Raw genomic sequence first — 288,358 nt, 5'->3', positions numbered from 1 at the left:
GGTAAGACTCCAACTAGAGGAGTATGGTTCCATTGTATGGGGTCCTCACCAGGATTACTTGATTCGAAAACTGGAAAAATCCAAAGGAATGCAGCTCAGTTTGTTCGGGGTGATTCCCGAAAAGAGTAGCGTTACAAAAATGTTGCAAAGTTTTGGCTGCGAAGACTTGAAAGAAAAGAGACCAGCTGCTCGACTAAGCGGTACGTTACATGTCATAAACCTCAGGTTTTATCCGTATTGAAAGTTGTTATAACTTAAAATCCTATGAAAGTATTTATTAATCCACCTATTCAATACTTTTGTCCACTTGTATGTGGTTACAAATACATACAATAATTTATCACTTTCGTGACATATTTCATCCTATTTTAGGGCACGTTCAACCTTGAATACAATCTTAAAATATTACACTTAAATACTAAAAAAGAAGCCAGAAAATTAGCCTTGTAACTTTATTATCTAAAATATTGGCACATATATTGTGAAATGGATTAAATTTGATAAATTCACGATAAAATATCAATGGAGTACTATCTATGGTCATTCTAAAATTATGTAGTCTGAGATTAAAATTAGATCTTCTTCTTGGATAAAATTTAAAGTTCTAATAAAATGGTTCATTAAATTGTGTACTATTTCTCCAAGGCAATAGTATGTATATACATTATAAACAAGCGATATCACAAACACACAGAAATATGTCTGTCAAAAGACGTGGTCAAGGTCGCAAAGAAGATCTAGTTTTAATCTCAGACCACATTATTTTAGAATGACCGTAGATAGTACTCCATTGACATGTTATCATGAGTTTACCAAAGTAATCCATTTCACAAAATATGTACCAATATTTTAGATAATAAGGTTATAAGGATAATTTTCTAGCTTCTTTTTTTGGTATTTAAGTGTAATATTTTAAGATTGTATTTACGGCTGAAGATGCCGTTAAATTGGGCGAAACATGTCCCGAAAGTGTTAAATGATTTTATGTACTTGTAACCACATGTAGTGGACAAAATGTATTGAATAGGTGGATTAATAAATACTTTCATTGGATTTTAAGTTATAAGCGGTATGTTCCGAGCTGTCAGTGGAGAGATGGCGTGAAAAGACATTAGTAGATGAATAAGTTTGTGTGGCGTCTTTAAAAGTAGGAAAGATCACAATATGAAGATAAAGTTGGAATTCAAGAGGACAAATTGGGGAAAATATTCATTTATAGAAAGGGGAGTTAGGGATTAGAATGACTTAACAACGGAGATTTCAAAAAATTTCCAATTTCTTTGAAACCATTTAATAAAAGGCTAAGAAACAACAGATAGGGAATCTGCAATTTGGGCGACTGCCCTAAATGCAGATCAGTAGTGAGTGATTGATTGTTTGGTTGCAAATTCCCACTTTCCTTCCACAACTTACTGTATTCCTACCATATCCTGTACATTGTTAGAGGGAAAAGCTACCTTGATTCCTGTCCTCTGTAAGAATCCTAATTATCCCCGTTAAACTCTCCAACTCTTCCCCTATACTGCCTAACACCTGTTCACAACCACGGTATGTACACGCTGCATTCCTTAGTTATTCTATATTTTTCTTTATGGAAAAATAAAAAACCAACAAATTAAAATATTTTTTCTGAATAAAAGATTAAAGGAAAGAAATGCTGCCTAGGCTACTAATCGAGGATCACATGAGAATAAAGTAAGCAATATACTAACTAATAAAATAAGTAAACTATGTATGTACATTTATAATCGATAATTCTGTTCTTAATTATGTGTAGTCAGATCTGTGTAATTTAGCATGGTGGCGGATTTATTGATGTAAATTCAGATGATTCCAGCCCTGGCAAAGGGAGGTTTGTCAACCTGCAATAATTGTTTTGTAGATCCCCTCGTTTAAATCTCACCCCCTCCAGGTTGCTGCTTTGGGCTTGGCGATATACTGTAGTAGGGATTCGCATGAATGAAATCACGCCTTGCGGCTCATTTCCAACGCGGGGAATTGTTCCTTCCGGACCAATACGGGGTTCTCACGGCCTATGGCACGGCCATCCAGGGTTCCTGCCTTCACTTCCTGCAACTCTATGCCGCACTAAATAAAATTATGCCACAGTGTTCTTATAAATAAATTGAAGCATATTGCGATATTGTTCAGTATGGCTAACATTTTATCTTTCGATACTCTGGCATATGTCTTCTTTAGACTTAAGAAGCATAACTGTCTATTCCTCTCTTAATATTTTTCGATTACTTGGCACATACTGAACATGTGGTTTTTCATCCAGCTTACTCGCAATTGTAATTGTTCCGGGGTATGTGTGGAACGCAGAGATAGTGATAGAAGGTGGGACGTGATTGGGTCTAAGTACAATATAAAGAATTCAGTCTAGCTCGAGCGGTCGAGGAGAGAAGTTGCGTAGTGTAGTGCGTGCTGTGAACATGGTCGGTATTGAGCAGTACCGGGCCGCTATTGGCAAATGGCAGGCGAAGCAGAAGAAGGAGAACAGGAATGGATTGGTGATAAGTAAGGACGGATTAAAAATGAGTGAAGCGGTGCTGGTAGTGGCAGTGATAGCGGTGCTACTGGTTATTGGGAGGTGGAATTAAACCCAGGCCCAAAGACCAGTGGAAAATATAGCACGGAGGATTTGGCCGCACTCAGGGTGGTTGTGAGTGAAGTCATGCAGGAAAAATGCCAGTGGGAGAAAGTGCAGGAAATAAAGGACATGATGGAGGAGCAGAGAAAGGAGATAGGGAACATGAAGAAATTGCTGGAAACGATGACGGAGGAATCGAGCAGGAGAGTGGATAATAACGAGAAAGAAATCGAGTTATTGAGAGGGGAAGTGAAACATTTGAAAGAGGAGATGATGAGAATGAAGAAAGAAGTGGAGGAGTACAAACAGGAGAGATGGAAGAAAGCCATATTTATATATGGATTTGAGGAAGGTGTGAGGGAGGGCAAGATTGAGCTGATAGACAAGGTGATCGAAGTCATACGTGATACAATGAAGATAAACTTCAGTAATGAAGACATAGACGATGTAGAGAGAATTGGTAAAACTAAAGGTCGGAGGCCAATTGGGGTAAATTTTTTATCTACCTTAATGGCAGAAATTGTGCTATGTAACAGTAATAATTTACAGGGACAGAAAATAATGGTGAAAAGAGACATGGGAAGAGAAGGAAGTGAAAATATGAGGATATTGAATAGGCACCTATGGAGAGCGAGAAACCAGGGGCTAAAGGCCCGAATAAGAGGTCTGAGGTAGGAGGTAACAAACGGGCGATGGGTTAGAGTGCACTCAGTGGCGAAGCTAAAGGAGATGGACGAAAACGAGAGGGTTGAGGGTGGTGAGATGACAAGGCAAGATGGGAAGAAGAAGAAAAGGAGAGGAGGAGAGACGTGGAAGGAGAGGAGAGCATCTCAGAAGAGAACGGGCAGTGCAGTCGGGATACAGAAGATCAAGGTAGTGAAGTGGACAGTGAGAGTGAGCAGCAAGAAACTGGGAGAGCAGAGTGTAGTGTTGCAGTGGGCAAGAAAGGACAAGGGAAGGTGGATTCAGAAGACCAAAATAGTGAAGGGGTGAGCAGCAAGAATCGGTGAGAGCAGAGTGCAGTGGTGTAGTGAGCAAGAAAGGACACGAGGAGACAGATCGACAGAAAAAAAGGTAAAATAAATTATGAGTAAAGGAAGAAGTAGGAGCTTAAAAGACATATGGGGAGAAGTACGTAAAGGGATGGAAGATACAGAGGACATGGAATGGAATAGGTTGGTTAAAAAGGAGGAATGGAGATAAGGGATGAGGGGTCGGTAACTACAAGAAGTAAGAATAGAGGGGGAGACCTAGAAGGGAGGGAGGGAAAGTTATAACTATATTGGAAAATAGGATGTGTGAATATTGAGGGACTAAGGAACAAATTAGGAAATAAGAAAGTTCGGGAAGTAATAGAAAGTTTCGATGTTGTGACACATTTGGAGACGTGGCTGGAAACTGGGAGGGAGATTCCATGGAAGGGGTTTGTGATAAAATATAAATATAGAAGAGAGGAATAAGGGACGAGCACCAGGAGGGGTGATAGTTCTAATTAGGCAAGAAATTAGTGAAAGGGTAGAAGATATAGAGACCGATATGAAAGAAACCATATGGTTGAGATTGAATATGGGAGGGGTTGAGGGAAGGAGGAAGAAAATAAATCTAGCTTTTGTTTACTGCCATACTAGTAATTCAGCATATGCAAATAAATATTTTTTGAAGAGTTATTGGTAGATATTGGTAGGATAAGAGGAATGTTTCCAGGTGAAGAGGATATGTTGTTATTCGGGGATTGGAACGCGAGAATAGGAGAACAGAGCGCAGTATATAGTAGGGAGGATGGAATGTGTATGTTGAAAAGTAGAAGGAGTGAGGACAACATTATAAACAGTTATGGAGAGAAGCTCCTAGAGATGTGTGCTGTGGGAAATTTGTACATTCTGAATGGGTGGATAGAGGGTGTCAGGACGGGGAAATTGACATATGTTACTGAGAATGGTGGTAGTGTGATAGATATGGTTTTAAGTTCGGAAGGGGTGATTGAGGATATTGTAAGAATGGAAATAAGAGACTGGATTGAATCACACCATTTCCCGGTGAGGGTTATGCTGAAAAGGGGGGAAGAGAAGTGTACAAGGAAGGAGGATGAGACAAATGATAAACGAGGGAGTGGTTATAATAAGTATAAATGGTCAGAGAAGGTGGGCCGGTATTAGATAGGGTAGTAAAAGAGGATGTTACAACTTCTGAAATATGGGTGGGAAGGGGCGTTAGAAGAGAATAATACTGATAAATGCTTGGAATTGCTGCTACATCCAATAAAGATAATAGCGCAGAAGGCGAAAGCTAGAAAGGGAAATAAGAAAGAGGGAGAAGAATGGTTTAATAGGGAGTGTGAAGGAATGCGGAGGAAGGTGATGGACGCGTTAGGAGAATATAGAAGGAAAGGTGGGGGCCAAGAAAGGGAGATTTTCTGTAGATTGAGGAAGGAGTATAAAAAGAAAATTTGTGAGACAAAAAAGGCGTGGTTAGAGGAACAAAATGAAGCCATAAATAATGATCGCAAGACAAATAATTTTGAGAGAGTTTGGGACAAGATTAATAAAATTATTAAGGGTGGAAAGAATATAGAGAAAACGAGTATTGAGGAAGTGCAATGGGTCAGACACTTTGATGAATTACTAGGGGAAAAGGGGGAAGAAGGATGGAGAGGGATGGGGATAGAGGTAATTTGGAGGAATAGGAGAGTGGCAATTTATGACCTGGATAAATAAGTCACAAGGGAGGAAATGCTGAGAGTTAAGCAGAGTCAGAGTGAAGTCGGCCGGGGGATGTAATGGTATAAATAACAAGTTTTGGAAGGAAATTAGCAAAAATGAGATAATGATAGAGGGCATAGTTAAACTATTCAATAAGATATTTGAGGGAGGTAAATACCCGAAAGAATGGGAAACAGGAATTATATGCCCTATATACAAGGGGAAGGGTAGTAGGAAGAGTGTGAACAGTTATAGAGGTATATCTCTGTTGGATTCCTTGAGTAAAATATACACTGGGGTCTTAGCGAACAGAATAAGCGGGTGGGCGGAAGAAAATGAAATTTTGACAGATTACCAAGGGGGATTTAGGAAAAAGAAAAGAACAGTAGATAATATAATGATAGTAAAGACTATTCTAGAAAAGTATAAGAATATGGCTAGAAGTACGGCTTATGTAGCAGCAATAGATTTTGAGAAAGCTTTTGACAAGGTGAATAGAGAGGCCCTATTAGAGAAATTAGGCAGGCTAGGGATTTCGGAGAAGATGTTGAGGGCAGTGGAATGAATATATAGGGTTGTCAGGTTTTGTGTAAAATTGGGAGAAGAGAGACTGAGTGGACCCTTAGAGTCTAAGGTGGGTTTAAAACAAGGGTGCAAGTTATCGCCAATACTGTTTATTTTATTTATCAACAATATTTTAGAGGGGTTTGGGGCAGAAAATTGGGCTGTGCCGGTGATTAATGGTTTAGAGGTACCAGGACTGATATTTGCGGATGATGTGTTATTGATGACGCTAACTTCAGGGGGGATGAATAGGGCGTTAAAGTAAGTGACGCTATTTGCGAGGAAATGGGGATTGAGAATTAATGAAAATAAGTCTAAAATATTAGTAGTCCAGGTAGACAAAAGAAGAAAGATAGAAGGTAAATGGGTAATTCAGGGAGAAAGATTGGAACAGGTAAGGAAGTTGGAATATCTAGGAGTTATTTTAATGATAAAGGAAAGTGGAATGACCAGATCAAAAGGGTGAAAAATAGAGGATTGGCAGCCCTAGCCTCAGTCAGAAATTTACTAGCCAAATACCCGGGTATCAGTTATAAAACACTGAGGCTAGTGTTAAGGACAGTAATTTTTGGGAGGGTATTGTACGGCGCAGAAGTTTGGGGGCTGGATGAGAAAAGAGAGGAACTAAGAAGTATTGTTAGTAGTTTTGCTAAGTTAGTAATGGACTTACCGAGGTGCACAGCAAATGCAGGGGCGGAATTAATGTGTGGGGAGGATTTGGAATCAGAGGGTGTGAAGAGAATAGTTAGATACTGGATGAATTAAAAAAGACAGGAAGGTGGGAGGGTATTACAGGCAGCGTATGAACAGCAATGTAGGAGCATGTATAGGGGTGGATGGCTAGAAAAATAAAGGTATATTTGGAGAGGATAGGATTAGGACACCTGTGGGGGGAGGCATGGTCGAAGACAGATGTGAGAGGGATGAAGATACTTGAAAGGAGAATTAGAGATATCCATAGGCAGAAATTATTGGGGGAAAGCAGACTGAGAAACTCGCTGACTGTTTTGACGAAAATAGAGGAGATAGCAGGATTGAATATTAGATACGTTGATAGGTCAAAACGGTATGGGATGATGTGGTGGCTGTTAGGATTGCAAAGGAATACAGGGTGGCTGCAGGGTAGGGATAAGACAAGGTGTATACTTTGTGGAGATATGAATGATGAATTTCACTTGCTAAGAGACTGTGAGGTAACGAGGGAGATAAGACATGGATTATTGATTGCCGAGCATCGGAAAATATTGGGGAGAGGGGATGAGAAAGCAATCCTGAGATGGATTATTAAACAGTGGGAAAAAAGGGGTGAATTGAACAGGTATTTATGTGCGACAAAAAAGGCCTGCGAGAGTAAAATGAAGGAGGGTGAGTTAGAGGGTGGAAAAGGGAGTAGGGGGTGTAATAGTTATGTATATAAGGGAAGGGGATAGTATGATAAAATTCTAATGGATTAGAGAATATAAGAGTCGAGTACTCAGTTAAGTATGTGGAGTTGGGTAATGATATGGGATTGCATGAAGGCAAGGTCTTTCCGTTTGTGTTAGAGTTGGTTGGAATGCAAGTGCTGAAATGCTGAGTGTTGTTGTTTGGAGTATTGATTAGGTGTAGGTCAGGAACAATAATGTGACGCAAGTACAGAGCGCAATAAGGACACTTGATGAGCATGTTTGAACATTGAGTAAGTGACTGCTACAGCTAATGACTGCTAGGAATAATACTATCATATTTATATTATTCTTATTATTATTATTATCTTTATCATTATTTCTCTCTGGATTCTGGGGTTTTAATTCAATGGAATGAGAGGCATGGCACGGGGTTCTGAGGATGACTGATACGTTTCCGGAGTGTCCAACGAACCTCATGGCATGCCCAGGGGATATATGAGTTGTCCATTATTATTATTATTATTATTATTATTATTATTATTATTATTATTATTATTATTATTATTATTATTCTCTATTATTTATTTTACTCTGTGTGTGAACATGTATAGGGGCGAAGTCGCCTGTTATGTTCAATAAATGTTCTAGTTCTAGTTCTATAGAGAATTGAATTATATTTCTTTTAGAAGTTCAAACTTAACAATTTTTCAGTGAATGAATGTAACAGTGAAACATCAGGTACAATGACAACTTCAAAAATTTGAAAATTCAAGATTCAAACCTTGATAATTCTGGGCTACAAGCCCCTAGGTTTCAAATTTACAATTGAGAGAGGTATTAATTAGGTAAGGGCAGAAATCCCCTCATTCAAGAGCATTTGCCCCCTAAATACAATATCAAGCCTTCCTGAGGCACTCTTTACCGTTAAAAAACCTTGAAAAGAGCAAACAGGCTCCCAGTTTCTTACAGCCCGCTCAAGGCAAAATTGCATCAAACTGTTACACTCCCTGGCCTCACAAGGCACGAATTACAAATAGAAATAGTGCAGGGTATCTAGTACCCAACTTACAGGGCCTTTGCTAAAAGGAACAGATTAAATAAACGGCCCGAACACGACCAGAACGGAGGCATACACTGCGCTCCCAGATAATGAAATATAAAATCCTACATGGCTCTCGGCCGATTAAACAGGGGCTAATCCCAAGCTACTTCAGGTGGCGCGCATGGAAATAACTGTAATTCATTACAGAAAAAAGGTTGCTAAATCGTAGACACCTCAAACCAAGATGAAGAGGAGCTCGAGAGGGTAACACCCTCTCTATCCCCGATATACAGTTAAAGTTTTAATGAAGTTTTACATTAGCCGAAAGAAAATTTACATTTTAGAAATTTATAGTTACATAGTTTAAGATTCTGACCTTCCCCTCAGATAAGGTTGCTGAGACAGTAAGAAATATAGAATTTTATGTGGCCATTACATTGTAGATGTTCTGCTGGCTTCTTGCCTTAACACACACACTTATAAATACGGTGATCAATTGACAAGGAAACACGAAAATCCGCAACTTATTTACCCTCAGGAAAGGTTCGAGAGAATTCAAGACTAAACCGGTCACACCCTCTCAATTTTATTGGTTAATCTCAAAAGTTACAATCAGAATCGAACAAGAAGCCTGTGATAGGTTGAAAATGAATTACAGAAATTCCTGATTGGCTAGATTCAAAACTGGCGGAAAGAAAAAGAAGTGTTGCCAACCCAAAAATAAGTGAACATAGAGTCAGTTATGGAAAACCTAGAAATACAAAACTTCTTTAAGTTATAAGTTCTTTCACCTTGCACCAGAGTGCATGATCAGAGTGACATCTCTGTGGAAAATGTTCAATCTTCTTGATGTATAGCAAACAAAACAAGTAGAAATTCATTCAGTTTAGAAAACTTTACAAGAACAAAATTACTTAATATTTCAGTGGTGACATCTTCTGATTAAATTTCCAACTTCATATAGTATCGGTATCACCTTTTGGTCGATAGATGAGTTTATTAAGACTGTTATTTTGAATGAGTGGAGTTGAGGTGTACCTCCCGGTACAGACCTCCACCCCCCAAAGGTCCTTCTTTGGGGTGACACAGAAGAATTTGGAGAAAATATTTCCAGTTGAAAGCAATTTTTTTCTTTTCCGGAAATTGATTTGTAGAAAAATGTGTAGATGCAAATTTGAATGTCCTTGTGTTCGTTGGTGTTAAACTCATGCTGATAGATTTGACGGCTGAGCCTTCCGACGCTGCCGATACCCAGGTGAAGTCGCCCGGACCCCAAAGTACACTCAGATACACCTCTCCCGCTACTATGAGAGGGGTAGTTGTGGTGATGCTCGCCGCAGGTTGGATGTATATGTGCAGTCTCCAGATGTGTTGTCGGTGAGGTTACCACACTGCAGCCTTTGCCGGGAAGATGACTCCGGCGCGCCGTTAACAAGGAGTCTTCACTGGAGTGGGCACTTACCCCATTCTAGTTTCTCTCGCCAGATGTTGCTGCACGGCGGCTGATGGCTGAGGGGGGACTGAAACAGTAGGATCTAGACGACAGAGAAGTTTTGTTGGAGCCTTGAGTGTACATTCTTTGTTTGAGAGGCAGAGGGGCGGGCGGTTTTGGTGTTGATACATGTGTCAATAATGCATAGATGCAGGAGACGGGTTTAGGTAATGGCCACCGTGGATGTGAATGCCTTAGCATTGTCGGAAACAATATATTGACAGGGGCCAAAAGTAGCAAATACGGTATTTAAACAAGAAATGGTGGACTGAGCGGTTGCCAGCTTAGTCGGAAATAACCAGGAAAATCTAGTGAAACCATCTACACATACCAGAATGAACTTATTGGCGTTCCCCTTTGATTGGGGGAAGGGTCCGACGTAGTCGATATATAGGTGCTCCGGGGCCGACGCTTGGTGAGAAGATAGTAGACCTTGCTTAGTGGACAAGGCTGGCTTACTAAGCAAGCAAGGTTTACAAGCTTTTACTAATTCTCGAATTTCGCCGTCCATACCTTTCCAAATGAACATCTCTCGGGTCTTTTCCCGAGTTTTGAAGATGCCTAATTGCCCCCCTACTGGAGTCTCATGATAGTACTTGAAGAACGTAGGTACAAGCACAGCTGGAACCACTAGTTTCATTTTGGTCATGCCTCGATGGGCAACACAAAACCCCGTTTCTCAGTACATAAGGGACGGCATGTTTCCCAGAAGAAAGGGTTTCAATAATAGGGGCCAGCACAGGATCTTCACGTTGATTTTTTCCAATATCCAGAAACAACATGGGGGCATCAGTTAGAATGGCATTCACGCCCGAAGGTATGGGCTTTGGAAGAGAAGAACTATCTTCCTGTTCGGTGGTATCCACATCATGAGAAAACTTGCGGTTTAGACCGTCCGCAACAACATTTTCAGATCCTCTGATATGCCTCACATCAAACTGGAAAGTGGAAATCCTGATGGCCCAACGGGCTATACGACCAGTACGACGCGGCCTAGCTAATACCCAACTTAAGGCTTGGTTATCTGTTTCTAGGTCGAACTTGACATGTTCCAGATAGAGTCGGAACGTCTCTAGTGCAAATAAAACTGCCAAACCCTCAAGGTCATAGATAGAATATTTGGACTTTTGGGCCGATAATGTTCTAGACGCATAGGCGATGGGTCGCCTTCCGAGTTCAGTTTCCTGAAAAAGCACAGAAGCCAATGCCATTGACGAGGCGTCGGTTTGAACAATGAATTTCTTTGAAAATCAGGCATAGCAAGCACAGGGGCGTTGCAGAGAGCTAATTTCAGATCTTGAAAAGTGGCTTGTTGAGATGGCCCCCATTCGAATTTGACGCCTTTCCTACGGAGTAAGTTCAAGGGCGCCGCTCTGTTCGCGAAGTTAGGAATAAATATCTTGAAGAAATTCACCATGCCGATGAACCTGGCAATACCTTTGATGTCCTTAGAAGGTTTGAAATCACGGATGCCCTGCGTTCTAGAATGTTCAATATAAACCCAATTGGGCGACAAAATATGCCCTAGGAATGACATAGCAGGTTTAGCAAAGGCTAACTTGGATAATTTGACAGTCAACCCAGCTTTACGAAGGCGATTGAGTACCTCCTTTAGATGATCTAGATGTTCTTCAAATGTCTTAGAAAATACGACGACATCATCAAGATGTTGATACAAGTATTCAAATTTTATGTCGGAGAAGACCCTATCTAGCAGTCTAGTGAGAACAGGTGCCCCCGTGGGGAGCACGAAAGGCACGTGGCTGTACTCATACAAGTTCCAATCTGTGGCAAAAGCAGTTAGATGTTTCGATTCTTCAGCTGGAGGGATCTGGTTATACGCCTGATTAAGCTCTAAGATGGTAAAGAACTTGGCTTTCCGAAACCATGAAAAACAAGAATGAAGGTCAGGAAGAGGCACAGATTGTAACACCAAATTACGATTTAAAGCCCTATAATCAATCACAGGCCTGAAGCCACCTTGGGGTTTCGGCGCCAGAAAAATAGGCAATGAATACGCCGACTTAGAGGGTCGAATAATACCATCTTTTAGCATTTGGTCGATGATCTTTTTAAGGGCCTTCATTTTAGGAGGAGACAGCCTGTAAGGCGGAAATCTAACTGGGATCGAATCCGCAACCTCAATCTTTTATTCGATAAGGTCAGTACCACCAGGAGTATCGGAAAATACATCAGGAAACGACTGACACAATTTACGAATACTTTCAGCCTGTTCCTCAGGTAGATGTGTAAGGTCTAACATCATCTCATCCGGGGTAGGCGAAACAGACGAACATGACATAGAATTATATTTGAGCAATGGAATTGTAAAATCATTAGCAAATTTGAAGATGCACGTCTTGCTCTGAATGTCGAGCACCAGACCGGTAAAAGACATGAAATCAGCCCCCATTATTACGGGGCAAGACAAGTGCTTAGCACAAACAATTTTATTTTCCATGCGAATTTAAAAATACAAATTTTAACAAAGATGAAAACCAAAATTTCAAAAGGAGAAGAGTTAGCCGAAACGCATTGGACAGAAGATGAACAATAGTCAGGAAACTTACAAACAGTTTTCAATTTGGAATACCATTCGCCCGAAATTATAGAACACACGCTCCCTGAGTCTAATAGAGCAGTGACGGGTTCACTATTCAATTCAATTTTAAGAAATGGTACAAGTGCGAGGGTCTCCGCCGCAATTCTGAGGCATTCTTTAGGGCCTTCAAATGATAGATTAAAAGAGCTTTTAGCCTTACCAAAGCTTTCATTGGGCTTAACAGGGGATCAGTGTTGGGTAGATGAACCTGCCTACTCAGCCGATGACACTAGTCACTTTATATTATTGGAGTTCGCGGATGTTGCTCCAGACGTTGAGCAGGAGGGGGTGCTATTGGCATTAGGGCAATTCTTGGCTAGGTGAGTACAGGAGCCACATTTGAATCATCCTTGCGATGATCCTACTCCATTCTTTGTCCCGCTCGATTTTATCACTGGGCACTTGTTACGTAGATGTTCCGTAGACCCAAAAGCATAGCACTTGCGGGTAGTGACAGTTCGGCGAGGTGGAGGCCGAAAACTATTAGAAGACGGAGGGGGCTCTTTCGCAACTCTTAGGATGTTGCGATACCTCACTCCTTCAGCTGAGACCGCCATAGACTCTAATTCTGCCAAGGTTTGGGGACGAGACTCAAAACATAAATAAGATATATAAGGTGGAGAGATATCTTCGACGACGATAGTTTGCAATATTTGGTCTTCCGAAAAATTCAGGGCGAACACTCGGGTATAAAATTTGATATATTAGATGTAGTCCGCAAGATTTTCGTCCAGACGTTGTACCCTAAAATAGAACTTCTATCATAAAGAGTGCATTGCCCTAGCCGGAATTAAATTTGCCAACAGGTGGGCTTGGAAATCTTCTATGGATGATCTATCAACTATAGCCTTGACCATCTTGTCCGATAGGACGCCTACCGAATACGAGTACATAATTTGAAGAATTTGAGAGTGAGAGAGGGAAAACACTAGTACGTGATCCTGAAATTCAACTAACAACCTTAGAAATGAAATAACATCATTAGTGGAATTTACTGAAAATTTAGAAATTCCCCTAAGTAACATAGCCAATGGATGGGCAAAATACTGAAACAGGATGATATAATTCGTGACGACCTAGATGGCTGAGAAGCTTCAAGCCCAGCATTGTTCAGATATAAAGGTGGAATTTCTTTCGGGTGACCAGACTCAGTTTCCAACGGCGCTGATGTTTGTTGAGTTGCTACAGATTTTCTACTTTCTACCATCTTGGAAGAATCCTCCTCACTCACAATGTTTATCACAGGGGCTTGGTCGGTTTTGGGATCACCTGCCCCAGTCAACAATTGATTGACTCTATTTGACACTTTATCTAGATGGTCAAAAAGATTACTAGCCACCTTAGCATGATCTTCTTTTAATTTTAGAGACAATAGGTACCGAGCCCTATTATAAAAATGGATCAGTCTAGCCTGTACTCTCTTAAGCTGATTAGCAGATGGATCGCTTACTTCAAAAAAATTTACTACAGATGCTAGCTCAGTGGTGTTGTCCGTGATAGTGGAGAGAGCCTCATCAATTTCCTTCTCCCCCAAAATTGGGATACAAATGGCTAATTCTAATGGTTCTTTAAGTTTGGTGGTATATGCGGCAACCGTGCCTCCAGATTGCACATTTCTTATGAGAAACTCATAAATCGATTCCTCCTTGCGCAAATATCCGAGGTGGAGAACTTCGCGAAGGCCAGACATGATGATAGAAAACTACAAATTTAGAAAAAAAATTCAGCGACTGAGAAAAATTTTTAGAGTTCGGACCGGTTTCGATTTTAGTCGACAAAAGGGCTTACTTTAGACCCATTCAACCACGCTCTGCTACCAATTGTTCCGGGGTATGTGTGGAACGCAGAGATGGTGAGAGAAGGTGCGGGCTTGAATGGGTCTAAGTACAATATCAAGAATTGAATTAAAATTTTAAAAGGTTATATTTCTTTTAGAACTTCAAACTTAACATCTTTTCACTGAATGAACATAACAGTGAAACATCAGGTACAATGACAATTTCAAAAATTGGAATATTCAAGATGCAGGCCTTGATAATTCTGGGCTACAAGCCCCTAGGTTACAAATTTACAATTGAAAGAGGTATTATTTAGTTAAGGGCAGAAATTCCCCATTCAAGAGCATTTGCTTCCTAAATACAATATCAAGCCTTCCAGAGGCACTCTTTACCATTACAAAACCTTGAAAAGAGCAAACAGGCTCCCAGTTTCTTACAGCCCGCTCAAGGCAAAATTACATCAAAATCAATCACTCACTGCTGATCTGCAGTTAGGGCAATCGCCCAGGGGGCAGATTCCGTATCTGTTGTTTTCCTAGCCTTTTCGTAAATGATCGCAAAGAAATTGGAAAATTATTGAACATTTCCCTTGGTAAGTTATTCCAATCCCTAACTCCCCTTCCTATAAACGAATATTTGCCCCAATTTGTCCTCTTGAATTCCAACTTTATCTTCATATTGTGCCCTTTCCTTCTTTTAAAGACACCACTCAAACGTATTCGTCTACTGATGTCCTCCCCGCCATCTCTCCACTGACAGCTCGGAACATACCACTTAATCCGGCAGCTCGTCTCCTTTCTCCCAAGTCTTCCCAGCCCAAACTTTGCAAAATTTCTGTAACGCTACTCTTTTGTCGGCAATCACCCAGAACAAATCGAGCTGTTCTTTGGATTTTTTCAGTTCTTGAATCAAGTATTCCTGGTGAAGGTCCCATACACTGGAACCATAGCCTAGTTGGGGTCTTACCAGTGACTTATATGGTATCTCCTTTACATCTTTACTACAACCCCTAAATGCCCTCATAACCATGTGCAGAGATCTGTACCCTTTATTAACAATCATATCTATGTGATTACCCCAATGAAGATCTTTCCTTATATTAACACCTAGGTACTTACAATGATCCCCAAAAGGAACTTTCACCGCATGAACGGAATAATTAAAACTGAGAGGACTTTTCCTATTTGTGAAAACTCACAACCTGGTTTTTAACCCCATTTTCATCATACGTTTCCCACCGTCCATCTCACAACACTATCGAGGTCACCCTGCAGCCGCTCACAATCTTGTAACTTATGTATTACTCTGTACAGAATAACATCATCTGCGAAAAGCCTTATCTCTGATTCCACTTCTTTACACATATCATTGTATATATAGAATAAAACATAAAGGTCCAATAATACTGCCTTGAGGAATTCCCCTCTTAATTATTACAGGGTCAGATAAAGCTACGCCTACTCTAATCCTCTGAATTATATTTTCTAGAAATATAGCCACCCAGGCAGTCACTCTTTTTCCTAGTCCAGTAGCACTCAATTTTGCCGGTAGTTTTCCAAGATCTACACTATCAAATTCCCTAGATAGGTCAATCGCAATACAGACCATTTGGGCTCCTGAATCCAGGATATCTGCTATATCTTGCTGAAAACCTACAAGCTGAGCTACAGTGGAATAACCTTTCCTAAACCCAAACTGCCTACTGTCAAACCAGTTATTAATTTCGCAAACATGTCTAATATAATACTTTCCCAAAGCTTACATACAATGCATGTCAAACTGATTGGCCTGTAATTTTCAGCTTTATGTCTATCACCCTTTCCTTTATACACAGGGGCTACTATAGCACCTCTCCATTATTTGGTATAGCTCCTTCAAACAAACAATAATAAAATAAGTATATCAGATATGGTACTATATTCCACCCCATTGCCTTTAGTATATCCCCAGAAATCTTCTCAATTCCAGCTGTTTTTCTTGTTTTCAACTTTTGTATCTTACTGTAAATGTCATTGTTATCATAGGTAAATTTTAATACTTCTTTAGTATTACTCACCTCCCCTGTCTGGACATTATCCTTTAACCAACATTCTTTGCATACTGGTGACTGAATACTTCTGCCTTTTAAAGATCCTCGCGCACACACACACACACCCGTTGTTCATTAAAGATTCCTGGAATGTCCTTCTTTGAACCAGTTTCTGCCTTAAAGTATCTATACATACCCTTCCATTTTTCACTAAAATTTTTATGACCACCAATTATGCTTGCCATCATGTTATCCTTAGCTGACTTCTTTGCTAGATTCTGTATCCTAGTAAGTTCCTTCAATTTCTCCTTACTTCCATAACCATTTCTAACTCTATTTCATTCCAAGCTGCACCTCCTTCTTAGTCTCTTTACTTCTCTGTTATAATATAGTGGATCCTTACCATTCCTTACCACTTTCTACACTCTCTGGCCTCACAGGGCACGAATTACAAATAGAAATCGTTTTCTACAGGGGTATCTAGTACCCAACCTACAGGGCCTTTGCTAAAAGGAACAGGTTAAGTAAACTGCCCGAACATAACCAGAACGGAGGCATACACTGCGCTCCTAGATAATGAAATATAAAATCCTACAGGGCTCTCGGCCGATGAAACAGGGGCTAATTCCAAGCTATTTGAGTTGGCGCGCATGGAAATAACTGTAATATATTACAGAAAAAAAGATTGCTAAATCGCAGACACCTCAAACCAAGATGAGGGGGAGCTCGAGAGGATAACTCACTCTCTATCCCCGATTTATAGTTAAGATTTGACGAAATACATTACAGAAAAAAGGTTACTAAATCGCAGACACCTCAAACCAAGATGAAGGGGAGCTCGAGAGGATAACTCACTCTGTATCCCCGATTTATAGTTAAAGATTTGATGAAAAAATTGAAAAAATGAAAAAAATTCATTTTAGGAAGGTTTAGTTACATAGTTTTATATTCGGACTTTCCCCTCAGATAAGGTTGCTGAGACAGTAAGAAAGAATTTTATGTGGCCATTACCTTATAAATGTTCTGCTGGCCGGAGAAAGAGGCGCCCTGCCTCCTGCCTTAATACACACACTTATAAATACGGCGATCAGTTGACAAGAAAACACGAAAAGCCGCAACTTATTTACCCTCAGGGAAGGTTCGAGAGAATTGAGAGCTAAACCGGCCACACCCTCTCAATGTTATTGGTTAATCTCAAAAATTACACTCAGAATCGAGCAAGAAGCCTGTGATACTTTGAAAATGAATTACAGAAATTCCTGATTGGCTAGATTCAAAGCTGGCGGAAAGAAAAAGAATTGTTGCCAACCCAAAAATAAATGAACATAGAGTCAGTTATGGATAACCTAGAAATACAAAACTTATTTAAGTTATAAGCTCTTTCACTTTGCACCAGAGTGCATGATCAGAGTTTTTGGTAGTGACATATGTGGGAAAATGTTCAATCTTCTTGATGTATAGCAAACAAACAAGGAGGAATTCATTCAGTTTAGGAAACTTCACAATAACAAAATTACTTAATATTTCAGTGGTGACATCTTCTGATTAAAGTTCCAACTTCATATAGTATCAGTTTCACCTTTTGGTCGATAGATGAGTTTATTAAGGCGGTTATTTTTAATGAGCGGAGTTGAGGTGTACCTCCGGTACAGTAATAATAACAATAATAATATTGCTTTTACGTCCCACTACATTAAGGGTTTTCGAAGACGCCGAGGTGCCGGAATTTAGCCCCGCAGGAGTTCTTTTCCTGTAAATCTACCGGCAGTGGGCGACGTATTTGAGCACCTTCAAAATGCCACCGGACTGAGCTCAGATAGCCAGCGCCGTAACCGTTCTGAGCCACTCCGTCCGGCCAACGTAGGCCGACTATCAACCATAGATCAATATCTCGATTCCAGAATACCAGTGAACACCTTGCCTTGTATACTGAAATAGCCGTCTGTATTATAGACGGCTATGATACTGATCAATGTAATATGTCGATAGTTGTTGCAATCTTTCCGTTCCCTTATTTATAGATAGGTGCAATTACATCTTTCGTTCAATCAGAAGGCACCTTACTTACATTCCATGCTAATTTTATTACTATATGAAGCCACTCACATTCCATGCTAATTTTATTACTCTATGAAGCCATTTTATTCCTGCCTTCCCACCATATTTCATAATTGCAATTCTAACTTCATCTATTTGTGCTGTTTTATGACTGTGAAGTTTGTTTACCATCCTTTCCACGTCGTCGAGCGTAATTTCGCTGTCATTTTGTTCCCCTCCTCATGAGCACGGTTGTTCGCAACTTCAACAGAAATATTTCCTTTTACGTTTAACTTTTAAGTTTTTCGAAATATTCTTTCCATTTGTTCAGTGATTCCCTAGGATCTACTATAAGTTCACCTGTTTTACCAAAAAACTATTCATTTCTTTTTTTTCCTCCGTTTAAGATTCTTTATTACTGTCCAGAAAGGTTATCCTGCCACTTGACCAAGCCTTTTCAGGTTATTACCGAAATATTCCCATAATTTCTTCTTGGATTCTACAATGATTTGTTTCGCTCTTTTTCTTTCATCTACGTACACTTCCCTATCTGCATTAGTTCTTGTTTGAAGCTACTTTTGATACGCCTTTCTTTTACGTTCGCTTTTTCCCATCTTTATACACAGCCGTTCCTAAGCATTCACTTGCCGTTTCCACTACACTACAACATTCATGTGTGCCTCCTATTTTTTCTATACGATGAACATGATTACTGTCTATTCTTTGGCATTTTTCACTAGTCATATCCGTGTATTCTTCTAATTTCCTCGTTCTAGAGATGCTGTACCCTTGTTCATCTGCATACAGACTTCACTGCTACTACTGCTTTTACTACCGGTACTACTAAAATGTTTTCATTCCTCCCCGGAAGGGGGAGGTGGGCATCTTAGACGGTGACGCTGTCTCTCAGGCCGGGAGATTTGTTAGGGTGAGGGAGATGCTCGGAGAAGGTGTGAGGGTTGGCGGTCGTGGCTTATACTAGGAACTATCCCGGCATTCGCCTTAGTGCAGGGGAATGAAAAACCATTCTCAGGACAGCCAACGGTTGTCGTCAGCCGTGAAGTCCAGCCCTGTCCCGTCTCCTGAATGCAGAGGCGTAGAACCACGGTAGAGCCGTGGCCACACCTCCTCTGCTCGGTTGGCCGGTCAGAGCGCAGAGCGGTTGGACCACGGACCAGCCGTTGCCACTTAATGGGCTGAGACCCACTCTCATCTGCCGAACAGATTTCACTTTCACTGTCTTATGACTAGTGATGAGTTCACTGTAGATCAATAATAGTGGTCTGCATCGTAGAAAATACCCCGAAATACCCACACATTCCTAATATATTGCTTGAATTCAAATTCGATTTTTACGGTAGGCCCTATATAAAATCTCGGGAATAGAACCAGTTCTTGAGTTGTTAGGCCGTGTGCGTTTACTGAGTTTCGTCCAGACGTGCCATTTGGGCTCATCAGTTGGATTGACACGCCCCTTTCTATTCCAGAGATTTTAAGACCTGCGGCCGTGAAAACAATTTTTGGAATTATATCTCCGTGGGAAGTACATATTTTTGAAAACGGAGAATTCACGTCTCCTTTCGCAGGTTAGCAATCACTATTTGCTAACAAGGCGAGGCCATGCAGTTGGTCTGCCACTGCTAAGCAGAGTTTGGGAGGGGCGTGCCAATCCAATTGATGAGCTTAAATGGCACGTCTGGGCGAAACTCTATAAACGCACACGGCCTAACCTACCCAAAGCTGGTTCTATTCCCGAGATTTTAAGATCTGCGGCTGTGAAAGCAAGTTTGGAATTACGGTATATAGTCTTTACGGTGCCCTACCCACCCGTTTGTAGCGCTGGATAGCGTTAAGTTTGAAGAATGTATTCGTAACTACTAATCATATAGGTACTAGTAAGGAAGTCAAAAGTTGTCACCATATTGCAACATGACCGAAACGGATCTCATACGTAATGTAGCTATAGCGAATGCTAAGCAAGTTTTATCAGGGGCGGTTATTCCATGGAATGAAGGGAATGAGTCAGTCCCTTAAAATTATTACACAAAGAAACAAATATATTTAAGCATGTTATTGCAGCCAGTATTTATTTTAAGTTTTGTGTCGTTTTATATAATATATAATTAATATTTTAACGAGACAGTGATGCGTGGACAGTTGAGAGTTGCAAACATACGTCTGTCTCCATGAACTACGCTAGGTTGTGCTATCAGCCGCTCGTCATGCAAGTGGCTTGCCAGACTCGACCTTGGTTTCACTCTAGTCCCTTCGTAATTATTCGTTTGGGTTCGGGAAGCTTCGAAGGGCGAGCTAAGGCAAGACCAACTCCAATACTCAGACGTTGCCTACGAGATATACAAGTTCGGGGAGTGTGCGTTAGTTCTGAGCAGAAAAAACATCCCCGACCAGGTTTGCAGTATCGCCACCAGATGTCTCGGCATCGTGCTATAGTTTTCATGTTCTGTAGTGTATTAACATACGGAGAAAAGTGTTTTCAATACGTTTACGTATAGATTTCACTTATTGTTAGTGTTCAAATGAATTCCAAGTAAGTTTCATTTACATTATAAAATATGGTGTATTGTTGTGTACCGTACTGTAAGTCCGATTCGTCGAAGAAAGGAGAACATTGGAGTTTTCATTCGTTTCCCGCCGATCCAGTTTTAAAAGAGAAGTGGTTAATTGCTATATCTAGACAGGGGGCAAATTAGTTTCCCTTTGGTCGCCTACGACGTCATCCAAAGTCTGTAATTTACATTTTAAAGATTTTGACTTCAGTTTAAGTATAGTAAAAATATAGCTTCTTCCGAATAGAGTCCCTTCAGTCTTCATAGGTTACCCCGCCTACAAACAGGAAGGTGTCAAACCTGTAGTCGAGCGAAGAAAAAGATATTTCCTGAAACCGAAAGCTACGCGTACAACTCCAAATAAAATAAGAAAACAGTGTTTTACAGATGACTGATGTGAAAATGTAATTACTCCGCCGGATTATGCAATAGGCCTACCAAAAATGAAACAGGAATTCAAGTCTCTTTTCCACTTGCTGATCATAATACTAGTATTCCTAAAGCGAAATATATATTGAAAAGGAAATCAAACTACAGACTGAGACAAACAATACGCAAGCTAAGAAGTAAAATAAAAGATCTGAATCTTCGAAGAAAGTTGAAAATGCTGCATTTGATGAACAAGTCAATAAAATAAGGAAAGATGGTGGAAATGGACAAATGAAATCATTATTCCTATTAGACCAAATAAACGCATATGGGAAGAAGTATGTAAGATATGGAGAAACAACTTTAAAAATGTCTGTTCTTTGGCAAAGAAAATCGCCAATGGGATACAGATTCATTAGATCAGTTCATTGCCTCCAACTTCCGCATCAAAAGACACTTAAAAATTATGTTGGCTTTTCGAATGGAGAAACAGGAATAACATCCCTCATTAAACAAAGGCTCCATTACGAAGTCATGCATTTGCCATGCGTGGAGGATAAGTTAGGATCCCTTATCATAGATGAAATGGCTATCAAGCCCAGAGTACATTATGATCGTAATCTTGACAGAATTCTAGGATACTCCGAGGCTGAAATTGAAGAATCTAGCCTTAGCGACAGGATTGCAAACAGGCTTCTGTGCTTTTTGTTTCGAGGACTCTCTACTTCTTTTCAGATTCTTGTGGCGTTCTATTTCACTCGCCAATTAACAGGTACACAACTGCGCAAATTAACTTTGAAGGTGTTGTCTGAAGTGGAAAGCACAGGTTTTCAGATTTTGCGGTTGGTTGCTGATAACTGTACAGTTAATGTAAATATGATGAAAGACTTGTGCAATGGGACCATCTCGCCTGAAATTCAGCATCCAAATGACCAAATTCGTCCTCTCTTTCTGAGTTTCGACTCTAGTCATGTGCTAAAGAATATTCGTTCCCAGTTTTTACAGAAAAAATTTACCATGAGAAAAAATGATATCAAGCATCCATATTAAGGAATTATATAATATACAAAGGCAGCAAACAGTGAATCCTATTCGTGGCTTAACAAGGAAAGTAGTTTTTCCATCTAACCTGGAAAAAATGAATGTCCAAAGGGCTAAATCTTTATTTTCAAACCATTTTTACAGGATCTTTAAAAACACTACCTATTGTAGCTCCAGAAGCAGTGTCAGATATGGGATCTCTTAATAAGACCGTAGAATTTATGGAACATATCAGGAAATGCCATGATATTCATGACGTATGTAACATTAAGCACTCTTACATGTCAAGAAATGCGGATAAGATTATATTTATGGAGTCGGATGATGAAAGACTAAAATGGCTGGGAGACACGTTTCTTCCTTATTTGGAAGATATTCAGAAATATGTTGTGAAGAGTCGCCGGATTAATCAAGAAACTCATGAAGCCCTGGTTCTTACCAAGTCAACTGTGCGCTTCATTAAATATTTATTATCAGTTGGGTTCCATTATATCCTAAGTCGGAACTTGAATAGTGACGATATTGAACTTCTGTTTATTCATCTAAGAAGAAAAGGAGGATTTAATGATATGATGGATGTGAGGTCCTGCATTTATGCCATGGAAACGACTTTAATTATGGGCATGCAGGGGGGCTCATTCCCGACTCCCGCGCTTTGCTTCCAGCGTAGCATCGCCTCATGCTGACGTCACGTGGAGGTCTCCTGTCAGCAGCTGTTGCGGTAAACGATAAGGAAATCGCTTTCAGTATAGTCTATTTTGCGGTACGGTACGCATTCTTGTAACATTTTCCGTATTGTGTTGATTGTTGTGTTAAAGATGAGTAAGGTTTCTAAATACACTGACTGACAGAGCAAATGCAACACCAAGAAGGAGTGGTCAGAACTTTATGCCAATTGCAGGGTAGACTGACGTCACTGAGGTATGCTCATGATGTGAAATGCGCCGCTGTGCTGCGCACGTAGCGAACGATAAATGGGACACGGCGTTGGCGAATGGCCCACTTCGTACCGTGATTTCTCAGCCGACAGTCATTGTAGAACGTGTTGTCGTGTGCCACAGGACACGTGTATAGCTAAGAATGCCAGGCCGCCGTCAACGGAGGCATTTCCAGCAGACAGACGACTTTACGAGGGGTATGGTGATCGGGCTGAGAAGGGCAGGTTGGTCGCTTCGTCAAATCGCAGCCGTTACCCATAGGGATGTGTCCACGGTGCAGCGCCTGTGGCGAAGATGGTTGGCGCAGGGACATGTGGCACGTGCGAGGGGTCCAGGCGCAGCCCGAGTGACGTCAGCACGCGAGGATCGGCGCATCCGCCGCCAAGCGGTGGCAGCCCCGCACGCCACGTCAACCGCCATTCTTCAGCATGTGCAAGACACCCTGGCTGTTCCAATATCGACCAGAACAATTTCCCGTCGATTGGTTGAAGGAGGCCTGCACTCCCGGCGTCCGCTCAGAAGACTACCATTGACTCCACAGCATAGACGTGCACGCCTGGCATGGTGCCGGGCTAGAGCGACTTGGATGAGGGAATGGCGGAACGTCGTGTTCTCCGATGAGTCACGCTTCTGTTCTGTCAGTGATAGTCACCGCAGACGAGTGTGGCGTCGGCGTGGAGAAAGGTCAAAACCGACAGTAACTGTGGAGCGCCCTACCGCTAGACAACGCGGCATCATGGTTTGGGGCGCTATTGCGTATGATTCCACGTCACCTCTAGTGCGTATTCAAGGCACGTTAAATGCCCACCGCTACGTGCAGCATGTGCTGTGGCCGGTGGCACTCCCGTACCTTCAGGGGCTGCCCAATGCTCTGTTTCAGCAGGATAATGCCCGCCCACACACTGCTCGCATCTCCCAACTGGCTCTACGAGGTGTACAGATGCTTCTGTGGCCAGCGTACTCTCCGGATCTCTCACCAATCGAACACGTGTGGGATCTCATTGGACGCCGTTTGCAAACTCTGCCCCAGCCTCGTACGGACGACCAACTGTGGCAAATGGTTGACAGAGAATGGAGAACCATCCCTCAGGACACCATCCGCACTCTTATTGACCCTGTACCTCGACGTGTTTCTGCGTGCATCGCCGCTCGCGGTGGTCCTACATCCTACTGAGTCGATGCCGTGCGCATTGTGTAACCTGCATATCGGTTTGAAATAAACATCAATTATTCGTCCGTGCCGTCTCTGTTTTTTCCCGAACTTTCATCCCTTTCGAACCACTCCTTCTTGGTGTTGCATTTGCTCTGTGTATAAGGTTAATTGTGCTATGGCACAATGTACTAATTGGGGATCGAAAACAACTGGTGTCTTGTACCACAGATTTCCAAAACGTGAGGAGCTTAGGCGAGTTTGGGTGTTGCGCTGTAAGTTCGATTCCTGGTTCTGGAAGAATTTTTCGAATATTTTTACATTGTTCTGTTGTTTACCAGCAGAACGGTTTATGTGAGAACACCGAGTTACGACAGTATATTAACTTATAACTCTTCATATACTTCGAACGTTAAGTAGTTAGGCTTCATTTACTTAACGATCGTACTTTAGATTTTATAAATGTTTAAAACGTGATCGCTCATAAAGGTTTATCTTCATTTTACAGATTTCCACTGATAGAGATTAGCGTCATGAAGTTAGGAGCGTGAAGAAGCGGGCGCGATCAACATTAGAGTCTTTGTCACCAAAGAAAAGGAAAATTGACCAGGCGACTTGCACTGAATCGCTTCAAAATGAGGAGATCCTAAAACTCCGTAAGCGGGTGGAGATTTTGGAAAAGGAAAACGCGATTTTAAGACGAAGGGAGGCTGCTCTAAAGAAGCTCAAGGGATCTAGGTATCTAGTCTCAAAAAGACGACAACAACCGTCTCTGCCGAAAGTAAAGAAGAGTGCAGACAGAGAGGAAGTAGTTAAGATTCTGTCGAAATGTTTTACGCCAGGTCAGATTCGATGTCTCTTGGGAGGCAATAAACGAGTGAAATGGTCCTCGAAGGACATAGCAAATGCTTTGTCTTTGAGATCGCTTTCCAGAAAAGCTTATGATTATTTGAGGAACCGGAACATCCCTTTACCATTCGGCGCTTTAAATGTAGGCCCGGAATTTTAACAGAGGTGCTACATCTGTTGAAAGCCAGAGCAGTAAATTACAAGGAACCTGAAAAGATCGCGGTTTTGACATTTGATGAAATGAATATAGACGGGCGTATTTCATACGATTCATCTGATGACCGCATACTAGGGCCTCACAGCAACGTCCAGGTAGCGATGGTTCGAGGGCTCTTTGCTGCATGGAAGCAACCCATTTTTTATGATTTCGACGTGACAATGACGTCAGAGTTGTTAAGAAATATAATTTGTAAACTTGAGGCTTGTGACATTCATATTGTCGCAGTAACTTGTGACATGGGGGCAAAAATGCCAAAGTGTGGAAGGAATTAAACGTACACAAGGACAAGAGCTTTTTTACCAATCCAGTGGACGATAAAAGGAAGGTGTGGGTGTTCTGTGATGTACCCCACCTCTTGAAATTATTAAGAAACCACTTTTTAGATGAAGGTTTGACGTTAGCTGATGGTTCAGAATTTCAGAAGAAGACAATAGATCACCTATTACAAACATGGGATCTATCAACTACACATCATATTAATGAAGCTCATCTGAGTGTAACAGGCAGATCCCGTCAAAATGTGAGAATGGCTGCGCAGTTATTTTCCAGGCGCACAGCTCTGGCAGTGCGATATACTTTAAACAAGGACGCTGAAAGCAACTTCATCACGCTAGTCAATGACGCCTTCGACGTGCTGAACTCCAGAGCGCCTAAAGATGAAAAGACTCCCCTTAGGAGTGGATACGGCTTAAACTTAAGGAGTCAGGAAAATACTCTGAAGCGCTTTCTGGACGTGATTACACAAGTGAGATTTGGTAAACGGAAAACTTCACTTCCGTTTGAGAAGGGGTTCATAATATCTATCTTAGGGCTTTTTGAAGACATGAAACATGCAAATATGTCTTATATTTTAACTGCCAGATTAAACCAAGACTGTTTGGAGAATATTTTTCACGTGTCCGTGGCCTAGGAGTTTTTTATAGCAATCCGTCCCCTTTTGAAGTTCGTAACAGAATTCGACTTCTATTACTCACAGGGAGTAATGAAATCCCTCTCTCCTGTAGTGTGTCAGTGGAAGCTGAAAATAATTCATCATCCTGATGCTGATAATGAGGAAGATTTCTTGAGCTTCGTGAGCAATGAACTATGTATAGATGTTTTTGAGGGGCCGTTAACAACTGTACCCGTAGATGAACAGGAAGAAACGTTGGAGTTGTTAAGGATGGAAGACTTGAGCCAGGACTTCGAAACTGAAGACGTAAACCAGGATGCAATTAAATACCTTGCAGGCTACTTGGCATTCAAATGTCGCTCTGTTGATGACAGCTTGGGTGATAAAGGTGAAATGTTTGCCTTGCCACAGGAAGTGCCTCACGACTGGTTATCAATCATTTCAAAAGGAGGCCTTACTCGTCCAACCGAAGAATGGTATCAAAAAGTTATCCAGTTTGAGGTACTGTTTGGCAGTTTTCACGGGATTTATATCTCTAAATGTGAAAGAGTAATGCAGACTTTGATTTCTATAATTAAATCAAAATTTCCCGAACTTGACGAGAATATTAAATCACTATACGTCATCTAGGACTTTTATTAGAATACGTCACCTCAACAAAAAACATTATATAGATGCTATGAAAAAGTATTCAGCGAAAAAGAGTCGACTGTGGGCAGCTTCAGCTTTTTCAACAACTTCCTAAGTCATCAAAACGTGAGTTTTAAATACAATTAAACCAATAACTATTCCAGTGTTTCTATGTATGTATTGTTCTTACAGCCGGCTTTTAAGATGTAATTACTCAGAGTTTCTTCTATTTTTCTAACAACAGTATTATATCACCGATTGCAGGTGGTATGTAAAGTACCACTTTATTATAATAATGCAAACCTTTTGATTATTTATAAGAAATTGAACTTATTTTACCTAATTATCGAGGTTTATGCTGCATGCAGGCAATGCAGGCGCGCGCTTCTAGCCCTCCCGGCTACGTCACGCGCGATCAACCAATGAGAGCGCTGTGAGCGGGAATGGCCTACCTAATATACTCTATCTACCTTGATGGGCATGATAGATCCATCTGACTCTTCGAACGTAGAAAGACAGGCTTTCAGGACATCAGCTGCAATTCGTCAGAAAGAATAAAAAGATCAGAGCAAATTAGGTCTGGAACCTACTGCTCTTCCAACAACAGTTTTGGAATTTCTTGATGGGACGCTCGAAGGTGAGCTAACTAATCAATTCGCAATTATTGTATTTTCTTTCTGATGTATTATTTTTAATAGGCCTCAAAGATCTGCAAGTTTTTTATTATCTTAGACGCTATTGCTATTAAGAATGATACCATGTCTTTTCAGAGAAACCTGTCACTCTGGAGTTGTCTTCCTTGGCCATGATAGGTGGTTATCTTGTTCGAGTTGCTGAAGAAAATTCTAATTGTGAATCGTGCTTGGGACAGATATCCTCGACCACTAATGACAGTCCACTGATGTGCCTCATTAGGACGCAAGATCGTGGAGCATTACGCTACCCATCAAGAAAATTTGTTATTTTTTCTACAAAATACTTTGAATTTTACGCGTCACTCCTTACGTTATCTGGGCAATACTAATTTAGTTTAAAAACTTAACGTTTTTGTTGTTCCAAAGTTCATTGAAACATTCAAATGTGATGAATGTGATCAGAGAGAACTGGCTGTAACTCTCATTACAAAATTTTTAAAACGAATTCTCGACAATGAAGCTCGTAAAATTACAGATGCTCATGACATGGAGAAGAACTTGAGGACAAAGCCTTTAAGTCGGAAGATCTTAAAATATGAGATAAACGAGCAGTGATATTGGTAAATCATTTTAATGTATTAATTTTATTATTTATTGCACTTAAAAGGGGAGACGTAGGCAGAAAACATGAAAAAATCACAATTTATTTTTATTGGTTTTCTTGAAGGTATATATCAAGGAGAATATAATCCTAAAATTTTACATTGAAATTCAAACTACAAATGGCATTAAAAAATTAAAGAATCGTGCCTGCAGTATGACACGCCCACTACTCAGCCTCTGTGGCATTACAAGTTGTCTTCTTACACAGTTCTGTCAGTTAAACTTCTGGCAACAATTTATAGAAGGCCAGATATTTATTCCTTCTTGACCAGGCAGTTGTAGAAGCAAGCCAGCATGATATGGAAGGCTGTGGATGACAAAGGACTTGATTCAATAATTGTGTGTGTATGTGAGTTCTATAATTGGTGTAATTCAGTGGTTTAGTGATCACTTAGTGCAATTCAGTGCTTTAGTGATCCCTAAATGTATTTACACAATGCCTAGGATTGATAAAGTGTATAAGAAGTATAAACACTCACATATAAACAGCACAAAGTCAAGAAGACATGGTGAGGTTAGGGATAGACAGACCTGAAATTGTGAACCTGGATTCATCTGTAAGTTCTTCAAAGCAGAAAGTCGGAGCAGGCATTCTGCCAGAAGAAGAAAATGATGGAGGAAGGAGTGGGTTTAGAATTATTGATATTGTATTGTTAGCAGAAGTAATACAGAAAGCTTGCAGGTGTTCTGTTTGTGGAGGAAAGGTGACTTGATGGATGATGAGAAGAGAGAAGGTTTAGCATGTACCGTACATTACACATTTTGTGTGAAAATTGAAACAGTGATATACCATTGAAAGCAGCCAAGGGCATTAACAGAATTTATGAAGCAAACATCAGGTTTACTTATGGCCTAAGGTGTGTTGATCTTGGTATAGGAAGTGGGAATTTGTTATGTGGTATTATGAATATGCCTGCTCCAACACCAAGATACACTGCTATGAACATGTCACTTCTGAATGCAGTGGAAGAGGTTAGAGAAGAGAGTATGAAATTAGCAGCTAGGTAGAGAAGCAGAGCAGACAAGAGAGCAGCAAGGGATGCTAACCAAGAAGAGGAGTATGGTTATCGGGAGTTTTAGGAGAGGTGTAGTCTTGAAAATTTTATTATGAAAAGTTTGCTTGGATTTTCTGAATTTCATACTTTTCATACTTTAGGTACAACTATCTCAAGAACTACTTGATGTAATTTCATAAAATTTTGAACACAAGTTATCCAAGTACATACAAAGTTTGAAGTGGAGTGGAATTTTAATATGTTGAATAAGAAAAATGTTATACATTAAAATATTTTTTTAAATCAAAGAAAATATTTCCATCAAGTGCAAAAAATTACAGAAAATCAACAAAAATATTTAGGAAAGAGTTACTGCACTTTAAAGTCTCTATGCTAGTGTAGATTATTAATATATTTTGAATTTGAAATTTGAAGTCATATCTTACTCAAAATGTGTACCGAAATACAGTGGCGTATGAAAAATTAATACTTCAATAACTTAAGACAAAATTACCACAGTGCTCCTTAAACATACACAACAACTCACTAGGTCATTTTCAATAAGTGTACCAAGTTTAAATTAGATTTGGTGAAAAATGTGGAGGATATGTGTAATCAAACATGTGACTGTAATTCTGCCTACGTCTCCCCTTATCTTCGCCTAAAATAACATCAAATATCACTTAAATGTGCTTTACATTACATCAAATCACACTAAATCACATTTAGGTGGTCCTAACTTCATTATTTGTAGTTTTTATGTGTTTAAAAACGAACATGTACTATTAGCATAATGTATTTCGCGCGTGCAGCACAGCACGATGTCGAGACCTCTAGCGGACGTTCGGGAACTACTTGCGACCCGCAATTCTACTGGCCCATTTCCCGGCCTTGTATATCTCGTAGGCAACGACTCAGACCACAATGCAAAAAAACATGGCTGCCGTACCGGGCCAAAGCTTACATGGCGACGAATAACCTAATAGTCATAAGAAATTTGTAGTACGAAAATGTTTATCAATGGTTATCAAACACGTAATATTTGAAACATAAAGTAATAGTGATATTTTAAATTGTGCTTTATCTATGAGAGTATGTCACATCGAGCGGACTTTGAAAGCTTTACAACAAACAGTAGGTTATTAGTGCGACTTCATTTAAATGTAAACACATATTCAAGAAAATTACAGACCAGGCTAAGTAACATAACACCAACAAAAAATCATATTTCCTTCTCTTAACACTGGCACAACATACCTATTAGGTCATTATTCACCCTTCACCAAAATATTGCAGTCGAACAAAACTAGTAGTGCACACTGCGAACATAACGAATTACAGACTAAGCAACAGAAAAAAATCAGTTTTCCTCCTAACTTATTAACACTAACACAACATACCCATTAGCTCATTATTCACCCTTCACCAAAATATTGCAGTCGAACAAAACTAGTAGTGCACACATCCAACATATAAATTAGGCCTACAGACTAAGCAACATACTGTAACACCAAGCAAAGAAACATCAGTTTTCCACCTAAGTTATTAACACCAACATAACATACCCATTAGCTCATTATTCACCTTTCACCAAAATATTGCAGTCGAACAAAAATTGTACTGCACACTTCCAACAAACAAATTACAGAGTAAGTGACTTAACACCAAACCCAGAAAAAATATGTTTACCTCCTAACTTATTAACACTAACACGACATATTCATTATCTCGTTATTCACCCTTCACCAAAATATTGCAGTCAAACAAAACTAGTATTGCACACATCCAACATACAAATTAGCCCTACAGACTAAGCAACATAACACCAAGCACAGAAAAAATCAGGTTTCCTCCTAACTTATGAACACTAACACAACATACTCATTATCTCGTTATTCACCCTTCACCAAAATATTGCAGTCGAACAAAACTAGTAGGGCACACATCCAACAAACAAATTACAGACTAAACAACATAACACCAAGCAAACAAGAAATCAGGTTTCCTCCTAACTTATGAACACTAACACAACATACCCATTAGCTCGTTATTCACCCTTCACCAAAATATTGCAGTCGAACAAAAATAGAAGTGCACACACCCAACAAACATATTACAGACTAAACAACATAACACCAAGCAAAGAAAAAATCAGTTTTCCTCCTAACTTAATATCACTAACACAACATACCCATTAGCTCATTATACACCCTTCACCAAAATATTGCAGTCGAACAAAACTAGCACTGTGCATATCCAACAAACAATTTTAAAGAAAGTTTCTACACCAAAAAATAAATATTAGTTGATCACTCAAAATTAATTAATTAATTACCTTAGTGCTGTTTCACCCTGAGAGTTGTTTCATCAGTCTCTACCTTGGCAACCTGATTTTCAAGTTTCTTGACAATTTCTTGGGATATTTTCTTTTCATTTAAGACCTTTGTGTAATTGTTAATAAAATATTGGCCAGAATTTTCATACACTTCTTCATAATTCTAGTCAAAGGAACACCACACTTGCATATATCACTCGCATTATCAATACTACTTTCAAAGGTTTCAACTTCTAAAGCAACTATTGCATCCCTTTGCAATTTTGAAAATTCTGCTTCATAAGCACAGCTTATGAGGACCTGAGAGCATGAATATTTTAAGTCAAATCAAAAAATCAAAATCTCTTTATTTGCAAATGAGGTGTCTACATCGGTGGCAAATGGTACACAAAAATACATTATTTTCTAGCACTAAATTTTAAATCAACAAGAGAAGAAAAAAATTTTCCTATAATACAATATTATGCAAATTACACTAACATTTTTTTCTATTAAACACACAGCTCATCCTTAATAAATTTATATTCTTTACAAAATTCCACTTATAATATCTCCTGTACTTACAAACATAGTCAACTCATATACAGTATGTGGAATTACTTCAAATAATACTATACAACTGGTATAAGATTAAAATTTACATTGCATTTATTTACTTACTTATTTTTTACCCATTTTGGAACCTAAGTAGCATAACGACCTGTTGTGTCTTAACCAGAGCCCCTTTTGCCACCATTGTTCAGAGTTCCTGAAGGGCCTTCACAGCTACCGTAGCGGTCCCGGGGCCATCGAAGTCCCCACTGTACTTCACCCCTACAGGCAATCCCCTACTTCGGCTGTCCAAACTCCATAGACCAGGGGATGGAATTAGCTTATTCACACACATATTTTTTATTTACAATAACCTGCACTGGTCGAATGCCCTCTAACATTTCATTCATTTTCTCTGTTGCTGTTTATTCTCTTCTTGAATATCTGTACAGATTTTGGAAAAGGATCAAACACTACCCTTGGTAAACTGTCCCACTCCTTCACAACCTTCCCATTGAATGAAAATTTACCCCAATCGCTTCTGCTAAAATTCCTTCTAATTTTGTACTTGTGGTCAGTTCTGCCGATATCATTATTTTCCAACTGAAGCCTCTCACGGATTTCTCCCCATGCTTCTTCTCCTGTATAGGCTCTATATAATCCTGTAAGTCTAGTCTTCTCCCTTCTCTTACTTGAATTTTCCCACCCAAGTTCCTCTAACATTCTCCTGAAATCCCCTGTTACAAATCTTGCTGCTTTCCTCTGCACACTATCTATTTCTTTTATTAGGTATTCTTGGTGAGGATCCCAAACACTGTTTGCATATTCCAATAATGGACGAACCATACTTAAGGAATTTTTTTCATTTAATTCTTTGTTACATCCTTTAAGTAGCCTCATTATGACATGTAACGACCTGTATGCTGTCCTAACAATGTCATCAACATGACCTTTCCAGTGCAAATTACTTTCAAATCTCACACCTAAGTATTTGCACATACCATCTTTTGGGATAACTACCTCATCCAAAGTATATTCAAATTCAGTTTTAAAGCTTCTGTTTGTAAATGTTGTAACAGTTGATTTGCCTCCATTAACCTTCGTATTATTTTCCTCAACCCATTGTTGGATACTCTCAAGGTCCCTTTGTAATTCTGAAGAATCCTCAATGTTATTTATTTCCCTATAACCAATTATGTCATCTGTATACAATCTTATTTTTGATGTTATATTGTTCCCTAAATCATTTGCGTATATTAAGAAAAGTAACGGACCGATTATACTACCCTGTGCAATTCCCTTCCAAACTTTCTCTTCCTGTGATATATTATTTCTTACTTTGACTTTCTGAACACTTGAAGTAAGAAATGTTTTTATCCAACGTATAACCCTTACGTCCAATCCTATTCCCTCCAATTTCTTTAATAATATTCCATGTTCCACTCTATCAAAGGCTTTGGAAAGATCTATGGCTATGCAATCTAACTGGCCTCCTGAATCCAACTGATCTGATATGTCCTGCTGAAATCCCACCAGTTGTGCCTCACAAGAAAATTTCTTTCTAAATCCATACTGGCTCCTCATGAACCAATTTTTATCATCACATATCCCTCTGATGTACTTTGCTGTTAAACTCTCCAGTATTTTACATACTATACTGGTCAGGCTGATTGGTCTGTAGTTCTCTGGTTTCCTTTTATCACCCTTTCCTTCATAAATTGGTATTATTATAGATTTCTTCCATTCCTTTTGTATAACACTATTATTTATGACATAGTCAAAGAGAAATTTTAAGTAAGGCACTATGTACCACCCCATTGTCTTTAATAACTCCCCAGTAATTTGATCACTTCCTGCTGCTTTTCCTTGCTGAAGCAGTTGGATTTCTCTGAAAATATCTTCATTTGTGAATGAGAAGCTTCTTGTTTCCCTATGTGTCTCTCCATCTTCTGTTATGGTTTCCAACTCTTGACAATCATCTACTGAATCTCTGAATTCCCTACTAAATAGGTTTGCTTTCTCAGTATCTGTTAAATAGTGTTCATCCCCTTCTCCCGCCATTGTAGGAATTTGGATTCCTTTTCCTTTTTGATTCCTAATATATGAATACAGCTTTTTCCATTTCCCTTTGTGGTCATTACCCTCTTGAAGTATGCCATTCATATAGTTTTCTTTTGCTTCCTTTTTCACTCTATTCAGTTCCCTCATTAGCTGTTTTCTAGTTTCTCTATTCTCCCTACCCTCTTTGATTTTCCTGTTTACTATTCTACATTTTCTTTTTAATTTTCTTATTTCCCTTGTATAATAAACAGGGTCTGAGGTCATTTTATCCTTCTTAACAGGTACAAATCTCTTCTCTCCTTCCCAAATGATTCCGTTAAATTTAGCCCAAAGTGTATCCACATTATTCCCTTCACTTATCCAACAACTGAATTGTAATTTAAGGTAAGTCCCAAATTCATCAACTTTAATTTTTCTGTATAATTTTTTGTCTTGTGTGACACTCTTATTAAGCATTTTTGGTACGAGTCCTACATCCATTATTACAGCCTTATGGTCACCTATTTCTTCAATTACCTCAGTTTTATCAACTATTTCCCATGGTTTAACCAAGAATACATCTAGCAAGTTATTGAGACGAGTCGGTTCTTGTACTACTTGTGTAAATCCTCCCTCCCAAATTAACTTATTTGCCAGTTTCTGTTCATGGGCTTCACTTGCAGCTCCATTCCATTCAACTTCAGGCAGGTTAAGATCTACTCCGATTATTACCATATCATTATTATTGTTTTTATGAGTATAATCTATTATTTTCTCAAATATTTCCATGTCTCTTTCCTCTCTTCCAGGCCTATATGTTCCTAAAATTCCCACCTCCTTCATATTATCACAAACTAATTTTACCCCTAATATTTCATCCCTTTCATCGGTAAACCATTCATGTGAACAATAAGTTTCCTTCACCAGAATAAACACCCCCCTCCCTTTTATCTCCTCGATCTCTACGATAGACTGTATACCCTTCTGAAAATACTTCTCTATTACCCACCCCTTCTCTCAACCACGATTCCACTCCTATCACCACATCAGTCTCATAAGATTCCATCAATGTACCGAATTTTAATTGTTTATTTACTACACTCTGACTGTTTACCAAGAGCAATCTCAGACCCCTTCCTCCCCAAAACTTGACTGTTGCGATGGGGTAACATTTGACTCATGAGTAGAGAACTTTCCTGGAACCCAGATCCTTGTACATAGATCTTGATTTAAGGATCTGGGTTTTCTGGCAAGTTTCCCTGTAAGTGCCAGTTTAGTGGTACCGGTATGGGTTTTCTGAAGTGCAGATTAATTTGCAAATCTCTGTTGATAATTGTAGCAATTTGTCTACAGAGAGTTGCTTTTCCATTACCATTCAGACGTAATCCATGCCTAGTGAACATTTGCCTGTCAAGACCTAAAGTATCTACTACATAGACATTTCTAAAACCCTTACATAATCTCTTGATTTTTATGTTTACATCATGTACAGCTTTGTTCACACATGAGTCCTCTAAAAGGTCATACCTGGGTGGCACATTAACTACAATTACTTTTGAATCATGTAGTTTGGAAATCTTACCTCTGAGGGTCGTAATTATTTCCTCACCTTCATTTGCAGCAATGTCATTTGTACCATTCATAATCACCACATAATTGTCCTTCCCTAATACAGGATCACAACTTGAGAGGACTTCTTCAGTTTTGGCACCTGGTTTAATTAGTCCTAAAACCTCAGTTTCTGGATTCTGCAGCTCATCCTCGATACCTTCTGCCATACCCCTGCGTAGAGATGAATTTTTGGCGATCTTGACTTTCGGTTTGTTTTCTTCTTCTGTAGGTTACCTCTACTGGATTTAAAATTATTCGGAAAACTTGAAGTGTCTTCCTCTGGAACTTGTTGCAGTGACTGAAATCTATTTTGGCTCTGCCAATAGTTTTTTTCCGGTTTTAATTTGTACGTAGTTTCTCCCATATGTTTAACATTAGGCCTAAAATGGCTACGCGTCACTTCCGTCCAAGGCGATCTTTCTTCTCCAATGTCTTCTTTATCTTCCAGTTTCTTTATTCTGTCCTTTAAGCTTTCATTTTCAAGTTTCAGTACATAAAAGTCTTCTTGTAGCACTCCTAAAATCTTAAGTATGGTTTCGTTAGTCTCTCTTTCTTGTTGTTCTGCCTCACTATCAGTTTGTTTACACTCGGAGCACAGCCACACACTTTCTTCAATATCAGTCCTATTAACAACATTTGGACAACGAAAATGGTACAATTCATCACACTTACGACACAAAATCCCATTTTTAACTACTCTTCTGCATTTGCCACATTTTTCACTGCATCTTACACCATTATCCACTACGGATATCACATACAACACATAGAAACCATGATTGGTGATGGGCACTTCAAGCCACCTCTGTTTAACTGCCTAAAATACGGGAGCATTTGGTCAACATCACAGTGTATCACCATTTCTCCTGCGGACTGTAGCATCTCACCATCATCAGCACAGTTGTTATACTTCTTTAAGGTTCTCAATAACCCATGTTAATCGAAAATATGTACATTACATTACATTCTAAAACAATAACAATAACACACGAACACAAAGATAAACAAATACATAACCTATACGCGACCAGGTGTAAACAGGAGATAACCTATACTTAGTATATTAAACTTCACAAAAAAACGGATGACTCCTATACTTCGTTGTCACTATTGAAAGCTATTAAACCCAGCCACAAAAGCAGACCCGAAATACTTTAGTCGCAACGATTACTTTAAACTGGCATTCACGATCACACTCAATTCATTTATGGCCCGCGCTCACCGCCATCTTGCCAATAATCGAAAGCTGTCTTGAGGTCTGAGTATTGGAGTTGGTCTTGGCTAAGGGAATGCATCTGACTACTCATTCCGTTCGAGAGTATTTGTATGTGATAACTGTGATAAAACTTGTGAGAAAAAAGTTTAATTGTGCTTGTGTTTCCAACTGAAGTGAAATATCGTACAGTGAGTTGTACCATTTAATTTACTTTGTGTTTTTGGTGAAAATTACATCAAATTTACGTGCACACATATAAATTAAAATAACTACAGAGATTCTGCCAGGTTAGAAGGGAATGCATTGACTGTGCTCATGCCCCGCTTTGAGTCTCTGAAGCATGGCGACTGTCGACGCGAGTGAGGAGAGCGGAGGGGAATGTGGATGCGTATTAGAATCTCTCTTAATCTAGGGCATGAGTTCGAGGGTTTTTCAAGAGAGGAGTAATATAATTTCCGGTGGCAGACCAATGCCTGATTTACCGAGTGTAAAAACTAAAAGGAAACGTTGTGTTCGACACTTTAATACAGAGCAGTATGGATAAATGGGCTTGTTGTGTGGTTGTCAAAAAACATCAGAACTCTAGTGTTGGCCTTGCGTTCCAGTTTCAAATGAAAAGGGGGTGTGGAACAGTTAACAACTTTCGGAACGACCAGAATTGATTTGCAACTCAATCGGCAGTCTAAACCTAGACAATAAAACATAACGAGTTGGTAAAACAGAATAGAAAGGTGATCCAACGACTGATTGACGTTGTAATGTATCTTGCAAGATAAGAAATTCCTTTCAGAGCGCACGCAGAAGATAAAAGTTCCTTAATTCGTCGAAATTATATAGAACTCATAACGCTGCTGAGCAAATATGACGACATACTGGCAAATCATTTGCATAAAGCAACGGTGTTCACAGGTCTTTCTTATCAAATACAAAATGATTTAATTGACGGAGTAGCCAGCGTGTTATTGACCGAAATAAAGAAAGAAATATCACAGTTACCATTCGTGGCGATTATTATTGATGAAGCTACTTATATTTCTGCCCATTCCCAACTTTCAACTGTTGTTAGGTTCACGTATGTTGATGGAGAAGTACAGGAGCGATTTCTTGGATTTACCGACGTAAGCGCCGATCGCAGTGCTCCTGTTCTTGCAGATCACGTGTTTCACATAATGGACGAGTTTAACTGTGGTTCTAAACTAGTCGCTCAATGTTACGATGGAGCCGCAGTGATGTCACGAGACCTCAGTGGTTTACAGAAAACAGTGAAAGACAAATACCCCGACGCTATATTCATACACTGTTTTGCTCACAGACTGAACCTTGTCCTTTCACAGACAACTTCTAATATAAAGGAATGTAAAATATTCTTCATGACTCTGAGTAGCTTGGCCTCTTTCTTTTCTAATTCGACGAAGAGAACTGCTGCATTAGATAAAGAAGTCAAGAGACGATTTCCTAAATTGTGTCCAACACGATGGAATTACAACGGAAGACTTGTTGAAACAGTTCGTGAACAAAAACAAGAATTAGTTCGGTTGTTCGAGAATATACTTGATAATCCAGAGCAATGGAATAGTCAAACGTATCACGGAGTTCGAGGTTTTAACAGCGTTGTCTCAGAATTCCAGTTCAATTTCATTTTATTAATTTTCAGCGAGATATTTTGCTAAACCGATTCTCTCTTTGAAATTCTTCAAACGAAAGCAATGGATGTAAATTTCATTATTGCCAAAGTAGGGGAAACAAAAAGTATCATTCAGGGAAAAAAGAAATTAATTTGAAAGAGTATGGAACAAATGTCAAGAGAGCTACGAGCTGCCAAAGAAGAGGCTACGTCAAAATGAAACCTGCGACATAAATTCACACTACCGTCGCATATATTGCGAGATATATGACAATATACATACCGGTACCCAACTAGAAGTTCGGTTCCCAGCACTCGAGAAATTAACGTGTTTACAGTTAGTTGAAACGAAGAGAAGTTTTCATGAAGCAGTATTCTATTTTTTGAAACAAAGTTATGGCCAGCATTTTGACTTCGCCCATCTCAGAAGCGAGCTCAGCGTAGCTTATTCCTCCGATGAGTATCTTACGATGGGAGTTCTAAAATGAAAACGTTCATTTTCGGCACTTCGGAGAATCCACACCTATTGCAGAAACACACAGCGACAACAGAGACTCGCGAACTTGTCTCTACTGTTAATTGAGAAGACGTTACTAAAATTGAAGTCATCAAAGAATAAAGAAGAATTCTACAGCCTTGTCATAGAAGAATTCGTCAAGAAGGAGAGGCGGATGGAATTAACATTCAAGTAGAACATTTATTTTACTTTATATATCTTCTTAGCTTATGATATGTGCTTCCCTTACTGTAAAAGTCACGCGCCGCCACTGAGTTTTATAGATTCTGGCATTTACATGCGCTGATAATGCCTAGTACATGCTGATGTGTGCCACTATGTAAAAACAGAGGTGGTATAGGTTTCCAAAGGATCCCGGTTTCAGAAAACAATAGCTAAAACAAATTCGGTGGATGAAATTGAATCCAACTGTCAGCAGTGTTGTTTGTTGCGACCATTTCGCACCCAAGCTCTACTTAGCGAGGTAGGGCGTGTAATTCAATATACAGTAACATAGTTTAGAAACGAATGGTCCCTTAAATGTCTGATAGGTACCTACTTAATTAATCGTCTCAGGAATTACCTCTTTAGTTCTAACTTTAATCCTGCACTTATAACCGGCTGGAATGGGTTTAAAGTAATTGTTGAGGAATGTGAGAAGATGTTTGTACCTTTAAAGGTGCTAAAGAATAGTAAAGACCCACCTTATTATAATAGAGAAATAAAGAGTTTGAGAAGGAAGTGCAGATTGGAAAGAAATAAAGTTAGAAATGGCTGTGGAATAAGGAGAAATTGAAGGAACTTACTAGAAAATTGAATCTAGCAAAGAAGGCAGTTAAGGATAACATGATGGCAAGCATAATTGGCAGTCATACAAATTTTAGTGAAAAATGGAAGGGTATGTATAGGTATTTTAAGGCAGAAACAGGTTCCAAGAAGGACATTCCAGGAATAATTAATGAACAAGGGGAGTGTGTATGTGAGGATCTTCAAAAGGCAAAAGTATTCAGTCAGCAGTATGTAAAGATTGTTGGTTACAAGGATGACGTCGAGATAGAGGAGGAGACTAAGGCCAAAGAAGTAATAAAATTTACATATGATAACAATGACATTTACAATAAGATACAAAAGTTGAAAACTAGAAAAGCGGCTGGAATTGATCAGATTTCTGGGGATATACTAAAGACAATGGGTTGGGATATAGTACCATATCTGAAGTACTTATTTGATTATTGTTTGGTCAGAGGAACTATACCAGATGAATGGAGAGTTGCTATAGTAAGCCCTGTGCATAATGGAAAGGGTGATAGACATAAAGCTGAAAATTACAGGCCAGTAAGTTTGACATGCATTGTATGTAAGCTTTGGGAAGGCATTCTCTCTGATTATATCTATATAAATAAAATTGTATCTGTTTGTCTGTTCCACCATCACGTCGAAACGGCTGGATAGATCTCAACCAAACTTCATATTTAGAGTATACTCATCCCGGGGAAGATTTAGATACGCATATCATTTTAAAATCTTTGAATACACGGGGGGTTTATAAGAAAACCAGAATGGTTTTTCCACCATCACGTCGAAACGGCTGGATAGATCTCAACCAAACTTCATATTTAGAGTATACTCCTCCCGGGGAAGGTTTCGATATGCATATCATTTTAAAATATTTGAATACACGGGGGGTTTATAGGAAAACCAGAATGGTTTTTCCACCATCACGTCGAAACGGCTGGATAGATCTCAACCAAACTTCATATTTAGAGTATACTCCTCCCGGGGAAGGTTTAGATATGCATATCATTTTAAAATCTTTGAATACACGGGGGGTTTCTAGGAAAACCAGAATGGTTTTTCCACCATCACGTCGAAACGGCTGGATAGATCTCAACCAATTTTCATATTTAGAGTATACTCACCCCGGGGAAGGTTTCGATATGCATATCATTTTAAAATCTTTGAATACACGGGCGGTTTGTAGGAAAACCAGAATGTTTTTTTCCACCATCACGTCGAAACGGCTGGATAGATCTCAACCAAACTATATATTTAGAGTATACTCCTCCCGAGGAAGCTTTCGATATGCATATCATTTTAAAATCTTTGAATACACGGGGGGTTTATAGGAAAACCAGAATGGTTTTTCCACCATCACGTCGAAACGGCTGGATAGATCTCAACCAAACTTCATATTTAGAGTATACTCGTCACGGGGAAGGTTTCGATATGCATATCATTTTAAAATCTTTGAATAGACGGGGGTTTATAGGAAGACAAGAATGGTTTTTCCACCATCACGTCGAAACGGCTCGATAGATCTCAACTAAACTTCGTATTTAGAGTATACTCCTCCCGGGGAAGGTTTTGATATGCATATCATTTTAAAATCTTTGAATACACGGGGGGTTATAGGGAAACCAGAATGGTTTTTCCACCATCACGTCGAAACGGCTGGATAGATCTCAACCAAACTTCATATTTAGAGTATACTCCTCCCGGGGAAGGTTTCGATATGCATATCATTTTAAAATCTTTCAATACACGGGGGGTTTATAGGAAAACCGGAATGGTTTTTCCACCATCACGTCGAAACGGCTGGATAGATCTCAACCAGATTTCATATTTAGAATATACTCATTTCGGGGAAGGTTTCGATATGCATATCATTTTAAAATCTTCGAATAGACGGGGGTTTATAGGAAAACCCGAATGTTTTTTCCACCATCACGTCAAAACGGCTCGATAGATCTCAACTAAACTTCATATTTAGAGTATACTCCTCCCGGGGAAGGTTTCGATATGCACATCATTTTATAATCTTTGAATAGACGGGGGGTTTATAGGAAAACCAGAATGGTTTTTCCACCATCACGTCGAAACGGCTGGATAGATCACAACCAAACTTCATATTTAGAGTATACTCCTCCCGGGGAAGGTTTCGATATGCATATCATTTTAGAAACTTTGAATAGACGGGGGGTTTATAGGAAAACCAGAATGGTTTTTCCAACATCACGTCGAAACGGCTGGATACATCTCAACCAAATTTCATATTTAGAGTATACTCATCCCGGGAAAGGTTTCAATATGCATATAATTTTAAAATCTTTGAATAGACGGGGGTTTATAAGAAAACCAGAATGGTTTTCCTCCATTTTCTCTTATACTATTGATTTTCTGTAAACTTCGTTTACCGTACGTGAAACGTCTCTTAATTATAAACAACTTTCGTTATGTTCGTAATTTACCTTACTCTTTACATGACGGAGAAATTTACAATTTTCTGCTGGTACCATGCTCTGCATTGAGTGACCGACAGACCGACAACGAACCTACAGGTTACCATGGCAACGTCTCTGACTGCATGTCAGCAGGGAAGTAACGTATTGCCATTTTCCTCATCATGCTTTTAAATTCGTGGTTGTTCCTTAGGTAGAAGGCAAGAGAGGCGTCAATCGGCCTATCTGCGGGATATTGGCGGAATATCGTTCGATGTTATAACCGCCTTCGAATAGATTAAGTAATAACACCATTAGTCATCTTCTTATTATTTGTTTACCTAGGAATCAATGGACCTAAATTTCTCCTCTGTTACCGCTTTATTATATCCATAACTCACACTAGCATAATTTATTGAGGGGCATTTGATTTTCCAATACATTAACTTGGCATTTACATATTTGTCGTTTTCCGGCTGCCCTCAATTATAATCCATTTTCTATTACTTTCAACTTTCTTAACTGTATTATTTCTTCCTTAATTACGCCGTATGTACGCGAGTGCTACAAACTACTGGATGTATTTCCACCAATACTCATATTTAGAATACACCTGTCCTTGATAGGTTTTAGGGCAAATATTGTTTCTAAATCCCTGAACTGACTGGGGGTTTATACGAAACCGAAAGTGTGATTTTGCACTTCCACAAAATATACACAACCAACGTTAATTTAAAACTACCTGCCTCGGTAGAAATTAATTTCTAAACCTTTTTTCTCATGTGCATCATTTCGATACGAGGATTAATAAGGGAGATATCATTAACGGACCGTTTTTTTGTACAAGTCCCATCGGACTTAACACACGAGCGGGTGCGTGTAAAGCTTACTCCTTACAACTTGAAAACTACTGAAGATATTCGAACCAAAATTCATATTTAGCATCCACCTGTCCAAAGGTACGTTTTAAACGTAAATAACATTTCATGTTCCGGAATGGACTGGCGGTTTATAGGGAACCGAAATGGTGATTTTACTCTTCCACAATATATAGAGAACAAGACCAACCTGACTGGAAATCGACCAAACGTGATGGAATTCCACCTCTAAACCTTTTTTTCATGTGCATTTTTTCGTCAGGAGGATTAATAAGGGAGATATCATGAATGGTCAGTTTTGCAGGTTAAGTCCAGCGGACATAGCCAAAAAGGTGTTTTACATGGAGCAGATTCCTTATCTACATAAATCAAATCGTAACGACTGTGTGCCTCTACAATGACTATTTTGGCGAAATTTTCGTACAGCTTTCCGTTTAAGGGGTAATCTCCATAATTTTTGGTTTAGTTTCCTGAAAGTCCTAATTTTTACCCGCCTCGCCCAAAATCCAGATTGCGGCATAATCTGCCAGAAGAAAAAGAAGATAATTGAAATTTGACAAAATTATACGTTTTAGACTGTAACGAACGGAAAACATCCAAGATCATTAAATTTTTCACTTTTTATCCCCGAAGAATATCGAAATATGCAGGCAATTTTTATGATGGTGCAGACCTTCGGAAATTCCTATCACATAACAGATTGCACAATCTCCGTTCAATTTGGAATGATCTACAACCTTGGTCTTATGACTTTTTGCCGTATCTGTATCACTTTTACGTTTGATTTTTCTCTATTAATGGATGTTAAGTCAATTTGGAATTTTCACATGCATAATTCATACCTTCGATTACTTCTATGAAATACAGAATCATCAAACTCTTCACGAAAATTGGCCCACCCAGTAGCCATATATGAACCAAATGCTATGTATGTAGCCGTCACATAATTATTCGAAAATTAATGTAATGTGAGATAATCTTACAAGAACGTTACCCTGTTCCACGTTTCTAACTCAATCTGACCCAAGAATAGATTACATATCATAGGACCAGCCATTTAGGCCACTAAATCCGGCGTGTCTTATAGTATAATCCTTTGTCGATATGACGTACGTTTAGTAGCAGTTAATCTGTAAATGAAGGTCTTCAATATTGTAAACACGCATATACTTTCGTATGTCGATCTATATATATTCACTGATGTCGATTTTTAGCGATCGAGAAAGGGTGGGTCTGCTATTGTAATCAGTACTCCCCACACCGACTTTGACTGGCAGTATGAAAGGGTTCCTTCTCCAACTCCTGTGTAACTGTCATTAGTAAGGAAGGTCTACAATTGTAATGAATAGTTCACTTCTCGATTTGACTTGCAGAAGGCAAGTGAGCATGCAGTTTTGTTTAAAACTCCCCTACCCGATTGTGTTTGGCAGTAGGCAAGGGTGCCCGCCATTATAAAGAAATGTCCTCATCTAAAATGTGACTGGCATTAGGCATAGTGGCCTGCTATTTTGATGGAAACTCACCAAATTGGTGTGACTGGCAGTAAGCTGGCTGGAAGTAGGAAAATGGGCCTGGCATTATAATGATAACTGCACAACTCAATTTCGAGTGATAGTAGGATAATTGCCTGCCATTATAATAAAAACTGTAATCTGTCTGGAAGTAGGAAAGGGGGGCTGCCATTTTAACGAAAACTCTCCAAATCGATTCTGTCCGCATAGTAGGCAATGGGGCCTGAAATTATAATGTAAACTTCCCAACTCGATTGTGAATGGCAGTAGGCCAGTGAGCCTGCCGTTATATCACAAATCCATAACAAACACTTTACATTGGAAACAACGTACGGGGACCTCCCCATGCTCTTCCTCGGATAACGCTAAGAGACATGCAATTTTAAAACAATCTTATTGACTGCATGCACACTATTTACTTCGATATTCGAATACAATGTAGAATACCGAAGCGAAGCACGGGTACATTCGCTAGTTAGACATGTTTGTGAAATTAATAACTGGTTCGATAGAAGGCAATTCGGTTTTAGGAAAGGTTATTCCACTGAAGCTCAACTTGTAGGATTCCAGCAAGATATAGCAGATATCTTGGATTCTGGAGGTCAAATGGACTGTATCGCGATTGACCTGTCTAAAGCATTTGATAGGGTGGATCATGGGACACTACTGGCAAAAATGAGTGCAATTGGACTAGACAAAAGAGTGACTAAATGGGTTGCTATATTTCTAGAAAATAGATCTCAGAGAATTAGAGTAGGTGAAGCTTTATCTGACCCTATAATAATTAAGAGGGAAATTCCTCAAGGCAGTATTATCGAACCTTTATATTTTCTTATATATATAAATGATATGAGTAAAGGAGTGGAATCGGAGGTAAGGTTTTTTGCGGATGATGTTGTTCTCTATAGAGTGATAAATAAGTTACAAAATTGTGAGCAACTGCAACGTGACCTCGAAAATGTTGTGAGATAGACAGCAGGCAATGGTATGTTGATAAACGGGGTTAAAAGTCAGGTTGTGAGTTTCACAAAGAGGAAAAGTCCTCTCAGTTTTAATTACTGCGTTGATGGGGTGAAAGTTCCTTTTGGGGATTATTGTAAGTATCTAGGTGTTAATATAAGGAAAGATCTTCATTGGGGTAATCACATAAATGGGATTGTAAATAAAGGGTACAGATCTCTGCACATGGTTATGAGGGTGTTTAGGGGTTGTAGTAAGGATGTAAAGGAGAGTGCATATAAGTCTCTGGTAAGATCCCAACTAGAGTATGGTTCCAGTGTATGGGACCCTCACCAGGATTACCTGATTCAAGAACTGGAAAAAATCCACAGAAAAGCAGCTCGATTTGTTCTGGGTGATTTCCGACAAAAAAGTAGCGTTACAAAAATGTTGCAGTGTTTGGGTTGGGAAGAATTGAGAGAAAGAAGAAGAGCTGCTCGACTAAGTGGTATGTTCCGAGCTGTCAGCGGAGAGATGGCGTGGAATGACATTAGTAGACGAATAGGTTTGAATGGCGTTTATAAAAGTAGGAAAGATCACAATATGAAGATAAAGTTGGAATTCAAGAGGACAAAGTGGGGCAAATATTCATTTATAGGAAGGGGAGTTAGGGATTGGAATAACTTACCAAGGGAGAAGTTCAATAAATTTCCAATTTCTTTGAAATCATTTAGGAAATGGCTAGGAAAGCAACAGATAGGGAATCTGCCACCTGGGCGGCTGTCCTTAATGCAGATCAGTATTGATTGATATTGATTGATTGATTGGCACGTGCAGTAGGCTTATAGTTATTGCCCTCCGGATTAAATATATCTGTAGTAGTCACAGCTACACCTAACCTATTTACGTTACATATTAATCGTAATATACGATCTGTTATTCCATATCATACCACAATGTGTTCACTGCCAGGAGGCAATATACCTCTTAGGAAGACCTTGCAAAAGACAGCTGTGCAAAAGCAAAAGATGGCAGTGAAACAGCAAAGAAACAAAGAGAGACATGACAGGGGACAGGTACTGTTAATCCAATGATGCAAAGATAACAGTGTCTGTGAACTTCCTGTGGGTAGTCAGAATAACTTCGAAGTTATTGATTATATTTGTCCGTTTCCAGTTGATGAAGAATAAGAGGTTTCAACTACTGATCATCCCCTGAACCAAAGTACAGCAAGGCTATAGTCTATAAGGACTGGAACACAGACTGAAGAAATAGGCCTAGAGTTAAACATTGAAATTTCTAGAGTATCTCACTTCACCCAAACTAAAAGCAAATGTGTCCCATAAAGTACGGTATATAGATATATAATGTTCACGGAATTGACAACGTACTGCACTATTACACTGGTTTAGAAAGTTGTGTGATATTTCGAGCTCCAGCGGACAGGAGTCACGGTTGGAATGCGTGGCCCCGTGGCGTAAGTTCTCTTCGCCGAGTGATGAAAAAAATATACGACCCTTTCGTATTGTTTTACAACTCTGTTGTAAGACCAAATTTAATCGGTGCCCCAAACAGTGAACAAATACTGCAAAAGGAGCTTTCATCTTTCTCTGGAGTCCATTTAAATGGCCAGACATCACGCTAGCACCATCGTAACACTGTCCTACTAATTTGTGCTCGTCATCGAATGGTCCTAAAATTTTGTCCAATAAAGCAAACAAAGCATCTGAGGATCTGTCAGCACTTACATCATGAAAACCTAAGGAATATTCCACTATAGCCCCGTCAGCATTAACAAACATCACAATTATAGAACACTGAGACACCTGTGTGATATCTGTCGTATCGTCCACCTGAACAGGAAAAAAATCAGCACTCGTCAATTCTGTTTTTACGAAATCATCGATGTATTCTGAAATACACTCGATTAACTCATTTTGAATAGGTAATCTTTGTTTCGTCACTAAACACACTTTTATTTAGAATACTGGTTTTGTATTTCTGCAGGGCTCCTTGATACCAGCAATGTTAACAATTCCTTACAATTACCACGATTTATTGAATTTAATGTTTCGTCATGACCACGAAAGAAGAAATAGGCCTACAGTTAAACAATGAAATTTCTAGAGTATCTCACTTCACCCAAACTAAAAGCAAATGTGTCCCATAAAGTACGGTATATATATAATGTTCACGGAATTGACAACGTACTGCACTATTACAATCAATTACCAACTAAAGGAAAAGCCTATTTAAACGTACATTTTCATTGAACTGTACAATGTGCAGTCTAGCTTTTTCTTCAGGGCATCAGAGATCGTAATTTTTTTATTTGTTTTTACAATTTGCTGTACGTCGCACCGACACAGATAGGTCTTATGGCGACGATGGGATAGGAAGGACCTAGGAGACGGAAGGAAGTGGCCGTGACTTTAATTAAGGTACAGCCCCAGCATTTGCCTGGTCTGAAAATGTGAAACCACGGAAAACCATCTTCAGGGCTGCCGACAGTGGGGTTCGAACCCACTATCTCCCGAGTACTGGATACTGGCTGCACTTAAGCGACTAGAGCTATCGAGCTCGGTTTGGTTTCTTTCCAAAGTCTTCAAATCTAGCTGGCATTTTATATGTTCTGCAGAGTCTGAGTGCTTATGTAAAGAAAGTGTTATGTTCAAAAGGGCTGAAAATCCTTCTTTATTCCAGACGTAAATTTTGTTGCTAAAAGGCAAGCAGGGCCAACCAAACAACTTCCGTAGAGCTGGAGAGGAGCACAACCATGGAAATTCCTTAAACCACGATCGTTTGAAACTAAAATTGTAAGATATACCGGAATGTTTCACTTCTTTTGTAGCACAAATTTGAAGTGATCCAGTAGGGCGACCGAAACGTAGAACTTCATTCTGATCTTCGTTTCTCCAACGTGAAAATTGTGTTTCTAATAAAATACACACTATGTCATAAACAGGATACATGTTTAAATAAAACAGCACAACACAACGAATAAAACACGATGCGTAAGAACTCGTACTTCACACAGGATGACGCAGGAAAGACGAAACATTTCGATCTCTCGGCAACTTCACTTGCACATTCCGGTGTGAGGAAAGTACGCGGGTGACATCACGGTTGTCATGGCAACCACCAAGGCCAAGCGGTGCGGGGGAAGTAGAGCCAGCTGCAGAATCTCTCGTCTTCACTTAATCCCACGCGCTGTACTGTGGCCAACAGCCGTGCTTTCGTGAGTTCCCCTGGTTCTCATCAAGTGATGCGAGCTCTTGGTGCTCCAAACGCCATACATAACAATTCTTTCCGTAAAACCAACAATTGTCATAAGAAAAATACATTTAAAAATCATACTGGTAAAAATAAATGTTGAACCACTTCACCTGAAAAACCGCCCCTGCTGCATCATATCATCTTAATATCGTGACACTTCGATTTTTTAAATTCAAGTGGTGGGGGGGCGAGGGGGGAGTGAGATATAAAAATAATAAAAAATAGTGTCGAATCCATAGTTTTGGGGGTTGCTGAGATGAATAGTAACACTCCAAATTGTTTAAAGTCAAAGTTCAGCCCTTTTTGCGGTGAGGGGCTAGGGGGGAATGATATACAAAGATATATTTATATATAAATGTATACATGTATGCATGCATGTATGTATGTATGTATGTATGTATGTATGTATGTATGTATGTATGTATGTATGTATGTATGTATGTATGTATGTATGTATGTAAATAACACGTCTCCCCCTAAACCACTGGAGTAATTTCAATCAATATTATTTGCTATCTGGAGACGAGCACTCTGTGGGTAAGCCATCTCTAGCCCCCTTAAGGGTGGGGGGTTAGGTATAAAAATAATCGAAAATAGTGTCGAATCCATCGTTTTCGGTGTCGTTGAGGTGAATTGTGACACTTCGAATTTTTAAATCCTAGTGCGTCCCCCTTTGTTGTGGGGGGGGGTGAGGATGGAGTGAGATATAAACATAATTGAAATAGTATCGAATCCATAGTTTTCTGGGTCGCTGAGAGGAATAGTAACACTCCGGATTTTTTAAAGTCAAAGTTCAGCCCTCTTTGAGGTAGGGTCGAGGGGGGAGTGAGATATAAAAATAATCGAAAATAGTATCGAATGCATGTTTTTTGGGGTTGCTGAGATGAATAGTGACAGTCCGGAATTTTTTAAAGTCTAAGTTAATCCCCCTTTTGGTTGGGAGGCGAGGGGCGAGTGAGATATAAAAGTAATCGAAAGTAGTGTCGAATCATAGTTTTCTGGGTCGCTGAGATGAATAGTAACACTGCATTTTTTTAAGTCAAGGTTCAGCACTCTTCGAGGTGGGGAGCGAGGGGAGAGTGAGATACCGGTATAGAAATAATCGAAAATAGTATCGAATCCTTAGTTTTGGGGGTCGCTGAGATGAATGGAGACACAGTTTTCGGGATCGTTGAGATGAATAGTAACACTCCGGATTTTAAAAAATCCAAGTTCTGTCCCTTTTTATGTGGGAGGCGAGTGGTGAGTGAGATATAAAAGTTATCGAAAATAGTGTCGAATTCATAGTTTTCGGAGTTTATGAGATGAATAGTGTACCAAATGCATTTCTTGGACGTGTTCCAAAATGGCGCCTACGGAAGGTAGAGACCACCCAAGACACAGGAATATATAGCAAGATATCGACATTTAAGCATATTAGAAGGCCATGACTGATTCGGAACTACGATGTTACGAAGGCAATGTGCGACAGAGTAGAATCGACTGAATTTTTTTTAAATAAGAAGAGTCGAAGGAATTATTAGAAAAACTGACTTGAAAATTTAATCTCGCAAGGACAAGAGGTGATTGATAGTGCTCTGAAGAATTGAGAAGATTGAACAATTTCTAATGCGGATATAAAGCTGAAACGACATTAATATCGAAGAGAAGAGCGTATTAATATATAAAATACAGCGAGGAGGATAAGAATCCGGCGAATTTTGAAAACTTCGTTCAGATATATATGCTGATCATCTGAAAGCATAAGATCTGGTGATACACGAGAGCAGAAACTGGAACTGCAACTGGAGAAAATAATAGCGGAGATATTATAAATAGAGAAACAATCATTCCCAAAATCAAATAAGCTAACTTCGTATATTTCAAAAAGACGAGGCGATTTACCCATACGCAGACCTCAAGAATTTTAAAAAAAATCTACATAAGAAAGCTAGAATATATAGATATAAACAGAAATTTTAAGATATCAGAAATCCAAAATGAATATGTATTTTTCAGAAATATTCGATATTGTCTACAGTACTTCTGAGGAAATGATGGCTTACTAAACCGGCATGGACCAACCTGGAGAGAGATGTCATCCTGGCAGTTAAGACAACCCGACACGAGAGAAGGAGGTCACGCAACCAGAGCCACTTGAGATGAAGGATCCGACCAGTCGTCGAACCATGACCTAAGATCCAGCCATGGAGCAGACGGAGAGGAGCAAATAAGGCCCGAGATGGCGAATGACGAGCTAAGTGGTAGTAATAAGTAGAATAGTTCTTTATTTAACGTATTCGTGGTATGTGCTGTAGAACTGAATAGCCCACGCATGAAATAATTAGGTAAGTGTGCAAATGATATAAGGAAGTGAAGTGCGATATATTTAAGATGCTATTAATATATTAAGTCAATGTGGAATTAAGACGATATCTCATGATATACTGGTTAAGTATTATTGTATAATTTCAATCAATGAGTGAGCATACGATTAAAAAAGTGACATAGTAAAACACCTGATTTCAAAGAGTGCCAGTTAGTTTAAAAGATCTATGAATGACATAGTGCTATCCAAACCTAGATCACGTCATAGTAGGACGCGTATTTGGAAGTTGTTTAATTAAAGTCAACATATTCTTTTCTGTATTCTGCGTGAAACAAACGTGATGTCTCAATGTATTAGATGATTATTGGAGGTTATATGTATTATATATGAATGTTAAGTGAGTTGAATATGAGTTGAAATGAAGGTTATTGAGGATAATATGGAAGTGTTTGTTATGATTTAATTGAAATATTGCGCAGAATGGTAAGTAATGAGTCATGTATGAAATGAATAATACGCGATATACGGATGGAAACAAAGCAATTATAGAAAGGAATCATACCCCAGGGAAAACTTATAGCTAGGTATGGATGGTTAAGTTATATGTATTTAGCTGAGTATTGAGAATGATTTGGCAGTAGTAATAACCGGTAATGGTTAGATTTATATGTGTTGTGTCGTATTCTCCATGAATATACTGTAGATCGTGTAAGATTATTATATAACCAGAGTGATAATATAATATTGAGATATCATACTGCAGGTACTTGCACACATGTTTATATGGCAGAAGCTTATCGGCTATGTGCACATTGAACTGTGTTACGTTAACTCTTATACGCTCAGCGAGCCGATCTATCGGCTCGAGTGGTATTGCTTAAAACACTCAGCATGCCGATCTACCGGCTTTGTGTTCGGATGGCTGTATATGTACCTTAATGTACTCCCAGATGTCGGGAAAAGACAGCAATAGTAGCTTTTGGATTTAGTTTACACTTTTCTCGAGAGATAGAGACACTTAGCCTACCTGTTTGGAACAAATGAAGTTATCAAACCGCGTATGTTTACCGCATGGCGAGTTGAAGTATGCTGCTTGCGAGTAGTCTCATTTAAGCATTAAAATACGTGTTTTCCTTCGTTTTATTGTTTCCATTTTAATAATAGATTATTGTTTACTATATTTTGGGTATTCTCTACATTTATCGGTGTTCTCAAGTGAATTTTAGTTTAATATTTAGTGTTATTAGATTTTCGTGCCACGAGTAGGTCTAATTTTATTTAAATGGCTGGGCCAAGTTCTAGGTTAAATAATTCCGATGTTTTAGATTATTTAGATGCTTTAGACAATGACAGTGACTTTATAGCCGATAGTAATTCGGATTTCAGTCCGACTCATTGGCTGAATGGTCAGCGCTGAAGCCTTCGGTTCAGAGGGCCCGGGTTTGATTCGCGGCCAGGTCGGAGATTTCAATCACCTTTGATTAATTCTTCTGACCGGTGACTGGGTGTTTTTGTTTGTCCCAAAACTTTCTTCTTCATATTCAGACAATACACTACACTACAAACCACCACGGAAACACACGATAGTGATTACCTCCCTCCATATAGGGTTGGCGTCAGCAAGGGCATCCGGCCATAAAACAGAACCAAATCCATATGTGCGACGTAGTTCGCACCCGCGACCCCACAGGTGTGAGAAAAGCTGTAGATAAAAAAGAAGAGTAATTCGGATTTTACAGGTAGTGATGATAGGAGAATGTTTTCCAAAACATAAATGCTGATTCCGGAAGGTACGTGTACAGTTCTTTACGTTGGGTACTATAACTCATGACTAAATAAAAATACCAAAAAAAATTATATCATGTTATACAGAATTAAATGCTCTTATTTTCAGAATGACTGAACAACAATATCACTAAAGAACAGATTATTTTTTTAGTATTTGAAAACCGATTTTTATTTTTTGCAATATATTTTCAAATATCAAAATTTATTTTGTAGTAAAATATGCCATGAACAATTTTGGGATTTTTTTTCCTTAAACGATATTAATTAGTGTACTATTGTGATTTTTAAAATTTTGTATCTGAGGATTTCTTTATACGGCAATTTTTTTACATTTTAACATGCATAATCATGAAAAATGGCCTGAGTGTTTTGGGCTTGACTGGTGAAAATAGCCTGAGAGCAAAAGGGTTAAATAAGGAATTATATAGCTAGAGTAGGGAAATAATCTATATATATAAAATAAGAGTTTTGTCTGTACATTGCTCAGAATTTGAAAATAATGGTATTTCTGTATCGGCCATGTCCATAGTAACAAGAAAATGCATTTTTTAGTTTTCCGTAAGTTCTGTCTGTCTGTCTGTCTGTCTGTCTGTCTGTCTGTCTGTCTGTCTGTCTGTCTGTCTGTCTGTCTGTCTGTCTGTCTGTCTGTCTGTCTGTCTGTCTGTCTGTCTGTCTGTACACGCATCACGAGAAAACGGTTGAAGAGAATTTAATGAAAATCGGTTTGTGAAGTCGGGGGATGAGCCTCTACAATCTAGGCTATAAATCATTTTGCTCACGCTGAGTGAAATGGTAGTTTAGGGGAAGGTCTAAAATTGAATTCTCAACTATTTATGCTATTAGAGGTCTAATGAAAATCGGTATGTGAAGTCGGGGGATGAGCCTCTACAATCTAGGCTATAAATCATTTTACTCACGCTGAGTGAAATGGTAGTTTAGGGGAAGGCCTAAAATTGGATTCTCAACTATTTATGTTATTAGTGGTCGTATTTTAAAGAAAATGGGTATGCAAAGTTGAGGAATACGTTGCTACATTCTATGCTATCAATAATTGTATTCACGCTGAGAAAAATGGTAGTTTAGGGGAAGGCCTAAAATTTAATTCTCAAATATTGTTGTTATTAGTAGTCCTATCTTGATGAAAATCGGTATGCAAAGTCAGGAAATAAGTCGCTATAGTCTAAGCTGTAAATTATTTTATTCATGCTGAGTGAAATGGTAGTTTAGGGGAAGGCCTAAAATGTAATTCTCAAATATTTCTTATTAGAGGTGTAATCGATGAATGCTACATAACTAAGGTTATATAGTATTAATTTTCCTATTATTCATGTCTTATACATTGTTACCGTACTGGTATGATCACAAAGATATTCATGAATTTGTATTTTTGTTACTAAGTCCATATCAGCGCCGAGTAACGAGAAAATGGGTAAACAGTATTTAATGAAAATCGGTATTTAAAGTCGGAGATTAAGAAACTACAGTTTATGGTATAAAATATTTTACAAATCACAGAGTCGAAAGAAAACTAAATGTGAAGGCCTACAGTATAGAAAACTCATAACATTGATCAACAATAACATTACATTGACCATTGTTTGTCGTGATGTGTTTTGTGTCTTCTGTTGCCCCTCATCTCCGGTAGACAGGATTACTGCTGCGTACAGAGTATTTTTATTTGATTTACGTTGCACCGACATAATTAGGTTTTATGGCGACGATGGCATAGGAAAGGGCTAGGAGTGCCTTAGGCCTTAATTAAGGTACAGGCCCAGCATTTGACTGGTGTGAAAGTGGGAAACCAGGGAATACCATCTTCAGTGCTGCCGACAATGGCGTTCGAATCCACTATCTCTCGGATGCAAGCTCACAGCTGCGCACCGCTAACCACACGGTCAACTCGCCCAGTCGTACAGAGTGTAACAGCCTGTCTGAATATTGATGGGAAGTAACTGAGGAGTTAGATAACTTTCTTCTTTAGCATGCCATTCACCTGGTTTATAAATTTTCTGATACTACTGGTACGTAACACACTGGATCATCATAGCATTCGGGCTATTCAATCCCTACCCTGAGGCACTGATTGGAATGAACAGTGTGCATATTTAGCGGAATACTTGCAGATGAGTGTTCATGGCAATCTGCGGCCAAGTCATCCCAGCTCTGGAACTTTGGACTATTAGATTGGCACCGCAATCTAACCGCAGCACTGTTCGTTAAAAGTGATAAAACGCTCTGCTTTCCATTTGATCGAGTATTGTATATGATAGCATCGCTTTTAATCGCTACATTCATACTTACGTTTTTGTAATGACCTATGTTGATTTCAGGTTAGGAAAACCACAAAGTCAGTCTTTCTGAGAATCCCGTAGCGAAGCACGGGTACATCAGCTAGTATGATATATATATATGAAATATCGTTTATATTTTTCTTAAATTGAAACACTATAAAAGTGAGTAATAAGCTAGGAGCCGTAATTTGAATGGCGGTAGGACCAAGTAACTTAGCACGTCAGTCGATTTCTTGTATTCTTTATTTTATCCGATACCAATGAATTCAGATCACTATTATCAGAACTCAGATAATACAGACTATGCAGATTGTTTTTAATTTAGGTCATCTTTATTATAATTCAGGTCATTATTATAATAATATGATTACTGTTATCGTTGTGATTATTATGACAGTGAATTTTTGACGTCGTAAATGATATAAATACTTGGCAAAACCATGAACTTTGACAATAATCAGATAATTAAGCTATATTTGTGCACGCAAGTAGCACGGTTTAATTTTTGCATGGAAGATTTTGAATTTTTTTTATTTCACTTCAGAAATATCCAGTTCAAAATGTTGTAATAAGCAAACATAAGCTAAATATAAGCCAGCGCTGACTTAAAGAATTAATTCACGTATGAGAATCTTTGTTTTTGAGATATTAATTGGAAGTTCATGAACATATTTAGGTACTTTACCATTTCTTTCGTGATTTTATTAATTTAATAAATAAGCTTCTTAATTATTTTTATAATTCAGTGAGTTATTATTCGTAGTATTAGATTATAATCATACTTAGCATGTAAGATATTTTCTGAGTGGATTTGCGTTGGAAGTCGTTGATCGAAGTTTGTATTTGCGGACGTTGCGATTTGGTGATGACATACGAATATCAGAACTGCACTTGGAACTAGTATCTTTCTCTGAACTTACGTAAAATTGAACTTATAGAAAAATTAAACATTTTTCTTAAAATATGGATACCCTGAGACGAAATCTGACTAGCTGGAGAAATAACTGTAGTTCACCTTAACACGTAGGGTGCAATAGTAACACTCCGGATCTTTTAAAGTTCAAGTTCAGCTCTCTTTTGGGTGGGGAGCGAGGGGGAGTGAGATATAAAAATATAAAATAGTCGAAGCTAATGTGGAATCCATAGCTTTTGGGATCGCTGAAACGAGCAGTACCACTCTAGATTTTTTAAAGTCCAAGTTCAGCCCGCTTTTAGGTGGGGGCGAGGGGGGTAGTGAGATATAAAAGTTCAGGCCCCTTTGGCGTAGGGGAAGAGAAAGAGTGAAAAAGTAAAATGACCCAAATGTTTGAGATTATAGATGTATGTGTATATTTTCCAGCATAGCTATCAACTAAATTTGGTACAAATATTTCTTACTATCTGTGAAAGATGTTGTTGGGGCAAGACGCCCCTGGAACCTCCAAGGGAGGAGGTAAAATATAAATAGAGCTAAAAACTACCTATATTAGTGTCCAATCCATGGTTTTGAGGACTACTGGACCGATTTAAACCAAACTTGCTACACATATGACTTACTATCAGAAGACTAACGACGTGGGGGTAAGACACCGCTGGCACCCATATTGGTTGGGAGTGAGGGGTGAGAAAAAACAGTAATAGAAAATATTGTCGAGTCCATAGTTTTGGGGCTCGCTGAAATGATAGTGATGCTCCGGATGTTTTAAAGTCCAAGTTCTATTTTTTTGCTATTTTGTTTTACGTCGCACCGACACAGAGATGTAGTATGGCGACGATGGGAGAGGAAAGGCCTAGGAAGTGGAAGGAAGCGGCCTGGTGTGAATATCGGAAACCACGGAAAACCATCTTTAGGGCTGCCGACAGTGGGGCTCGAACAAACTATCTCCCGATTACTGGATACTGGCCGCACTTAAGCGACTGAAGTCCAAGTTCAACGGATAGTGTGTAGTCACGAAATACGAGACTCGTGGTTTGTGCGGCATTAGTACGGTAGGTGAATTTTAACAGTTTGACAGTGGTAAGTGTGATACATCATTCTAACTTGTACAGTTATTCACGTCAGAGTGTTCGTGAAGTATTCAGTGAAACCTGAAGCGAAATACATACAAAAACAACCACGCCCCCCCAAAGTTAAAGAGGTGTCAATGGAAGCCATTGTGAAGCAAGCAGTGCAGGAAGCGCTAAGCAATAAGGAGACTTTCAACACGCTTGCCAACTTTATCCAAGATCAGGTGACGAACCAGTTGTAATAATCACATAACCACATTTCAGTAGAATTGTAGTGAAGATAAGGTATAATATATTAGATAGTATCTTGCCAGTTATATTCGTGTTTTTCTTCGTGTACGGCAATCCTTTTGATACTTAAGCATTTAACCAAACGCAGTGTAGTGTAGTGCAGATACATTGTAGTATAGATACAGTACATTTAGATAGTGCCGTATCTTGCGTGCTATATTCGTGTGTTATCTTTCGTCTATATCTATTAGACCGTAATACTAATAATAATTTGTCTAAGCATTTAGCTTCGTTGGTAATCTTTGAGTACAGTAGTTCTTGCAAATTTCATTTCTGTTGTGCTTAGTAGTGACATACGGTACGGTACCGGTATCGTAATTAGGATACGTCTGAAAGTAGTTTAAAAATTACTGTAGTGTACTGTACAGTAGTATACGAGTAATATCCTATTAGAATTTAGTGTGCTTATTTTATTATTGTAAAATATTTGTGTAGTACTGGTGTGGTAGAGGTATCCGTAGAAACTCTTACTAAAATATTGTTGAAATTAGGATAGGCTTAATTGCAGTTTGGAATTGTGTAGTTCTTGTGTACTACTTTCGATATTCAGTAATTAACAGCAGCTTTTATCCTGTTAGGGGTTGTAGGATAAAAAAATAAAAAATAATAATAGAGCACGACTAAGTAGTATTGTAGTGTAGTCGTATATTAATTACCTTATTGTTGTGTACTATCCCAGACAATATATCCCTCCGTTCATTTATTTATTTATTTATTTATTTATTTATTTATTTATTTATTTATTTATTTGCAAATAAGTTATTTTATTTTTTAATTTAAAATTTTCCCCCCGTAAAGAATGGCTAAGGAGCGCGAGTGTACTTATTGTGGGTGTGGTGAGGCATTGAGGGGTATGAGGGAGAAGTTGGAAAGTTTGAGGGAGATAATTAGGATTCTCACAGAAGACGGGAAGGAAGATAGGACTCCCTCAAACAATGTACAGGTTACAGTAGGTGTACAAAGGGAGGGGAAGGAAAGGGAGGAGTTGTAGAAGACAGGTGGTCTAATGTTCTAAGGGGAAGGAGATTGCAGGCCAAGGGCTCTATTCAGGATCAGAATTCAGGACAGGTGTCTGTGCGAAATCGGTACGAGTCACTCCAGGTAGAATAACAGTGGGAAGATGAGGGGCAGGGAACTGTTGCTGAGATGCGTGGAAGTAGGAGGAAGGGAAAAGGTAGGAAAGGGAAATGTAGAGTAGAGGATAGGAAAAGACAGGTGGAACAGGGTCATGGGAAGGAGAAAAGGGAGGAGGAAGTAGCTTCTGCAGCTATCAGGAAAGATAGGGCTGACCAGGAGGGGAGGGGATCAAATGAGGTGGGTAGGGTTGAGGCTCTGGTCATGGGGGATTCCATCGTTAGACACGTGGGGAAAGTGTGTGGAGGAAAGGAAACCAGGGTAGAATGTTATCCAGGAATTAGGTTGAGGCAGATGTTGAGGAAAGTAGAAGAGAGGGAGGAGGGGAAGGAGAAGGTGGTAGTGTTTCACGTTGGTACCAACAACGTAAGGCAAGCTGATATAAGTACCAACATAGTTGGAGATGTGTGGGATCTGGTAAATACAGCACGGGTGAAGTTTAAGAAAGCGGAGATTGTTATTAGTGGAATACTGTGTAAGAGGGATACTGACTGGAGGGTGATTGGGGATTTAAATGAGACTATGGAGTGGGTATGTGGGAAACTGGGAGTGAAATTTCTAGATCCTAATGGGTGGGTAGGAGAAAGGGATCTGCGCTCGGTTGGCCTTCATTTAAACCGCAGTGGTACGTATAAGTTAGGAAATTTGTTTGGAAGGGTAATAGGGAGGTACATTCAGGGAAACGGGATGGCCTAGGGAGCGGTGATAAGGGAACAGGGAACTGGAAATCAAGTAGGGATGACATAAAATTGTTAGTGTTGAACTGTAGAAGTATTGTAAAGAAAGGAATAGAATTAAGTAATTTAATAGATATATATTTACCAGATATTGTAATAGGAGTTGAATCATGGCTGAGAAATGACATAATGGATACAGAAATTTTCTCACGGCACTGGAGTGTGTATCGTAGAGATAGGATAGGAAAGGTGGGAGGGGGAGTTTTCATTCTGGTGAAAGAAGAATTTGTAAGCTACGAAAAAGTTAAAGATGAGACACATGAAATTCTAGGTGTAAGGCTCATTTCTAAAGATAATAGGCAACTTGATATATTTGGAGTGTACAGATCGGGAAAGGGTAGCACTGATGCGGATTCGGAATTATTTGATAGGATAGTCAGCTATGTGGGAAACGACATGGAAAGAAATGTGATTGTAGCGGGAGATCTGAATTTGCCAGATGTCAATTGGGAAGGAAATGCGAACGACAGGAAGGATGACCAACAAATGGCAAATAAGTTAATATGGGAAGGACAGCTGATTCAGAAAGTGATGGAACCAACCAGAGGGAAAAATATTTTGGATGTGGTGCTGATAAAACCAGATGAGCTCTATAGGGAAACTGAAGTAATAGATGGTATTAGTCATCATGAAGCTGTTTTTGTGGTAGTTAAAAATAAATGTGATAGAAAGGAAGGTCTTAAAAGTAGGACTGTTAGGCAGTACCATATGGCTGATAAAGCAGGTATGAGGCAGTTTCTAAAAAGTAATTATGACCGGTGGAAAACGGTAAATAAAAATGTAAACAGACTCTGGGATGGGTTTAAAGAAATTGTTGAGGAATGCGAAAACAGGTATGTACCTTTAATGGTGGTAAGGAATGGTAAAGACCCACCTTATTATAATAGAGAAATAAAGAGACTAAGAAGGAGGTGCAGACTGGAAAGAAATAGAGTTAGAAATGGCTGTGGAAGTAAGGAGAAATTGAAGGAACTTACTAGAAAATTGAATCTAGCAAAGAAGGCAGCTAAGGATAACATGATGGCAAGCATAATTGGCAGTCATACAAATTTTAGTGAAAAATGGAAGGGTATGTATAGGTATTTTAAGGCAGAAACAGGTTCCAAGAAAGACATTCCAGGAATAATTAATGAACAAGGGGAGTGTGTATGTGAGGATCTTCAAAAGGCAAAAGTATTCAGTCAGCAGTATGTAAAGATTGTTGGTTACAAGGATAATGTCGAGATAGAGGAGGAGACTAAGGCCAAAGAAGTAATAAAATTTTCGTATGATAACAATGACATTTACAATAAGATACAAAAGTTGAAAAGCGGCTGGAATTGATCAGATTTCTGGGGAAATACTAAAGACAATGGGTTGGGATATAGTACCATATCTGAAGTACTTATTTGATTATTGTTTGGCCGAAGGAGCTATACCAGATGAATGGAGAGTTGCTATAGTAGCCCCTGTGTATAAAGGAAAGGGTGATAGACATAAAGCTGAAAATTACAGACCAGTAAGTTTGACATGCATTGTATGTAAGCTTTGGGAAGGCATTCTTCTTGATTATATTAGACATGTTTGTGAAATTAATAACTGGTTCGATAGAAGGCAATTCGGTTTTAGGAAAGGTTATTCCACTGAAGCTCAACTTGTAGGATTCAAGCAAGATATAGCAGATATCTTGGATTCAGGAGGTCAGATGGACTGTATCGCGATTGACATGTCTAAAACATTTGATAGGGTGGATCATGGGAGACTACTGGCAAAAATGAGTGTAATTGGACTAGACAAAAGAGTGACTGAATGGGTTGCTATATTTCTAGAAAATACATCTCAGAGAGTTAGAGTAGGTGAAGCTTTGTCTGACCCTGTAATAGTTGAGAGGGGAGTTCCTCAGGGCAGTGTTATCGGACCTTTATGTTTTCTTATATATATAAATGATATGAGTAAAGGAGTGGAATCGGAGGTAAGGCTTTTTGCGGATGATGTTATTCTCTATAGAGTGATAAATAAGTTACAAGATTGTGAGCAACTGCAACGTGACCTCGAAAATATTGTGAGATGGACAGCATGCAATGGTATGTTGATAAACGGGGCTAAAAGTCAGGTTGTGAGTTTCACAAATAGGAAAAGTCCTCTCAGTTTTAATTACTGCGTTGATGGGGTGAAAGTTCCTTTTGGGGATCATTGTAAGTATCTAGGTGTTAATATAAGGAAAGATCTTCACTGGGGTAATCACATAAATGGGATTGTAAATAAAGGGTACCGATCTCTGCACATGGTTATGAGGGTGTTTAGGGGTTGTAGTAAGGATGTAAAGGAGAGTGCATATAAGTCTCTGGAAAGACCCCAACTAGAGTATGGTTCCAGTGTATGGGACCTTCACCAGGATTACCTGATTCAAGAACTGGAAAAAATCCAAAGAAAAGCAGCTCGATTTGTTCTGGGTGATTTCCGACAAAAGAGTAGCGTTATAAAAATGTTGCAATGTTTGGGTTGGGAAGAATTGAGAGAGAGAAGAAGAGCTGCTCGACTAAGTGGTATGTTCCGAGCTGTCAGTGGAGAGATGGCGTGGAATGACATTAGTAGACGAATAGGTTTGAATGGCGTTAATAAAAGTAGGAAAGATCACAATATGAAGATAAAGTTGGAATTCAAGAGGACAAACTGGGGCAAATATTCATTTATAGGAAGGGGAGTTAGGGATTGGAATAACTTTCCAAGGGAGAAGTTCAATAAATTTCCAATTTCTTTGATATCATTTCGGAAAAGGCTAGGAAAGCAACAGATAGGGAATCTGCCACCTGGGCGACTGCCCTAAATGCAGATCAGTATTGATTGATTGATTGATTGATTGATTGATTGATTGATTGAAGTGAAAGAAACCATAAATTTCAATAGGAGTGTGATCGAGGAACTAAAGCGAACGCTGAAAGAAAGAGACACGACCATAAAGGAATTAAAAAGGGAGCTGCAAATTAAAACAGACAGTTTAGAGCAGTATCAAAGAAGACAGTGCTTGCGTGTGTTTGGTGTGGAAGAAACTGCAGGAAAAAAACACGGACAATATTGTCATCGATATTGCTCGTGAAACTGGAGTGGAACTCTCAGTGGACGAAATAGACAGATCGCATAGGGTTGGAAAAAGTCAAAATGGCCGCCCAAGACCCATAATTGTGAAGTTTGTTTCGTACCGGAAAAGAAATGCAATGTTTGTAAACAAAAAGAAACTCAAGGGCACAAACAAAACAATTCTAACCCCAGAGAGACTGCGGCTTCTACAGGACGCTGTAAGTAAGTTCAGTGTGCGGAACGTGTGGTCGGAGGACGGAATAATTTATGTTAAGCAGGGAACTCTCAAAATACCTGTGTCAAACCGCGAAGATCTCGATCGTATTCGCTAGCCATGAGCCAACATTCTGTAAGCTAAATACCGTTGTATAGAACTTTAATCAGAATTTCAACTGTAGCTATAGCCTACATTTTAATCATTAATTTCAGTTTTTAGTTTCTTAGTTTAATCTAATGTAGCTATTCCTTTTATATCTACAGTTAAATTTCAGTTTGGCAGCAACAAGCAACCAGGAAACAAATGCCTCTAATTTCAGCCTCTCCCAGCCACAGTCCCAAGCAGGTCACTACCTTATCTCCCAGCCCCCACCCTAAGTACTGCTAATCACCTTCAAGACATTCTTTTTCCTTACCCTACCTCCTTACAAATAGCTCATGTAAACACTCAGAGAATTCTCCCACATTTCCAGGATTCTGTGAAGTATTTTCAACCTGCAACCTGCATGCCATACTATTTTCCGAGTCGTGGTTGTGTCAATCTATCCCTTCGTCTCTTGTTAGTATGAATTGTTGTTCATTGGTTAGGAATGACAGGAGCGGTAAGCTCGGTGGAGGTGTCGGTATATATATACGGGATGATGTGAAGTGTAAGGGGATATTAAAATCCCCCAGTGAGTTCTCCAATAGCCCTGAATTCTTGTTCGTTGAGCTCATAGTTCGCGGTACGAAGTGCTTGCTTGGTGTGGTGTATCGTCCACCGAAAACTGGTCACATCACAAATCTGGAGGAAGCCCTACATGACCTAACCAGGTATGAGCATCTGATTTTAATGGGAGACTTTAATACAGACTTGACAAACAAATCTACCGAAACAAAACGATTGACTGAGATGTTTTCATTCATTAATTTGACAATACTACCCCCTAACCCTACACATCATGTTGCCAACTCACGTACGCTCCTCGATCTAATAATAACTAGTAATATCAACCGAATCCTAACTCGTGGACAAATGCCCGTTCCCGGTCTCTCTCTACATGACATGGTTTACGCTGCGTATTCCTTGAAATGCCTTAAATTCAAGCCGAAATTAATTACATATAGAGATTTTAAACACTTTAATGGAGACGCATTTTTTGAAGATGCTCTTAACACAACCGAACTACTTCTGACTTTGTATGACAGACATGCACCACTCCGCACTGTTAGGGTAAAGCGACCTTCAAACCCATGGCTTTCCAAAGAAATACGCGACCAGATGAAAATAAGACGCATCCTATAATTATTACGTGAAATATCCTACATCTGACAATTTCGGAAAGTATAAAAACTCCGAAACAGAACAACACAGTTAATTAGAAATGCTAAAATACGCCACTCTTATGATAGTTTGAACACTCAAAATTCTAGTTAGGTTTGGAAATCTCTCCGCGAAATGGGATTATGCAAAACCAAGACAGATGACAAGTGTAATGTACTACTAGCTGACCTAAAGTCCGACTCGTTGGCTGAATGGTCAGCGTACTGGCCTTCGGTTCAGAGGGTCCCGGGTTCGATTCCCGGCCGGGTCGGGGATTTTAACCTTCATGGGTTAATGGCCCGGGGGCTGGGTGTTTGTGCCGTCTCCAACATCACTGCAATTCACACACCACACATAACACTATCCTCCACCACAATAACACGCAATTACCTACGCATGGAAGATGCCGCCCACCCTCATCGGAGGGTCTGCCTTACAAGGGCTGCACTCGATTAGAAATAGCCACACTAAATTATATTAATTAATTATAGCTGACCTAAACTCATATTTGAGCTCACGATCCTCTCAGATTGACGAACAGACCAAAGCAGCGGCAATTAACATAATATCCTCAAAAGTAAGACATAATGGCGAGCAGTTCCACTTTACTCATGTGATCCCCAGTGACGTTAGGGGCGTCTTCAGTGAAGTAAAGTCAGGGTCCACTGGCCATGATGGAATCAACCTGTCTCTTTTTAAAAGAATCATAGACATGATACTTCCAACGGTCACGCATATCATTAATAATTCACTCATGACTGGAGTTTTTCCTTCGAAATTGGAAACATGCAATCCGACCTTTCCCTAAAAACAACCACCCCAACAGTCCCGAAGATTATCGTCCTGTTAGTATCCTTCCTGTATTAGGAAAAACGTTGGAGAAAATAGTACATAAGCAAGTGACTGAATATCTTATACATTACAACTTACTTGACAAATATCAATCGGGATTCAGACAAAACTACAGTACTACCACGGCATTATTTAAAGTGACAAATGACATACAACTAGCGATAGATAAAGGACAAATGACTATACTTGTTCTCTTGGACTTAAGCAAAGCCTTCGAGTGTGTAAATAGAGATATATTAATCGCTAAACTTAAGACGCTGAAATTTTCCTACAGGACTTTAACCTGGGTACAATCCTATCTTGGTGGTCGTCAGCAGCGTGTATCAGTGGGAAACGATACATCTTCGTTGCAAACCACTAAGGTGGGCTGGCACAGGGTGGAGCATTGTCACCACTTCTGTTCTGTTCTGTATATAAACGACTTATCGGAGGTGCTGACCAATTGTAAATATCATCTTATGCAGATGATATTCAATTATATATTCACACAAAGTCTAATGACTTAAACAATTCAATCACTAAGTTAAACGAAGACCTAGCAAAAGTTAATGACTGGACTAGCAGACATGGCCTGAAAAGTGAAACCATCAAAATCACAGGCCATCATAATCGGTACGTATAAATCTCATGCTAAAGTACAGAACACATCTATACCCAGTGTTACGTTCGGTGGAATACCAATAACATTTAGCGATCATGTAAAGAACCATGGAGTAGTATTCGATAAATATTTTTGGTCGGAACATGTCACAAAAATTTGTCAAAGAGTATTGTATTCATTACATTCTGCAAAAAGGATGAGGGACTTCCTTCCAAGAAGCACAAGAAAATTATTAGTTCAGAGCCTAATATTTCCAGTATTTGACTACGGAGACGTAGTTTATAATAGTATGAGCAAAACACTTTCATGTCGACTACAGCGAGCCTACAATGCTTGTGCTCGATTCCTATTAAATATATCAATCCAAACTCATATTAGCCATTTCCTCTCTCAGCTGACATGGCTAAGATTGACTGAACGACGTAATTTTTTTTTTGCTATTTTGCTTTACGTCACACCGACACAGATATGTCTTATGGTGACGATGGGATAGGAAATGCCTAGGAAATGGAAGGAAGCGGCCGTGGCCTTAATTAAGGTACAGTCCCGGCATTTTCCTGGTGTGAAAATGGAAAACCACCGAAAACCATCTTCAGGGCTGCCGACAGTGGGGCTCGAACCCACTATCTCCCGATTGAACGACGTAAATACCACGCTGTTTCCCTTCTTCACAGTATTCTGCAAACAAGCAAACCAGACTATCTTATTAGAACAGACTTTAAATACCTCTCCCCTTCCGATAGAGCTCCCTCAAGGCCATCCACACGTTCCCTCTTGTCGATTCCCTTTCATCGCAGTAACTCGTACAACGACTCATTCATACCTGCTACCATACGTTCCTGGAACTCAACCCCAGCTGAAATTAGAGGCTTAGACAATCCGAGGCTTTTTAAAAGGAAATGTTTAATGTGGTACTCAAATCTGTAAAAGTAGACCTTACTAACGTAAAAAAAGTAATATTTACTTCTTAATTATCAATAATGATACAAAATTATAGAGGTTAAGTTAATTAATTTTAGTGATTTTTAGAAATATGTGTAAAAAGGATTTTATGTACATTATTCTATAAATTGTATAAAGCTGTTGTATAATATGGTTTGGCATAATAGCAGGCTACATAGCCTGTGCCCCGCAATACAAGAAAGGCAATAAACTAAACTAAACTAAACTAAAGGTGAAAAAGAATATTTCCAAAATGACAACGTATGTGTGTACGTTCCAGCATAACTCTCTATCAATATTGATACAAGTATGACTTACTGTCTGGAAAAAGAATACTGTGGGGGTAAGAGACCCCTATCCCCCTAGGGTGCGGTTGAAATGTAAAAATAATCGAAAACGACCGATATTTGAGTCAAATGCATAGTTTTCGTGGTGTCTGAGATGAATTGTGACACTTTGGATGCCGTTTAGGACAAAGTTCATTCCCAATCGGCAGAGGGGGTGAGAACGAGTGAAAAAAGAAAATGTCGAAAGTGACCGTGTTTACGGACGTGTGTGAATATGTTCTAGCATACCTCTCAACCAAACATGGTACATATATGAATTACCTGGAAAAAATTACTAGAAGAGCACGATTCAACTAGCACCGTTAGCGGCGCAGTTGAATTATTAAAAAACTACGGAAAGAGGGGTGAAATATTAAAATAATAAACAACGACAAATATTAATGTGCAGTCCATAGTTTTCGGGGTCCCTGCGGTGAATAATGACACTCCGGATGTTTTTGAAGTCCATGTTCGGCCAGCATTGGCATGAGGATGAGAAGGGGAGGGAAGGAAAATATCTAAACTTATAGAAGGTACGCGTGTATGTATGATTCTTCCAGCATAGCCCTCATACACATATGACTTACTATCTGAAATAAATACTGTTGGAGGAAAACACCCCTAGCACTCCTAGGGGAGGAGGTGAAATATAAAAATAAACGAAAACGACTGATATCAAAGTTGAATCCATAGTTTACGAGGTCGCTGAGTTAAACTGTGACACTCTGGATGTTGGTTAAGCCGTACTTCAGCTGAAATCAGAATGGAGGTTGAGAAGGGGTGAAAATTAATGTAAAAATAACCGAGATTATGTGTGTATGTGATTATGTTCCAGAATAGCTCTCAACGAAAGTGCGTACACATATTATTTACTATCTGAAAAATATACTGTTTGGGTCAAAATACTCCTAGCTTAAAATATAAAACGAAAACTACTGATATTAATGTCGAATCAATTTTTACGAGGTCGCGGAGTTGAACTGTGACACTCTGGACGCTGGTTAAGTCCTACTTCACCGAGCGAGTTGGCCGTGCGGTTAGGGTCACGCAGCAGTGAACTTGCATCCGGAAGATAGTGGGTTCGAATCCCACTGTTGGCAGCCATGAAGATGGTTTTCCATTTTCACACCGGGCAAATACTGGGGCTGTACCTCAATTAAGGCCACGGCTGCTTCCTTCCCACTCCTAGGCCTTTCCTGTCCCATCGTCGCCGTAAGACCTATCTGTGTCGGTGCGACGTAAAGCAAATAGCAAAAAAAGTCCTACTTCAGCCGCTGTCAGAATGAAGGTTGAGAAGGGGTGAAAATGAATGTAAAAATGACCGAGATTATGGATGTATGTATTGTATGTTCCAAAATAGCTCTCAACGAAACTTTGTATACATATGACCATAAGGAGAAAAGAAATACCTGTGCAGATGGAACATACCAAGCCCCTCTAAAGTTGGGGAATGGGAGGGGATGATATGTAAAAATAATGGAAAATAACCTATATTAATGCCGTCCGACTCCTTGGCTGAATGGTCAGCCTGGTGGCCTTCGGTTCAGTGAGTCCTGGGTTTGATCCCCCGTCGGGTAGGGGATTTTAATCGCTTGATTAATTATTCTGGCTCGGGGACTGGGAGTTTGTGTTTGTCCCAACACTTCTTCATAATCAGACAACATACTACACTACAAACCACGACAGGAACACTCAATAGTGATTATATTCCTCCATATAGGATTTGTGCCAGGAAGGGCATCCGGTCGTAAAACAGGGCCAAATCCACAAGTACAACACAGATGTGGGAAAAGTGGTAGAAGAACGTATATTAATTTCGAATCCATTGTTTATGTGTCGCTGAGATGAATAATTATTGTTACGCTCTGGATACCGTTAAAAGTCCACGTTCAGCCTCCATTGAGACGGGGCTTGAAAGTAAATAGTCTAAAATAACCGAGATTGGTGTTGAATCCACTGCTTTTGGGGTCGCAAGGATGATTGGTGGCAGTCCCGATGACAGTTGAAATCGTGTACATCGTACTGTGTAGAGATGAGAAGAATGCAAGAATGAGGAATGTGGCCTGCAAGCACGATCTTCCTGTTCAGCCCAGACAGATCGGCTCTTATCTGCTCGTGTCTGCTACACGAAAACATTGATTCACACTTTGCAGTTCGCTGGATTACAACTCTCAGGAGCGAAGAGCTGCCAGTAGAAGATAATGTAAAGTCGCCTGGATAGTAGCGGGGTTGCTATGGTAACCATTGCGTCACTGGCTCTGTTGGTGAAACCCCTTCGCCCCGTACCTCACCGGGCAAGTGCATTCTTCTGATCTCCTAACAGTATCTATAGTGCGACGGGTAAACATATATAGTTATCACTTATTATATTTTTGACAGGGTCAAATGCCTCGCAGTCAATTCGAGCTTCCATAACGATAAATTTTTATCGAAAATTAAATAATCTAAAACTTTAAATCAAATACAGTTCAATAACTCTAAAACCACATCATAGTTCATAAAATATCAATCAACATTTCAAAAAGGAATTCTATAAAAATTCACTTTACACATAACTAACCGGTAATACAAATCTTTAAGGTAAACATTTAAAAAATAACCGGATATCGTCGGGTACTACAGCTAGTATTTATATAAATAGCCCACCACCTACCCATTTAGAAGGTCTAGATTTATTCTTGTTTACTTGCAAACAGACAAGGCAAGCAGGATACTGTCTAATAAGGATAGTTACGCTACAGTTCAAAACTGTAGATGAGCCTATCCTAATTACAACAATAGAATTCTAGTAAGAGCCAAATTTATAGAGGTATATTTCCTCTACTACACAAATATTTCTCAGTAATAAAATAAGCACGCTAATTTCTAATAATGTAACTACACGACAGTGCTGTGGTATAGCTGAGGAAGTATAAAGTTGTGGGGTTTGGATTGGGTTTTAATTTATGAAATACCCGTAATTTTTTAGGTTTTGGACATAAGAAATCAAACTGTGATGTGGAAGCAGAATTGTTAGGGTGATGTGACGAAGATATATAATTGGGAGGTGCTGGGTGGGATGAAACTGTTTTATCAGAGAAAGAGAGTAGATTCCTGAATTTGCATTTGGTAGCGAAAGATGATTACGAAGAACTGCAGAAAATTCGCAATCTGAATTTGATATTAAAAAACTGTCCGAAACATAAGCCATACGGTAGTGAATTTCTATAAAGAATAGAAAACGTCTTGAAAATAATCTGGTTAGTCTGCTATCATATGACGCTCTGGTACCTTGGTGACGCTGGTTAACTAGATGTATTTAGTCAGAATTAACGGTTGATAATTGAAAATTGCAGACCCAAGTTGCCGTAACAATATTATTAAACATCATACAATCTACAGAATATGAAATAGTTAAAAGTGCAGTGGAAATAATTTAATGTGCTTGGGAAAGGTAGATCATTAGAGGTTATTACACGGGACAGAGAAAAATGTAATATTTGAATGACAAAGTTTCGTTCACAGCTCCCCAAAGGGGAAGTAAAAGTGTAATATGAAGCAGGCAACAATAGATACTGTATATTAAGAAAATACTTCCATGACAAATTACAATGATTCGTCCTTAAAACCTCATTTAAAGACTATGGTTCCAGACTATGAAATTTCCGAATACAAAGAATAACCATTTATGTTAAGGTCTTGTTTAATAGTATATCAAATAATCTCATCAAAGGAATTAAATGACCCAACAGGGTTAAGCAACTAAGAAAATAATTCTTTGACCCATTTACAATGGAATAGTATAATAAAAATGTTATAGGTTTAACGTCCCACTAACTTTTGTTGTTTTAGGAGACGCCGAGGTCCCAGCAGGAGTTCGCTAACGTGTCAGTAAATCTACCGACAGAGGCTGACGTATTTGAGTACCTTCAAATATCAGCGGACTGAACCAGGATCGAACCTGCCAAGTTGGGACCAGAAAGCCAGCGCCTCAACCGTCTGAGCCACTCAGCCCGGAAGGAACAGTATAACGCCCGAAAACAGGGAATATTCATATCTGTTCAGGGAAGAATAGAACATTATCACAATATCTAATGAGTAATGCCAAAATTGTTTGGTTCCTATAGACCATTTGATAAAGCTAGGAAGTTATGCAAATAAATTACGGTGCAGAAATTACGGTCTTACAAAGTGTCACGTAAAGCCCAGAAAAGATCATAAGATATAAACATTTTTAGGACATAGAACGGAGATATTTGTTTTATGTTCACAGTCCTTTCACGGGCTTAATATAATTGGCTGAAAGAATGTGACGGACAATAAAATATGGAAGTCCGCACCTAATTACCAAGTGGGGCAATGCATTCAATTAAATAAAAAGTGCAATGTATCCAAAATACTGAACTTCATATGACAAAGGAATTAGCCCGGCTATGTTGAGAGGCAATGGGCTAATATTATTTAGAAACCTTTAAAAAAAATTAGAATTAAGTTTCAGAGATACTGAAGCGCCTGCTGGTTTCCGTTTCAAACAGGTTAGTCAGAGAAGAATGATTGAGAAAATACTGAAAACAAGCTGGTTGCAAAAAGCCGACCAAAGGCAATGTTTAAAAAGTGTAAGAGTTTAAAAATATCTAAGTCCAGCTCGCACAATCAGATGTTGAATCACACGAAACTTAGCACTGAAGTTGAAGACGAGTTTCAGAAAAAGCCTTTTTGCTTCAAGAAGATAGTTAAAGTTGAGTTAACTCAGTTTTCCCGTTGCCTTGGCGTGATGACTTAGGGCAATGGCGGCATACCAAGAAAAAGTTGAGCTCCACTAGGGAGAACTCCTCTGGTAGCATGGACGATATCACATCCGAACTGTCGTTACAGGTTTTCTCGGGGGCCCATAAATCCCGCTCCCCTCGCGTAGCGATCAGCACATTCTACATCGCCTCCGACGAGCAATTATTTGTAAGAAGTGAGAGAGAGAGAGAGAGAGAGAGAGAGAGAGAGAGAGAGCAGGGTGGGTTGGGAGTAAGCGATAAGTGAAAATGAGTGAAGTATCTGCCTGTCACCACGCTCAGTATGCTACCAGATGATTTGATGAGGTATCAGGTAAGGGTCAGGGAAAAACTCAACGATCTAGAATAACATAGAGGGTCCGTATGTCTGACATCAGTGCTCCTTGCGGAGGCAAGTTGGTAAGGGCAGCCATGTTTCGAGTTGTCAAAACAAAGTGAGTTGCCGTGAGAACATGTAAGGTGACATGGAGATTGTTTGCGGCGATTGAACATCGTTAGTTTAAAGAAGTGAAAAGTTAGATTCTCTCCTTCAAGAATGCCAGCCAGCCGTAAGCTCAGCGTACGGCTTCACTAATAGGAGTAAAGTGATTGATAATGTTCCCTTTTTTCAGACTTGGTAGCTATTTATCTTTGCCCTTGAAAGTCCATTTTTGTTGCCATATGTTGTTGGTGTATGATATATTGAAGTCTGATATTCAGGTTCTTTTTTCTTTCTTTCTTTCTTTCTTTCTTTCTTTCTTTCTTTCTTTCTCTCTCTCCATCTTGTGTTTGGGCATTGGTCTGATATAGGCCTATTTCAGTCAAACGTACCCGAAGAATGGAAAATACAGTAATTTACTGGTGTTCGTGAACTTTATGAAGTGCTTATCGTACACCGAGCGAATTGACCGTGCGGTTAGGGGTGCACAGCTGTGAGCTTGCTTTCGGGAGATAGTGGGTTCGAATCCCACTCTCGGCAGCCCTGAAGACGGTTTTCTGTGGTTTCCCATTTTCGCACCAGACAAATGCAGGGGCTGTACTTTCGTTACGACCACGGCCGCTACCTTTCCAATCTTAGCCCTTTCTCATTTTCCCATCGCCGAAAACCTTCGATGTGTTCACGCGACGTTAAATAAGTAGCACAAATAAATAAATAATTACATTAAACAATATTATAGTGTTACTCATTGGGAGGCAATACGTTAAAAATATGATCAGAATGAGGATGTAACCTATCGTAGGCCCCTTTCGTTTTAAGGACTTCCTTCATAAATACTAATTTGTGTCTACGGTTTTTGTTGTAATTTACGATTAACTACAACAGCAACGCAGGGTAACGCTCGTGTTCGTATTTTGTGGCCTGTTCGTATGTCACTGTATGACGATTCTCCTTATATCCGTTTCGTACTACCCTACTATCAACAGATCGTGATGTTGGCCTCGCCCGTAACATCGATGAAGTGGAGCTATTCGCACTCTGTGATTATTAATGCTCTAAGCTTTTGGCTGTTTTTAATTTTGCATCAGTGATGCTGTAATGAGTATTTTCAATATTTTTCGCCATTTGACAGGCACGCACCCTTACTTCTGTGACCACCGAAAACATGGTGGACGTTCGTTCATTTAGCTTCACCTAGACAGCGCTATCGCCTCTCTATGTTATCCTATTCTAGCTCGTTGGAATAACTACATAGTCAGAAATAGAAATATGTCTACATGTAAAACGATAAATTGTAGGTAGCAAATTTAAAGATATGGGCTTAAAAAGTCCAGGTAATATTGTTAGTTAGGAACAGGTATCTAGCGTAAGTCGATTACCATTCCAAACCGGTCCAGTTATCCGGAGGATCAGTCCTTCCCGGCACTGCTGCGGCTAGCGCGAATTCTTCCGTTTACCAAGCTATGCCGCGATATATCCTAAGACCTGCTCCACAGCTTGATCTACTTGGGGTCCCTGGTACTCAGTTTCCGATCCGTGAGAATGCCGCCACGCCCGTCGAGGCGGAGGCCTGCGGGAAGGGGTAGACACATGGCGAAGGTCCTCCTTCATCTCTGGCCGAGCCATGGCTCTATAAACTGGGCAACTGCGATGAGAGGTCGGATGGGCCCCCGAACAGATGACGCACGCCGGCGCCTCTGTAGGTGCCATGCAAGCTTTGTGGCGGTGATCACCAGAACAGCGGTTACAGCGTACCTGGAATCCACAGGTTCCCTTATGGTGGCCCCACCTCGTACAGTGGAAATACAGCAAGAATTCTTGAGGGAGACGTTCATCTCACCTGACGGACGCATATTCTTTGCTGTGGTACTCTCCTGACTGGCTTCAAATTTGACTTCCTCCCCGTGCGCAGTCGTGGGTTGCGGCTGGATGGTCCTCTCCTGGTGGGTCGACGTATTCTTCCTGGTGCGGGGGGGGGGTCTGCATCCTGGCGGCGGTCTCTTATCAGTGGCGGAGGAGGCCTCGTCCTTGCAGCGGCCCTCCTCTCTTCCTGCGTACTGTCAGTGTGCGGTAACCTCGCTGCAGTGCCGGCTTCTGCTTCCTGGCTGGTGGGGGCGTCGGTAGAAGCTGACACCTTCGTGTTTTCCCTGTCCTGTGTGGAACATATGGATGTCTGCATTATGAAGCTGGTGCTAACAGGCTGTGCGGCCTGGGTAGCTGCCTCGAACGTCAGGGAGCGTACCGCTGCTCTGCCGTCCTGAGTGCTATCCTCGTTTGAATCCAGGTGGTGGGCCTGTCTTGGGTGGCCTGCGCTCGAGGCTGACATTCTTGTCCGATGGTATTATGCATGAATTCCTGCCAACCTGTTTGTCTCTGTCTCTTGGCAGTCCGCGTGGCAGTTGTGGACGTTACCTTCTCCTCCTCCAGCTCCTAAGTAGCTGCCTCCTATCTGTCGCCATCCTCTGGTCTGGTTCCCATGCCAAACACCAGGATGACTTGGTAGTCCAGGGACAGATTCCTCTCCTAGTTGTTGAACCAGCTTTGATACGGCGCCCGAGAGAGGACCGTTTTCGTGAGAGCCACCGGGTCCTGGGCACCATGCTCCATTGATTCGTCGAGATGGTGGAAAGTACAGCAAACCTCTATGACTCTATTCCCGCCCTCTGGATGATATACAATTAGGGCCGGTACGGCCGGTTAAGCGTTCTCAGGCTTAGCGGCGACACGCTGGGCAAGTCTCCACTCGACCCCTGACCACCTCCATGAAAACATCGTATTCGTCAACTGGATTCCTATTTGTGATCTTACTTACGGCTGATGATGACCCCCAGATGGGTCGAAACTAGTACCGTGTAATTTATAATTTTATGAATATATTTTAGTATTGAAAAGGTGGAAACGTTTACATTGTTATTATTATTACTTATATATTAAGTGCTGCTTTGGCAAGACAATGCTCTGTTAGTGCACTTAAAAGTGCACAGGTGCAGACAAATATTTGCTCTTGGCTGTAATGATAAGGTTCACTGGCTTATACTGCTAAGGACGGAAAAGCCTGACGATCAGAGTGACTAAGCGGAAAGCACGTACTGCACCCGCCCACCTCCTGAGTCCCAGACTAGCATTTATCTCAGGGGTGATCAGTTCGAAAACGATAAAAAAATTTATATAAAGATAATCAAAAAAATATATATCGGCGCATCAAATGAACACAGGGATGAACGGGGCATGCAAATTTAAGGTTACGGGGGACGACTCATTCATGGATACAAATTTTTGACTCCACAATAGGACTGGGAAGTGACAACTTAAATTCCATGGGCATACTGGACTAACTACAATGAAAAGATATGGAAACTGTTTCCTATTGAAATTGCAATGAAGAGCAATTTATTCACTTATTTTGCATACTACACATGATGACAATTTTACATTGGGACACTTTAATCCTGAAAAATAAATGACATAATACTTGGATTTTACCTCACTACTCTGGTAGTGTAAAACATCTGGTGAATTCGCCCCAATTGGTTACTGGGGATCGAATTCACATCCGTATGATTGGACGTTTCACCGCTGGAGATCTTCTTTCGGGGACGAAGGCACGACAGTAACTTTTTACTGTCGTCTCCTCGTTCCGTTTGGACATGAGACACTTCCGGTATGTACATTCTGGTGAGCCGGACACCCACCGTAGAAAATGTTATCGCCTCGAAAAAACGGGAATTTATAATACGGACAAACTCTAGCCCATTATTTCCAGATTCACAAACACACCAGGTAGAGTTCATTAACTCAAAAGCTACTTTAATATTTACACTTGTCAATACGACAAGACGTACGGAAAGGTTCATTACTCTGCTCTGACCCTGCAAACATGTGCCGTCCGTGGGTTATTTACGTCTCTGCCGCTATCTCCCCGTGAAAACCCAACATCTGGTTCAGAGCAGTTCGACACAGGATGACTGTCCCTAGCATATCCTCCTATTATTATTAGATAATATCATTACCATTCTTTATCTGATCATTAGCATATACTTTGACTACCATCAATTAATGTTATTATTATCATTAATTTCAATTATAATCCGGTATTTGATTATTATCATTTGTCATCCGGGATGATTATATGCCAACCCTTGCCGACGTTTCAAACGAGGGTCGTTCTTACTCCTAATTTATCCGCACAATATAATGATCAGCTTCCTCATAAATATTATTATTATTATTATTATTATTATTATTATTATTATTATTATTAACATCATTATTAATAGTGGAAATCGTGATTATCGTAACCCGTAATCATCCTCGCTATAATACTTCAACTTCTCGCTCTTATTAATTTCATCAAAAAAAAATAAAATTAAAAAAAAGTACCTTCATTGGTAATTCTTCTTCTCCTTCTTCAAATATTTTATTTATTATTATTATTAGTTAAAAATCTCAAATCTTTCATTTCATCTCCCAACATCATTATTATGTCCAAAATATAAGAAAATTTATTCTTCAAAAAAAAAAAGTAGCTTAGTTATTATTATTATTATTATTTTTTTTTTAAAAAACTTAAATTCGCCTGTTACACGGTAGTTCACTCTTAATATGTTTAACGCATAACCCCTTTTACAATTCCGATTTATCTTGGCACTAAGCACTTGATTTAAGACAAGATTCACTTGGAGTATGATCATTGTTATTATTATTATTAAAAATGGAAAGATGATATTTTAATATCCACTCTTTATAATTTAGTCACATATGTTAAATCCCGTTATGAACCACTAAGATCTGCTTTATATCGGTCGGGACAACACGGTATTCGGGACCGTACCTTCAACTTCGTACTGCCGTTAATTTTATATGGGGACACCTGTCCTCCCAAGACACATCTCACAACCTATGGCACATCGCGGCTGGGCAAATACCTCCAATGCCGGCGATTGCTAAACTATTCCTTCAAATTTGAAGTCCATTTCCTTTCATCGGAACTCTTCAAACATTTAATTCATAAAATAATCATCGGTGCGTGGATTCTACCACTAATAACACCGGCATACGCATTTATATCATCTTAGGCCTTGAGATTCATCTATTTCATCATTACAAACAATACGGCTCAATTTACTTCACGCCGGATATTCGTCCCTCATGACTTCCAACTCTAAATATGGGCTCAAATCATTCTGGGCTTTTAACATATCGTGACCATTCTAATTCACGTGCCTATATCGCTTTTAAACAAAATTTTAATGGTTAAATTAAAGTCCAAAAACGTAAAATCAAAAATTTACGTAAAATCAAACTGACTACGCGAATGAAAGTCTTTAACGCTACATGTCATCTCCACTTTGATTATTATATTTGCACTGGCTAACTCACGAAGCACTGTCATTATTATATACTTTAACTTGCACACGCCCAAATATTATTATTATTATTATTATTATTTTACTTTCCTTTGTCGACTCACAAACATGATTATTATTAGTATTTTAATGACCTTCCGTACGCAACACAAATCTTCCATACTCTGGCTCTTTCATAATCTGGCTGTCTAATAGAAATTATTCCTAATTAAAATACAAATGATCACCGCAGTGAATGAAATTCAAATAAATGGGTTAGCACAAAAAAAAGAATTTAACACTTGAAATGAACTTAATTCAAAGTATTACAAACAGCATGCATTAATTGAAAGAAATATATCCCATATTTACATTATATACAACAAACAAATACTCAAATTAATTAATCTAACCCATTATTACGTTAATATAGATTAGTTCGTCCGTCTAACAAAAAAATAAAATCATGGACTCGGGAAGCCGACCATGTTAAGTAACCATAATTAATTTACACTGAACCCCGTTTAGTCGCGATAACATCCCCTAAATATCAAAATTGTGTACTCATTCCTATGTAGAATTCCATTGTCTCGTAGCGGAGGAGATATAGGCCTTACGGCCCCATGGTGATTTACACGTCCATCATGTCGCACAATACAAATTTTACACAATAAAACACTTCTGGGTGACTACCCATGATTAATACCTTATTACACTATTTTACACAAGAATACTAATAACAAAAAAAACACTTATAGGTGCTCCTAGACCCCTGACACTCGCACAATATACTCTTCATATACGCCCGAAACACACGTCGTGACACATTACGGCGAAATGTCGTTCATTTGAACCGGCGCGTATCGCGTCTTCAACCGGCACTTCCTGGTTTATTTTCAAGCCGTCTTGATCATCGCCTAGCTCCTATAATTCCCTGCTCGGATAGTTATTCACCGTCTATCTTGAGGTGTTTACTTCAGGCTCCGCACACTGCCTTCCAAAGGTACTATCGGCGTTCCGTTAGTTATGTATTATTTAAACACATGACATTCATTAAATTCAACATACAATTGTACTGATTATACACACTCGGTACTATGGATAATTTCACTGTTCGTATTCATTCTCCTAATAATTCATGTACTTTCAGCTCTAATTGACTTCGACTACGTCCCGAGGTACTGACTTACAGAGTCAACGTGTCAGAGTCTCAACTACTCCATTACGACGGTCACAACTGGTGACTTCCAACGACTGGGTACTGGTGAGAACTGAGTGATGTGAGGTCCGCTTCTGGACTTTTATGGACGATCTGGTTTCCCGCCGGGGTCATCCGCGGTCATTTCCTGGAGAGGGGGGGTTGGTTTCCTAAATCGGCATATGCAGGTGGATTTGGATCTCCTGCTTTATCCCACTTAATACACTGGCGATACACATTCATGTGTCGTATTCTGAACTCCTATCGTTCGGTGATCATGGAAATATCACTTAATTTCTGTCCTCCACCTTTCGCGCGCTAACTCGGCGTCCCTGATGGCGTGCTCATCTCGACCAATGGCGAGATAGCGTGGGTCATTTCCACGAATTCAATACTTTAATTTATTACGATTACCATTAATCAACATGGGAATGATATCACAAAAATCCCCTCTATTCACTCATGTGGTTGGAATAATTTAATTATTGTTATCGGAGAAGCTAACTGGAGTTCACTCTGAGTTTTTCTTATGTTGGTTTATCTGCGGGCCTGTGATATATTTTCTCATTGGTCAACACCGTTTCGGTCAGTTTGAAATCTCTCCCTTGAAACGTGACAACACCAAATGCCTCGGGCGTGGAAAGACTGGCACGTCACATTCTCGGTATTGGTGATGCATCTGCTCGGCCTTGGTCCGAAATATATACTCTTCTACTTCCTGGTAGTCATTATTCTGTTGTTGTGAGCTCTAGATTTAATCCTCTTATCTTCTGACCAGGAAACCTTCTTCCCCTAATGACAAGCTTACGGTGGCGCCGGACAGTCGCGATCACGGCTGGCTTATGTCGAAATTTTTCCCGTCCACACAAAACTGCCACTGTATTCATTTAATATTCCTATATATCTGTATTTCTCATATCAAAATCAAATCATGAAACTAGGGCCTATCTCATCAGGGTACATTTTCCTGTTGCTCGGTAAAAAAAATCTTGTGATAATCATGAGATTTTTTTATATATCCGCATCATACTTTCATCATGATTTGATTACTGCTTTCGTTCCTTTTCGATGGTGACTGATCTCGTCCCGCAGATTGTGGTTATTGAGTCTCAATTCTTCATTCTCTCGTTGAATCATGTGGATCCTGTTAACGAAATCTTGGACATCACTGTCGATCTCTCCGCATTCTGGGCATGGTCTTGCTTCTATTTGCCTATGGATCAGTTGGACTTCTTCTTCTCTTCCATCTTCTTCTTCATAATCCTCTCCTTCGTCCTCATCTTCTTCTTGGTCATCCTCTGCCTCATTGAAACTCTGTCGTTTTTCTCCTAGCTCCGAGTTGTCGTTCGTCCTCGAATCTAGGGGCGTTTGGATTTAGCTGGCTACCATATTGAGAATGTGACAACGGCGCGTTCCTTTCCCCGTTGCGACCACCATTAGCCTCCTTCTTCCATTTGTCTTCTAAATATTGCTTGGTCTCCTGATGTAGCTCCTCCATAGTTTGTATCGTCGCCTCTATGTATGGTTTCCCATCGTCTCGGTCCCAAACACTACATGGCTTGTCATCCTTTCGGTCATGATTTTGGATTGCCTCCTTCCATTTCCTCTTCTTCAGCTCATCGAGGTACTGCTGGGTTTCTGGGTGTCGATCATCCCCATTTCTACGGTATTCCTCCGTGTAATGCCTTCGGTTATTCTGATTTCTTCGGTGGTACGGCTGAGTTTCGCTCCTTCCATTCCGATATCCACGGTATCCCGTTTCGTCATGGAATTTAACATGCTTCGTTTGCCAGTTGCCTTCCGCAAATCCTCCTCCGTGATTCCATTGTCGGGGTCTCCATCCTGGATCATACATCCTCTTGGGTTCTGGATCGGTACTCGTTCCTTGACTTCTAGTACTGATGGTTCTAGTTTCCGTCTGCCTCTCGACGTTATTTATCTGTTGCTCTCTAGGCCTGGGTTGCCTCTGGTTAGAGTGATACGTGGTCTGATCTAATTGACGTAACAGAGCTTCCGCTTGTACTGCAGTCTGAATATTCGACGCAATCATCATCCGCTGGACCTCAAATGGTAACTGCTTCCCGATAGCGCTAATGAGTTCTGTCTCACTGACCGGATTGTCTAATTCCCGCATCTTATGAAATTGGGATACGAAATACTCTGAATATTTAGTTGGGGACGATGTTGAATAACGTCTAGAATACAACTCCAACCTAAGATCTTGCTGTTCTTGGATACTCCAGAATTTTTGCAAAAACGCCTGTCGGAATCCTATGAAATCCTCGAATGTGTATAAGAAGGCCCTGAACCACATTGCAGGTGCTCCGTCCAAAAACTTCTCTACAGTTCGTAATTGCCGCTCCGCCGGAATTTTATTTTCACTAATATAGTTAGTGATCTCGCGGATGAAGCCTTTAGGGGTTATATGTCCTCGAGCGTCGTATCTAGGTGGTTTGTCGTCTGACATTTTGATGACGTGGACCACAGATGTCGGAAGGGCATTTGATAATGATGACGATCCGTCTCCTACTTCAAACTTAAGTCCGGTCGTATCGGCTTGTGACATGCCTTCCTTTTTATGAAAGCCCTGATTGTCTGGGGTCTCGAACTCTCGGTACTGGAGATGGAAGTCCTGAAGTGACCCTGGCTGTTCTAACCGGGCCTTGACTTGTTCCAGATCCTTTCTAATTTCTTCAAGCCTTTCGGTATTACTGTCGGACATTTGCTTGGACACTGAATTCTGCCCCGTGTGGACCTTAAATTGTTCCACTATTCTGACCTCTGTGTCAGCGATCGTCTGGCTTTGTTCCGCCAACCCATCAGTTTTTCTGAACAATGCTATATTTGCCTCCTCACACTGCGTGAGTCTACGGCTACGATCTTCCGAATTCGTCTTTATATCCTGAATTTCATTTCTGAGACCGGCTACTAGTACTAGGGTACGAACAGTTTCACCTCGTAACTCATCGATTCCCTTTTCGTGCCTGTCCAAAGAATTTGCAGTATGTGCACCTTTACTTTCCACGTGGCTTCGGATGATATCGTTTTCCTTGCGACATTCACCCCTCACCTCTTCGATGTGCGCCTTTAAATCTTCGCGGTCGACCAACCTCTGAGCTGAAATCTCCTGAATACTGGCCTTTAATTTCTCCTTAATTTCGTTACGTTCTAGTAACGCCTCATCCCTGAATCGGTCAACCTTTTCATTGACACTAATAATACAAGAGTCGATATGCCCTTTCAATTCGTCCTTAGCGAAATGACACGCCTCCTGGACTTGGGTCATTCGGTCCCGTAATTCCTGTCCTAGTGATATACTGGCGGCATGAACCTCAGCTATTTGTTCTGTGAGTTTTATTTTATTAAATTCACACGCGGCCTGTACCATATGGACTTTATTTTCTAACGAAACGTTAGCGGCATGTATTTGTTCCGTCAGTTCCTGTCTATTAGTCTCAATTTTACGCTCTAGTGAAACACTCACGGCCTGAACTATAGATGTCAGTTCCTGTTTAGTAGAAACACTAGCGGCCTGAACTATAGATGTCAGTTCCTGTTTAGTAGAAACATTAGCGGCCTGAATTTGTTCCGTAGTTATAGCCAAAACTCGCATTAAATCTTCCAAAGTGAGAGCTTTCACCTCTCCCTGTCCTTCTAACTGTTCATCTTGGGGACGCTCCCCACCTCCGTCTGACATTATATCAAATGAGAAAAGAGGGCCGATCAGCCTCTCATCCTATCGCACACGATTACGACAACTTTGGGTCTAGGCCCTATCATACGGTTATATCCTCGTTAATATTTTCTAGAATTTTTAAATTTCCAAATTCAAAACCAAACAATATTTTTCGCTTTCACATAGCGAATAATTTATATAACGTAATACAAATTTGCATATTAATTGCCATCACGTGCTCATTATGAGTGAAATTCATATCATTAGTCACTCCAGACTATGACAACAACAACAACAATCGATAATACCATGACGAAAACCTTGAAGTCACCTGTCTAGAAATAATTTAAATTTAACTTACACAGTTCCATTATCTTTTTATTAATACTTGAATCTGGTTCTCAGTCACATTTTTACCAAATACAGTATTCCTAATAAATTTTGCCTATATAAAATTCCTGCCCATGGATAGTTACATTTATGTGGAGTCTCACTAAATCACAATAGATTTCAATTTCATAGAATAGGGAATTATTAATTTAATGAGCCTCTATAGCAATAAAATACTATTGTATAATTATCAAGTCTAGCCCCGTTCGAAACTAACCTTACTTTAACATGAAATACTACTTGACATATCTAAACCCACTATTCAACCGTGATGCGGTCAAAATTTAATTAAATATCCCGATTGGGTTTACATTTAAGTTAAACAACTGGGCCTATCTATAATGCAATCGGGCACTGAGCTGCTCGCTAATGATATCGTCGCTAATACAACAAAAAGTTCAGATTTTTTTTTTGCGTAAAAAATTATAAAGTCACCCGTTGCTCAAACATGATGCAATAGGCCCTTTTACGTTGGGCGCCATTATGCACCCGCCCACCTCCTGAGTCCCAGACTAGCATTTATCTCAGGGGTGATCAGTTCGAAAACGATAAAAAAAATTATATAAAGATAATCAAAAATATATATATCGGCGCATCAAATGAACACAGGGATGAACGGGGCATGCAAATTTAAGGTTACGGGGGACGACTCATTCATGGATACAAATTTTTGACTCCACAATAGGACTGGGAACAGTAAGATGTCATAAATCATACCAGTAATTTCTGCTCGTACAAAAATCTTGAGCCATTTATGAGGTTTGTTTTTTATGTACTGACGTCTGCTCCCTGCTCGAATTCCCTTGTAAGGGACCTTCATTTCGTCAATGCTCTATTTCCCTTCTTCTTCCACAACCGTTCAAGAATGGAGAACGTCAGCAGCCGTGACTAGAACTCGAACAGGGGTATTTATAGGGAGTACAGTTCGGTTATCTACATCTAATAACCGAAAACCATTTGTAGGTATTTCGTTGTAAGGAAGTATGTATGAGTCGAATTCATAAGGAGTAGTAAAGTCTGTATATTCATAACTTCAATATCATTGATGGCCTACAGTTTTTACTGTAATAAGAGGGTCTATTGATTCATCAAGTAGATAAAGAAGTCGAAGGGATGGAAGGGCAATGAAAATAAGTGTAATTGCAGGGAGAATTGTTCAAATTACTTCAATTGTTTGTCCTTCAAGTAGATAACGATGTGTAAATTTATTGAATAATAAACTTCCTATAATATAAGCAACTAAAACAGTAATTATTAATAAAATAAAAAGTGTATGATCATGAAAGAAAATTAATTGTTCTATTAAAGGAGAGGCACTATTTTGTAGATTTAAATTCGATCAGGTTGCCATCTAATATTCTAATAAAAGGGTGAACTTTATATGTAGAGCTTAAATCTACCGCACTATTCTGCCATATTAGAAATTAGTTAATATAGGTAGTTCGGAATATGAATGTTCAGCTGGAGGATAAGATTGATATCATTCTAATGAACTTACCATATTTATAGGGAATAAGACAGTTCGATTTGAGATTATACTTTCTCAAATAATGAAAATAAGGAAGATAATTCCAATAAAAGAGATAGTTGACCCTAGGCTTGAAACAACATTTCAAGATGTGTAACTGTCTGGATAATCAGAGTATCGACGTGGTATACCAGCTAGCCCTAAAAAGTGTTGAGGGAAGAATGTTAGGTTCACTCCTACAAATATAGTTGTAAATTGAATTTTTAATCACTTAGGGTTTAGGGTTAAACCTGTAAATAGTGGATATCATTGAATAAATCCAGCCATGATTGCAAATACTGCCCCTATAGATAAAACATAGTGGAAGTGAGCAACAACATAGTATGTGTCGTGTAAAATGATATCAATTGAGGAGTTGGCTAATACAACTCCTGTTAGTCCCCCAATAGTGAAGAGGAAGACAAAACCTAATACTCAAAGTAAGGCTGGGCTATAAGTTAATTGGGTTCCGTGAAGTGTAGCTAATCAACTAAAAATTTTAATTCCTGTAGGAACAGCAATAATTATAGTGGCGGATGTGAAATAAGCCCGTGTGTCTATGCCCATGGGCATACTGGACTAACTACAATGAAAAGATATGGAAACTGTTTCCTATTGAAATTGCAATGAAGAGCAATTTATTCACTTATTTTGCATACTACACATGATGACAATTTTACATTGGGACACTTTAATCCTGAAAAATAAATGACATAATACTTGGATTTTACCTCACTACTCTGGTAGTGTAAAACATCTGGTGAATTCGCCCCAATTGGTTACTGGGGATCGAATTCACATCCGTATGATTGGACGTTTCACCGCTGGAGATCTTCTTTCGGGGACGAAGGCACGACAGTAACTTTTTACTGTCGTCTCCTCGTTCCGTTTGGACATGAGACACTTCCGGTATGTACATTCTGGTGAGCCGGACACCCACCGTAGAAAATGTTATCGCCTCGAAAAAACGGGAATTTATAATACGGACAAACTCTAGCCCATTATTTCCAGATTCACAAACACACCAGGTAGAGTTCATTAACTCAAAAGCTACTTTAATATTTACACTTGTCAATACGACAAGACGTACGGAAAGGTTCATTACTCTGCTCTGACCCTGCAAACATGTGCCGTCCGTGGGTTATTTACGTCTCTGCCGCTATCTCCCCGTGAAAACCCAACATCTGGTTCAGAGCAGTTCGACACAGGATGACTGTCCCTAGCATATCCTCCTATTATTATTAGATAATATCATTACCATTCTTTATCTGATCATTAGCATATACTTTGACTACCATCAATTAATGTTATTATTATCATTAATTTCAATTATAATCCGGTATTTGATTATTATCATTTGTCATCCGGGATGATTATATGCCAACCCTTGCCGACGTTTCAAACGAGGGTCGTTCTTACTCCTAATTTATCCGCACAATATAATGATCAGCTTCCTCATAAATATTATTATTATTATTATTATTATTATTATTATTATTATTATTATTATTATTATTATTATTAACATCATTATTAATAGTGGAAATCGTGATTATCGTAACCCGTAATCATCCTCGCTATAATACTTCAACTTCTCGCTCTTATTAATTTCATCAAAAAAAATAAAATTAAAAAAAAAGTACCTTCATTGGTAATTCTTCTTCTCCTTCTTCAAATATTTTATTTATTATTATTATTAGTTAAAAATCTCAAATCTTTCATTTCATCTCCCAACATCATTATTATGTCCAAAATATAAGAAAATTTATTCTTCAAAAAAAAAGTAGCTTAGTTTTTATTATTATTATTATTATTTTTTTTTTTAAAAAAAACTTAAATTCGCCTGTTACACGGTAGTTCACTCTTAATATGTTTAACGCATAACCCCTTTTACAATTCCGATTTATCTTGGCACTAAGCACTTGATTTAAGACAAGATTCACTTGGAGTATGATCATTGTTATTATTATTATTAAAAATGGAAAGATGATATTTTAATATCCACTCTTTATAATTTAGTCACATATGTTAAATCCCGTTATGAACCACTAAGATCTGCTTTATATCGGTCGGGACAACACGGTATTCGGGACCGTACCTTCAACTTCGTACTGCCGTTAATTTTATATGGGGACACCTGTCCTCCCAAGACACATCTCACAACCTATGGCACATCGCGGCTGGGCAAATACCTCCAATGCCGGCGATTGCTAAACTATTCCTTCAAATTTGAAGTCCATTTCCTTTCATCGGAACTCTTCAAACATTTAATTCATAAAATAATCATCGGTGCGTGGATTCTACCACTAATAACACCGGCATACGCATTTATATCATCTTAGGCCTTGAGATTCATCTATTTCATCATTACAAACAATACGGCTCAATTTACTTCACGCCGGATATTCGTCCCTCATGACTTCCAACTCTAAATATGGGCTCAAATCATTCTGGGCTTTTAACATATCGTGACCATTCTAATTCACGTGCCTATATCGCTTTTAAACAAAATTTTAATGGTTAAATTAAAGTCCAAAAACGTAAAATCAAAAATTTACGTAAAATCAAACTGACTACGCGAATGAAAGTCTTTAACGCTACATGTCATCTCCACTTTGATTATTATATTTGCACTGGCTAACTCACGAAGCACTGTCATTATTATATACTTTAACTTGCACACGCCCAAATATTATTATTATTATTATTATTATTATTATTATTTTACTTTCCTTTGTCGACTCACAAACATGATTATTATTAGTATTTTAATGACCTTCCGTACGCAACACAAATCTTCCATACTCTGGCTCTTTCATAATCTGGCTGTCTAATAGAAATTATTCCTAATTAAAATACAAATGATCACCGCAGTGAATGAAATTCAAATAAATGGGTTAGCACAAAAAAAAAAGAATTTAACACTTGAAATGAACTTAATTCAAAGTATTACAAACAGCATGCATTAATTGAAAGAAATATATCCCATATTTACATTATATACAACAAACAAATACTCAAATTAATTAATCTAACCCATTATTACGTTAATATAGATTAGTTCGTCCGTCTAACAAAAAATAAAATCATGGACTCGGGAAGCGGACCATGTTAAGTAACCATAATTAATTTACACTGAACCCCGTTTAGTCGCGATAACATCCCCTAAATATCAAAATTGTGTACTCATTCCTATGTAGAATTCCATTGTCTCGTAGCGGAGGAGATATAGGCCTTACGGCCCCATGGTGATTTACACGTCCATCATGTCGCACAATACAAATTTTACACAATAAAACACTTCTGGGTGACTACCCATGATTAATACCTTATTACACTATTTTACACAAGAATACTAATAACAAAAAAAACACTTATAGGTGCTCCTAGACCCCTGACACTCGCACAATATACTCTTCATATACGCCCGAAACACACGTCGTGACACATTACGGCGAAATGTCGTTCATTTGAACCGGCGCGTATTGCTTCTTCAACCGGCACTTCCTGGTTTATTTTCAAGCCGTCTTGATCATCGCCTAGCTCCTATAATTCCCTGCTCGGATAGTTATTCACCGTCTATCTTGAGGTGTTTACTTCAGGCTCCGCACACTGCCTTCCAAAGGTACTATCGGCGTTCCGTTAGTTATGTATTATTTAAACACATGACATTCATTAAATTCAACATACAATTGTACTGATTATACACACTCGGTACTATGGATAATTTCACTGTTCGTATTCATTCTCCTAATAATTCATGTACTTTCAGCTCTAATTGACTTCGACTACGTCCCGAGGTACTGACTTACAGAGTCAACGTGTCAGAGTCTCAACTACTCCATTACGACGGTCACAACTGGTGACTTCCAACGACTGGGTACTGGTGAGAACTGAGTGATGTGAGGTCCGCTTCTGGACTTTTATGGACGATCTGGTTTCCCGCCGGGGTCATCCGCGGTCATTTCCTGGAGAGGGGGGGTTGGTTTCCTAAATCGGCATATGCAGGTGGATTTGGATCTCCTGCTTTATCCCACTTAATACACTGGCGATACACATTCATGTGTCGTATTCTGAACTCCTATCGTTCGGTGATCATGGAAATATCACTTAATTTCTGTCCTCCACCTTTCGCGCGCTAACTCGGCGTCCCTGATGGCGTGCTCATCTCGACCAATGGCGAGATAGCGTGGGTCATTTCCACGAATTCAATACTTTAATTTATTACGATTACCATTAATCAACATGGGAATGATATCACAAAAATCCCCTCTATTCACTCATGTGGTTGGAATAATTTAATTATTGTTATCGGAGAAGCTAACTGGAGTTCACTCTGAGTTTTTCTTATGTTGGTTTATCTGCGGGCCTGTGATATATTTTCTCATTGGTCAACACCGTTTCGGTCAGTTTGAAATCTCTCCCTTGAAACGTGACAACACCAAATGCCTCGGGCGTGGAAAGACTGGCACGTCACATTCTCGGTATTGGTGATGCATCTGCTCGGCCTTGGTCCGAAATATATACTCTTCTACTTCCTGGTAGTCATTATTCTGTTGTTGTGAGCTCTAGATTTAATCCTCTTATCTTCTGACCAGGAAACCTTCTTCCCCTAATGACAAGCTTACGGTGGCGCCGGACAGTCGCGATCACGGCTGGCTTATGTCGAAATTTTTCCCGTCCACACAAAACTGCCACTGTATTCATTTAATATTCCTATATATCTGTATTTCTCATATCAAAATCAAATCATGAAACTAGGGCCTATCTCATCAGGGTACAGTACGTTCTTCCGCTATCACGAACTGACGTTACATTTTTCTGTGTAGCTTCCGAAGTCCGCTCACCCCGCGTGGCGATCAGCACATCCTGCATCGTCTCCGACATGCTGTTAATTCTAAGAAGGAAAGTGACAGCAGGGAGTATTGGGAGTAAGTGATACTAAAGAAAGTATCTGCATGCTCAGCATGTTGTCAGGACAAATGAAATGATGAGGCACCGTAGTGATGTAAACAAGTAGTAAGTGTCAGGGAAAACTACATAGGTAGACATAGAAAGTTGCCTACATATAAAACCTGACAAATTGTAGATAGCACATGGAAAGATGTGGGCTGGAAAAATCCAGATAATATTGTTAGTTAGGAACAGGTATCATGCACAGGTCAATAACCCATTCTAAGCCGGTCCAGTTATTCGGCGGATCAGACCTTCTAAGTACTGCTGTGGTTAGCGCGGGCCTTGTCAGTTACCAAGCCATGCCGAGAGAAATCGCTCGATCTGCTCCACAACTTAATCTTCTTGCGGTCTCTGATACCCAGTTTCTGATCCCGGAGAATGCAGCAACACCCGGCGAGGCCGGATGGCACCCCGTGCAGTTGGCGCACGTTGGCACCTCCCAAGGTGCCGTGCAAGCTGTGTGGAGGTGATCACCAGAAGAGCGCTTGCAACGTACCTCATACAGCGGAGAAACAGCAAGAGCTGTAGAGGGGGACGTTCGTGCCTCACCTGATTGGCGCTACCTGCCCGGCTGAGGTCCTCTCCTGGGTGGTCCCTCCTTTGACTGTCTCCCTGTGTGCATTCTTGTCTTGCGGATGGGTGGCCTCCTTCTGGCGAACGGCCGTCTTCTTCTACTTCTACCTTATAAAGGGCCGGCGTCATTGTCCTGACGGTGGTCTCTTCTCAGCAGGAAAGGAAGCCCCGTCATGGCTGTGTCTTTCTTCCCGGCCTGGGGAATCGTGAGGGCATAGGTATCCCTGCTGCGGTGTGGATGAGTTTAGTGATCTAGGTGTAATTCTTAGTAACAGTAATGGCTTGTTCTTTCAGACTCCTGAGGTTTGTCAAAAGGAGTTGTAACGATTTCAGTAATATTGCACGTGTCAAAACTCTGTTTTGTTCCCTGGTGAAACCCTGTCTCGGGTATGGTTGTGAGGTGTGGCTCCCGTATCAGAAATGCCACATACACCATCTCGGGAGAGTACAGATAAGGTTCATGAAGTGGATTAGTTTAGGATTCCTGGGCATGCCACTCTCTTCAAGCAAGTATGAAACATTTGTAAACATTCTTGCAATGAATACGCCGAAAATGTGGGAACGCAATGTTAGCAATTAAATGCTTGAAGAGTGAAATGGACTGTCCGGCTATACTGGGGTTGATCCCACTTCATGTTCCAAGCAGACGAACAAGGCAGAAATGTACATTCCACCTACCCAAATGTAGGACGGTTACACATAATAATTCTTGGCTCATGCAAGCCTTTAGGACAACAAATCAGATGGAAGGGTCACTCGACATTTTTCACCACCCTTCCACTGCAATTCGGAAAGTTCTTCTCAAGGATGGAACGTGATATTTTTTTAAATTATGTAAATAATCTGTAGAAAACATGTAAAGATTTATATATATATTATTTATGTTATTTTTTATTTAATTTATTTATTCTATTTAACGTATTATTTAATTTTTTATTTAATTTTCTATTACATCATCTGTAATTGGAACATCCTGTAGGTGATAAATAAATATTCTCTTCTCTTCTCTTCTCTTCTCTTCTCTTCTCTTCTCTTCTCTTCTCTTCTCTTCTCTTCTCTTCTCTTCTCTTCTCTTCTCTTCTACATTCATGTTCTTTTCCTTGGCTTTTGGCGGCGTCGGCGTCGCGGTAGATGCTGGCACCTTAGTGTTTGCCCTGTCCTGATTGCACATAGCGATGTCTGCAACATGAAGCTGGTAATATCGGACTGTGCGGCCTGAGTAGCAACCGCGGAATGCCAGGGGTGTCCCTCTGCACTGCCGTCCGCCGTACTGAGCAATATCCTGGTTTGCGCCTGAGTGGTGGGCCTGTCCAGAGGACGCAGAGGTTCCTGGCTGGTAGCCTTGATGGTCTGCTTCCACTTCGATAGGCAGATCAGAACGGCCTGAGACAAGCCATCGTGACGCCGGTGAACAATATTTCCCTCGGTATTCTGTCATGTGCTTTCTCTAGATCTATGAAACATAAACGTAACTGCCTATCCCTCTTGTAGCATTTTACAATATTGCCAATTCGCATAAATATCGCCCAGGGTAAGTGAAGTTCCGCACATCTGACTTGGAAGGTAGCAAGGTAGCAAATTTTTAAACGGGTGGGAGAATATTTCGAATATCTTGATCAACGTACTTGATAACTTGGGCTTTTATTTCGTCATTCAAGGCTTCAAAGATTTTCAACAAATTGATTCTTCATTTCACCTAACTTAGCTTCTACTTTATTACTGGAATCCTGAAATACAGAGTGTGTGATGGTGAGATAGTTACCGATTTCGTCTTTCTAACTACAGTTTAAAACGTCAGTGGTAAGAAATTACTTGAAGTTTTTCCAATACTGATTATTACGTGTGAAATAAGAACCTATCTTAGGATATTATAAACTGATTAGCTCTCAAAAGTAGACTGTTAACAATCGTACTTTGACGTGTACGTTTAAAGACTGTGGAATGGTAACACATTCATGGCGAGTGTGAAATATTGAATTACTTCTCTTTCTTCCACATTAGAACTCTGAATTTTATAGATCATTGTAGTAGAGAAAGGACGTTATTTTCAAGTGTTAATACTCTAAGTATTACGAAACTTACAAACCTTATTCATGAATAGACTCTATCATCGCGTATAGACACTTATAAAATTACGTGAAGTGAAATTTGATTGTAACGACATTAGTGGAATAAAATTTCGTTAACAAACTTTATTCCAAGAGACACTAATCTTATATTTGATTTGAAGTAAGGACATTATTAATTATCCCTAGTGAATTATGCTTTCAATAGACTAAAATTTTCGAGTGTCACAATTTAGGAACAATTGAACTGTGCCAGAAATAGACTGTGCGATCTGAGTGATACTGATTACAGACGATAGATCTATGTGTATTATAGGCTATGAGTTCTAGTGCCAGAATCTCGAAATATGCTACCAATGATAAGAAACTCCATCCGTGTGCACTTTATCACAACTGTGCTACGGTATATTAAAATAGGACACTCCCGAAGTTAAAGATAGTCAGTTGGACTTTTTCGTGTTCTATCAGTATATTTCGAATACGATAAATCCTGACGAGTGTCTATTACGCTCATCTACACCTGTCGATGAGGGAAAAGAAAATCGTGGTTCGACGAGGGATTCAAACGTGGTACCATGGTGGACATCACATCCGACTACAGGGAGCTCAACTTGTGGTTCGCTGAACTACATGTTCTTCAATCCAGTCCAGTGTTCCAATAATACAGGTGATATAAGTGCTTTAAAAACCGTGTAGTTCCTCCACACTAACTTTTCATGAGTGGAACTGCAAAATCAGTGAGTTTTGGAGTGGGTAGCTCAACGAACATTATGAACTTGAACTAGAATCATTTGGGTCTATCACAATTATTCAAGGATCAAGAATGAACTTTTCAAGACGCAGTTTATTTTTCATTTTCATAATTTTGCGAATCTCAGTGCTAAATTTTGGTAAAATAGGGTATAAATTTACGTCTCGAGTGCTATAAACTTAAAAACAGAATTTATGTTGCAAGTGATTAAATATTTTATTTGTTTCCGTTCACGAAAATTTACATATCTCAAAAGAGACAATGTCTGAAGAGTTCGTTACTTCAAGATATAACTTATTTTCATTCAAGCATAAATCTAAAGATTTAGAGAAAAATCATGTTGACAAGCCTATGTGCCGGATAAATGCTTTACTTCCAATAGCTTCAACTACAGCTAGCCATTTTTATGTATATAAATCATAATTGAAGGAAATGATAAGGAATCTACGTTTTGAGTTCAATGAAAGAATAATGTTCTTAAAGAATGATACACTGTCATTTCGCATACCCTCTCAGTACCGTTCCATGAAAACCAGAAACCCCTATGATAAAGCTCATGCCTCATTGTTCCCGGTACAGTGAGAGGATAGTGTAACGTAGCGCCTAGACGTGAACGGACTTAAATCAGAGCCACTGGAAATGTAACGTGGCGGCCAACGTTTAAGGGCCTAGATCGGAACCACACGCCGAATATAGTGTAACGTGGCGGCCAACGTTTAAGGGCCTCGATTGGAGCCACGCCAGGTAAGAAGGTAAAGCGGTGCCGAACTTGGATAGACCTCGAATGGAGTGTAGGGAAATTCAATTTCTATAAATACACTTAGAACCGACTGCGATTCGTTGTCTCAATTCATATAACCTGGCGAAATTACAATTTCAAACATGGATAATTTAGTCGCAGCAATTGAAGCCCTTCGATTGAGCATTAATGACCAAAATGCTAAGATCGATCGACAGAATGCTAAGATCGATCAATCAAATGCTAAGATCGATCAATAGAACGCTCAGTTAAGTGCTAAGATTGACCAATCTATTGCTCAAATGACTCAGTTAAATACTCAATTAAATGCTAAAATTGAACAATCTAATACTCAATTAAACACTCAATTAAAGGCTAAGATTGATCAATCTAATATTCAATTAAATGCTAAGATTAATCAACAGAATGCTAAGATGGCTCAATTAAATACGAAAATTGAGCAATCAAATGAACAATTAGTATCTAATTCTAAAATAGAAGAATTAACAGTTCAAGTCAACAGTACACTTGAATCTAAATTTGCCAAAGCACAATCTGCATTAGAGCGGAAATCCGCTGAAGCAGATTTCATTAACAACCGATTAATGGAATCGAGTGCCAATTTAGAACAGAGGTTTCAAGAGACAGGCAGGCAGGTTGTAGCACTCGCCAAGTTTACAAGTCCGTACGCGATCGAACATTTTCTACGTGTCACATCTTTCACTGAATTCGCAAGTTTATTTCGACGATCCCTCTCGTACCGTACTAAGTTCGATTACCGAGTATAGATTCATTCTCACGCTTGCACACTCGACAGCTGTGAGCGCTGAACTGGAACTACACTGTCCTTGTCTTTTTTCGGGGGTCCCCGAAGCCCGCTTTCCCAGCGTGGCAATTGACTCAATCTACATTGCCTCCAACATGTTATTATTTCTAAGAAGAAAGAGATAGCAGGAACGAGTGCGAAGTGATACAAGTTTCCATGTGAAACACGCTACCACGGCCAGAGTTTGTTTTGGTATGGTGGTGTTAAGGTGTGGTATTAAGGGTCAGGGGAAACCACATAGGCAGAAAACAGAAAGAACCTACGTGTAAAACCCGACATCCTTTGATAGAACATGCATAGATGTGAGCTGGAAAGGTCCAGAGGTTGTATTAGTTGAGAATAGGTATCATGCACCAGCCATGAAACGTAGTTTCGCTAGTCAAGTAATCAGGGGATCAGTCCGTCTGGGCACTGCTGTGACTAGCGCGGGCCTTGCCGGTTGCGGAGCCATGCGTCAAGTACCACTAGGGCCCGCCACACAGCGCCGCCTCCTTGGGGTCCCTCGTCCTAGTCTCCGATCCCGGAGAATGAGGCCAAGCCCGCCTGGGAGGGAGCCTCGTGCATGGGGGTGGATCATGAAGCCGGACCTCCTTCCTCTCTGCCCGGGCCATGGGCCGGTAGACACGGCAACTATGATGGGAGGCCGGGTGGCCCCCCGCGCAGTTGGCGCACACCGGAGCCTCTTTAAGTGCTGTACAGGCCGTGTAGTGGTGATCACCCCCACAACGGTTGCACCTCACTAAGAGCCCACACCTCTCCTGCCGGTGGCCCTACCTCAGGCAGCGGAAACTCTGCAAGAGGTGCCGAGGGGGGACGTTTCGGTCTCGCATGATTGCCGCTTCCCTCTGAGGTCCTCTCCTGATTGGCTTCTCGGTCGACTGCTCTCCTTGGAGCAGTCCTGTGTTGCAGCTGGGCGGCCCTCTCCTGGTGGGCTGGCGTCGTCTTCTTCCCGGGGGTGGGGGTCTCTTCTTGGCAGGGGAAGATGCATCGTCCTGGTGGCCCTCCTCCCGGCCTGGTAACCCAGGGGTTGCTGGTGATCCTGCTGTAGAGATTGCGTCTTCCTCCTCCTGGCTGGCGGTGGTTGCGCCAGTATGTACCGAAACTCGAATGCGTTCCTTGTTCTGTGGGGCGCACATAGATATCTGCACCTCGACTGACACGCTGATGGGCCGGGCATGGATAGCAGCCTCCGTACGCCAGGGGGCATCCTTCTTCACTGCTGTGCTGCCGCCTGTCGTCCGGGCCGCCTTCCTGGATTGCGCACGGGTGATAGGGCCTTCCTGGTAGGCCTTGGTCTGAGTCCACTTCGACCACATCACCGCTGGCGGGCTCGGGACCTCGGTCTGCGTCTACCTGGCAGAGCCGAACTGCTCGGCCTGGGTCGCACAGTCGCGGCTCCGCGGGGCGGCGCGCACCACCTGGGTGGTGGCATCGTTGGTCTCCGGCTGAGTGGTTTGGACTAGGTCGGTGTTAACTGCCCTATGCCTTAGCCTCCTTGGCGTCTGGGTTTGGCCTCCCTGGTGTCGGTCTCGGTCCTCCTCCTGAGAGCACCGGCGTTCATCCCTGGCACGCCGTCCCTCCCTGGTAGACGGATGACCTAGAACAGAGTAGAGAGCTCCTTCTATGCATCGCGCATCCGCTCCTGGTCGTGATGCCTGATGATGAGGCCTCCTGGTAGGAATCTCTCCACGGACATGATCTTCGAGATGATACTGTCACCGTGGCGAGGGCGCCGCATTCTGTCCAAGACTAGGTCCCGTTCAGAAGATACAGGGCGCCCCGGCCTGTAGTACACAAGCAGCGCCTCGCAATCCGGGTCCGTGTAGCCCTCGGAGAAGAAAAAGCCGTTAGGTGGTCACAACCGTCCCTGTACGGCTCCGTCTCCACCTCGATCTCCGGCTCCTCCTGCTCCAGCTCCGGCTCCGTGTTGTTCTCCAGCGCCGGTGGCACTCGGCTGAAGAGGTTTCGGACCATGCGTCCGGACTCCATCGCACATTATTCGAGCGTCATCTTCTCCATCTGGCTGCCCTGGCCGTTGTCCGCCGTAGTCATCCTGAAGTAAATCTTCTGAAAGAGAAAGCGAGCACTGAGAAGTGCTACAGTTCATACAAAGCTCTTTCGAAAGTGTACCAACAATTATAATTGCCTGACTAGTACTGGGAAAGTACAGATCGCCTGGCGAGGAGAGATGAGTCAGCGGGAAGCACATACGTCTTCTCGCTGTGACTGCCAAGCTCGTCCGCACTGACCTTGTCATCGTGGCTCTCCCTTTTGAATCCACGAGTCGGGCGATCGCCTGAGCCTCGTGGAAAACCGCATTTCCTTCTCCTCGAATATCTCCCAATTCCACCGGTCGATTTTTGCCAAATTTGCAGATGTTTACGTTTAAACCATGGGCTACAACGTGGTGTAGTTTTTAAATAAAAATTCCAATGGGTTTGGATTTTAGAAAATGATCTGGAACTTCCAGGTTGTCACGCCTTGTTCACGCGCTGTTGCGTCTTCAGTGACGTAGAACAGGTGATGTGGACTGCAAGCTGAGTGCCGGGCCGTGCCGTTGAGAACATAAATTCTGGCCGTCCCGTTACAAATATCGGACTTTAAAATTTCATGTCCAGGTGACCAACGGTTCCTGGTACAAGACAAAGATCATTCTTGGGAGTGAGAGGTTATAAATCGTCTTTATTCAAACAAACAGTGGTGTATTTATTGTTTTTGTGATTGTTTCTGTGATTCGTCGTTGTGTTTGTGTTCAATTAGATCAATCTACGCCAACATATCTACATCTTTTGAACATGTCGTAGTCCCTGCTAGGAGTCCGAGATCCACCCAACCTCCGGTCGATATGTTCCCTCTCCGCAACTGTGAAAATTTCCCGCCCGCTGCCAACCTCGATGTGGACTGCCGATTGGAAGCCAGTCCAACCGGTGTCATCTGGCTCCCTGATCCACCTTCTCCCCGAAGCGAAAACCATTCAGCAGCAGACGGCATTCCGTTACCGACCACCAACATCACAATCCTGGTTTCCTGTAAAGGATAGGAAGAAAACTCGTCGTAACGTAAAATTAAATCTTCTGAAACGCTCCCGTACTACTGGTCAAACTCAAATCTTTGTTCTAACTTCCAACCTATTTGAGCCTCTTTCGACCCTGGCCATCAGTGGCAGCACCGCTCCCGAGGCATTAGTACCGCCACAGATGCAAACCAACAGCGAACCTGCGTCTGGCACCTTGGTAAGCGACTCCCGGTCTACGCCAGAACCGTCTGTATCTGACGGGGATGGGGGACTGTCGAAATCAACGCTCCTCGAGGATCCCCCCTGATCAAGCAGATCCAAGAGAAAGTGTCTTCCGCCGATGGTGGTGTTTGATAAGGCCAACTACCAGCAGCATTATCGTTATCTGAAACCACGCTGCACTGGCAACAGAAAGTGCTTCAATATTAGTGGTGTCCCCATGTTTATGTTGATACCGAGACGGATTATAAACTGCTGACAGAAATTTCAAACAAAGCAATGCTTCATTTTACAAGCACCATTTTCCGAGCAAAGGCCTCCTCAAGGTTATAATTGGCAATATTTTGTGTCACAAGTAGGTGTTGACTGGGTTTCAGAGGAAATTATTGCGCTCGGGTACCAGCCCAAGAATATATATATTCCAGTTCACCAGGCGGGAAGCTACCACAAATAGGACGTTCTCTTAGTGTACTGAGTGTCACCCTCCCTAATGAGGAATTTTTAAGAACTGTTTACTCCCTGCGCTACCTGTGTGGCTCCAGTGTCAACACTAAGTCATGCCGGGGAAGAAAAGGGCCCTCCCAGTGTCATTAATTCCAGAGGCTCAGACACAGCCACCTACCGTAATGTCACTTCGCTGTGTTAATAAATGTGTCAATAGCCACCTAGCTGTAGCCTGTCCGCTCAAACCGGAGGTGGCAGCGAACTGTGTAAATTGAGACGGGAAACATCCGGTTTCCTGGAGAGACTCCGACCTTTTCAATAAAGTCGCTGAGCAGAAGCAAACAGCAGAGCGCTTAAAAGCTTTGAAGAAGAACTATTTTCCATCCCCTCGACCTGTTTTACCTTTCCAAACGATGTTGGCGGCGTTGCTGCCCCCTCCGAAACCACTAATCTGTCGATCTAACCCCCCCCCCCCAGTCATCAGCAGCAAACACCAGGACAGCCCTAACTGACCTCGGTGATTTTACTGGCATTCTTGATCTGCTTTGACAGATCAAATAGACTCATTCCCTTGCTAAGGGAAAAGCAACTAAATTGAGAACTTGTAGAAATACAATGGACAAAATCGTGCTACTTGGTGGAATGTGGCTAAAAGAACATATGCCCTTTAGAATAAAAAATATGGTGTTTACCGGAAAGGCAGAGCCGGCATAAAGAGGGGTTGAGCGACCGTGCTGCTTAGGACTAGTCTCACCATCACGTGCTGGATTCTCTCCCTCACTCCGTGCTAGAAACAATTGGTGTAGAGATCCGATATCTTAACTACCACTTTACAATTTTTGCTGCATACCTTCTGCTTCAGCGCCCCTCCATCTTGCAGAACTAGATGCTCTTTTACCAAATCGCTCATGTTCCCATCATGATACCCTGGTAATCTCAATTCTATGGACGCTGACTGGAAATCTAGCGTAGTCAATTCTAAGAGAAAAATACTAAATACTGTATATGAAAGAAAATTATGTCTTGGTATGTGCTCCTACAGAACCTACCATCTATTCTTTGGTTTACCTCGAATCATTGCTGTGACAGTTTTCAAATTATATAATAGGTAATATGTTTTAATTTTGGACCACGATACCATTTTCGTCATTCTCCCTTGGGGATGTCTAAACGAATAATCTCGTCCGATTCGATCCTTCGTCAGGATTTGGACCATCACAAATTCCGCTCACGTGGGCACAAAAATGTAAATGCTTTCGAAATCCTTCAATGACGTGACAGTTTACAAATTATATAGTAGTGTAAAACAGTAGATTTTGTAGTTCTGTGCCGTATCAGAGCCATGAATTAGTGATCCTGGCACATATATTCAAAATTTTATTCAACACGTGCTGTATTTGGCGTGCGTAGATCCGAGAGGGGGACGCGTGAGCACTGAACTCATAGAAATTTCCACCCAAGAAACCAGTGTGATAGAGCTAATTGTGCGACGAAAACAGAAAAGGGCGCGTACCACGTGATAATATAGTGGGGGCGAAAATCGCGGAGAGGCAACTTTCCGCACAGAAACGGGACGAAGAGGTTGTGTTAGATTAAATTTACACCTCGATTTACACTATAATTAGGATAACTAATGATACCACATGCCTCTTCAGAATTAAGAAGAAAGGTTGATCTGAAGGGGTGTGTATATATTCCGAGGAATGTAAATTACGCAGTTGTTATTCTATCACATAAAGAAATCGTCCCGACGCGATACACAGAAAACATGGCCTGTTACGGGAATTCCTCCGATTGCCTCAAAGGAAGGGATGATGCTTTGGACAATTGCAAGAAAGTTTACGATCGGATTCGTTTCCGCATACAATCAAGATTCATGGGATTATTTTAGCTACCTCTCTGGCACACTGCTTCATTGATATTCGCAATATCAATGGAATAGATTGATATTCTCTCTGGGAAGATTCTAGGGTCGCCATCTTGTGCCAGTCTATATATATAAAATAAGAGTTTTGTCTGTATATTGCTCAGAATTTGAAAAGAATGGTATTTCTGCATCGGTCATGTCCACAGTAACAAGGAAATGCACTTTTTACTTTTCCGTAATTTATGTATGTATGTATGTATGTATGTATGTATGTATGTATGTATGTATGTATGTACACGCATCACTAGAAAACGGCTAAAGAGAACTTAATGAAAATCGGTATGCAAAGTCGGGGAATAAGTCGCTACAATCTAGGCCATAAAAATAATTTTATTTACGCTGACAGAAATGGTAGTTTAGGGGATGGCCTAAAATGCAATTTTCAGATATTTATGTTATGGTCCTATCGTAATGAAAATTGGTATTAAAATCCGAGGAATGAGTCGCTACAATCTAGACTATAAATAATTTTATTCACGCTGAGTGAAATTGTAGTTTAGGGGAAGGTCAAAAAATTTTATTATTGAATATTTACGTCATGAGTGGTCCTATCTCAATGAAAATTGGCATGCTTAGTCGGAGAACGAGCCGTTATAATCTAGGTTATGAATCATTCTATTCACACTGAGTGAAATGGTAGTTAAGGGAAGGCCTAAAATGTAATTCTCAAATAGTTAAATTATTAGTGGTCGTATCGATAAATACTACATAACCAAAGTTATATAGAATTAAATTTCCGACCATTTATGTCTTATACATTTTTACCGAACCGACTGTGATAAAGCAGATATTCATTAAATTGTAATTTTGTTGCTAAGTCCATATCAACGCCGAGCCACAAGAAAATGGGTTAACAGAATTTAATGAAAATCGTTATATAGAGTTGGGGAATGAGAAACAACAGTCTAAGCTATAAACAAATTTATTCACCCTGGATGGAATTGCAGTTTAGGGGAAGGCGCCTAAAATGTAATTTTTAAGTACCTCTGTTATTGGTGCTATCAAAAAGTATTACATAACAAAAGTTTATGTTTTAATCAGTTTTACCGTACCGACTATGGTAAGAATGGTATTTCAGAGTCGGAAGAAAACTAAATGTGAAGACCTACAATATCAAAAGCGCATAGCATTGATCAACAGTGACATTACATTGACCATTGTTTGATGTGATGTTCTTTGTCTCTTATGCTGCCTCTCAACTCCAATAGATGGGATTACTGCTGTGTACCGAGTATAACAGCCTGACTGAATATTAGTGGAAAATAGCTGGGGAGATAGAAAACTTTCTTCTTTAACATGCCATTCCTCTGGTTCATACAATTTCTGATACAACTGGTACGTAACACACAGGTTCATCATAGTATTCCAGCTATGCAATCCCTAATCTGACGCGCTGTTTTGAATGAGCAGCGTGCATACTTAAGGCAGAGGCTCACTTAGTAGTAGTAGTAGTAGTAGTAGTAGTAGTAGTAGTAGTAATAGTAGTAGTAGTAGTAGTAGTAGTAGTAGGAGTATGGCCTTGTATAGAATAACAATTTAGGCCTATTCCAAATTATAGCACCACAATTCACGAAATAACTCAAAATTCGACCCTGAAAGGAGCCGTTTCTTAATTAAAGCTTCTTCTTCTTTACTTTTATTAAATTCTACATTCATTTTATTCCAAATTAGCAGTGAAGAGTAGGTTTCTCCTCTTGCTTGGAGGAAAAATTTGTCTCCAATTCAGATAGATTTTTCCGCCGCCAGTGTAATGAATTAAGATTTTCTGACTCATCGGGCACTCCTAGGAAAAAGATTAGTATAAGGGCATAGTTTATGCCGTGGGAGTCTCCACTATTCAACCCCCTCCCTGCTGAAAAAATACGAAGGTTGTTCACGGATCACGGCTATCTGCGGCTTTGATCATTCCAGCTCTGGAACTTTGGACTGTTAGATCGGCAGGGTAGTCCTGTTCGTTAAAAGTGGGAAAATGTGCGGTTTTTCATTTGATCGAGTATTTTATATGATATCGTTGTTTTTAATCGCTACTTTCCTACCGACGTTTTTAATGGCCTATGTTGACTTCAGTTAGGAAAACCACAAGGTCAGTCTCTCTGAGAATCCAATCCCGTAGCGAAGCACGGGTAGATCAGCTAGTCTTAAATAAAAAAGACCATCCAGACGCGCAGCCCAGGCAGTCGAGAAATAGTCACAGGGCTCGCTCCACGTCACTCGTCGCATGAATCAGTCTCTTTATGCGGTGGTAATCTGAGATATATGAAGTCTTATTCAGAAAAGAGTTAACGATGTGTGTGTTTGATAGCGAACAAATTTAGAATAATTCCTGTAACATTTAGAAACGGTTTTGTAATTATTATTTAATATAAAATTGGGCATAAATTCAGTGTGGAATGATAGCCCTGAGATCACCGTAGAGTGTGATTTTAACATTACGTGAACGGGTGGCTAATATTCTGTGTTGGTGCAACAGCTTTCTTCAGTGGAGAACGAGATATCAACCATGTTCCAGGAAAAGGCTACTCAGTTCTGGACCCCTGATATACGAATGATGATCACCGCTGGTATGGAGTTTTAAAGTCTTCCCAGCATGGACCTGCCGGAGGCTCGAACGGAAGGCACAATGGAGTATTCAGATAAGTCCATAATCACATTATAATAATTATGAATGCGTAGCTTGTAAATAGTTCAATATTAGATTAGGATGAGTTTTATCCTACAACCTGTGATAATAAAGTTCGGTGAATGAAGTCAGAACGGTCGATCCGGCAACACTGGCGACACACAACGCTGCACCTGCGTAGCAGCAGGTTTTAACTACCTGCTCCCAACGTTGTTCAGTTGAGAATCGCGTGTGTGCCTTATAAGACCTGTTTGACACAGTGCGTGTTTAGTGCGTTGGTTCTGAACAGCGAACAGGAACATGAACGACCAAAAGATCAATGTACAGTTTTGTTTTGGGTTAAACACCGAAAGAAACGTATGCGATGCTGGTACGTGTTTATGAAGATCAAGCACTGTCCTTAAAGTGTGTGTAAGAGTGGTTCGCCCGTTTTCGACGAGGCCGGGAAAGTGTTTCTGACAATCTCCGTAGTGGAAGACCGACGACCGCCGTCAGTGACGAAAACATTGAGAAGGTGAGGACATTAATTACGAACGATCGGCGATTAACTGTGCGCATGATAGCAGATCAACTGCAGATTAGCCGTGAATCCGTGCGACAAATCTCCACCCAGAAGTTAGGGAAGAGGAAAACGAGATCTCGTCTTGTGCCACATCACTTGACTGACGATCAGAAGCAGGCACGTTTAGAGGCTTCACAGGATTTTGTCGAAACGGTGGATGCGACACCAAATTCCTTGAACTCTTTTGTCACTGAGGATGAAACCTGGTGTCTCAGGTACGACCCTGAAACGAAACGGCAAAGCATGGAATGGGGTTCGCCGGGATCCCCTCGTCGGAAAAAGGTCAGAGCCGAAACGTCACGCATCAAACTCGCTTTGAAAGGAAAGAGATTTGACAATATTCCTGACATCCACCGAAACGTGACGAGGTATTCGAACACCATCCCAAAGGAAGTTTTCTTGCAAAGTTTCCAGGACATGTATCGCCGATCTCAGCAGTGCATAGTTATGTGAGGGGACTACTTCGAAGGACAGTAAGGTCACTGTCGTGCATGGCTCATCTATATTGATATTACAGGACTATTCACCGAACGTTATTGTCACAGGTTGTATTTATGGGTTTAGCATAGGAAGCTTTTGAGTAAGTTAATGTAGTTAAATTTGCAAGAAATCATGAGGGCATCGTTGTAATTACTCCACATTAATAATTAGTTCACAGTGATCGTCTAATTCAATTTTTGGAATGGATTAGATATAAAGTTTCAGAATAGACATTTAAAAAAATATTTTGTGAGTGCATTAGGTTAAAGATTAAGGTGGTGGTTTGTAAGAGTATAATGATTGCATGCAAATAGATTCTAATTAATGCATGTTTTCAAGCATAAATGCACTCGATACATTTTTAATCTCAATTAGTAGTAGTTTTGTAGCATAAAGTCCATTGCTGCAGATTTTCTGTATGGTGTACTATGAACGACGCTGGGATTCGAATCCAAGACCTCCATTCATATAGAGCTTTCCGTAAAGAAGCACTTTCAAATTAATTTCCTCTTCTTTCCTACATTTTAAAGAAATGTATATTTTTTATTTTATGACAGGTCATTTGATTTTAAGAGTGTTGTTCTTTTTTTAGGCGTGCTCAGATCTCGAACCCCGGTCTGTATTTCTTAAGTCCATGTTAGCATGAATTGAATAGCGAGAAAATCCCTTTTAACGTTATAATTATTTAAAGTCGTGATTTGGAATTGGTATGGACATTTCTATGAGATGGGACGTACTGTAAGTGATTTGTGCTCAACAGAATGAGAAGTTTAAAACATTGTGTGAGGTCATGCAGAGTTGAAATTTTAAAAGGGGCGTGACTTCTCATCTTTGAAATGAATGGCTTTTTGAGAGGAGAACAGTGCTAGGGTGGAAAGAGATTTTCTTGACCGAGCTCGTATTTTACAGTCACAAGGGAGATTAAAATATGTTATGCTTTTTATACCCAGAAATAGTTCGGCTGTAGGGCCAGGTGATTAGTTAATGAATGTAGGTGATAGGAACCCCTTTTCGTTAATACGATAAAGTATTTAGGGTTTTTCTTTCAGCAACCCACTACGATGGCAGGAGTTCCATGATTCGAATCCCGGCAAAAACCAGCGTGAATTCGCCCGGGTTTTCTTTGACCTGTACAGATGTGTACATACAGCCAGTAGTTGATTTTGAATTTTAATTGCTTTTTTTGTGTGTCTTGATTGCGGATACATCTGGTTGGTTTGTTTGTTTGTTATGAGTTAATTCTGACTTTACTCACGAAATGATGCTGGATCGTATTTCTCTGTCCCAAGTAATGGACCATTCTATTAAGTGTGCAATTTCATTTCATTTTGTGTGTGTGGTAATGGCAAGGTGGGGAGGGGAATGACCACTCAAAGAGCTTCAAGGATCATTCTTGATTAGTTTTAACTTGGGTCCCAGTGTCGAAGGGAATGTAATATAGAGTTAGCTGACGCATTTGTAATTGTAGTAATGTATTAGATCACGTAATGAGAATGCACTTATCTAAACAAAAGAAATATTTCAAAGTCATTTCGTCCTGTGAAATTTTTTAAATGTTATGTATTTCGGAATGTCACGTACTTCGAAGTATGGTATTAAAGACCTATCTAAACATGTATATTATTTGATTTTAGAGTGTTTCTATTCTTTGTCAAGGACATTAAATATTAGTTTGTTCATATTGAGAGAATTTAATTTGTCGTAGCAGAGAGCATCCTGAATTTTCCTCCACACCCTTAAGCCTGCAAGCTTGATGTAATTTTCTAGATTCGGACAAACCACCCCAGGATATCCGGTAGTCAAGATGAAGGGTGCGTAGAAATGTGCGTTCGAATCCTGCACAGACATTGCGCGTGGCCACATCTGTTGTTAAAGGTACTTGACATTTCTTGCGTGGTGGCTTCGTATCCCAGGCCAGAAAGGGTTCAGTACCCAATGTTTTAATTTTGCACCACGATCACATTATCTTCCTTCTCACCTGGGGACGCCTAAACGAACCCTCTCGTTTTATCAGATCTTTCGTCAGGATTTGGAGTATCACAAATTTCGCTCACATGCGGACAAAAATGTAAGATACTTTAAAAATTCGCAAACGGGATGCTGATTACAGGGCCATTGAACATCTTACTCTTAAAATGCATAATACCAGGAGATACATCCCAGAGGCAGCACGAAATTCCAGTCAGGCACCTGACGAAGGAATATCTGAAATCCTCAAGGATTTGATCAAAATTAAAAACCGCTATCGGAAGATATGGCAACTTTATGTTAGTCAAGCCAATCGGGTACAGTACAAGAAGCATGCCCAGGCCGTCCGCCAACGATTGGTTGAATCTTAACATTGAGAAATGGGAAGAACTTTGTAGCGCTATTTCTGAAAACGAGTCGTGACGAGGATGGGCCAGACTGCTATTTCTGTCGGGTCACTCGTTATTTGACTCGGACACAAGAACCCCGACGTGCTACTCACAGCCGTCTGGGGCTCACTTTCTACCCTCTGGAGAAAGCTGAGTCCATCGCTGAGAGTCAGTGCGTTGTCCACGACACGCCCTACGATGATGACACTACAGAACGTCTGGTAGCGCGTAAGTCTTCCGTCTAAGCAGGACGGCTCGTGACGAAATGACTGACATTACACCTTTGCAGATTCGCAGGTGTGTTAAATGACATTGAGACTAAGTCTCCCGGAGCTGATGGGGTAACTGTTAGATCTCGAAGGTATTCGGGAGACTTACTCTAAACGAACCATTGTTCGCCTTGCTTCCGATATTGTGAGCGGAGCAGTTTGATTTCCATTCTAAACGATTTGCTCCACTTGCTATAGTTTTGCTCCGTCCAATATGTTACGAAGTCATTCCATATACGGCGTTACGTGCCAAGGCTACTTTTCGACATCGCAAAGGCTTTTGATACCGTCCGGCACGACAATCTTATACTGTAATCAAATTATTGGAATTATATAAATTTCCACACTATTTAGTCAAAATTGTTCAATCCTACTTAAGACATAGACAAATCCGTGTCACTTGCGAAGGTGAATCGTCCACCCCTTGGTAAATCCTTGAGGGCGTGTCCCAGGGTGGAGCCCTATCGCCAATTTTATACGACTTGTACGTGAATGACCTCCCACAGGTACCGAGAATTGAAATGCAATTGTTTGCAAATGACATCGCAGTTTATACCTCCCAACGAAGACATTGTGATGTCATTCCAAAACTCCAGGCCTGGATACAAAAGGTTTAATAAAAACAGAGAAAACCCAGGCTATCCTCTTTAATAGGAGGGTACCGAGATTTCATCAGTTCAACATTTGCAACAGAGACCTACCATGGTTGAGTAAAGTTAAGTACCCTGGGATGAAACTTGACCGTATGTAAATCTAGGGATGGAATATAGATAAAATAAGATAACTCTTTATTGCCACCCTAGTTTGCACCATCGGTTACAGGCAATAAAGAACATAAAATACACATGAACCCCAAAAAACCAAACAAAACAATATAAACTAACATACTATTATATATAATGTAAAGCTCTAACTATCTACACTAAAACTATTAACTATGAACCCAAAAACCACACAAAATAATATAAACCAATCAAAACAATTTACTATCTACTCTACTTATTTAGTGGTGTCCGTGCCGGCGGAATCCAGTCTAGCACTGCACCAACTTGTCTAAAACTATTGAGATGCCTCTGGTATGCGAGGAACACCTCCGCATGTTAGGGCATCCCCTACCTTAATTCTAATGTACTAACCCATATCTACTCTCAACAACTAACTAAACATAAAGAAAAAGAAACTTTGGCTGCACGCGGCATTCCCTGTGAGGAGAGACCCATCCCACCCAGTACCGCAATCAGCCACTCCTCCCGGGTTAGATATTACCCCCACCTATAACTCGTACTTCTCTCCTCATTTTACGTGGCGAATCGTAGAGGCGGTTGCCGGTCCATCATACGATCCGTCACGCATTTATCTACTGCTCCGCCTATAATCGTGTCGTCTTACTTCATTCCTGCCACCATCTTGATTCACTTGTTATTCTGTGAGCGGACATGTTTCCTCTTTCACCTAGGGATGGGACTGTACCATCCCACCCGTCTGTCTCTTATACCCCTCCCCCACTTCCATCCCCAATCTTCCCCTCTTACTTCTTCCTTGCCTCTGTCCATCTCTCTTATAATACGTATTCGCTAACTTTTACAGATAATCATCCACTATACCGTATAGTTAATATTTATACACTATATACAAACGTACTTGTTGACAATTTCCAGTTCCTTGTTCATCACTTTTCTTTCTTATTCTTGCGTCTCTTAGACTAAAGCTACTTCCTAATTGCATTGTTTAATAGTTGAACTTACATATTAAACCACCGAATTGCCACAAATCAGATCTGTCTTTTCCTTGTTCCTCACATCACTTATCAATCCTTTCCATCTCTAAACAGTCCAAGAGTTCCTCTTCCTCAAGGCCACTCATTACTTATTAAAATTTTAAACCAGTGTTTAAAATTATCTACTATTATGTTATCCAAACACCTTTTCTTGTCCACTAACCCTATAGTTAATATTCAAACACTGTTTACAAATGTATTTGTTGACTATTCTCTAGTTCCTTATTCCTTACATTTCTTTCCTCTTCTTACGACTCTTAGACTAAAACTAAAAACTACTCTCTAATTTTTTTGAACTTACATCTTAAACCATCGAATTGCCAACAATCAAACCTGTCTTTCCCCTATTCCTTCTCTTTCTTCCGCTTATTTCCGTTTCTAAACAGTCCAACAGTTCCTCTTACTCACAGCCCTCGTTACTTTATTATCCCTTTTATTTTTTTATTTTTTTATTCTAACATTAACTACCACCTCCGTTCTCTCACATATGCAATCCTCTCCAAATATATACAAATCTTCTTTTCATCGTACTCCGAACTCCTCTTATTGTCATAAATTTTTATATAACCTAGAAGTTTCGTCTACCTCCTTCCTCTCCTTCCTCTGTTACCCTCTTTTACTCCTTATTCTCTTAATTTCTTTATAAATCTCATTCTAACCATATTTAAATATTTGGAAATGTTTGTTCCTCTTCCCCATTCTCTGGCCAGCCATACCGTCGTCTTTTCAATTTTTTCTACTTTTTCTATCTCTTTTTTACTCAACGCTTTCTTTTCCAACTCTTCTAACTCCCTACATTCGATGAATATATGTAGGTCCGACCATCTTTCTCCACACAGAATACATCTACCCGCATTTTCTGTACCTATCCACCCTCTGTTTCTAGGAATTCCAAAAATCCACCAGTATAGACCTCTTTTGCCCTTCCGGTCCTCAACTTCGATTTTCGGGTTCATGATTTCTAACAATTTGTTTAATACTGATAGTGAGGCTCTTTCTCTACATTCCATTATTAAACTCTGTCTCTCTATATCGGCAACTCTCCTTATAACCCTTCTCCATACCCATTCTTCTCTCTCCACATCTCATATCCTATATCTCCTAACCCCAGTTTTCGTAATTTATTTTTGCACGTATTTACCCAATACCTCTCGTTCTCCATATTTTTCTGGAACCAATATGTGTCTTGTACTAAATCCCCTCCCTTCCCTTCTTCCAATCTCATCCAATACTTCATCACCCTCTTGGCTATAGTAGTGTCTATCGATTCTTTACATACTAATCTAGTCCCCACATTAGCAGTACAGTTTGGGACTCCCATAATAATCTTACTAAATTTCGCCAGCACCTGGTTTAGTTCTTTTCTATTTTCCTCTAATCCCCATATTTCTACCCCATATAACATTTTTGGCAGAAGCCTAGTGTAGGCACTCCACTCACTCCGCATGCTGTACAGGAAAGCTCGGCGGCCGGTGATGCTCTTTTATTTTTACTTCACGGGATTGCCGATAGGAGTGTCCTTTACGATCTGCGAGCGATCTGCGAACTGTTGCCAACTAAGGAAAAATCCACCAAAAGCCAAGCCCGCGAAATTAGCCCGCGAAATTTGTTGTATTGCTATGGCTTTGTGCGGAGGTTGCGAGGTGAAAATTCGTTCATTTAATCGTTTGGAGCAGAATTTAGACGAGCTTTTGGACGTTTATCAACGGCACGGTTTGATAACGAGAGAGAGGAACTGTGAAAAGTGTGGTGGGCTCACAAAATTAAGTGTAGTGAGGAATAAAGTTATTTTCCGGTGCAATCGGCGCGTAGGAGGGGTAAAGTGTACGTGGAACGTGAGTGCGAGGAAGAACACTTTCTTCGAAAAGTCACGACTTTCGTTACATCAAATAGGGCTACTTTCTGTGTTGTGGTGTCTCTTAAGCAAGCCGCAAACCCCTCTTCTTCAGTTGGAGCTTGGTGTTGCGAAGCAGACAATTATTGACTGGAGGAGCTTTTGCCGTGAGGTGTGTGTGGCCTGGGTAGACAGGAACAAAAAGAGAATTGGAGGGGTGGGAGTGATCGTCGAAATTGACGAAAGTAAATTTGGTAAATCTAAATATCACAGGGGAAGGAATATTACAGGACAGTGGCTGTTTGGGGGGGTAGAGAGGGACAATTTCAAGAATTTTTTTGTTATTCCTGTGGAAAGAAGGGATAAACAGACCCTGTTAGCGATTATTCAGGAGTGGATTTTACCTGGATCTATTATTATTTCAGACTGGTGGAAAGCATACGATTGCTTAGAGGACGAGGGATTTGTTCATCTCAGAGTAAACCATTCCCTGCAGTTTGTTGACTCTTGGAGGAGTGGAAGAGTTAATAGGGCAAACAGGCGTCAAATGCCGGGTGGTGGGGTTTCCGTCCACACCCAAAACATTGAGAACAGGTGGCGTCACCTTAAACACGGCAGCTATTCCATTCCGGCATTCGGAAGAAAAAGGGACACTTTGTAGGCTACCTTGCCGAATTTCTATTTAAAAGTGCTTTCCCCTTAGGAGAGAGAGTACACCATTTCTTCAGAGCTGCCGGAGATCTCTACCCTCCCCTGCATTAAGGTAGGTTTTAAATTTCATTACATTATTTTGTATATATATGTTAGGTTACAACCACTAAATTACTTTTTTCTTGCCGTGCGGGCAGTATGCGCCGCGGCCATAGTTAAGAGCCTCTCGAAGGGAGTGTGGCTCCCGAAGGGAGCCACTGTTCTCATGACAGAGCTTGGCCTGGATTTCAAATGATAGGTTACAGCTACTTAACTACATTAGTTCCATTCCGGTGTTTTCATTCTGCGCGGGTTGGCAACGGAATCAGAGAGTTAGGAATTATGGGAATGACGTCATGTCGGCCAATGGCCGTGCTCGTAGCTGGCCGGCTAATGGTGGTTGACGCTTGAGAACTTTCCTTCTGTTATAAAAGTAAACATACCTTTTTGGGCGGGTTGGGTGGGTCCCTGGCTATTGAAATGAACACATCTCTCTTCCCAAAGGATTTTAAGGTACGATTCTTATATATTTCTTCGCGAAGTTGTGTGTTATATACCGGGGTGCCTAGAGTAGGTTTTTGCCACATTTTTTCTTTGACCATTGATTGGAACACCAATCTCTGTATTTTGTACTTTATATCCGGAAATTTATTTTCTAATATCACCACTACTGCCAGTGCTCCCCTCCCTTTATATCTGGCTCTTCTGATCTGATTTTCCCACGTGCCGTTACTACTAATTATAACTCCTAAGTACTCCATTTTTTCTGGTCTGATTTCCTGCTGCTCGACTGTCCAGAATTTCTTTTCTTTTTGGGCTTTCCTCTTCCTACATATCATTATCTGCGTCTTCCGTACATTTATCTTGAGTGCCCATCTTCTAGTATATTCCACTACCTCATTTAGCCCTTCTTGCAACCCCTTTGCTGTTAATGCCAAGATCAATAAATCGTCTGCAAATAGCAGCCCCGGTATCTCCCTCTTCCCAATCCAAGGGCATTGCCATCTCTCGCCTCATGTCTATCCAATATATTATTTATAAACAGTAGAAATAATATCGGTGATAGCTTACAACCCTGCCTCACACCCCTTTTCGATTCCACACACTTACTCAACCCACCCCCTTTTAGTTTAATCATCACCAATACTTTCTCATATATTCCTTCTATTGCCAGCCTCATTTTTTCCGATAACCCAACCTCTCTTAATCTAGTAAATTACGCCTCTCTATTCACTGCATCGAAAGCTTTCTCTAAATCTATTGCTGCTACATATAATCTCTTCCCTGCTATTTTCACATACTTCGTAATTAAAGTATCCAAAATCCATACATTATCCACAGTATTTTTCTCTTTTCGAAATCCATTTTGATAGTCCGAAATCCTTCCATATTTCTCTGCCCAATTTATAATCCTATTAGCTAAAATTCCTGTATATACCTTTGACAGCGAGTCCAGGAGTGTTATTCCTCTATAGTTGTTTGGATCACTTCGACTTCCTTTGTTCTTATATATAGGACAAAGTACACCTTTTCTCCACTCGCTAGGGAATTTATTCGTTTCCCATATCTTGTTAAAAAATTTCACCATCACTTTCAACATTAATTCATTTGCTCCTACTTCCTTCCATATCCTGTTAGTAATACCATTTGCCCCACCCGCCGTTTTGGTTTTTACTTTACTTAACACCCTAACTATTTCCTGACTTGTTATCTCCTCATCTAGTAACTGTACTCCTGTTTGTACTTTCTTTACAATATACGTCTTTTCCATACCCCCCTGTCCTTCTCCCCTCCCACCCAAAAGCTCTGCAAAATATCCTATCCACTCATTTTCTGTTATCATTGTTCCTCCCCCTGTCGATCTAGTTCTCTTTATCTTATTTATAGTTTCCCAAACCCTATCAAATCTTTTCTCTTTGCAATACCTGTTCACTCTCTCAGCTTCCGCCTCTTTCCAGCACTTGTTTTCTCATTTAGTAACTTCTTGTAATCTCTTCTTTATTTACAATATTCCTCTCTTTTCCCTTGTTCTCCTCCTTTCTTGAAGTCCGCTAGAGCTGTCATTACACCCACTCGTTTCCTCTTACACTCTTCATCAAACCACCCCGTGCCTATGTTTCTATCTATCTCTTCCCTTATTCTCACTTTCTTACCCACCTTCCATACTGGGCGTTCTATTAGTTTTAAAACTTCATCCACATCCCCTCCTTCCAACATCCTTTCACTTTCAAGACTTATACTTTCTTCACTCTCTTTTAACTCTGTTCTCAATCTCTCGATCGTAGTTTCATTCCAAATGTACTTCCATCCCTCCTTATACCTGTCTCTTTTTCCTACCCTTCTCTTCACTCCATCATACTCCCCTCTTAATTTTATCTTGATGGGCATATGTTCTGTTATCACACATTCTGTCACCTCAAAACTTATTATCTTCTTTAGAGCTATTTCCGTGCTTACTCCTATATCTACTACACTCCCGCCCTTCGATGTGATGAATGTCAGTTCACCATTACTATCTCCCTTCATCCATCCATTTAAAATATATAATTTTTTCTATAGCACATAACTCTAATAATCTTACCCCATAGCTATTTATATCTTTGTCTTTACTATTTCTTCTGTACTCTCTCACTTCATTATCCTCTCTCCAATAACCGGGTACGCTATTACTCACTCTTGCATTCCAATCCCCTAACAATATCATTCCATCTTCCACATATAATCCTTTTTGTTTATTTCTTCAATCAGTTCTTCAAAAAATGTTTTATTCGCATAAGTTGAGTCTTTAGGATGGTTGTATAATAGAGCCAGGCAAATTGCCTCCTTCGCATCATTTCCCATTTTAATTCTCAGCCATACCACCCCTTCTACCTCATTCTGTATTCTCTCTACTCTCTCTACTATCTCATTTTTTATTAAAACTGTTATCCCACCCGGGTTTCTTCCCATTCTCCCCCTTTTTTCTTTTATCACGTTGATTACTCTATACCCATCCCATTCAATTTCTATCCCTTTCCCTAACCACGTCTCTACTAGGGCAATAATCTCATACTCCTTTACTGTTTTCTCCAATTATTTATTCCCTATCTTCCCCATCAACCCCTCAATATTCCACAACCCTATCGCCATCTCTAGTTATTTATTCCCTCCCACTCTTTGCACCTGTGCTTCTCCATTTCCACCTCTACTCCTTGTCACTCTTCCCTGTGAGTCCTCTCCAGATCTCTCCTCATCCTCTTTTCTCCCGTCATCCTTCCCTTTCTCCATACCTACTCCTTTTTTCTTTCCCCACAAATCTTTCAAACTTAATGATCTTTCCTTATTTAGCGCCTGTCTTTTTTCCATTTTATTTTCTGTGTTCCTTTTACTCGGAGAGAATGCATTCTTACCCTGCCTACTGTTACCTTCATTCACAATTTTCACTGTACTCCTCACCAGTTGTGGCACATTACTTGCTTCCTCCATCTCTGTGTTGTGATGGCTCTTCAAGGACTCTGCATTTCCGCCCACCTGGTTGCTGGCACTGCTGTTCAGCACATCCCTACTTCCCGCACCTGATGTGATGTGGACTTCGCTCACTTCCGTAATATCACTCCTTTCTACGTCACTGACCTTCCTTGCTACTTCCACTGTTGCCAAAGACACGTTCTGCTGCTGTTGGTGTTCATCAAGTTTTTTCAGTCTTCCCGCCCCCACACTCGATTCCACCTTCCGTTTCCAACCACCAGCTGCTGCCCTCTAATATATGCCTTAAGACCTTGTTTTCTTGCCTCTCTTAAATGTCTATTCAGAATTCTGTTCTTCTCTATGGCTTCCCTGTCCATCTCCCGTTTTATCCACACTTTCTCTCCTTTTAGATTACTCGAATTTCTTATTACAATGTTCGCCATCAGTGTCGATAGTAATTTCACTCTAATTGGTCTCTTTCCTTTCACTCTCCCCACACGCTGTACATCGTCAATATCAGCTTCACTGAAGTTGATCTTCATCCTGTTCTGGATCACTTCTACCACTTTGTACACTAGTTCAACTTTAGACTTTCTTTCTTCTTCTCTCTCACCGTATATGAAGATATTTTTTCTTACGTTATCTTGTAAACTCTTCTCGACTGCTCTCTTCGTTTCTCTTAGGTCCCACTCCAGACTTCTTACCTTCTGCGTCAATAGGTCTAATTCATCTTTATTACACCCTTCCTCTTCCAATATCTTCTTTACATCTTCTTTAACACTCAATTTTAGGTCCATAAATTCCCTGGATAACTCTCGGAACATTTCTTTTATTTGCTCCGTCTGACAAGCCTCTCTTATCATCTCTCTAATCACCTCGTACTCTTCCCATCCAATGGAACCTACTGGACCTGGGCCGGGATTAATCTCTACTCCTCCTATTATCAGCAACACCATCACCACCGCCGCCACCAGTAACGTAGCCACCATCTTCCTTTTTTCACCCTTTAACTCCATTCTTGTTTCCATTCTGCTTGGATGGGATATAGACCAGGCATTACAGCGAGCCAGGGCTAGAGTGGCAGCATTGCGTTCTCTGCTCCACAATAAGCATCTAAGTGAGGTCTCTATACCTCGCATGCATTCCTCCAATCTTTCTCTACGGCTGTGAGGGCCTATTGCTATATTCTGAAGACACCGATGCGGTGACTTCAAGTGTTTCAATACAAGGTACTACAGTGAATGACCAATTCGCCATGGTACAAGTCCTGCCTCAATATTCACAAAGATCTTAATATCCCACCTCTTAGACAAGAACTTCAGAAACTCATTCGCATGATGAAATCTCGGATTTTTCAAACCCAGTCAATCGACAAGGGCATGACCCTGCTCAAAAAGGTCCTCATGATCAAGAAGCTCAATATATGTTTCAAATATCGTGGCCCTTGGAACCTGTATTCCAAAAATTATATTTCGGCCTTTTAATTAAATAATGCCAACATTCATTAAAAGTCGCTACATTCTCTTTCTTATGAAGACCGACCCTTTGCATGTTACCAATTAGCCAGCGATGAGGGAGTTTCAGTTCTGATCTGTACAACATCTGCAGGACAGAGTGATTAATCCCCCGCCATTGTAGTATCCAAGCGACTTTTTCTATTTCATCAGGTAAAGCAAGGTTGTGGTGGTGGTGGTGATTATTGTTTTAAGAGAAAGTACAACTAGGCAACCATCCTCTATATAACACTAATCAGAGGAAAAAATGGAAGGGATCCGACACTTCGAAAAATGAAATCGGCCAAAGGAAGACGAGGGCCACGAAGGGCGTGAAAATGAAAGACTGCCGGGAAGTACTGTTCTGGCTGTACTGAGAATTACGGGAAGCCCTAGCAAGGAGAGTGACTAAGCAGAAAGCACGTATGTCCTTCCGCTAGGTCAGCTTGCTCCTTTTCCATTACAGTGCATCATCACCATCATCATCATCATCATCATCATCACCATCATCATCAAAACTTTTCATTCCCGGGCCTACGCAGATGGTAACGCTCTATCTCTAGTCAGGAGAGATGGGCTTAATGGCGTTGCATGGGAGTAAGAAGGTGGGTAAAGTGGTTTTGAGGAGTTTGAGGTGGATGTGGAAGGTTCGTGGCTCTTAGGTATTAGTGGTGAATTGCTTTGAACGTAAGGATTTGTTGAGAGATCGAAGTTACATGATTTTAACTGCAGATAATATTTGATTTGTATTTTATTTTCCTTTGCTGGTCTGAAGTGTGAGCGCTTTTACATTAAGTATGGGTATATTCTGACGTGAAAAAATAATTTAAATTACATGATATGAAAGAAGTAAATAATGCAGTGTAGTTAGATGCTGATGAATGACCCTTCTGGAAGACGAAATCTGATTGGAGATGCCGACGATATGATGTTGGTGGCTTTCTTCCCTCATCGCAGTTCTGTTTGTTGACTGGACGCTTTGTTTTTCGCTGAAGAGTTGGGGGCGGGGAGAGGGAATGAGAGACAGGGTTCAGACAAGAGTTTCTAAGGGGTGAAACAGAAGTGAGTATTTGGGCTGGAATGTGAATTCTAAAAGTGGACATTGAGGGTTTGGTTTGCAGCGGCCTGTAAGTGTGTTAGGACGAGAGGACGATGTTAGGGGTGAATAATGTACAGGGCCAAGGGCTCCGTACGCTGATGGGAGAAATGCACCGCTGCGCTGCGAGTGGCGAACATTGTAAGTTAATGCGTTCCACGGCGCACATATATGCTGTCGTCTCACCGCATGCTGCCATGGCCGACTAAATAATAACAGCGGGATTTCAGAGTGTTTTATGTAACAACAATTGGCCACATTATTCCAAACCTGGAGAAAGTGGTCATGTAATAAATTTACAAGGAAAACAGTTCGCAGGAAATAGCAACATAGCAATAACTGCAAATGCGATCAGGAAGAAACATTGGTTCACTAGATATCCTACCATTTCACGATAGAGGCAACGTAGTAATTATGTTTTAGTAGTGGTGATAACGAGATTAGTGTTCATATCAGGGGCGGTGCGTGGTATTGTTGCAGTGTTGCACAACTCCCAATAGTTTTGCACTTCATTTGTCGTCTTTTCTTCTGATGTTTTACTTTAATAAAGCTAACATATATTCGAAAACATGTTAAAATCAACCATCTTTGGTCGTTCGCTGCACTAATGCTTCGTAACGGACCAGTAAACGCTGCTGGCTTCGAATCAAACTCAGGGGGTTTGCTTTCTTACGGCAACTCCCTAGCGGACAGCGCGGCGCAATGTAGCTCATCAGGGAAGATCCTAAGCCTGCATAGCATTAGGTAGCATGCTCACTAGTATCGGTCGTAGGGAGTTGCACGAGACTAGCAAGTCCCCAATCGAGAAACAGTTCCAAATGTCCCCGTTAGCTTGTGCCACTCTGCGGAGACTACTTCATTCCTACTTTCTCTCCTCTCGCAAAGGTAACTTCATTTCCATTTTTTTTTTTTTTTTTTTTTTTTACAATTTTTGCATTACGTTGCACCGACGCAGGTAGGTTTACGGCGACGACGGGAGAGGAAAGGGCTAAGAGTTGAATGGAAGCGACCGTGGCTTTAATTAAGACACATCCGCAGCATTTGCCTGGTGTGAAATAGGAAACAGCGGGAAACCATCTTCAGGGCTTCCGAGAGTAGTGTTCGAACCCACCATCCCCCGAATTGAAGCTCACAACTACGCGACCCTAGCCGCGTGGTCAGCTTGCTGTGTGATTTATTTCCCACGCCATACCAGACCACCCATAATATTACCAACATCTAGCTTTATTGAAAAACGGACGGCAAATTTTCAATTCAAGTGAGGCAAAAGTAACTGTGCCAGGCTGAGTGGCTCAGACGTTTGAGGCGCTGGCCTTCTGACCCCAACGTGGCAGGTTCGATCCTGGCTCAGTCCGATGGTATTTGAAGGTGCTCAAATACGCCAGCCTTGTATCAGTAGATTTATTGGCATGTAAAAGAACTCCTGCGGGACTAAATTCCGGCACCTCGGCGTCTCCGAAAACCGTAAAAAGTCGTTAGTGGGACATAAAGCCAAAAACATTATTAATAAGTGTGACTGTAGTTATAGCTTCTTATTTCCTGGGTTGTGATTGCCAGATATATTTCAATTTTAGTAGGATGTTGTTCATTATTTAACGATAATAGAGTTTCTTGTTGTTTCTGTAAGCTATTAAAATGTGACACTGAAAATTTTGGTGCAACACCCCGCTTCAGATACCACCAGCCGCTACTGGTTCATATACACATTCAACAATGCTGTCTTCAGAAAAATATCCTTGGTCTATTTCTAATACGATATCATGTTAGCGTAGGTTAGTGCTGCTAGGGAGGCAATTCATTTTAAATTTAAATTTAATTAATTTTAAACATAACCGTGTTTGTAAGGAAGGCCTTGGTAACAATTATTGTTTCATGATGGCGAATAATTGCTTCCATGAAATGTAAGCTTATTTCAGCTGTTATTAATGCAGTTTGCTCAGAACATGTCACCTCCCATACTGATCGAGCGTGTGAATTGTCTCAAACTCCCATCTCAAACGTAGGGAAAGAGAACTACAACAAGGGGAAGAGAGTAGAGGAACTTTCTCTGAAAACATGCTCAGGCTTGATGTTGGACCTATTGAAATTTCTGATATTGAAACCGCATGTACACTCTCAAAAATTATGCATAAGAAGAAAAGTTCAGAATCACTTAAAGTTGCCAATAAGTTATTATTTATATCGTGTGCATCTATCTACAATATGATCAAGTCCACCTCGGTAATATAACGGTTGGCGCTACTAGTTGCCTTCCTCGAGGACCCGAGCTTGATTCCTGACACTGCCCGAAACTTAAGATTGGCACGAGGGTTGGTATGTGGTTAAAACGGTGCATGCAGCTCATTTCCATTAGGGATGTGCTTGAAAAAAAGCACCACCTCGGAACGGGGACATGAATTTACGGATGTAAAATACGGTATTTCTGTGAGCTAATAATTTCGTGTGGCTATTTCTAGCCGGGTGCAGCCCTTGTAAGGCAGACCCTCCGATGAAGGTGGGCGGCATCTGCCATGTGTAGGTAACTGTGTGTTATTGTGGTGGAGGATAGTGTTATGTGTGGTGTGTTGCAGGGATGTTGGGAACAGCACAAACACCCAGCCCCCGAGCCATTGGAATTAACCAATGAAGGTTAAAATCTCCGAGTAGGCCGGAAATCGAACCCGGTACCCTCTGAACCGAAGGCCAGTACGCTGACCATTCAGCCAACGAGTCGGACTTCTGTGAGCTATTGGTAATGCGTAATGCAGGCCTATTTGTGTAATTATATTTGTCTACTGCTTTTCCAAATCCATTTCGTTAGGTTGTAACGGAATACTATAAAATTGAAATTGATCTGTGCTACAGTATGGTATATTATTATTATTATTATTATTATTATTATTATTATTATTATTATTATTATTATTATTATTATTATTATTCTACTGGCTATAATGAATACTATGGCAATACAGCACAATGTGTATCTATTTTGATGTGTTTGCTCTGAAAAAGATGGCCTACTGCAGATTGCTTTGCAGGTAGCGTATAACATTCTTAATAATTTGTTTCCAATTGTTAACCTATTTGTATAATGGTTAAAAACGTGTTGTAAAGAGTTATTTTGTATTAATTAAAATGTATAAATCCCGAATTACTTCTTGCGATTTAGTGCTATGAGCCACCGTCTTTTCAAGTGCATTTCATGAGGTCGTGAAGGAAACCTTTGTATCACAGTATCTATTAATGCAGCCAACAACAAGCATATAGTTCTGCCCGAAAGTTATGACATTAAAAGTAATCATCTGAAGACAGCATTGTTTGTAAAATGATTCTTAATCTTCTACTACTTATTCTTCTTAAATTTATTTATTGGGTTCCACTTTCGCGTTATACCCAGCCACTAGTCGTTTTATCGAGTAAGGCCAAAACTATGAAGGTTGATATATTAATTGTAAAGGGGGGTGTAGGAGATTAAGAAATTAGGTGTAAAAACGTACGTAGGTATCAGACACTTTGTCCAAACGAAACCAAACTTGGGATAGAGAATGTACAGGGACACAAGGTTCTACTCTTCACGTCAGTGTGATCCATCACGGCGGCTATCTACATCACAAACATGTCTGGATCAACACAAAGAGAATGTGGTCTTAGATTCTAATAATGGCTTTGTACAAAAACATAGAAAGGGATTCAGCGGTTGAGGGGCCACTGTAAAATGATTTAATATGTGTATATTGTAAACATCACACATATTCCAGCTTCTTACGATCAGCTGTTAATGAAGGTGCCCCTAAGTAGTTCTCGTAATTTCCACCCGCGGCAGCACATTGCTATACGCACAGAGCCTATAGAGATGAATAGGATTAAATACTTGACGGTAGGAGAAAGGAAAAGAGAGCGGCTGGGACTGATAAGTGAATCGACTGTGCGGATAGCTGCGAAGAGTTCTGGATTTTCAGGACAAAGGGCGGGACGAGCTTTACATTTGCGGGTGTAAGTCGGGTGTGCTTCTCCACAGAAGTAGCTAACAGGGGTTGCTCAGTGTTAGGACATTCGTAAGTTGGATGTCCTTGTAGACAATGCCCACACCTACGGTTCGCAACTCGACACTGGTTAGTGGTCAAACATCTTTCGCTGCGAGAAAGTTGCGGCGGGAGTGCAAGTGAAGATTCAACCTTTTAATGCCGGCGGTTGATGGACACCCGAAGCTAGTGCCCTGTCGAGATCTGCGATAGTAGACAATCGAATTCTCACCATGTAAGTTGGGCCTGTTGTGATCCGGATTCGGAAGACTTTACGAGCTGGGATACCTTCGGAGATTAATTCGGTGATGATTTCCTCTTCAGTCATGATTGGATCTCTACCAGATACCACACAGCTGAAGAGGCTCTGCCTAGGAGGTGGGAGTGGAGTATTGAGGACTGGTTGCGATAGAACATTGAAAGGAGCTGTGGAAACAAGCCGTGCTGCTCCGACGGACAGAGTGAGTTTTAAGTGGCGAGGTCTCCATTCAACTTGATGATAACACCGTTGATGGTTGGCCGTATATCTGCTATATCTTCACGGCGCATTTTCTACTGGAGGAGGGTGGAAAGGATGTTGCGTGGGGAGCGGAATTGCTGAGGTGGATTTTCAGGGAGACAGACGTGAATACCAGTTAGTGGTGTCCTTAAAAAGCGTGAATTGTTCAATCAATCAATCAATCAATCAATCAATCAATCAATCAATCAATCAATCAATCAATCAATCAATCAATCAATCAATCATCTGCATTTAGGGCGATCGCCAGGTAGCAGACTCGTTTTCATTTGTTTACCTAGCTTTTTCTTAAAAGTTTTCAAAGAACTTGGAAATGTATCGATAAAGTATTCAAACCCATTACTCCTCGTCCTATAAATGAATATTTGCCCCAATTTGTCCTCTTGAATTCCTACTTTATCTTCATATTGTGATCTTTCCTACGTACAAAAGCTCCGCTCGAGTTTATCTCTCTACTAATCCCATTCCATGCCATCTCTCCACTCACAGCTCGAAACATATTCCGTAATCGAGCATCTTGCCCCCTTACTCCCAAGTCTTTCCTACACAAAGATTTCAATATTTTCGTAACACTACTCCTTTGTCAGAAATCACAAAGAACTAATCGTGCTGCCTTCCTTTGTATGTTTTCCAGCTCTCGTATCAAGTAGTAGTAGAGTGGTCCCATGCACTAGAAGCTTGTTCTAATTATGGTCTTACCAGAGACTCATACTCCCTCTCCTTTACATCCTTACTACAACCCCTAAATATTCTCGTAACCATGTGAAGAGATCTGTGACATTTCTTAACAACCTCGTTAATATGATTACCCCAATGAAGATCATTCCTTATATTAATACGTAGGTACGGTACTTACAGTGTTCTCCATGGGGTACTATCACCCCATCAACACAGTATTTAAAACTTAGAGGAGTTTCCCTTGTGGTGAAACTGATTACTTGACTTTTTATCCCATTTACCATCATACCATTATCCGCTCTCCATCTCACAACATTGTCTAGGTTCCCTCCAGTCTTTCACAATCTTGCAACTCATTTACTGCTCTAAATAGTATATCATCATCCACAACATCATCTCTAATTCCAGTTCTTTACTCATATCATTTTATACGAAAACATAAAGGTCCAATAATACTGCCCTGCGGGACCCTCCTCCTAATCATGAGAGTATCAGGTAACACCAGTGGCGCCGACTTTGTAGGTGCAAGGCGTTTTCTGCCCTCCCCCCACAAAATTGATCTTAGGGGGCAGAGTATCATTTAACACTCCCAAAAATTCTCCTCCTAGATGTTAAGTCCCCGTAAAAAGTGGAGTCTGGTAGTCTTCCCAGGCTGCTAAGGCGTTAAATCTGGAGAAGATGGTAGATGGTTTTATATAAAGATATGACATTAGAAAACGGATATTCCTTCAAAGAACTACATTTCCCAGTGGAGACTGTTCAGACGGTACATCTGGTGGGTGAGCATTTCCCATGAAATGCATAATATACAGTAATGGGATCTTTATTAAGAAAAAGTATTTGTGAAGCAAGTTCTAAGTTTTTACTTGTGCTTATTTCTGTTAGTTCTAGTTTCCTGTTTACTTGTGAATACCGCATTATTGGAAACTCCGTACATAAGACTCGTCCAAGACTGTACGAGAAACAAGCTCTATTATTGTTCTGTTTTCTCTGTTAGTTTGTGAATATTGTTATAATCCACAAATGTTTGCATTTCACTTGCATTTCACATGTCTGTGTTCATGTTAATCATTTCCCCCAAATAATTACCCGGTAACACGTCACCTATTCTAATTCTCTGAGTTCTATTTTCTAGAAAATCTACCCAATCAACCACTCTTTTGTCAAGTCCAATAGCCCTCGTTTTCATCAGTTTTGTCCCATGTTCTTCCCTATCAAAGGCCTTGAATAGGTCAATAATGATACAGCTCATCTGACCTCCTGAATATAAAATATCTGCTATATCTTGCTGGAATCCTACAAGTTGAGCTTCACTGGAATACCTTTCCTAAACCCGAACTGCCTTCCATCAAACCAGTTAGTAGTTTCGCAAACGTATCTAATATTGCCCTCTTTTACTCTGGCTGAACCCAGTCAATGAGCGAGAGATCTCAAGGGGTAACGTTCGTTCACCGACTGACCTTATTTCGGAGGCATTTTGAAAGGAATAGTATTGACGACCAAGCAAAGAATAAATTCAAACAATATTTCTGACATTTATTATATATATGAGCACTCATTAAAACAAACAAAATATTCTTGCTGTTACATCAATATTTTCAAGAAGTTGATTTTTGATCAGACTGTACAGAAATTAAACTTGTTCTCAATGTGCGTAGGCAAAGGCTACGTTCTGATAAACAATAAAATAAATTAGGCCTTCACTGGCTTCGAGATTGGAAATCAAATGTAACTGAGCCTTCCCTAACTCGTTCTAATATTTACATAATAACTAACAAAAGACCTTCTCTTACTTTCAATAACAAAAAATCCAACATTTCCAATTATCCACGTGGTAATTATATGATTAACACCTCTCTTAATGATCCTTTATGCCATTTTATCTAATCACACAATCGTGTTGACAGAGATGGAATTGCTTTAATTATTTAATTATTAATTAGCTATGACTTCTTTAAGTGAATTAACGAGTTATCAATCATTATCTCCTTGAGTTACTTATTAAGTATTTAGTCTACATTGATCATTGAATATTCAACCTAATCACAGATTAATTTTAACTGCTCGTTATTTTAAATCTTTACCTTTGCTTTTAAACTAAATAATCACATTAATCTGAATTAAATTCAAAAGAAAAAGAAAATCTAAATCCTGACGTCGTGTTACTATAATTTCAAAAATGTTTCATTAAACACTTCCACAGAACCAACAAATCGACAAAGACAACGCCGAAATAATCTGGATCACTGAGGTAAACCCATGACCAGATTAAACACAGTATGCACAATTGGCATTAGAAAACATCGCTAACAACCACATTCACACAATACATTCACACCATGGTTATACGAAAATTTATGTACATTATTTAAAGTCGACTCCTGGGCATATTTTTACCATTACATGATTTTTATTCTTGGTCAGGTCAGTGAAATCACATGGATGAACAGAGGTTAACTACACACTCAACTTTGCATGTGGTATGTGATCGAATTAGAGTATCACTTTTATAGAATGAATTATTCATATACGACGACAATTAGTCCTAAATTAAGAGTATTATTCGTAGGTCTGATATAAATCAGTAATCACTACCATCAGGTGGGCCATCTTAAATTACTAGCACGTGGTCCGTAAGGCTCAATTAATTATTTTTATTTTTACACATAAGGACTGTGCCCAAAACGTGCTCAAAATTCCACTAACATTCTGTGTTCTCAAGACACAAGCCTAACCACATTATAATCTTATCCCACGCGATTACCAATATTCCAGGCAAATTCATAAATAGAGCACATTAAATAACTTATTCAAAATAATCCATCACTTTTATAGCTTGCGATCATTAAGTCAATGTTTAACCCGATCTTGTAATTTTAAGTTATTATTATTATTATTATTATTATTATTATTATTATTATTATTATTATTATTGATGATGATGATGATGATGATGATGATGATGATGATTACGTCTAACAGTTATCTCGAAATTAACTTGAAAGCAGATGACACAATTCAAAAGAATTTTCGGACTATGCACAGATGAAACACAATTCAACTCTAATCACTAGAACGACATTTAATTCCTCCTCACAATACCTCCAAATATTACAATTGTAGTCTAAATCGAATATTAAATGCGAGGTCAATTATTTTTAAGTATGGATGTGCAATTGGAAAATCATTCAGATAATCAAGTACATTTAACTACTCTAATAGAGTTCAAAATCTCGTTCACACATGTAACTAGTCTACCCTGCCACCATCAAGAGCGGAAGTGTGGAAATATATCTAAATACTGCAAATATTAATAGAAAAACTTGCTAGAGAAGAAAGATCATCTAGTTTCTATACAGGTGGATATATATATTACAATAAAGTGTACTCAAATTTTATGATGAGTTTCGATTCCTGGTCGGCGTCTTCTTCATTCCATCGGCTCCGTCACGTGCACCTCCCCAATGCTAGAATCGCCTTACACATTTAGCAATTCATGATGACACAGGAGTTGACGTCCCACGATGTGACTGATGTTCCTCTTGGTGTAACTGGATCCATTTTGAAGTTGACGACGAGTCTTCTCCTCGTGCAGGTTGAATTTTAGCTATAACTAACACAACCAAATTAGAAAGTGCACGACCCAGTCGAAACTCCAGTGAAACGTTGAATGTTACACTTAACTTATAGTTGAAGCTTGAAAATACACCACACGGCAATGTTCAACTATCGTAAGTTGCAGAGTAGGTTGCTGTCCGTAAGAATTTAGCCTCGATAATTAAGGCGTTGTCCAGGTTGTAGTCAGCTGTCCGGAAGACGAAGTAATAAGAGGATATGAGCATGTGTGCTCGAAGTCTTATAGTTTTTGGCTCGCGGGTGTGTCGTTTTTCTGAAGAAGGCTATTGGCCCGTAAGTATCACATTTTATTGGTTGAGACTATTCTGGAATTTTGTAGAAGTGATCACTCGGCCCCTGCACACGCGCTGAGCATGCCTCGAGAAAACTGTTAGCCACGTGACCTTCCCCTGGCTATGATCGACGTGTTCGGCGATCAATACTTCGCTCTTGCTAGAAACTTGCCAATCCAGTTTATTACACACCGAAAATAGCACGCTGACGACCAAAATCTCACCCTTGTTTTCTAATAAGATATTCGAGACCCGCTTGTAGATTTATGCTTTAAATTCACCAGATTTGATGGGGACATTATAATAATTCCTAGAGCTTACACATAACACATATCAAGCTAACTTTCCTGTAATTGTCCACGTTATGTTTGTAGCCCTTTCATTTGTACTCTGGGGTTACTACGGCATTACAACTCTCCATTCATATACCGGTAGTATCACTCCTTCATGCAGACAAACCATAGCTTTTAATATATCTCTAGAAATCGTATCAGTTCAAGAATAGCGGGATTCTGAAACTGAAAATGATTCGCTAGTGGGGGGAAGAGGACGTTAAGTGCAGTTTCCACAGAGAGGGTGGAGACTGATCAAGATTGAGCTGGTGGGTATATCTGTTGGACTGACCGCCAGGCGTCAGGTTGGTTGTGCATTTTCTGGAGAGGTGGTCGAGGCAGACCTTTTATACTGAAGGCTGTTGGCGTACCACATTAGAGATGGAACTTGTGGTAGAAATCTGGCCTGATAGTTGGGATCTGCGATGGAGGACATGTAGGCAGCATTGTAGGCTACGGTAGCGGAGTCGAGGGCGGATGGCACAATAGACGTTGTCGATGTAGTGGTGGTGCGGGTATCACTGGTGGTGGTAACTGCGTAGTGATACATCAAAATCAAGGAAGTTTAGTTCGCTGTTCTGTACTAGTCGGTGAAGACTTCTGGTGGAGGAGGCAGAAACCTCTACTGTCCTCTTGGCGAGTTTGGAGCAGAAGACATTGCTTGTGGAACTAGTAGGTCGAGTCCTGAAGTGAAACCTACACTCGAGCTCCAGTCAGTCCACCTGTCTAAACACTTTTTATTAACTATAAATCGCCGTATTAGATTACGGTGTGCGTCCGGCAGCACCCGTACACCATAGACTCATATCGTAGTATGAACTGCCGCTAGAGTCGCAGTAGTCGACGAAGGATGGTTACAGCACAACCAGCCCCGATATTTATATGTTGCAGGGAAAGTCGATTGTCCAGTAAGAGTTGACTCTCCCTAGGTAAAGTCGACTCTTACTGGTCTTTTCAGTAAAAGTTCATTAAAAGCCGTAAGTGTTCAATTTAGATCAAGATTTAGTACTCAGAGTTGACTATAACCTAGGGAATGTGTACTCTCACTGACTTGAGGTAGTAAGAGTTGACTATTTGCAAGGAAACGGTACTAGCTAATAAAAATATATAAAAAGTCACAACCAATACATAAAGAGAGAAATGTTTAAGAAAAACTAATAAAAATGCAAAATCTTTATAATACCTAAAGAGATGTAAATGTTTATCATTTATTACAGCAAGGTAACAATTTGTGACACTTTGAGTTGCAAAGCTCACTTTTCTTCTTACACATACACCTAGTTTAGTGTTAAAGAGCATTTAAGACAACCTTGTCCACTTCCAAGTGATTGTGAAGTTGCAAAAGTCCTCACAGCTGTTGTTTTATACATAGGAACTTTATTTTCTTAGATTATGTTCGTAGGACATATACTAAGTTGAGTCTTGAAAACTGCAATCATTGAAACCTGAACAATTTCATACTACGGGCAGCGAGAGAGAGTATATATATTATTTTAGCTTTGAAAACTTAACATGAGGAAAGCTGCTTTAGAAATCAATTTCTCGTTCAAGTCGATAAAAATCCATCATCGACAACCTCCAGTAGGACGCCAAGGATAAATCGAGCATCTCCTCTACAGCGCTCAAGATCGAGACATGAATTCGAACTGATGTTCCTTTTTCTACTGGCCGATGAATGTGAAATAATGTTTTTTCATGCGTTTAGCTTGTTGTTCTAGACAGTCTCTTGATGTCCTGAGTAGACTTGTCCAGGTCAGTGAAGACATAATCACTATCATCTACAAGTTTTTCACCACTTGATAAATTTCGGTTTGTTTCATTCCCATGACGATTTCCTTTCTCATTACTTTAAATTTCGTTTTCTTGTTGTTGCTGAATTTGATCAATTGTGCGTTGAAGATCATCTTCTGTTTCTAAATATGCCAGTACCTCAGTTGGTGGTTTTGAACTAGATAAGCCATGTCTCGGGGGGCAACCGAACATTTTTATCCCACTATGCAATGAACTATTTTTCATAAGTTGAATAAACTTTAAGCCTTCACTCCATTTTGATGTTTTATGGTTGTGCATCCAAGTGGTTATCATATTCTCTATGTCCTGGTTGGCTCTTTCGACGCTGCCTTGACTCTGACTATGTCGCGGTTTGCCGTGCAGCGTTTTGAAGTTAGGCCTTGTGTTAACCAGACTGTCAATAATTTTATTAACAAATGATCTGCCATTGTCCGACTGTAAAATAAAAGGAGCGCCCAACAAAGTAAAAATATGTATGGTATTATCACACACTTCGGGTGCAGTCTTTGATTTCAGTAGTCTTAGCACAACAAATTTTGTCAAGTGGTCCTGGTACACCATTATAAATTTGAAGTCTTCATCAGGTTGCGACTGAATGCCAATCAACTCCACTTGACATCATGAATTAATTTCATGAATAATAAAGGGTTTACAACCAGTCCTTCGTTCTTGTGTTTCAATTTGTTATGATTGTAAGAAATATTTATCGAACTTTGGAAAAAATTGGACTGTGGGAAGAAAAGAAGTACCTTATGTTATTTTTGTATCTTCACATGTTTATTTGTTGGACTTCAAAGTGTAATATTTTAAAAAGGTCGTTTATTTTTCATGTGTGTTTAAATGAAAAATATCTTGTTTTTTGTATGTATGTTTTAAAGAATGTTTTAAAATTATTTTAGGGTATTGGTTTTCGGCAATTTTATGTATAAATCATGTTTTCCGTAAAAATAGGGTTTTTATAACTTTTTAGACATGGTGTGCTTGCACGTGTAAGGTCTGTTGGATGCTTCGAGGTATTTCCGGTTGCATCAGTATTGAAATTTCTCGAAGCTACGCGCGGTATTTTGTCAGCAGTTTTTTCCGGGCCCTCATTGGTCATAATAAAACCATTTGCTATTGGCGAATGCTAGAAATGCGGGCGCGCTCATTGGTTGTTTCGCGATTTCACCACTTCCGGCTCTGGCCACTTGGTTATAGCTAAGCTCGTTGTAGTTCTGACCGGCAGCGGGTGAAGTTGTTTTCCCCACCTGATGGGTCCCCGTTCCTCCAAGGTAAGCACTATCTCCTTCTTATTTCAGATTTTCAAGTTTCAAATTGTGCCATTTCACTGTTACCTAAAGATGCGGTCGGAACAAAAATGGAGCCTGAACCTCCAAAAACAACGAATATTTAAACGTCAGGTAATACCATGAACTAAGAAGGCAATATTTTCGTCAAGCGCTTGTAAAAGGATCGAGACATAGAAGGCAGTGAAAAGGAACGAAGTGAGAAGATTGTTACGAGCGATTATTGAAAAAAAAAACTACATTCACTTAACTTGCATATGAGAAGCAACATAGTCAATCGCCCAAAAGAATATATCAGAGTATTAGAATTCCATACTAGATACAAGAAGAAAACTTCGTTGACGACTACACTCCAGATTATTGGCAAGAGATATTAGTTCGCTTCGCGAAATGTAAAGACTCCAAAACTAAATATAAAAGTTGTAACAGGGATACGTCACAACAGTCCTTTGACGACGCATTACCCGATACTGTCAGTTTTAAGCAACTAAAGGAGTAGAATCTCGACCATAATATTTAGAAGTGATATATAAAACACAATTTGCTTACTTCGAGTGTAACAATCAATTTCATTTATCCCATACTGCTAGTTGTCTATGACATCAGCTTTTCCAGGAAAGACGATCATTCTACATAAGCAGGCAATAATAGAACATAGCCCTAAGATGACGATGCTAACTAAAACCACATATTATTTTGTTCCAACTGCTCAAGCCATGCTCAAGATGTTCTAAGAAGATCGGAGGCGAAACTACCCAGATGAGCGCCGCAGGATGACGTTGCCAGCCATAAGATGACGAAAGCTCAGATGAGACGTGCCCGAGCATTCCCAGATACCTAGGGAAATGAGAGGAGGCGTGTCTGCATGTCCAGTCACCCGGACAGGAGCCAACTACAGGAGCTGCTGAATGAGATAAGTCAGTTTTAACTTGATGTTCAAATAAGAAATATTTATTTTTCCTTTTATTCAAGTGCGGAGTTACTCTGTATGAAAGTAATGATGAAATACGAATAGTGGATTACGAGTTAGGTTAAAGGTGGTGAGGTAATCTTCACACCCGAAACGTCAGATCCCTATGTAGGAAGTCAGTCAGTGATAGAAAGCCTACGTTCGAAGGTTAGTTTCTTTAATGTATTGGTGAATTGTACACAACGTCAGAATGGAAGTTAGGTATGTGAGTGATGGTATATGACTGAAGAAGAGTAAGATAGAGATCGTTCATATGAAGTGCTTTCCATATAAATGAAGATGGTAATGTTATTTTTGGAATTATGAAGGAATCAAAGCTGTAATGGAATAAGTAAGTTCACAAGCCATGATAAAGGTAAGAGATACGTCGAGTGAGAATAGGATGAGATATATATAAGGTAATTAAAATGTGATATTCATTTAAAGTGTGAAACAATAGTTATTTAATGAAAGTGATGATGTGAGATTGGTAATTAATGATGGTAGTAGTTGTTGTTCTTCGTGAGTATAATCCTGGTCATGTTGATGTGGACTTAGTATCCCAAGTTGAGCTTTATGAAGTGTTTAGTGAATTTATTATGTTTTCCTTCAATTATTTACCTATGAGTAAGCACAGACTAGGTTAGAATACGATCGAAATGGCATCCGTCTGTTGACAGTTATGCGTGAACTCACCAATGGATTCCTAACTAGGAGGATAAGTTGAACGTGTTCACACCTTCATATATATTTCCTAATTATAAGATTCTTCTCATGTGAAATGAACTTTAAGGTTATTTCTTGGGCGATATCTAGTATCATTGATGACTGACTGCAGGCATATGAGTTACTGTTTTGTGTTAGAGTCTTCAAATAAAGCAGACCATGTAAGCCAAGTATATTTTTGATGAAATTATGATATTATCCACTTGGTAATATAATATAATCGCATAAATACGCACTTGAAGTTGTGAGTAAACTCAAGTTAAGAGTAATATACTTAATATTATGAATGTAATGTTTAACCATTTGTTTGAGAGCATACATTAATTTAAAAGGGACTTATCGATATTCATGCAGAGGAATGTCAAGAAGCATAAACATTACGTGTAATACAACACCTATCACATGTTATAATTCTGCGAGGACATTTTTCCGAGTTAATCTGGTTGTGTATTTTGACACAATGAACTAGAAGGAAGAAAAATTATTTCATTTTTGTAGATCAACATAAGTAGGATCAGGGAAACAGAATAGTCGATTTAAATGTTTCGAAATGTCATATAGGAAAGATGTGATTCCAGTTCATAAAGGTTTAATCCCAGATACAAGTGTACGTCCTGCATATTTTCAAAACCGCTCTCAATCGACAACTTTGTATATATTGTGCTATACTGTAAATATTGTTTTTCCTCGTTAGATGCATCTAATAATCCCAATCTAATATGTTTTTACTTACTTTAGTAATCCTTTACTCAATTTAATATTTTACCTAGTTAATTTTTCAATCATTGAATGTTTTAATTATCCAATGTTCTACCTAATCAATGTTCTCATTAGCAAGGATTTTTATTAGGTAATATTTTATTTGAGCAACAATATTATCCTTGAATATTTCCAATATCGGACATGTTAATCACTTATGATTACCACTACCCAACATTTTTGTCCGATACCGACATTTATTAAATTTCTTTCCTACCAAAAGAATAGACATTACAGACAAGTTACTTGTGTTGGAGAGTTTTTAAGATGGTAAATAAGTAATTTGCCAAGTACTCTGACAGGACACTTGGTATTTTGAGAACTTAAGCCTAATTCCGTCAAGAATGAACCTCAGACGTAGGCATAGCCCACCAATTTTTATTATCATCCTCAAAGAGGAAAACATGATATCTATTATATGGAATAACCTGAGGTCATAATAAAATGTTGTATGTTAAAGCATCAATCTTTCTTTTAATTATTTTTTAGGATAGTGATTTAGTCTTAAGTACTTGTTTTCATAACAACTCGGTAAACCATAGGGAACTCTAGCCAGTAGCGTGTAGGAGACGTCCTTCAACGTGGATTAGAGGTTTCCTAAAACATAATTTGGTGTTTCTTTCCTTTCAACCGGAACTCATAGCCCATATATATGTACAGCGACCCATATGATCACAGTTTAAGCTAGCCTGGATCTCGTGTGTCCTCTCCTGGACGCAGGGACGGCGCAAAATGTAGCTTTAATTTAATCTTCTTTAGCACCGGAGTTTGCCGAAATTTCTCCCATTCACCAAATTTAATTTCACATGACTTAGTCCGCGCGGCTAGTCATATTCATTTTGTGTTAGAGGCACTTGCCTTTTATTTTGGTTTTGTAAATTGTTTTGTATGTAAAATTTCATTTGCCTTTTCTTTGGTTGTAATTATATACAAGTGTAAATTTCAATTTCCCCCAGGGCGTGTCTCTCGTAATTCAGTTTCCTCATAATATATTCTCGTTCGGGACGAGCTCCTTGTTCTCAAGTGTTTTAAGAAAGGCCGCTTCCTGAACGGGCTCTGTGGTAAGATGTTAATTACTTTTACCTTTTCCTTCTTTCGTCATGTGTTACTTTTTCATTATTATCATGCCTTAACATGTAAGCGTCATTTGTGAACATGTGTTACTTTTCTTAATTGTGTTAAACTATTCCTACTTTTGGTATGTTGTCAAAGTCACCGCCGTGAAGCTTTGCGTCTCTCTAAATGTGTTGTGTTAAACTTGCGTCATTGATGGTTCCGATTGTAATGTTATTCTATCATTTTTATTATTTCAGTAAAATGTAATACGTATGTCAAATCACCTCTAATTTCGTTTCACCAGTAATGTCAATACCTTCCAACGCCCTGAGTAGGGTCCCGCCGCTTCCCACCTCCTTTCCTTTAGTTGTCATGTTGCCTAAACTGATAATTACATTCTGCTGTTTTCTGCGTTATCATGCGTATGTGTTCGAGGTTATTTAATCTGGTTTAAAAATTTATTATTATTATATTATTATTATTATTATTATTATTATTATTATTATTATTATTATTATTATTATTATTATTATTCTCCTTTATGCCGTGAATTATTATTCATATGTTTTAATTTCTATTTTGTGTAATACCGAAAGCGTTACACAATTTTTAACACAAGATTCGCACAAGCTTAAAAAACAGTAAAATATCCTTTGTAGAAACATTTTAAAATTTTCCTTTCAATTGCTGAATCATACGATCTCTTCCTCCATGTCCAGTGGATATGTGCTCTTCATTAAGAACTCCAAACAACTTTTCATCAAAAACATAATGCCTTATGCTGTCTTGGTCTGTGACAGGATGTATTAGTTTTGTAATACACTTAAAAAATGGAAATTGCAACACCATGAAGGCATTGGTCGTTTGTGTTGATTTTCAAGATAGTGAACGATGCCATGTAGTTATGTAAACGATTAAAGTTTCAGACCCATTGGATTGTTGCTATAGATCTCCCCACGTGATTGGTCGCGGAAAAATCAACTCCAGTATACGGACTCTGGTGTAGCGTAGTTGACTTGCAGTCTGTGTAGTGAAGTGTTCCCCGTCAAACATGCCCGACGACAGAGAAGAGCACGCTATCAACAACTGTCGCCGTTTGAGGGGGCTCGGATAATTGGGCTGTGTGAGGCTGGATTATCGCTAAGGACTGTCACTGCACGTGTTGGCCGACAGGCATCTACAGTACAACGTGTATGGCAGAAGTGGTCAAATGAAGGTACGAACAATCGTAGACCTGGCGCAGGCCCAGCGCGACAGACAACTGTGAGAGAGGATCGCCGCATCTTTCGGATGGCCCAGATGGAACCCCATGCAACAGCAGCGCAAATTCGAGCAGCTATGGCATCCCACGTTACACAACAAACAGTTGGCAATCGCCTGCGTGCAGCTGGCTTACGAGTCCGTGTCCCTGCAGAAGGTGATCCATTGACCCCACACCAGCGACGTGTAAGGCTGGCCTGGTGTCGAGAAAGATCGACGTGGGTCGACGAATGGCATAGGGTCGTCTTTAGTGATGAATCGCGCTTCTGTCTGGCCCGCAGTGATTGCCGGAATCGTGTGCGCCGACGTACTGGGGAGAGGGGCTGCCCAGATCTTATTGTCGAGAGGTACACAGGGCCAACACCAAGCATTATGGTCTGGGGAGCTATTGGCTTTAATGTGAAATCGCAATTAGTGCTTGTTGAGGGCACTATGACTGCTCGACAGTACGTTGATAGGGTACTCAATCCAGTGGTTGTCCCTATGATGGCGAACATTGCTAATGGGATGTTTCAGCAGGACAATGCCCGGGTTCACACTGCACGCATCTCCAGAGAAGCTCTCCACGACATCACAACCTTAGAGTGGCCCGCCAGATCTCCGGACCTTAGTCCTATTGAGCATGTATGGGACATGATGGGTCGACAACTGGCCAACCGTCCTCAGCCACCCACAACTCTGGAACAACTGACCCGTGCAGTGCAGCAAGCATGGGTCACAATTCCTCAGGAAGCGATCTAGGGCCTTATTGACTCCATGCCTCGACGAATTCATCAATGTATTGCAGCTCGTGATGGGCACGTCCTGTATTGATTGTTGTCCAAACGTGCGGTCAGAGGGACCTGAAGTGTAATCATCGAATCACAACCGAACACTCATCCTGCAGGTTCAATTACAGCAATGTAGCGCCACTCCTTCTGGGTGTTGCAATTTCCATTTTCTTCAGTGTACAATTTACTTCAATAATGTCGTCGTCTTAGAAACCTGATATCTATTTTTTTTAGTTGAAGTTTTTAGATTTTTCACTTTTTGAATGTAGTTATCATATTTCAATTTGGTCAATGTCAGTGAATGTACCTTGGAAGTCGACCGTTCCTGCTTCGGTTTTTACGAAACAGTTCTGCCGTGGGGTCTGACATAATTATTACACACTTAAACTAATTATTTAAACGTAAATGAACCTTTTGTCACGATTGCACAACAATAAAGAGCCGAGTAATGACGACTGGCGACTGCCTGTTGTGTGCTGGGGTAATCAAAATAAAGAAACGTTCCAATAATAGAAGTACGAGTCCAAACAACAAATTGGAATCTTTTAATAATCATAGCAAAGGTTTGGCGCGCGCGGTTACATTTTCAGAGCAGCATCTGCGAGTCAAGTTTACGAAACCACAGCAGACATAATTAACTCTTCCTAGGAAAAATTGATCTGTTTTGTTTTCAATCAACTGTTACTGATATTTTTAGTGAGAGTTGAATCTGCCTAAGGAGAGTGAGCGACGTACGGTGTAGGGAGTGAAGAAAGCAGTCGGAGAACAGGACAAATCCACCATAAAGTGTGTGAGTTTTGGGATGTTTATGGTACAGCAGAATGGAGTTGATGAATTCCCAAAGTGAAAGAAATGGGAGTGCCGGCGGCACAAGCTAAGCTGACGATGTTTAGAATAGTAACGAATTCAAATAACAGATTCGTTTTTGTAAACGATATACAGTATTTAGTTTTTAGTCTCCGATTTTTCAGTGCCCTACTAAGACTTCTTCCCGAACTGTTGTCGCACATTCATGTTCATAAACAACAAATTTTTTAAATAGTTCGCGGTGATCACTAAAACAAATGTCCGGCTCCATGGCTAAATGGTCAGCGTGCTGGCCTTTGGTCACAGGGGTCCCGGGTTCAATTCCAGGCAGGGTCGTGAATTTTAACCATAATTGGTTAATTTCGCTGGCACGGGGGCTGGGTGTATGTGTCTTCTTCATCATCATTCCATCCTAATCACGACCCGCAGATCGCCTACGGGTGTCAAATCAAAAGACCTGCATCTGTCGAGCAGAACTTGTCGTCGGACACTCCCGGCACTAAAAGCCATACGCCATTTCATTTTTTTACTTTTAATAATCATAGAGAAATTGCATTTGTAAAACCCTTATCTGAGTTAGCCTATTAACACAGAGGTAATCCGTAAGCACAAAAATAAGTCTCGCAGGGAAAACGTTTAGCCGGAGGGAAGGCCAAAAAATGTGCAGATTAAAAGGCACAGAATTTGGAGGGAAAAACCAACGGATGTTGGGCAACCTTTTCCTTCCATCTCTAAAGGGCCATCTTTGTAAACAATAAACAGAGAAATGAAGTCAAGTTAATCTAAAGTCGTATTCGGTTATCGCAAGTCTCACCATCACATCATTTCGACTGCCAGTTAACTTGACTAGTTAATTATTGTCAATAGTGATAGTTTGAACGTGATCTCGCGAGTTACTTACTATAACAGTACAATAGTCTGATTAGTCTCACAAGTTTTATAATAACATGTTATAAAATATATAAACTACCCACCTGTCTGTTCATAATGTCGAAGGGTCCTCCCACTGCCAGGAACGTAACAATGTATTTGGAGGAAGATGTAGTCTCCGAAACACACGACGCTTTAGGCCTATACTAGAGACAGTCCATCCCGCAGTAAAGAATGCAGCAAAGCGTTTACAACCAAGAGTAAACTCCGAACACACGGATTCAAGCCATCCCCAATGCTGGGAATGCAATAAAACGTTTATTCAGCGAGGTAATCTACAAAAACACTTGTTTGTTAATAATGGAGAAAGACCATTTCAGTGTCCGGAATGCAATTAAACGTTTACTCAAAGCTCGTCTCTCAAGCAACACATCATGATACATATACTGGAGAAAAGCTCTTCCACTGTAAAGAATGCAGTAAAGCATTTAGAAATAAACAAAGTTTCCGAAGACACTCATTCATACTGAATGAATGTCATTCCTGTAGGAGTAATGCAATAAATCGTTTAATTGACAAGGTCACCTCCGAACCCACTTAGTGTTTCATACTAAAAAAAGGCCATTGCAGTGTGAGGATTGCCGCCAAGTATTTCCCGACAGAAGTAGTTTCCGACAGCATAAGGCAATGTAGAGGGGGCGTTCAACTGTGAAGAACGCAATATAACCTTTAGAACCTGGAGTAATCTCCAAAGGCACGCCGGTATTCATACTAATGAGATTCTATTCCATTGCAAGGAATGCTATCAAATGTTTCCTCATTTTAGTCATCTTCGAACCCACCTTGTTCATCAGAATGGAGGAATGACATTATCAAATGTTTGCTCATTTTAGACATCTTCGAACCCACCTTTTCATCAGAATGGAGGAATGACGTTAATTATTATCAGGAATGAAACGAAATATTTGCTGACAGAAGTAGTCTTGTAAGACACGCTGTTGTTCATACTGGTGAAAGTAATGCAATACCTACGCCAGGAATGCGACAAAGTGCATAGTGACAGAAGTATATAATATATATGTATACACCTTCTTCAATTTTTTGTATATGTTATTATAATTTGTGTCGTAATTCCAAACCTATCCGCGGAATAATACATTCCTACAATGACAGTTTAACTTTGACCTTTTGAAGGTCATTACTCCAGAATGAACCAAATGCTCCAATTCCTAATAAAGGCATAATGGATGAGAATTCAAATATTAACCTCACACCTGCGGGTTTAGAGAATCTTATACAGAACGACCCAGTTATCAAGATGAAATGCAAGCACTGTGGACGTTATTTTCAATGTGCCAGGGGTTTGGGCGTACACATCAGCAAAGCGCATCCGTATGTTCAGAAACAAATTATTGTCGATCGGCAGACGAAGGATAAAATTTCCCTCGGTAACACATGTTCCTCAGAAGACGTATCGAATGATGTATCACCCGCTCCATGCATGTCAATGACACGGCACATTCAAGACTGATATGCAAAACTGGAAAAAGCTATTCCAGGATAATGTGAATAATTCCACGTTTTCGAATTTGGTAAAGTACTTCTCCGACTATCTTGCGAAAGCAATTGATGTCTTCCCTGGACCTAAACACCCTGCCAAAATGTTTTATGCCTTGAGGAAAAATAAAAACAACTTACACATCCAAAGAAATTATGCAAAATCATCAAATACTGAAAGACCATCTAAAAGAGATAGGGCAAAGAGACAAGAAAAGTATGCCTATCAGCTAACACAAATTCAATACTACAATCAGAGAAGAAAAGCAGTCCACAGAGTACTAGGAAATAATGGAAAGCAATGCAAAATTCCTATTCGTGACGTTGAAAACCATTTCTTTTTCTCTCTATTTAACAGCAACGATTGCATACGAAATGATTATCCAAGTTCATTGTCCGCATCAGAACGTATCACTTTGGATGACATCTATCAACTCAACATCTTTAAGGAAGAGGTCATTTCCGCAGAGAAAGGTATAGCTGTTGATGAATCGCCAGGACCAGATCATGTGTTGGTGGGGGTTGTGAAAGATTATTCCGTGTATGATATTATTGCTATAATAGCATCCAGAATGTTAATAACGTCCTACGTCCGTCCGTGCTTTCAAAAAATTAAGAACTGTCTTGATTTGCAAGTCAGGCGATGAGAAAATTGCCCATTTCCATCTGTTCAGTTTTACGCAGGGTTATCAAGAGAGTTCTAGATCGCCGGTTGAGAAAATTCGTGACATTCAATGATAATCAGAGGGGATTCGCTGCCTCACCCGGCACGATAACGAATACTTCATTGCTGCTGTCGATTCTGACGAAGGCAAAGAACGAGAAAACTGATGCAACCATAGTCTTCCTCGACATCCAAAAGGCCTCTGATAACATAGGCCATGACCATCTGGGAAGAGCTCTACAAAATTCTGCCGCTCCATCTAAACTTGCTGAGCTAATCCTCTCCCTTCAAGAGGGCAATACCACCCAAACTGAAGCCAACTACTCGAGAATTAAGAGCATAAAACTGAGGAGAGGTGTCTTGCAAGGTTCACCATTGTCATCTACGATTTATAATACCACAACGGACCATATTCTGAACGAACTCTCAGAGGAACCAATAGCTAGGGAATATGGGGTTCCACTTGTAGAAAGTATGAATCCTCTCACAGTACTGGGATTTGCCGACGACACTGTTATTGTCGGTAAAGACAAAGCTTCTGCACAAGATCTGACTGAAACAGCAATTAGAAGATTAAGAGAGATAGGCCTGTCACATTACTGATGGCCTAATGTCCGTCTTCGGCGGAGATATAAAAGCGATATCGTAAGACGAGTTCATCATATATCTTGGAGTGAACTTTCGGAACCGAATTACCTTTGACTCACACAGGAGGGTTGAAAATATTATTTTTGGCTGGCTGAATGCTAGAAATTACCCACTGTGCCTGGTAAACGTCCTATACACTAGAGCGATCCTCTAACTGCGGTCTTACCAGAGACTTATACGCCCTCTTCTTTACATCCTTACTTCAACCCCTAAATACTGTCATAACCATGCGAAGAGATCTGTAACCTTTCTTAACTGCCTCGCTAATATGATTACCCCAATGAAGATCATTTCTTATATTAACACATAGGTACTTACATTTGTTCCCCGTGAGCTACTATCCCACCATCAACACAATAAATTAAAACTGAGAGGACTGTTCCAGTAAAGTTTTTTTTATAAAAGGTAACTCCACGTGATAACTTGACGTCATATGCACCTGATAACACAATCCTGAATGAGTAGATTACCAATTGCACCCGCCTATGCTATAAGTCCGCTGGGACAGATTGCAAAACAGTCCGTTTATGATATCTCTCATATAAATCCTCCTATCGAAATGATGCGCATGAGGAAAAGATTTAGAAATTGATTTCCATTAAAGCAGGTAGATTTCCGTTAAGATTACTTGTGTATATTTTGTAAGAGTGCAAAGACAAGTTTTCGTATAAACCCCCAGTCAGTTTAGGAATTCAGAAATAACACTGGCCCTAAAAACTACCCAAGGACAAGTGGATTATAAATATCAAGTTTGGTAGAAATATGTCCAGTAGATTTCAAATTATAAGAACTCAGACAAACAAACAAACAAACAAACAAACAAACAAACAAACAAACAAACAAACAAACAGACGCCAAAACTAAAATGTATGCAGATGGTCATTATTATCATTATTACCTGAAACGGATAACTGTACGAAAATTTCTCTAAAATAGTCTATGTACAGATACACGGTCGTTACGATTTTATTTATATAGATAAGAAATCTGCTCCACGTGCAACGCCTTTCTGGTAATGTCCACTGCGACTTTGCCTGTAGAATCGTCCGTTAATATCTTCCTCAGTAATCATCCTATCGAATAGGCGCATATGAGAAAAAAGATTTAGATGTCCATTAAGGCTGGTAGATTTCCATTCATGTTGGTCTTGTGCTTTTTGTGGAAGAGTAAAATCACTGTTTCGGTTCACTATAAACCCCTAGTCATTTCCGGGAATTTGAAGTAGTATTGACCTTAAAACCTACCTTTGGATAGGCGGATGCTGAATATGAGGTTTGGTTGAAATATCTCCAGTAGTTTTCAAGTTATAAGAAATACGCTTTGCAAGCACCCGCTTTTGAATGATGTCCACTGGGACTTGTATTGAAAAATTATATCTCCTTATTAATACTCTTATTGAAATGATGAACATGAGAAAATAGTTTTAGAAACGTATTTCCTTAAGGAAGGTAGATTTCCGTTATGTTTGGATGTGTATATTTTGTGGGAGAGTAAAATCACTGTTTCGGTTCCCTATAAATCCCCAGTCATTTCCGGGAATGTGAAATGGTATGGACCTTAAAACCTACCTTTGGACAGGTGGATGCTAAATATGAAGTTTGGTTGAAATATCTCCAGTAGTTTTCAAGTTATAAGAAATAAGCTTTACATGCACCCACTTTTGAGTTAAGTCCGCTGGAACTTTTATTGAAAAACCGTCCGTTAATTAGGGGAGAGTGTTGTACCTTGGAACGTTTGTACCTTGGAACATTTGCATTATCTTTGATGTTAGTAAACATTCTTTAGATCAGTTGAGTTGAGTTCATTACTTTGCCACCCTGGGCAGCACAGTTTTTCTGGTGGCATCCATTGTGGTTTCAGTTCCAAATTATTTAAGTGTAAAGCATTTTGGTACTTGAAAGTATTTTTAAAGTGATTTCGAATTGGCATGTTAGTAGTTCTCACATGTAAAAGAGATTCCTTCAATATTTACACTAAGTTAGTATGTAAATGGACTAACTTCTAGACAGGTTTCATTATTGTTCTACCTAACCTATAAAAAGAAATTCATGTATTTTTCTGAAATGGCTACATCATGTACCTTGGAACACGCACACATATTGTACCTTGGAACATGTTCCAAGGAACATTACAAGGTACACTATGTTCTTTTAGATGCTATTTTGACACATTATCTTGTTCTTATTCTGTATTCACCTGAATCCAACTCAGTATTAATAGATCTGGACCCAACAATCTGAAGCACTCTACAGATCTTGATCTTCTCTTGATCAAAACAGACGTCCTCTCATATCACATCAAATTATTAGGCCCCTCCCCACAGCTGAAGAGAGGAAACCAGGGAGCACCAGGGGAAGGAGGAAAGGAAAGTCAACAATCCTAACAGCTACTCCTGACAAATATGATCGCCAACCTAACTTGTCCACTATGAAAGAAAGTAATGAATCTAAAACTTCGACTTCAAAGACAAGGACTGAAAGGAATATTCTCAATTCAGAGGAGCCTGATTTTGTGTCTAGTGGTTATGAAGCAGATTATGCAGCTGATCTGCCGGAAGAGCAGCAAGAGGATGACTTTGGATTAAGCCTACACTTTGATCACCCATGTCTTCCAGGAGAATTTGTTCTGATTCAGTTTCAAACAAAAAAGTCTCTTACATTATGTTGGTAAAACACATGAATATGAGAAATGTTGTTCCGAGTATAAAATTCAGTTTTTAAAGAGACAGGGTAACACTGAAAACTTCATCCTTGACAAGGATACACTATATGATGTTCCCAAGGAAGACGTCATAATGAAATTGCCTCAGCCAAATGTCTCTGGTGGCACCCAGCGACAAAAGAAACAGATGCACTTTGAAATAGATTTCATAACTTCCACGTACAACGTTCACTGAAACAAACCTGTGTTTTATTGTGCTGTTGCTATAATATGAAGTGAAACTGATAACAGAACTAGTTTAATCTGATTCTTTTTATTTTTTATTAATAGTCATTTTCATCAAATTGTTAAGAGTCATTTTTTATTAACTTGTAATGAGAGAATAATACTGTGTCCAGTGACCTGTAATATTATGTATGTATGTACAGATGAATAACATCATCATTGCTTGTTAAAAATATAATATTTTTGTAATATTCCGTAATTCTGTCATAACTGTTAAAGTTGTTCCAAGGTACATGACTATGTTGTACCTTGGAACATGTTGCAGAGTTCAACAAAATGTTTTTTAAGAACTTAACTCTGACACTGAGCACAGTGCAAACTGCATTAAAATAGGTGGAAAGACCTATATTAATGGGGAATAATAAGTACGATTCATGAAATATAACCAAAAGAAAATTTAAAAAATTAAATGTCAAAACTGTTCCAAGGTACAACACTCTCCCCTATACCTCCCTTATTAATCCTCTTAACGAAATGATGCATATGAAAACAAATTTTAAGAACCAATTTCCTTTAAGGAAGGTTTGAATGTGTATGTTTTGTGAGAGAAAAAATCGCAGTTTCGGTTCCCTATAAATCCCCAGTCATTTCCGGGAATTTGAAATGGCATGGACCTTAAAACCTACCTCTGAACAGGTGGATGCTAAATATGAAGTTTGGTTGAAATATCTCCAATCGTTTTCAGATTGAAGCTCTACACGCACCTGCGTTTCAGTGAAGTCCGCTGGGACTTGTACTGAAAAAAGACCGGTTAATTATATCTTCTTGATCTTCTATCGAAATGATGCACATGAAAAGTTTTAGAAATAGTTTTCCATTTAAGGCAGGTAGGGTCCATTAAGTTTTGTTGTGTATATTTTGTGGGAGTGCAAAATCACGGTTTCGGTTTCGTATAAACCCCTAGTCAGTTTATGAATTCAGAAGTAATATTGGCCCTAAAACCTACCCAAGGAAGGCGAATTCTAAATATCAAGTTTGGTAGAAATATATCCAGTAGTTTGCAAGAAATACTCAAAATACCGCAGGTTTCAGAAACCACTATCTTCTGCAGTTCAAAATAGATGTTATACCTGAGGTTTAGATGATGAAATGCATAGTGCAGTAGGTGGGTCGTATAAAGAACTCAGACAAACATACAAACATCCAAACAGACACCAAAGCTAAAAAGTATGCAGATGTCCATTATTACACCTGAATCGGTTAACTGTACGGAAATTTCGCCAAAATAGTCAATGTACAAACACATGGTCGTTACGTATTTATTTATATAGATTAAACCAACTCCTGCATATCCCCTGTTTGATTTTGTGTTGATAATTTTGTAGTTGTCTGACCAAAAATCCTGCCCTTCCTACCAACGTATTTCAGTTATACCAACTATATATAATTTTAGTCCATGAATTTCCCTCTTCAGACTCTCTGACCTACCACAACAACTCAAACTCCTAACATTCCACGCTCCAATTCGCAGAATATCAGTATTCGTCCTCCTGATGATTGCCCCCTCCTGCGTAGTCCCCACCCGAAGATCTGACTGGGGAACTATTTTACCTCCGGAATATTTTACCCGGGAGGAAGCCATCATCAGAACATCATTCATTCAGACAGAGAGAGCTGCATGTCCTCGGGAGTTAGTTACAGCCGCAGTTTCTCGTTGTTTTCATCCGTGTAGCAGTATCAACACAGATAAGCCATGTTAAATATGATTACAAGGCCATATCAGTCAATCATCCAGACTGCCGCCCTTGCAAGTTCCGAAAGTCTCCTACCCCGTTTCGATGAACCATTCGTTAGTCTGGTTACACCTACGGTTCTGCTTTCTGCTTCATTGGGACGCACAAGCCTCCCCACCGCGGCAAGGTCCATGGAGGAATAATAATAATAATAATAATAATAATCCAGATATTCTCATGCTTCTTCGGTGTTCAGTTACATTAGGAGGTATTAATATTCAAGCGGAGTGAAATAATATGCATCTTCTGATTTTCCCCGTTATGGATCCTCCAAATCACTCGCTATTTAATACTTTCCTCAAAATACTGCAGGTTTCAGAAACCACTATCTTCTGAAGTTCAAAATAGATGTTATACCTGAGGTTTAGATGATAAAATGCATAGTGCAGTAGGTGGGTCGTATAAACCCCCAGTCAATTCACGATTTAGAAACAATATTGGCCCTAAAATTTACCTTGGACAGGTGGATTCTAAATATGAAGTTTGGTAGAATTATATCCAGCAGTTTCACAAGTTATAAGAACTCAGACAGACAGACAGACAGACAGACAGACAGACAGACAGACAGACAGACAGACAGACAGACAGACAGACAGACAGACAGACAGACAGACAGACAGACAGACAGACAGACAGACAGACAGACAGACAATAATAATAATAATGATAATGATGATAATAATAATAATAATAATAATAATAATAATAATAATAATAATAATAATAATTGTTACGGAGTTATCCGTGGAAGTCAGAGGTGAAAGAAGGTGCGGGCTGGAATGGGTCTAACTACAAGTCCGAAAGATGAATTAAAATTTCAATAAAGGTTATATTTTCAACAGACAACAAAGTTTAGCAATTTTCACAAGGTAAAATAACAAGAATATCAGGTACAATGTAAGTTAACAAATTCTGGGCTACGAGCCCCAAAGTCTGAGCTCTCAGCTCATAACCACAAATTACCAAAGGGCAGAAAACCCTTAATTACATGGAGCATTAGCTCCCAACTTTACATCTCAAGCCTCTCTAAGGCATTTTTACCACAACACCATAAAGAGCTGACCCCGCTCTCGATCTTTCAAGCCTATAAAGGCAATAACAGACCTTTACACAAACTGCCATCAAGGCATAATAAAGAAACAGGGGTATCTCGTACCCAATCTACTGGGCCTTAGTGTGCAAAACTAGGTTAATTTAAATGGCCCAAAACAAAAAGGATGGAGGCGTGAATTTGCACTCCTAAATCTACATTTTAAAACCTAAGTGGCTCTAGGCCGATACACAGGGGCTAATCCCAAGCTAGGGAGGTGACTCGTATGAGAAAACTTTAATACATTAAGGAAGAGAAGAAACGGTTACGAAAACGTAGTCACCTCAATTTCAAATGAAGGGGAGCTCGAGAGGGTAAAGCACTCTCTATCCCCAAATTAAAGTTCAAGAAAACTGAAGTTTACCAGGAAAAGGGTTTACATGTTTAATAGTTTACATATTAAAGGTTTCGAACCTTCCCCGGGAGTTAAACTGCTGAGCTAGCAAGAAATAAAGATGTTAAGAGGCCATTACCTTGATGAAGAGCTGCTGCCTGGTGAACGGGGCGCTTCCCGCCCCCTGCTACATATCCACACACTAAGCTAGATGTTACTGAAGTGGCCCGGAGACAAAAAAATCAGCAGTTTTTATACCTTCGTGGAAAATTCGAGACCTTTCAGGAATGAGTAGACACATCCACTCAATTTTTATTGGTTGACTAAAAGTTACACATGGAAATTCGAAGAAGAAAGCAATGATTGGAGGAAAATTAATTACAGAAATTACTGATTGGCTAAATTCAAACTAGGCGGAAGGAAAGGATTAATATTGCCAACCCACAAACCACAGAACAAAATTTAGTAAAGACAAAACTTATGAATACAAAATTTCTTCAAGAGAGTTCATTCCATTGCACCAGAGTGTATTACCATAGTTTTTGGTAGAGACATCTGTTAGAGAATGTCCACACTTCTTGATCAATGAAAAACAAAAGCAAATCAAAAACACACAGTGCCATCTTCTGATAACTAGTAGAGTTAGTTCAGTTGTTAAAGTTCCGGGTTTCTACAGTAGAGAAGTGTCAATTGGCGCAAGATTTGAACTTGCGTCGTAGAGGTGTACCGCCCGGTACAATAATAATAATAATAATAATAATAATAATAATAATAATAATAATAATAATAATAATAATAATAATAATAATAATAATGTTATTTGTTTTACGTCCCACTAACTACTTTTTAAGGTCTTCGGAGACGCCGAGGTGCCGGAATTTGGTCTCGCAGGAGTTGTTTTGCGTGCCAGTAAATCTACCGACACGGGGCTGTCGTATTTGAGTACCTCCAAATACCACCGGACTGAGCCAGGATCGAACCTGCCAAGTTGGGGTTAGAAGGCCAGCGCCTTAACCGTCTGAGCCACTCAGCCCGGCGCAGACAGACAGACAGACAGACAGACAGACAGACAGACAGACAGACAGACAGACAGACAGACAGACAGACAGACAGACAGACAGACAGACAGACAGACAGACAGACATCAAAGCTAAAAGATTTGCAGATAGTTATTATTACACCTGAAACGGATAACTAAATTAAAATTTTGCCAAATTAGTCAATGTACAGATTTTATTTATATAGATAAGGGATCAGCTCCACGTATAAACGTTTTGGGCTATATCCACTGGACATACCCTGTAAAACGACCCTTATTAATCCTCGTATCGAAATGATGCACATGAGAAACAAGTTTTAAAAATTGATTTCCATTAAGGCAGGTAGGTTTCCATTAAGTTTGGTTGTGCATATTGTGAGGGAGTGCAAAATCAGGTTTCGGTTTCGTATAAACCCGCAGTCAGTTCAGGGATTTAAAAACAAAGTTGGACCTAAAACCTACCTTTGGACTGGTGGATTCTAAATATGAAATTTGGCAGATATATATCCAGTAGTTTTCAAGTTATAAGAACTCAGACAAACAGACACCAAATCTAAAAAATATCCAGATGGTCATTATTACACCTGAAACGGTTAACTCAATGAAAACTTCGCCAAAATTGTCAATGTACAGACACACGATCGTTACGATTTTATTTATTTAGATTTAACATGTGCACTTCTTGTCTCAGATGATTTTGATAGTGATTAAGAAATCTCATATTTATCGGCAATACCGTGTTCTGTTTTAAATGCTGGAGTTAATAGCACGAGCTTAGGAAAGGGTCTAACTGTATTGAATTGAGTTAGCTCAACATGTTTTATTAAACACTGAACCTGTATTAAAGGATGAAGTGAAATGGCGTATGGCTTTTAGTGCCGAGATGTGTCTGAGGACTTCGGCTCGCCAGGTGCAGGCCGCCATAGCATAAGGAAGGCCGTGACTCATAATATGTCCGAGATGCCCACTTTTGATTTGACTTCTGTAGGTGACCTGCGCGTCGTGATGAGGATGAAATGATGATGAAGACGACTCATAACACCCAGTCCCTGTGCCAAGGGATTTAACCAATTATGGTTAAAATTCCCGACCCTGCCGGGAATCGAATCCGGGACCCCTGTGACCAAAGGCCAGCACGCTAACCATTTAGCCATGGAACCGGACTATTAAAGGATGATATGCCGCAGATGGAAGTAACTATGGCAACGCAGCGTACTTCGTAGTTACTGCTTTCGCCGCTCAAATGTCAGAATGCAACTCTCGTGGGCCCAACTGTAGTAGTAGTAGGAGTAGTAGTAGTAGTAGTAGTAGTAGTAGTAGTAGTAGTAGTAGTAGTAATTACATTACTAGCATTGCTCAGATCTCATTCACTACTCATACTCTTTGCTCAGTTACTTACACATTGCCATAGCGAAGGATGAGACTGACGATGGAAAGATGCCACAGTAACGGGATCACCGATTCGTTCAAACTTTGGGAGGTTGATCTACGCTAAAAATAAAGACATGTTTCCGAGGGTTTGTCACATTGGCCCTTTAATTTTAACAGCCTTCACACCTGTTGGCAATTTCAGCTTGCGTGTCTGTATAAATGCTGGTTTAGAGGTCAACATTTTCAATTTCCACACGGGCGGCTCGGGTTTGGGGCCCGCCAGCGCCTCATTTTAAAGTTTGCTTTTCTTGGTTTTACGTCCCAGCAACTACTTTTGCGTTTTTTCAGAGAAACCAAGGTGTCGGAATTTCGTCCCGCAGGAGTTATTTCTCGACATAGGGATGAAGTATTTGAGCACCTTCATTTTACCACCGGACTGAGCCATGATCGAACCTGTCAACTTGCGCTCAGAAACCGTCTGAGCCACTCAGCCCGGCTCATTTTCCTTTTATCTGATACCTGTTTGTCTATGCGAACTAGGAAATGTGCAGTATAAAATAAGCTGTAGGCCTACTCGTTTACTATGGCCTTTTCTTGCCATCTTGAGAAACCTTCGTTTTCTGTTTTGTTGTACCACAGGTATGATAACTGATAAGAGATGGAGAGATGGTGAAACTAACCATTAAGTCCACAAGAACGAAGCAAAAACAGATGGGCTGTGATAGAATAAAAGGAAAAGGGAGAAGAAAAGTAAAAGTAAAAACGAGGCGCGCTCCAAACTCGAGCGTTCCCACCCGAGACGCCCGCGTGAAAGACGCAAATGCCAACAGGAACGCAGGCTCTTCAGTCAATTAATCAGTCAGAGTCAATCATCAATGATCTGCATTTAGGACTGTCGCCCAGGTGGCAGAATTCCCTATCAATTGTTTCCCTAACTTATTCTTAAACCTTTTTTAAAATAACTCTGAAATTTATCAAACATTTCCCTTGATAATTTATTCCAATCCTTTACTCCTCGTCCCGTAAATATTTGCCCCAATTTATCCTTTCGGATTCCAACGTTATCTTCATATTATATTTCCTATTTTAAAATCTCCGCACAAGCTTATTCCTCTACTAATGTCATTCCACGCTATCTCTCCACTGACAGACCGAATCATATCACATAGTCGAGCATCTCGTCTCCTTACTCCTAACAACCCAGCCCAAAGTTTACAACATGTTCGTAACATTACTTCTTTGTTGTAAATCACCCAGAACAGTCCAGCTCCAGGATAAATGGTTAGCGTGCTGGCCTCACAGGGGTTCCGGGTTCGATTTCCGGCAGGGTCGGGAATTTTAAACATCACTGGTTAATTCTGCTGGCACGGGGGCTGGGTGTATTTGTCTTCATCACCATTTCATCCTCATCACGACGCGCAGGTCGCCTACGGGAGTTAAATCAAAAGACCTGCAGCTGGCGAGCCGAACATGACCTCGGACACTCCCGGCACTAAAAGCCATACGTGCTGCTTTCCTTTGGATCCTTTCCATCTCTCGTATCAGGTAGTCCTGGTGTGGGTCCCATACACTGGAACTGGGGTCTTACCAGAGATACACCCCCTCCCTACTTTGTATCCTCACTACAATCCCTAAATACTCTCATAACCATATGAAGAGATCAGGGGGGTAGCCACTGGGGGAGGGGTTACTGGGGGTTAGAACCCTCCGGCCCCATGGAATTTTCACAAAAGAAAAATAGACAGAAACTGGCAATAAACCAAATAAACATTCAGAGGCACAATTGTAAAACCAACAGATCTGTTGAATCCATTTTCTAAGAAGCCCCAAAAGTTGGTGTTTAGTTTGTAAACTGAACATACCATTCGCTGTAAAACTTTTGACCTTGATCGTATTGTTCTTGTTCTGTGTTTTAATGTAAGATTTTATAGTGTAGTGCAATCTAAATATCAGCATAATTCACTTGTATCAGTGTCCTTATAATTCATGCGTGTATATCACACTCACAAGCACCTTCATTAAGTCTATAATGTTGTAACTATAAACCCCCACCCCCTGCCCCTTCGGCCGATCGAAGCTACGCTACCTACTGGAAGACATCTGCAACCTTCCTTAACAACCTCGTTCAGTATGATTACACTAAAGAAGATCGTTCCTTATATTAACACCTAGGTACTTACAGTGTTCCCCATCAATATAGTAGGTAATTAAAACTAAGACAGCTTTTCCACTTGGTGAAACTCAACAGTCTGACTTTTCATCCCGTTTACCATAATACCAATAACCGCTCTCCATCTCAGAACATTGTCTAGGGCCCCTTGCAGTCGCTCACAATCCTGCAGTTCATTTACTACAGTACTCTATACACTAGGCCTATAATGTAATCCGCAAATATCGTTATCTGTGATTCCTGTTCTTCACTTATGTCTGTTAGGTCATCAGCCCAAAGGCTGGTTGGATCCTCAAATAGTATCACCAAAGGCTATGCAGTTGTAGGGAAACCGCTAAAACAAGTGGCAGAGTCCAAACGAGGCTTACTAGGCGAGAGGATTAAGTTTAAAGAGTCATTTTCTCGTTTAATAAGGGCCAAATGCACAAACCCTTTGAACGTATCTGTTCATATTTGACGTAGATCAACGACCAAAGTTTGAACGAAATCATTCACTCCATAGCTGTGGCTTCGTCTCGCGAGATAGCTCCCTGAAACAAACTTGTTTTAGCAAATACTGAAAATCTGTTCCTAAGTCACTATTATTTATTTATTTATTCATTTATTTAGTATTTATTTTATTTATTTATTGAATATCGTAATACTTTTTATCCTATTGTACGTGAGTATATTAGGGTTATAGTTTTGATTCTTCTTCTTAATCTGTTTACTCTCCAGGGTTGGGTTTTCCGTCGGACTCAGCGAGGGAGCCCACCTCTACCTCACCTGCTATGCTGAACAGGGGCCTTGTTGGGGGATGGGAAGTTAGGTACCATCCCGGCATTTTCCTGGAGGAGAAGTGGGAAACCAAGGAAAACCACTTCGAGGATGGCTGAGGTGGGAATCGAACCCACCTCTACTCAGTTTACCTCCCGAGGGGGCTGGACCCCGTTCCAGCCCTCGTACCACTTTTCAAATTTCGTGGCAAAGCCGGGAATCGAACCCGGGCCTCCGGGGGTAGCAGCTAATTACACTAACCACTACACCACAAAAGCGGGCATAGTTTTAATTAGTTAATAAATGATTGGTCCTTAACACAGAATTAGGAAACTAAATTATTGAAGATGTGGTGAGTGAACTTAGGGAATTGTTTATAGCAGCAAGGTTTCCTAAATAGATGTTATAATGGCTTTGAGAGTTCCACAGTACAATTGTTTAGGTGACACTCAAGATTGAATCTTGCCCTTCCAAACATGACACAGTCGAACAGTTAATGGCCCACTGTTTGAGAAGATCCTCAAAAGCACAAATGATCGCCTGCGATGTTCATTTTAAGGCGTTTAAAGTAGCATTTAAACTTTCCATGGCCGGAGAGAAATTGAGTGAAGAATGAATACGGGCACTAATGTTTTTCAGTCTCGTAAGTCACTAAGAGAACTAAAGAAATGTTATGAAGTACTTTTTATCATACGTCAACTCATTATATACGGTTCGTATTACTAGGCCTACAATATAACTTGAAATCACCCACATATTATTGTGAGTGTGTGAGAGGGATAACTTTGCGATGATGGGTTTTGGTTTAGTTTGTTATCCATCAGCTGCCGTACGCATGCGCGCAAGGTGGGTGTCTCTTTTAAAAGTTGAGACTCACATGTCACGTCTATTTACGGTTCACTCAGAAACTGGTCAGTGCAGCACTGCGGATTCCTTCGTAAGAAACTGGTATTTGTGATTCATACGCACTGACGCATTTAGGCTGTACATCGAAAGCAATTAAGTTACATTTAATCTTCATCACAATAATAAGAGCTGGTCAGTGGCAGAGTTGGTAGTAGTGACTGGTCGTCTCCTATTGGCCAAACAGCGTCACCGTGTAACAGTACCTGCTTGTTTGGCTCACACAATGGAATGTGCTGCTGAGCTCCTGCAGGTGTCCTTTCTTTATTGACTTCCTCATTTTCTATACGGTGCACCTGTGATCGTGAAAGTCCGTTGGTTCAAATAAGCAGTATGCATTTAATTAAGGAAGTGCCTTTTCTTTGCGCATTTCTTCTCGTATTCTTCAGAACAGGTATGTATAATAATACGTTTCCTGTGTTTACATGTGCACCGTTGTAAACACCTTAATTTCAGTCACTTTCGAAAAATTGTTGAGAGTATAAATATTACTGTGCTTAACAATATATTTATTGTGAATTTTATTAAGAGGTAGTGCTTTTGTTTATGACTATGTGGTTGACACTGTTTTCAGTTGAAGTAATTGCATGATATCTTAAGGATAAGGTTAAATCAGTTGATAGTAACCTATTACAATAAATTAAATGTATGAAAATCAAAAGTGAAGAAAGGTGTGTTATAGTAGCAATCGATACTAATAATTAATATAAAGAATATTTTTTCGAATGATAAGAATATTGTTTGTGTATAAAGCGGTTTCCGAATTACTATGGCAAGGTATTATCCAGCTTCGAAAAGCAAATTAAAAAAAAAAAAAGAGATTGATATATGTTTAGTACTCCTGGTCCAGAAACACGGGTTTTTATGAGAGCTTATACGTTTAGATATTCTTATAGTGTCATGTCATAGGTTGCAGAACTAAATAAAAGCAGCCACGCCCCTGTCATGAGTTACTGTGTTGTGCGAAATCATTTGTCTCATTCCGCAGAAATTATGTATATCTTTGACAATGATATCATGCACGAGAATTTATTTCATACAATCATTAATCTTCATTTTCATACTAATCTGTGTCATCTGGATTATGACAATATTGCCTGAGATTTATAAATCACCATGACTTGAGTAGGCGTAGTTGTTCCGATGAACAAGTGTTGGGAAATTACGCGCGGAAATACTGTAGAGTTCAAAATTATTTCATTTCCGTGTGCTCCGTTAAATGTGTATGAGTGTTGCTCTCGAACTAATGTTAAGTTTTCTCGAAAATAGCTGTGAAAGCTAGGGAATGCAGTGAAAATTTCATGACAGTCTTCATTGCTGTAATTAATACATTACCACCATTATAAACTATGTTATACACACATACGCTACAGACATTTAATACTTACTCCGCTTTTCTCAAACTGTAATGAGGTCGTGGGTACGAATTATGTACATGTTGATTTGGCCCTGTGTTACGGCCTGATGCCTTTCCTGACGCCAGCCGTATGTGTAGGGATGTAATCACTAATTGCGTGTTTGTATGATGGTTGGTAGTGTCGTATATATGAAGAGTGTGTTGGGTCAGATACAAAAACACAGTCACAGAGTCAGAGGAGTTAACCAAACGCAGTTAAAATCCCCGGACCTGTCGGGAATCGAGCCCGGGACCCTGTGAACCGAGGGCCTCGACGCCAAGGAGCCAGGCGCAGTTGATACATGTTTACATGACATAAGAAAGTTTTGGAAATGTTGAGGTATCTTGACGAAGGACTGCAATTTTGTGTCCTTTAAATACCTCTTGGTAATGCGGTGGTGGTTTAATGTCGCAGTAACTTACATAAGGTTTTCGGCGGCACAGGGATGGGAAAGCGATAGGTTTTGCCTGTAGTGAAAATGGGAAACCACGGAAAACTAATTTCAGGGCTGCCGACGGTGGGATTCGAATCTACACTGGTGGACAAAATTGTAAAATAGTAATAGTTCAACACCGTTATTTAAAGGGAATTGTTATATTAAGGGGATTTTTATAAGCATATAAATGTGTACTCTGCAGTTTTGGAGAGGGCGATGTTGATAAGAGATTACAAATCAACTCTAGGAACGACTTTCCACCCCCTAAGTGCTAGGCGCTCATTAATTAAAGTGATCCACTTTGTTGTCCGCCAGTGTATTATGTTTCGAATGCAAGCTCACCCCTACGCGACCCGAACTTCACAGCCAGCTCGCTCGTTCCTTTGTAATGTGATCCAGTTTGAAGTATTTATCAAGTAGGGTAGTCTGCAGTGAAGTTTACATACTAAAGTAGCTGTTTTGTTTATACAGACTATCGTGTACATCATCTGAGCTCTTATTGCAAGTTCGATCTGAGGCATGCGAAAACTGCTGTAGTTCGCAAACTGTATATAGGCCTACTGTATATTTCATTGCGAACGTTTGTGCGTTGCAAGGACAGATTACAGCTACTACGCCAATGTGTTTGAATATTCTCTCTCTATCTTATCTAATTCGGAGATTTTAGAAGTCAGTCAGTCAGTCAGTCGGAGGCGTAACGAATAATATACGGGCTCGCCTGTAGAAATTATCGTTAGGCCCACTTAAAAAACCGCGTACAACCTTCAATAAAACATGTTAATTTAATTACAGCAGATTCAAACAAAACTTTAATGCAAACTATATCCCTTTAATGCAGTACAGTAATTTATGTGCAAAAGACCAACTCTAAGATTACGAACATATTCATAGATTATATTTTTTTTAAATAAATATTTTGTAGGGATTGGAATACATCAACTTCTACCTTTCTTTACATATATTGTTTATAACTTCACTGTACTCACTTCAAAGCCTTATAATAAACGACACAGGCCAAGCCAAGGGAATTTACCATTTAAGGTTAAAATCTCCGACCCGGCCGGTAATCGAACCCAGACCCTCTGAACCGAAGGCGACTACGTCGACCATTCAGCCAAGGAGCCGGACATCAAAGCCTGATAAAACTAGGCCACGCGGCGTGCTTTCTGGGGTACACAAGTATTGCTGATTTCAGTGACATTCGATGCTGAGGGCGCTAATTTCAGTGAGTCTATCTGGAGTCATATCATGCCATAGTTCTTTATAAATTCTAGTTTCAAAAAGAATCGTACGGCGGAAGAAACAGTAACAGGAAAAGTTAGAGTGTGCTAATGCGCCGTGTGTAAACCTCGGGCACTTGCAGCTATGATCGAGTTATCTACTACTAATAGCTAGTCAGTTACATAGGTTGCCATGGTGATTTCTTTTCAGTCCATTTAATGAGAGAGCACGCCGCTCGTATTACAAGAGACGGCTGTGCTAGACGCAATAATAATAATAATAATAATAATAATAATAATAATAATAATAATAATAATAATAATAATAAACGTCCACCTCTGTGGTGTAGTGGTTAGTGTGATTAGCTGCCACCCTTGGAGTTCCGGGTTCGATTCTTGGCTCTGCCACGAAATTTGAAAAGTGGTACGAGGGCTGGAACGGGTTCCACTCAGCCTCAGGAAGTCAACTGAGTAGAGGGGGTTCGATTCCCTCCTCATCCATCCTCGAAGTAGTTTTCCGTGGTTTCCCACTTCTCCAGGCAAATTCCGGGTTGGTACCTAATTAAAAGACCACGGCCGCTTCCTTCCCTCTTCCTTGTCTATCCCTTCCAATCTTCCCATCCCCCGACATGACCCCTGAACCTGTTCAGCATAGCAGGTGAGGCCGCCTAGGCGTCGTACTGGTCCTTTTCCTCAGTTGTATCCCCCGACCCAAAGTCGCACGCTCCAGGACACTGGCCTTGAGGCGGTAGAGGTGGGATCCGTCGCTGAGTCCGAGGGAAAAACCAACCCTGGAGGGTAAACAGATTATTATTATTATTATTATTATTATTATTATTATTATTATTAATAGTAATAATATCCGCCTCTATGGTGTAGTGGTTAGTGTGATTAGCGGCTTCCCCCAGAGACCCGGGGTTCGATTCCCGGCTCTGCCACGATATGTGAAAAGTGGTACGAGGGCTGGAACGGGGTCCACTCAGCCTCGGGAGGTCAACTGAGTAGAGTTGGGTTCGATTCCCACCTCAGACATCCTGGAAGTGGTTTTCCGTGGTTTTCCACTTCTCCTCCAGGCAAATGCCGGGATGGTACATAACTTAAGGCCACGGCCGCCTCCTTCCCTCTTCCTTGTCTATCCCTTCCAATCTTCTCGCCCCCCCCCCCCCGCAAAGCCCCTGTTTAGCATAGCAGCTGAGGCCGTCTGGGCGAGGTACTGGTCATCCTCCCCAGTTGTATCCTCCGACCCAGAGTCTGAAGCTCCAGGACACTGCCCTTGAGACGGTAGAGGTGGAATCCCTCGCTGAGTCTGAGTGAAGAACCGACCCTGGAGGGTAAGCAGATAAAGAAGAAGATAATAACAATACGGTAATAATTCCAACTAGATGCGTCCTCAACGTTCTGTAAAAACAGTCATTTTCAACCCATTCAACTAAAGTATCGTTATGTAACCTTTCCCTTTCAGAATGACCTATATTTATTTATTTAGTTAGTTACTTATTTAGTTATATTTGCGGAGAAGTCTGTGGACCTCCTTAAGCCCCAGGCCCGCCTGGATCGCAGGCCTTGCAGACCCTAACGTTACGCCACTGAGTGAACTCATATTTCGTTATTCTTTCTTGGTCAGAAACAAATAAAACAACGACAAACCTGTGGCCATAGCCTTGGCCTACCAAGACGACTATTGCCCAATCAGGTGGCGAACAAATACTGGAGTGTTATATCCTCATCCGATTTGCTTTCTTCACCGGATTTACTGCTTCTCTTATCAGATAGCTCGTCAGTTGGTCTTACAAGGCTGGTTGAACCCGGCTCCAGCTCAGAATTAGAGTCCTTGAATTGGCTGGGAATCGAACCTGGGGCCTTAGGTTAGAGGCGAAACACGCTACCACTACCCAACCACCACTTCTCTCTTGGTGTTGGATGCTGTTTCAAAGCTTAATTGAGGAATCACAATTTGAAGTTAATATATAGCTTTTGTTAGGAATTTCTTAATCTGTTTACCCTCCAGGGTTGGTTTTTTCCTCGGACTCAGCGAGGGATCCTACATATACCGCTTAAGTACAGTGTCCTGGAATGTGACACTTTGGGTCGGGGGCTACAACTGGTAAGGAGGACCAGTACCTCGCCCAGGCGGCTATGCTGGACAGGGGCCTTGTTGGGTGATGGGAAGGGAGAGACAAGGAAGAGGGAAGGAAGCGGCCGTGGCCTTAAGTTAGGTACAATTGGACATGAAATCATCCCTCTGTTGTTCCCAAAGCAAAGCCAGGTTGCAAAGATTTATGTCTTTATTCAAGAGGAAGTCTATGGATAATTTCATTGTCAGCTATTTGAGAAAACTGCATACACTGTGAAACCCTCATGTGGTAGTACACAGTGCTTGTGAAAAGTAGATATTTTAAAAAGAAGAGTATGATTAAACTTATCTGTATAGAGCCGTGGGATAGGATTGGTGTATTAAAAATGTAAAAAGCTGTGATGCATAACAATACAGATAATTTAAATAACTCCTTTTACTCATTGTTAATTTCTCTTCTTATACTTCTCCTTAATCTGTTTACGCCTCAGGGTTGGTTTTTCCCTCGGACTCAGCGAGGGATGATCCTACCTCTACCGCCTCAAGTGTCCTGGAGCGTGAGAATTTGAGTCAGGGGATACAGCTGAGAAGGAGGACCACTACATCACCCAGGCGGTTATGATGAACATGGGCCTTGTAGGGGGGGGGGGGATGGTAATATGGAAAGGGATAGACAAGGAAGAGGGAAGGAAGCGGCCATGGCCTTAATTTAGGTACCATCCGGCATTTACCTGGAGAAGTGGGAAACCACGGAAAACCACTTCGAGGATGGCTGAGGTCGAACCCACCTCTACTCACTTGACCTCCCGAGGCTGAATGGACCCCGTTCCCGCCCTCGTACCACTTTTCAGATTTCGTGACAGAGCCGAAAATCGAACGTGGGCTTCCGGGGGTGGCAGCTAATCACGCTAACCACTACACCTAAGAGGCGGACATTAATTTCTCTTAATTATTTATATATATATATGCCATTGTATGTATTACATCTTCTACTAAACCAATGGGGCGATTTCAACCAAGTTTGGTACACTTATGAAGTATCAGAAGACAAATCGCGTGGGGATAAGACACCCCAGGCACCCTTAGCGCCGGGAGGCGAGGGGGGGGGGGGAGATATAAAAATAATCGAAAATAGTGTCGAATCCATACTTTTCGGGGTCACTGAGATGAATAGGACACTCCGGATTTTTTTTTTTTTAAAGTCTGAGTTCAGTCCCCTTTGAGGCGGTGAGCGAGGGGGAAGTGAGATATAAAAATGATCCAAAATAGTTTTCAGGGTCGCTGAGTCCGACTCGTTGGCTGAAAGGTCAGCGTACTGGCCTTCGGTTCAGAGGGTCCCGGATTCAATTCCGGCCGGGTTGGGGATTTTAACCTTCATTGGTTAATTCCGTTGGCTCGGGGGCTGGGTGTTTGTGGTGTACCCAAAATCCCTGCAACTCACACACCACACATTACACTATTCTCCACCACAATAACACGCAGTTACCTACACATGGGAGATGCCTCTCACCCTCATCGGAGGGTCTGCCTTACAAGGGCTGCACTCGGCTTGAAATAACAGTTTCGCTGAGATGAATAGTGACACTCCGGATTTTTTTGAAGTCCAACTTCAGCCTCCTCTGGCATAGGGGGTGAGAAAGATTGAAAAAATAAAATAAACAAAATGACCAAGATTATAGATGCATGTGTGTGTATTTTCCAGCATAGCTGTCGAGCGTATTTGGTACAGATATTACTTACTGTGAAAAATGCTGTGGGGGAAAGACATCTCTAGAACCTCTAGGGATGGGTGTTAAGAACAAATATATTAAAACTTGCTCAAAGAGGAATCGCAAGAGACCAAATATATTTTCAGAATTAGACAAGTTTCCGCGTTACACAAAACATCGTTTTTTGCCTTAAAACTGTAGATAGTAATTACCTGTATCTGCCTGCGCATGACACTCGGTTATCCAGATTGATGTACGTAGTACTCTAGTACACTAATATGTTAGTTATTATTATTATTACAGAATGATGCACAGTAAATCATTTTTACACTATCACAACGCTATTACTATTTCAGAGCACTGAATATACGCTCCTTAAACTTATTCCCTATCATAAAACTCTATATAGTACGTACTTAACAACGCTAAAGCCTTCTTCCACAGATCAAAGAAACATATTTCCTCTTCTAATCGTGTCTTTCTGAATGCAGTCCTGAGCTGAGTACATTAGTTCAAGAAGAGTGGAAGAGTTATATGTAATGGCATATTTCTTTACGTCAAAAAAGCACTGTGGGCCTGTTCGTGGGTTCGGATGTTGTTTTGATCTTCATCTTCGTGCTTGTGTCATTGTTTTTCCGTCTTCTCCTCATTATCGGCCTTTCTCACTGCTAGAAGGGCTGTAGCTGATACGAAAATGTGGTGTGTCGTAAGTTCTCGCTTGACACAAGTTGGATATTGCCGATGCGTTTTCAAGCACATCATTCGTTCCACCATCCGTATCATCACTCTCTCCAAACACGTCCGCCAGTTTGTTCAAACAATGCCATTGATCATACCAGCACCAGAAATACACAAATATTGTACATAGGACTACATCATTTCCTAATATTTTCCCCATTGTACAAGTAGATTTTAAAGAATTCTTTCATTTTTCGTTTCCATTTTCGCGTTGAGGAGTTTCCGCATTATTATATGAAAATTATAACGCCGTAAGCTTCGCCGGGACCGGGAAAATATTGCGTAGTGGACAAGTTTCCGTTTTATTCAAGTTTCGCCTTGAGCACGTTTGACTGTATAACTATAAACGACCAATACTAGTCCAATACTAGTGTCGAATCCATAATTTTCAGGACTACTGGATTGATTTGAACCAAACTTGGTACACTTATGACTTACTATCAGGAGACTAACCGCGTGTGGGTAAGACATCCCTAGCACCCTTACGGGTGGGGATGAGATATAAACATAATCGAAAATAGTGTCGAATCAATAGTTTTCGGGGTCGCTGAGATGAATATAGACAATCCGGAATTTTTAAAAGTCCAAGTTCAGCCCCCTTTCGCATAGGGGTGAGAAAAGGTGAAAAAGAAAATGTCCAAAATTACCGAGATATGTTCCAGCATACCTCTCAACCAAAATGTAGCCTATATAAGTAAATGACTTACTGTCTGAAAAAAATACTGGGGGTGGGGGGGGTGGGTATGATAACCCTAGACCCATAGGGTAGTGACAAATTTAAAAATAATCGAAAACGACTGATATTTGTTTCAAATCCAACAGGATAGGGTGGCATGGAGGCCTGCATCAAACCAGTGTATGGACTGATGACTCAAACAACAACAGTTTTCGTGGTCGCTGAGATGAACTGTGACACCCTGGATGCCCTTTAAGACAAAGTTCAGTCGAAATCGGCAGGGGGGTGAGAACGGGTGAAGAAAATAAAATGTCCAAAGTGACAGAGTTTATGGACGTATGTATGTTCTAGCACACCTCAACCAAACTCGGTACACATATGACTTACTATCTGGAAGAAATTGCTATGGTGGTAAGATACGGAAAGAGGGGTGAAATATGAAAATAATAGACAACGACAAATATTAACGTACAGTCCATAGTTTTCGGGGTTTCTGAGGTGAATAATGACACTCCGGATATCGTTGAAGCCCATGTTCAGCCACCGTAGGCATGGGGATAAGAAGGGGGTGAAAAGGAAAATTTCCAAAACGATCGAAATTACTGTTGTATGTGTGTTTCTTCCAGCATGCCTCTCATACAAAATTTGCACACATATGACTTACTGTCTGAAAAAAAAAATACTGATGGGGTAAAACACCCCCAGCACTCCTAGGAGATGGGGATGAAATATAAAAATAAACGAAAACGACTGATATTAAGGTCGAATGCTTTGTTTACGAGGTCGCTGAGTTGAACTATGACACTCTGGATGCTGGTTAAGTCGTACTTCAGCAGCAGTCAGAATGGAGGTTGAGAAGGGATGAAAATGAATGCAAAAATAACCGAGATTATGGATGTAGGTGGGTATATTCCAGAATAGCTCTCAATGAGACTTGTTACACACATGATTTACCATCTGAAAAAACAAAAAGTAAACAGTCTAAAATGACCAAGGTTAGTGTTGAATCCACTACTTTTGGGGTCGTAAGGCTGATTAGTGACAATCTCAGTGACAGTTGAAACTATGTAGGCTACATCGCATCTGTAGTGCAACGGGTGAATACAAGCAGTTATCACTTATTATTTTTGAAAGGATCTGATACTTCCCAGTCAGTTTGAGCTTCCACAAGGACAAAGTTTTACTCGAAAATAAAATAATCTAAAACTTAAAATCAAATCTAAATAACTCTAAAACTACATAATAGGTCGTAAAATATCAGTCAACATGTCAAAATGGAATTCTATAAAGATTCAATTCACACGTAACTAACTAATTAACTGTTAATGAAAATTAAACATTCGAAAACTATCCGAGCAATGCTGGATACTACAGCTAGTCTATATATATAAAATAAGAGTTTTGTCTGTACATTGCTCAGAATTTGAAAATAATGGTATTTCTGTATCAGTCATGTCCATAGTAACAAGAAAATGCACTTTTTACTTTTCCGTAATTTCTGTCTGTCTGTCTGTCTGTCTGTCTGTCTGTCTGTCTGTCTGTCTGTATGTATGTATGTATGTATGTATGTATGTATGTATGTATGTACACGCATCACGAGAAAACGGTTGAAGAGAATTTAATGAAAATCGGTATGTGAAGTCGGGGGATGAGCCTCTACAATCTAGGCTATAAATCATTTTACTCACGCTGAGTGAAATGGTAGTTTAGGGGAAGGCCTAAAATTGAATTCTCAACTATTCATGTTATTAGTGGTCTAATGAAAATCGGTATGTGGAGTCGGGGAATAAATTGATACAATCTAGGCTGTCAATAATTGTATTCACACTGAGAAAAATGGTAGTTTAGGGGAAGGCCTGAAATTTAATTCTCAAATATTGTTGATATTAGTAGTCCTATCTTGATGAAAATCGGTATGCAAAGTCAGGAAAATAAGTCGCTATAGTCTAGGCTGTAAATTATTTTATTCACGCTGAATGAAATGGTAGTTTAGGGGAAGGCATAAAATGTAATTCTCAAATATTTCTTATTAGAGGTGTAATCGATGAATGCTACATAACTAAGGTTATATAGTATTAAATTTCCTATTATTCATGTCTTATACTTTGTTACCGTACTGGCTATGATCACAGAGATATTCATGAATTTGAATTTTTGTTACTGAGTCCATATCAGCGCCGAGTAACGAGAAAATGGGTAAACAGTATTTAATGAAAATAGGTATGTAAAGTCGGAGAATAAGAAACTACAGTTTACGGTATAAAATATTTTACAAATCACAGAGTCGAAAGAAAACTAAATGTGTAAGCCTACAATATAGAAAGCTCATAACATTGAACAACAATAACATTACATTGACCATTGTTTGTCGTGATGTGCTTTGTGTCTTCTGTTGCCCCTCATCTCCGGTATATAGGATTACTGCTGCGTACAGAGTATTTTTTTATTTGATTTACGTCGCACCGACATAGATAGGTTTTATGGCGACGATGGGATAGGAAAGGGCTAGGAGTGCCTTAGGCCTTAATTAAGATACAGGCCCAGCATTTGACTGGTGTGAAAGTGGGAAACCACGGAATACCATCTTCAGCGCTGCCGACAATGGGGGTTCGAATCCACTATCTCTCGGATGCAAGCTCACAGCTGCGCACCGTTAACCACACGGTCAACTCGCCCAGTCGTACAGAGTGTAACAGCCTGCCTGAATATTGATGGGAAGTAGCTGGGGAGTTAGATAACTTTCTTCTTTAGCATGCCATTCCCCTGGTTTATAAATTTTCTTATACTACTGGTACATAACACACTGGATCATCATAGCATTCGGGCTATTCAATCCCTACTCTGAGGCACTGATTGGAATGAACAGTGTGCATATTTAGCGGAATAATGGCAGATGAGTGTTCATGGCAATCTGCGGCCTGGTCATCCTAGCTCTGGAACTTTGGACTATTGGATTGGCACCGCAATCTAACCGCAGCACTGTTCGTTAAAAGTGATAAAACGTGCGACTTTCCATTATTTTATATGATAGCTTTGCTTTTAATCGCTACATTCATACTTATGTTTTAGTAATGACCTATGTTGATTTCAGTAAGGAAAACCACAAAGTCAGTCTTTCTGAGAATCCCGTAGCGAAGCACGGGTATATCAGCTAGTCTATTTATAAAAGTGAAAGCCCTGTCTCACTCACTTATCAAAAATTCTCAAACTTCCCATGAAGCTAGAGAGCTGGCGTAGATGTTCCTTGTAAGGTAATTAGGGAAAGTAAAGAGGTTTTATTCCAATATTTTATAATAAACTCTAACTATCCTAAACAAACTACCACTAAATCGCACACTTCTCACGACGCTCGAGGGATACAATTTGGCACATTGTTCCTTATAAGCTGAATACGGAAAATAAATATGTTTTGTGGTAATAATAATAATAATAATAATAATAATAATAATAATAATCGTATGGCCTCAGCTACCGTGTGCAGACATTTCAATTTGATGCCGTCTGGCTGTCTGCTCGTCAATTTCGACATTCCGTTTTACTCTAGGCCCACTAGATGGCAGACCGAGTAAAATGAAAATCTCTTGGGCGTCTATGGCTGAGATTTAATTAATTTTGTCGGGTAAACACCAAATGTGTCTCCAGCGATCTTTTACATGCCGACATCGTACGACATGGAGTGTCGAATGGACTTTTTTCCGCCCTTCAAAAATCCGACTACCTCTCCCGCTATTTTGGGATCCGGAGGCCGACACTCTACCACTGATCCACAGAGGCAGCTTATTTTGTGGTAAACTGGGTGAAATTGGGGTAACTACCCAAAACACGATATCACTACATTGCACCCATCTCACAAAGGTAGAGAGGACTGAAATTTGGCAAAGTGTTTCTTATAAGTTAATGAAGAAAGTTAAGGATGTTTCTTTTTCGAGATTTTGTGACTGGGGGTGGGGGTGTGTGAAATGGGGGTAACTACCCTAAATACAATATTTTTTTCACACTTCCCACGAAGCTAGAGAGCTGCGATTTGGCACACATGTTCCTCATAAGTTAATTAGGAAAACTGAAAATGTTTCATTCCGATGTTTTGTGATTAACTAGAGGAAATTGATATAACCGAGAGAGTTAGCCGTGCGTTTAGGGTCGCGCAGCTGTGAGGTTGCGTTCGAGAGATAGTGGGTTAAATCCCACCGTCGACAGCCCTGAAGATCCCTGGTTATCCATTTTCACACCAGACTGTACCTTATTTACGGCCACGGCCGCTTCTTTCCCACTCCTAGGCCTTTCCTATTCCATCGTCGTCATAAGACCTATCTGTGTCGGTGGGACATAAAGTAAATAGATATCTAGTGTAACCGTACAACAGTGTTACAGATTTCATTTAGCATTTATTAGTATCATCAATTGAGCCGATTCATTAGAATGTATATTCTGATTTTCATCATTTAGACTGTAATATAATTAAGTATCACGCATATTATGTCATTTTATCATAGGACAAGAGAATTTTGTTTGTAATGATTCTGTACATAAATAAGTGAGATTTGTTGATTTGAAATGGTCATGCTGTGACTTGTAACTGTGGGTAGGTGAGCTGAGCAACCGAGGCTATGTTTAACCGAGGCTGTATTAGGCAAGTAAATTTTCCGCTGACACGTCTTTGTAGTCATCTTTTGGACATGTGGAGAGTCTATTAAGACACATGACTACTTTTGTATAGTGTGTCCGTATTCGCCAGCTACCGTGTGTCGATGTGGAAGGGATGACCAGATTATGAAAATATCCCTCAATGATCGCTCCCACGCTTTGGCTTTGAACCCGCGATCTTGGGATCAAGAGGCCGACACTACCAGTGATGCGTAGCAGAAGTAGCAGCATACTTGTAAGGGGCAGTACTGCAAAATCTTCCGCCATTTTCCTGGGGTATATCATAGCCGAGTTATTGCAAGACGTGGAGAGAGACACCAGCGCACCACACCGTAGGACTGTTTCCTCTTCTTCTCCAACTCAGTCCCACCACATCTTCTATATGTGTATATCTACAATAGCAATAATTATAGCGTAACACGCACTACTTTTCCCTTTTTAAAGCCTCGACAGTACAGACTAGTAGGACTGTGGAACTATTTAACCTAAAGTATATACAAAACACAGAGTTGTGGCCTTTCAACCGTCACCCAGTTGTATTTCGTTCATTCTTGGTGTCGTGACGTATCGCACCTTAAATGCTGCACTAGATAAAGCAAGGCTGTAATTCAGGGTTGTGTCAAACGTAAATAATGTATCACTCTAAAATAAAGGAACAGACTAGATGGAACATTTTGAAGAAAACATTTTCAACTACAGTATATCACTGGAGAGGAAGAAATTCTGTAATGGCTGAGCCTTCTCCTTATTTTGTAAACGATATTTCGTAGTTTGATTAATAGGGTCTATGGTCTTTGATGTTTAAATCGTTATGCTTATTTCCAATAAAGTGAATTTCTCACGTCTGGACTCTTCAACAGATCTCAGCCCTTAAGCACGTCCGGGCCACAGAATGCTATCAAGTATTCTCACCTTCTCTGAGCTGCTGTTTTTTAACCTCTTGAGCCAGACATTTCATTCTTCTAGATTTTTAAAGACCTATTTTCACCTATTGATTCTTTTGTCGACATAACAGAATGGTTTTACACATCGTATAATTATTTGTTTTAATCGTTTAGTTGACAAGTAGGCCTACTTGAGAAGCAACCTTTCATATCTTGGAGGGTAACACGAGGAAAAAACTCTGTTTTATTTATACGGTAGTACAGCACATTATTTTCATCACAACCAAACACCAACGTTGTAAGTTGTTCTGAATGAAAGCAAATAAAAAACATAAATTCTACGAAGCCTTTACAATATTTATCTCATGGCTGTCCGACTGCTTAAACTTACGGCTCTAAAACTGCCTTATTTACCTTTTAGTATCATTCTAAGGGAGACAATTAATTAATGGAAAGAGTCACTTTTCTTAACTTCAATATAACGAAGATAATCAATTTATGTAACAGAACTAGTCTTTCACCACCATCTTTTACAATATCTGCTGAGGCAACGACCGAGATTGGAAGGTGGTGTTTTCTTTGCGTCCGGGACAAAGCCCACTCCGCCGGCGAATTATGTAAGGGATTTATGTGTTTTATTTGTTGTTACTGGGATGCAGGAGAGCTGGGTTCATCTTCTCGTAATAAGGCCCTTTATGATTTTTGTTGGTACACACGAGTAGGCCATGGAACAAAAGGAGATGGGACTGGAATAGTTGTGGTAGGATAAGATCGATACCAGTTGATGATTTGAAATCCTCAAACCAGTATCAGAAAGAAATGCCTACAATTCGAGGTAAAATAGTGGCGCGGGGCTTCCGGAGATGCCTGGTGCAGGTCGTTCGATTTGATGCTGTACAGGCGACCTGCGCGTCTTTGAGGATGGAACCCTGTCTGAGATGAAATCTAATGTTGAAGACGTCACAGACATCCAGCCCCCGAGCCATAGGAAATAACTAATGAAAGTGAAAATCCCCGACCCAACTGGCAATCGAACCCGGGACCCCTTGAACTAAAGGCCAGCGTGCCAACAATTTGGCCATGGAGCCGGACAATTCGAGATAGACAAACTGGACAATTCTGTGGACAGTTGACGCAAGAATAGGCGGTACTTAGTATCCCAATGACAATAATTATTGTTTTGGAATTTTTATCAAAGTGATCACATGTTATCTTCGTTTTCTATCTGGATTCATCCGGAGCAAATGGTTGTAAAAAGACAATCCTAATCCTATCTGAAAGCTTTGAATTTTTCAAAATTTTCCATTCGCTTTCATTTTTCTTTGGACCAAGAATTTTTCTTAGTGCTTTCCTATCCTTCCTTTTTGATTCATCATTTTTCCTTTGTTTAAGACCAAACATTCAGCTGAATACAGGCACTTCAGTTTTATGATGGTTTGTAATTATAAAGTTTCGCTCTTATTATTATTATTTCGTCGTGATGGTTTAAAAATAAAACAGGATGACTTAGCCAATGATGCTGTTTCTGCTTAGAAACGCTATCGAGAAACGACGTTCAATACCTAAACTCGCTGAGAACTCGGGACTGCTATGGGTATGTCACCTGGTTTACAGTAAAACATAATTTGGAATTAATCAGCACATCTGTTAAAACATCTATTCTATTCTATTCTATTCTATTCTATTCTATTCTATTCTATTCTATTCTATTCTATTCTATTCTATTCAAACTTCGCTACGGATTCTTTTAAATTTTTTGCCAACGACAGACATAGAAATTTTTTTTCGCCGAGTCATAAAATCTAGCCACCCTCAAAGAACGTTCTCTGAAAGTCACAAGAGAAACTCTTCGCTGTACCCGCGTCAGCAGACATGTGAGCTCCGAACAGTTAAGTGGATTTTCTGGAGATGCTGAGGGAAGCAGCCGTGATGAAATTTCATTTTTACGATTGTTGTGATAAACTAGCGCGAGCAGGTACGCTTTAGGTGTCCAAGTATGTTCGGAATATCTGGACGGATAGTAGCGCAGTGTTTTACACGTTGTTGTGAGGTGTTGTGTCAATCGTTGTTCCACGCATCCAATTGCCGTCGACGAAGCAAGGAGGTGGAATCCTATGCTGGAACTGTATTGTAAGTCTGTTGAGCTTCAGTCCTAAACATGGCGCCACCACCTTGTAGGAGAAGCCGTAGGCACCGATGTTAAGCATGTCCCACGGGGGCCTCCAATAATAATAATAATAATAATAATAATAATAATAATAATAATAATAATAATAATTATGTCCGCCTCTGTGGTGTAGTGGTTAGCGTGATTAGCTGCCACCCCCGGAGGCCCGGGTTCGATTCCCGGCTCTGCCACGAAATTTGAAAAGTGGTACGAGGGCTGGAACGGGGTCCACTCAGCCTCGGGAGGTCAACTGAGTAGAGGTGGGTTCGATTCCCACCTCAGCCATCCTGGAAGTGGTTTTCCGTGGTTTCCCACTTCTCCTCCAGGCGAATGCCGGGATGGTACGTAAGTTAAGGCCACGGCCGCTTCCCTCCCTCCTCCTTGCCTATCCCTTCCAATCTTCCCATCCCTCCACAAGGCCCCTGTTCAGCATAGCAGGTGAGGCCGCCTGGGCGAGGTACTGGTCATACTCCCCAGTTGTATCCCCCGACCAAGAGTCTGAAGCTCCAGGACACTGCCCTTGAGGCGGTAGAGGTGGGATCCCTCGCTAAGTCCGAGGGAAAAACCGAACCTGGAGGGTAAACAGATGATGATGATGATGATGATAATAATAATCGTATGGCCTCAGCTGCCGTTTTGCAGACATTTCGATTTGACGCCATCTGGCTGTCTGCTCGTCAATTTCGACGTTCCGGTTTACTCTGTCTGCCATCTAGCGGACCTAGAGTAAACCGGATCTCTCTTGGGCGTCTATGGCTGAGATTGAATTAATTTTGTCGGGTAAATACCAAATGTATCACCAGAGATCTTTTACATGCCGACATCGTACGACATGGAGTGTCGAATGGACTTTTTTCCGCCCTTCAAAAATCCGACTACCTCTGCCGGGTTAGAACCCGCTATCTTGGGATCCAGAGGCCGACACTCTACCACGGATCCACAGAGGCAGCTAGGGGCCTCCAATGATGAGTGTATATAGAGATTGTTGATTTTCTTCCTTAGATCGTTAGTTCATGGTTATTATGAGTGAAAGTCTGCTTGGCAATCGTCATTTGTTCTTGACACTTCTCCAGTGATTTAACATTTACATATATGAATATACTGTAGAATCCGCATACTGGAGAACTTCTATCCCAGCATAAAATATAGGCTAGAGGCCTGCTGTGAAAAAAGCTAAAAAGCAACGGTGCCAAGACGGAGCCTGGTGTAAGTCCTTGTGATGTCATTCGAGGTCCAATGGTCGTGCCGTTGAGACTGATAGATGCCTGTTTTCCAGTAGGCAACTGAGGTTGTAATTAAATTCTTCTGGAAGATGTAGGATGTTTAATTTATCTGCTAAGACCGGGGTAAGTACGTTGTTGTACGCAGAACAGAGATCAGTTTACAGTGCTGCAACGTAATTGTAGTTACTCAGTCCAAGTGGAATGTCTGTAATGAGATGAACAAGTGTGTGTATTGTACCGTTCCTACGACAGAAGCCTATCTACCGAGAGGGTAGCAGTTCGCGATGTTCAACCCATCATGGGCATTGCTTTGTGTATGGCCTATATGAGTTGAAGCAGGTGCCTTTTGTCGTAGTATGTTGTCTTTTATTGATATGTACTGTTCATGAAATGAATTGCGAGCTGTAGCGGCTGCTGAGGGGGACTGGCGGAGGGACACTGTTTTTTCACAACTTTACATTCTTACCAAACACGCACAAGTAAACAAATACATATCCTATTTTTCCTAACCTGGTCGTTAAGTTTGTTAATCCATTGGCGATAAGCAGAATCCAGTTGAGTCACTATATTCACTGTATTCCATGCATATATTAATATGTTGGGAGGAACTTCCGCGATTTTCCCCCTTCAATTATTTGAGATCTATCACTCCAACTTTCCAAGTCAAGTCCGAATAACATGAACTTACTTACTTACTTACTTACTTACTTACTTACTTACTTACTTACTCCATGGCTCTACGGTCCTTTAAGGACCTTGGCCTCCTTGACCACAGCTCTCCAGTCGTCCCGGTCTTCAGCACACCTAGGCCACCTCCTGACTCCAGCGGTCCTCAGATCAGTCTCCACATCCTCCAGCCATCTCATCCGGGGCCGACCTCTCCTTCTCCTGCCCCCAGGGTGTCCTGTCAGTGCTTTCCTTGGAAGTCTTCCCTCCTCCATCCGTTGTACATGCCCCAGCCATCCAATTCGTCTCATTTTGATTGATGTCACCAAGTCCGGCTCCTTATACAATAATCTTATTTCTTCATTTGTTCTGATTCTCCATAAATCTCCCTCCTTCACCGGTCCAAATATCTTCCTCAGTACTTTCCTTTCCCACACATTTAATCTCCTCTCTGTGGCCTCAGTCAATACCCATGCCTCACTCCCATACATAAGCACTGGTTTAATTATTGTTTTGTAGAGAGTCAGTTTTAATTTCCTGTTTAAGTTTTTACTTCTCAGAAGGGGATTCAGTGCCCTGTAGGATCTGTTGGCAGCCTTAATTCGATTTACAATATCTGTCTCAACTTTATTTTCTGATGTTATTACTGAGCCAAGATATGTGAAGCTATCTACTGCTCAAAGGTGTAACCATCCACTTGGAGTTTTTCAGTGTTCCTTCCATTTCTCTCTGTTACCATATATTTAGATTTAGCCTCACTTATCTCCAAGCCCAAGGACCCAGCCGCATCTTTCAGCTCCCTCAAGGCAGTTGTAAGTGCCTTGTTACTTCTAGCAGATATCACCACATCATCTGCATAAGTCAAAATTTGGATCAGTCTATTGTAAATATTACCACCCGGATTAGTAGTTACTGATCTTACAGCTTTCTCCAACACTAGATTAAATAACACTGGTGATTAGGGGTCTCCCTGCCTTAGGCCTTCTTCGGTTCTGAAAGATCTTGACAGACTTCCCTGCACTTTTACCTGACTTCTGCTGTTCTCCAGTGTCATCTTAGTCAATTTTATTAACTTCTGTGGGAATTTAAACTCCTTCATTGTTTCCCACAATGTCGATCTCTTAACTTTGTCATAGGCTTGTTTAAAATCTATAAAAAGATGCCCTAGTCGAACGTTGTATTCATATGTCTTTTCCAGAGTCATTCTCATGGTGAAAATATGGTCCATCGTCGATCTTCCAGGTCTGAAACCAGCTTGGTACTCCCCTATAATTCTTTCCGCTCTACTACTAACTCTCTTTGTTATGGCTGTAGAGAGGATTTTGTATACTATACTCAGTAAGGATATACCTTGATAATTCTTGCATTGCATGCGTGACCCCTTCTTACGTATAGGACATATATTTGCTAGTGTCCAGTCCTCCGGCATTGTACCTGTTTCCCATACCTTTTTTATTATCTCGTGTATTTTCTTCATCAACACTTCTCCATGTTTTACCATTTCTGCTGTTATGAGGTCATTCCCTGGGGCTTTACTGCTCTTCAATTGTTTTATAATATCTCTTATTTCTTCAGTCGATGGTGATCCCATATCGTCTGCATCCTCATCTCCATTCTCCTCATCCATCTCTTCCTCCTCACACTCATCTCCATATTCACCCTCCTCATCTCTCTCTGAAGTTTCCATATGGTCTGATCCTTCTTTTTCTTCATTTATTGGTCTGACAGAAAGTAATGTTTCAAAATGTTTTGCCCATTTTTCCAGAATTCGTTCTTTCCCAACAATGAGTCTATCAGTCTCATCCTTAAGCATATTCACTCTGGGTTGATATCCCTTCTTTACTTGTCCAACCCCATGGAAGAATTTTCTGCCTTGTTTGTTTTCAAAATTCTTCTGCATTTCATCCACTCTCTCCTTTTCTTCTATTCTTTTCTTGTTCCTTATCAATGTCTTTGCTATTCTCCGTTTCTCTTTAAAAACTGCAATATTATTTCGAGTGGGTCTCTGTAGCATTCTTTGTCGGGCAAGATTTCTCTCTTCCAGAACCTCATCCACTTCTTCGTCATACCATTTATTTCTACTCTGTTTCCATCTCTCTCCAAGTACTTCCTGCGCCGTTGTATTTACTGCTAGCTTGGTTTCCTCCCACATTGTGTTGATGTCCGCATCTCCGTTTCTGCCCATCTGCAGCTTTCTTTGCAGCCGGTCTCTATACTCTTCCTCCTTCTTCTCATCCCTTAACAGTTCTACATTATAGATCTTGCTCTGCTCAGCTCTGTCCCTGGGTTTAATTGCCAGTCTTTCTCGGAACTTGATCCTCACCAGTATGTGATCTGAATCACTGTCTGCACCACGCATGCTTCTCACATCCATTATATTGGAGGCATGTCGCGCATCTATCAGCACATGGTCTATCTGGTTCTATGTCAGACCATCCGGTGATATCCGTGTCTCTTTATGGATCTCCTTATGGGGAAAATATGTGCTCTTAATCACCAGCTCCTTGCTAAAGGCAAAGTCAATCAATTTCCACCCGTTTTCATTTGATTCTTGGTGTTTACTATGATATCCTGCCACTGGGTGGTTTTCTTTCTCTTTGCCTACTTTGGCATTATAATCCCCTAGGACAACTTTAACATCATACTTGGGCAACTTGTCATATACTTGCTCCATTTTTTCATAGAACTGTTCTTTCTCTTCCTCATCGGCATCCTCTGTTGGTGCATGGACACTAATTAGTGATATGTTGGCAAATCTCCCTCTCAGTCTTAACCGGCATAGTCTGGGGCTTATTGCTTCATATTCAATCACATTATGACTGACCGATTTCTTGACCATAAACCCTGTTCCTATTCTATTTTCTTCCTCCCCACTATTGAATAAAATGTAGTGCTGTAGATCTGTCACCTCGATTGTCTTCCTTCTTATCTCCTGTAATGCTGCCACATCTATCTGATATTTAAGTAATTCCTCCTCCAATTTTCTACTAGCCCCGGCCTGAAAGATATTTCTCACATTCCATGTTCCAATATATCTATATCGTTGCCATTTAGCGTGCTTTAGTCGTCGTAAGTTTGGGACCGTCCGGTTATCTTGATTTGGTTTCTGAACAATATGTAGTTTTGTGGTAGTGGAGTTGTTAGCCCCACGTACCAACCCCCAACCTGGAGGACCAGGGTATCACTCTTAGTCTGGATAATCACCTTAGACCTGTCCGGCTTGGGTGGCCCTACCAGGAGCATATGCTCCCGCCGGCATAGCTCTAAGGAGAATAACATGAACGGAAAACAGAAAAACGCTTCTTTGAGTCAGAGCCACACAAGCATTCGTGTTCTGTACACGCCCCTTGCTGGGATCTGCGCTGGTATTCACATCCTTTATATATTTCCACTTGTTCTAGTTTGAAATGCGGTGTTGGTGTCTTTATCTCTGTCTTTTCAGTTAGGGCCACTTGCGAAAACGGTCTATTTAGAATATTACAGAATTCAGTGTTTTAGAATAACTACAAATTTTACGTACGTCGCCTAAAGGTTAATCATACCTACGAGTACATTTGTGATATTCCTTACGTGTCTCTTCATTGGAATCCTATATATCCGCACATTGCATACTGCATCCTTGCATACCGACTGTCAACGTCTGCATCTGGCTGTTGTAAATGTAGACTCTTCTGATCTCACGGGTCCCGGGTTCTTCAGTCTCTTGTTGACATTGATCGGTGGGTGGCTTAAGGAAATCTACTGTAGAAGTCCGGCTCCTTGGATGAGTGAACAGCGTATTGGCCTTCGGTTCGGGGAAGGAGGGGGGGGGGGCGGGTTCGATTCCGGCCGGATCAGGGCGTCATGTTCAGTGATGAGTCCCGCTTTTCCATAACCTTCGATGACCATCGTGTACTGGTTTGGTGGCGTCGAGGGCATATCCTGCCCATATTGTGGAAAGACACACAGGCGTATACCTGGCACCATGGTGTGGGGGGCTATAGGATATACGTTCAGGTCACCTCTAATAGTGCTTCGGCAGCCTTGACGGCACAGCGATACGTCACAGACATTCTGCGTCCGCACGCACTACCCCTTCTTATGGCACAACACCCTGAGCCAGTGTTCCAACAAAATAAACCACGTCCACACACAGCACGCGTGTCTATGGACTGACTAGAGCACGTTGAGTTCCTCGCGTGGCCAGCAAAATCCCCGGACCTCTCCGTTATTGAACACGTGTGGGATGACATTGAAAGGGGATTCCGTCCCAGCACCAATCTGTGGGATATAGAGGGACAGCTGCAGCAACTGAACAAACTTGTCTCAGGAGAGGACCCAAAGGCTGTTCGACTCCATTCCGAACCGCATATTTTTTGCTATTTGCTTTACGTCGCACCGACACAGATAGGTCTTATGGCGACGATGGGAGAGGAAAGGCCTAGGAATTGGAAGGAAGCTGCCATGGCCTTAATTAAGGTACAGCCCCAGCATTTGCCTGGTGTGAAAGTGGGAAACCACGGAAAACCCTCTTCAGGGCTGCCGACAATGGGGTTCGAACCCACTATCTCCCGATTACTGGATACCGGCCGCACTTAAGCGACTGCAGCTATCGAGCTCGGTCCGAACCGCATAAAGGCATGCATTGCGGCCGGGGGTGGGGTGTGGAGGGAGGGTGCGACATCCTACTGACCTGGCGTAAACATTCCGCCTGTAACTGCCAACGGCCTTGTCTCTTTCATACCATATTGTAATCAGTTCAATAAAGGTACATGGTCTTTCAGTGTATGCAGTTTCATTCACTTTCAATCACTCCTTCTGGGTGCTTAACTTTTTAGTCCAGCAGTATATTTTAATCGTTTCAAGTGTAACCAGAGCTAATTTCGGTTAGATTAAGGGTCCATTCGCTGGTTGATTATATCCTACGTAGTATTTTATAACCGGTGGATAACCTTAGTTAGGCGTTTCCTCTCCCATTGTCGCCATAAGCTCTATTTGTGTCGGTACGACGTAAAGCAACTAGTGAAAAAATGAAAACCTACAACCTGTTTTCCAGTCTTTGATCGGGTCAGGAATGGAATGTATGAAGCATATATAGGCTATTAGTACGATGGGGTCGCCACTCCCAAAGTGATTTATGAAGGACTGATAAATGCTGTGAAATGATAATGGAGTGTGTTGCTGGAATGAAAGATGACAGGGGAAACCGGAGTACCCGGGGATAAACCTGTCCCGCCTCCGCTTTGTCTAGCACAAATCTCACATGGAGTGACCGGGATTTGAACCACGGTATAATAATAATAATAATAATAATAATAATAATAATAATAATAATAATAATAATAATAATCGTATGGCCTCAGCTACCGTGTGGAGACATTTCGATTTGACGCCATCTGGCTGTCTGCTCGTCAATTTCGACGTTCCGTTTTACTCTAGGTCCGTTAGATGGCAGACAGTGTAAACCGGATCTCTGTTGGGCGTCTATGGCTGAGATTTAATTAATTTTGTCGGGTAAATACCAAATGTATTACCAGAGATCTTTTACATGCCGACATCGTACGACATGGAGTGTCGAATGGACTTTTTTCCGCCCTTCAAAAATCCTACTACCTCTGCCGGGTTTGAACCCGCTATCTTGGGATCCAGAGGCCGACACTCTACCACGGATCCACAGAGGCAGCTAGTAAAAAAAAAAAAAAATGACGCTGTTGATGGTGATTCGTCCATCGGATGGTGACAGTAAGCCTTGAGCAGACTCCTTGGTGTTATTCGACGGGAGTAGGCTTATGTGCCGCAATCGGGTTTCACCCTCTCTCTACCTATTTTCATCATCTCACATCCATCCGCGCAAGTCGCCTGTGGGTACTAAAAGCCATACGCTACATAAATAAAATGCCATTCGTTATAGTAGCCAGTCCCTCTTATGAATTGTATGTAAATGTCGCTTATAGGGTCAAATATTTCAGTGGGCTTGGCAGATTGACATGCAACAACAACATTAATAATGTTTGGCTCGGTGAGAAAAGCAGTGGGAAACTATGGGCTGATAACTCGGCATACAAGAGAATTAAGCAAAATTATTGCCACCTGTTAATCCAACCCTGTCGCCCAGAATAATTTATTTCTGCTTCCCCCATTTGGAGGCTGCCAGAAAGACAAAGCTAGTAGTTACACGCAGAGACCGTATTGCTACAGAAAATGTCGTTAAAATACCGGTGTTATTTCGGCATTTGCCAGTGCCGCTGTAGGAAACCGTATATCGTTAATAGCAGTGGCGGCGCGTGACCCTTATCAAAAGTGTTAGCACACTAGTTTGTAGAAACATGGATAAAAACAATGTATGGGTATTAAAGCTCAAATAGAATAATTTTTAAACTTACACAAATCAATCCTCTCCGTACATCTACACTCAGCCCGGTGGTATTTGAAGGTGCTCAAATACGACAGCCCCGTGTCGGTAGATTTACTGACACGTAAAAGAACTCCTGCGGGACTAAATTCCGGCACCTCGGCGTCTCCGAAGACCTTAAAAAGTAGTTAGTGGGACGTAAAGCAAATAACATTATTATTATAACGTACATCTACATATATTATATCTTGTAACACAACTCTAGCCGGCGACGTTTGGCAGCAAAAATGTCTGTAACAGAATCATGGAACCCCGGATTCTACCTACCTACCTACAACTTTTCAGGAGGTATTTCTCAATTGAAATTAATGACAATTTTAATCACCTTTATTGTGCTTGCGTACTTCTTAAATACGTTTTTAACCGCTTTATTGCCGAGAAAGATCGTTCGACAGAGGCGCTAGTGGCAGGAACAATCAAAATTAACGAATAGAGTTTCGTTATTTCAGGAAATGCCACATTTAATCCTGAACATGTTAAATACGTATTTATAAAGTTCTAGTAGGCAGGACTCCTTAAATTCTGTTGATGGGTAGATGGCCGACAACTCGGTTTTGAGTACCAGGATGTTGAAGTAGCTACCACATTATGTAACTAGGGACTCGAATGGCCCAGCAGGAAAAGAGCCCATGTATGTTTCAAGTAAATCAAAATCCAAAAAAGAAAGAAATTCCAATATTTCAGTTCGAAAAAAAACCGCTACGTTTTATGTCGAACCATTGTATCAAGTTCTGCATAGTGCAGTCTGCAGTTTGTCAATTTCCACATCATCAATTCGCTGCCTTTTAAGTCTAACTTCATTTTTTTTGACGAAACTGATGAATGTTGTCTGTGCACTGCTTCCGAAACAAATCAAATGTATCACGTTTGTCATTCAGAAATCTCTTGAATTCATCTTGGCAGCACAATATCTCGTGTCTTTAATTTTGGTCTGTAAAATGTTGAACAAGATCTTTTGCTTGAGGAAATACAGATGAGAATCAATTTATGCATATATCATATGCAAAAAGCCTTATCTATGATTCCACTTCTTTACACATATTATTGATATATATAAGAAAACATAAAGGTCCAATAGTACTGCCTTGAGGAATTTCCCGCTTAATTATTACAGGGACAGATAAAGCTTCGCCTACTCTAATTCTCTGAGTTTTATTTTCTAGAAACATAGCCACCCATTCACTCACTCTTTTATCTAGTCTAATTGCACTCATTTTTTCAGTAGTCTCCCATGATGTACCCTTTCAAATGCCTTAGATAGGTCAATCGCGATACAGTCCATTTAACCTTCTGCTATATCTGCTATATCTTGCTGGAATCCTACAAGTTGAGTTTCAGTGGAATGACCTTTCCTAAACCCAAAGTGCCTTCTATCAAACCAGTTATTTATTTCGCAAACATGTCTAATATAATCAGAAAGAATGCTTTCTCAAAGCTTACATGCAATGCATGTCAAACTGACTGGCCTGTAATTTTCAGCTTTATGTCTATCACCCTTTCCCTTATACACAGGGGCGAATATGGCAACTCTTCCATTAATTTGGCATAGCTCCTTCATCCAAGCAATAATCAAATAAGTACTTCAGATATGGTACTATATCCCACCCCTTTGTCTTTAGCATATCTCCCGAAACCTTATCAATTCCAGATGCTTTTCTAGTTTTCAACTTTTGTATCTTACATAAATGTCATTGTTATCATAGGTAAATTTTAATACTTCTTTAATATTAGTCATTTCCTCTATCTGGACATTATCCTTGTAACCAACAATCTTTACATACTGCTGACTGAATACTTCTGCCTTTTGAAGATCCTCGCATACACTCTCCCCTTTTTCATTCATGATTCCTGGAATGTCCTTCTTGGAACCTGTTTCTGCCTTAAAGTATCTTTACATACTCCTCCATATTTCACTAATATTTGTATAACCGTCAGTTATGCTTGCCATCATGTTATCCTTAGCTGACTTCTTTGCTAGATTCAATTTCCTAGTAAGTTCCTTCAATTTCTCCTTACTTCCACAGCCATTTCTATCTCTATTCCTTTCCAACCTGCACCTCCTTCTTAGTTTCTTTACTTTCTGTTATAATATAGTGGATCTTTACCATTCCTTACCACCTCTAAAGGTAAAAACCTATTTTCACATTCCTCAACAATTGCTTTAAACCCATCCCAGAGTCTGTCCAAACATTCGTGTCTGTTGAAAACAAAAGGCAAGGCCTGCAATACAAGGAACGCGACATCTTACAGCCACATACCCAGAAATCATTAAAATACGCATTTTGCCTGTTCTTTCTGTTAATAATAATAATAATAATAATAATAATAATAATAATAATAATTCATGTTTGTGGGTTGTAGTCACGTCCTAGTTCGTAAACCATGGGCAACGGCTGAGTGGCCGAGTAAGTGGTCCTGAGAGTCGGGATACCAGTTGCTATGGAATGGGAGTGGGCATCTCGGACATATTCTGAGTCGTGGCCCTCCTTGTGCTCAGGCGGCTAGGACTATACAATTCACCGGTGGTCCATAACCCGTTAGAGGAGAGATCCTCACTTGGACTATGTGCAAGTAGGGCAGCATCCTGCTTCATGAATTTACCGAGCTCAGAACACTTTAAGCAAGCCTCGGACCTATGAGAGTAATGGAGTCCCACTCCCATTTGACAGGCGAGGGACTCCTTGGAAACAACTTGGCGAACGAAATGGAATTCGATGGGGAGCTATCAATATTAATGGGGCTTATGGAAAAAAGAAGGTAGAACTGGCGGAGTCAGCAAAGAGGATGATTCTGGATGTGCTAGGAGTAAGTGATATTCGGGTAAGGGGAGATAATGAGGAAGAGATAGGAGATTATAAAGTGTACTTGACGGGTGTTAGAAAGGGGTAGGGCTTTTTATCAGGAATACCATTGCACGCAACATAGTTTCTGTTAGGCACGTAAATGAGCGAATGATGTGGGTATATTTGTCAGTGGGAGGAATTAGAACAAGAATTGTGTCCGTGTATTCACCATGTGAGGGTGCAGATGAGGATGAAGTTGACAAGTTTTATGAAGCATTGAGTGACATCGTGGTCAGGGTCAACAGCAAGGATAGAATAGTGCTAATGGGTGATTTCAATGCGAGAGTTGGGAATAGAACTGATGGATACGAAAGGGTGATTGGTAAATGTGGGGAAGATATGGAAGCTAATGGGAATGGGAAGCGTTTGCTGGACTTCTGTGCTAGTATGGGTTTAGCTGTTACGAATACATTCTTCAAGCATAAGGCTATTCACTGCTACACATGGGAGGCTAGGGGTACCAGATCCATAATAGACTATATCTTAACAGACTTTGAATTCAGGAAATCTGTTAGGAATGTACGAGTTTTTCACGGATTTTTCTATGATACGGACCACTATCTGATCTGTAGTGAACTAAGTATCTCTAGGCCTAGGGTAGAGAAAGTGAAATCTGTCAGCAAACGAATAAGAGTAGAAAATCTCCAGGATGAGGAAATTAGACAGAAGTACATGGATATGATTAGTGAGAAGTTTCGAACAGTAGACGGTAAGCAGGTTCAGGATATAGAAAGAGAATGGGTGGCTTACAGGGATGCTGTAGTAGAAACAGCAAGGGAATGCCTAGGAACAACTGTGTGTAAAGATGGGAAAAGGCGAACATCTTGGTGGAATGATGAAGTGAGAGCAGCTTGTTAACTTAAAAAAAAAAAGGCCTATCAGAAATGGCTCCAAACAAGGGCCAAGGCAGATAGGGATTTGTACGTAGATGAAAGAAACAGAGCGAAACAAATAGTTGTTGAATCCAAAACGAAGACATGGGAATATTTTGGTAATAACCTGGAGAGGCTAGGTCAAGCAGCAGGGAAACCTTTCTGGACAGTAATAAAGAATCCTAGGAAGGGAGGGGAAAAGGAAATGAACAGTGTTTTGAGTAATTCAGGTGAACTCATAATAGATCCCAGGGAATCACTGGAGAGGTGGAGGGAATATTTTGAACATCTTCTCAATGTAAAAGGAAATCATCATGGTGGTGTTGCAAACAGCCAAGCTCATGGGGAGGAGGAAAAGTATGTTGGAGAAATTATGCTTGAGGAAGTTTTAAGGATAGTAAATAAACTCCATTGTCATAAAGCAGCAGGAATAGATGAAATTAGACCTGAAATGGTGAAGTATAGTGGGAAGGCAGGGATGAAATGGCTTCATAGAGTAGTAAAATTAGCGTGGAGTGTTGGTAAGGTACCTTCAGATTGGACAAAAGCAGTAATTGCACCTATCTATAAGCAAGGGAACAGGAAGGATTGCAACAACTATCGAGGTATTTCATTGATTAGTATACCAGGCAAAGTATTCACAGGCATCTTGGAAGGGAGGGTGCGATCAGTCGTTGAGAGGAAGTTGGATGAAAACCAGTGTGGTTTCAGACCACAGAGAGGCTGTCAGGATCAGATTTTCAGTATGCGCCAGGTAATTGAAAAATGCTAAGAGAGGAATAGGCAGTTGTGTTTATGTTTCGTAGATCTAGAGAAAGCATATGACAGGGTACCGAGGGAAAAGATGTTCGCCATACTGGGGGACTATGGAATTAAAGGTAGATTATTAAAATCAATCAAAGGCATTTATGTTGACAATTGGGCTTCAGTGAGAATTGATGGTAAAATGAGTTCTTGGTTCAGGGTACTTACAGGAGTTAGACAAGGCTGTAATCTTTTACCTTTGCTGTTCGTAGTTTACATGGATCATCTGCTGAAAAGTATAAAATGGCAGGGAGGGATTCAGTTAGGTGGAAATGTAGTAAGCAGTTTGGCCTATGCTGACGACTTGGTCTTAATGGCAGACTGTGCCGAAAGCCTGCAGTCTAATATCTTGGAACTTGAAAATAGGTGCAATGAGTATGGTATGAAAATTAGCCTCTCGAAGACTAAATTGATGTCAGTAGGTAAGAAATTCAACAGAATTGAATGTCAGATTGGTGATACAAAGCTGGAACAGGTCGATAATTTCAAGTATTTAGGTTGTGTATTCTCCCAGGATGGTAATATAGTAAGTGAGATTGAATCAAGGTGTAGTAAAGCTAGTGCAGTGAGCTCGCAGTTGCGATCAGCAGTATTCTGTAAGAAGGAAGTCAGCTCCCAGAAGAAACTGTCTTTACATCGGTCTGTTTTCAGACCAACTTTGCTTTACGGGAGCGAAAGCTGGGTGGACTCAGTATATCTTCTTCATAAGTTAGAAGTAACAGACATAAAAGTAGCAAGAATGATTGTTGGTGCAAACAGGTGGGAACAATGGCAGGAGGGTACTCGGAATGAGGAGATAAAGGCAATTTAGGAATGAACTCGATGGATGAAGCTGTACGCATAAACCGGCTTCGGTGGTGGGGTCATGTGAGGCGAATGGAGGAGGATAGGTTACCTAGGAGAATAATGGACTGTTATGGAGGGTAAGAGAAGTAGAGGGAGACCAAGACGACGATGGTTAGACTCTGTTTCTAATGATTTAAAGATAAGAGGTATAGAACTAAATGAGGCCACAACACTAGTTGCAAATCGAGGATTGTGGCGTCGTTTAGTAAATTCTCAGAGGCTTGCAGACTGAACGCTGAAAGGCATAACAGTCTATAATAATAATGTATGTATAATAATAATAATAATAATAATAATAATAATAATAATAATAATAATAATGTTATCGGCTTTACGTCCCACAAACTGCTTTTACGGTTTGCGGAGAGGTTGAGGTGCGGAATTTTGTCCCACGGGAGTTCTTTTACGTGCCAGTAAATGACGTATTTGAGCACCTTCAAGTACCACCGGACTGAGCCAGAATCGAACCTGCGAATTTCGGGTCAGGAGGCCAGTGCCTCAACCGTCTGGGCCACTCAGCCCGGCTTTTTTCTGTAACCATAGCTGATTTACTAGGAGTAGGTCTCCCATTGTCCATGATTTGTATGTAAACAGCAAGTGTTCGGCTAGAGAATGAATTCGTTAATAAGTCCTCAATAACACAGTCGCATTCGTCCTCCGTCAAACTGAATCTCCCTTTAACAAGAAAGTCACAACAAGCACAAGACACGCTCCTAACGATCCCCACTGAACACTGCATATGATCACTGTTAAGTTAGCCTCGCGACTGGCAAACACGCGAGCCTACAGTAGTTGCCAGCATGGTCAGCTGTAGGGATGGGAACGATATATCGGTTTTTACGAAATACCGATATTTTCCTTTCGATTTATCGATATATCGATACCGAAATTTTTATTCAGTTGATCGCACAACATATCGGATTTTCCATAAATTTATCGTTTTTCTTTGAATTATTATTATTATTATTAACAACATCCGCACTATCAACGAGCTAGTAAAACATAGAAAGGCGGAAGCGCTTTCTGGCTGAAGCTAATTGAACGTACGTCCGCCATGTTTTCTTGATGATGATGATGCTTGTTATTTAAAGGGCCCTAACATCGAAGGTCATAGGCCCCGCCATGTTTTCAGTAGCCACATAAGCAAGGGGACGTTGTTCTCGAATGACGAAAAATGTTGAAAATATGCATTATAGAAGCACTGGTCCAAAATTATAAACCGTTAGTCGAAAGCTTAGAGCATTATATTCATAGAGTGCGAATAGCGCCACTTCATCCTCGTTGCGACGCGAGACTATCACGATCAGCTGATTGTAGGGTATGTAGTTCGAAAAGGATATACTGTAAGGAGAATCGTCATACAGTGACATACGATCAGACCACGAAATCGGAACCCTGCTTGGCTGTTGTGGTTAAGCATAAATTACAATAAAAAAACATGGATATAACTGAGTATTTATGACGGAATTCCTTGAAACGAAAGGGACCTACGATAGGTTATAACGTATTTCTGATCATATGAGCAGCACTATACTGGTTTAATGTAATTATTTCTTATAATGTAGGGGACACATCATTATTTCTCCTTACGTTATCGTACTGGAATTAGCTTACTTTTTTACTACTTGTTTAACGTCGCACTAACACATCGAATGTTTGCGGCGGCGGAGAGATAGAAAAGGGCTACGATTGGGAAGGTAGCTGCCGTAGTCTTAATTAAGGTACAGTCTGGTGTGAAAGTGGGAAACCACGGAAAACCTTCTTCAGGACTGCCGGCAGTGGGATTCGAACCCACTATCTTCCGAATGCAAGCTCATAGGAACCTCTGTGGGTTGGGGTGGTAGAATAACAACCACGGTATCCCCTGCCTATCGTAAGAGGTGACTAAATGGGGCCTCACTGGCTCTTCACTTGGGAGTGTGAGTTTGCGACCACAGGGCCCTTAGCTCAGTCCAGGCATTGCTTCCAGTTACTGGTGCCAGGCTCCTCACTTTCATCTATATTATCCGATCTTCCTTGGTCAACTCTTGTTCTTTTCCGACCTCGATGGTATTAGGTTTGCTAATACTACGGAGTCTTTCATTTTCATGCCTTTCGTGGTATTTGTCTCTTTATGGTAGACATCTTCAGTTTTCGAAGCGTCCGGCCCCTTCCATTTCTTCCCTTTGATTAGTGTTGTGCCCATTTACATCTCGTAGACAGCTTTCAAAATGGCGCCGAGTGAAGGTATGGCCCATCTGATCTATAAGATACAAGGAATAGATATCTAATGCGATATCATAGAAGGCCATACACGTCACGGAACGGTCAAATATTGAAGGCACTACGGACAGTGGACTGTCAAGTGAATTGTTTTACAAAAAAAAAAAAAAAAAAAAACATGGAAGACAACGGATTGTTAAAAAGAATTCATCTTAAAAATTTTCATCAGAGAGTGAAGACGCAATTGGCGAACACGCTACGTAATTTGAAGAAGACGGAAGGATTTAGAAGAGGTACTTGAGAAAAAGGGATCGCCATATTAAAAGAAACGACATAATTCATCAGCCGACGAAGAAGAGCTGATTAAAAATATAAAAATAAGCAAGATACGACGAAATACGCGTGGGAGGATCTCGACAGCAACCGAGCTACATTCTACAAGGAAGAACCAAGTGAAACCTAGGAGAAAGATTTTCTTACGGGAAGAAGGCTACCTTGGTCTTGTTTCGAGAGAAGAAGAATAAATTTTCGAGATCTGCAAGAAGCAGCCGATATAGATATATATATACGCAGAAAAACCCGTCGAGATTAAATTCACATCTCTGAGAGCAGCAAAAAGAAATAACAATTGAGGAATTATTATCGTCGAATGGATCATACCATGGCTATTTACTGCTCTGAAATCTGCATTTTTGTTGCTAGCAGAAGTAGCATGATGATGGCTTGCTAAATACGCATGATGGACCAAGCCGGGGAGCAGTACATCCTTACCGGAAAACCAACCCATGATGAGGAAGGCAATGGGAAACCAGACGACCAACCCATGATGAGGAGGCCGAGGACCTACCAGAAGACCAACCCATGATGAGGAAGGCGACGGGAGACCAGAAGTCCAACCCATGATGAGGAAGGCAATGGGAAACCAGACTACCAACCCGTGATGAGGAGGCCGAGGATCTACCAGATGACCAATCCATGACCTGACAGCAGAGCCAACTACATCCGAGTGGAGGCGGAACAGCTGGACCAGATGTAACGATAAGCGAGCTAAGTCATTTATATTATTTAATTACATAGTTTTTGGTTCGCGTACACATGTGCTTTTGGCATGTGCCGATAAGTTGGTTATAGAAACCGTGGAATTTAAAGTGCAAGTGAATAATGAAACTGAAGTGTGAGATATTTAAGTCCATAGTAATACGATTAAGCAGTGTAGAATAAGATTCTTGTATTTTATATATATATATATATATATATATATATATATATATATATATATATATATATATACATCACCGCATATTGGTCAGAATAACTCGTGAGTAACGAGAACTTGAAAGAAGTGTCTTTAATAACAGCTGATAGTAATGACACATTGAGGAATTGCAATGATCTCGTATTGGTTATGCTATATGTCTACGTCACGTTTGGTACGCGCGGTGGTAATGAATGTATAGAATCACGTACTCCTTGCTTCGCAATAAGTGCATTGAACTCAACTTTAGGGTTATGATAAATAGCGATATTGAAATGGGTTTATAAGAAAGGAATTGTGGCATTTTGACATGGTAAAGTGAACGTAATCGCGACATGTTGTTATGGAGGCTATGATAATTAAGATGTTAAGTGAATGTGGAAATATGGTTACAATAGTGGTAACTCGACGAAGTATGTTGTTGTATATGAAATGCGAAGATTTATTTATGTATTACGTAGAGGCCAAGGAGTGCCTGCAGCTTAGAATATGCCATGCCACACTTATAAGAGGGAAGGAATTATGTGAAAGGATACAGGTACGTAAATTGACCACACCGCAGGGATGATCTAAACTAAGGTATGGATGGAATCCATTGAAGTAGAATTGAATATATGACGGGATCATATGTCAATTGTAGATGCTTTGTTCCAATTACGAGAATATTATGATATGTTTTATGACGGTGATCTTGACCAAATGCATTCATGATACCTATAAATGCGGTAATATATTTCCAAGTACAAATACATATTATTTACATTACGACTGAGCATATGAATTCAGTAACTTGCCTAAATTGGAAATGTTATGGAATATAACAGAGAGAGGGCACATTGAGCCTTAAATACGTGTGTATGTCGACCAAAAATTTATGTTGAAGTTAGATAGATAGCTTATTTATCCTGACACGGAGTTTGTTGGAATTTACATTCTTTCAGTGAGTAATGGTTAGGAAAATGATAGGCTAGGAGCCAGATTTAACAGGCACTAGGGAGAAATGCCTTAGTCCGTAAGTCGTTACCCATGCGCAACATAGAAGAAAGATCAAATAAATGAGTTCAGATTTATAATTTGCAACGTATAATTCAAATATAATTTATAATTCAAATATAATTGAGATATATAGTTCGAAGTTATAATTCAGATTTATAATTCAGAATTATTTTCAAGCTTAGATCTATTTGTTGATCTTACATTCACTTCAGATTAACTGTACGTCTATTCAGATCTATTTAGCCTGGGTTTTTAATGAAACTGAGCAGTCTTAACAACATAATGATATTGGTGTCGTCTTAAGGACTTGATTTCAAGGAGGACCGTATATGTCCAGTGATTAATGGTAAATATTAGTATCCGATTTTGAATTCATGACGGAACTGATGTACATAACTTAACATTATATTTAGTTCCTTTTTCTACGAGCCAGCGCTGACTGAACTTTTACCTGTAAATAATACCAGAGTAAATACTACCCCAAATCAGATTAAATTTTCATAGGGCATCTGTTTATTCAATGTGTTATGAATTGTTTCATCTTGACATAGTTGATAAGTTAGTTGGTAAGATAAGCGAACTAACGACTGGGTAGATACCTCATTTGAATATATTGAGTTCTCACGTCGTTGGTACCTTAGTTAGGAGAAATAATTGATTGATATTATGTCTATATCAAACGACCGCACATAAGTTTACCGTGGACCGGCATTCTCTTCGACCTCACGTAAAGCGAAACCTGATGTAAGATCTCCAGATTTTACTTGACAATCGGATACCCTGAGAAGAAATTGAGCTGCTGGGAAAAATGTCCGGTCAACGACCGTGTCCACTGTTAAGAGCTGTAATTCCTCTTAAAACAATAATCACCACCACCAAGCTTACAGATGCGCGACCCTAACAGCAAGGTCAACTCGCTCGGTACTGGGTTTACTAGGTGAAAGGTAACCTTAAAAGTTGTCCATTATGAACTGTACCTTAATTTTAAATATTAATGCGACTGACATCTACAGCAAACACTTCATAAACTGTCTGGCTATTTGGCTGGCGTGCTGGCCTTTGGTCACAGGGGTCCCGGGTTCGATTCCCAGCAGGGTAGAGAATTTTAACCATAATTGGTTAATTTCCCTGGTGGGGGGCTGGGTGTATGTGTCGTCATCATCATTTCATCCTCATCACGACGCGTAGGTCGCCTACGAGTATCAAATCAAATACCTGCATCTGGCGAGCCGAACTTGCCCTTCCGGTAGAGTTGGCCATGCGGTTAAGGGCGCGCAGCTGTGAGCTTGCATCCGGGAGATAGTGAGTTCGAACCCCACTGTCGGCAGCCCTGAAGATGGTTTTCCGTTGTTTCCCATTTTCACACCAGGCAAATGCTGGGGCTGTACCTTAATTAAGGCCACGGCCGCTTCCTTCCCACTCCTAGGCCTTTCCTATCACATCGTCGCCATAAAACATATCTGTGTCGGTGCGACGCAAACAAATTCTGAAAAAAGAAAGAAAGAAAGAAAGAAAGAAAAAACTTGTCCTTGGACATTCCCGGCACTAAAAGCCATACACCATTTCATTTCATTTTTAATTCATAAACTTCACAAACACCTGTAAAATACTGTTTTTACTTTGCTTGGTGTACGTTCGACTGAAATAGGTCTACATCAAACCAGTGCCCAAGCACAAGACATAGAGTGTGATACATAGTTTTCAGAGATCCTCCGTGGCTCAGACGGCAGCGCGTCGGCCTCTCACCGCTGGATACCGTGGTTCAAATCCCGGTCACACCATGTGAGATTTGTGCTGGACAAAGCGGAGGCGGGACAGGTTTTTCTCCGGGTACTCCGGTTTTCCCTGTCATCTTTCATTCCAGCAACACTCTCCAGTATCATTTCATAGCATCTATCATTCATTAATAAATCACTTTGGGAGTGACGACCCCATCGTACTAACAGCCTATATCTGCGTCATTCATTACATCCCTGACCCGGTCACAGACTGGAAAACAGGTTGTAGGTTTTCATTTTCACATAGTTTTCAGGATCATTATGGAGGAAACAAAGAAATAACCTGAATATCAAACTTCCGTGAATCGCATACCAACAGCAGATGCAACAAAAATATACTCTCAGGGACAAAAGATAGTCCGCCTCTGTGGTGTAGTGGTTAGCGTGATTAGTTGCCACCCCCGGAATTTGAAAAGTGGTACGAGGGCTGGAACGGGGTCCACTCAGCCTCGGGAGGTCAACTGAGTAGAGGTGGGTTCGATTCCCACCTCAGCCATCCTGGAAGTGGTTTTCCGTGGTTTCCCACTTCTCCTCCAGGCGAATGCCGGGATGGTACCTAACATAAGGCCACGGCCGCTTCCTTGCCTACCCCTTCCAATCTTCCCATCCCTCCACAAGGCCCCTGTTCAGCATAGCAGGTGAGGCCGCCTGGGCGAGGTACTGGTCATTCTCCCCAGTTGTATCCCCCGACCAAGAGTCTGAAGCTCCAGGACACTGCCCTTGAGGCGGTAGAGGTGGGATCCCTCGCTGTGTCCGAGGGAAAAGCCGACCCTGGAGGGTAAACAGATGATGATGATGATGACAAAAGATAAACAGGTAGGCTAACAAGAAATAATCATTTATGATAAATCGGGAAAAATGGAACGTTATTTATCATCATACATACGCAGCTTACGGTTGGCATTCTTGAAAGAGTATAACTTTTCATTTCTTAAAATTTACAATGATTAATCGCCACGCACAAACTCTCTGTCACCTGATCATGGGCGCCCGCAAGGGGGGCAAGGAGGGGCGCTTGCCCCCCCCCCTGGAATTTTAAAAAGTTGATGTTCAATTGTTTAATATCATACCAGATTATTTCATAAACTGAACTTACCGACAGTCATTTAGCATATGTTATATTCGCAAATTTCTGTAAACAATTTAATGTTGCTGACGTTATATTGGTATTTATATTCAAGAAAATTGTTAATGTGCCCCCCCTTGGAAAAGATCCTGCGGGCGCCCATGCACCTGATCATTATGTTCTCGCGCCAACTCGCTTTGTTTTGACAGCTCGAAATATGGCTGCCCGTGATGAACTTGCCTCCGTTAGGAGCGTTGATGTCAGGCATACAGCCCCTCTATTTTATTCTAGCTCGTTGCGCACTAGATAACTCTGGTAATTCTGTAGATGGTGCTAGTGAAGGTTGAATTGCAACCTGGAGATATTCAATACCTTGCTCTGAGTCTCTGATAGGCTAGGCTAAAATTCGAATACAAACAGTGGAATATGCAGCACCTAGGGACGTTCCGATAGATACTAAAATATCGATATTTCATTCGATATTGATACTTAATTAAATTGTAGACAAGACCAACTACAATAGTGTAGTTGGTCTTGGTATAGACATGCCGATATTATCAAAACAAAATATCTATATCTCTCGATATCGTATTATATTTGTTTCCAAAATACAAGGATTTTAAGTTATATTGAAGTTCTATAAAACTGGGATCACGGAAGTTCCAAGAAAAACAAACTAATGAAGAGAATCAACAATAATTATTAAAATATTTTGTGTAAAATCATGATAAAAATGTGTTGTATCTTCAATGAATGTGACATGTTTAGTGCATTGTTACACTCTGACATTGTGGATCAGTGGTAGAGTGTCAGCCTCCGGATCCATGGTAGCGGGTTCAAGTTCGGCAGAGGTAGTCTGGTGTCTGAAGGGCGGAAAAAAGTCCAGGCGTCACTCACTCCATGTCGTACATGTAAGAAATCTCTGGTGACATATTTGGTGTTTACTCTACAAAATTAATTATAAGTTAACTATGGTCACCCAAGAGAGATTTCGGTTACTCTGCCATCTAGTAGGGCTAGAGTAAAACGGAATGTCGAAATTCATGTGCAGACAGACAGATGGCGTCAAATAAAAATGTCTGCACGATTATTATTATTATTATTATTATTATTATTATTATTATTATTATTATTATTATTATTATTATTATAAATATATCACTGGTCCGACTTGTTGGCTGAATGGTTCACGTTCTGGCCTTCGGTTCAGAGGGTCCCGGGTTCGATTCCTAGCCGGGTTGGGGATTTTAATCGCTTCTGATTAATTCTTCTGGCTCGGGGACTGGGTGTATGTGTCCGTCCCAACACTCTCCTCACAATTTTGGTGTCAGGAAGGGCATTCAGCCGTAAAACAGGGCCAAATCCACATGTGCTACACAGTTCGCACCCGCGACCTCACAGGTGTGGGAAAAAGCGGTAGCAAAAGAAGAAGAATTATAAATATATCACTAACACATTAACAATACAGTAACTAGATAACCAATAAAAGAACATTGAAACACTATTTTTTAATTATTATTTATACTTCCTACAATAATAGGTTGCCTAAATCTGACAAAGTATACCGCAACACTTAAATATTTAATACATGTTTAACCATGGAGGGCTTTTGGAGTTAGTCCTTCTTGTATGCAGTACAATAAAGATGATTTCTAACAATTTGGACGGAGTTTTTAATGGCCGAGACGGCCCAAACATTTAAAAAACTCAGAATACATATACAAATATTCCATGGATAATTAAACCGCGAATTCCAGTAGCAAGGCAAACTCAACCAACTAGACGCGTGCGTAGGTAGAATAAATGAAACAAGCTGAATGTGAACATGGCCAGTCGCCCAATATGGCGGGCATTTTGTCACGTATCGATATATGCATTCAGGTCTGATGATATCAGGACGAATAGAAATTAATAGTGTGACGACTCCCTCTGAATCACATGTTAACAGACACAGTGTACATGTTTCTCCGCCAACTGCAGCGCTGCCGTCGATAAAAGTTCAAGTACGCGCGCTTTTTATCAGCTTAATGTTGAAGTGTGTAAACAGTTTGTGGTCTTTTTTCGGTAGTTTTATACGTTCTTCAGTTTTATACATGCAAAATACATGGTGTTAACTTTTCGTGAACTGAAAAGTGAAAAAGATTAAGCATTTGAGGAGTAGGACGTACACTTTGTCATATGCATCAGTTTACTAATGCATGTGAATTTGCCTACAACTTGCTATGCCCCGGGTTGTAAGTCGGGTTACAATAAACATTCGAATGAAAAACGGCATTTTTTTTACAACCAAAAGATCCCACTCTATTCTCAAAGTGATCGAAAGCTATTCTGCCTTTACGTAATAGTACCCTTAAAATCATTTTTCAGTCAGATTAGACCTATGGCAAAAGCTGTTATCAAAGAGAATGCCAAAATCATATGTACATCTCAGGAAAAAATTACGGCAAACTTACCTTTGATCAGCTGCTATTATCAAGTTGATAAGATGAACAAATAGTTCCTTTCACCAGTTCAAAAATGAATGTTACACATCACTTCTGTGTGGATTTATGCAAGCAAAGTGACAGATTTTACAGCATGTATTGGTTCTCTGCAAAATAATACAGAGGAGTCCGGCTCCATGGCTAAATGGTTAACGTGCTGGCCTTTGGTCACAGGGGTCCCGGGTTTGATTCCCGGCAGGGCATTAACCAGAATTGGTTAATCTCGCTGGCACGGGGGCTGGGTGTATGCGTCATCTTTTCATCCTCATCACAACGCGCAGGTCGCCTACGGGTGTCAAATCAAAATACCTGCATCTGGCAAGCCAACTTGTCCTCGGACACTCTCAGCACTAAAAGCCATACGCAATTTTATTTAATACAGAGGAGGCAAAAGGCAGTCCGTTTTCAGTCCTAACAAGTCTACCAGAATATACGCAGTAACTCACCCAACTATCCCATTTACCCATCGAATTTATTATTTAGGTTTTCTCATGTAGAAGAAGTTGTGAGAAATTTTAGTGTACAAGAAACATTATGGGGAGAAATATTTCAAGAATGCCTGGATAGTTTACCTCCAATTACTGTTTCTCATGGACTTGGGTGTTGTATTGAACATTGCTCAGGACTTGGTACCAAAATTGATTTTCCATTACAATACGATGCCGATTTTATTTCCGAATAAAAGAAGTAAGGAAATAAATGCAAGCTCGTACGACCGCAAAACATACCCGTAAAATGTCAAAGGTGTCCAATGAACTGACTGATGGGGTGAAGTGCTGGCAAGATTCATTAAGCCAAGTATGTTAATATATATTTTTAAGTAATTATATAGGAATGAAATGTGTATGCCATACCGGTACGTAACAATCATTTGGGTGCCTGCAGAGTTATGATATGTTTATATTACGTAACATGTGCACTAACAGTTGAACGCGGGTTTTTAAGGTTATAATTGACAATTGCAACTGAGTTTGATTTCGAGGTCAATTAATGAAAGATCACTTAGCTTTATAGACACATACACGTTTGAGATATTCTTTAAGATACTGACGAACCAATTTCAGAAGTAATGTCATTAAATCGTTACTAAATGCAAAATATTTCTTACGTGTTTTTCACTTATTACTTTCAAAACAAGGAACACTGTATCTTAATTTGAACGAAATACATATCACACATATATACAGTCATCGGTCGGTAAACAGAATACACAGTACTGAAACATCAACATAATTAACACACGGTTTTAAATAATTTATTTAAACGATAAATTCCGAATTAAGTAACATCAGATCTCATTTAGAATCACATGTTCGGAGACAGCTGATCACCTTCTATCTACACCAAGGATCATATAAGAGAAAGCTACACCAGCGCCGCGGAGTGTAGGAACATATCAACCAGCAGAAGTCGTCACACTATGTACTTCTATTCGTCCTGATGATATTGTACTTGGTCCAAGACCGACTCCAATCCTCAGACCGTAATATAAGAAAAACATGGCGGCCGAAGTAGCCGAATTGCTGGTATTGGCTAACACGAAAATATCACGTGCATTTTATATAAACGGCCGTAATTTAATATGATAAATGTAACATCGTAAGGAAAATCACTTTTACACGTATGAAATCGCTTCGCCAACAAGTACGCACCACATATAATCAACTAGAATCACATATATTCTACTAGAAAAGAGACCAACAAGCTGATTATTTAGACATTTCAATTCGTCAAATAACGTTTTCTCTTAGATTTCACTTCGCTGGATAGATGAAAATATGTGATAAAACTGTTAAGATGATATTTCTAGCATCATTTTGAATATTTCAAAATAAATTAAGGTGCAAAATTCCTCGATTTATTCGCTCTCATGAGAACTGTGAAACACAAACATAACTTGTTGCCTTAGTTTTGAAGTGGTAGATAATTTCTTAAATTCACCGCCCAATGAATGGGAAGTACACCCGAAATCATAATGTTATTCGTTTTACGTCCTACTAACTACATTTTTTACGGGTTTCGGAAACGTCGAAATGCCGAAATTTAGTCCTGCAATAGTTCCTTTACGTGCCAGTAAATCTACCGACACGAGGCTGACGTATTTGAGCACCATCAAATACCACCGGACTGAGTCAGGATCGAATCCAGCAACTTGGGATCAGAAGGCCAGCGCCTTAACCGTCTGAGTCACTCAGATCATTGCTAGTTTTTTGATAATTGCTTTACGTCGCACCGACACAGATAGGTCTTATGGCGACGATGGGACAGGAAAGGTCTAGGAGTGGGAAGGAAGCGGCCGTGGCCTTAATTAAGGTACAACCCCAGCATTTGCCTGGTGTGAAAATGGGAAACCAAGGAAAGCCATGTTAAGGGCTGTCGACAGTGGGGTTCGAACCTACTATCTCCCGAATACTGGACACTGGCGCACTTAAGCGACTGCAGCTTTCGAGCTCGGTGTCACTCAGATCAAGTACACCCGAAATGATTATGTTAACATGATGTTAATATAATGTTGACATATGGCATAACAGCACTTCACGCAAGGATAGTAACCTTAGTAATGAAACGTTCAGACACTAAATATATAGCCTAATAGGTTTTTACCCATTAAATAACATGAGTGCAAAAACTCTATTGACTAAACATTGATATTTAACCACATGCACGAGCTTCAGTTCGGCACAGTCAGCTTAATAACTGATAGCCACAGCATGAATCGGAAGGTGTTGGTAGTGTAAAACCCTACATTACAAACCCAGTTAATCCCTCTAAGTCACTATTTCTTTTGTGTAACAGTATGCAGATTGCTCCATCCGTCACACTTATAAGTTTTGTTATACTCCAAGTACCAGCCAAACATTTCCGCAGGCAAAGCACAGATTATTGTAAAATACACTTGCATCTAAATCACTCGACACTTTGAAGCACATAGACACTGACGGAATAACACAATATCAAGTATATTCTATCTAAGTTAATATTTTTCGAGGAACACGAATAGTTTGGAAGTAGAGGACTAGATTTCCTAACCTCAGACTTATTCTCAAAATCATGTATGCACGCTACGGTTTTGCCATGGACTTCAAAATAATCACGATGTATATTCCTAATCGATTTCTCTTCTAATGTTCTATTTCGTAGGAAACTTAAGAATTGTTGTATGAGAGGCATTGCCATAGTTAGACTAAAAACTGGTCCACCTAGTGCACTCATGTTTTTTAATGAGTAAAAATACGATCAAAACAAGCACATTCTCACATTACTGCGTATAATTACAGATCCTATGTACCCACCGACTCATATAAATACACTCGCACACTTATATTCTACAAGGAAACTAACATTTATCGTCAAATTTAATAAAATTACACCGACTACATACGATAACAACAAACCAAAACAAACCCACATTTCCAACAATTTCGGCTACTCGATTCGCCATCTTTGAACGATCGAGAGTAGCATTAAGGTCTGAGGATTGGAGTCGGTCTTGCTTGGTCTTGGCGTATCGTTAGCGATATATCGATATCGGTTGAATATACCCAGACCAACTGCAATCCTCAGACCTTAATATAAGAAAACATGGCCGGATTGCTGGTATTGGCTAACACAAAAATATCACGTACATATTATATAAAGGGCGGTAATTTATCATGATAAATGTAACATCATAGGGAAAATCACTTTTACACGTATGAAAACGCTTCGCCAATAAGTACGCACCACATATAATCAACTAGAATCACATATATTCTACTAGAAAAGAGCCCAACAAGGTGATTGTTTAGAGATTTCAATTCGTCAAATAACGTTTTCTCTTAGATTTCACTTCGCTGGATAGATGAAAATACATGATAAAACTGTTAAAATGATATTTCTAACATCATTTTGAATGTTTCAAAATAAATTAAGGTGCGGCATTCCTCGATTTATTCGCTCTCATGAGAACTGTGAGACATAATTTGTTGCCTTAGTTTTGAAGTGGTGGACAATTTCTTAAATTCAGCACCCAATGAATAGGAAGTACACCCGAAATAATAATGTTATTGGCTTCACGTCCCACTAACTAAATTTTTTACGGTTTTCGGAGACGTCGAAGGGCCGAAATTTAGTCCTGCAGTAGTTCTTTTACGTGCCAGTAAATCTACCGACACAAGGCTGACGTATTTGAGCACCTTCAAATATCACCGGACTGAGCCAGGATCGAATCTGCCAACTTGGGGTCAGAAAGCCAGGGCCTTAAGCGTCTGAGTCACTCAGCCCAACCCCCTGTGGGTGGGGACGGTAGAATAACACCCACGGTATCCCCTGCCTGTCGTAAGAGGCGACTAAAAGGGGACCCAGGGGCTCTGAACTTTGGAGAGTGAGTTAGCGACCACGGGCCCCTTAGCTGAGGCCTGGCATTGTTTCCACTTACTTTTACCTGGCTCCTCACTTTCATCTATCCTATCCGACCTCTCTTGGTCAACTCTTGTTCTTTTCCGACCCCTACGCTATTAGGTTTGCGAGGACTAGGGAGTCTTTCATTTTCACGCCCTTCGTGGCCCTTGTCTTCCTTTGGCCGATACCTTCATTTTTCGAAGTGTCGGATCCCTTCCATTTTTCCCTCTGGCGCCCCAGGGGCTCTGAACTTTGGAGCGTGGGTTGGCGACCACTGGGCCCTCAGCTGAGTCCTGGCATTGCTTCCACTTGTGCCAGGCTCCTCACTTTCATCTGTCCTATCCGACCTCCCTTAATCAACTCTTGTTCTTTTCAGACCCCGACGGTATTACGTATGGAGGCCTAGGGAATCTTTCATTTTCATGCCCTTCGTGGTCCTTGTCTTCCTTTGGTAGATAGCTTCATTTTTGAAGTGTCGAACCCTTTCCATTTTTTCTCTCTGATTAGTGTTATATAGAGGATGGTTGCCTAGTTGTACTTCCTCTTAAAACAGTAATCACCACCACCACCACCACCACCACCATCACTCAGCCCAAGTACACCCGAAGTGATTACGTTAACCCAATGAACGGCCCTGGTAATGTTAACATAATGTTGACGTATGACATAGCAGCACTTCGCAGAATGAAGGTAACCTTAGTAATGAAACGTTCAGACACTGAAGATATAATAGGTTTTTGCCCATTAAAGAACATGAGTGCAAAAACCCTATTGACTAAACATTGATATTTAACCACATGGACGAGCTTCAGTTCGGCGCTGTCTGCTTGATAACAGATAACCACAGCATGAATCTGAAGGTGTTGGTAGTGTAAAACCCTACGTTACAAACCCAGCTAATCCCTCAAGTCACTCAGGAGCGTATTCTCCTTGAATGCAAGGCATTCACTGCATGCGTTATGATAACACAAAGAACTGTCTGATGTACGATTTTAGGTTGTTTTAAGTCAAATATTAACGATTTCATCTCTCAGAAGTTCAAAAGGTCCGCACAACTGTACTAGTTCCGTTGCTTGACTACGTGTGGTGCTGGTGTAGTCTCGCCGTCTACTCCTCTCTAGGAAGAAAGAGACAGCATGGCGGAGTTAAGGATGCAAGGCATTCAATCTTAAAATTGCATTCGGTGGCAGACGTAGTTCTGAAACCCTCCGAACGATGTCGCTGCAATTGAAACTTGGTCAGAATTTGTCACCCCATACCCGTGCTACCCTCTGCCATCTGTTAGCAACTTGGAGAAAGTCGACATGTTTACAGCGAACGGGACCCACAGATTATCCCCCAGCGAGAACCCAACGTGACGAAACTGACCAATGCCACTGAGGTGACTTTCCTCCAGTGCTTCAGTTGTGGCTAACTAGTGAGTTAATTCATTGTGTGTTTTGCTGATTAGTGAGTACCACGGGGCCCTTAGCTGAGTCCTGGCATTGCTTCCACTTACTTGTGCCAGGCTCCTCACTTTCATCTATCCTATCCGACCTCTCTTGGTCAACTCTTGTTCCTTTCCGACCCCGACGCTATTAGGTTTGCGAGGGCTAGGGAGTCTTTCATTTTCACGCCCTTCGTGGCCCTTCTCTTCCTTTGGCCGACATCTTCATTTTTCGAAGTGACGGATCCCTTCCAATTTTCCCTCTGATTAGTGTTAGATAGAGGATGGTTGCCTAATTGTACTTTCTCTTAAAATAATAATCACCACCACCTGATTAGTGAGTTCATTCTGTGTGTGCTGTTCCTGTGCTATTCGTCGTTTTCGGTCTTTTATTATATTTTGCGCTTATTGTGGTATTAACGATGGATGAGTCTAAAACGGATATAATTGTAAATCAGTTTACTGGCAGTTCGTTTGATGAAAAGATTCAAATAGTTCAAGCCGGGAGACCTGTACCTTCCCTCGTATATTTCTTCTTTACCGGGCGAGTTAGCCGTGCGTGTAGAGGCGCGCGGCTGTGAGCTTGCATCCGGGAGATAGTAGGTTCGAATCCCACTATCGGCAGCCCTGAAGATGGTTTTCCGTGGATTCCCATTTTTACACCAGGCAAATGCTGGGGCTGTACCTTAATTAAGGCCACGGCCGCTTCCTTCCAACTCGTAGGCCTTTCCTATCCCATCGTCGCCATAAGACCTATCTGTGTCGGTGCGACGTAAAGCCCGTAGCAAAAAAAAAAAAATTTCTTCTCCTCCTTCTTAATCTGCTTACCCTCCAGGGTTGGCTTTTCCCTCGGCTTTTCGGACTCAGCGAGGGATCCCACCTGTATCGCCTCAAGGGCAGTGTCCTGGAGCTTCAGACTCTGCGTCGGGGACAAAACTGGGGAGGATGACCAGTACCTCGCCCAGGCGGCCTCACCTGCTATGCTGAACAGGGGCCTTGCGGGGGATGGGAATATTGGAAGGGATAGACAAGGAAGAGGGAAGGAAGCGGCCGTGGCCTGAAGTTAGGTACAATCCCGGCATTTGCCTGGAGAAGTGGGAAACCACGGAAAACCACTTCCAGAATGGCTGAGGTGGGAATCGAACCCATCTCTACTCAGTTGACCTCCCGAGGCTGAGTGAACCCCGTTCCAGCCCTCGTACCACTTTTCAAATTTCGTGGCAGAGCCGGGAATCGAACCCGGACCTCCGGGGGTGGCAGCTAATCACACTAACCACTACACCACAGAGGCGGGCTCTCGTAAATTTAAAAATAGAAAACAAGAATTGTGTACGCACGTTCAATCCAGGAACTTACAGTAAAACTGTTTGGCTCGAGTTCACTTGCATGTAATTAGGGTGAGTAGAATTGAATTTTACTTAATACATTGTGTTAACTGCATGGTTACTAGTTGCATGCCTCAGTGGAGATTCCAGGATACGCCACTGAAGTCACTATATCTTCTGTGTAACAGTATACAGATTGCTCCATCTGTCACACTTATAAGTTTTGTTAGACTCCAAGATCCAGCCAAACATTTCCGCAGGCAAAGCATAGATTATTGTAAAATACACTTGCATCTAAATCACTCGACATTTTGAAGCACATAGACACTGGCGGAATAACACAATATCAGTTATATTCTATCTACATTAATATTTTTCGAGGAACACAAATAGTTAGAAAGTAGAGAAATGGCTTCCCTAACCTCAGACTTATTCTCAAAATGATGTATTATATGCTCGCTACAGTTTTCTCATGGACTTCAAAATAATCACGATGTATATTCCTAATCCATTTCTTTCTTAATGTTCTATTCCTTAGAAAACTTAAGGATAGTTGTATGAGAGGCATTGCCATAGTTAGACTAAACCCTGGTCCATGTAGTGCACTCACGCATATTTTATTGTATAGTGCAGCAGTTAACTTTCAATACCGATGTGTTGTTGTAGGTGTGATCTGTGGGTTTTAAAATGTCACAGAAGTGATTTGGATAAGGTGTACAAGAAAGAAGGGACGTTACGCTTATATAAGAATTATAAGATCTGTTCAGATCATTTCCAGGCCAGCGACTTTAGAAATCCTCGACTATACAGCCAAGGGTATGCTACATTTTTACTCTAATTGTACGTAAATATTCCTCAAAGCATCACTATCGACAACATTTTCACACTTTTCTTTCTTTTATCCCTCTTTTCAGATTAAAGTCGGGATTTTATAGATTTTCTTTCTGTTAGTAGGCTTCATGTTAAGAGGAAAATTGTCCATCTTTTAAATGTTAATTCATTGCATCATGTGTGTAAGGAATGTGCCGATATTTTTATTGACACGTGTCTTAATGTGATGATACAATGTTTTTAAATGAGAAAAAAGACAAATCTAACCATAAAAGTTCAAACAGGAATGCTAAAGCGAAAAAAGTAATGCATAAATGAAAGATCAAGCCATTTCACAGCAGTCCATTTCACATCTTGTTTATATGTCTAATCTCAGTCTTTAAATAATAACCTTTTAAAAATTCATTCATTTATCCAGAATTGCTTTAGCAACTTCGAAGTTAATATCTCAATAATACTTTCTTTCTAGACGTAATTTATTTATCCGGATTCGTATATGCATTTCCATTGATATTTGAATTTAGCGCGACTTTTCAGGTCAAGTCACTAGGAGCGCCACCGTCGAATTGTCTCCCATTTTAACAAGGCTAAATCCCTAAGTGTCGCGTATTGTCGCTACTGTATTTGCTAACATAGACCCGCCGCCTCTTGTTAATACCGGTATTATGTCGTAATAGCGTATTACTAATACAGCGTACATGCCGTCACTGGCGACTGGTGATTAGAGATGTGTCGTTCCTGACTGAACTGCTCCTCGGGATGAGTAAGTCTTCAAGGAAGGACTAGCTACGGAGTTGTAGTTCTTTAAGTCCCAACCGACCAATGAGACGCTTGCATGCGAAATGAGCGGGACATGATGGAACTAAGAGTAGGAGTACACGGCTGACTTGATGCGTCGCTCTAGCTAGCTCAGCGCAGCGAGGGATCCAGTCGGTCGTGAGGAGTAAGACTAACCAGAACAGAAGGTTGGCCAATGAATAGTGAAATTTAAATTTTATTTGTGTAGATTAGTTGTATTATGTGATACCAGTTGCGAAACAATAAAACTTGGCGTTTATGTTAGTGTCGACATGTTTTACATTTTCGTGTCGGAGGCCGGCTACAGAGCTGTAGTTCTTTTAGTCCCAACCGACCAATGAGAGGCGGGATGAGTAATTCTTCAAGGAAAGACTAGCTACGGAGTTGTAGTTCTTTAAGTCCCAACCGACCAATGCGACGCTTGCATGCGATACGAGCGGGACATGATGGAACTAAGAGTAGGAGTACACGACCGACTTGATGCGTCGCTGTAGCTAGCTCAGCGCAGCGAGAGATCCAGTCGGCCGTGAGGAGTAAAACTGATCTGAACAGAAGGTTGGCGAATGAATAGTGAAATGCAAATTTTATTTGTGTAGATTATTTGTATTATGTGATACCAGTTGCGAAACAATAACACTTGGAGTTTATTTATGTTAGTGTCGACATAATCTTTTACATTTTCGTGTCGGGAGGACAGCGACGGAGGTGCAGTTCTTTTAGTCTCAACCGACCAATGAGAGGCGGGATGAGTTTTTTTTTTTTTTTTTTGCTGTGAGCAAGTAGTTGGGAGCCCCGGGGCGAAATTTTGACCCTCTACTCATCTGTTTCGGCGGGATACCGATGAGACGGAAAATCACTGTTACTTGCACGGGGGGGGGGGGGGGGGAACTATCTGTTTTAGGGGAGTGAGTCCCTAAATCAGTGGTAAAACCCCCGAACATCGCTAAAATTTTGTTTTCGACTAGAGGTAGGAAGGGGATACCATTGCATTCTTAAGAAACGGGCGTTTTCAGGGCAGATTTCTAGTAATTAGTGTTGGTTTAGTTTAATTTGGAAAATACCGAAATTATGGATTATAAGTGAGCCAAGGGCCTCTAAATTTATACCGGGTATTAGGCTTCTTGGTTCTTATACTCCGTTTTAGCAGAGAGACTCCTGGGTCGTTTGACTGGGCCGAAAGTATTCTAGACTTGGCCATCCTAGCAATTTTGTTAATTTGGAACCGAATGGTTGGGATACGCAAGTCATGTCTAATTTTGATATTCGAAACATACCAAGGCGGCTTAATCATTTTACGCAGAGTTTTATTTTGGAAAGTTTGTAGCTTGCGTATGTGAGTCTTGGCAGTGTAGCCCCAGGCCTCACAGCCGTACAGAAGGATGGGTCTCACACATGCTAAATAAATATTTCTCTTTATGGTAGGAGAGATATATTTATTTAAGAGCAATGGTTTAAGACAGGCCACCCTTGCTGATGCTCGCTGTAGGGCCTGGTTCACATTGTTGCTCCAAGTTAATTTTCTGTCTAAATGAAGGCCGAGATATTTGACAACACGGGCCCAGGGGAGGACAGTGTTGCCAATTCTAAGATGGTCAAGTCTAGGTATTCTCCAGGTGAACGGGATTGCCTGCGTTTTATCGGCATTTATTTTAACTTTATTAATTTTGCACCAGTCCCTAAAACAATTTATCCAGGACTGCAGCAGCCGAATGGCATCACATCTCCGTCGTTTCGTAGTGTAGACGGCTATGTCATCGGCATACTGCTGTATCTCTACTCCCGGAACTATAGGTAGGTCGTTTACATATAGGCCGTACAACGTTGGGGACAGCGTTCCACCCTGTGGTACTCCTGCCTGCAGAGACCGAGGGGTGGATTTTTCTCCATCACAGGACACGTAAAATTTTCTATTATATAGGTAGGAGTGAATAATTTTGACTAGGTAGGGGGGAACATGATATTTACCTATTAATTTTGAGATGAGATTGTCGTGCCAAACCGTATCGAAAGCTTTTTCAATATCAAAGAACACTGCGGGGACTGTACGGCGTAAATTAAACGACCTAGTAGCATACTGAGCAAGACGTAGCACTGCAAGAGGAGCGCTACGTCTTGACCGGAATCCGAACTGTTCCGGTCTCATTATGCTATGTCGTAGAAGGTGACCATTGAGTCTTTTGAGAATAAGTCTCTCGAAAATTTTAGATAAGTGCGATAACAGGCTAATAGGGCGATAATTTTGCGGGAATAATTTGTCCTTTCCAGGCTTGGGAAGAACCACTATTTTAGCTGTTTTCCAAAGCTTAGGAAAGTACCCCGTGGTAAAACAGGCCGAAAAGATGGATGCCAAAAACAATACTGCTTTGTAAGGCAGGAATTTAATTTCTTTGTTGGATAGCCTGTCATCGCCAGGAGACTTATTCTCTTTAAGGCCCTTGATAATTTTGCGGACCTCTGCAGGCGTCACTTTTTCGATGTCATTGTCTGGAGTCCATTGTCTTATGAAAGTTGAGACCTTTCTTCGTGCGGCACGAGTCCGTAGTTCGTCATTGTCATCGTTATTATCGTCATGTGTCACACATTGATTCTCAATAGAATCAGCAAAGGCCTCAGCTTTATCATAAGGGGAGAATACCAGGCCCCTAGTGCCGTGAATAGCTCGGCTAGGTTCCCGGGTTCGAGTCAGACAGCGGGTGGTTTTCCAGAAATTGCGATCTGACTCATGTTCTGTAAGGGAGCGGCAGAATTCTTCCCATTTTTCAATCTTGCGCTCCAGCAGTCGTTTGCGGACTTCCCGGGCGAGTTCGTAGTATTCCGCCCGGTCAGCAGGGTCACGGTACAATTGCCATCTTTTCCTATATCTATTCTTAATATAGATCAAATCCTTAAGGAGATCTGGTGTACCATTATCGTCCCGATGGCTCGTGATATTATTATTATTATTATTATTATTATTATTATTATTATTATTATTATTATTATTATTATTATTATTATTATTATTATTATTGTTATTATTATTATTAATATTGGGATGGCAACCAGGGCCAGTCGCGTTCCCGCCATGATGGGCGGGAGTACGAATGCCATTGTTGCGCATCCCATTGTTGTTATCATGGGCCGAAATGGAATTTCGTGCAGCATTTAAAGCATATTTGCGAGCATTCCCCATCTTATTATAAAGATGTTGAATAGCCCGGTCAATATCCTCTCGGCTGCGAGGTTCGAAAGGCTGTAAATTTTTGTTAACATGCCATCGGAACTTATTAAAATCCATAGGAATGCGGTCAACAATGGGAGATGGCGCCTGTGGGCGGGACCAGGCAAGATTGAAAATAATGGGATCATGGTCAGAATTTAATACATTTGGGACTGAAAAAGTAATGCTAGGTGCATAATATCGCAATGTCAATTACATCTGGACGTCCGCGAGCCGGATAAATAGTGGGCTCAGTCGGACCATGAACTTTAATATTACTATCCCTTACGATACGTTGTAGTATTCTCCCCTTAGGGTTTGTCACTCGTGAATTCCAGTCAGGATGCTTGGAATTGATGTCACCACAGATGATAGATGAAACGTTCCCATTGTTATTTAATAATGTTTCAATTTCTAAAGTATGAAGGGGAGCATTAGGTGATAAATAGGCCGCAATAAGCCTGTAGTGGAAGTTGCCATGGTGGAGTTCTATACCAAGAGATTCTATTACACCCTGAGGGAGGGGGTCAATGAGGTGGTGAGTAAGGCTAGACTTAATCAGCACCGCCACGCCCCCCGCCTCAGCGTGAAGCCGGTCTTTACGGTACATAGTGAAATTTTTAATTTTGAAAATGTGAGGGGGTTTGAGCCACGTTTCACCTAGCAGCATGATGTCAATATTGTAATCAGAAATAAACGACTCGAGTTCATATTTCTGATTAACAATACTCTGACAGTTCCAAGCACAGACTGTCAAGTCCATTGTCAGAATAAATTAAAGATTTAAGGTTCTGAGAAGTACTGCAAAGCAGCACCGATCAGAACGGTAATCTTGTCAAATGTATTCTGACATTGTTTAAGTTTGGAAGTGGTATCTTTTAGTATCGGCATTAATTTCGAAAAATTGATCTGCCTACAGATGTCCAGTATATCCTTAAGGCCTGACAAATCAGACCCCAAGGAGGACGGGATGAGTAATTCTTCAAGGAAAGACTAGCTACGGAGTTTTAGTTCTTTAAGTCCCAACCGACCAATGAGAGGCTTGTATGCGATTTGAGCGGGACGTGATGGGACTAGGAGTAGGAGTTGGAATAAGACTAACCAGAAGGTTGGCCCGGGGCTCTTCTACAGGAGCGCACGGTGATAACTTTCTAATGAAATGTAAATTTACTTGAGTAGATTGATTGTATATGTGATACCAGTTGCGAAACCATAAAAGTTGGCGTATATTTATGTAAGTGTCGACATAATCTTTTACATTTTCGTGTCGGGAGACTAACTACAGAGCTGTAGTTCTTTTAGTCCCAAACGACCAATGAGAGGCTTGTGTGCGATTTGAGCGGGACATGATGGGACGAGGAGTAGGAGTAAGACAATCAATCAATCAATCAATCAATCAATCAATCAATCAATCAATCAATCAATCAATCAATCAATCAATCAATCAATACTGATCTGCATTTAGGGCAGTCGCCCAGGTGGCAGATTCCCTATCTGTTGCTTTCCTAGCCTTTTCCTAAACGATTTCAAAGAAATTTGAAATTTATTGAACATCTCCCTTGGTAAGTTATTCCAGTCCATAACTCCCCTTCCTATAAATGAATATTTGCCCCACTTTGTCCTCTTGAATTCCAACTTTATCTCCATATTGTGATCTTTCCTACTTTTATAAACGCCATTCAAACTTATTCGTCTACTAATGTCGTTCCACGCCATCTCTCCGCTGACAGCTCGGAATATACCACTTAGTCGAGCAGCTCTTCTTCTTTCTCTCAATTCTTCCCAACCCAAACATTGCAACATTTTTGTAACGCTACTCTTTTGTCGGAAATCACCCAGAACAAATCGAGCTGCTTTTCTTTGTATTTTTTCCAGTTCTTGAATCAGGTAATCCTGGTGAGGGTCTCATACACTGGAACCATACTCTGGTTGGGGTCTTACCAGAGACTTATATGCACTCTCCTTTACATCCTTACTACAACCCTTAAACACCCTCATAACCATGTGCAGAGATCTGTACCCTTTATTTACAATCCCATTTATGTGATTACCCCAATGAAGATCTTTCCTTATATTAACACCTAGATACTTACAATGATCCCCAAAAGGAACTTTCACCCCATCAACGCAGTAATTAAAACTGAGAGGACTTTTCCTCTTTGTGAAACTCACAACCTGACTTTTAACCCCGTTTATCAACATACCATTGCCTGCTGTCCATCTCACAACATTTTCGAGGTCACGTTGCAGTTGCTCACAATCTTGTAACTTATTTATCACTCTATAGAGAATAACATCATCCGCAAAATGCCTTACCTCCGATTCCACTCCTTTACTCATATCATTTATTTATATAAGAAAACATAAAGGTCCGATAATACTGCCTTGAGGAATTCCCCTCTTAATTATTACAGGGTCAGATAAAGCTTCACCTACTCTAATTCTCTGAGATCTATTTTCTAGAAATATAGCAACCCATTCAGTCACTCTTTTGTCTAGTCCAGTTGCACTCATTTTTGCCAGTAGTCTCCCATGATCCACCCTATCAAATGTTTTAGACAGGTCAATCGCGATACAGTCCATTTGACCTCCAGAATCCAAGATATCTGCTATATATCTTGCTGGAATCCTACAAGTTGGGCTTCAGTGGAATAACCTTTCCTAAAACCGAATTGCCTTCTATCGTACCAGTTATTAATTTCACAAACATGTGTAATATAATCAGAAAGAATGCCTTCCCAAAGCTTACATACAATGCATGTCAAACTTACTGGCCTGTAATTTTCAGCTTTATGTCTATCACCCTTTCCTAACAAGAAGGTTGGCCCGAGACTCTTCTACAGGAGTGCGCTAAAAAACTTTCTAGTGAAATGAAAATTTACTTGTGTAGATTGATTGCAATACGAAACACCCGTAGGGAAACCATAAACCCTGGCCTAAATTTATGTAAGTATCGACACAATTTTTTACATTTTTGTATTCGTGATATAAAGTAAAGCTAAAATAGGCCTAAATCAAACGCACGTAATGTGATATTTAGGGAGTTTGAAATTATAGCCCAAGTTTCATAATCAAAATATTAATAATGTAGAATCTCCGAACTCATATCACCGACCGGTGTAGCATGCTTGTAACCCGGACTCGAGAGGCGCTGTGGGTTTGAATCTCACCATCGACTGTTCTCTAAGGGTTTTCCGTAGTTTTCCATTTTCTCTCGAGGAACACGGTAGAACAGTACCTTCTTCAAAAAAAAAAAAAAATTGGCTGATTCCTTCCAAATCCTTTTCCAAACCCCCACTTGCAAGTGAAATTAATACCACGGTTCGTGATCGTATTTTGTGACTGATGGCCAAATTTCAGAGGTATTGCAACATTGCTCCTGTAGATATTTAAAGAAAATGCACTGATAATCCAACCATTAATAATTTTATTCTCAGTAACCTAATTGCCATGCCCTTTAAAACAATCATGATCGTCAATTTTTAAAGTACCGGTACATTCGGCTGCTGTGGTGCGAAGCGCGAGCAGATATAAAATACTCACGTGCTGGTCACGGACCATTGTTGGCAGCCCAGCTTCGAGCGAAGTTACTGAGGGAGAAGAGAAGGTACTAAAAGAACTGCTCCCAAAGAACTGTTCATTTCAGGGACTGAGCAGTTCTGACACTAGTCCTTCTGGTGAACTAATCTTACCCATCTCTGCTGGTGATTGTTGGTGGTGCCAGCAAATTCAAAATTTGTGAACAAATCTTTCAAAGTTGCAAGTAGAGACAGTGCATATTTACCTATGCTAACAGTTGAAATCACATTATTTAACTGTGCTATTGTTCAAGGCCGTTCTTCTAATGAAGTATCAATTGAAACGAATTTGTAATGTGAGAAACTAATATAAACATTTACTTTAATTCACATGCGTTTTTATTAAAATTCCAGTTTTAAGCAATGTATGAACAAATGAACAACCTATCTAGGAAAAAACGAATAAAACATATGTAGGGCCTATTCACCTAAAACATTTGTTCCAAAACCTCGAACGGCACTTTCAAATAAACTAATAAGAACGGTACTGAAAATAACACGTGCTTGCCTCACATAGGAATAACTAACCATAGTTATTGCCAATATACGCGCGCGCACAAGCATTTGATCACAGTATCAATAGCCGCTAAACTGAAATGTAAAAAATGCCTTGCCTTCAACTTAAAGGCTACGTTATACTCATATCGGCTGCACCCTATGTGATTACACACAACAATAATAATTTAACGCCGCTATTCATAAACACATAACATTAAAATAAATACCAGAAAAATTGACAATTTTGATATTTTGTGCTTGCGTTCTGGTAGGTAAAGGTAACTGTGTCCCCATCTTACATTAATGAAACAGAACATTCATTGCAAAAATCCTAGATTGTTACACGAGAGAACGAATAATATCTTGTAAGATACAGTATAGTCGTCAGATGCAGCGACAAAATCGCTATATTGGTGACGCTGGATGTTGTGCTTGCCATATGCTGTAATGTGGCATAACAATGCAAACTTGTGCAAAAGACACAAGATGAGAATCATGACCACACACTACAAAGCCAAGGCGAGTAAAAACACAACCTGGGTAAGTCCGGGCAATAGAATTGGTGAAAGGCAGATAGACCACGTAGCGATCCGAGACAAAAACCATGCAGAGATCATGAACACCAAAGTCAGGAAAAACAACAGGAAGGAGTCTGACCACTATCTTATTGAAATCAAATGTAGATGGATACCAAACAGAACTAGGAGAAACACGAACACAAACTCACACCAGATCGACAGAGAACTGCTGAACAAAAACCAAGATCAGTACATGAAGAACCTGACAGTGGAGAGTAAATGGGAAAACTTAAAGGATAAGGTTAGAGAAGAATCCAAACGATTGGCCACTAATAACAAGAGAAGGAAGCATGAGTGGTGGACAGAAGAATGTGAAGAGGCGGTAGAGTACAGGAGGAAGATGTGGGTAAGGTGGCAGACTACCAAGAAGGAAGAGGACCTGTCAACTTTCGAGACAGCGAGAAAGATGGCTGCCAAGACGATCAGGAATGCCAGAAGGAAAAGGTGGAATGAGAGGCTGGAAGAAGCTATTCATGCGTTTAAGAAAAACAAATCACGATCCTTCTTTAAGGAGATGAAGAGCAGGATAAAGGGCTATGAGGCGAGAGAACCTTTTGTGAAAGGACAAGATGGCGAGTTGAAAATAGGAGAAAAAGATGTATGCGAGGAAATGGCAAGATATTTCAAAGATCTACTGAACACAGAAGCACCCACAGGGAGCATTACTCTACAGTATAGCAGAGACATCAACCAAGGACGAGCACCCACCAAAACAGAAGTTGTGAAGGCAATCAAGGATCTCAAGAACAACAAAGCGGCAGGTAATGATGGTATATGCGCCGAGGAGATCAAATGGGGTGGTCCTGCAATGGAAGAAAGCATGTACAGAATAATAATGGACATCTGGATAAATAAGAAGATACCTAGCGACTGGAAAGAAGCCATAATTATACCAGTACATAAGAAAGGAGACAAAAGAATACTGGATAACTACAGAGGTATCTCACTGCTAAATATTGGGTACAAGATACTCTCGAGATTATTGCTGAACAGAGTGGAAGCACAGCTTGAATCGACCATAGGAGAATACCAGGGTGGTTTCCGGAAAGGGAGAAACTGCGTAGAACAGATCTTTGGACTAAAGAGAATCATAGAACACAGACACAGGAAAGGAAAAGACACAATAGTTACATTTGTAGACTTCGCAAAAGCCTACGATTCAATAGACAGGAACACACTACTGAACATCCTACGCGACAGAGGATTGGATTCTACGACACATGGATTGGTGGGGGAAACATTGAAGGATACAACTGCTAGAGTAAGATACCGGAGTATGTTGTCAGACAGCTTTGAAATTAAGACAGGAGTCCGACAAGGGGATGGGCTGTCGCCAATATTATTTAACCTAGTTTTGGATGAAGTGGTGAAGCAGTGGAGATAGTTGAATAGAACCATGGGAATTGAAGGTGTACATATTGGATATAAGATCAAAAACAATGTCATAGTGGATTGCCTTGCCTTCGCAGATGATATGGTGTTGTTACATGAGAAGGAAGAAGAAGCAAAGTTGGCACTAGCAAATCTAGCAGAAACTGCAGCAAAGGTTGGTTTGAAAATAGCCTACAACAAGACGAAGGTACTGAATACGAAGACCGATTGGAATGTAAAAGGCCAAGTGGTAGAGAGAGTCGACAGCTTCCGGTACCTAGGTGAGAACATCACGGGTAAAGTACAAAGCAACAACAGTACCACAGACAGAGCTCAACTGCTGCTGAAACTACGATATGCAGCCATGACTACATATGGAAAGAAGAACCTCCCGAGGAACGCAAACTGCGACACTACATGATAACCATCAGGAATGCTGCATTATATGCAACTGAAACGCTGACATTAGGCAAGAGAGCTTGCATACAATTGGAGAAGGAGGAAAGAAGAATCTTGAGACATATATGGGGCACCAAAAAGCAAGGTGAAATTTGGGTACACAGATCAAGGCAGGAACTATATGCGAGTATAGAACCAATCTCGAGTGTGATAAGAAAGAGAAGGTTAGGATTTGTTGGACATCTCATGAGGATGGATGACAGTAGGCTGACGAAGAAGATATGGAATGCAACGTGCTTAACTGGAAATAAGTGGATGAAGGAAGTCAGAGAAGATTGGGAGACTATTGGCATAAAGGAAAAATATCCACTGATGACAGTACAGGATAGGTCCAAATACAAAAAGCTCGTGGAAGGTCACAGATGGACAGACACCAGGATCCAGATTCAGATCACGGAAGCCGAGAGAAAGAGGAGGAGTGAGAGAATGAAGAGGTATTGGGAAGAAAGAAGACGTACCGAACAAGTCACTCGTGATCCTCAGGGGTCGTAACGAACCTAATAATAATAAAACCCAAACCAAACTGAGCCAAACAGTTGTTTTAACGGTGTGTCATATTCGGAAGCGGTAACCGTGAGATCTGGCGCACATACTCCGACAATCGCCGCCAGAGCGCATGTCTGTCTGCGCGCTCGCTCGAATGAAGACAGTATAAGATATGAATTCATGTTCTTGAAATTTATATTTAAGATAAACTGTTCTTGGGAGGAAAAGAATCTCATATTATTTATTGCATTGGTTGTGCTATGGCACTCCGGCAGTACCTCACGAGCCGCCCCTAGTTGTCTGGTTACCATTGCGCTCCAAAGTACATGCACACGACGTTCAGCCGTGCCGTCCCGATTTGGTTGCCAAGGAACATGAAAACAATTGAAAACGGAGGCACTAGGCATTTCCACGTACATTAAACGTTCATTTTCCATATTTCATATTCAGATTTTTTTTTGTGGTTAATGTTTTGTTTTCGATTCGGCTCTGTACGGCTAGGCTCACTAGTGTCTCCTATGCTCATGAAATTTTACTCTGGAATCTCTCTCTTCGTAATTTATATTCTAATATATGAATTCAGTCGCCGATAAATTATTTCTTTACTATTATATTTGCCCGCAGTCTTTACCGGTAATGTAACCTTTATGGTACCGGTATGAAAATACCGGATTTTACATGTAATAATAATGGTTTCCACAATTACGTTTATATAGGGTTATTTAGCTAAAATATCCACCTAAACGTATGAAGCGTTGAAGATATCGACATTCTGTTTTCACTTTCTCTAATGGTGTAATGAATGGCAATCAGTGGCATATGCGGTATCAAGACGTGGGCTACCACTACACTTAGGTTACTCCTTTTCGATGGTTGCTTCAGTGAACGTCAAGCCTTAAGCGTTTTCAGCTGCAACCAACGGAGAACCCTGCTGTGTTGTCAGGGCTGCTGCACAAGTTACTGCCCTGGCCTCTGCTACTGTAAAAAATCAACACCTGATCAGTGGAGACGGTAGCCTAATCTTTAGCAAATTAAAGTCCAGCTCTGCGACTAAATGGTTAGAATGCTTGCCTTTGATCCGATGGCCCCGGTTCAATTCTCAAAATCAATCCCCTCGCACTGTTAATTCCCCTGGCTTGGGGATTGAGTGCTTATGATGTCTTCGCCATTCATTCCATCCTCATTAGATCGCCACCAAGCCTATACAGTTACCATGCACCATTATTATTATTAATTAATTAAAAAAATCAGTTTACAGCATTACCAGCGGTCGTACCCATCGTTCACTGGTTTATTAGCTTCCTCGGAAGATCAGTGGTGATGTGAAACCCATGATCACGGGTTCGATTCCAACCAACTAAAGAAATCACTAAATCTGAAATATTGCATTTCATTTTATCAGATCTACCTATAAAAAGGAAACTGGTCTTTTACAGCCGGGCTGAGTGGCTCAGACGGTTGAGGCGCTGACCTTCTGACCCCAGTTTGGCAGGTTTGATCCTGGCTCAGTCCGGTGGTATTTGAAGGTGCTTAAATACGTCAGCCTCGTGTCGGTAGATTTACTGGCACGTAAAAGAACTCCTGCGGGAATAAATTCCGGCCCCTCGACGTCTCCGAAGACCGAAAAAGTAGTTAGTGGGACGTAAAACAAATATTATTATTATTATTATTATTATTATTATTATTATTATTATTATTATTATTATTATTATTATTATTCTCTTACAAACCCAGACCGAGCGCACGGCGTTTGTACTCTGCGCTACAGCAGCTGCCTCAGCCCAACTTACGTCGCGCGCGGCCGCCCTTCTTTTAGCGTGTATACAATCTTTGATGAAATCTTACCTTATAAAATATGCTGGAAGTGTCGTCCTTCATAATGAGGGATAAACACCATTAGGATTTTCTGCACACCAGTAGCGAGAGGAATGACTGTTCGCACGATCATTAAGATGAAACCAGGCCTCATCCGAAAATAGCACAAGCTGTGGGTCGAATAAAATGAAATGGCGAATGGCTTTTAGTACCGGGATGTGTCCGAGGACATGCTCGGCTCGCCAGGTGCAGGTCTTTCGCTTTGATGCCGGTAGGCGACCTGCTCGTCATAATGAGAATGAAATGACGATGAAGACGACACATACACCCAGCCCCCGTGCTAGAGAAATTAACCAATGGCGGTTATAATTCCCGACCCTGTCGGGAATCGAACCCGGGACCCCTGTAACCAAACGCCAACACGCAAACCATTTAGCCATGGAATCGGACTGTGGGTCGATTAAACGATCATTCAATGATGCAAGATACCACTCACAACATCTTCCTCTTGTGACTAGATCAGCTGGTTTTAAACAATGGGCTCGTGTACACCTGTACGGTTTGATGTGTAACAGCTTTGTAGCTCTGTGTGCAGAAGAAACCGAATCCCCTACTTGTGCTAATTTTTGTGAGTGATTTATTCGGTGATCGTTCAAGATTCGCACCAGTGTCATCTAGCTTTTCCTCTGTTAAAACTGTTCTTGTGCGCGCATGTTTTTTATTGAGCACTGAGATTTACAGTCACGTGAATCTGTGCTCATGAAGGTGACACTTCACCAGGAAATTGCTGAACAAATGCATCGCGTACCCGTCGAGCCGACTTGTACGTAAAATAACTTTTACATACGAAAATACGGTGTAGCAATGATAACTGTCTCACCATGTTAACAGCTGAGGTTCAGACTGGCTAGGTCGAAGAACTATGCGCGCGCCTCCCATACAGCTGGTTAGGTCTCGGAGAGTAGAAACGCCGCTGGACGGTCTGGGTTTATAAGAGGGACCCTGTATAGTACTCCTATAACAGCAGCCCTGCAGAGTCTTCCTACGAGGTGTAGAAGTAAACGGGAGTGAAATACCAGCACGCTGTTTTCTGAGTATGAGGTGAAGAAGTACAATATATACGACGAGGAACGCTCGGTTGTTATTAGTAGTAGCGATCTGGTGGAGCGAAGCCTAGCACAACTATCATCCCCTGGTCCCCGCACCTATCGGACATACATCAGAAATATGGGCGACGTTTTTTCTCATTGCTTTCAAGTTTTGTAAATGGAACAATGTGGCAGATGCTTATATTATAATGTGCTTTAGATTTCTAACGTTCTCATTTGAGGTTTGGGCTTCACCAATAGCTTTGGCAGCCCTCAGTATACGCCACTGATGGTAATGGTGGACTTGCAGTAGGTACTTTTCCAGGGCGTCAACATATGTTGAGACTTTGTTTTTGTTTTTTAAATTAAATAGAACTACACTGTTTTCTACACCTGGACTTAAACCTACAAATATGCATTCAGCGCCGTGATTACTTTGAAAATCGGACAAACACTTCTCGAGAAAATGTAATGTATTCAAACGTGATTCATTTGCCAGGCGAAGACTGCCGTGTACGATTCGCGCTACTATACAGAGTTCGGCAGAAACAGTCTACCATTTTAGTATAGGACCTATAGTAACACTAAATAGGGGATGGAAACAACTAGAGTGGTAATTGATAGGTAACATAATGCCATTTTATGACACAATAAAACAAGTCATGTTTTATTTTATTTTTTGAAAATCACATCTTTTAGGTAACCATCGTCCCTTGCGATGCACGCATGGAGTCGACGATCGAACTTGTCCATTACTCTCACCTGCATTTCAGGTGGAATTGCTTGGACCTTTTCGCGAATGCATCGCCTCAGAGTCTCTAAGTTGGGGATACGTGATGTAAACACTTGGCTCTTGAGGTACCTCCACAGAAATAAATCGCAAGTACTCAGATCGGGGGATCTGGCCGGCCACGGCATGTCCCCGAAACGTGAAATAATTCTTCCCGCGAACACCGTACGTAACGTGATGTCAAATTAACGCCCTGTCTCTCTAATTCAGAAATCAGGAAGGTCGTCAGTTGGCTTCTATAACGTTCCGAATTAACTGTGACTGCGTTTCCTTGTTGATCCTCAAAAAGGTAGGGTCCAATAATCCTGAAGTCGAAACACCGCACCAAACCGTGACCTTTGCGCTATGGAGTGGATTTGCATGGAGTCCGTGTGGATTCACATTACTTCAGTATCGTATGTTTTGCTTGTTGATATAGCCTGTCAGTTCAAAGTGTGCCTCATCTGACATTCTCAGGTTGGAAAGAATGTCCCTATTCTCGTCCAGTAAGTCGATAAAGTCGGTACAGAATTGTTTTCGGGAGGCATAGTCACGCTGCCATAACTTATGAGTCACCTGCATTTTGAACGGATGATAAGCTAAATCATTGTGGAGAATGCGGCGCAAACTTCTGTCTGACATGTGTAAAACTGCAGCGTGTTTACTGAACGCCTAGGACTCCTGTCAATAGCCTTCCATACTGTCTCAATGTTTTCTGTCGTCCGCACTGTTCTTGGCTCTCCCGGCGGCTTCTTATTCGTGGCACTTGCGGTAGCACGAAACTGTTCAACCCACCTCCGAATTGTGTGCGTTCTGGTACTCTTCCGTGTCTCCCAATGTAGAATTGCTGTCGAAACTTCCGCTGCGTGGCTACCACACTGTCACCACTTTTGAAATACGCTTCAATCACAAAAGCGCGATGCTTTGCGGTCCAACGCTCCATGGTAACTAAAATGGCATCCTTCCTGCTGCACGCTCGGTTTTATCCCCACTGCAGGGCCGTACATGCTACCAACAGTTGAAAGTGGTAGATTGTTTCTGCCGGACTCGGTACATATGAAACATGCAGTGGCGTATGCTGGTATCAAGACGTGGGCTACCACTAGACTTAGGTTACCCCTTTTCGACAGTTGGTTTAGAGAACATCAAGCCTTAAGCATTTTGAGCTGCATCCAACAGCCAACAGAACTGCCCGCTGTGTTGTCAAGGCTGCCTCACAAGCTACTGCCCTGGCCTCTGCCACCGCCAATACTCAACACCTGATCAATCGAGTTGGTAGCCTAAGGTTTAGCAAATTGAAGTCTAGCTTTGAGGCTAAATGGATAGAATGCTTGCCTTTGGTCCGACGGCCTCGGTTCAATTTTCAGAATCAACCCCCTCATACTGTTAATTCCCCTGGCTTGGGAACTGGGTGTTTATGACGACTTCGCCGTTCATTTTATCCTTATTACGTCACCACCAAGCCTGTGTAGATGCCATGCACCATTATTATTATTATTATTATTATTATTATTATTATTATTATTATTATTATTATTATTATTATTATTATTATTAACATCATCATCATAATCGTTAAATAACAATGTTGTATTTTACAGCGGTCGTACCCATCGTTCAATGGTTAATTATCTTCCTCGGAAGATCAGTGGTGGTGTCCGACCCATGATCACGGGTTCGATTCCAACCAACAAAAGAGAACACTAAATCTGAAAGATTGCGTTTCATTTTAGCAGATCTACCAATAAAAAGAAAACTATATTACTCCTATAACAGCAGCCCTGCAGTGTCTTCCTACAAGGATGTAGAAGTAAACGGGAGTGAAATACCAGCAATCCGTTATCTATATATTTAAGACAGAAGGATGAGGTGAGGAAGTATATACGATGAGTAACGGATGGTGATAGCAGTGGCGATCTGACGGACCGAAGCCTAGAACAGCTATCCTCCGCCGGTCCCCGCACCTGTAGGCAGACGGCAGCAAGCCGCGTGAGGCGAGTCGATGGGAAGGGACGAGAGTCTGGGCTGCAATATCAGTCTCCGAAGCCTTGCTCTCAGAAATACGTGCGACGTATTTTCTCATTGCTTTCAAGGTTTGCAAATAGAACAATGTGTCAGATGCTTGCAATATAATGTGCTTTAGATTTCCATCGCTCGCATTTGAGGTTTGGACTTCACTGATAGCCTTAATAGCCCTCAGTATACGCCACTGGAAACATGAGTTAGTTGTTGACATAGATAATTCCATCAGCTTCCTCTGACAGCTAGAATTCACTCAGCGTAATTGTGCCCACAAATTCACTATGATAAATTGTATGGTTTAATATCTTTAAAGATCGCCGTAGGTAACAGGCAAACGAAAAGCAGATATGCGACGGGTTTTCTTTCATATCCGATTTCCCTTGGTCAACCCTTGTTCTTCTTTCTTTTTCTTTCTTTCTTTCTTTCTTTCTTTCTTTCTTTCTTTCTTTTTGGCTTCGGTGGTGGGGTCATATGTGGCGAATGGAGGAGGATAGGTTACCTAGGATAATAATGGACTCTGTTATAGAGGGTAAGAGAAGTAGAAGGAGACAAAGAGGACGATGGTTAGACTCAGTTTCTAACGATTTAAAGATAAGAGGTATAGAACTAAATGAGACCACAACACTAGTTGCGAATAAAGGATTGTGGCGACGTTTAGTAAATTCACAGAGGCTTGCAGACTGAACGCTGAAAGACATAACGGTCTATAATGATGATGTATGTATGCTTTTTTTTACAAGTTGTTATACGTCGCACTGACACAGATAGGTCTTATGGCGACGATGGGATAGGACAGGGCTAGGAGTGGGAAGGAAGCGGCCGTGGACTTAATTAAGATACATCCCCAGAATTTGCCTAGTGTGGAAATGGGAACCACGGAAGACCATCTTCAGAGCTGCTGACATTGGTGTTCGACCCACTATTTCCCGAATGCAAGCTCGCTGCTGCGCGCCTGTAACCACATGGACAACTCGCTCGGTGGGCGCAGTTTTACGGACAGATAGGTCTAATGGCGACGATGGGACAGGAAAGGGCTAGGAGTGGGAAGGAAGCGGCCGTGGCCTTAATTAAGGTACAGCCCCAGCATTTGCCTGGTGTGAAAATGGGAAACCACGGAAAACCATTTTCAGGGCTGCCGACAGTGGGGTTCGAACCTACTACGGGATAGTTAACAGAAAGGCTGTTTCATCAACCTTCGTTAACGTTAACGCGCTGTTAAACTCTCTGTACATTTAATGTAGCACTCTCGTCCCGTTAGGCTGCTTAAGGTCGTGAGTAGTAGAGCAATGGGGATACTGAGCCACCTTGTCAGCAATTTTTCTGCTGAGTCAGTACCCGAGGTCATTGACCCAGGCCAAGGTCATTGACCTCATGACGTCATGACAAGGTGACCGTGACGTTACATTGTTTACAAACAAGGCCACGTGCTTTTGGCAGCTGCTGTCATCTTGACGAACCCTAACCTCACTATTTTGACAAGAGAACGTCGCTAACCTCACTGCTGGCATCTTAACAGGGCCTAACCTCACTGATGCCTTCTTAACCACGTAGGGGGCGCGTGATTTGAAATCCACGTGCTTTTGACAGCTGTCAAGATGACATCTGTTATCTTGACGGACCCTAACCTAACTTCTTTAAGCACATGGGCACGGCTAACCTCACTGTGGCCATCTTAACAGGTCCTAACTTTATAATTTTTTGGCCACGTGGAGGCACGGAATTTGAACAAGTGAACGTGGCTAACCTGACAGCTGTTATCTTGACAGGTCCTAACATGCATTTGTTTTGGCGCGGAATTTTGAATTAGAGTGCATGGCTAACCTCACTGCTGTTATCTTGACAGGTCCTAACCACATGCACTTGTTTTGGCGTGGCTTTTGAACAGGTGAACGTGGCTAACCTGACAGCTGTTATCTTGACAGGTCTTAACCTCATGCACTTGTTTTGGCGCGGAATTTTGAATTAGAGAGCATGGCTAACCTCACTGCTGTTATCTTCACAGGTCCTAACCACATGCACTTGTTTTGGCGCGGATTTTGAACAAGTGAACGTCGCTAACCTCACTGCTGTCATCTTGACAGGTCCTAACCACACTGCTGCCACCTTAACCACGTGGGGCGCGCGGAATTTGAACAGCTGACAAGATGACAGCTGCCATCTTGACATGTCCTAACCACGTGCACTTGTTGAACAAGTGAACGTGGTTAACCTCACTACTGCCATCTTGACAGTAAAGATTTAAACAGTCAAATATATTCCCCATCGTGTTTTGAACAGGAAAACTTACGTTGATTATATGATAGAAGGAGGGTGCGCGGTTGATAAAAACAAGAGAAATCAACTGCTGCCATCTTAACTACGTGGGGCGCGGAATTTGAAATTTGATATCTTGACGGGACTTAGCCACGAACTTTTGACAAGCGGAATTTTTGAACGACCCTAACCCTACAGCTGTTATTTTGACGGGATTCAGCTATGTGCGACACCATCGTAGAGGGGCGTTAACTCACAGGGTTCTAGTTTTAAGGTTAGCTGCCTTTCTCAACACCATCTTAGAGGATCTAACCTCAGATGATCCTAGTTTTAAGGCTAGCTGCCCTTCTCGACATACCCCTTTCTAACACCATCCTAGAGGGGGCCTAACCTAAGAGGATTATGGCTAGCTGACTTCTCAACACGACCCTTCCCCGACACCATATTGGAGGGGCCTAACCTTCCCGAAACCATCTTGGAGGGGGGCTAAGGACCCAAGTTTTAAGACAAATGCCCTTCTCGACACCATCTTAGAGTAGGGGTCTAGGGGCTCTGCTTTAAGGCTAGCTGCCCTTCTCAACACTATCTTGGAAGGGGGCTAACCTCAGAGGACCTAAGTTTTAAAGCAAGATGGCCCTTCTCGACACCATCTTGAGAGTGGGGCCTAAGGACTGTAGTTTAAGGGTAGCTGTCCTTCTCGACAGCGTAACTTTACGGAGGTCAGCTCAATTCCTTCTCCTTACAGTTTTACGGACAGATGCCCTCCTGCGCTAGATGTTTCTCCCCTTCTCGGAGGAAGCCTAACTACACCATCGCTAAGGCTTTACGTCCCCATCCGACTCGTGACCTTTCCTCCTGAACAAGATAAAACATGTTGTTAATCAACCCTGTTACAGAGGACCGGAAATGATGTGCCCTCTACTAAGAGCATCATTTTTGGTCTGTTTAGTCTGTTGTTATCTTGCAGTTAAGATTTAAATAGGTACATTCCCCATCGTGTTTTAAACAGAAAAACTTACGTTGGTTATATGATAGAAGGAGGGTGCGCGGTTGATAAAAAACAAGAGAAAATTAACACGCAGGCAGATTATGTTTGCATGGCATAAAACTACCTCTCTCTCTCTCCTTATTTCGCGAGTATAACATCAACTTTATGACACAAACAGAATAAAAAAGCATGGATTCGAACACTGGTCTCTCTCTGTTCATCATTAGAATAAAAAGTCTCTAATACATGGATTTCGAACCTTGAAAAATCATGGATTCAAACCCTGTTCTCTCAGTTCATCGTCAGAATTATCTCTAATACATGGAATGGAACCCTCTTCTCGCTGGATTAATGGATGAATAAAAATACCTCACTCCTTATTTCGTATGCTGTCTACACATGATTCATAACACAGTTACCGTAAAAAATACATACATGGAATCGTACACTGAAACTCTCTGATGTGTAAGATATCAACAGACCATACATGTTACAAACACACACTACCTTTTTAATGTTATACGCACCCAACACTCACTATCGTAAAACCGAACACTCGCAAAAATACAGAATTGATTGTAGGACGAGCAAATGCTATGAAGTAGCCCTTAAACTTACACATTTTATAACCACGCGCAAACACACACTTCATTTAGCAATTACATTTTGATTACCTGAGATACTTGCATGTGAAAAGGAAGGGAGTTGGTAGTAATATATACCCCCTTTTTCTATCGAATAGCATTGTGAGTTAGCATGATGCCTTACGTCTCCATCCGACAAACAAAATAACTATGAACAGCGTCTTCTCGCTGCGGAGAGGATTTTTACACACACATACACGCACACACACACACGCGCACACGTACAGAATGGTATATACTTACTCTGTTACGCTGAATGGCTTGGACGGCGCTGTCTTTGTCGCGAAACAAACTGGTTCTATTCTATTTTTAGCTGTGTGTGTAGAGGGAGAGGGACTGGAAATGTATTTATATATTGTCTGTTGTAAACTTACCTTATTTGTAAATTTTTTACCCTATTAGTTACTACTTACGTCAGGCAGGGGGATACCGCCAAAATATCTCTAATCTGTCTATAAATCGAACATAGTCACACAAAAAATTAATCTGTTACGCTGAATAGCATGGACGGCTTCTCAGTCTGCCTCTCTGAACAGGTTTTTGGTAATTAGAATACTGAATTTTTGATTGTAACAGTTCGAGCTTATAGATTTAAACACTAGAGACGTTTAATTGTCTACTGCAATGTTGACATTACATGATGTAAAATTGGAAACTACGTAAATCTATTATCATGGCTGATGACATAGGTGATTAAAAGGTACAACCCCAGTATTTTGCTTGATAGTCTTAATTCGTACTACCTCTTCTGCGATGCCTACACAATAAAACGTAATTGAAATGTGACTTAACTATATTGTTGTCTGTCTATAAGATATATGGGACCTATTTCTTTCGAGTACACAATTACAAAGTCACTGAGCTGGAATTAAAAAATCTCAGTCACAGAACTTTATACTCTCTTTGAAGAAAACAACTGGAAACTACCTTACTGATTTTTCTTCGTATGCCTCTTCTGTGTTGCCTACACAATAAAAAGCATTTTACTTACACAGCTTGCAACCGCCAGCTATTTACAAAAACCACTGTGTGTGCAATAAAAATGGGTTAGCATGCTGGCCTAAGTCCCGGGTTCGATTCCCGACAGAACTTTAACAATGGCACGCAGCATAAAATTACTACGATCATAGAACACATTTTAATCGTAGATTGTATTGAAGAAAATATACATACACTTACCTTTGAAGAAAACAATAATCACTACCACCATTCATAGCGGATAGATGTAAGCTCGAACGTGAACACACATCACAGTACTTACTTTAAAACATAATTGAATGTTATTTTGCAAGAATAAAAAACGGAGAAGTACAGCTGCACTTCCTGTTAAAACAATAATCACTACTATTAATACTAATAGAAGATGGATGTATAGGTGTACTTCCGTCCGTGGTTTCACATGTTCTCACTACGCAAATAGAAGTTACGAATGAATCATAAAAACAATAATCACTACTATTAATGATAATAGAAGATGGATGTATAGTTGTACTTCTGGTAACCTGGCTAGGAATCTAACTCGGCCACACGAACTAGTAAATACCAAGCAAATACCTAGTAAATACCAAGCAAATGCTAGGACTGTATATTACACTACCCGACATTACAATTGTTTCGTCTCAATAATAATATTATTGGCATAGATTATATTGAAGAAAATATACATACTGTTTGGATAAAACAGTAATCACTGCCACTATTCACAGTGGATAGATGTAAGCTCGAATGTGAACACACAGCACAGTACTTTAAAACGTAATTGAATGACATATATATGCTAATAAAGGGGAAAAGTTTGTATATTTGTTCGTAATGGATAGACTCAAAAACTACTGAACCGATTTCAAAAATTACTTCACCTATAGAAAGCTACATTGTCAGTGAGTAACATGGGCTGTATTTTATTTTCAAAACAATTCGAGCGGGGCAACATGGGAGATATAACAATAACAGGCTAATACAGACGAAATATCGAATTTGTCGTACAAGGACGAGACAAAGCTCATTTTAAGCCTCTTGTTGCAAAGAACAAAATTAGGTAAGCCCTGCGGGACCGAAAACCATGTTTTAAGGCCCTGAAACCAACCGTTATGGAGATATTGACACCACACTACCCCTGCTGTAGGAATCAGATAAAAGAAATGAACTGGCGTAACCATGGCAACGTCATCCTCAGGATTCTAGAGCAGCGAGATTATGCATGTAAGTTTGGGCATAGCTGTGAACCAAAATTGGTACACATATGACTTACTATCTGGAAAAATTATACTGTTGTGTAAGACACTCATAGGACTCCTTTGCGCGGGGATGGAAAGGGGGAAGTATAAAAATAATGTATATAAATGTCATGTATGTATGTATGTATGTATGTATGTATATTACATCTCCTCCTAAACCACTGGAGTGATTTCAACCAAATTTGGTACACTTATCACAGTATCAGGAGACAAACAGCGTGGGGGGGTAAGATACCCCTAGCACCCTTATGGGCAGCGGGCGAGGGGGTAAGGTATAAAAATAATTTAGAATAGTACCGAATCCATAGTTTTCGTGGTCGCTGATATGAGCAGTGACAGCCCGAATTTTAAAAAGTTCATGTTCAGCCCCCTTTGGGGTGGGGATGAGTGAGATATTAAAATAATCGAAAATTGTGTCGTATCTACAACGCCCCTTTGGGGTGGGGATGTGTGAGATATTAAAATAATCGAAAATTGTGTCGTATCTACAATTTTCGGGGTCACTGAGATGAATGGGGACAATTCAGATTTTATATCTTAGGGGTGGGGGCGAGAGGGGGACAGTCTCATTTACAGTTGAAATCCTGTACATCGTATCTATGGTGCGACGGCTAAATACGTGAAGTTATAACTTATTAATTTTTGAGAGGATCAAATACTATTACTCGAAAATTAAATAATCTAAAACTTGAAATAAACACATCTATATACATCTAAAACTACATAATAGATCGTAACATACAAATCTGCAGGTCAAAAGTGAATTCTATAAAAATTCACTTCACACATAACTAACTGGTAATGCACATCTTAAAGGTAAACATTCAGAAACTATTCGGGCAACGCCGGGTACTACAGCTAGTTGTACGAATAAAGAAACGGAGAAGTACAGTTTTACTTCCTCGCAAAACAATAATCACTACTATTAATGATAACAGAAAATTTACGTATAGTTGTACTTCCGTCCGTGGTTTCACATTTTCACACTACGCAAATAGACGTTACGAATGAAACATCAAAAACAATAATCACTTCAAATAACGATAATAGAAGATGGATGTATAGTTGTACTTCCGGTAACCTGGCTAGGAATCGATCCCGGCCTCACCAACTAGCCCCTAATAAATGCCAAGCAAATACTAGGACTGTATGTTACACCACCCGACAATACAATTGTTCCGTCTCAATAATAATAATGTTAATGGCATACATTATATTGAAGAAAATATACATACACTTACCTTTGAAGAAAACAATAATCACTTCCACTATTCATAGTGGATAGATGTAAGCTCGAACGTAAACACACATCACAGTACTTTAAAACGTAATTGAATGTCATATTGTAAGAATAAAGAAATGGAGAAGTACAGTTGTACTTCCTCTTAAAACAATAATCACTACTATTTATGATAATAGAAGATGGATGTATAGTTGTACTTCCGTCCGTGGTTTTACATTTACACACTACGCAAATAGAAGTTACGAATGAATCATCAAAAACTATAATCACTACTATTAATGATAATAGAAGATGGAAGTATAGTTGTACTAACGGTAACCTGGCTAGGAATCGAACCCGGCCGCACGAACTAGCCATAGTAAATGCCAAGAAAATGCTAGGACTGTTACAGCACGTGAAAATATTGTTCTGTTTTATCGCGGTGAACAACGCTTGCTTGGTAGGCCAAGCCTCCTGAAGATATAAACGGAAAATTACACACATTTCAGCTACACATCACTACCCGCGTGGAAAACACAACACACGAATTACGTAACACTACCTTCTAATGTAATAAAGACAAACACTTGAATTGCATTGTTTAAATTACACAGATTTGATTGCATTTTATATACATACCATATACGTACATGTAGAAAAATATTCTTTAAAAAAATGATAAATGTAACCTCTAATGCGTAAAGTGCTGGCTGTACATAGCAAAGGAATGAAAGAAAGTCTTCTTCAGCAGCGGAAGCAGGAAGTCGACTCAGCGTTTATATGCATGCCCCAATGTCCTAAATATTATCTCTGCTGCTTGCGATAGTGAATGGCAATGTTATAATGTGTCTCTTGAATGTACATGTAGATTTTTAATACTGGTTTAAGATAAAGTTCGTAAGCTACATACACGTGTTATTAATCATAACATTTAAGGTAAGGTAAGGGTTATTCTGCCCGAAGGCAGGTCCGAACCGCCGCAGAGGTGTTCCTGAGCCGGAGTTTACGTGCGGTAGGGTGGCCAGTTCCTTTCCGCTCCTCCATTCCATTACCCCCAACCAACAGCGCGTGGAAACCCATCCAACTCCTGACCACGCCCAATGTTGCGTAACTTCGGGGATCTCACGGGATCCGGTGCCTCAACACGGCTACGGCCGTTGGCAATCTTAACATTTGAATAAACAAAATTAAATTAATAAAGCAGGGGTCCGCAAACTCAGAACTTTGGAACACATTCGTAATAATAATAATGATAATAATTAATAATAATAATATTAATAATAATTTTTACTTTGCCGGCCTAGGGAGTAATGCGCAAGATAGTGGTCGTGTGCAACTTCCTAGCGATAGGGCTCCGGGGACAAGATAGTGGCTATCCCTAACTGCACAGAATACAACTAGAGAGAATGTCTAGTACCTCGCTCCCTAGGTGGTTCTCACCTGCTATGCAGAACAGAGGGTATGTAGGAGGATAGGAAACGTAAACAACATTAATAAACTCTTGTTATAGGTTATCCTACAGTAAATCCGTTTTTAACCCACTATATCTGGGTGAAAGTACTTAATCTGTTGTTGATTAGACACCGTTCTTGTTCTTTTACGTGCCGTGAATTGAACGTGCGCCTCTGGTGTGGGTACGTCTCTGGTGTGTGAGCATTATACAAAAAAATCACAAATAATGTTCATAAAGTATTTTTTATTGTAAAACTGGACAAGAGAACCCACCTCTCCCGGATGCAAGCTCACAGTTGCGCGGCCGTAACCGCACGGCCAACCTGTCCCCCGGTACAACATTATCTTATGTTTAACATTATTTGAGAGATATATTTAAACGTTGAGAGAGCCTCCGTAGCTCAGGCAGCAGCGCACCGGCCTCTTACCGCTGGTCATGCTTACAGCTGCGCGGCCGTAAGCGCCTCTAGTGTGTACGCATTATACAAAAGATCACGAATAATGTTTATCAAGTATTTTTTATCGTAAAACTCGACAAGAGAACCCACCATCTCCCGGATGCAAGCTTACAACTGCGCGGCCGTAACCGCACGGCCAAACTGCCTCCGGTACAACATTATCTTATGTGTAATATTATTGAGAGACATGTTAAACGTTGAGAGAGCCTCCGTAGCTTAGGCGGCAGCGCACCAGCTTCTTACCGCTGGGTTCCGTAGTTCAAATCCCAGTCAGTCTATGTGAGATTTGTAGTAAACAGGAGGGACAGGTTTTTCTCCTGGTTCTCCGGAAACAATAATCACCAACACTACCACCACAACTACCACCATTTTGATGAGTTAGCACGATCTAGGTTGTGTAGACCTCGAACCAGCCTACTGATCAAGGTAAAAATCCCTAGGCCTAACCGGGAATCGAACATAGTGGTGTGGGAATCGAACATACGGTTTTCAGATATTTTACTTTGAAATAGCACATTATTTGCTTCTTACAATTAGGCAACTATCCTCTATATAACAATAAACAGAGAGAAGAATGTAAGCTTGCATCATGGAGATAGTAAGTTCGTATCCTACTGTCGGCAGCTCTAAAAGAAAAGTTTTCTGTTGTTTCCTTCATGCAAATGCTGGGGGGAGGGGGACTGTACCTTAGTTAAGAACACGGTCGCTTAATTTTATCTCCTATCCGATCGTCGCTAGAACGGGAATGTTATGTTGACCATTCGTAATCTGTAGGTTATCGGGCAGAACAGCGGTCGCTTGGTACGCCAAGGGCCAAAGGACGAGATAACGGCTACCCCTAACCGCACGGAATACAACTAGAGAAAATGTCTAGTACCTTGCTCCCTAGGTAGTTCTCACCTACTATGCAGAACAGAGGGATATGTAGGAGGATAGTAATAATTTCGTGTGGCTATTTCTACCCGAGTGCAGCCCTTGCAAGGCACACCCTCCGATGAGGGTGGGTGACATCTGCCATTTGTAGGTAACTGCGTGTTATTGTGGTGGAGGATAGTGTTAGGTGTGGTATGTGAGTTGCAGGGATGTTGGGGACAGCACAAACACCCAGCCCCCGGGCCATTGGAATAAACCAATTAAGGTTAAAATCTCCGACCCGGCCGGGAATCGAACCCGTGACCCTCTGAACCGAAGGCCAGAACGCTGACCATTCAGCCAACGAGTCGGACTGTAGGAGGATAAGAAAACGTTAACACCATTAATAAACTGTGTTATAGATTGGCCTACAGTAAATCTGTTTTAAACCTACTATCTCTCGGTGTAGGGATTTAATCTGTAGATCAGTTGACACCGTTCTTGTTCTGTTACGAGCCGTGAATTAAACGTGCGCCTCTGGTGTGTAAGCATTATACAAAACATCACTAATAATGTTCATCAAGTATTTTTTGATTGTAAAACGAAACACGACAAGGAGGAGGGAAGGGGCATATATCTGTAAAACCGAGCCTAATAAGGAGGAGCAGGAGGAGGAGGAGCAGGGAAGGGGTATCTGACTATAAAACTAGATAAGGAGGAGACTATGGGATCTATCCGTAAAACTGTGCCGTAAAACGATGAGGAAGAGGAGGAGGTGCATCTATCCGTATAACTAGGTCAGACGACGATGAGAGGAGTAGACCCAAGATAGCGACCGGGGATCGAAGATCACTATGCTGTTTAGTCTTTACCCCTATAGACTGTGTAGTTCTATAAGAAAAGAAAATTTGTTAATACGTATATCCACATAACAATCAGTTCTACTTATAGACAGTTGTTATTGTTGGTTGTAGTGTAAAATTATACATCATATCTACCTAAGTGTGCACGTTAATAGTAAAACATATATTATATATATGTGTGACCTTTGTAGTGCGATTTTTTCAAGATATGACAATCTTCAACGACATAAAGCTGTAAAGCATAAGTTCGGAATATTTTCATGCAAACAATGTACTACTACATTTAACAGGCGTGATAATCTCACAGGACTTGTAAATTCTAAACACATTTGTTTAAGTAATCTACCAGTAGAACGCTTAAAAACTTTGACAAAATGTCGAAAGCGTGATCCAAACGATACAACATCGTCTTAGCCTACTACAAGTTCTATTACTATCCTCACACCACCAGATAAAGGGAAGCAAGAAGAGTAGATGCATAAAGCAGAAGAAGAAAATGAACTCAACGTTTCTTTACCATCGGAGCTTTTTCATTCTATTTTATTTTATATACCGACTACACGTTCTGTTGCGGTGCAAACAACTCAAGAAGAGAAGCAAGATGTAGTAGTAAAAGATAAAGAAAAAGAAGATTTTACCGCTTCTTTACAATCAAACCGTGTTAAGTTTTTATCTACTGATAATATTGCAGAAGCACATACTACATCAAAATAAGTTCTTCCGTTTCCTACACATCAACTGTCTACACGTATTAACAAAACTGTTACCCTATGCAGATGTAAGATACTGTAAAGACATTAACTTACTCGTTAAACGATTACAACTGCTAAGAGCTTATCAAGATGCTGGATACACTGTGTATGAACGCGAGATTCAAGAAATAGAAGTTAATTACGTCGTAGCGGTATTATTGTGTAATAGCTCTTTAAAGTGAAGACGCACATCAGTTACAACAACGAATTCATAGTACTCACCGTTGTAGACGGTAACATCACATGTAGAAATAGGATAAAAACCAGTAGTCGTTTATATTAAATATTTTATTAAATTTAAAATGTTCTACTTATTGCGTTCCCTTTACACCTATCGTAAAGGATTGAGTTTACTAGAGAGTAACCTTGATAACGAACATGACAAAACATGCATAACCATAACGATGCGATCAGTGTATAGGAGGAGGAGGAGGAGGAGGAGGGGTAGTGCTGTCCTCCGTAACGTCACGCTGTTGGATACAGAACTGTCAGGAGGAGGAGAAGAAAGGATTGTGATGTTCTCCGTAACTGTAAGGAGGAGCAGGAAGAGGGATTAAGCTGACATCCGTTACTGTAAGGAGGAGGAGGAGGGATTAAGCTGACCACCGCAAATAAGGAGGAGGATGGGTTGTGCTGCCCTCCGTAACGTCACGAGGAGAAGGAATATAGTGTCGGGGAAGAGAGGTGTTGAGAAGGGCACCCCTCCAGAGGTCTACTAAGGTTAGACACCCCTCCAAGATGGTAACAGGGAAGGCTAGCCTTAAAACTTAAATCCTCTAAGGTTTGGCCCCCTCTAAGATGGTGTCGGGGGGAAGGGAGGGATGTCGAGAAGGGCAGCTAGCCTTAAAACTATATTCCTCTGTAGTTAGGCCCCTGGCTATGACCTGTCAAGATAATAGCAGTAAGATATAGTTTCGGGGAAGGGGTATGTCGAGAAGGTCAGCTAGCCTTAAGACTAGAATTCTGTGAGGTTACGCCCCTCTAAGATGGTGTCGCACATGGCTAAGTCCCGTCAAGATAACAGCTGTGAGGTTAGGGTCGTTTAAAATTCTGCTTGTTAAAAGCACGTGGCTAAGTCCCATCAATATATCAAATTTCAAATTCCGCGCCCCACGTAGTTAAGATGGGAGCAGTGAGGTTAGACTCTGTCAAAATGGCAGCTTTCATCTTGACAGCTGTTAAAATCATTTGGATTTTAAATTCTGCGCGCCCTACGTGGTTAGGATGGCAGCAGTGAGGTTAGGACCTGTCATGATGGCAGCAGTGAGGTTAGAGACGTTCACTTGTTCAAAATTTCGCGCTCACGTGGTTATAACCCGTCAAAATGGCAGGTTGACAGCTGTCAATAGCACGTCGATTTTAAATTCCTCGCGCCTTACGTGGTTCAGATGGCAGCAGTGAGGTTAGCGACGTTCACTTGTTCAAGATTCCACGCCCACGTAGTTAGAACTCGTCAAGATGGCAGCTGTTATCTTGATAGCTGTCAAAAGCACGTGGATTTTAAATTCCGCGCGCCCTACGTGGTTACGATGGCAGCAGTGAGGTTAGGACCCGTCATGATGGCAGCAGTGTGGTTAGCGACGTTCACTCGTTCATAATTCCGCACCCACGTGGTTAGAACCCATCAAAATGGCAGCTGTCATGTTGATAGCTGTCAGAAGCACGTGGCTTTTAATTTCCGCGCGCCCTACGTGGTTAAGATGGCAGCAGTGAGGTTAGGCCCTGTGATGACGGCAGCAGTGAGGTTGGCAACGTTCTCTTGTCCAAAAAAGTGAGGTTAGGGTCCGTCAAGATGACAGCTGTCAAAACACATGGCTTTGTTTACAAACAAGGCCACGTGCTCGTGACGTCATGGTCACGAGGTGATGACGCCATGTAGTCAATGACCTCGGCTGCTGACGAGGTGGCTCAGTACCTCCTTTGTTCTACTACTGTCGTGTTAAAATAAAAATGGCTGGAAGAGATGTTGTGTTTGGTGCTCAGGTGCTCTAGAGATAACTTTCAAAATGCTGAGAGACACGGAGAAGAAATGACATACTTGAACTATCAGGAATGCAGTTTTGGGAGCGTTATAGGTTATCTAAACGTGTCGCGAGGAAAGTACGCGAAGAGATAGAAGAGAGGCTATAATACCGTAGGCCTACAGGACGAAATTCACTCCTGTTTCCAATGCAGCAATTGCTGATTCACTGAGACATTATGCAACGGGTTCATTCAGATCGTTACGGGAGATATCAGTATTGTAATTGTAGAAGAGATATAGGTAGGCCTATTTAAACCAGTATTCCATTAACTTCCTTATATGTAAGAAATATTGAGTTGAAATATAAATTCAAAGGAAGGGAGAGCATAAGCGGTTTTCCATTCTCCTGCACTAAGGCGAATGCCGGGACAGTTCGTAGTATAGGCCACGGCCGCCTACTCCCTCACCTTCTCCGCATATCTCCTTCACCGTAACAAATCTCCCGGCCTGAGAGACGACGTCACTGTCTAAGAGGCCCGCCTCCCCCTTCAGGGAAGGAATGGAAACGTTTAGTAGTAGGAGAGCATAAGCAAATGCAGCCTACACCATGTATAACCTGGTAGGCCTAATTTCTAATGTGATTTTGCTACTGTAGTTATTAAAGATGTGTCCAGTTAATAAAATACAGCTTAAAAACCTCTGAATTGTAACACTAAATACATATCTCACACAATAACAAGAATGCTTTAAAACCAAAGAGAGATAGGTATTATATTCCATTAAATTAACATGCCTTTGCTGGCAGGACCTAGTGTTTACAGTGCACTATGTCTTCTGGTATGGGCTAGAGCAATTTTGTTACTTTCATTGATCTGTCTCTGTCTTATCCTTGACTTTGACAATGTGAAAGTGACTGAGGTATGAGCGATGCTAGTAATGCCATTCCTTATGCAGCCAGTCCCTGCTATGAATGGTGTGAAAATGTTGCTCATAGGGTCGGTTGGTGCATGCATTTCAGTGGGTTTGGCAGACATTGTAATAGCAACTTCTGGCTCGGTGAGGAAAGCAACGGGAAACTGCCTCACTCCTCATTTCCCTAGTACGCCTCTTCAGTGATGCCTAGGCCATCTATGACAGCTGATGGCAGAGCTGTTGAGGATCCAACCAGCCTTAGGGCTGAAGACTGAACATACATACATACAACTTATTAACATGTAACAAACATTACATTTTGTATTGAAATATCAATTCAAAGGAAGGGGAATCATAATCACATGTAGCCTTCACCATGTATAACTTCGTAGGCCTAATTTCTAATATGATTGTGCTACTGTAGTTATTAATGATCTGTCCAGTTAATACAATTCTGATATTGTGATATTCTGCATCACAAGTCGTCATTACGAAGAGGCTCAACTTCGTCACCGATTAATGTAATAATCTTTGAAGTCATCACTTTTTTTTTACAATTGGTTTTTACGTCGCACCGACACATGTAGATCTTATGGCGACGATGGGACAGGAAAGGGCTAGGAGTGGGAAGGAAGTGGCCTTAATTAAGATACAGCCCTAGCATTTGCCTGATGTGAAAATGGGAAGCCACGGAAAACCATCTTCAGTGCTGCCGACAGTGGGGTTCGAATCCACTATCTCCCGGATGCAAGCTCACAGCTGCGCGCCTCTAACCGCACAGCCAACTCGCCTGGTGAATTCATCAATTTAAAAACTGGAATAAATATACCACCTGCGGTCTTGGACCTCCCCAACTCGTTCTTCGAGTAATCTTTCCTTTTTTGCCTTTCTTTCTTAGGTTGTCGTACAGGTATTTAAAATTGAACTTATTCTGCACAAAAAGAGAACAGAAGAAAGATGACAAATTAATAACATTATGCCCGGCACCGTTCAGAATAGCGAAATAATATTAATGATACGCACTGTTGACTTGATCGTTAACGCTAACGTTACGTTGCTTAACGAGCTTGCTGTAGTGTTCTGTGAAACGCCATTTCTATAACGCCACGTTAAAATCTTAACAAGGTGTTAACTAACGCTCCGTTATCGGAGTTTTAACGTTGGTTTATGAAACTGGCCCTTTGTGGTTTAATGCCACGTCAGGATAATTATGTCCCTTAGAAGGAAACTCGTACCCATTTTTCGTTTACCTACCTGTTAACGTACGACAGTATGAAAGGTTTTAAATCATGCAATTTATCATACTGTATTGGTACAGTAGAGCGAATACCTAGCTGACTGAAGAAGGTTGAGGAATTCTCTATGTCAAAAACTAGCTGATGTTTCATACGTAGCACGAATCGAACAGGACAGCCTCTCACTGGCAAATGAAGCATGTTTAAATAAATCACATTTTCTCGAGAAGTACTTGTCCGATTTTCAAAATAATCACGGTGCTGAATTACTGTTTGTAAGTTTAAGGATAGGTGTAGAAAACAGCATACTGTAGTTCCATTAAAAAAGAGTTAGTTCCATTATCTCAGACGATATTGACACAATGAAAAAGTACTGTAATTCTGACAAATGATGAGCCTCCTGGTACTATTTATTTTATCTGAAAGCTGTCTTCCATTGAAGATATTCTCATCGGACTCAGTATGTTCTCAAAATAATTTTTATAATGAATCATATACATTTTTTAAAAAATTTCCTGAAAGTGAAAACAGAATGTCGGTATCTTTAACGGTTCACGAGTTATTTGAGGTGGACATCTTGGCTGAATAACCCAGTATATGGGTATAGGTATTTTGCAATACCGGTATTCTATTCAGACCTAAATTATTCCGCTATTCGGTCTCTGGTTATATGGTTGTTTCTCTGCTGTAGATATTTAGCAAAGAGAAAAAGGTCCAGTTGTAATGCGATGTGGTACGTTTCGTCGGGCGGAAATGCTTTGTTCACCGAGATAGCGCGTATTCACTGTTTCCAGCGCTTTGTTTCATGGAAACGGTAACCGAGTCACTCTACCGAGAGAAGATATTATCATTATCGTAATTTTGTGCATTGATTCGAATTTTTTTCTTTGTCAAATGCCGATTATTGCATGCGATAGATTTTATAATATTATTAAAGCTGGAGCCTGCAGCCGTGCATAGATGGAACGCTTTATAAGAGACAGGTTATACTATGCTTCTTCGTTCAATACGCTAAATGAATACATTCACGTTGGAAATAAGTTAAAATCGAAAATAAACGAGAGATGAGGAAATCTTAGGCATTTAACCAGACAAAATTAGAAAAAACTGAAAGTGCTGATTTATGTATCGTATTCATTAAGTTTAAGAGTCCGGCTCCTTGGCTGAATGGTCAGCCTACTGGCCTTCGGTTCAGAGGATTCCAAGGGTATATGGTTAATTCCTCTTGCTCGAGGACTGGGTGTTTGTGTTCATTTCAATACACATCTTCATCTACACTCAACACATCTTCATCCACACGCAACACATCTCAACAAATCACCACAGAAGCACGCAGTAGCGATTACAACCCTTCACAAGGGGTTAGCGTTACGAAGCGCATCTGGCCGCAAAACTGGGCCAAATTTACATACAGTGTCGACCCCAATAAATTAACGAAAAGACAAAAACGAACAAAATATCCATTAAGACTTGGAATACGGTACGTCTTTGGACATTAGCTACTGTTAATATTTATTGTATGTTTGCAGTTACAATATTTTCTAACTGTGGAAGTTGAAGGATTCACCAGCTAAAATGCGTGTTATCCGAGTAGCCAGATCTCCTTGTAACAACTTCGTACCGGGTGGGTTGGCCGTGCGGTTAGGAGCGCGCTGCTATGAGCTCCCACCCGGGAGATAGTGGGTTCGAACCCCACTGTCGGCAGCCCTGCAGATGGTTTTCCGTAGTTTCCCATTTTCACACCAGGCAAATGTTGGAGCTGTACCTTAATTACGGCCACGGCCGCTTCCTTCCCATTCCTATGCATTTCCTGTCCCATCGTCGCTGAAAGACCTATCTGTGTCGGTGCGACGTAAAACAACTACCAAAAAAAAAAAAAAAAAAAAAAAACCCTCCGAAACTGGACCAGGCTTTAATAGTGGGGTTCACATTGGAGTATCAGGACGTAGGCTTGCTGAACCATCTCCTTCTTTTTAGTTTCACGATGAATCAGTTGAATATTAGCCCACCTGGGGACCACAATCACTATGGATAACCGTTGCTCACGTACGCAGGATTGTACCTATTGATTGCCCTGCACGTGTCTCCCGGGTGGTGCTAAGCGAGCAACAGCGACATAAGGTGATTCAGTTGAACGACATAATGTATCAAACTGTTGGAAATAACGGTTCTTTTCAGAACCACTCAACAATTGACATTGGACCTTCAGTCCGTATTTTACAACTATATATTGAAGGCTTAAGTCGTGCCAAGTGTGAATATCTTAGAAAACAGCTGAATAACCTCGACATTGATATCGTCAACGTTCAAGAGACGCACACAACAGATGAACAGGACTTTGATAGAAGATGACGAATATTGGGCTATACCCTAGTCCACGCTATCCACCATCAGCAATATGGAATTGCCACCTATGCCAAATCCAGTCTTACAGGAGTTCGGGTTGTTGAGTCAAGTGTAAAGGATCTCATTTTCTCTATAGTAATACAGGTTAATAACGTAACAGTTGTTAACATGTATAAGCCTCCTAGCATCAGATGGCCTCCTAGCATCAGATGGCCTCCTAGCATTTTGCCAACCTTCAGCCATCCCTGCATTTACACTGGAGATTTTAACAGCCATCATACTAACTGGCGATATGACACAGTTGATGAAGATGGTGAGGCATTAACTCAGTGGGCTGAAATATCCGATCTACACCTAGTTTTTGATGCGAAAGACAAGGGCACTTTCTATTCTGCTCGCTGGAGAAGAGACTACAACCCCGACCTAACATTTGTGTCCAAGGACTGCTTTGATCAACCTCTCAGTATTACACGTACAATATTGTCGAGTTTCCCAAACAGCCAGCATCGACCAGTCCTGCTGGAAGCAGGGATGAAGATACCCCTGGTGACCTCAGTACCTTTACCCAGGTGGAATTTTAATCGTGCAAACTGGGTTAAATTCTTTAAAGATCTTGATCAGAAGCTGTGTGATACAAATCTAGAACCATCTGCTAGTAACTATGATGACTTCGTCAGCTTAGTCATTTCAGCTGCCAAATCGAACATTCCGAGAGGTTTCAGAAAATAATATGTGCCCGGTTGGAATCCAGAAAGTGAGGCCCTGTATGAAGAATATCAAACAACAGGCAGCCATGAAGTAGGTTCACAGCTTCTATGGTCATTAGACAAGAATAGGAGAGAAAAGTGGGAAGCAACAATGAAAGACATGGACTTTGCAGAAAAGCTTGGGGAGTCTTAAATCGACTTTCTGGAAAACATTATTCTAAAAAACAGTGCACTAACTTGAGCCCAGATGCCATTGCAAATAGAATGGTTGAAGTCACCCGAGCCAAGAGAGATAAATGCCATACGAAAACTGTGAAACGTAAGCTCACCGAGCTCAAACATGGAACAAATAAAAATGAGGAACTGTCTAGACCATTCTCTATTCAGGAAGTTGAAGCTGCTATCAAAATGCTGAAAACCGGTAAGGTTGCTGGCCCTGATAATATCTTCAACAAATTCCTTCGAAATATGGGCCTACATAGCATAAAATGGATCACTTCTCTTTTTACTTACATCCTTCAGACTAACAACCTGCCGAAGCAGTTCAAACGGTCAAAGGCGATCGCCCTTCTTAAACCTGTAAAGTCGGAGCAGAGACCTAAAAACTATCGCCCAATAGCACTTCTCAGTTATACTTATAAAGTGTTGGAACGAGTCCTCCTCACTAGGATAGCACCACTCATTGACGCTGTAATCTCCCCAGAGCAAGCTGGTTTCAGAAAAAATCGCAGCTGCACTGATCAAGTTTTGTCTCTTACCACTCACATCGAGGCAAGCTTCCAAAAGAAGTTCAAATCAACAGCTGTCTTTATTGATCTGCCAAGTGCATATGATACTGTCTGGCGACATGGACTAATTCTTAAAGTGCTGGAAGTAATTCCTTGTTTGGAAATTGCAAATTTAATTTCCAACATGATCTGTAAGAGAGAGTTTGTACTATTCCTAGGTGATTCTAAAAGTCGCAAAAGAAAATTAAATAACGGTCTGCCACAGGGATCAGTATTGGCCCCAGTTCTCTTCAACCTCTACATCCATGATTTACTATCAACCACAGCTACTAAGTTCATCTATGCAGACGACATTGCACTGGTAGCTCAAAGCAGAAATTTTGAGGATGGAGAAGGCATTCTTTCAGCAGACTTGGTCAAAATGGCAACATATTTCAAGTCTTGGCGTTTGACCCCAAGTGCTTCTAAGACCGAGGTTTCATGTTTTCATCTCAGCAACCGACTCGAAAACTACGCGCCATCTGGTTTCTTCCTTGGTGATAAACTAAAGTACAACCCGTTCCCGAAATATCTAGTTGTCACTCTGGACAGAACTCTGAGCTACAAAGAACATCTCACCAAGCTCTCTCACAAAATTGCTACAAGGAATAATATCCTGCACAAGCTTTGTGGCAGTTCCTGGGAGCCTCGGCTGACTGCTTACGATTGACGGGTGTTGGTCTTGTCTACTCTGCAGCGAAATACTGTGCCCCGGTATGGCTGGAAAGTGCACATGTTCATAACGTGGATACTAAGCTGAATGATACCATGCGCTGCATAACTGGTACTGTAAAGTCAACACGTTCGCACTGGTTACCCGTACTTAGTCATATCCCACCACCCGACCTGAGGAAAAAGGAAGCCCTGCTGAGAGAAGCAAAGAAGATCTGGTCATCTCCCTCATTACCAGTTCACCAGGAATTTTGTTACCCATCGTCACGACGACTTCGATCTAGGAGACTAGCAAATATACTTGCCGGCCGACTCTTGATGGATAATTTTAATCTAAACGAGAGCTGGCGGGATGAGTGGTCAATTCAACATCTGGAACAAATGCTCATGACCTAAATCCAACCCAGAAAATGAAGGGATTCGACCTCCCAAGAAAACTATGGTGTCGCCTCAACAGACTGAGAACTGGGCATGGACGCTGCAATTTCTTACGCCATAAGTGAGGGTAGATGGGTTCTCCAACGTGTGAATGCGGTGAGGGGGAGCAGACCATGGACCATGTCATCCTGCGGTGCCCTCTTCATGCCTACTCCGGAAGCCCCAGCGACCTGTATCATCTTTCAGAAAGTGCTGTAGAGTGGCTGAAACACTTGGACCTGGACTTAAAAATTTGTGGTTATAATCACCATACGATTAAATAAATAAATAAATAAATAAATAAATAAATAAATAAATAAATATATTGCGTGACACTGTGGTTAGTCGGTTTAATCACTAGATTGCATGACAAAAGCCTGGTTTCAGTCCCAAACCTCTCGCAGTGGTCATGTGGAGTGAGGGCATATGTTGATGGCTGTTCGTCCGTCGAATGGATATGTTAAGCCTTGCGCAGACCCCCTATTGCTATTCTACGAGATAATTTAATGTTATTAGTTTTACGTCCCACTAACTATATATATTTACGCTTTTCGAAGATGCTGAGATATCGAAATTTTGTCCCGCAGGAATTCTTTAACGAGTGAGTGACACGAGGCTGGGATCGAAACCGCCAAATTGAGCTCAGAAAGCTAGCGTTCTGCCGCCTGAGATGCTCAGCCTGGCTATTCTACATGAATAGGCTATATACCGACACCGGGTTTCATCATCATCATCCCACACCCATACGCGCAGGTCACCTATGGGCATCAAATAGAAAGACCTACAGCAGGCGATTCGAACATGTCCTCAGACACTCCCAGCACTAAAAGTCGTACGCTAAAAGTCCTGTATACAGCCAATAGCATAGACATTGGTCACACGGTTGTTTGGTGATGAATCTTCCCGGTTTACCGGAGTTAGTCCCGATTTTAGCAGTAAAGTCCTGTGTGTGCCGATCAACCATTTCCCGCCAGAAGTGATCTTGGATTTCATAAATAATTATCATCAGATGGAGTAAGCTGATAGCGATGTCATCCTGAGGTTCCTACATGAAGAAGTTGGCAAATATCACGATCTTTCGGTTATTGTTGCCTTGCACTCAAATTTGAATTAGTCGTGTGTATGAATGTGTGTGTCAATATACGTATATTGTGTCCGGTATGTTTCCTATTTTTTATCTAAGAAAAATATATAAATAATATGAATCAGTATCAAATAACTTACAATTCATTTTTGAATGGTTAGCGTGCTGGGCTTTGGTCACAGGGTCTCGGGTTCAATTCCCGGCAGGGTCGGGAATTTTAACCATAATTGGTTAATTTTCGTTGACACGAGGGCTGGGTGTATGTGTCGTGTTCATCATTTCATCCTCATCACGACGCGCAGGTCGCCTACGGGAGTCAAATCAAAAGATCTGCATCTGACAAGCCGAACTTGTCCTCGGACACTCCCAGCACTAAAAGCCATACGCCATTTCAACGCCACAATAGCTCGCGTGATGGCCATGATCATTAAGGCGTTTAAGTCTGTATGGTCTGACACCGTGGTTAGCCTGTTTGAGTCCAGTTGGTCGAAAATATTTTCACCATCAGAATGTTGACCGGCAGGGTAGGGGAGGTGGTGGTATACAATTTCTAATCAGTAGATTGCATCCAAAAAGCCTGGATTAAATTGCAAAACTTATCCGAGGGAATATGACGCTGTTGATGGTGATCTGTCCGTCGGATGCCGACGTAAAGCTTTGATCAGACCCCTTGGTGTTATCCGACAGGAGCAGGCTGCGTGCCTACACCGGGGTTCACCCTCACCCGACCTCATTATCATCATCATCCCAAATACAGACAGACTCGCAGGTCGAACATGTCCTCGGACACACCCCGCACTAAAAGCCATAGATCAATAATCAACGCCACAGTAAAAAAAAAAAAAACTACAAAATAATCACTTTACACATAATTAACAGGTAATTCAAATCCTAAAAGTAAATTTTCAAAATAGTAGCCGGGCAGCGTATAGTTGTTGTTGTTTGTGTCATCATTTCATAAACTGGTTTGATACAGCTCTCCATGACACCCTATCCTGTGTTAACCTTTACATTTCTACGTAATTACTGCATCCTACATCTGCTCTAATCTGCTTGTCATATTCATACCTTGGTCTACCCCTACAGTTCTTACCGCCTACACTTCCCTCAAAAACCAAACGAACAAGTCCTGGATGTTTTAAGGTGTGTCCTATCATTCCATCTCTTCTTCGTGTCAAATTTAGCCAAATCGATCCACTCTCATCAACTCGATCCAGTATCTCTTCATTCGTGATTCGATCTCTCCATGTCACCTTCAGTATTCTTTTATAACACCACATTTCAAAAGCTTCTGTTATCTTTCTGACCTAGTTATCGTTCATGTTTCACTTCCATACAATGCCACGCTCCAGCTGAAAGTCTTCAAACGCATCTTTCTAATTCCTATATCTGTGTTCGAAGTGAGCAAAGTTCTTTATTCAGAAAGCCCTTCCTTGCTTGTGCCAGTCTGCATTTTATGTTCTCCTTACTTCTGCCATCGTTAGTTATTTTACTGCCCAAGCACAATTTTATCTACTTCCTTTAAGACTTCATTTCCTATCTAATATTTCCTGCATCACCTGAATTCGTTCCACTCCACTCCATTAGTTTTGTTTTGGACTTATTTATTTTCACTTTGTACTCCTTCCCCAAGACTCTGTCCATACCAGACCGCAGTTTCTCCAGATCTTGTGCAGTAAAATAACAATATCATCGGCAAAACTCAGGGTTTTGATTTCCTCTCCTTAGATTGTGATTCCCTTTTCATATTCCTCTTTGATTTCTTTTACTGCCTGTTCTATATAAACATTGAAAAGGAGCGGTGGGGGGGGGGGGGGGGACAAACTGCAGCCTTGCCTCAGTCCTTTCTGGATTGCTGCATCTTTTTCAAAGCCCTCGATTCTTATCACCGCAGACTGATTTTTATACAGATTGAAGATAATTCTTCGTTCATGGTATCTGATCCCGATCACTTTCAGAATCTCAAATAGCTTGGTTCAATCAACATTATCGAATTCCTTTTCTAGATGTAGGAACGTGTGGATCCTCTTAAGATCAGACGTAAAGTCAGGATTGCTTCACGTGTTCCTACATTTCTTCTGAAGCCAAATTGATCTTCTCCCAACTCAGTTTCAACTTGCCTTTCCATTCTTCTGTAAATAATACGTGTCAAAATTTTGCAGGCCTGATATACTAAATTAATGGTGCGGCAGTTTTCACACTTGTCAGCACCGGCTTTCTTGGGAATAAGTATAGGTAACAACATCCTACCGAAACTCGGATGGCACTTCTACTATATCATACATCGCACACACTAAATGGAATAACCTCGCCATGATGGTTTCTCCTAAGGCAGTCAGTAATTCAGACGGAACGCCATCAACTCCAGCGTATAGATCAATTTTATATCAAGGCAAGACACGTTATCTGACCTATTTATAACGAGTGTTGCTGAGCAGCACGGGTCCTGTAGGCTATATAAGACAGCTATTTCCAGTTCGTCCGGCCGTTCTACTGTACCTCTTTATTCACTCCGGAATTACCTGCCGGTGAATCATCAGGCATTGATAGGCCTCTCAGTTCAGTCAAGTTTGCGTAATCCTAAATCAAATCACTAAATGACCACTCCAATACTTGCAGGCGAATGCATTCTGTACTTAGCAGGTTGCACACAATAAGGAGCAGTATCTTTACGTAAAACCATCGGCAAAGCTGAACGATTAAAAACGACAGACGTCCATAGGCAAATCTGCAGTTTCTACTAAATACTCTCCGGAGAGAAATACTGTGCGGGTGGCGAGGGAGTGGCATGTTAAATACAGTAATCGAAAACGACCTACATTATTGTTGAATCCACTGTTTTTGGGGTCGCTGGGATGACATTCCAGGTTCAGCCACCATCAGCATGGGGATTGAGAAGGGGTAAAGAATAAAGTGTCCAAAATTACTGAGATATTTGTATGTGTGTATGTTCCAAAATAGTTCTCAACCAAACTTGGTACACATATGACTTACTGTATAGAAAATAATACTGTGGGGTAAGACACCACTAGCAGCCTTATATTTGGGGGTTGAGAGAGAATCACTGGTAAAATAATCGAAAACGACCAATATTAGAATTGTGACACTCTGGGTGTCATTTTTAAGTCCAAGTTCAGCCTCCATCGGCATGGAGATCAGAAGGGGTGAAGAAGAAAATGTCCAAAATGACCGAGATTAGTGTTGAATCCATAATTTTCGGGTTCGCTAGGCTGATTGGTAACAACCCCAATGGCAGTTAGAATCTGTAGCGCGACGTGTAAATATACATACAGTTATGGCTTATTGTTATTACTCAACTACTTCCCAGACAATATGGGCTGCAACAAGGACAAGTTCCACGTGAAACAAAATAATCTAAAATTTCAAATTAAATGCACAGCAGTAACTCTAAAACTACAAAATAGTTCGTAAAATATTTGTGAACGTCACAATAAAGAACTCTACAAACATTCTCGTCAATTTTTTTACCGGTACCTACCTACAGTCTGTTTTACGTCGCACCGACACTGATAGGTCTTATGGCGACGATAGGAAAGGTCTAGCAGTGGGAAGGAAGCGGCCGTGGCCTTACATCCCCAGCATCCCTCTGGTGTGAAAATGGGAAACCATGGAAAACTATCTTCAGGGCTACCGACAGTGGGGCTCAAACCCATTATCTCCCGGATGCAAGCTCACGGCCAACTCGTCCGGTCACAGATAATTAACAGGTAATACAAATCCTAAAATTAAACATTCAAAGTACTCGGGCACGGCATTGGGCAGTTTCATATTAAGACACCTTTCTGACCTGTTTATAACGAATGCCGCAGGGCAGCACCGGTCCTCTAGATATTATTATTGTTATTATTATTATTATTATTATTATTATTATTATTATTATTATTATTATTATTTCTTAATCTGTTTGTTGGTGTTTCTCTCGGACTCAGCGAGGGATCGCACCTCTACCGCCTAAAGAACAATGTGCTGGAGCATGAGACTTTGGGTTGGGGATGAAACTGGAGAGGAGAACCAGTACCTCGCCCAGGCAGTATCACCTGCTATGCTTAACAGGGGCCTTATGTGGGTTTTGGGAAGATTGGAATGGATATACAAGGAAGAGGGAAGGATGCGGCTGTGGCCTTAAGTTAGGCACTATCCCGGCATTTGCCTGGAGGAGATGTGGGAAACCACGGACAACCATTTTGAGGATGGCTTAGGTGGGAATTGAACCCCCCTCTACTCACTTGAGTTCCCGAGGCTGAGTGGAACCCGTTCCAGCCCTCGTACCACTTTTCATATTTCGTGGCAGACACGGGAATCGAAGGGTGGCATGTAATCACGCTAATCACTACACCACAGAGGCGGCCATTATTATTGTTATTATTATTATTATTATTATTATTATTATTATTATTATTATTATTATTATTATTATCCCGGGTTGGCTTTCTGAAAATTTGGTCACTCTGCACCCTCTAGATATGTAAGTGCATCAGGTTCTTTTTTTGGGAACGCCCTCGCCTTCGCGAAATTAGTAAGTTCATCCATATTATATAATGGGACGTTATCAGTTTGATAATTCAAGAGATGCTGCACATACTATCGTTTCATCGTTATTCGTTCCCTCGGACTTCCTATAAGTATCTTTCAGAGTGACAAACACAGACAAAATTTTACAACTCATGAAGATCATGTAGACTCTGATCGTCTTATGCTTTACGGAGGAAGGTTTCACGAGTCGTTTCTGAATGAAGGAGAAATAATTGGTAACTTAGAGGACATTACCAATCAATCCAAGAAAATAGTTCATTTTAAGGGTCTCCGGGGTTCATTGTAAGGCTGTCCAGGTCAATGGCTAATGGTTAACATTCTGGCCTTTGGTCCAGTGGGTCCTGAGTTTGATTCTCGGCTTGGTCGGGGATTTTAACCTTAATTGGTTAATTAGTCGGGCTCGGGAACTGGTTATGTGCGCCGTCTTCATCATTATAAATTGTCTTAGGTAGGGCCTCATCCTCACAGACATGCAGGTCGCCTATAGGCTGTTTACTAGAAAAAGACATGCACCAAGCCTCTCTGGAGGCCATACACCCTTATTATTATCTTAAGGATTTGCTCTTAGAACTGTTCAAATAGTGATGACAATTCCCGTGACAACTTCAACAGCTACCAATACCGTAGATGAACTGAACTGTTGCTGTGAAGCAATGGTTATCGCTACCGTACTGCATTAGATCATCTTAGCCGGTCATGAAGCAGTATATTTCTCGGCAAATGAGTCACCCGGCTACGCTATCGCCTTCCGTGCGTGTTCCCCTGACACACGGAACAAGCCATAAAAAGGACCCTGTGCTACCGAACTACTGAAATTTACCTATGATGATAAAGACATTTACAAAACAATACAACAGTTGAAAGCTAGAAAAGCTGCTGGGATTGATAAGATTTCTGGGGATATACTAAAGTCAGTGCATTATGATATAATGCCATATCTGAAATACTTATTTGAGTACTGTTTCTATGAAGGAGCGATACCGAATGTATGGGGAGTTGCGATAGTAGCTCCAGTGTACAAGGGAAAGGGTGACAAACATAAAGCGGATAATTACAGAGCAGTCAGCTTGACATGAGTTGTTTGTAAGGTCTGGGAAAGCATTCTTTATGACTACAGTATATTAGACAAGTTTGCGTGATTAGTAACAGGTTTGATGGAAGACAGTCGGGTTTAGGATATCGGTATTGACCTATACAAGGCTTTTAACAGGGTAGACAAAACTGACAAAAATGAGGTCTATTGGACTAGACAAAAGAGTGGTTGAATAGGTGGCTAAATTTCTAGAAAATAGAATTCAGAGAATTAGAACAGGTAAAAAGTTATCAGATTCTGTAATGATTAAGAGGAGGGTCCTACAGGGCAGTATTATTGGGCCTTTTATGTTTTCTTATATAAATGGCATGAGTAAAGAACTGGCAACAGAGATAAGGTTATTTGCGGATGATTTTATGCTGTATAGAGTAGTAAATAAGTTGCAGGAGTGAACATTAAGCCATCCAAGTGTTTCCGTACCGAGGGAGATGGCCGCGCGGGTGGGGTCGCGCAGCTGTGAGCTTGCATTTGGGAGATGGTGGGTTCGAATTCCACCGTCGTGCCTGGAGGAGAAGTGGGGAACCCCTTCGGGGATTGCTGAGGTGGTAAACAATTGATAGGGAATCAGCCACCTGTGCGACAGTCCTAAATGCAGACCATTGATTGATTCTGAAGATTAATGTACTTACCAATTTAATCGCTGGAAGAAAGCTAGCTTAGGTACTCAATCCCGTCCATAGCGCCGTAATCACTGTAGGAGTCGTACCGGGCGAGTTGGCCGTGCGGTTAGGGGCGCGCGGCTGTGAGCTTGCATCCGGGAGATAGTGTGTTCGAATCCCACTGTCGGTAGCCCTGAAGATGGTTTTCCGTAGTTTCCCCATTTTCACACCAGGTAAAGGCCACGGCCGCTTACTTCCAACTACTAGGCCTTTCCTATCCCATCGTCGCCATAAGACCTATCTGTGTCGGTGCGACGTAAAGCCACTAGCAAAAAAAATATGTATGAGTCGTTCGCGGTTATTACGATCCGTTCAGTGGCATCCTCTAATAGCTGGTCTGTGCTCCACATGACTTTTTCTTCCGTCTGGATGACGTGTTTTACACACATTTCTCAACGTTGAGGAGTCACTGATTCAATGCCTTCTAGCAACTGTTTTCTTTCTTCCGCAAGGATGAAAGTTTTATTGTTACGCGCCACAAATCCCTTTACTTGGATTCACAGATTTTCAATGAACGCCACTTGCGATGCGATATCTACCCGATACGCCGCACGAATCCCTAATACACTGTAGTATGGCATGAACGAAGTTCCAACTTAACGTTTTTTGCTTTATAAGTGATTCTTTCCTGATTCACCAGCTATCTTCTCCAGATTTAACGCCTTACCAGTCTCCTTGTGTAGGCGTATACGCATGAAGAAAGCTCAATGAATATCTCTGCTGTCCTGTGCGTGTATGGAAATAAGCCTTACGTCTTTTAAGGCCTGAGCTCTCAGCTGTTCAATGTGTTCGCTTTAAAATAGCGTAGTTTCTGCAGGAATACTAATCGTGTCTAAATACTTAATCATATTCACCTTTCTCTACGATTGGTTCGGCAGTAGCTCAATTCTAACGGAATGGTAAGACGAATTGGGTTCAAGATGGGAGATTATTAACAAAGCATTCTTCGAATATTTCTCCATGCATTTCCTCGTGATACATCTTACCTGAAGTTACGTAGATTCGAAGCACAGTAACTCTCCTTCCACCTGTATCATCACCGATAAGAATACCGGTAACTATAAAACGTCTCCTCTTCCCTGAATGATTATTTAATTTTCATTGTTATAAAATATTTTTCATGATGATAGAATTGACACTTGGTCGCCAGCCGGTATAACGCGCGCTTTTCCTTTCCACTACTCACGGCAATTCACACTTATAGAAATACATTTCTAGTGAAACTATTAGTCTAAAACCTACCTGGCATTACATTTGATGTTCAAAATGATGTCTCTCAGCTGCCAAACAAGCCTGACACCCCGTAAATAAGTTTGCAGACACTCGACGAATCTGAGCCCGTGTGATGTTCGAAATAACTTGGTTAATGTTCTCTTGTAGTTCTTCTCTTGTGTGAGGGTTGTTCACATACACTTTTCCCTTCAGCATCCCCTACAGGTAATAATCACAGGGATCTTCGAAAACTTCCCGTATTATCTCCATAGACCGATTACAGTGTGTGCTGTCGCATTATCTTGCATAAAGTAACCATTACTGCTTTCTTCTTTCGTCAGCTCTTGAAAGAATGGTCTGAGAATGAGCTCTATTATCGATCAGCATTTATTGTTTCGCGGAAAAATATAGGCCCTACAATCCTGCGAGCACTTAATTGCGCACCAGAGTCCTTTTTTTACATCATGAAGTGGACAGACATGCAGCTGGTGGGGATTTTTCTGCACACCAGTAGCGATTGTTTTGACTATTGACATAGCCACGTAAAGTGTAGTCATGCTTCATCACTATAAAGTCCGGCTCCATGGCTAAATGGTTAGCGTGCTGGCCTTTGTTCACAGTGGTCCCGGGTTCGATTCCCGGTAGGCTCTGGAATTTTAACCTTAATTGGTTAATTTCGCTGGCACTGGAGCTGGGTGTATGTGTCGTCTTCATCATTATTTCATCCTCATCACGACGCGCAGGTCGCCTACGGGAGTCAAATCAAAAGACCTGCACCTGGCGACAGGCCCCGATTTCAATTAGTTAGCGTCCTGGGCAAACAACGTTTAGCCGCTACCCCCCCCCCCCCCCCCGCACTTCCCAAGCTCGTTTTTCTGTTCCTCTAAAAATAATTGTTTACAAGTTAAAGATCACATTTTTGAAGATTATGCGTTTTAAAACAGAACATTATGTAAATAAATTTAATTCTCGTAATTAAATTTATCAAGCCAAATAAAGGTAACAGCCAAATAAGAATCAGGCGGTTTTTATTTTTATTTAAAAAGTCAATGGTTCAGTTGACTGTGAATAAAATAAACAATCTCTTACAACAAGGGTAGGCCCCTACTCTTAAACATGTTTTGAGACAATGTTCTTTTACCATCATTGTAAGTTCGCAGAGATTTCGAAAAATCCATCATTACGTTTTGTTTTGGACAATGTTTAATAACATTCTCAACTACTCAATTTAACTTGACATTCTAAGCAGCAGGACCATCTATATAAAATGAATTAGGTAAGGTTACCTCAGGTTGTGATTGTGAAATAGTTCCAAACGGCTCCTGGACAACTTCAGGCTCATCGTTCAATTTAATACTAACTGATCAGTCTGTAAAGTTAAATGGGGCCGATGACGAAGTCGAAGGTTTTGTTAAGTCATCTTGGCATTCCGATTCCGAGGTTGGGGTTGAACGAGTCAAAGTAAAGAACTTTCCCATTTTAGGCACTTCCTTAAGTAGTTCAAATTCGTCACTCTGCTTTTTAGCAGCGCGGTTTTTTGTTTTTTAATTGTTTTAATTCAGCACCACTTAACTTTTTACTCATGGTTAAATACTGAAAAGCAAGTAAGAATTACACTAGACAATGAGTTGGCTAGGTGAGGTTATCAAGTTGATGGTGAGTGGATGTAAACAACAGTACCCACATGACCTGTCACGAGCCAATTCACAAAATTTAAATGTATAGATTAAATTCAGGTTTCAAAGTTAGAATAGTTTATATTGTTTTATATAGGCTATTAAAATAATTGGAATAACTTGTGGAAAGTAAAAGTAATTTGAGTGTAATGAATTTAAGACGTAATTCACGCTGGCCATACTTACTCGATCCGCCGGCCGCCGCCCCTCAAAAACTGGCGCCCTGGGCAAATGCCCAGTCCGCCCATTTGTAAATCGGGGCCTGCCTGGCGACCCGAACTTGACCTGCACCTGGCGACCCGAACTTGTCCTCGGACACTCCCGGCACTAAAAGCCATACGCCATTTCATTTCATTTCATCACTATAAAATAAAAGCTTTGGGTCAACATACCCATCGTGAACTGACTGCAAACCCCCTATAGGTGGGGGACGCAGACGAAGAATTCACCCACGGTATTCCCTGCCTGTTATAAGAGGTGACTAAAAGGGGCGACCAAGGGATGTTCAAATTAGAACCATGAAACTACTTGTGATTAGTACCACCACGCGGGGAACACCATTCTTAAATTTCTGGCAGTACCGGGAATCGAACCTGGGCCCCCGAGGACGGCAGCTAAGAACACTAACCGTTACACTACGGAGGCGGACTACAGTACCTGTGATTAGCAGCATTATATGAGCGACACCATGGGATGAGGGAATCCATGGTTCTGGCTTGCCTATGATTAGTACCCACTATATGAGGAACACCACGGGATAGTACGAGTCCCTGTGGTTAGTACCCTTATGTGATGAACACGATAGGTTTACGTTGCCTGTAAATGGCGCCGCGAAGTGCGAAACACCGTAGGTCTGTATTACATGTGCGAATTTCATTACCTGTAGTACCATAATGTGTGGAATACCGCGAGTCTACGCTACTCTTGATTAGTACCGCAACATGGCAAATGCCACGGTTCTACTATCCTAGCGATAAGTAGGGTTGGACACTATGTCCCTGTTTCGGCACACTAGTATCAATTGTTCCGAAACATTCTCAAGCGAGACCGACACAGTGACTCGCGGTCCCGTCAGAAGCGCCACTATGCACTGCCCTTTGGCTACTAGCTGACGGTGGACACCGGCTGTGTACCGCCACTTGCTGGAGTGTTACGTGTTCTGTCACATCCTCTTTGTTCTGTGAGTTCCGTTGCACAGGCAACTGGCCTTCCGTACATGCGAATAACGTAATGTGTTCTGTTTTGTTTTCAACTATTTTGAAGGAGTGTTTTCATTGAAGCCTAGTAATATAACCGTACGAAAGACTGTAAACTTTGCATAATGTCGCATCGGAGCCCTGTTTAGGACATTTTTACTAGAATAAAACCGGCCAGAGTCAAATGCAATTTATGTACTTCTATTTTGTCTGCAAAGGAATCTTCAACCGGCACAATGACAAGACATATCAAACTTAAACATCCCACAATTTTTATGTTCGTGTTCTGATTGTATATTGTGTTTAAGTTTTATTTTCATGTTCCGCTTGTATAATTTTACTTTTAATCTCCTATTCCGCTCGTATAGAGTGTTTAATTTTTATCTTCATGTTTTGCTTGTATGGTATGGCTTAATTTTTATTTTCGTGTTCCGCTTGTATATTGTGTACGTAAGTAGAGTACTGACGAATGTTCCTTCAACTGTGCGAGTATATTTTTAATTGGTGAAAATAACATTGTGACATTTTTAAACACATCTACTGCCAGTGTATGTGTGACAGATGTATTTCAGAATGAGTGAAAACATTCTTATCCTAAAAACAACATTTAGGCATGATATTTTGGGTGCTTATTTCAGAGTTCCGACAGCTTTTTCATGTGCCGTGAAGTTTTAACCTGGCCCTAATTACTCACAATACAGTCCGATACATTGAACTAGTGAAAATATCCTTAGATTAGTAACTTTTAAACACCTGTACTGCCATTGTGACAGTGCTATATGTATTTCAAATTGACTGAAAAAATCTTAACCTAAAAGCAGCCTTTAAACGTGATTATTGGGCTCGAATTTCAGTGTTCCGACTTCCTTCACGTTCCGTGCAGCTTTAAGCTGGCCATAACTACCACAGCACGTCCGGTACAGCAGCACTTTCCCGCTGATGCGGAGCATGTCATGTTGCCTCACGAAGTTCTCTCTACTGCGCAGTTACAGTGCCGTGTGCCGGCACACTGTACCAAAACACTCCACCTCAAGCTCAAGTTCCGGTCTTCCCAACCCTAGCGATAAGTACCATTGTGAGGGACCGCTGACTTGGATTTTAGACAACTTTCGACTAAGTATCATCGATTCAGTATTGTGGCTATAGAAGCAGTCCCTTGGCCAGTAATACTATTGTTCTACGCCAGCTTCTTTGCATGTCAGGCACTGTGGGTCGGTTCCACTGATAGTTTTAAATTCATATCCATCCATCCATCCATCCATCCATCCATCCATCCATCCATCCATCCATCCATCCATCCATCCATCCATCCATCCATCCATCCATCCATCCATTCTTCGTCCTCACGTTTTGAATTGTGGTCAGTGGATGTTTTTTGGGCTTTTAATTTGTCATTTCATTTCGTCTCATTTCGTACCATTAGGGGCCGATGATCTAGATGTTAGGTCCCTTTAAACAATAAGCATCATCATCATGATTGAAACAACCAGTTACAATACCGAACCCTAGCGAAACTGTCAGGTCCTCTTAAATATTGGGCAGGGGTGGGTTTGTACGGTTTTGCTTTTAACAGTTTTGTTGCTTTGTGGGAAGAAGATAATGAGTTAATAACACATTAGCTTGTATGGCGAGACGCGACAGGGATTTTGTTGGAGTTCTTTCCAAGAGAGCTCCTATTTCGTCAAGCTTTTAAGAATGACCCGGTGGTGCGGAACTTCTTTACTAATGTACGTACCGCACTCCTATGGGGAGGGAGGATACCAGGAAATTTGCGAACGAATCGAAAGCGGCCTTCTGTATAAGAAGAATGCTTCGCATAGCACAACACAATGGATACACGCTGTTCTACTGTATACATCATTCGTGAATCAAGAAATGAGATTAGAAAGCGGGCATCCATTCAAATGGAGACTATTCAGACGGTACATCTGGTGGTAAAGCTTTCCACATTTCGTATCATGAAATGAACAATATACAGTAATAGGACATTTATTCAGAAAGTATGTTTATGAAGCAAGATCTGCTTTTATTTTTACTTGTGATTATTATTGATAGCTTCGTCCATAAGGCAATTCCTTCAAAATATTTATTTATGAATAAAGTTCTGATTACTTGTGAATATTGTTGAAAAATCCGTACATAAGACTCGTTTAAAATGCATTTGAGAAACAAGCTATATTATTGTTCTGCCTTTTCTGTTAGTCTGTGAATTTTGTTAATATATAGGAATGTTTGCACTAATAGTCGTTCATCATTTCACATGCATGTGTTCATATTAAGTTAATCATGCCCCCCAATGATTATCCAAAGTCAGCGCGCCTGTGAGTATTGATTAAGAATTGAAACTCAACAGATTTTTGAAGTGAATTGTGAAACTAAATGAATTTAAATGATGTACCTACATATAACGTTTACGCAGAAATAACACTACTTTACACATACACTGCCGGGAAGAAAATATGCAACATCCTGAAGGACAAGGTAATTTTATTCACAAGCGATGTGACAGGTAGTTCATCATTCCAGGAGTATTTGATTACGAATTCAGACCACATGAAACACACATGCCACAGTAAAGGGTGCCTCTTTCGCATAAATACAATGCGGCAATGCAGGCGTGTATTTGCACATGCAAACGATCATAAAGGTGCCGAATGGCATCCTGCGATAGATTATCCCAAGCATCTTGCACTTTTTGATGCAATTTGGCAATGGTTCCTGCAGGCTCTAGAGAACACGTAAGTTCCCACTTTATCATATACCATACATGTTCAATCGGCGAGAGATCCAATGATCTTGCCGACCAGGGCAGTTGTTGTACACCACTTAGAGCACATTGCGTTCCAGCAGCTGTGTATGGACGTGCATTGTCCTGCTGAAAAAGCACATCACTTTGTCTAAGAAATGGCAGTAGCACGGGGACAACAACCTGTGCAGTGTAGTGGACACTGGTTACGTTACCCTGCAGAAACACCAGCTGTGAGCGTGAGTTGTAACTGATGCCCCCCCCCCCCACCTCACACCATGAAGCCTGGGGCGAGACATGGGTGTTGTGGGCGAATGCACTCTAGAAAAGGCCGCTCAACAGGTCTGCGCCATACACATGTACGTACATCACTTAGTCTACATACAGGCAGAACTTACTCTCGTCACTGAAGACGATAGAGCACCATTCCCCTCTCCAGTCGACTCTTTCACGACACCCGAGTAGCCGTGCTTGGCGGTGTCGTGTTGTTATTGGTAGGCTGGCCAGAGGCACATGTGATCGCAATTCTGATGCAAGCAGGCTGTTCCCAGTGGTCCTTGATGACACAGCAGATGCACCATGTGACCAGATTTCGTTCCTGGATGATGTTCGGTCGGCCACCGCTGCTCGCACAATGCGTCTATCTTGATGTGCGTCCATCCTACGTGAACGTCCGCAGCCTCTTCTACGGGTGTGGGAATGTTCCACAGACCACTGCTGAAAGCAGCGACACACCACCGATACATTGTGCCCAACATATGCAGCAATGTCGATACATCCATCCAGCCTCCCGCAGGCCCACAGTGTGGCCACGTTCATACGACTGCAGTTGTTCAACAGAAGCATGTACTTGTCGGCGGGGCATGGTTGTACCCTGGAATGAACCTCAGCTCAGTTACTGCCTGCAGAGTCAAAACAGAGTGCACACGCACAGGCCTCCTGAGGGTCATTTGGTCGCCGATGTCAGTGACAAATGAATCACTAACACAACAACCCCTCAGTATGCACATATTATACCCTGGTGCCACTGAACACAGTCCTTGAGGGTATTTCCCAGCAGTATACGAAGTATTCACAATGCTTTACTGAAAGGTGGGCTGTATCAACTCACTTCTCTTGCTTTTTGTTTACTTTATCTCCCAAGTCATTTGAGATAGAGTTTATGTATTTCTATGTAATTTCCTCGTCTTGGAGATTTTCTACCCATATTCGTCTTCAGATTTCACTTCCTCTATCCTAGCCCTAGATACACTTACTTCACTACAGGTCAGATAGTGGTCTGTATCATCGAAAATCCCTGGATTACTCCCACATTCCTAACAGGTTTCCTGATTTTAAAGTCGGTTGTGATATAGGTAGTCTATTATAGATCTGGTGCCTCTACCCTCCTATGTGTAGCAGAGAATGGCCTTATGCTTGAAGAATGTATTCGTAACTGCTAATTCCACAATAGCACAGAAATCGAGCTCGATAGCTGCAGTCGCTTAAGTGCGGCCAGTATCCAGTAATCGGGAGATAGTGGGTTCGAACCCCACTGTCGGCAGCCCTGAAGATGGTTTTCCGTAGTTTCCCATGTTCACACCAGGCAAACGCTGGGGTTGTACCTCAGTTAAGGCCACAGCCGCTTCCTTCCCATTCCTAGGCCTTTCCCATCCCATCGTCGCCATAAGACATATCTGTGTCGGTGCGACGTAAAGCAAATAGCAAAAAAAGAAAAAAAGCACAGAAGTCCAATAAATGCTTCCCATTCCTATTAGTCTTCTGCACATTTGCCCATCACCTTCTCATATCCTTCAGTTCTATTTCCAACACTTGCATTGAAATCGCCCATTAGCACTATCCTTTCCTTGTTTTTTTGCTTTACGTCGCACCGACACACACATATGTCTTACGGCGACGATGGGATAGGAAAGGCCTAGGAAGTGGAAGGAAGCGACCGTGGCCTTAATTAAGGTACAGCCCCGGCATTTACCTGGTGTGAAAATGGGAAACCACGGAAAACCATCTTCAGGGCTGCCGACAGTGGGGCTCGAACCCACGATCTCCCGATTACTGGATACTGGCCGCAATTAAGCGACTGCAGCTATCGAGCTCGGTTTTCCTTGTGTTGACCCTGACTCTGATGTAACTCAGTGCTTCATAAAACTTGTCAACTTCATCCTTACGTGCACCCTCAAATGATGAATAGATTGAATTTTCGTCCTAATTCCTCCAACTGCTCAGTATACCCACATCAGTTGCTCATTTACGTGCCTAACAGAAATTATGCTGCATGCAGTATTATTACTAGTGGACAGCCCTCTCCCACACCCTGCCCTTCCCTTTTTAACACCTGTTATGGACACTTTATAACCTCTTATCTCTTCCTTCTTATCTCCCATTAATATTGATTGCTCCCCATCGAATTCCTTTTCACTCGCCTCTAGTCGTTTCCAGGGATTCCCTCGTCTGTCAAATGGAACTGGGACTCCATTACTCCCATAGTTTCACGGCTGCCTTACGTTCTGAGCCTGATCGGTAAAAATTCTGTGAAGGATGATGCTACCCTACTTGCACATAGTCCCATTGAGAATCTCTCTTATGGGTTCAGGACAATGGATTAGTGTGGAGGTCTTATCATCTAGGCTTAGTTCTCGTAAGGTGGAGAAGAGGGTCTGTTTGTCTATTGAATCATCATGTTGCGTCCAAGGAATATATCGTCGCTGCCGAGACAAAACCTATGTGAATTTTTTCCTATTGGCTTCACGTCGCACCGACACAGATACGTCTTACGGCGATGATATGACAGGAAAGGGCTAGGACTGGGAAGGAATCGGCTGTAGCCTTAATTAAGGTACAGCCCCAGCATTTGCCTGGTGTGAAAATGAGGAAACCACGGAAAACCATCTTCAGGGCTGCCGACAGTGGGGTTCGAACCTACTGTCTCTCGAATACTGGATACTGGCCGCACTTAAGCGACTGCAGCTATCGAGCTCGAGCTTGGTGTGAAATATTTTAGCTTAGAACTTTGGCCGGTAAGGTTCTGTCATCTAAGGTGCAATATTGTATGAATATCGTCAAGGCATTCTCGCTCTTCATCATGTATGTGCTGCGGGTCAATGATCACCAAAAATATTATCACATAGGAGGTTTTCTCCCGGTAACGACGATATATTGTATGCATGGCTTCTCTAGAGAGTGACGGGCTGTTTACGTTCAAGGTTGTTAGTCATGAGCAGAGAACGGATTTATATGTACTAATAATTATTGAAATATGTACATATATATTTAGTTATTTTTATTGAAATATGGAATTATATATGGACTTAAAATTACACATATAACATTAATTTCTATTTAATATCAAAGTTCGAAGATGCTAAACAAAGTAGATCTACATGCAACATGATGTTGCATTTCTCATTTTAATATATTTGAAGAACACACAATCCTTTATTCTCAATTACCAAAACAATGAATTACAAAATGTTCTTTTAAGTGGTGGCTTCTTCTATTATCTCTAAGGACAGATTTATATTGAGTGAAACTGCGTTCAACATTGGAAGAGGTAATGGGGGCATAATTCACTTTCACAACATCTGCTGGGGTTAAATCCAATGTTAATTTTACACTTAAATCTCCACACAGCATTGCAGAAACCTTTGTCATTTCTTCATATCCAGGGTTCTTTGAAAGTACAGTGGCCATCTTCATGTTTGCTACATCTGCAACTTTACCTGTACCACGATTTATTTGTTCCACAGTTTTATTCACAATTTCACAACTTTCAGAAAGTGAGAGATGCGAGTTTTGGAGCCTTTTCAGTGTTTTTGTGATGCATGAAAAATTATGCTGAATGTAACATAAGTCATTTTTCACACTTGTATCGCAGACAACTGTTTTCGCGGCTTCAAGTGAGGCTGCATCTTCAGAGTCCATGGCATGCAGAACGTTCTTAATACAGTCTATATATTCAACATAATATTCAACCGCTTGCAACCACTTAACGTACAAGAACACTATGATCCGTCTCACTGCTAATTCAAACTGTGAATGACTGGTAGTGAACTAGATGGAGTTATGAGGCAATCAAAGGGAATGCCAGAATTAGACTACGAACTAATCCGGAAACCACTAGCACATCGTCGACGAATGAAATTTTCCTAGTTACAAAATTACGTCACAGACACAGTCGATGTTATGTAATGCAGCTTATCAGTGCTGTAAGTGTGATTCAGGTAGTCACGGTACTGACCGGCTGATCTCCACCACTTCCGGGCTCAACCCCTCTCTTTCTTCGCACCGCTTATGAGCTTATTTTATCAGCCCAGACGTAGACAGGCGTGATAATGACCTACACACCAGTTAAAATATTAATTTTTCGAATATAGATTTTTAATTTATTTCTCCATTATTGAGAGGACTACTTTTTAGTCGAAATATGGACTATATTGATTTTAATGACGAAGAATATGGAACATATGTGCTAAACTCCAAAATATGAAAAAATATGGAAAATGAATACTCCATATTTCAACATCACACGTCATGATTCGTAAAGATAATGCAAAATATAATTAATTTTAGCTTCCTAAAGAGATATGTATTTACATATAAATCCGTTCCCTGGTCATGAGGTTCATGGGTGTTTGATCAGCAAAAGGTATTTTATTTCCCTCACGTCCGCCAGCAAGCAGGTTAGGACCCTACTATCCGCCACCTGGGACGTGCCGCGTGGGAGTATCATCTCTTCCCTTGCTACTAGATTAGTGGTATTTATATTTTATTTATTTACCACGGCTGCTAAGTTAGGTTGCCTGGTCCCCTCGTACAGTTAAGGGCATTTTGACACCGTCGCCACTTAATTAACTTTATAAAGAAAATAGCAGACAGGGAACTTCCTTTCATGAGGAATATGAAACTGGAGAGTACATATAGCAAATATGTCATACCCAATCCAAGGCAATTTCATTGTCTTCTCAGTCGCTCTCACCATATATTCGTATATTACATTTCGGGAGAGGAAGGGCTTGTCACCTGCGTAGCATAGTTGATTGGAGCATTCGTTTTCTATGCTCAAGATTGCGCAGTCGGTTGACATTTGAGAGAGCTTAAATTCGAGACACCTCTGACAGTAGATTTACTACAAACATAGAATTTGGTACACATGTAGCTACTGCGTGGGGCAAGGTTCACGTAGAAGTTCATGCTCCTATCTTTCGGATAAGTGAATCAAACAACCAATTTTACGTGTAAAAAGTGCAAAAAATACGTACAATCCAGAAATACAGTCAAATTTAACGTATAAGGGATAGAGATACGACAAAAAGTCATAGGACCAAAGTTGTAGATCACTCCAAATTGAACGGAGAATGTGCCATCCGTTTTGTGATACGACTTACCGTTTAGCCACCAAATACCTCAAAAGGAAGGTTTGCACCGTCTTTAGTACTTTAAAAATATCCTGAGTGACACTATTCATCTCAGCAACCCCGAAAAGTATGGATTCGACACTATTTTCAATTATTTTCATGTATCACTAACAAATCGCCCCCCCCCCCACACACACACACCAAAGGGGGCTGAAGTTGGACTTAAAAAAATTCCGAAATGTCACTATTCACCTCAGCGAAATCTATAGATTCGTCGCTATTTTGGATTATTTTTATCTCCCCCTCGGACCCCCCACTCCAAAGGGGGCTGAAGTTGGACTTCAAAATTTTTCGGAGTGTTACTATTGATCTCAGTGACCCCGAAATCAATGGATTCGACGCTATTATCGATATTTTTTATATATCACTGCCCCCTCGCCCCCCTTCACGAAGGGGGCTGACTTGGACTTTTAAAAAATCCGGCGTGTCACTATTAATGTCAAGTGAACCCGAAAACTATGTATTCGACTCTACTTTCTATTAATTTTATATATAACCCCCCTGACCACCACCCGTAAGGGTGCTAGGGATGGCTTACCCCCACAGTGCTTGTCTCCAGATGGTAAGTTATGAGTCTACCAAATATATTTGATTTTTCTCCAGTGGTTTAGGAGGAGATGTGTCATTTACATACAAACATACACATTCATTTTTATATATATAGATAGATAGATGCAGATGGTCATTATTACACCTGAAACGGATAGCTGTACGGAAATTTCTCCAAAATAGTCAATGTACAGACACACGGTAGTTATGGATTTATTTATATAGATGACGGATAACATGGGTACGTTTGTAAGTGCAGACCTTCATTTCGAGATTTACTGCTCCTAAACGATACATCATATCAACAAAAGGTCTGCACCATAAGACTCCCCTACCCGATTGTGTTTGGCTGTAGGCAAGGGTGCCCGCCATTATAAACTAATATACCCAACTAAAATGTGGCTGGCATTAGGTGTAGTGGAATTTAATGGAAACTCACCAACTCGGTGTGACTGGCAGTAGGTTAAGGGGCCTGTCATTATACAGATAACAGCACAACTCAATTTTGACTGGCAGTAGGGAAGTTGCCTTCCATTATAATAAAACTCCTCAATTGCAATCTGTCTGGAAGTAGGAAAGGGGGCCTGCCATTGTAACGAAACTCCCCAAATCGATTGTGACCGCACAGTAGGCAATGGGGCCTGCCGTTATAATGTAAACTTCCCAACTCAATTGTGAATGGCAGTAGGCAAGTGGGCCTGCCGTTATCATCACAACTCCGCAACTCAGACTTTACATTGGAAACAACGTATGGGGACCTCCCCATGCTGTTTCTGGGATAAAGACATGCAATTTAAAAATATCTTATTCACTGCATGTACAGTAATTTACTTCGATATCCGTATACAGGTTAGAATATCGTAGTGAAGCGTGGGTCCATTTGCTAGTACAGAATATATTTATGTTGAACTACTTGATAATGGTTTTAAACCAAGGTGCTAAATTTTTCTTCACAGGAGTTCTTTTACGTGTCAGTAAATCTATTGATGTGAGTCTGTTGAGCACTTTCAAATATCACTTGACAGACCTAGGATCAAACCTGCCAACTATGGTTCAGATGGCCAGCACTTCTATTATCTAAGCCCCTCTGTCCAGTGGTATATGGAAGCATTATATTGTATTTCTAGATTTTATAGTGATATGGAACACATCGACAATCGTACTTACAGTAACTAAGGGGGAACCAGACATCAACTAAAAAAAATAGTAATATCATCTGCAAAGTTAATTCCAAACCTTCAAATGATCTACAATTTGGACCATATCCTTGATAAATTCCAAAAATAATAAAGGTCCTAAACCTGATTTCCTTGGAACGGCATGGTCTGTGTTTCTGGCTCAAGAATATACATGAGCCATTCAGAAATTAAGTTTTCCCTATTTCTTTTCTTGTAAAGTAAACATATTTAACCGGGAAAGTCATATACCAGCCGAACAAGTCCCGCCTGGTGTCAGTAGTACAGCCGCAGCGGCTCTTATTCTTTCTCCTGCTGCCTGCGAGGCTCGGTCTAAGATAAAGTTTCTTAATGCACAAAACATAGCACCAATTGAAGTTCATCGTCAGCTGTGTCAGGTCTACAGGTCGAAGGTCATAAGCAAACAGATGGTTCCGAATGTCGTCAAAATGTCCATTATGAAATGGGCCGTGGGCGACCGTCCCTCATCAATGATGACCTTGTGGAGCTAGTGTGGCAGTGCATTATGGAGAACTGTCGCTCATTGCAAGTAATGAAAATCATTTTATTTTCCGTATTGAAAGAATCTCAATAATAATAATATAAAAGAATTTATTGGACTCCAACCTATTCAATACATTACTGGATGTTAACATTTTTAGTTAAACATCGTTAAAAATGGAGACATGTTTCGCCCTCCATGTGGGGCATCATCAGTCATATCAAAGCACCTCAAAATTAAACCAGACGTCTGGTTGGAAATTATGAGCAATATTTGTAAGAAAGAATACATTAAAAACACGTACAAAGTCCTATCCAAAACAAAATAACAACAGACTAGTTACACATAGTAAAATACGCTAGTGGTTTCTTAATATTAAAATGAGGTTATCATATGCACAGTATAAAAATGGAAGTAATCAAAGTCCGTATGATATTGAGTTCGATGGTAGTTCTGCGTAGTATATACAAATGTTGGCAAAATAAAACACAATTTATAATTACTGTACACTTATTTCTAATTGTTAAAAATGATGAGGTAAAACATTCCAATTTGACTATTTGTAATTTGGCTCCAACCAAAATAATTCGCCCTAGGATTCATAAGGTAGTCAAACTCCGTTGGTCACTCTCTATTTGAATGGAGTGCACAGTGCAAGTGAACAGCTTTTGTTGATTATAAAACGAGGCTGTGCTAAGACAGAGTTAAAACAACACCAGCTTCAAATGAAGATAGTTAAAAACATCATTAGGTTCTTCCTAGTTGACTAAAAATTTGCGTATATTTTGTTGTTGAAGTGTGGGAAGGTCAGTTGTTGGTTGAGGACAGCTCAAACACCGATTGCACTGCACAACATTTTTCGACCGTTGCCCATTCAACCAACAACTGACCTTCCCACACTTCAACAACAAAATATACGCAAATTTTTAGTCAACTAGGAAGAACCTAATGATGTTTTTAACTATCTTCATTTGAAGCTGGTGTTGTTTTAACTCTGTCTTAGCACAGCCTCGTTTTATAATCAACAAAAGCTGTTCACTTGCACTGTGCACTCCATTCAAATAGAGAGTGACCAACGGAGTTTGACTACCTTATGAATCCTAGGGCGAATTATTTTGGTTGGAGCCAAATTACAAATAGTCAAATTGGAATGTTTTACCTCATCATTTTTAACAATTAGAAATAAGTGTACAGTAATTATAAATTGTGTTTTATTTTGCCAACATTTGTATATACTACGCAGAACTACCATCGAACTCAATATCATACGGACTTTGATTACTTCCATTTTTATACTGTGCATATGATAACCTCATTTTAATATTAAGAAACCACTAGCGTATTTTACTATGTGTAACTAGTCTGTTGTTATTTTGTTTTGGATAGGACTTTGTACGTGTTTTTAATGTATTCTTTCTTACAAATATTGCTCATAATTTCCAACCAGACGTCTGGTTTAATTTTGAGGTGCTTTGATATGACTGATGATGCCCCACATGGAGGGCGAAACATGTCTCCATTTTTAACGATGTTTAACTAAAAATGTTAACATCCAGTAATGTATTGAATAGGTTGGAGTCCAATAAATTCTTTTATATTATTATTATTGAACTGTCGCTCCACGATTATGGAAATCAGCAGGAATTTTCTACAGATATTGTGATCCTTGTTGCATGAAACTGTCACTAAGCACCTGCTGTTCAAGAAAGTGTGTACCAGTTGGGTGCTGAAACACCTGATACCCAACCACAAAATGCAGTGCTTAGGAGCAGCACTGACATTTCCACAGTGGTACCATGATGATGGCGACGAGTACAGGCAATCAGATGTGGGTTGCTCACTTTACCCTGGCAACTAAACGGCAGTCAGTGCATTGGTGTCACAGTGGATCTACGGTCAGGACAAAAGTGAAACAGGCCATGTTGGTGTGAAAAGTGATGTGCACAGTGTTCTGGGACGGAAAGGGCATTTTGCTCATTGACTTCCTGCTCAGAGGTGAAACAGTGAACGCGGGCCGTTACTGTGAAACACTACGGAAATTGCGATAGGCCATTTAAAACAAGAGGCGTGGAATGCTCAGTGCAGGTGTTGTGTTGATCCATGACAATGCTTGCCCACATGTAGCTTGGCGCTCAGCAACTATTCTGCAGGAGTTTGGCCGGGAGGTATTTGATCATCCACTGTACAGTCCTGATCTTGCTCCCCGTGATTTTCATTTTCTTTTGGCACCTCAAGAAATTCCTGTGCTCTGGTCAGTATTTTGCACATGGACAAAGAGCTTGCAGACGAATGTAACACGCTGATTCCATTCCCAGCCAGCAGACTTCTACGACACTGGCATCCAAAGATTAATTCCATGATATGACAGATGTCTCAATTCTGTTGGTGATTATATCGAAAAATAGTTCCAATATTGTTTCATTGAGTACCAATAATGTTTTTCATGTAACTGTGGTGGTGCCTTTTTTTTTAAAATGGGGAAACTTCATTTCTGGACGAACCTCATACATTCTTGATTTCAATTTTGCACTAATCAGTAATATAAAATATCTCAACAATTTGTTTTGTATTCCCTAAAAATAACCATTGTGACTTCATTGTAACCATGAAATCTCCCTCTTTACTGCAGAGAGTATGTCTTGCATGTTCCACCATTCTCAAAAACTACCTATACGTTTTCATTTATTTTTGCAAAATGCTTTACGTCGTACTGACACAGACAGGTCTTATGGCAACAATGGGACAGGAAAGGACTAGGAGTGGGAAGGAAGTGGCTGTGGCCATAATTAAAGTACAGCCTGGTGTGAAAATGGGAAACCACGGAAAACCATCTTCAGGGTTGTCAACAGTGGGGTTCGAACCTACTGTCTTCCGAATGCAAGCTCACAGCTACGTGCCCCTAACGGCCAAGTCATTTGGTCAAAAACTACTGCACACATCATTATATAATTTCATTAATTCTATAAAAGGCACCAAAATAAATTCCACTCATGCTAAGTTGCAGGTAAAAGCTAGGGCAGTTATAAGAAAAAAATATTAAAACAAAGTAAAATTTGAAAGAATACCAAAGACACCACCCCCATGACAGGTAAATAATTAACAATTCTTATGAAATAAAGATGTGTATGAAAGTAAGTTTCCACATACAGCACTGCTGAAGTTATGTTGACTCTCAATAACAATAATATCTAAATAGAACCATTTTTTAATTCATCTACATTTCTCTAAAATCAAAACAAATTTCATCCATATGGATTTTTCTTTCTTTGGTAGTATCTGAAACCATCTCTTTTCAGTTTGAACTCAGTTAATTAATAATAAATATTTATACATTTCTAAATATTTGAGTGCGATTTGATAGAATCTGATGGTGTTCTTTTAAGAACAAAACATGTCATTTTATTTTAATTAAGTTGTTTCATTTTCAAGTATAATACTGTTACCATATGTTTCCTTTTACAGATAATTTGTAAATCTATTAATAAAAATTAGTTTCAGCACTCTAAAGAACCAAACAGTTATAAAAATAAAATAAAAACATACTGATCTGATTGCCAGGGTTCAATTTGAAGGTTCCTCTAAACCCATTCGCAGCACAGGCCATAATGTTACACCATTGGGGTCTGGACTGTATGAGATATACAGTATATGGTAATCATGGGTCTGTGATGAATATGATGTTGCTTCTTCTTTGAGTCAAGTTTTTTTTTTTAGTTGCTTTACGTTGCACCGACACAGATAGGTCTTATGGCGACGATGGGACAGGGAAGGGCTAGGAGTGGGAAGGAAGCGGCCGTGGCCTTAATTAAGGTACAGCCCCAGCATTTGCCTGGTGTGAAAATGGGAAACCACGGAAAACTATTTTCAGGGCTGCCGACAGTGGGGTTCGAACCTACTATCTCCCGAATACTGGATACTGGCCGCACTTAAGCGACTGCAGCTATCGAGCTCGGTAAGAGTCAAGTTTTACCTGTCATCTTTCTCCATTATCATCATCATCATCATCATCATGTCCGACTCGTTGGCTGAATGGTCAGCGTACTGGCCTTCGGTTCAGAGGGTCCCGGGTTCGATTCCCGGCCGGGTCGGGGATTTTAACCTTCATTGGTTAATTCCAATGGCTCGGGGGCTGGGTGTTTGTACTGTCCCCAACATCCCTGCAACTCACACACCACACATAACACTATCCCCCACCACAATAACACGCAGTTACCTACACATGGCAGATGCCGCCCACCCTCATCGGAGGGTCTGTCTTACAAGGGCTGCACCCGGCTAGAAATAGCCACACAAAATTATTATTATCATCATCATCATCATCATCATTGTACAGTTCCAGTTTCCCAGGTACTGTTAATGACCCTCTTCCACTTCTTCCTGTCCATATACAACTTGTCATGGAGAACATCATCCACTCTCCATCCTCTGGTAACTAGATCAACCTTCATCATGTCCATCCATCGAGTTTTAGGTCTTCCTGCAGGTCTTTTCCCCTCCACCTGTCTTTCCAAATTTATTCTGGCTGTTCTTGTAGGCTCCATCCTCATCACATGCCGATACCACCGTAACCTGGATGTGCCAATTCAGTCTAATAGGGATGTCTTTATTCTAGCTTCTTTCTTCACCTCCTCATTTCTTAACTTGTCCATTTTGGTCTTCTGGATGGTGGATCTAAGAAATTTCATCTCTGATGCTTGCAGTCTTGATGAATTTCTTTTTGTGAGGGTGCACGCTTCAATACCATAGGTCAATATTGGTATGAAATAGCTGTTAAACATAATCAGTTTGGCCAGTTTTGGAATCATGTCATCCCATAAAAGTGTTCTTACTTGTTGGTTTGACTTTTTTTTCTTTTTTTTTCCCCAGCATTAATAATGTAAGATCTGGGAGTTTTAAGGAGTCTTTCATTTTCTTACTTCTCACTGCCTTTGACTGTCTTCCTACTACAATCCTCCACTAAGCATATTACAGTTGAAGAGAGAATCTCTAAATTATTTAGTTTTTCTTCCGGATTGAACCGTGTCGTCGTTTTTTGTACATTCTGTACAGTTTGCCGGCGTTTCAAATACATTGCAGAATTCTTTGTCAAGGCGACTGAAATACCCCTACTTGATGGAAGGTAATCAGTCTCCCAGGCAGCAATCTACAAGAACTAAATAATTTTACACACTGTGGAAGCTTCACTTCTATGATACGAATCTCTGAATTATCTTATCTCATTCAATACAATTTTCAGTATTGCTAAACTGTGTCCAGTTTATTTTGGATGAAATTTTGTGGTTAAAATATTGAATAATGATTGTTATGAACTGTTTGTTGTAGCTTATGGCATTTCATGTTACCAATGCCTTAGCAGAGACCACGAGAATCCATTCCAGTGCCCTGAATACATGGACGATTCAGACATCGAGCCTACTCCATGTGAAGCAATCTATGGCTCCCAGTACTGTGTCAAGCATACAGGCCGCTTTGAAGGTCCATATCTATGCTTTTTCTTACAGGGAAGGTGTTAAAAGAATCCAGCATGAATATATTTGAGATTATCACAGCTGTTCAGAATGGACTACAATTGTTCCTGTTCACAACAGAATTTGTCTCTCTAAAGTATGATCAGAAATTAATTGGTATGAATGGATCACATGAGAATAGTCAAATTTCAACAAATCCATGTCTGAAACAAGTGATAATTTCAATGTAGTGAAAATATTGATATACTTCTTGGGCTTCCTGTGCTGCTTCTCAATATGAAACTAAAGTACCGCTACATGCTATGATTCTCCACAATAACACTGAAATTAAGAAACATTGTTAATTGTAAGGCAGTTGTAAATAGTTTCCTTAAAATGCCAATTATCTCTTTCATTACATTGTGGAAAATCATAATCCTTTGTGTTCTATGCAAATAATGCTTTACTGCTCTTCTGTAATTATAACTCTTGAAGTTACTAACTTTGAGGTACCATATCTATTCAAGAGTACTTTGTCATTGCACTACTGGTGACTGGAAGCACAATTTATCAGGTAATAGCTGTGCATTTTTTATTAACATGGATTTGTGTATAACTTTCTTTTCAAACCATATGCTGTCTTTGAAACTGTTTTACTGATTCAAAAAATCATTGTTCTCAGCTTTTTCCAAAATGTGTGTTTTCTCTATAACAAAACCATTAGAACTGTACTCTGTCTCCTGCGGTTAGGGGCGCGCAGCTGTGAGCTTGCATCTGGGAGATAGTGAGTTCGAATCCCACTGTCGGCAGCCCTGAAGATGGTTTTTTGTGGTTGACCATTTTCACACCAGGCAAGGCTGTACTTTAATTAAGGCCACGGATGCTTCCTTTCAACTCCTAGCCCTTTCCTATCCCATCATCACTATAAGACCTATCTGTGTCGGTGTGATGTAAAGCCACTAGCCACTAGCTTTCCTGAGACCAAGGAATGTTTTGTGCAGATCACTTTTTGTGTCAAGTTTTTTTCTGTTTGCATAATTTTTTGATGAATTGTTAGTTTCAAATTTCCAGTACCAAATCTGCAGGTGCTGTACTCTCAAAATTTGTTATACATGGGCATTAAAATAACTGGTAGAAGGAATTAAAAATGATAGATGTAAATTTTGAATAATATTGGTGGGTCCTGAAGAACCATTTCAACCACCTGCTGAATGGAAAAGAGAAACATAGAGCCATATGTGGAGACCTGCTCAGAGGAGCCCCATATTACCTAGACAGAAACAGTAGCAGCATTAAGAACCACGGCGGAAGGAAAACTGTTAGGAGAAGATGAAGTTAATGCTGACATGATCAACAAGCAAGAGGTACAGGGTTCAGCTACACAGAGTGCTTAATGCAGTGTAAAAGGACAACAAGATACCTCCAGACTGGAACAAAGGTGTTAATATTGCTGTGTTCAAGAAAGGAAATTGGCAAAACTCCACCCACTATCGGGGGTAACTCTTTTGTCTTATGGGCTGAAAATTATCAAGAAGATCATAGAGGGGAGACTGCGAACCATCATAGAATCACAATTGGAAGTAGAGTTGTATGACTTCAGAAGTAACAGGCCAACTATGAATCTTATATTCTGTGCCAGAATGCTGATGGCAAAGCATTGGGAGAAAGGCAAGAAGTTGATAATGATATTACTGTATAATGAAAGGCATATGACAGTGTTGCAAGAAAGAATATCTGGCAGTGCTAGCAAAAGAGGAAGGTGCCTGAAGGATTTGTAAGGAAAGTCCACATGTCATACAAGGACTGTATCAGCAGCGTGCGAGTTGGAGAGGGGCATTCATCATGGTTAATGACCGATAGTGACATCCAACAGGGCAGTGCACTGTCCCCACTGCTGGTTTTTCACAGTTATGGATGATATAATGAAGAGCATAAGGGAAATGTCAGATGAACTCAATGCATTTGCCTTTGTTGAGGTCAGGATATGGGGAGAAACAGAAAATAAGTTGCAGGCAAGATTTGACATGTAAAAGGCCAAGTTTCAGGAGTTCAATCTCAAGATCAGTGAAACTACAACTGTAATGATAGTGGTGAAGAGAGATGGCTGACCATGAAGCAACTAACTAGTAGACCACAAGTTTGAGTGTGTGGGCAGTTACAGCTACATACCTTGATAGTATAGTCTCCAGACACAACTTAGCCACAAGAGATATCACCAACAGGGTGCAAAAGAGTTCTTTTTTCTACCAACAAGTGAGGACTCTTTGGAATGTTAAGATTCCAAAGAAAGCAAAATTAACAATATTGATAGCATTCTTGGCCTATGATATTGGAACATGCACCATCACAAAGAGAGATTTAGCAAGACTTCAGGCACCAGAGATGAAGTCCCTGAGGTCCTCTATCCAAAAGACCAGGATGGACAAGTTAAGAAATGAGGAGGTAAGGCAGAAAGCTGGGATTAAGACATTTCTACTAGACAGTTAGTACATCCAGATTATAGTGGTTTGAAAACGTGATTAGGATGGAGCCTACAAAAACAGCCCAAGTGGAGTTGGAAAGAGAGGTAGAAGGAAAATGCAAGGTTGGAAGACCTAGAATCTGCGGGACGGATGGATGGATGGACGGACGGACGGACGGACGGACGGATCTTATCAACAGTACCCAGGAAATTGGAACTATAAGCTGATGATGATGATAGTGATGATGATGGTGGCTATCAGTGGGTCTTAATTAGGGGCTGCCAAGCTGAGGTAATAAAGGCATTCTTGGTTCATCTGGAAGGACGTGGGTTTGATTCCTGATCAGGATGTCGAAAAATTTAAGAAACAAGATTTCCACTTCTGGGGAGGGTCATGGCCCTGAGGTTCACTCAGCCTATACCAAAACTGAATGCCAGGTTATTTCCTAAGGTAAAGGTGGCCAGGCATAGAGCTAACCACTCTATCTCACTTAACGAGGTTACACATAGTGGAAGTCTTTACCTTTCACTCCTCCAAGGGTCTTCATGGCCTGTATGAAAATGGCTTTGCTTTGGTGGGTCTTAATTAACAATGCAACACATTCTTAATACAGGCCCCATGTCTATACTTTAGAACAAGAATCGTGTCTGTAGTCATAATGAAGGTGGTGGTGATTATTATTTGAGGAAGTACAACCAAGAAGTCATCCTCTAATAACACTAATTGGAGCGAAAATGGAAGAGGTCCAACACTTCAAAAAATGAAGATATCGGCAAAAGAAAAGCAAGAGCCCTGAAGGGTGTGAAAATGAAAGATTCCCTAGGCCTTGAAACCTAATAATATCAGGGTTGGAAAACAGTAAGAGTACTCCAGTTGAGTAACACATGGGCCTTCTGTGACAGCTGATGGTGGAACTTATGAGAATCTAACGAGTCTTTGAGACTCAACATGCAGACTAATGTACCATTTTTTGTGAACTTGCTAATTGTTGTATCTACCTAGTCATGCAATAAGCTCCTCCTACATACAAAGGATGACTAGTTTATTGAGAAGTGACAACTATAGTGAGTGCATGTAAGTTATTCATTGCTGATGACACACAGTATATCATACAAAAATCACTCAGAATTTCCATTGTTTGCCATGACTTCTTGAAGCAATCCAATCACTTACATATTGCTGCATGCACCACTTCTTATGGTATTAAAGCTGCTGCCTTCACCAGATGTGCTTTTAAGATCTTGATACTTCGATTATTATTTTGGTTCACAATTTGAATAACTATAAGGATCCTGAGGAAGTATAATAGTTAGAACAGTACATAAAAAGAATGTATGGTAAACCACAGCAGTACTCTGAACTATGTGGATCAGTCTGTAAAGAAATCAGCGAATGATGAAAGTGGTAATATGAGATCCTATGAGAATATTTTTTTGTATAGCATTCAGTAATTCTTTCCAAAATAGTGAGATGAAACCCAGTACCAAACCTCTTCTTGAGACTACATGTGTTTCATTACATTACCCCTTAACGAAAAGCGATCCTCTTACAGATTTGTTTGTTAGAGTTCATCTCTCAACTGGTTGTGCAGTGTGCAAATAGTAACAAGGAATAATTATGTACTTGCTGTTGGGTTTAAAACAATTTGCTATTTAGCTGGAATGAAACCGGTTTTTGTTTCATAAATAAAGAAGCATGCACATAACATATTAAAGCCTGTAAATACTGTAATTTCTTTTTCAGCTTTGACATCTATGCAGCACGTTGCTAATATGTTTAAAATGCCCTGTAAGATGCATGCATGTATGTGTCTCTCTGCTGAGAGATATGCTGCTTTGTGGTTGTGGTTCTAATTGAACTGTGATTTCTTGTGTGATATTTGTCAGTATTGGGAATCAGCTGTTACCAGTGCTCATCAACAGAGGTCATGGATTGTTCAGATATTCTTATTCACGAGGGTGCACTTAGCCCTGGTAGTTGTGATGACATATTTGAAGCAAATCATTGCATAAAAACGACAGGCTTCTACAGAGGTAAAGTGAGGCATTTTAGCTGCACGAGTATTTAGACGTGGCCTACTTCCTCAGTACTGCAGTGTCTTTAAGATTCATTTGCATGCTTAACATGTTTTTGGAAATTGCATGGACTATTGGTATAATGGCTTGAATAAAATGCATGTATACGATTCAGTTTTCAATATTTTGCAGTTTAATCTGCTCCTTTATTTTTGATGCTGATTCTGAAGAATCCTTTATTGGCAAAGAATTTAAATATGAGCGTCTTTCTACATTTGTCGCAGTACGCAGTAACATTATGTGGAATATCCCAAGGGATAATCTTTTATTTGTATGTGAAAATCAGTTACTTATTTTTATAATAAAAATGTTTTCTATACCCAAATTTAGAATTACAAAATAAAAGCAATTTTTAATATGCTTTTACAAATAGAAAATAAATATCTATCTCTAACTGGAAGGATTAAAATAGGTTTATCTTTTTTATTGTGTTGTTGCTGCTAAAGACACTGAGGGCCCTTGACTGGATATTGTAGTCAGCACATTGGATCCTACTGCTGTTTGTGCTAGCTTACTGAGATATCTTTCTGATCAAATAGTTCCTGAATTAGCCTTATGAGGATGAGTGAACCCCATTTGTATTGGGGCAGGGGATCAAATATATGGTTTTCTGGCAAGCAACCTGCGATGCCACCATTTGGTCATTCTTCTGGAGCCTAGTGTTCAAAGTTTAAAATGTTTTTACTCAGATATCATCAGGATTGACTGAGTGAGTGGCTGTGCGGTTGGGGTCACATAGCTGTCAGCTTGCATTTGGGAGATAGTGGGTCGGCAGCCCTGAAGATGGTTTTCTGTGGTTTCCCATTTTCACACCAGGTAAATGATGGAACTGTACCTTAATTAAGGCCACGGCTGCTTCTTTCCCACTCCTAGCACTTTCCTATTCCATCATCTCCATAAAACCTATCTGTTTCACTGTGATGTAAAGCAAATTATAAAAGCGTTATCAGGATTGAGGACATGTGTTGTATATGTAAATCCTATTCAGCAGAGAAGTGACAAGTGTATGCATGTTTTTTTCATTACTAATAATGTTATTTGCTTTACGTCCCACTGACTACTTTTACGGTTTTCGGAGACCCCGAGGTGCCGGAATGTAGTCCCGCAGGAGTTTTTACGTGCCACTAAATCTACCAACACGAGACTGACGTATTTGAGCACCTTCAAATACCACCGGACTGAGCCAGGATCGAACGTGCCAAGTTGGGATCAGAAGACCAGCGCCTCAACCGTCTGAGCCACTCGGCCTAGCTAATTCATTACTGACTGCACATAGTATATCACACACAAATTACTCAAAATACCTTTAAGGACTGGACACTTAGATGATGATAATTTTGGTTCACAACTTGAGATGCTTGAAGCAGGAAAAGCATATGGATTTTAAATCAGTGAAGTAATACCTTTGCTACCATTATCTGATGGGGAGCTACACTCAGAAACAAATTGAAAGATCTCAAAATTAACAGAGGCCGAAGCCTATACTACTTGGCCAGAACAAGGAAAGAAAAAAATAATTATTACTAATGGTTAGCTAGGAAGGCCAGGAATAAAATGAGAATGGAGGCTGAAGCATTTAAGCGCTCAATAACATTTAAATTCAGAAAAAAAAAAAAAAAACCACCTAACTGGACACAAGACCCGATGACACAGAGGCTAAGCCATGCTACAAGGTTACTAAGGGAGGAAAATTTTAAATGCCGAAAAGAGGATGATAAATACAGAAAATTTGAAAAAGTCACAAAAAAGAAAAGAAAAAGAAAAAAAGAAGGAAATTGGAAGAAGGGAAACCAGGGTAAAAACTTGTGCATCCTTACATTTTACAAAATCCCCTTTAGGGGAGTAATTTTAAAGGCCAGAGACAAACCTGCATTAACTTAACGTTGACAGAGAAGGCCCTACATAAAATTTAAATAAGTGCCAGATGATCTAGGAGTTACATGCTAAGGGGGAATGCTGGAATCTTCCGTATCTTCATATGCAGCAAGGTTCACATAATTCATATAGTTCACATGTTAAAATTCTGCCATCCTTTTGTTTATTGCTGCCTTTTCATGCCCGACCCCGCCCCAGCCATCTCCCAAAGGAGATGTCCTCGGTCCTTAATCACTCAAATATACACAGCAGCAAGACACTTGGTTCAAAAGGTTCACTGCTTTTATACAGGGCTGACAGATAGTTCTATATCAATTCTGCAATATCATTTTTGATTGGTTGAAAAGATTTTGATACCAGTGTTTTTTATTGGCAGATCAATTTAATGACAGGGGTGGTAACTCAAAAATGTTAAACAAACAGTTGAACATTGATTAAGTTACCCAACTTCCAAATACAAACAATCTCGATGGAAGTTAGAGTCTCTAAACACAAGTAGCACCAGAAAATAGGTAAAACTTCTACAATATCAGATAGTTCAGACAGTTCTGAATAGATAATGGCACAGTTGGTAATATAGTGGCAAGTTAAACAGACAGGGAGACCTGACTCATGTCACAGACTTCTCTCTCCGAAGGTTTGCGATTCGGGATGAAGCAGTAAACATTTGATACAGTTCTTGAAATCTTGAAAAAATTCAAAAGTTTGGTCATTTTGAGAAAATTTAATATTTTTTGTAATCTTGAGAAAATCTTGCCTAAATGTCCATTTTCACAGTAGTAATTTCGGTTTGAAGCCGCAGTGATCAGTAAGTATCCGCACCCAAGGTGTCCAATTCCGGGCAACAGTGCCCCAGGTTGATGGCAAGCGTGGCTGTCACGGCCGAGGTCCTTCATGAGGATTGCCAAGGCGGATAGTGAACAGAAAATGTTTTTTATTTTACTTTGATATTGAACAAATCAGTACCGTATTTTTCTTTTGTCAAATGCAAAATAATTTCTCCTGTATTCAGTTCAAGCTTTGGATGATTCTTCCATGTTATAGTGGCTCTCCCAGCACCTTCTTTTTGAACAAGGGTCCATCAGCATTTCTCTGGTTGAACTGCTTATTACACTACCCTGTTTGGAATTTAATTATGTCTTTGGTTAATGATCGGCCTGCAGCACTATTTCTGTTGCCACGACCATGTCTGCCTCTTTCCTTGTTCCACAAATGGGCTGAAAATTTTATTCACATGGTGTCATATTAATATTTAATTACAGCCAAACTTTTATAAGTCAAAGCAAAATTTAAGTAGCACTCTCTTCATTCTGTCAACACTTCAAGAAGTGTATTTCCAGTCACTGTTTTTTTTTCTCAGCAAAATAAAACAAGAGGCTACAAAGTTATTTTTTTTTTCCACATTGAAAAAAGAAATTCACTAAAGTAAAATCACTTTCAAATTGAACTGTCTCATGTATATTTTCCAAGACTCAAATGCAAACATTTGATGTTCGCTATCCGGTTTGGCAATCCTCATAAATGACATTTTCAGACAAGGTAAATACAGCCTCATCATTAAAAATGACATAGAATCTTCTTCATGTTCTCAGTTCTAACGCAGGAAAACTACCTTCCATGGTGGTCGCTTGGTCTTAGGGCCTCAAGGAAGGTAGGTTATCTGGTATGATTTGTTGAGAGGACTTTTTCTTTAACACATGCCACACTGTTATCTATGGGAATTCACTGTTTCCTTGAACTTGCAGGACAGATTTTTTTTTTTTTTTGACTACGCATGCATGTTTCTTGTACACATGAAAGTCAGTCACTGCTTTTGCCCTTGCACAAATATCCTGATTTCCAAAACCAAGTACAATTGTCATATAGAATTGCCTGAATATGCTTCCTTATGACACTTTGTACATAAGCAATGCAGAACATCTGTAACTGACTTTGTTTGGTGAAATACAAGGATGCATAATGGCTTTTCACTACCAACTGCCTCTATTTTGAGAACAGTGAAACTACATGCTAAGAACATTATGCATACAGAACCTAGATGGCTGATAGTTTGAGAATAAGTTGCAGCATAAATAGTGGTATATCAAATAGTATTGAGATATAAATTCATCAAACCTCATAATCATTTAGGAAAGCTCTGCTTGCATGTAGTATATTCATCACTAGGCTACAGTAGAAGGAGTAATCAGTGAGGTAATTGAATTAAGAATGAATTTTCTTTCTATCATGGAATCTTTACATCTATTTATTGTAATGTGGATAAAAATAATAATTATTCACAAGAAGCACAAGAGTCCCATAACTATTCGTTTATTTTTTCTTATCGATATAGAACTTATGAGCCAAAAAAAAACCAATATGAATATTCATGAAAAGGTAAGGTAAGGCTTATTCTGCCCGAAGGCAGGTCCGAACCGCCGCAGAGGTGCTCCTGAGCCGGAGTTTACGTGCGGTAGGGTGGCCAGTTCCTTTCCGCTCCTCCATTCCCTTACCCCCCACCAACAGCGCGTGGCAACCCATCCAACTCCTGACCACGCCCAATGTTGCTTAACTTCGGAGATCTCACGGGATCCGGTGTTTCAACACGGCTACGGCCGTTGGCATTCATGAAAAACAAATGAAAATTGTATTTCTTCAGTATTCCATGATGTAGATAATGTTATTATTCCATGCATCTTTTGAGTTTAGGAGATTCACTTCCACTACACTACACCCCTCCCCCTCCCCCAAATAACCACAAGAGACTCCACGATCTAGTTCTTCGAAAAGTATATTCAGATGCTACAGGTACAGGGGTTAGTGGTGAGTGATCTGTTTGTTATATTTTGTCTGTATTTGATTGCAAGTGCTGTGTTGAAAAATGTTCCTAGAGTATGAAGGCTGGTTTCAAGTGATCAATGATCTTTTTAACCTATCCATTGATTTCAAATTCAGATACTCGTGGCTGCACTTCTTCACTTGTAGGGGCCTGTGTAAACTGGTTGTAGTGGTGTTGATGCAGTGTTTTAATGTATAAACACACGGGAGCATGTTGTCAGATCCTTGGAGACAAGAACTTTTCTGTTCCGATATTTGGATGTTGGAACAGGTTTCAGTAAGTGTATTATCTCCTGAAGATGTTTCACATAGTCTTGGTGGGTAATGGTAAGGGCATCAGACACAAATTTGTCTGGAAGTCAGATGGTTGTGCCATAGACTAACTTCGCAGGTGAACATCCCAAGTCTTCTTTGGCTTTGGTACGGATATTTAAGAGGACTAGGGAAATTGACTCCACCCACGAATGTGATTTAAGCAGGTGGCATTTAAGTGCTGCTTTCAGTTTCCGGTGTTCACATTCTATTAGTCCATTAGCCTGAGGGTGGTAGGTGGTAGTGGTTTTGCTTTGAGAACAATGATTTTGAAGAGCTCGCTCTCAAATTGCCGACCTTGATCTGTTGTGATGCTGACTGGAATACTGAATCTTGAGAACCAACACAAAATTAAGGTTCTAGTTACAGTTTCTGCTATTTTTTGTCCCAAAGTTGCTGTTTCTAACCAGCAGGAAAACCTATCTACAGCTGTTAATAGATATTGGAATCCTCTGCAACATGGTAAGGGGCCAGCGATGTCTACATTGATGTGTGTGAATTGTTCGTTAGGTACAGGAAACACTGCTAGAACTGATTGTGTTTACTTGTTGACCTTACATTTCTGGCATTCCAAACATGCGTGAGCCCATGTCTTGCAATCTTTCCTTATGTTTGGCCAAATGAATCTTTCAGTGACCATCTTTGTTGTTGTTGTTGTTGTTCAGATTCCAAGGTGTGGATGGGGTGTGAACTGCAGAAAATGTTGCAGAAGGCTGGGAGATATGTAAGGACGAATTCAACTAGTTGATGTGTCACAGTTGATAAGTTTAGTGGAATTAGGCATGTGAAGTTTTGTCATCTTCAAGGAGTTACTTTTCATAAGCAGTTCTGAATCACCATCTTCTGTTTATCTGCCATTACATGATAGTCGAGGGGTGTAGGTGAATCGATGGTGCTTATGCACGACAGTGCATCTGCAACCACATTCTCTGCTCCAGAGATGTGCTTGATGTATGTGGTGAACTCTGCAGTATACTGCAAATGTTTGGGCTTGCATGGGAGGTGATTTGTTTAACTCTTAGAGGGCAGAATTTAATATATTAAATCTCATAACAGGTTGCCCGTGAGCGGAATTTAATATATTAAATGGTCAGAGATCCAGCGTCACTGGCACACGTAGTAATTAAAAACTCAACAGATGGCAGTAAATGACACTTATAGGTCTGGCTGAAAGGGGAATCCTCAAATCGAGTTGTGTTATCTTCCTGCTAGCTTCTTACAAGCTGTGAGAGGCTATTTACTGTGAAGATGCGTCATGAGTTTTGAGACTGGATTTTTGTGATTTTTATAGCTATTTTCCAACATGGTTAGTAACGACAGAGTCAGTACTTTTGATGGAAGTGGTTTCAGATCATCTTGATTTATCAAGTAACCCAAGAACTGAATTTCTTCTATACTGTACTGGGAACTGTGTACAGATCCGCACATATTTGAATTCAGCGCGAGGCGTCCATCAACACGGCAAGGTATGAGCTGGTTCAAGTTTGAAATGAGCACGAGACCTCATCACACGGGCATACGTCAGCAGCAGGCTTGTTCTGGCTGCAGCGATGACGTTGGCTCCAATCAAATGCTTGATGCAAGACCACAATTTGGAAAGATCTAGAAGTTTTTTCCTATCTTGGCAACCTACTGAGATATCAGCAAGTGGAGTACACCACCTTGTAGCTCGTATTTTAAACCTCTCAAATACCAAGTTTCAGGAAAATCATCCTAGTAATAAGAAAGTTATTAAGGCAAGAAGAAACCACGTTTTTCATGAACCATGTGATCGGATTTGTATATAAAGGACCACGTGGCCACGAGGAATTCAGTCAGTCTTCACTTGCAGTGACCATGCTGGTCAGCTGGTGAGCACGTGATACCGGTAGTTATACGCTGTGAAACTTGTGATATTACAGTGACTGCAAGTTCGAATCTGGAAGTACAGATTGAATCCAGTGTGCGATACATCTTTAAAGTGAGTACGGTTCTAAGTGGACTTTAACAATATTCTACAGTTCTCAAAGACTTTGCCTTAGAGCATATTATTGAAGTTTCCAGTAAAGACTTGTTTATTTCATGTTCTATAAACACTTAGACTTTTTCTTACAATTGAAATCTCAAGTTAAGGGACTTTGTTTATTTCTGTGTCTTATGAACACTTAGACATTTCCTGATATACATGGTGTTATATTTCAAATACGAGTGCGTTAAGATATTTGAACATTAATGAACTGAAAATAATGTGCCGTATGGTATTGTAATGTGAAATACACTAACTATTGCCTTGTAAATACAATTAGTGCAGTCATAAATGAACTTGTGGTTCTTTTCCAAAAGTGCATTTCATGAACTTAGCCTCGGAGCTACCAACTGTAATTGTTTTCCAGAGACAGTATTTAATTATTTAGGAAAAGTTTTCCCTCATTTTCTAAGTGAAACTTTAAGTTTGAACATATTTATTTATCTATCGTATGGTTTACAATCACATCACAATAAAAGTATTTTAAAATTATTTTCACGTCTGAACACATTAAGTCAAAATGTCAGATTGGTATCTCTAATATAATTTACACCATTTTGAGTAGCCATCAGGAACTCAGCTGGATCTCCTGAGAAGGCTGATAGAGGGCATTCTTGGATAATATGCTGAACAGTTTGTCTTTCAGCACCACAACTACACTCGGGAGATGGAATTTTCTTCCATTTATAAAGGGAGTCTGTACATCTACCACAATTAGTTCTGATTCGGTTTAGAGTACACCATATTTTTCTGGCGAGCTCAAAACCTGGTGGCTTAGATGTGATGCATGGCATAGCTTGCTGTTCTGGTGTTGCAGAGGTCTTCCATAATTGCTTCCAGCTGTCAATCATGTTGAAATTACTTTCAGCAAGCTTCCTTGCAGTATTCAATGGAGGGTGGCGAGAGCGAAGTATCTTCCTGTTAATAACAGGGAGGTCAAGATGTACAGGAAGAGAAGAATTGTTGCACATATTATTGTACACCTTGATAAGTGCTTGTTCTCTTCTCATGGATGGAGGTGGTATGTGACTTAATGATGGCAGCCAATATGTTGGAGTACATCTGATTGTCCCTGATATTAAACACATGGTTTGGTTGAGCTGAGTATCAACAAGCTTAACATGAGTACTGTTTATCCAGATTGGAGCACAATATTCTGCCACGGGATAAACTAGTCCAAGGGCAGAAGTCCGAAGTACAGAAGCTGTTGACCCCCATGTAGTGCCGCACAGTTTCTGTAGGATATTATTTCTGGTAGTTTGAACATAAAGTAAGCAATACTATGTCACAATATGAGTTTACTTTATTTAACTTCTATTTCGTGAAACTTAAACATTTTACGTATTTGTGCATTACAAACTGTGTGACATACTTGTGCACTTTAGACAGTGAGATAGAGTTCTCCAATACTTTAAACATTTTCCAATATAACAAGTGACCTGAGTAGGTTGCTCAAAGCCATAAAGTCAGTTGAACTTTAATGCATTTCACATAGTCATCCTCCCTTACTTAAGTGAACATGTGAAATCATGACAGCGATCTAAATTAGCACTTGTATCACGCCTTATGAACGGCCACCGTGGATGACACAAATTTCCGTCTTCTGGAACGTGATAACATCAAGGAAGCGTGGTCCTAGGTTTCTCTGGTTCTGAGGGTCAGCAGATGCTGCAGTGAGCCTATGGTGATGACAGCATTGCATATCAACATCTTCCAGCCTAGACATTCACGTGATATGAACCCAGTGCTAATTTAAACAGTCACTTTCATCAAGTGAATTGCTTTAACAGTCCACAATTGACTTTCTTTCCGAAATTTGTGGAACGTAAATCATATAAAGCCGGTGTATTTTTAAGGATCAAGTGAACAATCACAAACAATGAAATTGCTCATATCTTAGAAATACTTTTAGGGCAAACATTTTGCATCGCTTTCTTTACTTCAAGAATGAACTCCAAAACTTTACTTTCATTAATATTTGAAGTGATTATCGACTTCTTGCATTATTTTGACATCAAGAAAAAATGTTAGTATTCATGTTGAATATCCAGTCATATTAAAAAACTTCGAGTTGTTACATCAAGAAAGACATTTTCCTCAGGAAGGAAGTATTTGAAATTTACTTTGAATTATTATCATTGCTACTCTCCAGTAAGATCAAGGGAAAGAAACTTCAATATTTTATGTCAATAAAGGTAGCCATTTTAAATTATAATAACTATTCAAAAGATAGGTGCCTCTCTGTACATGCTGCAATAAACACCAGGCATTCCTAGAACCTTCTCATGTTCCATTAATTATGGAACATTTACCGGTACAGTACTAAGATTGCATTTTGCGACATTAATACAAAGACCATACTCATCAGGTCTCTCAAAAGCAATGTGAAGATGGCGCTGATGTGTTTCTTTGTCAGGTAAGCAACGAGTATGTCATCCAAGTAACAGAAAATGGAGTTGAGTCCCATCAGCATAGTGTTCATAAACCTTTGAAAGGTTTGAGCAGCATTTTTCAATCCATATGTCTTGAAAGGGAATTCAAATAGCCCAAATAGTGGTGATGACTGTTTTAGGAATGTTTGCTTCATGGACAGGTATTTCTTACAAGCACAGGTCAAGTCAGTAAATGAAAAAAATCTTGGCTCTTGACAATACATGGCTGGAATCAGTGAAGAAGGGTAGAGGATATCTATCAGGAACTGCAATACTGTTGAGGGCCCTGTAATCACCACATTGTCACCAGTTACCAGACTTCTCTTTTTGTTAGATGTAAGGGACTGGACCAGCTACTCTTGGAAGGTCTGCATAAGTCCTGTTTGAACATATACTCAAATTCTTGTTGTGCTGCTTTTATCTTCTCAGTTGTGAGTCTTCTTGGCTTAAAACAAATAGGGGGATCTTCAATCTCATTGTGATGCTCTATGTTGTGCTTTTTCATTTTCCTGTTTACTATACTGGGACGTGTCAGATCTGGAAATTCACTGTAGCTCTGACCTCTTCTACACTGTTTTGGTAATTTATGCAATTAGTAATCAATGAAGTATTACCATAGACTAACTGTTGGTGCTGACTGTCGACCAGCAGATTATAATGTGAAAGGAAGTCCATTCCAATGATGGGTCTGCTTACATCAGCTATGATGAAAGGTCACTGGAATTCCAATTCCTGGCATACCCCAAGATAGAGATTTTATATTTTCTGACCATATGTTTTAATTTTAGTGTTATTAGCTGCGAAGAGTTGGAGTTAACTAACAGTATGCTTTTCGTTGATTGAAGGTGGAACAACTGAAACATCTGCTCCAGTATCTATCAGAAAGAGGGCCTTGTCACTTTCATATAGGCAACTCAGCTGGGGCCCCTGACACTCTGTCACCGTGGAGACACGGGCAGTTAGTTTTCTGGATTACCTGGCTGGCCTTGAAGTACTGCACTTATACTGCATGGCTGTGAACACTTAAAAGCACGTTCACCAAACTTTGAGTGGTAATAACACAGGTTTGGAGTTACACGGGAATCACGGCTGTTGGACCACCTGCTCGAATTTGATCTGTACTGCTGATAAAAGCAAGACTGGAGTTGCCTGGTTAATTCTTACACTTGAATAGAAAGTTCAAATATCTGTTTCTTTAACTCTCTGTATCATCTCGGTAGCACTTGACAACTTTTATAGGCACTACCTGGAAGGACGGGGTTGGTTTCTGTTCCCAAATTTGATCTGTCACAGTGACAAGCCTCCCAGATCATTACTGCTAACTGATATGTTTTCTTTTTTTTTTTTTTTTTTTTTTTTTTTAACTGATGATATAGTACACATGTTGTGAGGTAGGCGTTGTAACCATAATCTTAAGAAACGGTTCACTAACTTTGTCATTGGCTTAATTTCTCATTTTACACAGCAGTTGAGAGGGTTTGTGATCACCAAGTTTCACTTCTGTTAATAGCTTCTGTGTTTTTTGCATCTTACTGTCCGTGAAAACTGATACCAATCGTTCTTTAATAGCAGTATACGTATTTTCTGAAGTAGAGTGGCTTGAGGATCAGCGACCTGGGTTAATATTTCTGCCTCAACTGAACTCACCACTGTATCATACACTGACTGACAGAGCAAATGCAACACCAAGAAGGAGTGGTCAGAACTTTATGCCAATTGCAGGGTAGACTGACGTCACTGAGGTATGCTCATGATGTGAAATGCGCCGCTGTGCTGCGCACGTAGCGAACGATAAATGGGACACGGCGTTGGCGAATGGCCCACTTCGTACCGTGATTTCTCAGCCGACAGTCATTGTAGAACGTGTTGTCGTGTGCCACAGGACACGTGTATAGCTAAGAATGCCAGGCCGCCGTGAACGGAGGCATTTCCAGCAGACAGACGACTTTACGAGGGGTATGGTGATCGGGCTGAGAAGGGCAGGTTGGTCGCTTCGTCAAATCGCAGCCGATACCCATAGGGATGTGTCCACGGTGCAGCGCCTGTGGCGAAGATGGTTGGGGCAGGGACATGTGGCACGTGCGAGGGGTCCAGGCGCAGCCTGAGTGACGTCAGCACGCGAGGATCGGCGCATCCGCCGCCAACCGGTGGCGGCCCCGCACGCCACGTCAACCGCCATTCTTCAGCATGTGCAAGACACCCTGGCGGTTCCAATATCGACCAGAACAATTTCCCGTCGATTGGTTGAAGGAGGCCTGCACTCCCAGCGTCCGCTCAGAAGACTACCATTGACTCCACAGCATAGACGTGCACGGCTGGCATGGTGCCGGGCTAGAGCGACTTGGATGAGGGAATGGCGGAACGTCGTGTTCTCCGATGAGTCACGCTTCTGTTCTGTCAGTGATAGTCACCGCAGACGAGTGTGGCGTCGGCGTGGAGAAAGGTCAAATCCGGCAGTAACTGTGGAGCGCCCTACCGCTAGACAACGCGGCATCATGGTTTGGGGCACTATTGCGTATGATTCCACGTCACCTCTAGTGCGTATTCAAGGCACGTTAAATGCCCGCCGCTACGTGCAGCATGTGCTGCGGCCGGTGGCATCCCGTACCTTCAGGGGCTGCCCAGTGCTCTGTTTCAGCAGGATAATGCCCGCCCACACACTGCTCGCATCTCCCAACAGGCTCTACGAGGTGTACAGATGCTTCCGTGGCCAGCGTACTCTCCGGATCTCTCACCAATCGAACACGTGTGGGATCTCATTGGACGCCGTTTGCAAACTCTGCCCCAGCCTCGTACGGACGACCAACTGTGGCAAATGGTTGACAGAGAATGGAGAACCATCCCTCAGGACACCATCCGCACTCTTATTGACTCTGTACCTCGACGTGTTTCTGCGTGCATTGCCGCTCGCGGTGGTCCTACGTCCTACTGAGTCGATGCCGTGCGCATTGTGTAACCTGCATATCGGTTTGAAATAAACATCAATTATTCGTCTGTGCCGTCTCTGTTTTTTCCCCAACTTTCATCCCTTTCGAACCACTCCTTCTTGGTGTTGCATTTGCTCTGTCAGTCAGTGTATTTCATCTGATCATGAATTATATTGCTTGTACGGAACTCAGCTTCAAGTTATATAAACCATATTCTAGGATCTGGCTTTGAGAACGGTGGGACTTGACAATTATGTGTATTATTGCTTGTTCTTGTCTGTATTAGCTGCTTCATTTTCTTACGACATCAATTTGGGGTCACCAAAATGTGGGTAAAAATAATAAATTATCCACAAGAAGTATACAAGTCGCGTGACTATTTGTTTGCTTTTTCTTATCTAAACAGAACTTACGAGGCAAAAAACGAAAAACAACAACATGTGTATTCATAAAAACAAATAAAAATGGTATTTATTCAATATTCCATGATGTAGCAATGTTATTATGCTCAGTATCTTTTGAGGTTAGGAGATTCACTTCCACTATAGTAATATATTTCCCTTCCTGGATTATCTAAAAAAAATACAACACAGAATTAAGTACAGGTACTATATATAACAATGATGGCATTCGATACACATCTAAACAGAGACTAGAATTTGTTAAAAATTAATTGTTTACTTTTTTTTTTTTTCTTACGATCACGAACGAGTTGTTCAGTGCTCCTTCATTCTTCTCAATACCTTTTCCTTCACTTGCACCTCCTGTATCTCTCTGCTTCCATGGTCTGAATCTTGATCCTAATCTCAGTCCATTTGTGATCTTCAATCGGTCTCCTTTCTTGTCCTGCTGTCCGTTGATTCTTTTCCATTATGCCTATTGTCTTCCAATCCTCCCCGATTCCTTCATCTCCCATTAAGCATGTTTCGTTCCATATCTTTTTGGTCAACCTGTTGTCGTCCCTCCTCATCAGGTTCCCATGCATCTCAACCTCCTTCTCCACATCATGCTCGAAATTGGTTCTGTGGTCTTGTACATCTTCTGCCTTGACTTATGGTGTCTCATAAAACTTTCAAGATCTTTCTTTTCTCCACCAACTTTATACAAGTTTTCCTGCCCAGTGTCAGTGTCACCATTGCATACAATACAGTGTTCTTGATAGTCGTCGTATAGGATCACAATTTGGTGTTCCTCGATAGTTTTTTCTTTTTTTCCCCCAGTAAGTTACCATGGGTGCATATCATACTTTCTGCAGTAGTTGTGCTCTGTCTGCTGTACTGTTATTATTATGTAGTCTACCTGTAATGTTCTCACTCAGGTACTGGAAACTGTTGATTTTCTCTACCACTTGGCCTTCTATCTTCCAGTTAGTCTCTGCATTGAGTACCTTTGTCTTGTTGAATGATATCTTTAGGCTAATCTGTACCATGATCTCTGCTAAGTTTTCCAGTGCCATCTTCGTGTCACCTTCCTAGCAAAGTCATATCATCTGTGAAGGCCTGTGGTATTTATTCTTGATCTTGTACCCACTCTGCACCTTCAGTGCCCATGGTTGTGTTTAACAATCTGTACCATTTCAGTACTTCATCCAGAACCAGGTTAAATAGTAAAGGTAGCATATTCTATTCGCAGTTGGTAGGTCACTACTTCCATAAATGTACTCTGCCAAATATTTCTGCATTACCATATGATCTAATTTTTCTACCAGTATATTCACTTTCATAGATGCATCAGTTATATCAAGTATATATTATTCTTTAAAGTCTTTTGAATTTTTTGCATGGTCAAGCACTTTTCTGATCATTCCAGTTAAACCACAGGGAAAAAAAAAAAGTATCTTGACATCTTCAGTCTCTCTTTATGACATGTTTTTCAGCCAAGCATTGTTTGTCCAGTATAACGTTTCTCATATAATCTATATGACACTCACAGTGTTTGACATCAACACATTACCAGACATGAAAAATTCTTGGCTTTCAAATTCTAGAGCCCTGCCAGGAAACAAAATACTTATTTTTGGCATTGTACCTCATTATAAAACTTGTATATAAGACACAAATATTAATTAAATCTTTTATTATTTTTTATAACTGTTACATTCTTCAGTTTGCTGAAACTAATTTTGAATGAATAAATTTATGAAATATCTGAAACAGAAAACATATGGTAAAGAATTATACCTGAAAAATAAACAACATATTTAAAATAGAAAGTCATGTTTTGTTTCTGAAAGAACATTATCAGGTTTTATCAATGAATGAAAACCTACAACCTGTTTTCCAGTCTTTGACCGGGTCAGGGATGTAATGAATGAATCATATTTAGGCTATTAGTACGATGTGGTCGCCACTCCCAATGTGATTTATTTATGTCTGATAGATGCTATGAAATGAGAATGGAGAGTGTTGCTGGAATGAAAGATGACAGGGAAAACCGGAGTACCCGGAGAAACAGATTTTATCAAATCACATTCAAATTATATTTAGAAATGTATAAATATATATGTTTATTTCTATGTAAATCCTTAAAAACTTGAATTTTGGAATTTATCTTAATGAAGTCCTCCCTGCTCTCCACTCTAGCATAGAATGCATGCCGTTGCAATACTGTCAGTCTGTCATTGGCATGATTCCAGCTGGCTAGTCAGTCCATTGACCTTCCGCCAAGCCAAGCCAAGCTGTAGTTTACTTTGAGGTGTTTTATTTTTAATGCTCCCTCTATTATTAATATTATGATTATTACCATCATATAATATTGTTTTGTAAGCTATGCAAGGGTATGCTCATTAAGAACCCCTGCACCGAGCTCGATAGCTGCAGTCGCTTAAGTGCGGCCAGTATCCAGTATTCGGGAGAAAGTAGGTTCGAACCCCACTGTCGGCAGCCCTGAAAATGGTTTTCCGTGGTTTCCCATTTTCACACCAGGCAAATGCTGGGGCTGTACCTTAATTAAGGCCACGGCCGCTTCCTTCCCACTCCTAGCCCTTTCCTGTTCCATCGTCGCCGCAAGACCTATCTGTGTCGGTGCGACGTAAAACAACTAGCGACAACAAGAATCCCTGCATAGTGTACAAAACACTTTTAATATGATGGTAATAATAATAAGAAGGGGAGCTTTAAAAATAAACATCTAAAAGTAAACTACAGCACGTCATTGACCTAGTCAAGGCAGGTGGTGTGGCATAGCAGAAAGTCAATGGGCTGACTAGCCAGGTGGAATCACACCAATGACAGTGAAGGTATTGCAACGGCATGTGTTCTATGCTGGAGTATAGAGCAGTGAGGACTCCATTAAGTTAGATAAGTTCCAAAATTCAAGTTTTTAAAAATTTAAATAGAAATAAACATAAATGTTTATACATAAATGTTTATATATTTCTAAATATATTTCAGTGTGATTTGATTGAATCTGATGATGTTCTTTCCAAATGAAACATGTCATTGTATTTTAATAGAGTTGCTTCTTTTTTCAGGTATAATTCTGCTACCATATGTTTTCTTTCTCAGATAGTTTATAAATTTATTCATTCAAAATTAGTTTCAGCAAACTGAAGGATCTAACAGTTATTAAAAAATGACTTGTTTTTAAAAAATTCTTCCTCTGGAAACTTAAACAGAGGAATTTGTGCCCCCCTTGGAATGCTTGCAAATGCTGTTGGCTGTTACGCTCAAATACTCAGAGTTTGTCCAAGCAACCCTGTAATTGGATATTTCAGTAAATACAATTGTAAGCGACAGAACAGAATGTTCGGGTATGTTCAATGATTTCCTTCAAGAGTATCACTAATTCATGAAATTATTTTTAAATATTTTCTTTTCATTATTCTTATTTTTAATCAATATAAATTTGTTTTTCCCTTTGTTATGCTTTAGCCTTTATCATTTTAAAATAAATCTAGGTACAATTTAATTATTCTTTATGATTTTATTTTACTATTAGCCCTACGCAAATGCAATTTTATTTTCATATTAATATTATCAAGAGACATTACCCATTTATCAGAATTAACTCACATCAGATTAAGTTTGTTCTTTTTTCTTTTCAAAACACTGCAAAATGCTAAATGTACGAGTCAAAATGTGATATTTCTGATTTCAAAACCGTAAAAGTCACCACCCCTAACAGTTTTCAACTGTTTTTGAAATCATTTAAGAACAGACTAGATAAACAACTGATAGGGAATCTGCAACCTGGGCAACAGTCCTAAATGCAAATTAGTCGTAACTGAATAATTGATGACATCTAAACTTTATGTTTCATGAAGATTGCTCTGTTTCCTCAGAAATAAATCAACCATGACTGTTCTAACAATGATGAAAGGGTTGAATTCAATTGATTGCTCTGTTAATGAAATGGCACTCTTGTTCACCACCAGATGGCTCACTGTGAGCTATGTATTCCGTACAGAAGCAGTAAGAAGAGCACATAGTAAAACATTTGGTGATGAATGTGAGTATCATTTCTGGCAGTGTAGAAGCTGTGATACCTACTGATTTTTACATTGGTTGTTTCTGCAAGAGATTTTTCAATTGTCAACTTTGGATGTATCATACAACATTATTTTAAAATGTATTTTGTTCCATTTCTGTTCCAGGTGGTTTAGGTACTAAACGTTTCTGTTCCCCTTTGGACTTGGGAAATTACTGCAATTACATTAAACAGCCAGGAGATGAGCTAGAATACCGTTCTTGTGTGTATACATGCTCAACTGATGGTTGTAACTCCACATCTGAGAAATATCCTCTTGGTATTACATCACTACTACTAATTGGATTAGCCATTATCATATTCTATAGACAATGAACTGAATATAAAATCATCATGGAAAAGCATTAATGTACTCAGGGTTCAAGTGACTTGAATTTATGCCAATTGCATCACCTTTTATTGGTTCCATCATATTTTGTGTGTGTGAAAGTGAATTATATTTACTATATTAACGTTGGAACAGAATCAAGATTAATTATGGTAATCAATTTTTATGGTCACAAAGGTAATCAATCCAGGATTCATGAAATGAAGAATAGTTAATACCTAATATATGTGTAGTGAAAGGTAATGACATTACTTTCTACAAGTCTCTTCCTCTTCAGAATACATCATAGAAGATGGTACGAAATGCAACTTTACAATGATAATTTTTTTTACGTGAATATTACAGTTGTGATTGATAATTTTTAGGTTATTAAATAAATCACGTGGAGGTTAACAAGGCATTGGTCAATTAAGCACTGGTACTTTGATTTTGTGTAAATTTGAGTGAAATGTATTGTTTTTTTATGTATTTTATTAAGTTCACTTACTGTAAATGATTATTATTTTATGAATTCCTCATTTCCAGAGTGTGTGTATACATGCTCAACTGATGGTTGTAACTCCACATCTGAGAAATATCCTCTTGGTATTACATCACTACTACTAATTGGATTAGCCATTATCATATTCTATAGACAATGAACTGAATATAAAATCATCATGGAAAAGCATTAATGTACTCAGGGTTCAAGTGACATGAATTTATGCCAATTGCATCACCTTTTATTGGTTCCATCATATTTTGTGTGTGTGAAAGTGAATTATATTTACTATATTAACGTTGGAACAGAATCGAGATTAATTATGGTAATCAATTTTTATGGTCACAAAGGTAATCAATCCAGGATTCATGAAATGAAGAATAGTTAATACCTAATATATGTGTAGTGAAAGGTAATGACATTACTTTCTACAAGTCTCTTCCTCTTCAGAATACATCATAGAAGATGGTACGAAATGCAACTTTACAATGATAATTTTTTTTACGTGAATATTACAGTTGTGATTGATAATTTTTAGGTTATTAAATAAATCACATGGAGGTTAACAAAGCATTGGTCAATTAAGCACTGGTACTTTGATTTTGTGTAAATTTGAGTAAAATGTATTGATTTTTTATGTATTTTATTAAGTTCACTTACTGTAAATGATTATTATTTTATGAATTCCTCATTTCCAGAGTTGGGAAGTAAATGAGTAAAAGTAATCAAATTACTTGTAACTTCTTACTAATTTTTACTTTTAATTAACTTCTCGAAACAAAATTGTAATCATTACAGTCCAGTAATTGTTACATTCTAGTAACTCATATCCATCACGCAGAAGCAGAAACGGGGGGGGGGAAATAAACTATGGCGACGAGGATGATAATTTTTGAGTTGTATTACAACAGAACCAGTAACTTCACCAGTTCTGTACAACGTACTTTCTTACCTCTTCATTTCTTCCAAAGACATCATTCTTATACCAACGATTTCCTTAAAATTAAACATGAGTATTCCTCCACGTGCCTCTATAGGGCGACTTTTCAGTAAATACAGAGATGTCATTTGCCCAAAAACCGTCGAGGCTTATGGATGTGAATCTTAATAACCAATTAATTTATTTGCAAAGTAAATGGCAAATTATTTGTAATGCTAAAAGTTGTTAACTAAAATAAAAATGATTTAGAAAGATCATTTTGAAAGTTCCACGGTATCATGTTTAGTCTTGCCTCGTGTCTCTATGCTAAAGAAACACAAACTAGCTCAAGTTTGTATTATGTGGGGAAAAAATGTCCATGATTGTAATTTTACTGATTTGTTGAAAAAAGTAATTTGTAATATTGTAATTGTGTAAAATATTTCTCAGGGCAGCCCAGTTACTTTTTTCTTGTACTCTTCCCATCAGTGTTCATTTCTTAGTACAACTTCCTTACCACATTATCACAGATTTACCAGTTTCTCAGGTAACTGAAACTCAGCCCAATTACTTTTTTTTTGTACTCTTCCCATCATTGCTTATTTCTTAGTAGAACTTCCTTACCACATTATCACAGATTTACCAGTGCTTTTGCAAATGAACTATTGCATGTTTTTTCTGTTAAGGGTATGGAGATGAATATGTCAAATTGATGTACAGAGTATATATATTTATAAATTTAGTAATATTGGTGTATATTTTATTTTATAAAAAGGAAACGTGTCTTGTACATTCTTAGTCTCACTAAAATTCTAACCTTCCTATAACAAAAAATGTTTTCCTTTTAGTTTTTAAAAGATAGTTTCAAATCACATTTTCAAAGAGATACTGTAATAGAAAGATTTAGAGGATCTAAATTACTTTCACAATTATAAATTTAAAGCTAGAATAATCCTATTACAGAGACAATGGAGAATATAAATATACAGAGGGTATTATAATCCTAAACCACTCAAACTAGTACTACTATAGACCCATCATGGGCTAAGTATATTTTCAAATTTTACTACACAGAGTACTATTAATTTGTACCATGGATATTTGGAAATATATTTACTTAGTTTGCCTTTAGTCACTTCAGGGTGTCTGCCAGTAATGCAACAAAGAAAATATATTTAAACCACAGCAACCCTCAAAATTATACTACCTCACTCCTTACCAACACAATTAAAAAGTCCGTCCTCTTGTAGCCTTGAACAGATCCGACCATGAATTTTGAACATGCACCTAAAAAAAAAAAAGTTTGGAATATTGTGGGATTACGCACGTTATGTGGTAGGGCATGTGTAGTTGTTGTAATAAGTGGTAGAGAGCATTGTAACCACACAAGTAATTCAATTACTTGTTTGCAAAACAGTAGGTGTCACTGTCTACAGTTTGTGTTGAGCCTGGGGTAAACTATGTCATTTAAGGTGAAGACTGGTAGTAGTGCATACAGTGCAGCACGAGCTTCAGCTAGTATTTACGTTTTATGTGCAATGCATATTTCCCTGTTTGACCAAACCAGAATGGTGGCATTGATTCAAGGTGGATATACACAAGCAGCACTATCACGCATTGTAGGAGTTATCCAAAGTGCAGTGTCAAAAACGTGGGAAAGGTACCGTGAGACCAACCATGTGACTGACAGACCGAGGGTGAAGCCATGTTAAGATCGGCATATTTGCATAATAGCATAGAGGAGAAAAATTCTGATTGCTCAACAATTACAAGATGACATTTTGAGGGTAACCGGAGTCTGTGTATTTACACAAACTGTACGTAATTGGCTGCATAGTGTCCAATTAATGTCATTTTGATCGATTTGATGTTCTGTTAGAGAATTATAATATTGGGAGCTATGAGGAAGAGAAGACTAATATTCTGTGGTCATGTAGTCAGGATGGACAGCCAGAGACACACTTCAAGGATCTTCAACACTGTATCTAGAGGTAAAGCAACAAATGCCAAATGGACGAATTTAGTTTAGAAAGTCCTATAATACATAAACATCGATCACATTGATATTTACAAACAAGATAAGTTCAGAAACCTAATCAAGACATCTGACTCTCTCCAGTCACTAACAGCTAAATCACTGCGTCCAGAAGTAGG

The 288,358-nt window shown here is 40.4% G+C and overlaps 1 protein-coding gene across 1 annotated transcript; it reads left to right on the top strand.

The window, feature by feature from the left end:
* Positions 1–151,071: 151,071 nt before the first annotated feature.
* On the top strand, positions 151,072–286,994 carry bou (boudin). Its single transcript, XM_067137750.2, has 4 exons — positions 151,072–151,440; positions 262,959–263,111; positions 267,432–267,578; positions 284,583–286,994. Exons 1-4 carry the CDS (start codon positions 151,380–151,382, stop codon positions 284,789–284,791), a joined length of 570 nt encoding a protein of 189 aa, XP_066993851.1. The 5' UTR covers positions 151,072–151,379; the 3' UTR covers positions 284,792–286,994.
* Positions 286,995–288,358: the final 1,364 nt, after the last annotated feature.

The sequence above is a fragment of the Anabrus simplex genome, chromosome 1 (assembly GCF_040414725.1).
Source record: "Anabrus simplex isolate iqAnaSimp1 chromosome 1, ASM4041472v1, whole genome shotgun sequence".
Classification (NCBI taxonomy): domain Eukaryota; kingdom Metazoa; phylum Arthropoda; class Insecta; order Orthoptera; family Tettigoniidae; genus Anabrus; species Anabrus simplex.
The sequence above is the reverse complement of the archived record's forward strand: the minus strand, read 5'-3'. Positions and strand labels throughout refer to the sequence as shown.

Coding starts and splice junctions, on each gene's coding strand:
- bou (XM_067137750.2), top strand. CDS start 151,380: ATGCATTTAATTAAGGAAGTGCCTTTTCTTTGCGCATTTCTTCTCGTA. Junction 263,112..267,431: donor GCATACAGGCCGCTTTGAAG/GTCCATATCTAT, acceptor GATATTTGTCAG/TATTGGGAATCAGCTGTTAC. Junction 267,579..284,582: donor AACGACAGGCTTCTACAGAG/GTAAAGTGAGGC, acceptor TTTCTGTTCCAG/GTGGTTTAGGTACTAAACGT.